This window comes from Polypterus senegalus, chromosome 5 (genome assembly GCF_016835505.1).
Source record: "Polypterus senegalus isolate Bchr_013 chromosome 5, ASM1683550v1, whole genome shotgun sequence".
Lineage (NCBI taxonomy): Eukaryota > Metazoa > Chordata > Cladistia > Polypteriformes > Polypteridae > Polypterus > Polypterus senegalus.
Window position 1 is genome coordinate 169746071 of NC_053158.1, and position 288358 is coordinate 170034428.

Here is a 288358-nt window from a genome sequence, read left to right on the forward strand (position 1 = left end):
CTCTATGGTATAGTGATGAAACGCAAGCCTATCCACAGTAAAAGACACATGAAAGCTGGCTTGGAGTTTACAAAAAGGCTCCTAATGTACTATCAGACTGTGAAGTTGAAGTGTATGTATGTAAGTGTGCAATGCTATTTTTGATGAATATTTAGACTATTCCCCTCTTTTTTCCTGCCTAGGTTAGCACATGAACAGGCTCACTGTCATTTCAGTTGAATTGAAACTGTAAACCGAGTGGGTTGTTTTTTAGCGTTTTAATTCTGTGGTGAGATGGCGCCCTGCCCGGGGATTTGTTCCTGCCTTGTGCCCTGTACTGGCTGGGATTGGCTCCATCAGACCCCCGTGACACTGTGTTAGGATGTAGCGGGTTGGACGATGACTGACTGACTGACTGACTAATTAGAACATTAGAACAATATACATGAGAACAGGCCATTCTGCCCAACAAAGCTCACCATTCCTATCCCACTTAATTCTTCTAAAATAACATCAAGTCTAGTTTTGAAAGTCCCTAAAGTCCAACTGTCTGCCACATGACTTGGTAGCTTCTTCCAAGTTATTAATGCTTTCAGTTCATGCAGTTTGTAATTTAGGTGTTTTCCAGATATGTTTTAGTGTTTGGCATTCACTTTTGTTTTGAGAGGTGCCGCTATATGAAAAGTCTGTTTGAAAATCAAGCTAAGGTCATATGCCACATGACCTACTGTATATTGTTCTGAAGTATATGGTTTTACTTCCTTGCAAAATTGATGAATTTCAATGAATTGTCGTAATCTTCATGTCATATTGTAGTGTGCTGTTTTCCATCTGAGTATTTACTGGAAAGGAAGAAGCAGATGAAATATAATTTAGATTTGAAATTGTTTGATTTACAAGAGAGCTAATTAGTTACTGAACATCAGCAAAATGATTAATAATTACAACTAATGTGCAATTACAAGTGACTTGCATTTCAGATAATTCCTACTAGATTAAGCAGAGAAAATATTTTCTAAGGGTGTTTTATTTCCATGTAAATGAAAGAGTGGAGATGAATTAAAGTTCTGATTCTAGGATGTTCAAAACATTGAGAAAAGTTTATTTTAGCAAAGCGTCTGTGGAACATTAAAACTGATTTTCTTGTCTTAAAATGACAATTTTTGTCTAAAAATGATTTGTTTTTGCTCTGTGTTGAGCTCCTGGATGACTACATTCTAGGAAAGACATAAAAATGTAGAATATGCAGTTTCGGCGATATCCACCCTGAAAGCCGGGGTCCATGTATGACAATAACTTCTTTTCAAATAAGTTCCACTGCTTTTGCCTTGTTACAAGCTCCAGGCCCATTGTTTTTGTTCCAGTTTGATCCAGTATGTCTCTCCATATCCTTCAGAAACAGTCTGATCTATGTATAATGATAATTGCCATAGAAATTGTTTAATTTAGTAGAATTTTTGCAGTCTGCTCAGTTTAATCATGGTACCCGGTCTATTGATTTAAATTGATGTTTAATAGCTACATTTTATTTTTCTGTAACAAATTACAAATACAAGCAGTGATGGGAAATGATATTATTTTGATTCTAGTTATAATTTTAATGTTTATATTCAGGCTACTGTTTTTATTCAAAATGCATTTTGACTCTGTTACAGTTTTTCAGATACTCATTTTCTATAGGTTCCCATTACCTATTTATGTGGATTAATGTAAAAAGTAGAACTTTCAGTTTTTCTTATATATTTGGTTAATCACTGATGCTACATCTGAATAGAAAAGAACATGCATTTATGCACCAGAAAAACTGTGGGATTATAGATAGTACTTCAAACTGCAGATCAAAGAAATAAGTTGGAGTGCAATCAGTGGACTTGTTTACTGCAATCATTTGGACGGGGCTACAGGCTACATATACAAACTACTGGTAGAGAAGTGAACAGAAGCAACACAACACAGATTCTGGCCTTGCATGGCTGCTTAGCTGAAGACAAATAATGGTAGCTGAAGTCTCTCTGGGTCAGGCAGTTGTACAAAATAGTAGAATCAAAGCAGCCGGTACTTCAACCAGCTACAACTAACTTTACAGAGAAACAAGGCAGCTATGACAGTCAACTGTGCAGAATCAAGACTGAGACAAGGCATTTCTCACTTAGACTGAAGGTCAGCAGCAGCATAGACAAAACTCACTCACAGTATGCTGTATGGTGGTTTGGCTAGCTAGACAAATGCAAATCTTTGCTTCACTGGATGAGTGACTGGACAGACACAAACCAGTTGTCTGGAGGTTTGGATGCTGCCTCAAATGAACAATAGAGCTGCCATCTTGTATGAAATGGATGATTTGTACAAGTTAGATAGCCACCACTCACCAAGATGTAAATAGTCTCTAGAAAGCAAACAAAACATGTCAAAGCTAATGCTCAGAGTGAAACAATCAGCCTGCAGGATCAACACAACTGTTGATCTATGAGAGGTGGCAAACTTGTTATAAGACATAAAGGACAACGTCATATTTTCCTGGTATCCTCTGTTACTATAGTGTTATAGTATAGTCAGTCGGTCATTTTCCAACTCACTATATCCTAAAACAGGGTCACGGGGGTCTGCTGGAGCCAATCCCAGCCAGCATAGGGCGCAAGGCAGGAATAAACTCTGGGCACGGCACCAGCCCACAGCAGTATGTATGCATGTATGTTCCAGCTTCACTTCAGAACAGCTTTTCATGAAACTTGGTATGCATGTTTCAAATTGGTCGACTAAAAATACTGTAGGATGAAATCAACCCTAAGCCAAATCCCCTTCTGGTTAGGGTGGGGGTGATTTTATGGTCTTGTATGCATGTTATCATCCAGTTGATACTCGGAACGACCACCAGAGGGCGAACTGGAGGTGACTGTCAGCATTCTTTATGTTTGAGCACCATCGCGCTCCTGTTGCTTTTGAAATTAAATGCAGTTGGCCGCTTCCGAGCGTCAACTGGATGATAACATACATACAAGACCGCAAGACAAGCACAATAATGAGTCTTCATTGTTTGTTAATTTATTTTTATTCTTAAAGTTGTGTTTTTAATTATATTTTTCTGAAACAATTGAAAAAAACGCTTTATTTTCCTCCCGGGCAACGCTGGGTATTTCAGCTAGTGTACTGTTTAAGTATGTTTAGTAATACCAGCTGGGAAATTATTAAAAGTTTTGAAAATAGTTGTGTAACTCTGCTATAAAATTAAATGTAAGAACGACATAATGCAAGGGTCTGAAAATAATTATATAGTATGTAACAAACTGTAAGAATAAGAGATGATGTGATATGGTACCAGTTTAGACTAATTTAGTCATCAAACATTATAAAAAGTTACAACGTTTAAGTGTTTTACAGATCGCGGAGAAACTTATTAAAGAACAAGCCATGCAAGAACCATGTACAGATAAGTATTAATATGTTCTTTTTCACAAAATGGTTTTATGTTTTTTTTTTTAACTAAAATAATTTTAGTTAATCTCAATCTTCCCCGTATTAATATACACACATGAATAAATAAAACCGAAAGGACAATTTGGACAAGAGATTTTAGATTTATATATTTTAAATCAAACGTGAAATAAAATAGAACTACAACAAACAGAAAAAAATGGAACATAGATTTGATGTTTCCAGAGCAGTCTGAAAAAGATGGCAAAGAAGAAGCCTGCCAATATGGCCAACATACAATGTGTTTCAGCAATGTTGCGTCTCAAGCATGTTTTATTATGAGCGAGTCTTGCAGTTAGATGCTGCTGTAAACAAATCTTTGTTCAGAAAATGGTTTCAGAATTTTTTTAACTAAAGCACAACCGATTAATCTTATCACTTATGTTAATATAGACAAGGGAATGATGAAAACCAAATGAACAATTCAGAGTAGATTTTATAGTTATATTTTTAAATCAACTGTTAAATAAAAAAGAAATAGAACAAACAGGAAAAAATGGGACACAGATTTGATATTTTCTGAGAAGTGTAGAAAAGACAAAAAAGAGGAAGCCTGAAAATATAGCCAAATTGCTCTGTGTTAGTGCAATGTTACACCTCAAGCATATACTGTATTATTAGATAGATAGATAGATAGATAGATAGATAGATAGATAGATACTTTATTAATCCCAAGGGGAAATTCACATAATCCAGTAGCAGTATACTGATACAAAGAAACAATATTAAATTAAATAGTAATAAAAATGAAAAATTAAAAAAAAAATAAAAAAAATAAAATTAATGTTAGCATTTACTCCCCCGGGTGGAATTGAAGAGTCGCATAGTGTGGGGGAGGAACGATCTCCTCAGCGTGTCTTTCGGTTCGACGCTGCTGTAATCAAATGTCTTGCTCCACATTCTGAAATTTTCCTATAACGTAGCTACTTTGTCTTAATCCACTTCACATTCTGTTCCCACAAGTCCTGACTCCTCTCCTCTCTTTCTGTGTCCTTGGGTTTCTGGCTACAGATATGTCAACGATGATCCCACTCAAATCATCTGTACTTGCAAGCTAATGAATCTGCAAACATTTGGTAATATAAACAGTCAGAACTAAGCGTTAATTTTTAAATAATTTTGCAGATTAAGGATAGAAATCGAAAAATGTCCATTTTGGAACTGAATTGCTTGCAACATTTATTTGAACAGTAAAACCAAAAAACAAAAATGAACATTAAACATTGGATATGAGACAAAAGTCAAAATGTGGTCACCTTTGCAATCTTAATGCAGCCTTAACAAATTTTATCACTACAACTTTTCTCGTGCATTCCTCACAGATCCAGGATTGGGGGTTGGAAGGGGTCAGATACCATTTCAATCCACCATTGATGAATGGAGCCACTGCATAGATATGTCCATAAACCCTCACACAACATACTCTCTGCATACCTCCCAATCTGTGCCCCTGTATGCAATGTGTAATGCCATAGTTGTATCAGTCCCTTGTAAAAAATCTCAAGCAGGACACACATATCAGTACTGACTGTGACAGGCAGCGGTCATGCAGCAGGCATATCATCACAATGCTTAAAGTAACGTTTTTTTTAAGTGCAGGTGAACCTGTTTGTGCTTGTGTGAGTATGCCTTACATACAGGTGCATCTCAATAAACTAGAATAGCAAGTTAATTTATTTCAGTAATTCAGTTCAAAAAGTGAAACATATATTATATAGATTCATTACACACAGAGTGAAATATTTCTTTTCATTTTACTGATTATGGCTTATAGCTAATGAAAATCCAAAATTCAGCATCTCAGAAAATTAGAATATTGTGAAAAAGTTCAATATTTTAGACTCATGATGTCATACTCAACTCATTTAATTAACCCAAAACACCTGCAAAGGTGTCCTGAGCCTTTAAATGGTCTCTCAGTCTGGTTCATTAAGCCACACAAGCATGGGGAAAACTGCTGACTTGACAGTTGTTCAGAAAAAGGTGCACAAGCAACAGGAATAACCACAGCCTTGAGAGGATTATGAAGCACAGACCATTTGGGGGACATTCACAAGGAGTGGACTGCAGCTGGTGTCAGTGCTTCAAGAGCCACCACACACAGACATATCCGGGACAAGGGCTACAGCTGTCACATTCCTTGTGTCAAGCCACTAATGAACCAGAGACAATGTCAGAAGCATCTTACCTGGGCTAAGAAAAAACGGACTGGACTGTTGCTCAGTGGTCCAAAGTCCTCTTTTCAGATAAAAGTAAATTTTGCATTTAATTTGGAAATCAAGGTCCCAGAATCTGGAGGAAGAATGGTGAGGCACAGAATCCAAGTTGCTTGAGGTCCAGTGTGAAGTTTCCACAGTCAGTGATGATTTGGGGAGCCATGTCATCTGCTGGTGTTGGTCCACTGTGTTTTATCATGCTTGCATTTGGTCAAACATGAATTTAATATCCTACAGAAAACACAGGTCTGTAAAATTATGCTAATTAAAATATTTTAATTGTAAATAGTTATGTTACTTGCATTTGTGAACACAAGAAAAAATATATCACTAGAATGTTTGCATCACATCACATTTAAATACTGAATTAAAAAGAAAATTAATGAAAATTTAAGAAAACAAGACACAAACTCATTGGCTTACATTCAGCTTCTGTAGTTTTTGTCATTTCTTAGTTATCTTAATCCAAAACTTGGTTTGATGACCTGTCTTTGCTCACTTTTTCTGGGGATCCCTATAAATCATCCCGTAGCAGTTTCCCATCTAACTGATATCGTAATGTCCCTGGTACCTATTCAAAGTTATTGTCTGTTTTTACATGCATTTTTATTACTCTTTAATTTAATTTTAATTTGTATCAGTATACTGCTGCTGGATTATGTGAATTTCTATCTATCTATCTATCTATCTATCTATCTATCTATCTAATAATACAGTATATGCTTGAGGTGTAACATTGAACTAATCTTTCACCTTGGCCTTCACTCATCAATGCAAAATATTCAGGAAAAAATCAAAATGCAACAAAAGGAATTTTGACACTCGAGTAACAACCCAAGTTAACAATACATTTCTTTGGCCTTGTCATTCCCACCTGGATCTTCATTGTTACCCAAAGACTTTGAAATGACTTTGTTGAATGATACCCACCTCTCTTTCCAGGCTTTCTCATCGTACCACCAGATTTTGCATCCCATATCAGTTTTCTAATATCATGTTTGGCAAAAATGTCCTATTTGAAATCAGCCTCAGATAAACACAGAAACTTCAAACACAAACATATCAGAGAACCTCCATCTTTTGATATTGCTTTGACAAACAACTAAGGGGTTGTAGGAGCGCTTTATCTGGAACCACTAAGCTAGGTCTGATGATGTTTTTGGCACCAAGCTGCAGCTTTTTCTGGCTGCCATTCCATCTGAACCCAGTGTTTGTTCTTGGTCCTACTGTCTCACTCATAGAGGAAATGTAGGAATTTTATATGCCTTGACTTCTGACATAGGAAGACACACAGAACACTTAGGCCCACGCATATGAACCCACATTGTTTATTTGAGTTAATAACTGATAAAAAATGAAGAAAAATATGCTTTGCTTTTAACTCATGGTTATAATATTAGGAAATATTAAATGCAAGCAAATTATTATAGTAAAGCATTGATATTTAATTAAGTATACCATGTGCCACAATAATGAGACATACTCAGATAAAGACTTGAGGCAGCCACCTGTATATTCTGGTATCCCGGCTGCAAAGTTGCTTTTATCAAAATTAACAGCACTGATGTGCATACAATTGAGTCCAAAACAAGACTGAGGATTTAGGAAAAAGGGACAGGCTTTTAAAGGGGAAGACAGGAAGTGAGGTCATAAGGATCAGGCTCATGTTCTTTAGCCATTGGTTCAAGCCTGGACGTGACATAAGCCCGGTAAGGTCTCCTTCCATTGGCTTGGTCCTGGAAGTGACGTCAATAGAGCCAGATGGAATCTCCCGGGAATGGTCTACAGGAAAGAGAGAAAAAGAGTCAGTGCACTCTGCCAGCTCCCGGCATGCCTCAGATCTGCTGTCACCAAAGCCCTTTAGCTGCCTCCCATGCGCACGTGTGTGACACATGGAAACAAAACAAGAAAAAATATGTATATATAACTGACAGGTAAAAAAACTTTATTTACTTAAAAATTGTTGCATGATGATTTTCATTTTTGAATTCAGCACCCAAAAATATATTAAGAACACATGAAATTAATAACATTTTTTTCTGATTATACCTGTGATGCCCTTAATGTGAAGGCATTTATTGGGCATGGTTTTTATCCAGCACTCTTAAAGGTGGATGCTAGAACTTCACTAATTTTTTTTCCAGTTAATAAATGCCACATTTTTACTGTTTTTGTCAAATGTATTTTTTTTCTCACAATTTTAAACTCTTATTATGTAAAACACGTTTATTAAAAATGCAGCATATAAAGTGTGTTCTTTACTAGGAAATGGTTGGTGCAAAGACTTTTTTGGATTCTTGTCACAGGTTGGAAACCCCATTCCTTTGACCCATCACCCTTCATAACTCCTACCACCATCTCCACTGCAAAGTTCCATTTGAAGACATGCTTTAATTACTTCTCCGCTGTCTTTTTTTTCTGTTTGTTTTTATTGTGGTTACAGAACATTCATTGTCACTTGTCACTTGAAATGATTGAAGCTGGGTTTTCATCTGTCACAATCTTGAATCCAGTCTTTTGTGTTTTCGCCCTTGCATTAACCTTTACTAGCCCTTGATGCACTGAAGACTTATAAATGAGCTAGACTAACTGGCATTGCTTGCGTGGAAAGGCACGGACCAGCCATGACTAAATCCTCTTTCATCGAAGTACACCTATATTGGCACAGTGGTGGATGACTTGCAGTGTTGTCAATTTGATGGTGCATACATTGTTGAAGTTGACGCAGCCAGGGGAATTGGCCGAAAGGTCTATTTTTGTCGCGTGACGCATCCTATTCTATTGTATTGGGCCTATTTGGTCATGCAACTATTTTATTGATGTGTTCTTATTGTTTGTTGTGGATTCTGTGTCATCACAGGATAAGGGCCGGAAGCTACCTTCCCATGCCACGAACCGCTGAAGATGTGCTGTGAGTACGGGGTTATAAAACCTCCACATCCAACCCACTTCCCCTTTTTGGCCTTGTGAAGCAGCCCTTTGAGAAGGATTTCATGTACTACCGAGATTATTGAAGAAGAGCACTGCTTTGCTTTAGAGCTACGGGTTCCACTAGCCAGAAACACATTGGTTAGAATGCTGAGTGTTTTTTATTTTTTTTTAAAAAAAGCGTCAGTCGTGTTTTATTCATAGACATATATAGATAGACGCTGCATTCACTGTGTTCCCCAGTCGACACGATACGTCTGCGCATCCGCCATATTGCGAGTGGCAAAAGTGCCATTTAAACTAATACAGGTAGATGTGAAAACCGGGTTTTCTGATGAAAAAACAATAACATTTAAAACAGTATCGTTTACATACAACAGATTCTGGCGAATTGTTTAAATGCAATTATTTATATCCATTTATACACTAATAATGGCAATTATTAAATAATAATAATTATTATTATTAAATAATTCCTCCCATATTAAATAATTCCTCCCATATAAGTAAAATTTCTCAGACAGCGTTCTTCAATCTCTGAAACATTTCTAGACTTCGTCCTGTTCTTATGTAACACAGTACTGAAGTGTTGGTTAATGCCCTAGTCACCTCACGTACAGATTATTGTAATGCTATTCTATCTGGCATCCCACAAAAACATATCCATCGCTTACAACTTCTTCAAAATTCTGCTGCCAGGATAATAACCTGTTCTAAATCCACTGAACATATTACACCTATTCTCTCTCAACTTCGCTGGCTCCCTGTTCACTACTGAATACAATACAAAATACCGCTCTTAACATTTAAAGCTCTCCACAGTCTTGCTCGCCTCTACCTCACTGATCTCCTAAAGACTTACACTCCCTCTCGCTCACTCAGATCCTGTAATTTGAAAGTATTCAGTCTGGCAATATGGTGCAGCCTTAGTTTGTGGAAGACAGACACAACTAAAGACATGAGCATAAAATGATGGTTGTCAATTTCAAACTGTGTTTCCTCAATGTACTACTTGAGAAAAAACACATCATCTGAACCAATTTCAGCCCAAACAAACTGACTTTTCAAAGATACACTGACAGCTTGCCCTAATGTCGACTGTCGAATAACCTGCTCAGCTACTTTGACCACCTTGACTGTACCCTCAGAAGGAATCATCAAACCTCCCTTGTTTTTTAATGTGAGCAAGTGGTAGCTTTGATCATATGATGCCGGTATAGCATCTGTTACCAAACTAGCACGGCCCACATCAAAGAATAGCTTTCTCAAAATCCTGTCTAAGGGCTACCTCCCACTGCTTCCTTAGGTGGATTGCTTTGGGAAACCTTCAAAGTTTGAGAACTGTTAACAGCTAACAACAATCTACACAGTTAGTGACTAAATACGTTTAGCCAAAACGTTGTTTGGAGGCTCACTTGAGCACATTGATAGATTAGCCTGGCGTAGCTAACGTTAAGATTATAAAACTGGATTTTCTAATGGCCAAATATAACCAAAACAATTGTTCAGCCTTACCTATGAAATGTAATCCCCCGGGATCTCATTTTCACAGAGGGTTATGGAATACTGTTACAACACAAAATATCCCTAACATTGTATCCATTTCCTTTACATTACACATCTTTCACGAAGATTTAGAATAAAAATGTGCATGACAAAATGTTTAAAGGGAATAAAATAAAATTATACAAATAAAGTGAAAACATAAACTCATGCAAACAATAAAGTATGTATACTGCCTGTGCAATCAGGGACAATACTTGTTAAATAAAATATCCGTAGTAAGAGTCAAGACCTGGACGGCTCGGGGTTTGGGCTAAAAAACGAGGGTTGCAAATTAGACGATTCAAAAAACAGCAAGAATGATACAACAGTAATAATGATAAAAATGGCATAGCAAAAGGAGACACACACGCGATAGTAAAAAGTTAAACAATCAGAAGGGCAACAGGACCTCAGCTCTCTTTGGCTGTATTCCTTAAGGCTGCTGGAATTCAATGTATAAGCATCTCTCAAAAAGTTTTAATCAAAACCCTTGCGTTTATTCTCCACAAAATATTGTTCTCCGATGTTCATCACCATATATTACTTGAGTTGACTTCTCTACATATTGGAAAAAAACGGAAGATGCTCCCTTAAGCCGTGCACTGATTGGGTGATAAATTTTCCTAATTTGCATGTATTGAGAAGGGTGCATTAACAGGACTCAAGTAATTGTCAAAGTATACTTGCATTTGATGAAATTTTCTGATTGTGTTTGGATTGTAAGTTTATTTCATAGACCTTAATGCATTTAAAAGATGTATGCCTTATGAAGATAATTGATTAAAAAGCAACAACAACAATAAGCAAACAAAAACAAATATTCACTTACACTAACTGAAAAATACCATTGTAGTTGGGGATTCACTACCGTGGCTTATTGTCCTCATTTGGGCATACTTGCAAAAGCTTTTGTTTTTCCTTTTGCTTTTTTTTCTGCTTAAATATGACACAAGTATGCAGCACCCTTGATAAAGGTGGCAGAATACTGTAAGTCATAGAGTAAGTAGCTGACATGACACACTAACTAGAGCTTTGCTGAGAAAACACAGCCCCCTACGTTTCCTGAATAATAAACCTCTCTCTTTCCAAGCAGCAAAACTTTGAAAGAGAATGGAAAGATGGATGGTATTATGCAGTCTTAGAACCAAGGAAAGAAACACCTTGAATAACTGGAAACACCCACACTTATTAGTCAAACAACAAGTAAAATGGAAGTATTCAAACGTGAATCTAAAAACATTTCGACAATGACTAACTGTAAGGCACTACCCAACAGATTAATTGACTTGGCATGGGGAGCTACACCCAGCATCCTGGATGCCATGAAACACTGAGTTAGAAGGAAAGTCACTCGGAATGACAAATGGCCAACATTCAACTGCAAAGGTGTGGAAATCGCCAAGCATGTGATGTAGGAATGTACCTATGACCAAAACGTGGATTAAGGCTCCAAAAGCTTTTGTTAAGTAGGGTGAAATTCAACAAAGAAAAGTTCTGTATGGAAAGTTCCAATGCCTACTAATAAAATTGCAAAGAAACCAGTACTAGAGAGGTGTAAACAATCAGTTTGTGGTGTGCATAACTGTATGTGTAGTCTGGTGATCTTTTAAGTGTGCCCTCTGTTTTTTGTTTTAATGGTTTATAGGGTTACTACCCACGGTACCTGTCAAAAGCAGGTAATTCAATGATTTTATAATATTTGCTATCTCTTGCACTAGGTGTACCCTTCAGTGCATTTTCTCTGTATTTGTGTGTTTTTAAATGCCTCTTTATCATCATTCTGTCTCTTTAGTGTGTTCTCATAAATCTTGTTTCTCAGAATCTGTGAATATTTTCTAGGTGCATTTCTCGCCACTTATCTAATTTTATACTTTCTATCCCTGAGGGTAACTCTCTTAGTGTGCAGTTTTACTTGTCCTTATGCATCTTACATTCACAATTCCTCTTTCATTGTGTAACCAAATCCAAATTGACCCATCAGATTGCTCTGAAGGACTGCACACACAAATCTTAGTGTTTTATTATATAGTAGATCATTGATAAAACTTAAAATTAGACCATATCATTATAGTGCATCATTTAATTTAATGTTTAATATCTGTAGTTCAATTTATTGTATCATTTTCAACTGTTTTGAGGACACATACAAGTAAGAATTTCAGTTCACTATGTACGATACTATATACACATGACAAAGTTCTATTATTTTTTATCTATTAATATTATCAAGACTGTTTTTCTGGAGTTTGCATGATTTTCTTATGCCTAATGAGATTTCTGTGTGATCCTATTTTCTTTCCACATCCTAGAGAAGGTAATGACTAGGCTAGAATATAAAGCCAGGTCTCTTAAAAGCTCTTAACGCGCACGTACCGGTCCCGGGACATAACAGCGTTTTAAAAACGTTACAGTAATGTGTGCATGCCCATCTGCCATGCATCTCGACACCCTACCCATCAAATGAAACTTCAAAGTCTCGTCTTACCGATGATATAAACCATTTTGACACACAACAACCACAGCACTGACACTAAAGCCTTTTTTACAGAGAAGTACATACTTTTAAGAGTTGACTTTCCCTACCTTTGAAGACCCCTGCAAGTCAAACATCAATATTTCCGAGCAGTATTGATCCCATTGTGTCCGTAAGGCTCCAGCGAATATAATCCAGTAAAACGATTTAGGTCCAAAACACACGATATATTCTCAAAGGGACAAAAACTCCAGAAAACGTTTCATAACTTGAGACCACCTACGTAATTTTTTTTCATTTATATTGCTCATATCAGACGTAATTTGTTTCTGTCGGCGATAACCATGCTACCGCATGAAACACGGAAGTGTTAGCTTCTGATTGACACCTAAGTTGGCCAATTACGACGGGTCTGGGGTTGACTGGCACCTCGTATAGCCAACGAGTGTCACAGACAGCTTGAAGGATGACGTATAGCTCCAAACCCTGGTAGAATCTACCAGTTTGATTGGACACTGTGACTGACACTCAAAACTTACAGCCAATGAGCAGCCGAGCATTTTGATATGTAACTTGCCATACTAACTTGTAAACAAAACGATCGGAGCTGCGTGAAGGTGGCATTTGTGCCAGTCTGCAGAGTTGGTGCGTGGTTGTTTATTGTGATTTCGCCAAGTTTTTCGCATTTTAAATATGAATAAAAGTAGAAGTTTAAACGTAAATAAACGCTCGATTAAATAATAGATGCATGTACGCGCGAAAGTATTCAACCGCCCAGGAGACGTCTAATGGCAGAGAGCGACATGTGCCACGCCTTGTGCTTTCTGCTTGCTAGTGATTGCTGCCATCAAGTGGCACATGGAAAAACGCTGAGCTGTGTTGTAACAGTTTGTAAAAGAAATATATATAGTTTGTGTGCATTTTATAAAAAAAAAAGTAAAAAAAAAATATAAATATATTTTTGGCCCATAAGACTTGTATTGACTATTTTTACATAGAAATGTGTATTTTTTATTGTTTGTATTATTTTTATAACTAATAGAGTGACACTGTATGAAGATATAGATTCCTTTAGGTGTAAGCTTTCAGTAGAGCCCTCATTGATATATGTGGGTTGAAGCATTCAAAAGTTATTACACTTTTCCATATGTTCCAAAATGTGGATAATGGTCCCTCTAAAAAGCCCCTGGGCATGCCCACATAAAAACTGGTGTAAAAAATGTCATTTTTACAGGTATTCTTTTCAAATTTGAAATGTGAGTAGTCAACAAGTTATTCTGTTGGTACATAGTGTGTTTCTGTCCCCACCTACCTACTGCAGCTTTATTTTCCTTTATTTTCATAAAAAAACTTAGGCGAGAACAAAAAAATTTGTTTTTTGTGAGTTCTAATGTGCATAACTTTTGATCAGTCACACCTACAGTGATTCTGACTACTAAGGGTGAAACTAGAGAATGTTACCTTTACAAAGAGACCAAACATGTGTTTATACTCCAGATAGTTCAATAACAGCAATGATTCTAATTTGGAGAGGTCGAATTAGAAGCGATTTAGCAAAAATTACCCCGCTTGATAAGGGCAGTAAGGCAGCTGTTTTAACCACTGAAATTCAAAGCAAACTAAGTCAATTAATATTTCAATTAGATACAGGGTTCCTAACACAGTTGTCTAATATGTATGTCTTTCTAATAAAAGATACATTAATGAAACATTTTGGTTATCTGTTGATGGGAAAAGCTACACTGTAAATAATACAAACTACAAAACAAATACAGTAAATTGGCTCAGCAGAAGGCTCGGGAAAATTGGTCTTAGATGGTCTGAAAGTGAAATCCTACATTTTTACATGGCGATCACCTTAGTGGGTCACCCTCACTAACTTGTAGAGAATTCTAATCAAAACCAGAAATACATATGAACTAGTTCATGAACAAACACAGGTACAAACTTATAATGGATTCTCAAGGCCTTAGTACTTCTCTGTACAACAGAATTAAGTCTTTTTTTATTTGTTAAGAATTAGATTGGACTGTTACCAAGTAAATGTAAAAAGTTTGTCCTGTCAGGGCAGAGTATCTTCTATTCTTTTTGTAGAAAGTCAGTTGAGCTCTTTTCTTTTGGGTTCCCCTTTCATCTGGTATCCTTGAGTCATGTGACCAGAAGGGATCAGGCTTCCTATATCTGTTGTTGAACTCCTTGGGCATGTTCTGTGTCCCTGTTAGGTCACAATTAGCCATATCCCTTCTCGGTATAGTCAATTACTGCTGGTTCCTGATATCCACTTGAGAAAAAAAATGCTGAACACACTTTTGATTCATCAAGTGTTCCACAACCTATCCCCTGTGACTTCTGTGTGCTTTCAGCTAAGAATTAATGTGGAGAATGGATAGTAGATAGTTCTGGTATAGCTGTGAAGAGATGGTGAGCAACTGAGACTTCCAACTTTGAAGACTCTTTTGGGTAATGTTTAAATCAGACCAGTGATTATTGGTAGATGGTCACTTGGTTATTTTGCAACAGCCTATGTATCCGGCTTGCTCTCAGTCAAACGTGTCAGCGAGATCATTTTTGTCATCTTGCTTATCTGCTTTATTTAGTAGTGGTCAACTATGTTTTGGTGGCCTAAACGCTTGAGTGACTTTTGTTAGCAGCTTGTGCTTTGTGCCAAATTGTTTGAAGATTCAAAAAGCCTATAACTAATATATTTTCAATGGGCTTCTTACCTAATTTTACAAAATATGTTCAGATAATTCTATTTATCTGAATATTACTCACTTTAAATCATGTGTTTAATAGTGCCACTAATTATATTCAGTCTAGCAGAATCTTGTATTTGCATATCTGTGAATTTTCCAAAGTTCTACAGCTACAGAAATGGCAAGGTTTAAGCACTGAAAGTTTTGGTGAAAGTAAAAATAATTCATAGAAATTAAAAGAAAAATTCCATAACACACTAAATAAATATTTATTTGTTATCATGTTTAAGCTGTAGTCTTCTGTATCTTTGTTGTGTTGCTATGTACATTTATATGAATTGTACTATGAGCCTTAGAGGTTGCCATTTAAAAACAACACTGGAGTTACTGTATGTTACTACTACATCAGAATTACAGCAGGGTAGCAGGGATGTTCTGTTTACATGTTAGCTTATAGGGGATAAATCAGAATCTTTCATTATCTATTTACTGGTATGTATTTGGGTATCAACACAAAAGACATGCATTTTATCTTAACATTCAAAAAACAAACTGCACAAATGTAACTTTAATATTAACTTACTAAGATGGTTAAAAATAAATAAAGTCAAATATTTAATGTGTAAAAGAGAGTTTTATTTTTATATGCTGTTGCTCAAAAGCCAATTAATCAGGAATAGATCTCATTTAGGCTGATAATACACAGTTTCTAAATGATTTATGGATTCATTCTGTCCAGGGTAAAAAGCCACAGTATAAGTTTCCTAAAGCTGGACTGGAACCCTGAGTTGAGCTGTTTTCTGCTTTGTGCCCAGTGATACTGAGAAAGTCAAAACAACCCAGAACTGGTTAAGTATGAGAGAAAACTAATAGATGGATAAAAGTCTCTTAAAGTGTTAGAAATTCTAATTACAGAATTTAACTGGCCTTGGTGAGCCTGCTGTGCAGATTAACTTCAGGCACTCTGCAGTTGACAATGGTTATGTGCAGATGATGACAATTGGACACAAGAAATCCCTTCTAGTACCTGTACCACTCTGTTGGTAACAGTAGAACATCTTGAAACCATTGGGAATCCTATTTTTTGATATTACAAAATTGTCCTCAAAATGTTATACTTCTTGCTCACTTCTTTCATAACTTAATTCTGTTCTGATACTAGCTCAGCTATGATATTTTTTTGCCAGAATCTTAATAAAACTTAACTCTAGTTTTTTCAGTTCATTGTTTTCAATTTTGATTTTAAGTGTTAGGACATCTGCAGGTGTTTTCCAGTATCTTGTTTAATTTGTATTTGAAAAGCCTAGTATTCTGCTTGTTAATTACATTTGAGTTTCATTGCTCTACTTGTGACATTGATTTGCTTTGCATCATATTGTCTTATGCTTTGTGAAATGTCTAGTAATGGCACTTCTGGGTAAACATAATTTTATGTGGCCTGTTTTAGTGGGCTACCTGTAGTTAACATTTAGGAAATATAAATCAACTGTTTCAGAGTAATTGTGGGTGGCTGTATTTGGCTGCGGATGGGGAATAGGAATGCTTTATGAAATGAAGTCAACATGTGCTGTTTGTTAAATCTAGCACATTAAATAATGGTTATCCAGCCTTTATAGTGTAAAAATATATTGCTAATATCACATAATAATTTGAGGTTTAGGAATATTGTTGATGCAATATTCTAAGGGACAAGGAATAATTATAGATATCATAAAGGCACTGCCAACTGGTACATTTTGGATCAAAAGTACATAGGTCATTTGATGATATATGCAGATGCAGAATCTATTCCTATGAAGGCAAGAATCAGTTCTCCAAGGTAGTGTATAGACAATTAAAAAGTGTAAACTGTAAATTTCAGTATGCAGTGTGAACAAAGCATATTAATTAAATCAAACATTCAGCAATTAGCTTACTGTATATTACACCTGTTTTTCAAATCTTACTCTTGTTTAGTAAATTAAATTTATCACAGAATTTATTAATGAAAAAAATTAAAATATAAAGTGTCTGGTCCTTTAAGCCTTTTCTTACTAATTAGCATACAAGTAAATATGACATTGAAGTAGTTTCTCCCCTTTAGCATGCAGTGTCATTTGCATTTGTGTTTGCACTGCTCACTATTAAACCAGAACTTTTTTACACTTAAGAGAAGAAACTCCACAACAAAGGTGAATGAAAAGGAAAATGGCAAAAAAAAGTTAAACGTTTAAGACTATGGCAAAGAAAAAATTAAAATATCTGAATTTCTTTTAAATGTTAATATAATACCAGAACACTTTCTTAAAACATGAGACTAAAACCTGAGAACTACTGTGTTAAGTTGAGCTAAGTGTACTATTTATTTAATTCTTGCAAAACAATGTTATCTACTGGGTGGGGAGGAGCTGGTACAGTGTGCCACTTGAACTGTATTCGGAGACACCACTAATGGAAATAATGCTCATGGTAGAATAAGCAACTCAGCTGGTGAGAATATTAAGAAATGAATTGCTGTGGTAGACTGGTATATCATTCTGTTGTTTTTTTCATGCATTTGGTACAACTAGAATGTAGTTTGCTTCATTCTGCCCCTGAAATTGAAAAAGCAGGATCTTAAAATTTATAGACCTAGGCATAGAATGGAGGTCAGTTAGTAACCTGCTTCGTCCTGAACAGGATCATGTGGGGAGCTAGAGCCTACCCCAGAAGTATAGGGAACAAGACAGGAACAAACCCTGGACAGGGCACCAATCCATTGCTGGTTGAACACACACACCCACCCCAACCACATATTAGGGCCAATTTAATGCCACCTAAACTGCATTTCTTTGGAGTGTGAGAGGAAACTGGAGCACCTGGAAGAAACCTATGCAGACATGGGGATAACATGCAAACTCCACGCAGGGAGGACCTGGGACGTGAAACCTGGTCTCCTTACACTGAGACAGCAGCACTACCACTGTGTCACCATGCCCCCCAGAATGCAGGTCATAAGTTTATAAACATAAGATTCAATACACTGTTTTTTAGGTGGAATTATCCAGGTTGTAATTCCACATAAACAATGTCAATTTAAGCTATTTAGCTTTGTTTATAATTAGTATTTTCTGAGCATGTGCATTGCTGAAATAAGTATATCACAGTTTCATCATACACATCAAAAAACAGTTACATGTGTCATGTTCAAATAGTACTTATTTTAATTTTACTCACCTAGACCCAGAACTCTTAAATTCAGTTCAGAGTCACTGGGTGCCATTCCAGTATCACAGTACTTGTGGCAATTTTCAATGCTAGAGAGGACACCTCTGGTAACATTTTATAAGTTCAGCTATTTTACGTGAAATCTCTTTAATTTATTTATTCAATCCATTTATTGCAAAATATCAAATATTTGTCTCTCATTTAGGCCCTATATGCTATGCTGTTCTGACATGCAGTAAGTAAGGAATGTACATTTCCTCCTTTTGACTAGTTTTCCTGATTTCTGTTGTCAATTTTAAAATATAACATACATTTTTGTAGTTCAGTTCATGGATAGATATTGGCAACTGACTTATAATGGATAAAAGGATAACATAAATGTTCCCAAAGTCGTTAAAGATATGGAGTAAAAATCTGAGTCTTCAACTGCAGTGAAAAGTTAAGCTGGCTTGACACATTCAATATGTCAACTCCACGTAACCGTGGCTCATGACGTCATCGAACTGCGCGTCCCCGACCGATGACTCTACACACAAAAAAAAAAAAGGGTGGGGAAACAGGAACGGAGGTTGATGTTTTGTTGTCTTGCGAGAGCGTGTTTTTATTTTGCCCAGGAGAAGTATGCAGCAGAATTTCACAGCAGCAAATGCGAACGAGAAGTAATTGCTGCGTTTTTGCAATATGAAGAATGGACGAAGACGATGTGAGCATCAGAGAGCAGAATTTCCACAGTCAAGTGCGAGAGTATATTGTAAGTTCTCTTTTATGTTTACTTCACGAAAATTTTGTGTAAGTGGCTTCAGGTCAAGATGCATACTGTCACATTACTTCGTGTATTCCTGCTATGTATAAATCTTGCGAAACTTGTATCTTCTGTTAGTTTTCTCAAACGTGTGCATTACTGTAATCTCCTATACAAAGCAGCTTGTGAGTTAAACACCTGTAATGAAATGCATTCCGTTATAGGTTTTATTACATGGAACACGCCTCTTTCATATTTATTTCGAAATTTTTCTGTGCTTTCTACCTTAGTCCGTCTGCCTTTGTTTGAAAACCCTTACTATGTGTTATGCAGTATTAGTAGGCATACTTTAATTAACAGCATAATATAATATATGGATATTGTATTGAGATGGAGAGGTAAAAAAACTGTTACAACGACCCACGCATATGAACAGCATTTAGATATGCACAAAACTACATAGAATACTCTCCAGTCCAAACAGTAAAATAATATATGCACAAAGTCAGTTTACATTTCCACAGTTAAAAAGAAAAAAAAAAAGTTGTAGCGCCTGTTGACAGCTGGTGAGCACATCTGTGATAGACCCAGCCTTATGTCGAAGGGTTGTCATAGAGGTTTGTTCATGACACTCGAGAGCCTAAGCCATCAACCTTTCCCCTGGTTTTGCTCTTGAAGTTCTTAACAGATGGGAAGTAACTGTGAGATATTGACAACATGTATATACATATAGATATATTTTCAGGGGCGGGCAAAAGTATGTTTACAGTTGCGAGTACATGAGGCCGGCAATTTGAGCACTTATGAGATTGTACCTAACTACACTGTGCCATTACAACTTTCCTTTAAGTTAATAAAGCTATTGTATTATTCTTAACGTTCATGTCTTTTTCCTTACAAAGAACTGCACTCCTACTTTTGGCTGCCCCTGTGTATGTATACACTATATATTTGCATTATATATATACTGTGTATATATATATATATATATAATGCAACAAAAGAATCATCTTGCCTGGTAATGGTATACTGTATGATAATTTATTTCCTTGTTGGGAGTTTTTTTTTTTTTTAAGTACGGTAAGTTTGTAAATGTATCAGAGATTAATGCTTCCGTTCCGTTCTTTTTCAGATAATTTCTCTTCCAAACATTATGTATTATATAATGGTCTACAATACTGTTTCAAATCTTTGATGCATTTATGTTTTCTTAGCTTGTAATGATAACATTGAGGTAACTTTCCTTATTATTTTTTCTGTTTAAGCCACACTTTTTCTTGTAACAACTTCATATGTATAACTGTTGTGTATTGTTCATCATGGAAAATTAATACTGACATGCTATGGTTTGATGCATGTATGGAAAATATAGACATCTAATACTAGCATTTTCTGTGTATATAGGGCATTTATGACAAGAGTTAAATCTAATGAAATGAGTGTCAGAATAAAATCCAAAATACTCTCCTTTGATGTTGATACATAAAACAATTTATATTTTAACAGAATTAATAATAAGCCCTACTTTGCAAATATAAAGACAGTTAAACCTTTAATATGCTATTTGATATTTTCATGTTTCAACTAAGATTTAATAAGTTAAGAACGGTATCAATGTTTTCTATGATTATTTGTTAAAACTGTGAATATAATATTAAAATAGGTGAATTTGTGCTCTGGAGCAACATGAGATATGTTTGATTCATTACACATTTAGGCAGGCAGTGTGGTTAATGCTTTGGACTTCAAACCGTGAGGTTGTGGGTGTAAATCCTGCTACTAATGCTATGTGACCATACACAAGTCATTTCACCAGTGAGTCCCCCACTTGGAAAAACAAAACATATGTCACAAATTTTATCTTGGTAAAGGCAACAGCCAAGTAAGTAAGTAAGTAAATAAATAAGTGAATATGCTGCCTTGATAGGGTGATGTTAATAAAGCAACTGTTAAAGTAGTTCATCATCACAGAAAAAGTTTTGCTTGTTTGCAGCTTCCTCAAATTAAGTTACTATTATTTAGTCATAGAAAGTAGTTGGTTGTGGTGTAAATCTTAAAAGAATGAAATCATCCAAACCTTTCCAAATAATGAGAATTTGTTTTTATATGAAGGAAAGAAAACTATATGAACTATAATTCCTTCCACTACTGAAAAAAAATCTTAGGCCCCAATTCTTCATTAGTTTTTTTGGTTGTTTTTAATTGCCAGTGACCTTATATTGAACTGGAAAAAAATATCTAAGAATGTAAAAAGTTTATTTTATATCAAAATGAGTATTGCAATTTTAATCTATATGCATGATTTTTGGTCAATCCTGACTGCAAGTTTCTTGTATCTGAGTATTGTGGCTTAAGGTTAATCTACAGTTGTACTTCTGATCTTTTACTACATACATTATATATAAGGTACTTCTTAGATATGCACATTTTGAAATATCTGTTCTTCTTATAGTTTGTTGTGCAAGTGAATGCATCTTTGTTTTATGATGGTGTTTTGCAGAGAGAACTATTAGCTTGATGAGATAAGATAAATTAGGCAATGCAGGGAATCCACAAATTAATATGTAAAGTCAACAAAACTGAAGTTATACAAACCAAAGCAGTGAAACACAGAGAGCATGTGTTGATTGTACTGCAAGAAATTCATCAGTGGGTCTCCAAGAAACAAATGACTAAATAAATAATTCGGGGAATATAATAAAAGGCAAGAAAAATATGCATATTTAACTAAACCAATTGCAATGTAAAAATGCACAGTGCTCTATTTAAAAAGAGCATAAACAAGTTGTCTGTAGTGTGCAGCAAAGTGCAATGTCCTGTTGCTTCTGTAGTGGTTTGTTTTTTCTTCTTCAGCAGTGGTGTGTAATGAAGCCGGTATCTATTTTCACTCATCTATCTGTAATCATACCAGTAATTGTTTTGGGGTAATTACCTTTTCACACAGTGCCAGTTGGTGTATTGTTACATTAAAGAGCAAACCAGGAAGTGGCAAATACTTTATTTATTTATTTATTTATTTTGAACTGTTTCTGCCTTTCAGTTCCAGATTCATGGGGTAATTTTTTTCTTTTAGTGAATGTCTATGTGTAATTTTAATAAACCCTGACTGTCTTCTAAATTGTGTTGGCTGTATTATTGACTGAAAATGGAACACTATTGTTTGGTGTGTACCAATGACCATTTCATGACCAATTTACATTAAAAGACATCTCTGTAGTTAGTCAAGTAAAGTTTTTTTCTTTTACATCACCAGGAAGCAGATTTAAGAGTGTTATTGAATTTTAATTTTTCCCTTTCATAATGATCACAATCTTGAACAACACTTGCTTGTGTGTTCACCTTCAAGTTAAAACTGCATACTTCAATTCATTACAACCAGGATGATTGACTTAATTCATGTCTATTATGTCTGTCTATGATTCTACAATGGAAATACAATCTTCAGCCTTGAGTTTTTAATTCAGGTACCATATGCAATAGGCATCATTGCTTTTTGGTCCTTATTTGGTTTCAAACATAGGGCCCAAGCTACTTGAAGTGACAGTACTAACCACTACATTATTAGGCTTGATGTACAAAAAATGTTCACATATAGTTCTTCTTTTTTCTGTTTCTTCTGTTATATGCCAACAACCATTCTTAAAATAATTATGTATGCTTTGTAATTATTGAGCATTTTTGAGAGCATATGCAATACTTGTAGATTTTTTAGTTAGTTTGAAGCATTAATAGAAAAACATTTAAAATACATCTGGCAAGAACATTATCATTGTGTGTTTTGAGGCTGTTGAAACCTGATAACACAGATCAGATTTAACTGACACAAGTTATGCTCATATGCAACAGCTGATGCAGTAGGGTCTTAAAGAACAGTGAAAATGTGTTTATAAATAAATGTATGTTATATTCAGGAAATGTATCTTTCAGAATTTATTTAATACATTACTGATACTGAACAACAAGCATGTCCAAACTTCATAAGAATTACAAGATTCCACAAAGGTTTTGGATTGCACTCTTAATATTCATTAATGATTTCTTAGTGTTCAAATCTATTGCTTTTTCTACTATCAAATAGCCAAACACCTGCATCTAAACAAGGGCACTGTTTTATCTCATCTTATTGAATATAGTTTCAATCTCATTGTTGCCATGTGTTGAATTTGAGTACTACTATATTTTTTATTTTCATTCATGTCTTTCAGAGGTAAGTATGCATCCTATATTTAGAGTATTTGTGTACTGGCAGGCTTATTATAGTATGATTCAATTGAGTGAACAAATTTGTGAAGTTTGCAAATGATGTTAGATTTGAGAAATATCAAAAGTTGAGATGGGCTAGCAAAGTGAGTAGTGGGTATACAGGTAGATACAAAATGGGTGACAGTGACTTTCAGGAGATAAACTCTGCAAAGAATTTTGGAGCCTATGTTGATATATCATACTGATACACCATCAAATGTGCAGAAGCAATTAAAATGCAAATAAAATTATATATCATATATGAAACTATGGCACATAAATCATGGAGTACATTGTTTCGGTTCTATAATGGACTAGCAAAATTGTATCTGTTGTGTAGTGTGCAGTTCTCATATCAGCTCAAAGAGACATGGAAGCTGTCAAGAAAAGGAGCAACCATGCAGATCTCTGGGCATAGGAACATGCCCTACTTACTGTATATGGCTAATGATAGTAAAACTCTTTATTGTTGAATACAGAAGTTTGCATTGTAATCTAATTTAGGTTTTTCACTTTCATAAGGGCATCAATGAAAGTTATCCAATAGATCTCTTTAATAGTGTAATACACAAGTACAGAAGAGGAAATTAAATGAAAGTACATTCAAGATAAAAAGCAGAAAGTACGTTTTTACACACAAGAATATTGCATGTTGGAGTAACATTATCCTCTAGTACAACTCGCCATGGTACTTATATTTCTAGAGGCAGGTGTTCTACAAAGTGAAAGATGGACAGCAAAGCTACCATGGATCACTAAATGCTGTAATGAAGGATGAAGAAGCAGCTGGTAAGGTGATTATTTGAGAATTGAGAATCTTCTCTGAGGACTTAATGATCAGCTTGTTAAAGCAACAGCCAGTAAAATTAAATTTGGATCACAGGTCTACTTCAGTGTAAATGTCAAAGTGTGAAACATGAGAAAAGAGACGCATTGAGGTGGTGTGAATCTTTAAATTGAAGATAACAGTTTCTCACGTCTTGCTAAATTTGGGAAAAAACAGTTTCTCTGTATAGATTGTATAATTGGTCCATCAAAGCTTTCAGTAACCCTGGCCCTTTGTAAGTCACCTGTTTAAAAAGATGTAGATATCATATAGCATAACATTCCCAAATCTGCTTAAATCAGTTCATGGTCATAAGAAGAAGCAGCAGCGTATCCTGGCAACAATTGGTGCAAGGTGGAAAACAAACATGGGCAGCACTAGTCCCATCACAAAGCCAACAAATGTAGTGTCGCTATAATTGTAATGATGCACTGACTCTCAAAAGGCTTAAGATGATATCCCTTTTTAGTATATTTGCAGCTTCACACTGTTGTTAACTCAAACAAGAAGGAGCTGACAAGACTTAAACCTACATAAGCTGAGTAAACTTTGTGTCAGAGAATAGTTCCCTAATTCTGCACTCAATACAATTCAATAATGTTATCTTCAGCTAATTTCCAACACAGCCTGTGACATCCTGAATGAGTGAAACCTGGGAAGAAGTAACTATATGGACCAAACTGTGGGTATTGTGGGATCTGTAAGTAAAATTCTTTGAGACATGAGAAGCAAATGCAAACTCCACATGTAAATTGGCTTGGTGTGGTATTCAAACCCAGGACACTGAACCTGTGAGGCTGCAGGACTGCTCACTGCTTCACTACTTAAGTAATCTTGTAAAAATTACATATACAGTATACTCTCCATAGGTGCACTTTGCATTGTGTAAAATGATTCATTAGTAAAGTGACTAATTTTTTTAAGTCAGGATCAGGACATATTAAAAATGGGTAATACATGAAAATTTTAAACATAAAAAAATGCTATATTTGTAACAGTTATTTCCTTTTTTTTTTACTTCTCAGTGAGTTTGTTGGACTAATGCCCTGTTCTCATTTAAACTGTTCAAATTTTGCAATGTTCTAATTCACTTACTTAAGGGCTTAATGTGAATAATCATCTTATCAATTATACAGTTAATTGAAAAGCATATTGGTGCATTGAAACGACTAATATATAATTACTTAAAGATGTGTTGTTCATTTAATCAGACACATGATGGCAATATTTAAGCTACTTGTTAGATCTTTTAAACAGGGTTGAAGAGTTCTTGGAAAAAACTTGGAAAATGCTTCTGGTTCCAGAAATGTTAAAAAAAAAAAGTTTGACTCCAATTGCAGTTTTGGGATATTCTAAGTATATAACTGTACCTTTTTATAAGAGAGATATTTTTATTCTGATTGGTTAATAATTACTAGTTTATAATACTGTAGATTGAGGAAAATTTCACTCCTATGTGAGTAAGAAGTGTTGGCCAAGAATGAGAAATATGTTAATGATAAATGGCTACTGCATAAATACGTAAAATTGACTTAGTTTAAACTTCAGGTATTCCTTCATCATTCTTAATTCTAATACTTTGTGTGATATTGCAAGGAAGTGGTTGCTGGAAACAGCTTATTTCTCAAAGGGAGGGCAGTGTAACAGCACCGAGTCTTGTTTCAGCTGAGGATGATATCGGCACAAGCTGGCATTTGATATCAATGAGCAGCTTCAGTGCCAGCTTTAGGGGAGCCGATTAAAGGGACAAGCCTGCAACAGTTTCATGAGCTTCATTCTGCTATGTCTAAAGGAGTCATCTTTGTCAGGATAAAGCTTCCTGAAAAAGTCTATTTAGTTGGTGCTGGTGAACACCATGCAGCTCTACAATACTTCACCATATACACAGGAAGCATTCTTGTAGTAAGATTGGACTGCACCAACCTATAATATCAGCAACATTAGCATGGAAGATGGTTATAACCAGAGGTCAAGGGAAATAAAACAGGGTGTACACAACAATAGAGCAAGACATGTTCTAATCAGTGAAATTTTCCCAAAAAAATGCAAGAGGTGACTTTCATAGGTTGCTAACAATGAAGATTTATGTTAAAATAACATCTTGGAAATGGGGACTTGTACACAGAGTAGTTAAATTTGTTCATTATAACACACAAACCATTATATATGCTAATTAAGGATGTCACAAGAACAAATATCTCTGTACTAATTCAATACCAAAGTTCCCAAAATGTAAAGGTACTTTTTTTTATAGTACAGTGGAACCTCGGTTCATGACCATAATTCGTTCCAAAACTCTGGTCGTAAACCGATTTGGTCGTGACCCGAAGCAATTTTCCCCCATAGGATTGTATGTAAATACAATTAATCCGTTCCAGACCGTATGAACTGTAAGTAAATATATATATTTTTTTTAGTTTTTAAACACAAATATAGTTAATTATACCATAGAGTTCACAGGGTAATAGTAAATTAAATGTAAAAACATTGAATAACACTGAGAAAACCTTGAACAACAGAGAAAACTAACACTGCAATAGTTTGCGCTATAGCGCTAAGAACCGCTCGCTAAAAACACTTTTTTTTAATGAGTTTTAAGCACAGGAAAAAAATGAACATTTTAAAAATCCATAATTTAATAAACCACCAAGAAAAGTAACATTGCAACAATGCACGCTACGAACCAATTGCTGTAAACAGAAATGAAAACAAAAACAAGCCCAGCTGAATTCTTTAACTGCCTTCTCTAACTTATGCGTCCAGCTCTCTCTCTCGCTCACCTGTGTATGTGTGTCTCTTTCTCTCTCGCTCGCCTGTGTGTGTGTGTCTGTGTCTCTCTTGCGTGCCTGTGTGTGTCTGTCTGTCTGTTGGTCTCTCTCGTGTGTGTGTGTGTGTGTGTGTGTGTGTGTGTGTGTATGTGTCTCTCTCTCTCACGCCTGTGTGTGTCTCTCTCACGCGCCTGTGTGTATGTGTGTGTGTCTCTCTCTCTCACGCCTGTGTGTGTCTCTCTCACGCGCCTGTGTGTATGTGTGTGTGTCTCTCTCTCGCGCGCCTGTGTGTGTGTGTGTGTAACACTCTCTCGCTCGCTGCACAGGAAATGCGCAGGGGAGAGACTGAACACGTACAAACCAAAAGGGAAACTGGCTTGTTCGTATACCGAGTGTGTGGTCGTGAACAGAGGCAAAAGTTGGTCTTTTTTGGTTGTAAACCAATTTGTACGTGAACCGAGACGTTCGTGAACCGAGGTTCCACTGTATTGGTAGTACTGAGGAATTTGGTACTGCACTAGTGTGACTGGAGGTTAATGAATTAATCCAGAAGGAACAATAGTACATTAAAAAAGTGAGTAAGAACTACATATAAAAATATCTACAATGGTGGCGATATTACAATGCCGTATCAACACATGTCGAAAAGAAAAATGGCCATATCTGTGTTTGTGCAGGAGAATTTCATCATGGGTGTACAGGAGTTATGCTTGTTATAAAAAAAAACACAACACACAGGCTTGTGTTATTGCTACTTTTATCCCATTATAGGATTACTTCAGAAACAGAGTTGTACATGCTTTGAAACAGCAATAACGCTACCAATCAAATAAGGTGTAATCGTTTAACTTGTACTGTCACGCATTTGCAAAAGGAGATGAAAAGGATACTAGATTAATTGCTTTTAAACAGTGTCCTTCACAATTGTAATAAATGAATGGAAGCTCCACAATCATTATCTGATTGTAATGAACACTTCTGCAGATGTCCATTCTAAACATTGTTGAGATGTGGGAGAACTGGCAGTGCTACCCACAGTTGTAGTAAGTACACATTGAGGCAAGATTCAAATGAAGTAGTCTCACTGAGCCAGATGTATTGTATGTATGCCTTGAGACAACCATGAGTGAAATTTTCTTAAAACACAATGGGAACTATTCTAAACCAATCCAATGCTTCAGGAATACCGCACTCAAAGTAGGGGTGGTGATTTTGAACTACAAAGAGCAGTGGTGCTCTAATCGGCCAAATCCAATAAAAAGTAAGCTTTTCATTTTGATAAACTGTGTAGAGCCAAAAAGGCTTCTAAAAACCCCCGACATATAAATGTGTGTTGTGTGTGTGTGAAGAGCACAGTGCAAGTGTTTAAAATAAATAGAACATGTTGCTTGAGGAAAACCGTTCTGTAACATCAGATTATACATTGGCATTCAAAAACATCCGTGGACTAGTGGTAGGTTGTTACAGGTGCTGTATGTGGTGTCTGTTGTTCAGTTATGATGATAATGTTGGAGCTAGGGATATCACAATACCACCATTTTTGTATACAATATCTTTGGTGAATTTCAGCTTAGGGTTTGTAAAGACTATGGTGAAAGTGGCTCCATGTTCCTTGACTTTGCAAAAGGTCAGGGGCTGCGGATTACTGGAGCCTGGTTCCTGCACTCTGAGCTGCATTGTTGGACTTGGTACTCCAATACTGGTTGTGCGATGAACATCAATAACATCCTTTTGGGCAGATGCTGGAGGCTCCTACAGAGCTGCAGAGTTTACAGAAGTGCCCAGTATGTGAATTCTGACCACAGACTAGTTGTTCCTAATCTGAAGATCCAACTTAGGTCCAGTAGGTTACCACCTACTAGGAGAATGAGGCCGAATCTGGCCATACTCCGAAGATCAGGCTGTTTCTTATGAGTCTGCACACAATTTGTGAGGAACTTGCAGTCTTGGGTGTGACTGCTGATCCAAATTTAATATGGGAGACCTTCTGTGACAAGACCCAGAAGGTTGCTGAGGGCTGTGTTGGAGTTGCTGGTGTTCACAGAAGGAAATGTTTCATCTCACAGGGCACCCTGGGTATAATCAAGAGGAATTGCACTGCATGGCCTGATCGCAACTCCAGTCTGTACCAGGAACTGAGGAGGATGGCAGCAAAGGCTCTGAGGGCAGATAAGGAGATGTTTGTTAGAGGAATCTGTGAGCAAGTGACACGCTATCTATCGTTTAGTGACCCATGTCCTGCTTACAAAGGAACTGTAGCATTATGCACATCCAAATCCTGTTCCTCAGACAGTCGCAGTCAGGGCGGGTGATGGAACAGTCCTTATGGATGTCACTGCATTTGTGAACCACTGGACTGGCTACTTTGAGCAACTGTTTAAAGCTGATTCTCTGCCTAATGTTGGTCATCTCCGGGTCCATGGTTCTTGAGGATAATCCTCCAATTAGCTGTGAACCACCAAATCTCTCCTTGCATTGCAAGCAATCTTTGCTTCTATTTGTGAGATGGGTATCATCTTAACTGACTGGAAAATCTGACTTATTGCCCCTGTCTGGAAAGGGTAGAGTCATTGCCTGGATTGTCGTAACTACAGGGGGATAACACTGCTTTCAGTGCCGGGTAGGATCCTTGATCACTTGCTCACCTACCAGGAACTGGAGCAGTCTGGTTTTATGTCTTAGAAGTCTACCATTGACTGCATCCTGAGACTGAGGGTTCTCATGGAGTGCAAACACAAAAATCTCTAGATTTTCTTTGCAGCCTTTGTCGATTTTCATAAAACTTTTGACTCGGTTGATCGAGACTTTGCGGAATTCCCCCAGAATTGCTGGATATTATGGACTGCCTATACAGTACACTGATACTGTGAGTGCTATGCAGAAAGGTGGCAGAACCACTGCATTTTTCTCAAGTTTATTCTGGAGTTTGTCAAGGGTGTGTTCTTGCTCCTACTCTGTTCAGTGCTTGCATGGACAGGGTGTTGGGCAGGGTCATGGGGTCCAGTGACTGTTGGGCATCTGATGGTGAAGAAAGATTCACGGATTTTGACTTTCCCAATGATGCTGTGATCTTTGCGGAATCAAATGAGGCTCTTGAGAGACTGAACGAGGAGTCTAAGTGTCTGGACTCGCAAGTGTCCTGGATAAAAACCAAGATCCAGGCCTTTAATGATCTCTTGAACACAGCCATCAACAGTGTGTTTTTAATGGAGATAATGTCAACCTCATTGAAAGGTTTAATTACCATGGCAGTGACATTCATTTCTCTGGTCACCAACATACGAATTGTCCCCTCTGAATTATCAAGCATGGTGATTCACCAGCAACTGTGTGCAACTTCCAAACTGCTGTGCCAGAGGCGGAAGTGAGTGCCTGTCTGTGTGGCACCTAGAAAAATTGTGCAACGCCATGCATCCATACAGCTTAGGGGGAATACAGTAATCCCTCCTTGATCGCGGGGGTTGCGTTCCAGACCCCCCCCACGATAGGTAAAAATCCGCGAAGTAGAAACCATATGTTTTTATGGTTATTTTTATATATTTTAAGCCCTTATAAACTCTCCCACACTGTTTATAAATATTCCCCGCAGAGTTATACAGCATAATCCCTTTGTATTCTCTTAGATATTAGGTAAGATTCATTGAAATTATGTATATAAACACACTGTTTATATACAGTAAAACCTAAATATTAAAGATATTGAGTGTCTCCGATATCACATATGTTACAGCCATTACGATAGACATGCCACCAGCAATAAATACATACAATGCAACAAAAAGAGTATACAGTAAATGTGTGTGTACAGTGACACTAAACGTACGTACATGTACTAAGTACTGTAAGTAGAAAATTAATTATGGTTACTCACCAACAATGACACGATGACTTGTCCGATAACAATGAGTTTTATTTTACTGCACAACAAAGGAGAGCGTTACAGCCCTTAAAGGAGTCACTTCAGGGGATTGTGTAGCACTGCCGTTGTTCTTCTTCTGGCAGTCTTCAATCCAAATCCCTAAAGCAGATTCCATCCAGACTACTGCCTTGTTACATCCACTTACAACTTGTTTTGCACCCTGGTTAAAAGGACGTAGATCTTATATTCCTTTCCTACTTTTTAAATAAAAAGAATCGTAGCCTTCAACAAATCCAAAAAGTTTACCTTTTCGGCAATCGTTAACATCTTCCGTTTGCGCTTGGGCACGGCCCCTGAAGCAGTAGCAGATCGTTTTGGAGCCATAATGAAGGGCTTGACTATGCACAAAGATAAACACAAAAGAGCACAACTCTTTACACAGCGAAACACGATTGGTTAGCTTCTCAGTCAGGATAACTTAGCTGCGTGCTCTGATTGGTTAGCTTCTCAGTCATCCGCCAATAGCGTCCCTTGTATGAAATCAACTGGGCAAACCAACTGAGGAAGCATGTACAGGAAGTAAAAGACACATTGTCCAGAACCCGCGAAGCAGCGAAACCGCGAAAGTCAAAGCGCGATATAGCGAGGGATTACTGTATATAGGCTATTGGAATGGCTGCTATTGGTTGCTTATCTTTCATTTAACAGGCTGTGCGTGCATTTAAAACTTGACCATGTCGATATGATCTTATTCCAATACAACAGAAAATACACTTAATACTTTTCTTGTGACTCATGTTCACTTAACGTTGAAAGAATCTTTCCATTATTGTCTGTAATATTAAGCAGGATTTTTTTTAATGATTAATAGTTATTAATTGATCAAAGGGTATCAACTTTCATTTATTTATGACATGTAATAAAAGTTTGCTTCCCTAATTCAACCTAATTGAAAGAAGAGAGGTCTGCTGTTGTAGCTCATCTGCCTCAAGGTTGTACGTGTTGTGGTTTCACAAATGCTTTGCTGCATGCCTCGGTTGTAACGAGTGGTTATTTCAGTCAAAGTTGCTCTTCTATCAGCTTGAATCAGTCGGCTCATTCTCCTCTGACCTCTAGCATCAACAAGGCATTTTCGCCCACAGGACTGCCGCATACTGGATGTTTTTCCCTTTTCACACCATTCTTTGTAAACCCTAGAAATGGTTGTGCGTGAAAATCCCAGTAACTGAGCAGATTGTGAAATACTCAGACCGGTCCGTCTGGCACCAACAACCATGCCACGCTCAAAATTGCTTAAATCACCTTTCTTTCCCATTCTGACATTCAGTTTGGAGTTCAGGAGATTGTCTTGACCAGGACCACACCCCTAACTGCATTGAAGCAACTGCCATGTGATTGGTTGATTAAATAATTGCATTAATGAGAAATTGAACAGGTGTTCCCAATAATCCTTTAGGTGAGTGTATATACAGTGGTGTGAAAAACTATTTGCCCCCTTCCTGATTTCTTATTCTTTTGCATGTTTGTCACACAAAATGTTTCTGATCATCAAACGCATTTAACCATTAGTCGAATATAACACAAGTAAACACAAAATGCAGTTTTTAAATGATGGTTTTTATTATTTAGGGAGAAAAAAAATCCAGAGAGAGAGTATATTTATATTTTTTCTCTTATGCATTTGATAGCCACTCCTTATGGCAACACAGTTTGTAACAGCTTCTGTTTGATTTGTTGTCTGTAGAAGTGGCTTTTGTGGCTGTGTGTTGACATGCATGAACGTTAGCCACAGCAGTTCACTCCTCCTGCTTCATGAAATTATAGTGGGTAAATGATGTGATGTTCATAACTGTAGAAGTACAAAATGCATGAAACTGTGCTTAAATAGAAAAGAATTAAAGAGGAAACATGCTCCCTAACTGTATCCTGGTGATACTTTATTCATGTAGTGAGTAAATGTGTACTCAGGATTTCTTACACTTAAAACAACCTTGCAGCTACATTTCCTGTGAAACGTAATGATTCAGTATTTCTCTGACACTATACAGTTGTGCTTATTAAGTAAGTAAGCTTATTAAGTTTACGTACCCTGGCAGAATTTGGGAAGTACAGTATTGGCCATTGTTTGGAAAATGTAAGTATTCATGCAGAAAGCTTTCCTTTTACTTAAGGAGTGTGCTAAGGTGAAGCGATTTATTATTACATAATTGTGTGTGCCCTTTTTAAATTATGATTACTGAAATCACCCAATTGGGCCTATTCAAAAGTTTACATACCCTTGAATGTTGGGGCTGATAATATACAAACAAGTTGATGAACACAGGTTCAAATGAAGGGAGAGTGTCCAAACCTGTAACTTCTTTAATTATAATCACTGTCTGTGTATAAATAGTCAATTTAAATTCATGCAGAACTGCACTAACTTTGCTGGATACAGAGCCATGGGGAAGGTAGACTAACTAAGATTTCAGTCACAACTGCCAGGATCATTTTTCTAGATTCCAAGAGAAAACCACAAGCCACTTCAGCGAGTTCTGATAGTGGTGGTGATTAGTGTCAAAAATCTTTAAAGGGATAAAGAAAAAAAAAATCAAGTAACAATGAAGTCAGTCATTGGTATCATCCTTAAATAGTGCATCCCTAATAGTTACTAAATTCTTATATAAATTAAAGAATTCAGTTTTTGATATTTTGATATTAAATTAATTTTGAAAGTTTTCTGAAAACCATGTTTTCATTTTGCCATTATGGGTAATTAAATTGGCAAAAATGGCAAATGTTTCCATTTAAATTTATATCTAGAACACAATAAAGAGTGCAAAAAGTGAAGTGGTCTGAATCCACTGTTTATACTGCAGTTTATAATGAAAAAAGTTATATGTTGTAGTATGATGTCATTATCTCCATGGTAAATGTACTGGTGCTTGAAGTCTCGTTTACATGGAAAGCACACAAATGGGCACTCATGAAATTTCCCTTACATTAGACATGTATTTTGAAATTAAGTTACTTACTGCTTGATCACATTTTACCAATACAGAGTACTGTGATTGCTCTGATTCATTGTTAAAATGTTTTGTCCAAAAAAAAAAAAAGCTTGTAAGTTAAGTTTTACACAAATCCGGGGTGGGTCAATTAGATGTGCCAGTTATCAGTCTACCAGCATATGCCTAGCCCCATAATACACATTACCACAATAAGCAGTTGTTCAAAGGCATGTATTGAATAGAAATCTTCTGTTTTTGAAGAAACGAATTGACATTATTATTTATGTTGCCTTGGTTAGCATTGTTCATTGGATATGGCATTTACTAGCAATTATTTATAATACATCACTGATGCATTTACATGAAACAATTAGCAGTTTAGCTATTGTGAATTTTAAGTATGACCCTGATCTCCAGATTTGTACAAAGTATATTGTCCAATTTTGAATTGACCTGCTGATTTTAAGGTGGTATAATGTCTGCAGCTGCCACATATGTGGTTCAGATCAGTAATAAAACTTTAAAATTGACCAATTTATGCCATAATTAAAACATTGAATTTTTTTTTATTAGACCCCACTGTATCTATAACAAAGTTGAAGATGAGCAAGGAAAACTCAAGCCATACGTTTGAAATCTCTACTCTTCTTTTAGCATTTAGTATATTGTGTATATGGGTATAGAGAATAAGAGATTGTTTATGTATGCAATTCATAAATTAATAAGACTAAAGATGTAATTGGCTGAATTATATATGGTAGTGTGTGCTATGTGGGCTGGTATAAGTGTTTAAGGGATAGCAGGCTTCTGGCATTCTGACATACATCAGTATTGACCTTTCATTGAGAAATATCATTCAGCCAAATCTGATATTACTCTGGGCAAAAGGGTTGCTTTGTAGCATTCCTTTCTTTCTCCATAGTCTTGACTCCTCTCAGTAAAAAAAACAAAAAAAAAACAAGAAAACGGTGCAGGATAGGGTTATTTTAGTTCCATGTATTTAGAATAATTTTTACAGTGCATCCGGAAAGTATTCACAGCGCCTCACTTTTTCCACATTTTGTTATGTTATAGCCTTATTCCAAAATGGATTAAATTCATTTTTTTCCTCAGAATTCTACACACAACACCCCATAATGACAATGTGAAAAAAGTTTACTTGAGGTTTTTGCAAATTTATTAAAAGTAACAAAACTGAGAAAGCACATGTGCATAAGTATTCACAGCCTTTGCCATGAAGCTCAAAATTGAGCTAAGGTGCATCCTGTTTCCCCTGATCATCCTTGAGATGTTTCTGCAGCTTAATTGGCGCCCACCTGTGGTAAATTCAGTTGATTGGACATGACTTGGAAAGGCACACACCTGTCTATATAAGGTCCCACAGTTGACAGGTCATGTCAGAGCACAAACCAAGCATGAAGTCAAAGGAATTTTCTGTAGACTTCCGAGACAGGATTGTCTCAAGGCACAAATCTGGGGAAGGTTACAGAAAAATTTCTGCTGCTTTGAAGGTCCCAATGAGCACACCACCAGCACTCTTCCTAGAGCTGGCCGGCCATCTAAACTGTGCGATCGGGGGAGAAGGGCTTTAGTCAGGGAGGTGACCAAGAATCCAATGGTCACTCTGTCAGAGCTCCAGAGGTACTCTGTGGAGAGAGGAGAACCTTCCAGAAGGACAACCATCTCTGCAGCAATCCACCAATCAGGCCTGTATGGTAAAGTGGCCAGACGGAAGCCACTCCTTAGTAAAAGGCACATGGCAGCTTGCCTGGAGTTTGCCAAAGGCACCTAAAGGACTCTCAGACCATGAGAAACAAAATTCTCTGGTCTGATGAGACAAAGATTGAACTCTTTGGTGTGAATGCCAGGCGTCACATTTGGAGGAAACCAGGCACCGCTCATCACCAGGCCAATACCATCCCTACAGTGAAGCATGGTGGTGGCAGCATCATGCTGTGGGGATGTTTTTCAGCGGCAGGAACTGAGAGACTAGTCAGGATAAAGAGAAAGATGACTGCAGCAATGTACAGAGACATCCTGAATGAAAACCTGCTCCAGAGTGCTCTTGACCTCAGACTGGGGCGACGGTTCATCTTTCAGCAGGACAACGACCCTAAGCACACAGCCAAGATATCAAAGGAGTGGTTTCAGGACAACTCTGTGAATGTCCTTGAATGGCCCAGCCAGAGCCCAGACTTGAATCCAATTGAACATCTCTGGACAGATCTTAAAATGGCTGTGCACTGACGCTTCCCATCCAACCTGATGGAGCATGAGAGGTGCTACAAAGAGGAATGGGCGAAACTGGCCAAGGATATATGTGCCAAGCTTGTGGCATCATATTCAAAAAGACTTAAGGCTGTAATTGCTGACAAAGGTGCATCAACAAAGTATTGAGCAAAGACTGTGAATACTTATGTACATGTGATTTCTCAGTTTTTTTATTAAATTTCCAAAAACCTCAAGTAAACTTTTTTTCACATTGTCATTATGGGGTGTTGTGTGTAGAATTCTGAGGAAAAAAATGAATTTAATCTATTTTGGAATAAGGCTGTAACAACAAAATATGGAAAAAGTGATGCGCTGTGAATACTTTCCGGATGCACTGTATGTTTGTGTCGCATAACATTAAACTTTTGACTCTAGATTTAATTATTGGTGACTTACCAATTTTACCAAAGTTTTCTTGATAATAATTTAGTATAATTAGGTTTATGTTTTAGCCTAAAAAGAGGCATTCGATGAAGTTAAGAAATGTATGTTGCGTCTTTGTGGAAACACATACAGTAGATATATCCATAAAAGACACAGTAAGCCCTCTTTTGCCACAACTGTGTATATAGAAAGTATCTTCTGACTATTTAGTAAATTGAATTTAACATGCACTAAGGGAGCAGTCTGTTACTTTGGCCACACTAGGTTTTTTAATCTTTAGATGAAGCAGGTAATTCACACAACATTTTAAACGTCCTGATTCAATATATGGTTATGCTAGAGCTTGTGATGTCACTCTTTTCCTCTGTCTTTTCATGTTCGATTGATTGAGATAACCAGACAGCAGCTTTCTGTAGACATGGAGTTAAAGTTTGTTAATTAGCCTAGCCTGTGGTTTTATCTTCTTTGTTAGGCTGATGTTTCCTTATTCTCAAACTCTTATCTTACTGAAAGCAGTTTAGGGGTGTGTTTAAGTTTTTGTTTAACCCATTTTTATTTTATTTAGTGTGCAACTTGAATTACCGTAGATACTCGCCTATTAGTCGACCTCGCAGATAAGTCCAGTGTATTGTTGAAGCCGAAAATTATGAAATTTGTTATGACCCGCGTACAAGTCGAGGGTAAAGCTTGACAGCCTATCAAATTCTTTGAATTTCATAATTATACCCAATGTACCTGGGCCCAGACTTTCAACATTTTAATCTTTGAAGAATTTTAGTAAGCCAAAATTAAAACTCCAAAAACATTTTTATTCATTTACTTACAGTTAGAATATTTCAATTAAATTCATATTCAAATCCCTCGCATATAATAAAGTGGCCCTAAGTGTCTTCTTCAAATCCTGACTCTTCGTCATCAGAATGTCCGAATAAAATGTGAAAGTTTTCTTCCGTGACGTCGTCAGCATAAACATCATCCTTTTCGCTGTCACCGATTGTTGAATCATCTGCTGCTGATTCTTTGTCTTCACAGATGGCATCATCTTCTGATCCATCCATAGCATTACTGATGCTGCATTATTACAAGAACAACTTTTTGATCATTTCTGGTGGAATTGAGTCCCAAGCTTCCTTTACCCATTTAGCTACTAAATCAAAGTCTGGTTTCTTCAAATTCCCTCCTTTTGTTAATTTTACTTCTCCAGAACACATCCACTGCTGCCACATGCTGCATACTCTGTCCTTGAATGGCTTGTTCAAAAAAACATCTAATGGCAGGAGCATCGATGTCAACCCACCGGGAATAACAGCTAACGTAGTAGCCATTTTCCTGGCTTCATCCTTCACATCCTCTGATGTATGAGAAGCGGAACATGTCCCACACCAAAAGTGACGGGCGTTTACTTTGCCCTGGTCCTCATCGCCTAGCCCATACATCTTGAAGCCACAATTTCGGTCCAGCCTCATCCATCCAGCCTTTGGGGTGTACACGAACAGTAATGCCTGCAGGAAATTTTATGTTCTTTGGGAATGACTTCCTCTTGAATATTATCGTTGGGTGTAGCTTTGTACCATCTGCCAAGCAAGAGAGGACAACGGTGAAATGGGTTTTTTCATGGCCTGTTTAAGTACGGTCTTCTCACCAATACCTGCTACAGTTCGATTCCCTAGCATATCAAATGTCATTGGCGTTTCATCCATGTTACCAATGTTACTGAGATCAAAGTCATGCCTTTTTCTTTGCTTGATAATAAATTTATGAAATTCTTCAAGATCTATTGGCAGCTTCTGCGCGATTTTTGTTCGCTGATGAAGGCACAGCCCATATCTGTTCATAAACCGTGTACACCAGCCAGCCGATGCTTGAAATTTCAACAAAGGATTACTATCGATCGTTAAATACTTTCCTTCTTTTGCCAATTGAAGTGCCCGTAACCGAATCCTCGAACGAGTCACAATGTATCCATTTTGCCTGCATTCCACAATCCAGTCATTCAAGTCCTTTTCCAGTCCACTGAAAGGTGAAAGTCTAAAACGCAATGCTTTCTTAGACTTTGGCATTGCTTGTAGCGAAGACTTATTTTTTCTCCAATCTTTTACAAGTTTTTCGCTAACGCAAAACTCTCTACCAGCCACACAATTATTGGTTTCCTCAGCACGCTGAATAACTTTCAGTTTGAACGATGCGGGATACGATGCTCTTGTCTTCTTTTCAGAATTCATGATCGTACCGGTAAGAAGTTTAACTTAATATATTAATCTATTTTACTAATAAACTGCAATTAAATATACATAGGCTAATAATGCAGAGCATGTGGGGTCATCAAGCTTCTTCCAGAAACAATTCAATGCAAATTTAATAAAGAGCTGCAAAACGTTGCACCAAATGAACGTTGAGTAGATTGTATTAAATCCATCCATCCATTTTCCAACCCGCTGAATCCGAACACAGGGTCACGGGGGTCTGCTGGAGCCAATCCCAGCCAACACAGGGCACAAGGCAGGAACCAATCCCGGGCAGGGCGCCAATCCACCGCAGGACACACACAAACACACCCACACACCAAGCACACACAAGGGCCAATTTGGAATCGCCAGTCCACCTAACCTGCATGTCTTTGGACTGTGGGAGGATGTTGTTGATTATTTTTCGGACAATAAGGCGCACTTAAAATCCTTAAATTTTATCAAAAATCGACAGTTCGCCTTGTAATCTGGTGCGCCTTATGTATTAATTCTGGTTGTGCTTACTGACCTCGAACCGATTTTATGTGGTACACGGTGCTCAAAAATCTGTTAAAATGTTTTAGAATGACTTTGGTAAGCTACAAAGCTGCACCGCTTGATGGATTGTTGGAGCATTACGGCTACCGTAGTCAGGAAGTTTACATCAGGAGACCGGATGGCTTTTTCCACAAATCTCTGTCTCTATTGATCTGAGACTCCATGCGCGCCAATCTCACCGATACTGTCAAAATCCAAGTGAAGCAAACTAATTCGGAGCTTGCCATCATTCCGGGTGGATTAACCAAAGAACTCCAACTGTTAGATATCGGTGTCAACAGGTCGTTCAAAGTTAAATTGCGAGATGCGTGGGAGCATTGGATGAAGGAAGGCGAACACACATTCACCAAGACAGGAAGGCAACGGCAGGCGAGTTACGCCACTATCTGCCAATGGATCGTGGATGCCTGGGCTAAGGTATCAGTCTCAAGTATCTTTGAGCTTTCATCACTAAACAGCTAAGTAACAGCAATGAGACTGACTCGGATAATGACGAGAGAGATCCGGGCATGCTTGATGCTGAAATCGCCCAACGGTTTACCTCAGACACTGAGGATGAAGAATTTGATAGATTTGTGAAAGAGGATTGAACTGAAAAAGTGAGTGTATTGTTTTGTATTTTATGTTACAATTGAGCAATGTTGAGTTATTGTGAATGAGTTGAATAAAGTTTGACTTATCCGTTTTGTTTCGCTGAATGCGCTTTATAATCCGATGTGCCTTATGTATGAAAGTAGACCCATTCATTGATATTGTGCTTTAAAATCCGGTGCACCTTATGGTCCGAAATACTGTATGTTTCTGGATACCGCCATCTACTGGCAGCTAATGGTATGTTTGTTATCCAAAACCTGCAAAAGCTAATGCTCAAATTCAAGTGCGGTATTTCACAGTTTAAAGAATTATTTAATGAAATTAGTGTTGCCCTGTGGATAAGTCGACTTTGTGTTTTTGAATGAATTTTAAGGCATACATTTTTTGACTTATACATGAGTATCTACGGTAAATTTGAATTACAAATTTAAGTTACAGATTTTGTTGACAATAAAAACCCCTGGTGCATGGACATTGAGGATTGAGTAAAGAACAAATATGCTGGACTTTGAGGATTAAAAACAATTCTAGTTTGAAGAATCTCATTTTTGATTGATTAAGGTCAGGATAGGGAAATAAGACCATGAGTCAATAACTCCATTCTGGTGGGTGTCAACAGTTCAGCTTGGTGGTGGTGGTGATTTAATGGTGTGGGGTATATTTTGTTGGCACTCTTTGAAACTAATATAAGTGATACATTTCTGACACCTTCTTGAGCCTTGCAGAAAGATTTGTGATTGTTTGAGGGGAAAAAGGCTGACCAACTTGTCTTTGAGCAAATTCACTCTGTTAATGTCTATTTAACTTGTAATTTGAGGCTTCTCATTTGAGAAGACAAAAGTTCTTCTACTGAGATTTTCTTCCTAAACATAAAGCATGCCTACTGTATCCTGTATATTAATACAAATTAATCTTATAATTCTAAGGGTTTTTTTTTCTTTCAGGTTTGTTTCTTACTGTTTGCTATCCTGTACATAGCCTCCTACTTCATCATTACCAGGTATAAAAGGAAAGCTGGTAAGTGCAACATTTAATTATTGGACTTGTTCAAAATATTTGCTCTTTGGTGACTTATGTTCAGTTCTCAAGTTAAAATAAATAATATAAGGTGCTGCTAAAGCCCATTCAATTTGTACATAGCCCAAGATTCTTGGTTTGAAAGTGATTTTTTTGAAATCGCAGGGTACAGTTAGGTCCATAAATATTTGGACAGAGACAACTTTTTTTCTAATTTTGGTTCTGTACATTACCACATTGAATTTTAAATGAAGAAATGAAATGCAGTTGAAGTGCAGACTTTCAGCTTTAATTCAGTGGGTTGAACAAAAAGATTGCATAAACATGTGAGGCAACTAAAACATTTTTTAACACAATCCCTTTATTTCAGAGGCTCAAAAGTAATTGGACAAATGACTCAAAGACTGTCAAATCATGATCAAATAAAGATGACAGAATAACAACTTTCCAACCCAGTGTCATAATTACAAAGTATTGCAAGGTCTGCCCTTTTCTGACAGCCAATAATGTATTGCCTGACAGAGCTGGTATCCATGTTGAAAGCTTCACAGGTTCTGTGAGTTCAGCCAGAATCTCTGCCATTTTTCCCGTTTTCATTTTATTATTGAACATAAAACATGAGACATCAGACAGACAATCCTTTCTTCTGTTTGCAACATCCAAAATATCCACTTTACTTATTCCTTTGCATTATATGCATTTTACTTTTGGGTCAGAGCTCATAGGTTGTCAGCTCTGTTGCACACTAAGCCCACTGCTTTGACTTAAGGGGCCTGTCACATACTAGTTATGTCACACTACAGAAGTGGCAGTGACAAGAGTGACTTCCCTTGTCTTCCTAAGATTATGTAAATAAAGTTTGTGACTGAAAATTGCTTGAAAAGTCAAGTAATGTGACATAATCTTTAAACTGGAAAAGGAAATGGGTGGTTTCAGTAACTTTAAGGGAAAAATGGCAGGAGAAATAAAGGGGGGAGCAAACTTATCACAATGACAAATCACTTACACAAAATAAAATTTAAAATTCAATCATTTTGAAATCATTAGTTGTTACTAATAATCACTTTATTTTACTTGGCATTAGAAACATTGTAATAATTCAATTTTGTTTGTCTTTAAATTGTATTGAGTTTGTTACTTTTGATTTTGATTGCAGTAAATAAAATTTTATATTAAAGCCAAAATCAACACAGTGCTAATGTTGCTTTATTTTTGAAAATGCTTATTTGTTTACTGTTTTGTTAAGTAGGATGTTGTACCGTGTTAGCCATTTTGGAAGTAATGAGAAGTCAAGCAAAATTACGTCTTGCCTGAAGAAGGGGCCTGAGTTGCCTTGAAAGCTCGCATATTGTAATCTTTTTAATTAGGCAATAAAGCTTGACTTTTCATTAATTTGTTAACAAAATATGTACGTATTAAAATGTTACCTTGTATTAGACTTGAACCCAAATTTCCAGAGTTAGATTTTCAATTATTTTAAGTTTTTTAGCAATCAATATATTAACCTAATCTTGATTTGGTTCATCCCATTTAAATTTTTGTTTAAATTTAAAGTTGATTTTAAATATTTCAGCAGCCTGTACAGTAAAGCATAACACATTATTAAATTGTCTAAATTTAATGTGGAGTGAGTCCTTTTTGGAGCAGTTTATTATTATATATAATATAAACTGCTCAAAAAATTAAAGGAACATTTTGAAAACAAAACATCTCAATGGAAAAAAAAATCATGCTGGATATCTATACTGATATGGTCTAGGTAATGTGTTAGGAACGAAAGGATGCCACATCATTTGGAAATGAAAATTATCAATCTGCAGAGGGCTGAATTCAAAGACACCCCAGAAATCAAAGTGAAAAAATGATGCGGCAGGCTAGTCCATTTTGCTGAAATTTCATTGCAGCATCTCAAAATTGTACTGTGTAGTATGTATGGCCCCAAATGCTTGTATGCATGCCTGACAACGTCGGGGCATGCTCCTAATGAGAAGATTGATGTTGTGCTGAGGGATCTCCTCCCAGATTTGGACCAGGGCATCACTGAGCTCCTGAACAGTCTGAAGTGCAACCTGGAGGCGTCAGATGGACCGAAACATAATGTCCCAGAGGTGTTCTATTGGATTTAGGTAAGGCGAGCATGGGGGCCAGTCAATGGTATCAATTCCTTCATCCTCCAGGAACTGCCTGCATACTCTCGCCACATGAGACCGGGCATTGTCATGCACCAGGAGGAACCCAGGACACACTGCACCAGCATAGGGTCTGACAATGGGTCCAAGGATTTCATCTAGATACCTAATGGCAGTCAAGGTGTCGTTGTCTAGCCTGTAGAGGTCTGTGCGGCCCTCCATGGATATGCCTCCCCAGACCATCAGTAACCCACCACCAAAACGGTCATGCTGAACGATGTCACAGGCAGCATAATGTTCTCCACAGCTTCTCCAGACCCTTTCACGTCTGTCACATGCGCTCAGGGATAACCAGCTCTCATCTGTGAAAAGCACAGGGTGCCAGAGATGGACCTGCCAATTCTGGTATACTATGGCAAATGCCAGTCAAGCTCCATGGTGCCAGGCAGTGAGCACAGGGCCCATTAGAGGACGTTGGGCCCTCAGGCCATCCTCATGAAGTCTGTTTTTGATTGTTTGGTCAGAGACATTCACAGCAGTGGCCTGCTGGAGGTCATGTTGTAGGGCTCTGGCAGTGCTTATCCTGTTCCTCCTTGCCTAAAGGAGCAGATACCAGTCCTGCTGATTGATTAAGGACCTTCTATGGCACTGTCCAGCTCTCCTAGAGTAACTGCCTGCCTCCTGGAATCTTCTCCATGCCCCTGAGACTGTGCTGGGAGACACAGCATACCTTCTGGCAATGGCACGTATTGATGTGCCATCTTGGAGAAGTTGGACTACCTGTGCAATCTCTGTAGGGTCCAGGTATCACCTCATGCTACCAGTAGTGACACTGACCGTAGCCAAATGCAAAACTAGTGAAAAACAGTAAGAAAAGATGAGGAGGGAAAATGTCAGTGGCCTCCACCTGTTAAACCATTCCTGTTTTAGTGGCCATCTCATTGTTGCCCCTCTAGTGCACCTGTAGTTAATTTCATTAACACCAAAGCATCTGAAACTAATTAACAACCCCCTCTGCTACTTAACTGACCAGATAAATATCTCAGAAGTTTCATTGACTTGATGCTATGCTATATAAAATACATATTTATTGTGACTTGGGAGTCAATGTCTTGCTCCACCCCTTAAGATGAGGCTGAGTCTCAGTACCTTAGCAAGGCCAGTTTTATTCAACTCAAAACTGGAACAGCAAGGGTATTTATTGTAGCGGGATCTACCAATTTACTAAACACAGATACAGCTTTGTGTCTTTGGCAGCGGTCAGCTTGTAGTTGTTTCTGTGGCACTGTGATCCTGCCTGTTGCCTTGGTGGCAAACAAGCAACCCTGAGCAGATGTGGTAGCGTCTCAAAAGAGTTCAGAAGTCTCACTATATATATATATATATCATAACAACATTAGACAGTTGCATAAATTTGCCCACCCCAACAGAGAGACACTGCCTGGCCAAAAGAAAAGTCGCCACCAAAAAAAAAGGTCACATACTCTAATATTTCGTTGGACCACCTTTAGCTTTGATTACGGCACACATTCGCTGTGGCATTGTTACGATAAGCTTTTGCAATGTCACAAGATTTAGTTCCATCAGGTGTTGCAATAAGTTTTCACCAAGATCTTGCATTGATGATGGTAGAGTCTGACTGCTTTGCAAAGCCTTCTCCTGCACATCCCAAAGATTCTCAATGGGGTTAAGGTCTGGACTGTGTGGTGGCCAATTCATGTGTGAAAATGATGTCTCATGCTCCCTGAACCACTCTTTCACAATTTGAGCCCGATGAATCCTGGCATTGTCATGTTGGAATATGAACTTGCCATCAGGGAAGAAAAAAATCCATTGATGGAATAACCTGGTCATTCAGTATTTTCAGGTAGTCAGCTGACCTCATTCTTGGAGCACATACTGTTGCTGAACCTAGACCTGACCAACTGCAGCAACCCCAGATCATAGCACTGCTCCCACAGGCTTGTACAGTAGGCCCTAGCCATGATGGGTGCATCACTTCATCTGCCTATCTTCTTACGCTGATGCGCCCATCACTCTGGAACAGGGTAAATCTGGACTCATCAGACCACATGACCTTCTTCCATTGCTCCAGAGTCCAATCTTTATGCTCCCTAGCAAATTGAAGCCTTTTTTTCCGGTTTGCCTCACTGATTAGTGGTTTTCTTATGGCTACACAGCTGTTCAGTCCCAATCCTTTGAGTTCCCTTCGATTGTGCGCGTGGAAATGCTCTTACTTTCACTATTAAACATAGACCTGAGTTCTACTGTTGTTTTTCTTCAATTTGATTTCACCAAATCTTTAAATGATCGCCGATCACGATCATTCAGGATTTTTTTTCGGCCACATTTCTTCCTCGAAGACGATGGGTCCTCACTATCTTTCCAGTTTTTAATAATGTGTTGGACAGTTCTTGACCCAATTTTAGTAGTTTCTGCAATCTCCTTAGATGTTTTCTCTGCTTGATGCATGCCAATGATTTGACCCTTCTCAAACAGACTAACATCTTTTCCACGACCACGAGATGCGTCTTTCGACATGGTTGTTTAAGAAATGAGAAGCAACTCATTGCACCAGTTGGGGTTAAATAACTTGTTGCCAGCTGAAAGATAATCGCCCTTGCAGTAATTATCCAATACGAGGCTCGTACCTATTTGCTTAGTTAAATCCAGGTGGCAACTTTTTTTTTGGCCAGGCAGTGTATTACATCAATACTTTGTTGAGCCTCCTTTTGCAAATATTACAGCCTCTAGATGCCTCCTATAGCCTTTGATGAGTGTCTGGATTCTGGATGGAGGTATTTTTGACCATTCTTCCATACAAAATCTCTCCAGTTCAGTTAAATTTGATTGCTGCCGAGCATGGACAGCCTGCTTCAAATCATCCCATAGATTTTCAATAATATTCAAGTCAGAGGACTGTGGTGGCCATTCCAGACCATTGTACTTCTCCATTTACATGAATGCCTTTGTAGATTTTGAACTGTGTTTTGGGTCATTGTTTTGTTGGAATATCCAACCCCTACGTAATTTAAACTTTGTGACTGATGCTTGAACATTATCCTGAAGAAATTTGTTGATATTGGGTTGAATTCATCTGACCCTTGACTTTAAGAAGGACCCCAGTCCCTGAACTAGCCCCACAGCATGATGAAACCTCCACCAAATTTGACAGTAGGTAGCAGGTGTTTTTCTTGGAATGTGGTGTTCTTCTTTCGGCATGCAAAGCACTTTTTGTTATGACCAGATACCTCAATTTTTGTCTCATCAGTCCAAAGCACTTTGTTCCAAAATGAGTCTGGCTTGTCTAAAGGAGCATTTGCATAAAACAAGCGACTCTGTTTGTGGCGTGAGTGCAGAAAGGGCTTCTTTCTCATCACCCTGCCATACAGATGTTCTTTGTGCAAATTGCGCTGAATTGTTGAACGATGTACAGATATACTATCTGCAGCAAAATGTTCTTGCAGGTCTTTGGAGGTGATCTGTGGTTTGTCTGTAACCATTCTCACAATCCTGTGCATATGCCGCCTCTGTATTTTTCTTGGCCTGCCAGATCTGGGTGGGTTTAACAGCAACTGTGCCTGTGGCCTTCCATTTCCTGATTACATTCCTTACAGTTGAAACTGACAGTTTAAACTTCTGAGATAGCTTTTTGTAGCCTTCCCCTAAACCACGATACTGAACAATCTTTGTTTTCAGATCTTTTGAGAGTTGCTTTGTGGATCCCATGCTGTCACTCTTCACAGGAGAGTCAAAGGGAAGCACAACATGCAATTGACCACCTTAAATACCTTTTCTCATGATTGGACACACCTGTCTATGAAGTTCAAGGCTTAACAAGCTAATCCAGCCAATTTGGTGTTGCAAGTAAACAGTATTGAGCAGTTACATGGATTCAAATCAGCAAAATTACAAGGATACCCAAATTTTTGCACAGCCAGTTTTTCACATTTGATTTAATTTCATACAACTAAATACTGCTTCACTAAAAATCTTTGTTCAGTAAACACCCCAGTACGCAGATGTTCCTAGGAAATGAAAGCCATGCCACTGTTATCTTTTTTGTTGAAAGTAGAGTAAATTATTATGTGTGTGTGTGTACAGTATGTGTATGTGTATATGTATGTATGTATATATATATATATATATATATAATATCCACCCGTGTTGGCTAGCCTTCAGCGAAAACTTATACGGCTGTAGGTCAAGAAACCACCGGGTGACCCGCGGATTCGACTCCTTGTGCAGAGCCATCTACTATAGAGGTGCATGGTCCGTGACAAGGGTGAATTCCCGGCCCAACAGGTAGTACCTAAGCTGAGTAATTGCCCATTTAATTGCCAAAGCCTCCCTTTCCACCGCTGCACACCCGATCTCCCGGTCCAACAGTTTCCGGCTCAGGAACATAATAGGGTGTTTCACACCATTGACACTTTGGCTCAGCACGGCCCCCAGGCCTGTGTCCGAAGCGTCCGTCTGGAGTATGAAAGGCAAAGAAAAGTTAGGTGCCATCAAAATAGGTGTGGACGTGAGGGCCTGCTTTAAGTCACCAAATGCAGCGCCTGTCTTCTCAGTCCATACCACAATGTTTGGGGCCCTCTTTTTTGTTAAATCAGTCAAGGGTGCCGCTCTCTCCGAGAACCGGGGTACAAACCGGCGGTAGTACCCGGCTAACCCGAGAATGGCTTGGACCTGCTGCTTGGTTCGCGGATGGGGCCATTTCAAAATGGCATCAACTTTGGAGCACTGTGGCCTTACGGTACCCTGACCCACCAGGTAGTCTAAATATTTGGCCTCACTCAATCCAAAGAAGCATTTCTTGGGATTAATCCGGAGCCCGGCCTCACCAAATGTCCGCAATACCGCTCGGACATGCTGTAGGTGTTCCCTCCATGTGCTGGAATAGATGACCATGTCATCCAGGTAGGCAGCACTGTATGAGTTATGAGGCCAGAGCGTTTTGTCCACCAGACGCTGGAAGGTTGCTGGAGCCCCATGTAACCCAAATGGAAGAACACGATACTGCCAGTGTCCGCTAGGGGTACTAACCGCATTTTTTTTTCTTTGCGGAGTCCGTTAAAGGAACCTGCCAATACCCTTTTGTAATGTTCAGTGTGGTCAAATATCGAGCCTGTCCAAGCCTCTCGAGGAGGTCATCCACTCGTGGCATTGGATAGGCATCAAATTGGGAGACTTGATTAAGCCGACGGAAGTCACTGCAAAACCTCAAACTCCCTTCAAGCTTACCGACGAGCACAATGGGGCTGGACCAGTGACTATAACTTTCCTCAATCACACCTAGTTCCAGCATGCGCTTGATCTCAAGCTTCACTTCAGCCCTTTTTAACTCGGGAAGATGAGACGGGCGTTCTCGGACAATAACCCCGGGCTCTGTCACAATGTTGTGCTGAACCAGAGAGGTCCATCCGGGGTTCTCACTGACTACCTCCTGTACGGCCCGGATAACTGTTTCCAGCTCCTACCGTTGTCTGGGACTTAAGTCCGTACCGAAGTTAAGGCTGTGTGTGTGAGCGAAGAGTGAGCGGGGCTGGCCGGAGGAGGGATCAGGGTCCCTGTCCTTCCACGGTTTCGGCAGGTTCACCAAATAGTCGACCAGTCCCTTCCTTTCCTTAACTTCCTAGGGGCCTTGCCAATGGGCAAGCAACTTAGAATGGGAGGTAGGCACTAGGACCATGACCCGATCTCCCGGATCTCCCGAAGAGACGTGCGGTTGTAGTAACGGGCCTGTGCTGCTTGAGCCTCTTCCATGTGACTTTTAAGGAGAGGCCGAATCTTTCCAAATCTATCGCGTAACTGTGCGATATACTCTAATATTCCCAGAGGTTGTCGCCCATACAGTAATTCAAAAGGGGAGAACCCCGTGGAGGCTTGTGGGACTTCCCGATAGGCAAAATGGACGAGGGGAAGGAGCTGATCCCAGTTCCTTCTATCCTCGCTGACCACCTTACGCAGCATTTGTTTGAGAGTCTGATTAAACCTCTCCACTAATCCGTCGGTTTGAGGATGATACACCGCAGTCTTTAAATGTTTTATTTTCAGTAATCTGGCAGTCTCCTTGAACATCTCCGAGGTGACAGGTGTCCCCTGGTCCATCAAGGTTTCCTTGGGGATACCCACGTGCGCAAAGACCCCTAGTAACTCCTGTGCGATGGCTTTAGAAGTGGCTGAGCGCAACAGAACAGCTTCGGGGTATTTGGTAGCATAATCCACAAGGACTAGAATGTACTTGTGTCCTCGGACTGAGGGCCCTAGAGGTCCAACTATATCGACCGCAATTCTTTGGAAGGTAATGTCAATCAGGGGAATAGGAACGAGGGGAGCATGTTCCTTTCTTGGAATTTGTCACAGTTGACACTCCGGGCAGGAAGCGCAAAAGCGACGAACCTCCTCATTGATTCCCGGCCAGTAGAAACGGAGCTTGATTCGCTCCAGTTTTTTCGGTGCCCAAGTGGCCACCTAGGAGGTGGGCATGTGCTAATTCACAGACCTTTCGCCGGTAGGTCCGCGGGATTAGCAGCAGCCTTCTCTCCTGCCCGTCATGCATTGCTACGCGATAGAGAAGGTCATTGTCTAATACAAAGTGAGGACCCTGTGGCATTGACTGGTTTGTGCGCTGGCCGTTGACTAGGACCACTGCATTTTTTGCAAATTTCAGGGAGTCGTCACTCCACTGCTCCCTTTTAAAAGAGGCCGGCGTCTCTCTAAATTGGAACCGCAAAAGGGAGAGAGGGTCTGCATTGACCTCAATGGGCGTGGTTTCCTCCCGCTCCACTGCAGCTTTGGTGGATGACGTGTCAGCACGCGACGGCCCGGGAGTTGCCACGTCATCAAGGACGGCCGCTTCGTCTCTCTCTGCCTGCTGATTACACGACGTGGAAGCAGCTTGAGACGGCTCATCTCTATCCATGACTAGGCCCAAGTGAACCCCGGGAGTGGTAGGTGTCTCACCGCTTTTGATATTAGGCCAGTCCCGCCCTAGTATCACTGGGTGTGGAGAATCAGGAAGGATTGCCCTGGTTACTTTCTGAACTGATCCTCCGTAGCTGATGACACAAGCGGCGGTCCTGTACCAGCAGGTTTCCCCGTGGACACAGGTTATACCGGTCTTAAATTTTAACCACTGTTGCGGTAGCACAAATCGGCGGGCAACAATGGAAATGTTGCTGCCGGTATCAAACAGAGCAGGTTTTATACCCATTAACAATCACCACGCCTGTGTGTGGAACCGCCAACGGGTTTGTCAGAGCACACCAAACCCTCTTCCCCCTCCACCTGCATTCCACCTCATTCCCAAGTGGTTTGCGCGCCCGTGGCCGGAGGGACGTCGGCACAAGCTCTGGGTTGTACCTGGTTGCTAGGTTTTGGGACGTACTCCAGCCGAGTTCGGCCAAGGGACGGTTCAGCTCCCCCAGATTGTGAGGCCGTCCTTTGTTTTTCTGCGAGCTCTATGAGCTCTGCCATGTTTTTGAATTGTCTACCCCAGACCAGCTGGGTGAAGCCCCGGGGTATTGTGTCCAGAAGCAGGTAGCAAGCCACCTGCTCTATTATTTGAAAGGGCTCGAGTTCCTGTGGCCGTAGCCACTACCCTACCTTTGCCCATAGGGACCAGGCTTGTTGTGGGGTCGGCCGCTTTGGGTCAAACCTCCAGTTTTCAGGCTACTCACCTTCCAGTCTGGGGCACCCTTAGATGGAAATCGGGGCTCTGGCTTCACAGGGTGGCGGGCACTCTCCTCCGAGAGAGCATTAACAGCCCTCTTCGCCTCCCCCTTCCGAAGCAGCCCAAGTCTTTGAGCCCCTCCCGAACACTCCCTGGCCTGCCTAGGTTGCCTAGTGGAGCATGCCGGGAGCAGAGCCTGTACCGGGACACCCTCCCCGCCTGGAAACTCGGCCCCGGTACGTTTCCACCTGAATGTGTTGCAGGTCCTGTCCCCTTCTCTTCCAGGACTTCTCGATCTTGCCGGCTACGCCAATTTCACAATAATGAGACATACTCAGATAAAGATTTGGGGCAGCCACCTGTATAATCTGGTATCCTGGCTGCAAAGTCATTCTTTTATGGAAATACACAGCACTGAAGTGCATACAAACGAGTCCAAAACAAGACTGAGGGGAAAGGGAATAAGGGCAGGGTTTTAAAGGGGAAGACCGGAAGTGAGGTCATAAGGATCGTACACGTGTTCTTCAATCATTGGATCAAGCCCGGACGTGACATCACAGGGGCCGGAGCTGGTAAGGTCTACTTCCATTGGCTCGGTCCGGAAGTGACGTCAAGAGAGCCAGGTGGAATCTCCCAGGAATGGTCTACAGGAAAGGGAGAAAAAGAGTCAGTGCACTCTGCCACATCCCGGCATGCCTCAAAACTGCCTTCACTCAAGCCCTTTAGCTGCTTCCCATGCGCACGTGTGTGACAAGGCCCCCTTGGCCCAGACCTATCGAGTCGGGTGACCCTAACCGAGAGGTTGTGAACCCGAGAAAGAGCATCAGCGTTGGCATGGAGAGCGCCTCGGCGATGAACGAGCGAAAACTTATACGGCTGTAGGTCTTCTTGTAGTCCCTAACAGCTTGGTCATCTCTGGTGCCCCTCATACTTCTCTCTTTGGGAAGAACACATACCCACAGGCACAATAAACAAAAGAATTATTAAGTTTATACCATGTATATTTTGTAATTGGTAAACATCAGTCTATTCACAATTTATTATAAACACACAAATCTCTTTTTAAAATATATTTTTGGTATTGCATTACATCTGTCAGTTTATAGTCTTTTTTATACATAAGCATTACATCCATCAGTTAATCAAACATTATATATTGTTACACATACTCAAAATTGAGTAAAATTCTGCAATTTTGATTAAGTAAAACTTAATACAGCCTGATACAACAATGACGAGGTGAACCTAGTATTCAAAACCCTCAGCCTCGTCCATTTATTCCAGCACATTGCTTTAATATTATTGCTGCCATAATTTGCGGTAATGCACACTTGTCTATTTTCTTTTAAGTTAAAATTCTTAAGTATATACTGACTAGGTGTTGCAATGATCTCCCTATTGTGATCTTCTGGGAATTAGCTTATTTGTATACATGCACTTTTTAACGCTCAGTTTTTTAGAAAATGTACAGTGAGGTTCAGGTATGGTTTAGATGTTCTGTTAGACCACAGATCTGTGGTATTCACAAGGTATGTGACACTGGAAAGTTTTTCAGTAATTTTGTCTCTGATCTCAGAGTATAAATTTGGTAATCCTTTGGCAAAAGAAACGTTAGAGCAAAGAATCACTCAGGTTGTAAAAGTTGAAGTCCCGAGCATTGCTAGGGCAACAGGCATGTCTTGCATAAGTGTTATGTCCAAGCATCACCCAGGCAATGGTGTATGTGCATCTTCCCCCTTCACCTGTAAGTGTGATCAGTAACCTTCTAAGGATCACTAACCTCCTCAGTAATAATAGTGTCCTGTAAGAAACGTTTTTCAGCCATCCAGGTGCATGCACTTGCTTATGATATGAGCAGTGATGTTGAGGAGCCTCTCATCGGCAGTGAAGATGAAGTGAGTTTGTCTTGAGGTAGTGAAACTGAAAAGGACAGTGAGCCCGAAAGTGATTCTGATGAATCTGAAAGTGATGCTCGTGTTTGGGTTTCTGTTGACCCTGCCTTAAATAAAGAAGCGCCACCTTGTTTTGATTTTGTGGGGCAGCCAGAAATAAAAGTGGACATAGACAGCCAAGATCCACTTACTTACCTGAAGTAAGAGAACAGGGAGAACATGCAAACTCCACACAGGGAGGACCTGGGAATCGAACCCGGGTGTCCTAACTGCGAGGCAGCAGCACTACCCACTCTGCCACCGTGCCTCCCCTGGTTGAACAGCGTATTTGAAATTCATTCGTGCTATTCCGACAACAAGCTGACAGGACTGTCTCTCATGCAAACTTCACATGCCAGTTAGGCAAAGAAATCATTGCTGTACTTCTACCGTCGATACCACCGTCAAAGCATAGTGGTCACATTCATGTTACTTGTGACCCAGCACATCGAGGATCAGTTCAGAGTGTTTTATTGATCGACATTTCATTGAATTTATATCACCAAAACAGAAGAAGCAGAATCCATCTCGTACATGTGTGGTGTACTGTTCAATAGTTAATCAGTCTGGAAAGAAAATCCGCAAGGAACCACATTATTATTGTCACCACTGTGATGCTGGATTGTGTATTCACTATACTTTAAGATATACCACACAAAAGAAACCTTTTTACAGTATATACAGTATTAGCATTATTATTTTTCATTTCATATTATTATTGTTCATCATCAGTATTGTTATTTGTGTCATTATTTTACTTTTGAGATTTAATAAAAATGTAATTTTGTAAACCAAAATTGCAATGCTTTTACATGGTTTTTTGAGGAAAAAAATGTAATGCTAAGAAGGTTAAAGATGACAGTGTTGGTTTGGAAGTACAAGAGGAAGACTGTGCAGTATAGAGTGTTATGCTCTCTTTGTGCTGAACTATGTAACATTGTTTGAGGTAATGGAATCTATTTGTAGTACTGGTAGCTTTGTAAACAATCTTTTTTAGGGGTAGCTTACATGTGACTCTGCTTTGTTGCTCGCCCAAGTCCTTGAAGCCAAACCATCCTAATGCAGTAATTCCATTAGTGCTCTTTTCATAGTTATCTTAATTTGTACTGTCATCCAGTGGAATAATTTCCCATTACTCTGCTCTATTTCCACCAAATAACCCCAATATATGATTGGTAAATCATAAAATCCATGTTAGGAGCTCAGACTTGGAAACAGACAAGTCATAAGTTAAAGGAAATAACTTGAGCTTAAGCCATTCAGACAAGGATGTACATGCATGCCTGATTGGTGATTTTAATGGTAAGACCAACTGTATATTTGAAAGTGCAAATACCCAAATAACAATGCTGATTTATGTGTACTACACAGCACTGCTGAGTGAATATTTTTGGTGTAAAAAAAATTTGATAATGCTATAGATCCTCTAGAAACTTAGAAATTAAAAATGTATCAAATAAAACCTCAAGTTTAGTTATATTGCCCAGCCCTATTTGAGAGTCATTAATGGCATATTTCCAGTATTCAACATGACATTTTTCTGTTTAAACACATTCATGTTACTTGCGCTCCCATGTGTCATCTGCTGTTTAATGTAGTGCAAGTACATTAAAACAGCACAAGAAGGTTTGGGCCTTTCAAACTGTGACTGCAGAAGGATGACACCTCTTAGAAACACCCATAAGTTATTGCTGCTGTAGATATACAAGCTTAGTGTTACAATATTGTTTTGGTAGCATGGTGGCGTAGTGATAGTGCTGCTACCTCACAACAAGGAGACTGGGGTTCAAGTCCAGGTGCTCTCCATGTGGACTTCATATGTCCTCTCCATGTCCATATAGTTTTCCTCCAGATAATCAAATTTTCTCTTACAGCCTAAAGACATGCAGGTAAGGTCACCTAGGTAATGCTATATTGGCTGTATATGCGTTTGTGTGTGGCAAGGTTATTATAGTTAACAAAAACTAAAATTAAAACTGAAACTATTATTAAAAAACATTTTCATAAATTGAAATAAAATAATTAACAAAGCCTAAATGAAAAACTAAAACTAAACGAAACCATTAAAGTAGTTGGAAAGACTAACTGAAATAAAATAATAATTTACTAAAATATTTTTAGTTTTCATTTTTGAATGAATATTCTTGGAGTTTGTCTTTAACCCTTGTAAGCTTTAACTCTAAAACAGAAAGTTTTAGTGGCGGCTGTTCACACAGCATTTGCGGTGACAGAGCAAGCTGAATGCAGGTGCGTAAAGCGTGTGAAAATGAAAGCGATTTACGTGCCAACTTTCTTTGCGCTTGTTGTATATCAAGATGTAATTCAAATGGCTGAAATCAGAATGTGCAGGTCAGCAAAATGTTTACCATATGGGCAGAAAAATCACCAGTGAGTAACATTTCAGTCTTTACTTTCTCATATACAAAGTATAGAGAAAGTATAGTAATCATATAAAAATTCAACCTCGATATTTTGATGAATCTTGACGTTATAGACCTCCCAGAGTCCAAAAATACTGTTTTTTGGAATTGTGTGTGTGTATGCGCGTGTGTGTGTAAACATGGTAACTCAAAAACGCAACTAGATAGATGGATGAAATTCGGCATGTGGTTGTTACACCATAATTATAAAACTGTAACAACTTTTGGGCCAATTCCATCACCCAGAAGTGGTACTTTACCTGAACACATACTCAATTTTTTTTTTTTAATTCATGCAGCTGCAGAGTCCGATATTATTCAACTTTACATTTATAATAATTGTTCTATATATGATTAATTTGATTTGATTTGTTGTTGATGGTTCCTTAATGAACATAATATGAAAATATAATTGTCTTGCAGTTTACTCCTTAAATATCCATCCCCATATCTGAGTATACAGTTGTGCTTGAAAGTTTGTGAACCCTTTAGAATTTTCTATAGTTCTGCATAAATATGACCTAAAACATCATCAGATTTTCAGTCAAGTCCTAAAAGTAGATAAAGAGAAACCAGTTAAAGTAATGAGACAAAAATTTTATACTTGGTCATTTATTTATTGAGGAAAATGATCGAATATTACATATTTGTGAGTGGCAAAAGTATGTGAACGTTTGCTTTCAGTATCTGTTGTGACCCCCCTTTGCAGCAATAACTGCAACTAAACATTTCCGGTAACTTTTGATCATTCCTGCACATCGGCCTGGAGGAATTTTAGCCCATTCTTCCGTACAGAACAGCTTCAACTCTGGGATGTTGGTGGGTTTCCTCACATTAACTGCTCACTTCAGGTCCTTCCACAACATTTCGATTGGATTAAGGTCAGGACTTTGACTTGGCCATTCCAAAACATTAACTTTATTCTTCTTTAACCATTCTTTGGTAGAGCAACTTGTGTGCTTAGAGTTGTTGTCTTGCTGCATGACCCACCTTCTCTTGATATTCAGTTCACGGACAGATGTCCTGATATTTTCCTTTAGAATTCTCTGATATAATTCAAAATTCATTGTTCCATCAATGAAGGCAAGCCGTCCTGGCCCAGATGCAGCAAAACAGGCCCAAACCATGATACTACCACCACCATGTTTCACAGATGGAATAAGGTTCTTATGCTGGAATGCAGTGTTTTCCTTTCTCCAAACATAACGCTTTTCATTTTAACCAAAAAGTTCTATTTTGGTCTCATCCGTCCACAAAACATTCTTCCAATATCCTTCTGGTTTGTCCACGTGATCTTTAGCAAACTGCAGACGAGCAGCAATGTTTTTTGGAGAGCAGTGGCTTTCTCCTTGCAACCCTGCCATGCACACCATTGTTGTTCAGTGTTCTCCTGATGGTGGACTCATGAACATGAACATTAGCCAATGTGAGAGAGGCCTTCAGTTGCTTAGAAGTTACCCTGCTGTCCTTTGTGACCTCGCCGACTATTACATGCCTTGCTTTTGAAGTGATCTTTGTTGGTTGGCCACTCCTGGGGAGGGTAACAGTGGTCTTGAATTTCCTCCATTTCTACACAGTCTGTCTGACTGTGGATTGGTGGAGTCCAAACTCTTTAGAGATGGTTTAGTTATCTTTTCCAGCCTGATGAGCATCAACAACTCTTTTTCTGAGGTCCTCAAAAATCTCCTTTGTTCATGCCATGATATACTTCCACAAACATGTGTTGTGAAGAGCAGACTTTGATAGATCCCTGTTCTTTAAATAACACAGGGTTCCCACTCACACCTGATTCTCATCCCATTGACTGAAAACACCTTACTCTAATTTCACCTTCAAACTAACTGCTAATCCTGGAGGTTCACATACTTTTGCCACTAACAAATATGTAATATTCGATCATTTTCCTCAATAAATAAATGACCAAGTATAATATTTTTGTCTCATTTGTTTAACTGGTTTCTCTTTATCTACTTTTAGGATTTGAGTGAAAATTATGATATTTTAGGTCATATTTTTGCAGAAATACAGAAAATTCTAAAGGATTCACAAACTTTCAAGCACAACTGTACAAGAAAGTATAGGGGAGATCACTCCTGGTTTTTGAAAATAAAATGGCACTGATCAAGAGGCTGACTAGGTCATCGTACAAGATCAGCCTATTGTTTCTGACTAATCACTTTTGCTTTAAACACATTGTTTAACAATGAAGCGATACAAACAAAGGTAGGTAGGTGAAGAGAGTCTGCCAAGTGATGAAAAACTAAATGTACTAATGGGTTTTTGTATTTATTCTATATTTATTAATTTATCTTTTTTAGTTCATATTCACAACTCAAAATAACTGATATTGTGAAAGTAATCCATTAGTAGAATTATATTTTAAAATGTCTCCTTTTTTCAATGTTTTTCTCTTTCTCTCAAAATAGATATTTGAAATATCATATTCTTTTTGTTCCTAACATCAGCCTTGTCATACTTATTGCATACTAGGGATTTTTCCTGCCTTACATCCAAACTTGCTTGGGTAGGCTTCAGGTTTCCTGTGATCCTACTCTAGATAAACAGGTTTAGATAATGTATATATTGTTCTTAATCTCAGATGCAATCTCTGTTGTTTTATGCCTGTCCGTATTCCTATTACCTGCTCTTGCTCTGCTCATTATGGGTTTACTGTCCTTTATGTTGGGCTACTCAAGACTTACCACCCCTAACCTTGACACTACATGCTTGTTTTTCTTTGTTTACCTCAATACAGCTAGGTGGGGTCTGCACACTGATTCAAGTCTATGAGCCCTGTTCTTTCTAAGCCCCCGTGACTTTCTTGAGAAAATATTTTAAAAAATTATGAAATTGTGTAAAATTGTTCATATTCCGTATCTAGTTTTGATTATGCTTGTTGTTATCAGACAAAAACAAAACCAGATAGTAAACCATGTTGTGTAGGAAGCTTCCACTAACATTAAACTCGTATCCAAATCTGTTAAGTGTACAGTTCTGTCTGATTGTGATACAAAACTAAACTCTGTAGGAGCTCCATGCCATAATTACTAAATCTAAAGCTTACAGAAATGTCTTTGTGAAATAAAAACTAAATTAAAACTAAAAATACACAATGAAGGAAAACTAAAATTAAACTGAATTTCCAAGTAAGGTCAGAAAAATTATATAAAATAAAAACTAATATAAAAAGGAAAACTATAATAACCGTGGTGTGCGGTTGTGTGTGTTCGCTGTGTGATAGGCGTGTGTCCTTTTCATTCGTTGTTTCTGCCTTATGCCCAATGCTTGCTGGGATAGGCTTCAGCTTCCTTGAACCAGTGCTCTCTGGGTAATTAGTTTCAAAAATGGATGGATGGTATTGCTTCTGTTGATGTAGTATTTGGCTTTGTGGTTAGATTCTAGATTTTTACATTTATTTAAAATTGAGAACCGCACAGATAAGTTTTGATTATGTTGATGTATACCTTATTTATTTACACATGTTTCCTAAGTGAATTTAAAAACGACATATATTTACCATTTTTATTTTTTAGATGATCATGAAGATGAAGATGCCATAGTCAACAGAATATCGTATGTACTATGCATTGAAATCAGTGATCCTAAATGATTTATTGTTTAGCAAGTAAAATATTTTCTGCAATTTTCTTTAATGTCTACAACTGTTCAGATTGTTGGAATTTTAATCAGTTGCAAAAAAATCTGTTAGATTAAATAAAATGTATTCAGATTGATGTATGTGATTGGTCTGATAATGTTCACATTTTTGAAAAGTAATTAGTTATATTTAATATTTCATTGTATTACTTCAATAGTATGCTTTTTTTGCTTTTAGTTAATCAAGGTGTATTATTAAAGGACAGGCAAGAAGATAGAGTACAACTCTTTTTGTTTATTTTTTAATGTTATCTCAGTCAAAAGAGAAACTGTTGTTACACATTTTTTGAAGGAAATCATCATTTGTCTAATTTACATAAAAACAGCTAACAGAACAGTTCATTTGAGTGAATAGTTCTAAAACCAGAGCCAATCAACAACATACTGGCTCAGAATGGTGTTAAAGTCTGGGTTATTAGTGCAAATGCCGAATAGTGTTTTGTGACACATCCACTCATACATTTTCCACCTGCACTTTGAGGAAGAAAGAACACCATCTTTCATTTCTGTAGTTTTATATTGGGACATAAGTTGCCATCTTCTGGTACTTAGTAAGTCCTGAAATCATGCAAATTTAGCATCAAGTGACAATGACAAACAGGCCTGAAAACTTGTTTTAGCTATTTGATCTTAGGTTAGTATAGGTGCCTACACTGAAGAGCCATGGGCTCCTCAAAGCAGCTAATTAGAGATCTTTTAAAGCAAGGGTAGGTTAATAAAGCTAGGTAAAATAATAATAGTAATACATTTTATTTATGTAGCAGCTTTCTCACACTCAAAGCTCTTATTTGGACACGTTTTTTCTGTAGTCAGAAGCCTGACATATTTGAAAATAACGTGCAGATATTTTCTCTTTATTTATTAATTATTATTAACTCAGAACGATGAGTAGAGCATAGTGTATGCAAGCATTTTGAGAATAAAGAATGCTAGTACTTTGGATGTTTAGATTAAGACCGTGCAGAATTACATTTCAATTTCAATTAAGGCAGTCAGGTAGAATGATGCTATTTGAATATAATTTAGATGAGTTATAAAAACTTTGTATTCAAATGCAAAAAACAAAATTTTAAACACAAAAGACACAATATGCACTGTTTCTGTTTATCTGTTTTTGCACATCAATTCCATATTTTATTTTAGAATTAATTTTTCATCTACCTCACTTAGGGATGCTCTGATCCATCAGCCGATTTTCACCAAAAAGACTAGATTGATGATCAATAAAGTGATCACTCACAAAAGTTGATAATTTCAGCCCCTGCTTTTCTAAGATTTATGGTAATGTAGTTGAAGTGCTCCTTTATGCAAGGTATTACTTTTTTTTTTTTTTTTTTATTTTTTTTAATTTTATTACAATCAATACATAGTAATCAAGTTTTTACAAAAAGAAAAGAATTATGCTAAGAACAGATCGATCCCCACCCTTGAGAGAGAGAGCAAGCCAAACGGTGTAAAATTTAAGGCTTGTAAAAATACCTAAATCAACAAATTCTCTGTGCTTTATAAACTCATTTCAAAATATTACTGATTAGATCCTGCCATGTTTTGAAAAAAGTCTGCACAGATCCTCTAACTGAGTAACTGCAAGGTATTACATTAGATGAGCCAGAACCTTTTTTTTTTTTTAAGCAAACCTCTTCTGTGTAATCAAAGAACAGCAAGCTGAGGCTTGTTTCCACATTATAATATGGAGTAAAAGTCTATTATAAAGCAAGATTAAATACTTTCAGTTTTCATATATGAAACATTTATAGTAACCACTTTAATAAAAGAAATATGTGCAGTTACATACCTTTTCCTGACCTCTAGTAGAGAAAACAATATTAACATGTATGAGTAGTCACAAGCGATTTTGCCTGGATATATTACGTACATAACAAGCAATGGAAATTATCCCTGCCTTCAGTTCCTTTTTAATCTCTTTGCTCTCTGTAAACTGAGTATCTTGTTTTGTAAAGGGCTGTGTTTGCCAGTGTCACACTCGTTTGGTCTTCATGTTTATCTTTTAAACAGCAAATTCACGATACTTAAACACTCAAAGCTTTATAAACACACTGTCAGAAAAATTACAAATATGAATTATAATTGTATAAATATAAAAAAATGTGACTAGCCTATATTACAATTTACCTGTAACTGTAAAAAGGGCAAAAGGGAAATGGAACCTACAGTTCTCAACAGGTGTTTCATGCAGAGAAATATTAAGTTGGATCTTTTGTCTGCATTTTTTTTTGACTGAACAACAGTTTTGACCATGTCACTTTGTGCCCGCTGACAGTCCTGGTTTTGTGAAGGGCTGTGTTTTCAAGTGTTGCATTAATTTGAAGGATTCAGTTTTCACCTGCTTATTTTAGAAATTGTGCACGATTCATTAGCATATCATGGTTTGCAAATGTATCATAAGCAGTAAAGTAAAGGTAATAGTAATTAGAAATTTACAAATATATTTGAGCATTTACTGATTTTTAACCTTAATATTCCAGCTTCGATTTTTGGCTGATTTGAAAGCCCTAATCTGAATGAAATGAGCCATTTAAATTTCAGCAACTTGTTCTGTAAGGATGGAAATTAGTTAATAAAGGGACATGGAATAGTGTGAATGTCATTTCAACATTCAAACACCTGCATTTATTGTTAGTACTCTTGACATTCTATCTGCCACACATTTAAGAAAAGGAGGTAATAGGTAACATAGGGATATGAGTGGCATCAATTTATGCTATGATCTGAGGGATGTGATGTGTGGCTTTAACCCACCACAAGACTATTGCATTAGTCTTAAAATACATTTTTCTTTATCCTTTTCTAACTTTTTATTCTGGTTATAAAATGTAGGGAATCTAATGGTCTAATCTTTTTCTATTAATCATGTACGTTTACTGCTATTGTTTTATTTTAGTGTTATGTTTTGGACCTGGGTACTGGTTGCTAGGGTGTGCCCACTGAAGTTGCATTGTATGATGTTATTAATTTGATGGAATTTCAGCCAGCATTGTGCCAGATTCTCACTGAGCTTGTGCTTTCTAAAGAAACTATGATTTATGAATATCACATCCTGTTTTCTGAATTTGACTTTGGTTTATCAATTTGGTCGTCTCACATTTGAACTGATATCTTGGTTTTGACCCTCAACTTAATTGCTTGACTATGTCTTAATCTCCTGATCCATCTAGTTCTGTCTTAATCATTAGCAGTATGCAAACATCTTCTCTGTGGCCAAGCAGTTTTTCCTTAACAAGCATAGCATATTGAAATATTGTTTTGATTCTATTCTCTAATGGTGCATTTTGGTTTATTTGCATATCTTTGAGTGAGATTTTATTAGGAAAAACTTTACTAGAAAGACTGTATTTGATTAAAATGTTAAGAATCAATCGTACCAAGCAAAAACTGTTTTACTTTATCTTTAATGACAACTAGAATTGATTTTTTGTGGTCCATACTTCAAGCAGCTGTTAGGAAGATATGCTTACTTTTACACTGAAGGTAACTTTACTCCCATTTAAATAATGGTGCAGAATGATGTTTGTATTAGAATAGAGGAAAATAGTATTTTCTCAAACCAAAGCTTTTTTTTTTTTTGATTTAATAAATGTCATTTTATATGCATTAGTCCTCTGCAGATTTTGTTTTGTATAATGCTTAACAGGAAATTCAAAAAATCTAGTGAAACATATCCAACTCAAATGCTGTTTTTAGTGCACCTACAAAAAAGTAAAACTAGTCCTTTGTCACATTTAACATTCTGCTTCTTAAAGTAGAGTGTTAACTTCTTTTTGACCATATTTGAGTGCTGCGTTTTTGTTGTATTGTCCTTATTTCATTTACTTTTTTATGTACTTGTTACTTAACGTTTAGAAAAAAAAACTCCAGTATTATAAATGCAGTCTGTATTTTGAATTCCAGAAGATTACTTGCCCATGTAAACGTGGATTTTTAAGAAACTGAATTTATTCCCCTTAATCTGGTAATGAGTGTGCATGTAAACATGACCTAAATCAGAGTTGTTTTACAGGGTTTCTTTTATTCCTTTTGAGTCATTTATGTGCCAAAATGATATGTCGAAAACTAAAAAAATTAGTATGGTTTTGATTAATGAAACCAGATGTGTGGGGAAAATGTATACTATGACAAAGACATTCACAAAAGACAATCACAAAATTATAGAGTAATGAGAAAATAGGTCTGCCTATCCATTATCTTAAGTAGCCTTTTTCATTTCAAATTTGTTCATGTTTCTTTTTTTTACCATAACAGTTAAAATGTTAACAGTTAAAAATCATATACCAGTCTTCTGAAGAAACAGCACTCCTGTACCAAGCTCCTTAATACACTGTGATAGCTAAACCTGTGTTTCTGCAGCTGTAAAGGTGAATCAATTCGTTCTGTGCAGATGAGCATTAACATCATGTATAGTGTAGTGTATTTTTTTTCTACTGTAAAAGGCCTGTCAATATCTGTAAAACTGCTTTTGAAACAAGGAGCCATTTTGAAATTAATTCTAAATCTTTAGAATCTGGTTATTTTTTGCCATTTCAGACTCTTACAACACAATAATTACCTATGATTGGCCCCCTGAACTATATTCAATTATTCCAAATAGCTCAATATTTTAAACTGTTTCTTTTCATTTTGAAAATAAAATACAATTTATGTTTGCAAGTCAGAAGGCTTTGCTTTTTGCTGATTAATATTTTCTATAACATTTAGACTAAAAACATTTTAAGCTTTCCATTTATAGTATATTAGCCATCCCCTGCAGCTCCGCCTGCATAGTAGTGAAACAAGACAATGAGGAAGGCCCTACCCAGCTCCCTACACCTGACGTCATGATTCCCCCTCACCTCGGCCCGCAGCCTCTGTCTCGGATTATTGTGATTATATTGCTTCTGCAAGCAAACTATGATTCTTAGCGCAATTGAAGAAGTTGCAAAATCAACCGAAATATTTAAGCAAATTATAGAAATAAAACCCCAGTCTAAGTAGTTATCTCATTTGCTAGCTAAGCAGAGGTAAGGAACGCCTCGAGGCTATTTCATGAGTGAGGAGGGCCCCTCTCTCTGGGATTTGCGCAAATAAATCGGTACCGCAAGTGAAAATCAATCGGAATGTTCAAGCAAATTATAGAAAACAACCCAATCTAAACCCGTTAAGTAGTTCTCTCATGAAAGACAGACAGACAGACAATGGAGTTTATATATACAGAAATTAAGCAGTTCTCCACTGAGTCATTACCAAAATTCCTTGAAAATTATCTGAGACAGATTTTCATGGTATTATATGCAGTTGTAAAGTAACATCATTTGTAGTTCAAATTTTAAAGTAAAACACTTTTCCAGTATTATATATGTTGTAATATTATAGTTTTATGGCTTTAAATGCTCATTAAGCTCTTTTGTTCATTTCTTCTGAGGCTCATCATGTTATGAAAACATGCTTTAGCAGTACCTTGTGGTATTTTTAAACACACCTCAAACTTTGGCAGTACAAAAACCATATTAACAGTTTTGGTAGGAAATTAGTTTTCACATGCAGACTAGAGACTTCATCTTTACCCCTAAATGTATTCTGAATTTAGGCAATTAGGTGTTTTTTTTTTTTTTGGATTTCACAAAAATAGTGTACAATTGCATTAATTATCAGCATATCTTCTTTTCCTCCCTTTTATATTTTGGAATGAATCTGTTTATGACATTATTATTTTGCTCAGGCAGTATTAGTCAAACTGGTGATATGTGGTTCAACAATGTAAAAGTGATTATCTAAAGAAAATACATTAGATCCATGACTGTGGATCATAACTTGGCCAGGCAACTCAAATTCAAGTTCAAAATTATTTTACAATATGTAAACATTACATTAAAATTAATAATTGTGATAGTACGCATCTCAGTTGTAAAAAATAGTTGTCTTACTTGAAACTTTCTGAAGAAAAATCTTATTTAAATTTTGTATTTTTTGTTGCATTATTTTTACTGTTAATGTTTAATTATGTAAGCAAGTGTTTTATTAATTACTAGCCAACCCGCGGCGTACCATACGCCGCATAATCAGGCCGGTTTTTTAATAATTTTTAAGCACTGGGAGAAAATTAACATTTGAGAAATCTGTAATGTAATAAATCAGCAAGAAAAGCAACATTGTAACAATGCACAGAACGAACCAACACACAATCGTCTGTGACTGAAAACTGGCGGACTGCAATCGGAAGAATGATCAAATGTCCAGGGCGGAGGTCATGGTGATGTGCTTTCGCAGTGACAGCATCCATAAGTCCCCTGTATTGCTCTACACGCAAATCTTGTTGATGTGAGCGAAGGTAATGTAGATGTGCGCCTTCTGTTCTGACATATGCGTCAACGATGTATTGCTGGAACAGTTTACCACTGGAATGCAAGACACTAAATGAAGATCTCATGGCAAGCCTGAAAGCATGAAATTGGAGCTGTGTGACTCGTGTTCTTTCCGCGCTTCGCTTTTCCTCAACATGGGTTAATTGTATGTGCCAGCCTGGATCTCCGTAAGGGAATAGCAGTGGATAAACTATGGGGTCACAGTTCATATTGAGAACAGAGATACGCTTGCAAGCATCTCCCCTTGGATATATGCAAATGTCGCGTTGTGCAGGAGGTTCCCCGTCTTCACTTACAAACATAGCTGCAACATCAGTTTGACGGGACGGGGCGTTATACCTTCTCATATCCAGACCTGGATTTTCCATGAACACCATTTGTACAGCAGTAACAGGGTTACCGTGAGTGATAATGTCATGCATATGCATGTAAGACTTTGCGAAGGGATTAAACTGTCATATCATGTTGTCTAGTTGAAGCAACAAAATATCACTGCAAGCGCAATTACATTGATTTTGCAAACGGTGACTGGTAGCCTCAGCAGAATCGAAGATATATAGCTGACCGTATTATGGTGACGTGTCAGGATTGTTATATAAAGGAGAGACCTGGTGATAAATTTGACCGTGGATTCTGAAAGCATACGGTCCTTGTCCAGATGGTTGAGCGATGTGTGCCCATTGATTGCGAAAGCTAAAGCAGAGTTGTATTCCCTGATATGATCACAGTAATTTCGGGACAGAGGGTTCTTGCCAGTTAAGAGGTCTTCTAATAAAAGAGGGGGTTTGGATAGCGGTGGCAAAAACACCTTGCCGGCATGACAACACTTAGTGTAATGTCCGGATTTGTTGACCTCTGCTGGCCAATGAAGAGCATTGCAAGAAGTACATAGTGCGGTAGGAAGGCCAATGTTATGTTCTTGGACGTGAAAGGCGGTATCTTCTTGAAAAGCTGCAGAAAAGTGAATGTGATGTTTGTGCAAGAACGATTTAGTGTTGTGTTGACACTGAAGGGAATTGGAATGAGTTGTGTCGAAGCATTGCTGGCAATGTTCACATTGCATAATTTGTTCAGTGGAGTGTGTTTTTAAATGCATGTTGAGAAATCTCTGCACTCGGAACGTTTTTGAACAAATCGCGCATTTCTGTTTGGAATGCGTTTGCTCAGTGGAGTGTGTGTTTAAATGTGCTTTGAGATATTTCTGGTGTGTGAAGGTTTTGGAGCAGTGTTGACACTGAAAAGAATTCATCAGGGAATGTGTTTTGAGATGGTTAGTAAGGTATCTGCGTGAGTGAAAGTGTTTGTCGCAAATTTTGCATACAAATCTTTGTGTTGAATGGATCTGCATATGGTTGTGGAGATCCATCTCACCCGTGAAGTCCTCGGTACAAAATGTGCAATTGAAGGTGAGAGTTCGTAAGTGTTTATTGAGAGTGCGAGTTGTCTCGAAGCATTGTTGGCAATGTTCACATTGCATCATTCGGTTAGTGTTGTGTTTTTTCAAATGTGCGTTCAGATATTTGTGCACTCTGAAGCTTTTGGAACAAAAGGTGCATTGAAAGTCCTGTGTGGAATGTGTGTGTTCAGGGGAGGGTGTCCTTAAATGATTTTCAGGAAAAGGAGAGTGGGCAGGTGACGTCACATTAGTGTGGCGAGCAAGTGGGTGTGCACGCTGTGTGCACATACCAACAGAGTCAAAAGATGTCACCAGAAGGTAATCACATGGGTATTTGAGAGGCATGAGAACCTCGTAATGCCCATGATCCAAAGGACCGCTAAAGAGCAGGGATATGAAGAGACGCTGGGCCGGATTGTAAACTCGAGGAGCGGCATGAAGACGTTCTTGGAAGTAAATGCTGATAGTAGCTGGAAGGATTTGGGACATTGCCACAATTTCTGCCTCGCCACCATAGACTCTGGACGTATTCATGTAATCAGCGTATTGTTGAGCAGACTGTATAACAATGCCTCTGTGACTAAGAACAACGGACACCACGTCACCGAAGTTATCCCAATGTTGGCAAACAAAGCTAACAGCCATGTTACGAAGTTTGAGAGCAACAGTTTTGTCAATGATATTTCTTCAAAAAAACCTGACTGACAGAAGCAAACAGTTACCTGAAGCAGGAAATTTCTATAACATTGAAAGAAGTGTTGTTTCCATGAAATACATTTGAAGCGGTAGCCATGGAGGGCAAAAGAATAGTCAACGTGGCTCACAGCTGGGTTTGGACCGCAGCACAGACCAAATGGAGTGAGTATGTGTTTGATTAGCTGTTTGATTTGGCGGGCAGTGGTCTGAGGTGCGTTCCTGAGCACGTGGGAGGAGGGGTAGAGTTTCTGGGCGGGGCTTCATTGTTCCTTTCGCATGGTTTTCATGGTGGGCGCGGTCGGGTGTCGAAACCGAAAAGAATAATGAAAAGTCAACGTGGCTTAGTCGTGCATGTGGACTCCTAGCACAGATGAAAGGGGCTAACTGGGTGGTCGGTGAGTTTTTGCGTCCGGGCACATGGGCAGGCAGTGTGAATGCCTAGAGAGCGAGGGTAGAGCGTGACCGGTGAAAAGGAGTGTTGGTGGGCAGGGAAACGTGTTCTGTATTTCTGCAGGAGCATCTAAGAAGACGCATGTTTGTCGCGGATGCGAATTGCTGTATGTACCGTGTAAAACAGTTTGCTATTGTGCACGTGGTTGTGCGTCGTAACCGAAAACTCGGTTTTTAAAGACTGCTTACCTCATTGTGTTTTAACCTCAGTTGTAAAGGATTGTTTTAAAGATCCCATGGGATACCCCTCGCAAACTATTTTACACGCTGCATATGGCGATTTACCACTGCGAGAAACATGCCTCTATGAACAGTCAACATGCAGGTGCATGTGGCCTCTACGACAGACGATTATAAATGACGCTGTTTCTTCTGTGTCGTCGCGTCCGAGTTGGTGGGCGTGGCTCTGCGAAGTTGTCGTATCCAATGGTCTTGGAGTTGGTGGGCGTCGCTCCATCCTGCGTGCGCCATAGGTGTCTTACTTGTCAGCGGCTCAGTGAATCCACGCCCCTTCCGGCGTGCTTTCCATGATTGTCTTGCCTTAGAGAATTATATATATATAGATTCTTTTAAAAATATAGTATTATATATGGTTCAAGTATTGTTATATGTACCAAAAGTGAATTTTTCAAACTTTTTTGACTTACAAAATGTTCCTTCTATGCAATATCACTCAGCCTTGTTAAAATAAATATTATAGAGCAAATAGGATAACCACTCTATATCACACACTAGGTTTGAACTTATACTGCACTATATCAGAATATCATGACAAAGTTGATTTATTTCCGTAATTCCACTCAAAAAGTGAAAATTGTATATTAGATTCAATAATTACACACAGACTGATGTATTTCAAATGTTTATTTCTTTAAATTTTGTTGATTATAACTGACAACTAATGAAAGTCCCAAATTCAGTATCTCGGAAAATTAGACTATCAATTAAGACCAATGCAAAAAAAGGATTTTTAGAAAAGTTGACCAACTAAAAGGTATGAACATGAAAAGTATGAGCATATGTACAGCACTCCATATTTAGTTGGGGCTCATATGTACAGCACTCCATATTTAGTTGGGGCTCCTTTGGCCTGGATTACTGCAGCAATGCAGCATGGCATGGAGTCGATCAGTCTGTGGCACTGCTCAGGTGTTATGAGAGCCCATGTTGCTCTGATAGTGGCCTTTAGCTCTTCTGAATTGTTGGGTCGGGCGTATTGCATTTTCCTCTTCACAATACCCCATAGATTTTCTATGGGGTTAAGGTCAGGCGAGTTTGCTGGCCAATCAAGAACAGGGATACCATGGTCCTTAAACCAGGTACTGGTAGCTTTGGCACTTTGTGCAGGTGCCAGGTCCTGTTGGAAAATGAAATCTGCATCTCCATAAAGTTTGTCAGCAGCAGGAAGCATGAAGTGCTCTAAAACTTCCTGGTAGACGGCTGCGTTGACCTTGGACCTCAGAAAACACAATGGACCAACACCAGCAGATGACATGGCACCCCAAACCATCACTGACTGTGGAAACTTTACACTGGACCTTAAGCAACGTGGATTCTGTGCCTCTCCTCTCTTCTTCCAGACTCTGGGACCTTGATTTCCAAAGGAAATGCAAAATTTACTTTCATCAGAGAACATAACTTTGGACCACTCAGCAGCAGTTTTGTCTTTAGCCCAGGCAAGACACTTCTGACGCTGTCTCTTGTTCAAGAGTGGCTTGACACAAGGAATGCAACAGCTGAAACCCATGTCTTGCATACGTCTGTGCGTAGTGGTTCTTGAAGCACTGACTCCAGCTGCAGTCCACTCTTTGTGAATCTCCACCAGTTTTGAACGGGTTTTGTTTCACAATCCTCTCCAGGGAGCGGTTATCCCTATTGCTTGTACACTTTTTTCTACCACATCTTGTCCTTCCCTTCACTTCTCTATTAATGTGCTTGGACACAGAGCTCTGTGAACAGCCAGCCTCCTTGTGCAAGGTATCAATGGTCGTCTTTTGGACAACTGTCAAGTCAGCAGTCTTCCCCATGATTGTGTAGCCTACATAACTAGACTGAGAGACCATTTAAAGGCTTTTGCAGGTGTTTTGAGTTAATTAGCTGATTAGAGTGTGGCACCAGGTGTCTTCAATATTGAACCTTTTCATAATATTCTAATTTTCTGAGATGCTGAATTTGGGACTTTCATTAGTTGTCAGTTATAATCATCAAATTTAAAAGAAATGAACATTTGAAATACATCAGTCTGTGTGTAACGAATGAATCTAATATACAAGTTTCACTTTTTGAATGGAATTACTGAAATAAATCAACTTTGTCATGATATTCTAATTTTATGACCGGCACCTGTATACCGGTATATTCTGTTACTAGGTCTATGGTGAGTAGGCAAAGTAGTAGCATATAATATAGTCTTCTGTGAACATCGCTGGGAAAAATAGTTTTTTGCCTGCACAAAGTAGATGCGAAATTTATAGTTTGTTAGTGTAAAATCTGTGATGGGATTATAATGTGAGTTTTAAAGAATTCACCCTAAGTGAATGCAAAGTTCTGACTTCAACTATATATTGGTGTAAATATCAAGGATTTTGCCATTTGAGGACTAAATGAACAATATTAATGTCCATCTAATGTAATTTCTGTACCATTTTAATCTTCTCTGTATGTTTTAAATGTGTTTGTATCTTATTTGTCAAAGTCTATGTTCCTGTCTGCTAAGTAATTGCTAAATAAATATTTCATGGTAATACGTTTTATTTCTCTGTTAACACTTTGTCTTTGATTTGCAGGCTTTACTTGTGCACATTCACATTGGCTGTCTCTGCTGGGGCAGTGCTGCTTCTGCCATTTTCCATAATCAGTAATGAGATCCTACTTTCATTCCCCAAAAACTACTACATACAGTGGCTTAATGGATCATTAATCCACGGTTAGTATTTTATCTGTTTTTTTGGTCTTTTTGATCATTGTAATGATTAATTTGTAGCTGAGTTGAATGCCTCTGTCTTCTTTATTTTTCTCTTATAAAAGAAAATACCTAGCTTATCTTTCACTTCCTTTGCCTGATCTGTAGTCTAGATCTTTGCCTTCCCAGTGCTTCTGCTAGCTTTAGATAATCAGACACCACCAGAAAATTGAAGTTTAGGTTTCACAATGTTAATCACCCTGTTTGTCTGGTGCTGTTGGTTTAATGATAAAAGGCGATGGCACTTTACTTCTTTGACAGCAAATGCTGTTCCATTTACTTGTACTTTTCACTATTCAGAAAGCTTATTGCATTCTCTTCTCTTTAAAAAGGTAAAAGAGACTTGATATGATGACGACCAGGAATAAAAAGTGAAAAATGTGCTTTGTTCTGACTGATATGTTATACAAATGTTGGGAATCCTATTGCCAGGAAAAATTATTGGCTCCCTAGAATCAGTAGAGCCATAGTTTGCAAGTACTATTAAGCCTACTAAAAGTACTGTTTTTTTTAAAACAGTTATCACTTTCCATACTGATGACCAAAAGGGATACCATGTTATCTTTGAGATGTCTAGACTTACCCAACAAAAAGATACAGAGAAGTTTTTCATATATTAGGGCAAATTAGGGCACAATGAGCCCCTTGTAGATTGATATATCCATAAAGGTGATTGCACTCTTAATAATTGTATATTAAACACCTGGTTTAGCAAAACCACTCTTGTTTGTGAGTGAGAATGAGGTAATTAATGCAGTCTTATTATAAAGTAGAGATTTGCTTTATGGCATGTTAGGTTTATTTTTTCACAGATTCCAGGAGTGGCATATTTAGATGAGAAATCATATTAGGCCTCAGAATAATATTGGTACTCACAGAATATTGTGGCACAGTCACAGCTAAAATACTAATTTTGTAACTTTTAATAAATGTGTAAGCTATTTTTATTCTATTACATTAGCTGGAAGGCTATTTTTTGCCTGGTGGCATCCATATGTTTAAGAACAAAACACAGCACATGTCAAATCCTCTATCATCATTTTTTCTGACTTCTGCACTCATGTATTTATGTAGTCCTGTATTATGCATTAATCCCTGCTCAAGAGTATGTGATAAGGGATATCTCTAAAAACTACTGATTCATATCACTCATTATAAAGGTTTCATACTTGCCATTATTCAGTATGATAACAGAGGCCACGGTTTCTCATATATTTTGAAGCAAATATTTTTTGTTTCAGACTGCTCCTAATTGGATTGACAATATCCCCATACATCTACATGAAAATAATGTCAGTCTGTGTTGTAGCTGTTCCTGATTAAAATGACTTTAGACTTTGATCATTGTCACAAGAATAAGTATTAATGAAGAGTGAAAATATTCCAGTCATGACTGAGCAGTAACTGGTATATACAGTATTACCTCATAACATAATACCCCAAATAAACAATTTCAAAAAGCTAAAAAATGCATGTTGTGGCTTTTTAAAACAGCATCAGCAGTTCACATCCTTATCATAACCTTTTGTTTTCATAATGAAATGTCATTTATTTCCAGATATATGCATTACAACTGAACAATTTCAATCCAGCAGTCAAGCAAAAGATGAAAAATCTCAACCTTTCCCAATACCAAGATCCAATAGTGAAAAAAAAAATTATGTTACACTTTCTAATATTAAGTAAAACACAGAGTGAGGCAGAAATATTGGCAGGAGCCCAGCAGACTTGTTTTAGAATAACATTAATTCTTGCCAGATTCTAAAAAAGCTCTGCAGAGTTCCACACAAAGAGAGTTTGTTGTTTTATTGTTTTTTTTTTTTTTGTAATTTTAGATTGTTTTCTCATTAAGCTATGGTTGATGTTTTCTAATACTTGTTATTACGGTTTTGCTGGATTAATCAATCCGATTAAACACCACCAGTAGATTATTTAACTTGCTGGGCCAGACCACTTTCTGCCTGGCATCTGCAAGATGTCACTACCAGTTTTGAAAGGAATATAAACAAAACACTTACTCAGTTCTGGGTTGGATAAGCAGGTTGGCTTCATCTTCTTGTGGTTTGTTTGAGATAACACTTCACTGTTCTGGTTAAGTTGACCTCCATATGGGTTGCACTCTATTGTTTACATATACTCAAACTTAGGGCTGCTGTTTGCTTAAACAGATAACTATATGTTAATGGCAATTTATGATATTTCCTTCAAGTGTATTAATATTTTTCTATAAAGCAAAATTAACTAAATCATTAATTTCTAATAAAAAACCTATTTAATAATCAGTGCCTATGCATATTAAATTATTTCAGTTAGTTTATTGAACCTTTTTGTGCAACAGAAACAAAATCCACCAAACACTCCCTCAGGGGTTGCTATAGTATTTGGGAAAACAAATGCATATGGTTTGGAACATACCAAAAGCACTAACACTTGCACAAACAATTAAATATTAAAAAATAGAAACATAAAACCATGGTTCAACTTTAGTGCACAGTCAGCACCATTTCGTGTATAACTGAGTGATACACACGAGTCAGCTCTGCAGCTGTTACCTGGAGAGGAGGACTTACTAATTCGATTGAAAATATGTATAGATTAGGCTAATACCCTGAAAAACCCCTCTAAATATGTACCTGATAGAGGTATTTATTTAGATGTTTTAAATTGCACACTATCAAATGGATTGAAAAATTAGCATGATCAATTTACACCGATTATTGCCTAGTTTTATTGGTTCTAATATAACATATGCTAATGTAGGCTACAGTAGGTAACATTCAATTAATTAAACATAAAATGTTGGGGAAGTGTGAGTGGGGTGTAAGAAATTAAGCAATTCCACTCTCTGTCATCTGCTGTTTAGCTACTTGCTCATTGCTAGCACCTGCACCTCACTGTTTTAAGTCAGATATCCCTCCATAGGTGACCGAAAAAGCTCCACGGCAAATGTCTTCATCTCCATGGACAGGGCTGACCCATTGACATTCTTTCTTGCATTCAGACCTGTACCTCAACAACCTCTTGTGTTTCACATGCAGACTTGCATTATCAGACATCACTGTGTATAGTGTCTTTGTTGTGGATGTTGTACTGTACTGCACCTTTTTTTTTTAACCATCAATATATGGATGCAACATAATGACAAGGATGACACTGACAGCAATCTCACTAACCACATAGTGCCTGTCCGTCTACACTGTTAGTGCATTACGAAAATGAAACTGATATTGTGCACTTAAATAGCTAGTATGATTTTAACTGATTTTCACTGTTGTCATATTATTCTCTGCACTTTGAAGAGGTATTGTATATATGTAACGATGCATATGAAAATATTAGTCAAATCGTGTCCCTTGCTGAATACATATGGTACACTGTATTTTACTTTCCAGTATGGGATGATTCCATATTAAAAGGAACGAGTGGCAACTCTACTAGTGTGTGTGAATAAAGACCATTATCAAGAAACATCACAGAAAACTATCAAGTGCAGTTAATAGACTTGGATTCATTTGACGCCGTTTCATTTAGTGTTAAGCGTGATCGTATTGACCATATTAAATTAACATACTTGAGGATTATGTTAAAAAATTTAATCACAGAAATTTTGATTGTATTAAGTACACGTTAAATGTGATTAATTAGCAGCTCTATTTAAAATGTTCCAGGTTCAATTTAGATGGAGCCAGGAATAACCTTACTGTCAGAACAGAATGTAAGAACATGCACATTAATTAATTCTATGTTGTCAGCTATTGTTTCTTCCACTGATAAAACAACAGTACTCAGTTCAAGCCTTGGGATGGTAATCTCAAGATTTAGAGGAGTACAGGTGTTTGAACCATCTTGAGGAAGTTTTTTTTTTTCAGTGATCCTCAAGAAAGTGAGGTTTTCCATAGAAGGTGCTGGTTTTTCATTATTGTTTGAATGGAGGAGAACAGATTAATTCACGTGACTGTAATCCTCTTTCACACAGATGCTGTCTAGACAAGGTTTCAGAAGGCTAGGAGAACAAATATCATTTACTATAATGTATCCAAGTGGTAACCTCTGTGCATAGGAAGAATGTTGGTCCCAATTGGGCTATTCAAGTACTTTATAAGCTTGGGTGACATCTCAAATAGGAGCAGATTCACAGCTTCTGGGTCTAGTGAAGGAATCTTGGTGGTTGGTGAAAGTCATCAGATGTGCATGATGCTTTGTAACATCTGAAGTGGGTATCTCCATTCTCTGTAGAAAAAGTTACGGTGAAGTTTTGATCATTTGACTCCACTATGAAACTACTTGCTCTTTGATTTTCAGGTTTTGATATCCCTACACATGTTGTTAAGTGTAAAGAAAAATATGTAATCTGCAATGACAAACGTTGTGAAAAAAATGTGTTGTAGCCAGAAAATTGCTGCATTGATCATCTAGGATAGCATACATTTATTGCCTTTTCTCTGGCTGACCATTGGGGGATGATATAAATGTGGATGATCTTTGAAAATGGTTTCTTGTCACATCCATATTCACAGATCTGTAAATATTCGTTTTGAGGTTTCCTGGAAAGGTGCAGGCAAGGCAAGAGAGCTTAGGTGCAGAAATTTCCTTTTTAAAGTAATGCTACTTCTGGAACAATGCATCTCAAAACTAGTGAATACTCAAGGAGATTCAGTAGAAGTGTCGTTGAGATGTAACGTTGGGTAATGAAGAAATGAGTAAACATTTTCCCATTGGTTTCTTGAGAACACAAAGGTCCAAACTCTTGGTTTATAATTAGAGCAAAGGTTGAATTGAAGCCATCAATCTCTTTGACGAAGGTGCCTTTTTGTCTGCAGGAGTCTTACTTAGTCATGTCTGCTCATTTCTGGTTAATTAACACCTCTTGTTATTAGATAAAAGTTAGAAAGCAAGGTGACCAAATGTTGGTAGAGCACTAGGATAGATCAGCAACTCAAAGAGAATCCTGCAGGAATGCCGAAAAATGTGGGTGAAACTGGCTTTCCATTAAAGGCTTTGTGTTCCACAGAAAGTCTAACAAAATGGGGCAATGCACTCTTTTTCTTGCAGTGTGCATCCCATTTAACTTGGGCTATGTCCACACTACTACATTTTAATTTAAAACTTTAGTTTTTAAATGAAAACAATCTTCATCTACACTGGCGTTTTTGCATAATTTATCCAAGAATCCCATGCTGAAATGCCCAAAAATGCATATGATGATGATGATCACCTACACTTGGCATGTATGCATAGGTGGGAAACTCTTTTAAAAGAGCTGTACAGTGAAAAATTCTGAAACCCTTGAAAATCAGATTTCCATGTACCTGATGTGCTTTCAAAAGAATCGACACACAGGGCTTTGATAGTGTGCTTGCAGCATACAAAAAGAAAGATTTTTTTTTTTTAAGGAGCTGGAGCAAATTGCTCCTGTGTCACATTAATAAGCTAATCACAGTTGAAAGTAACAGTCTTTAGAACTGTCGACAGCCATCTTTTCATTATATAAAAAGAAAGATACAGTAATCCCTCCTCGATCGCGGGGGTTGCGTTCTAGAACCCCCCGCGATAGGTGAAAATCTGCAAAGTAGAAACCATATGTTTGTATGGTTATTTTTATATACAGTGGTGTGAAAAACTATTTGCCCCCTTCCTGATTTCTTATTCTTTTGCATGTTTGTCACACAAAATGTTTCTGATCATCAAACACATTTAACCATTAGTCAAATATAACACAAGTAAACACAAAATGCAGTTTTTAAATGATGGTTTTTATTATTTAGGGAGAAAAAAAATCCAACCTTGTGTGAAAAAGTAATTGCCCCCTTGTTAAAAAATAACCTAACTGTAGTGTATCACACTTGAGTTCAATTTCCGTAGCCACCCCCAGGCCTGATTACTGCCAAACCTGTTTCAATCAAGAAATCACTTAAATAGGAGCTGCCTGACACAGAGAAGTAGACCAAAAGCTAGACATCATGCCAAGATCCAAAGAAATTCAGGAACAAATGAGAACAGAAGTAATTGAGATCTATCAGTCTGGTAAAGGTTATAAAGCCATTTCTAAAGCTTTGGGACTCCAGCGAACCACAGTGAGAGCCATTATCCACAAATGGCAAAAACATGGAACAGTGGTGAACCTTCCCAGGTGTGGCCGGCCGACCAAAATTACCCCAAGAGCAGAGACGACTCATCCGAGAGGTCACAAAGACCCCAGGACAACGTCTAAAGAACTGCAGGCCTCACTTGCCTCAATTAAGGTCAGTGTTCACGACTCCACCATAAGAAAGAGACTGGGCAAAACGGCCTGCATGGCAGATTTCAAGGCGCAAACCACTGTTAAGCAAAAGAGCATTAGGGCTTGTCTCAATTTTGCTAAGAAACATCTCAATGATTGCCAAGACTTTTGGGAAAATACCTTGTGGACTGATGAGACAAAAGTTGAACTTTTGGAAGGCAAATGTCCCGTTACATCTGGCGTAAAAGAACACAGCATTTCAGAAAAAGAACATCATACCGACAGTAAAATATGGTGGTGGTAGTGTGATGGTCTGGGGTTGTTTTGCTGCTTCAGGACCTGGAAGGCTTGCTGTGATAGATGGAACCATGAATTCTACTGTCTACCAAAAAATCCTGAAGGAGAATGTCTGGCCATCTGTTCGTCAACTCAAGCTGAAGCGATCTTGGGTGCTGCAACAGGACAATGACCCAAAACACACCAGCAAATCCACCTCTGAATGGCTGAAGAAAAACAAAATGAAGACTTTGGAGTGGCCTAGTCAAAGTCCTGACCTGAATCCAATTGAGATTCTATGGCATGACCTTAAAAAGGCGGTTCATGCTAGAAAACCCTCAAATAAAGCTGAATTACAACAATTCTGCAAAGATGAGTGGGCCAAAATTCCTCCAGAGTGCTGTAAAAGACTCATTGCAAGTTATTGCAAACGCTTGATTGCAGTTATTGCTGCTAAGGGTGGCTCAACCAGTTATTAGGTTCAGGGGGCAATTACTTTTTCACACAGGGCCATGTAGGTTTGGATTTTTTCTCCCTAAATAATAAAAACCATCATTTAAAAACTGCATTTTGTGTTTACTTGTGTTATATTTGACTAATGGTTAAATGTGTTTGATGATCAGAAACATTTTGTGTGACAAACATGCAAAAGAATAAGAAATCAGGAAGTGGGCAAATAGTTTTTCACACCACTGTATTTTAAGCCCTTAGAAACTCTCCCACACGGTTTATAAATATTTTCTGCACAGTTATACAGTAAACCCTTGTTTATCGCGGTTAATCCGCTCCAGACAGAAAATTGAATTTCCACGAAGTAGGATTCTTTATTTATAAATCTAATATTTTCGCAGTTAGAGCATTGAAAACCTGTTTACAACCTTCTAAATATGTTTTTTAACATTATTAGAGCCCTCTAGACATGAAATAACACCCTTTAGTCAAAAGTTTAAACTGTACTCCATGAGAAGACAGAGATGACAGTTCTTTCACACAATTAAAAGAATGCACACATATCTTCCTCTTCAAAGGAGTGCGCGTAGCAGAGAAAGAGAAAGAAAAGTAAACAATCGAAAATCAGTAGAGCTGTTGGGCTTTTATGTATGTGAAGCGAAGCGGCCGCAATGAAGGGATCAATGTGAAAGTAGTCTTTCAGCATTTTTTAGAAGAACGTCTGTATCTTGTAAACAAACAGCCACTGTGCAAACAGCCCCTCTGCTCACACCCCCTCCGTCAGGAGCAGAGAATGTCAGGGAGAGTGAGAGAGATTATTGTATATCATTGAGGAGATTTACTTAATACGCAAAACGTGCTCTGATTGGTTAGCTTCTCAGCCATCCGCCAATATATATGTATGAAATCAACTGGGCAAACAAACTGAGAAAGCATGTACCATAAATTAAAAGACCCATTGTCTGCAGAAATCCGCGAACCAGCGAAAAATCTGTGATACATATTTAGATATGCTTACATTTCAAATCCGCGATGAAGTGAAGCCGCGAAAGTCGAAGCGCAATATAGCGAGGGATCACTGTAATGCTAAAGTGTTCATTTGCAAGATGGTTGATTATAAACTGTCCACAGCAGTCGGACTACATCTTGTACCAAGCAGCATTTGTAAAACTAACTCAACAGAGAAAATAAATAAAAGTGTCCATCTGTATCATCGCTTTACTGCATTCTGCTTTCATATATCACCCTGTCCTGTAATATTGGGAGCTCAGCTGCATTCTACACACTTTACAAAATGCAATTTATATACATACAGGTAAGCAGTACATGCCAACTATGCTGGAAAATGTTTTTCTTCCATGAAGGATGACAAGTCAGGGAATGAACTGTTGTAATGAGCAGGATCCACTAAGGAAAGGACAACGAAATAAGCATAAACCAATCGGAGCATGATTATCGTATTGTTTGTTTTGGAAAACCAAGTTTACAGTATGCCCATACACACTAAAAAACTGATGCTATGTGTTCAGAAATATCTGACTCTTTCAGGAGTTGAAAATGATGGGGTAGTGTTGATGGAAGGTGAAAATGTAGACACATATATCTGTTTTTAGAAGTAAATGCAATCGTATGGACGGGGTTTTAGACTGTCATAAATTTTATTTTGATATTAACAATTGGAGCAGCTCATTTCATTGCCTGTGTAAACAAGCCATGATGCAGTATTAAAAAGTGTTTCACCACACCATTATTTTGTTTCCTCTTACATCTTCATGAGAATACTAGCTGAAGAACTAATAATCATTAAAAATCACATCTGCTCAATCACATCATTTCTGTCACAAAACATGTATGAAGCTATTTCTGAGCTAACTCTGTAATGGAATAAACCTGATTATCATGAATGCCTGCATGCTTTGTTTTGGCTATATTTTTTGTTAATAATAATACTAATTAGCATGATTCCTGCAGCCAATTGCTCAAAGTCCCCAGCCTTGAAAACAAAGCAATTCCAGACATGACTTCTGCTGCATCATTTGGATGCAGTGTTGTATTATTACCAGCATGAGACATTTTATATAAAGTATAGTTTTATTCATATTTTCTCATGTATTACTATGCCTTCTGGAATAATTCATCCATGTGCAGTCACACATAAATGCAGTACCAATTTTACTAACCAATACTGTAAAAAAAGCAGTACCAATATTTTTTGGAATGTTGGTTACGACTGGTACTGAACATACTGGCTCTTTTGACAGCCCTAGAACTTACATGAAGTATAAGACACTTATCAAACAAGATGATATCAATGAAAACAGTACAGAAAGTAAGAAAGCAAAAACATATTCAGGCACGAAATTTGCAAAATAAATTTATTTAACAACAAAAGAAATAAAATAGGAAAGCTGTTCCATTAACAGTCGGTAGGTATCTCTTATATTTATTTCTCCTCTGGTTTGTCCTGCTTCCACTTCAAAACCAGTCCCGCCCACATGCAGCCAACATGGCATTTCTCGATTCCTATTCGTCCTCTTCCAAACCCTTCCCCGAGCTGCCTGCGGCCTCCCATACACCTTGCTATTTTCGTTATACTGCGACGGTTGTTTCCTAAGCCTTTGTCACAAAACAAACGACAGTATCTTCTCTGCCGACGGGTTTTTGTACGTCATCCGCAACTGCCTGTTCCTATCAGTGGGTTATTTCTTGACGCAAGCGGTTCACAAAGGCAATGCACTCTCACTACGACATAGGACAGTAGATTTCGTTGCATCACATTGGCACAGATTTGGAGACTTTCTTCCTGTTATTCTTTCCAACGCAAGTCGAGTTATCACAACAAGTCACGAGTACTATCAATGCATGGCAACATCAACAGTTTATAGTGGTGAAGCTGAAATTCAAGTGCTTTCCGAGATTAGATCTTTCAACTCATTATCTGTCATCTCCAGCAAAGTTTTCAAGAAGTATTTCTTTCTTCTTGATTTCTGAATTCCTTTCTCACCATTTTCCATTCCTTTTCTTACACCGGCGTATGCTATGGCAGGCGTCCACTAGTGTTGGATATTTAGGGAATATGAGGTTTAGAGGTTAGAGTAAAGTGAATCATTTTAATTATTAATTTATTACAAAGAAAATGGAAGATATGACATCTGGATCATCAGGATCTATATGTTTTTTTTCCTGATGTTACATTCATGGATTGATTCCAGCCTTGTATATAATACCCTGAAATATACACTGGCCCCTATCATTCCAGACAAGATTAAGCAAGTTTAAAGATGGTTGGAAATAGTTTTTTATATTTTTAAATGTGCTCTCAATTTATGTATTCGTGTACATTAAAACTGCTACAAGAGGTGTTTATATTACAGGTTCATATAGGTTTAATTTCAGTTTCAAAATAATTTCCTTTATTTTATCAATGAAGTAAATCTTGTCCCCATCATTAAAAATTCTGTTGCACTTGAATATAATAATGAAATACCATGCATTATTTTCTTAAATATTTTTACCTCTCTGTTTTTGTTTTTAAGGTCTTTGGAATCTGGTTTCTCTGTTTTCCAACTTCTGTTTATTTATGCTTATGCCATTTGCTTATTTCTTTCTGGAATCAGAAGGATTTGCTGGTTCAAAAAAGGTATACTTTTTCATTTAATAATATTGTTTAATAAAATCTGTATCTATTTGTAGTTAAATCCTTGTTAGTGTTTTTTTTTTTTGTTTATGATCTCGTTGTGAAAAAAACACAAGTTTTAAAACCCAAGGGAATATTGTGGCAGAATATATCTCATAAAATAGCATTGCAGAGGACATTTTAAAAATTCGAAGATTCTATTCTTTTGCAATTTTTGATGTAAATCGAATGCTTAATAATGGCACTGGAGAAGTGTTGCATTCATTAGTGTTTTACTGTACAGGAACAGAAGCTAATGGTTGTTTTTTTCATAATCCAAAGCAGATACAGACTCGTATTCCTTCATCATGTGTATAACCTAGAATATCATCCAGTATATTGTTCTCCAGTAATTCGGCCTTTGAATAAGCTGTTTAAGTATATGAAATAGAATTAGATTAAATTATGCAAATTTGTATTTTACATTGTCTTAAAAATAAAAAAAACTGAGAAACACATATTAAACGTTTTTGTATTAGGTATTTGGTATGGACAAATTTTCAGCTGTGCCACAATATATGATACTAGCCAACCCGCTGCGTAGCATACGCCACATAATTATGTATTGATGGGTGAACACCTCCTGAAAGACACAGTTGTCCAAATGGGGTTGGTTTTGAGGATACGACTGTAGGTGAATGAAAAGATGTAACTCTGGAGAGGACAACATACAATACAGCGTTTTACACGCTGCATACAGCGATTTACATTTGAGACAAACTGTTTTATACTCAGATGGTGCTGTCGCGTCCATCCACGCTCTCGAAGCATACACACTGCCCCTTAATGTGCCCTCTCGCAAGAGCAACCAACAGACCAGCTGCCTGTGTGTGCCTCTGTCTGTCTCTGACGCTGCCTGTGTGTGTGCGCGGCTTTCACTTGCGCTGCCTCTGTATGAACCGGTCAGGCACAGAGAAGGTCAGGTGCTGAGAGAGCGTCTCGACTGTTGCAGGGCCTGCATTGGTGAAGCAGGTGAGACGGCAATGAAACAGAGGCACAGGGCTTAGTGGTTTTTAAAGACTGCTTCCTTCATTGTGTTTTAACCTAAGTTTTAAAGGATTGTTTTAAGGATCCCATGGGATACCCCTCGCAAACTGTTTTACACGCTGCATATAGCGATTCACTTCCGCGAGAAACATGCCTCTATGAACAGTGAACGTGGCTCAGAGTTGCATGTGGACTCTACGACAGACGAACATAAATGACGCCGGTTTTCCTGTGTCATCGCGTCCGAGTTGGTGTATCCAATGGTCTTAGAGTTGGTGGGCGTGGCTCCTACCTGCGTGCGCCATAGGTGTCTCACTTGTCGGCGGCTTAGTGAATCGACTCCTCTTCCGGCGTGCTTTCCATGGGTGTCTTGCCTTAGTAAATTATATATATAGATATACAGACATGCCACTCTGTTTGTACGTTACTTGCTATTGCCTAATTGCTTCAGCCAGGAACAGTCTTTTGAATATATTTTACACTTACAATAACTGGAAAACATCTTTTACTTTTTTTTGTGGTCAGTAGGTGTTCTAAAGTGTTACCGTGAATTTAGTTACTGGAGCTAGACATATAGAAGGATTTGAGCCATTGTCAGCAATATGCTGAGCTTTTCTTTATAACCCCAAATTCTTACTTTTGTCAGCAATATTAAGTCTCCCAAGTGCATAGGTAACAGAGATGCCAAAACCATAACATTACCACCATCATATCTGATAATTAGAACTATGTTATTTTGAGTTCAGGTTTATACCGGACAGTGAATTTTTTTTTGTTGTGATCTTTTTTTGTTGATTCAGCTCAACAGTGACCATTTTTTTTTATAAATGTGAGTCTTCATTCACATTGCCTTAGCAAATTTTATTTGGAAAATATTTTGATTTTTGAGAACAAACTTTTTCTCTCTTGAATACTATTGCTATTCAGCTTATACCACATTGTTTTGATATCATCATTGACATTGTTTGTGATTTCTTTAGAAGTGGTTGTTTTGGGTATCCTCTTAGTTTTCCTGTTGCTTTGTGGCATATATTTGTAGAAAAAATAAATACTGCACAATGTTGATATTGTCACTTAGATGTTCTCTATAGATATTTTGTCTTACAAAGCATTTTACTCTCAGTTCCAGACAGAAGAGCCCTTTCGTGACTCTTATTAAGATTGTCTATGGTATATTTAGGTTGTGGAATAGTTTATTATGGTAACTTGTATAGGTAAGATCAAACTAATCTTTCCTACGTTAATATATCAAGTGCCCTCTCAAATTTTGTTCACGTGATTGCTTATTTGATCCATCTATCTGAGCACTTTATTGTGGTGAGAGTATTGTAGTTCAATTTTTTGCACTTGACCTAAATCTTATGTAGCTCTTTCTTTAGAAAAATGTAAACATAAAGCAAATACAACATGTACTGTTTGTGCTAATAAATACTATCTTTTAGAATATTAACTTAATATTAAACAGGGATTTAATAATAAAAATGTAACAATTTAACCACAACAACAAGGGTTCACAGACTTTCAAGCAGCACAACATACTATATATGTTGAGTATATAGTAGGTCAGATCATTCATGCAACTAACACATATGTAAGACATTTCATATGTCATATGCTACATGTTACATATCTTAACTTTTAGAGTTTTGAATATTTTTCTAAAAAACTGCATTTTGTGAAAAGAACTCAAAGCAGTGGTTTCACACATACAGTAAATCAACATAAAACACCTGTTGATGCGTGCGCTGGCTGCTGCCAGTCATCTCTGGCAGCATCAGCTGCATGGGGGTGGCTCGAAGTCCAGCAAGAATGTATGTTGGGCCGTGTGATGCAATCTAGTTTGTACCTCTTCTCATCATAAGTGGCAGTCGTCCTAGGCGCACATTGCTGTAGGCACATCAATTACACAAACGTGTTCAGCACAATCAGCTGGGAACCGAAAAGCTTATACCGATACGTCACTTTCGATCTCCATCTCCATATCACTTGCATCAAAATCAGAGTCTGACAAGTCACAGTCCGATTCAGCGATAATACACAAAATGTCATCCATGGAGTATTTTGCTTTGTGCATTCACTTTACTTAGAGATTGTTTACTCTTTGCCACTCATGCACACTCAGGTAATTGAGGTAAAATCAAGGAAGCTAACTTTCCTTCTAGCAAAGAGAGTCAAACTAAGATTACCTACACCTGAATTTCAACAACGTCGACATCTGCCCTGAAAGATTTAAAATAAGCAGCTCAATTTTAAATTCAAAAAAAGAATTTTAGTAAGAGAAAGCAATGTTCCATTATTGTTTAGTCATTCTCTGGTATATACAGTAGTACTGTCTTGTGCTGGCCAACATTCCATATCAGTTTGTATTTGATGGCTCCTGTAAGACAGAAAATGCTGGATCTTTAATTGTGCAGGGGTACAATTGATTAACTCATGTAGTTGTAATACTTTTTTCCTTTAGCAATCCTTCAAATCCAACACACTCTATTTAAGGTATTTTTTTCAATAGGTAATTCAAAGCTATCAGGCACTGTTAGTCCCCTTATTTATTATGAATATGAATATACTTTTTGATTAATTGAGTCCCCTTGCTTGTGATTCCAAAGTTAAGTATTTAATTTATTTTAAAAGATAAACCGCAAACAAGTATGTGGGTAATGAATATACTATGTAATTAAACTCTACTCTGTGTGTGTGTGTTTATCTCCCTCCAGTCCTTCCGAGCAGTCTTGATTGGTTTGTATGGTCTAATTAGTTAGTTTGGCTTTGGTGTTGCAAATAACAAAGGAAGTGTTGGGCATATGAGACTAAGGCACATGAAGAGCAGTCAAGACATAGGAGGCATGCTGAGAGTCACCTTTAAGGCTGGAAAATATTAAGAAGAATTCAAATGATGTTTTTAGAGCGGGTGATGGGGCCCCATCTACAATTGGGGGTAATAAGAATGTGGAAAGTAGGTGAGCAAGATGCCACAAAATGACTACAATCTGAGATAGCAGGATTTACAGGAATATGCTTGAGAAAGAGAGCGAGCATAGACTAAGGAACTGTGAAGGTATACTTAGGTCAAGAGAGAGCAAATATTTTTAAACTTGTTTTATTGTAGTAATCTTTAACAGGTAACATGGATAATATTTTAATTTAATTAAATGCAAAAGCATCCATTCATCATTTTTTTCTGCATAATTAATTTGTATACGGCTAGTGAGTCAGAGACTTTTCCAGCAATGATTGTTGCAATGTAGGAACATGTATATTTAATTCTTAATTAATCTGTAATCACATCCTTTGCAAGAAATGTTAGCTGCCTCCTCTCTACCTTCAAGTACTCCTGCTGCTCCAAAACCTTTGTCCTTCTTTCCTAATGATTTTGCTTCCTTCTTCTTTTCCAAAGTCACCAATACCCAAAAACAGTTCAAGACCCAAATAACATCCTCTGACTCTCCTCTGTGTCCTTCTACACTTTCCTCCTCCTCTCTGAAAATGACTCTTCACCTGCTCTATAACTGCAGACACATGAACTGTGCTCTGGACACCATTCCTTCACACCTTCTACAGTCTATCTCTCCTTCCTTGATCCCCTATAGCTCTTCTCTTTTTAATGCTTTATTGACCTGTTATACCTTCCTTACTGGTTTCAAGAAGTCTTGCATAATTCTTATTCTAGAGAAACTCTGTCTTAACTCATATGCCATTAAGACTTACTGTTATGTCTTCCTTTTGCCATTTTAGTCCACGACTCTAGAAAGGATAAACAACTTTTTTCTTTCCTCTCTGACAACAATCTACTAGATTTATCTCATTCTGGATTCCTCAAGGGTCACTGTACTGCGGCTGTACTGCGGCTGTGCTGCTTTGCTAATGTTCTTAGAAATGCTCAAGCTGCTTCTCTGTCCTCCATCCTTATCCTCCTTGACCTTTCATCACCCTTCAGTACGGTTAACTACTCTCTGCTTATCATTTTGTTTAATAAACTTGGAATTAGTGGTTCTGCTATGGACTGGTTCAACTCCTACCTCAAGGACCGATCCTTTTGTGTCTCCTGGTTTCACTTTTTTCTTTTCAAAAGAAACTTTCTATAGGTGGGCTCCAAGGATCAGTACAGTATCCGTTTCTCTGCATTCGTTCCTTAGGCAATGTCATTTCTTCTCATGGCTTCTCCTACCACCTCTATACTGATGATGCACAGATTGTCCTCTTATTTCCCTCTTACAGTCAAAGGGTTCAGCCCAGATCTCCAGTTGTATCTTTCGCTCATTTCATCAAGGAAGATCATCTCCTTAAAGATTTTGGTTTACACCCAAACGACTTATATAAAATAAAAGTCTATTATATTATATTCTGGTTCTTGTTATACCTTTTGAGATGAGCTACCAACCTTGAAATTTCTGTATATATAACAATTGTCCATTTTGGTTGTTTACACGACATCTGCTGATTTCTTAGTCATCTTTCAGCGCATTTTGTTGTTCACTTAACCCCTGTCTGGCCTCCTGACATGCCTGCAAAGGTTTCTGACATTCATTAAAACTTTATGCTATTTCTTTAAAATATAAGCTATGTTAACCTAAAAACAAAGGCTTTTCCTGCAGATCATTGCTCTGGAGAAGCTGCAAAAAGCATCTCAAGATGACATAAACAAAAAAAGCATGCATGAAGTATAGTCTTAACAAGAGGTTATAGGTGTAAAAGAAATCAATATTATTAAGCATAGCTAAATTTTATATATTAGAATATTTTCTTTTAAGTACTGTATGTAATGGTGTGATGCACGAACTACCATGATTGTATTTTTAAATAAAAAATAGATTTTATATTATAAGACATTTGATACAGTGAGAGATGTTGATTTCTTTTCCATCTCTTAATCAACTTTCAGCACATTTTGTCATTCACTTGACCCCTACCTGACCTCCTGACATGCCCACAACAGTTTCCGACATTCATTAACCATTTATGCTATTTCTTTCCACAAGTGGCACCCAATTTACTTGTGTATAGGCAACTTTTAAAAACACATCTTTATATTAAATACTAGCTGTCCCCCATGGCTCCGTCCGCGTAGCAGTGAAACAGGACAAACTTTAAAAATCAATGAACAAACAGGTATCATTAGCTAAGTGGAGGCAAGGTGCGTTCCAAAATGTGGTGACAGGTCGTCTGACTTGAATGGAGGCTCCCCACTCTTGACATCACACTTCCTCCTCCCCTTGGCCCGCAACATCTGTCTTGGTTTAGTGCGAATAAATTGCTCCTGCAAGCTAACTATGATACTTAGCTCAACGAGAGAAGTCGCAAAATCAACCAGAATGTTCAAGCAAATTATAGGTAAAAAATCCAATCTAAATCCGTTAAGTAGTTTTCTTGTGAAAAGCAGACAGACAGACATTGGATTTTATATATATAGAGAGATTTTAGATAGTTTGACTTCTACTGGGTAGCTGCTGCAGAAATGACAAGTGTTCAGGATACTAATTTTTGTAGTATTCTAGCTTCAGGCATAATTATGTAGTTCTAATTCCCTTGTGTTCATTTTTTATCATGTTCTCTGCTGTTTTGATGCTTTCCCCTTCATTCTTGTATGTATTTAATTTGCTTTTTAAGTCACCTTGGGTAAAGGCATGTAAATGATAATAGTAATAATAATAATAATAAAGAAATTATATAATTTTTGTAAGGGAAGGTCAGTTTAGTCTTTGAAAACATTTAGCAGGGGTACATGGCTTCACATTTTAATAAAGATTTCATATCATTACTGACTGATAATAATATAAACGTAGCCCAAGTGGTGCAGGATTCCTTTTGTCTATAGGGTGTAGAGTGTCTGTAGAGTTGAAAACCAACTAAATTTGGCTCTGCTAATGATACAGAAGATAAAATATAAGGGAATATGCATTTTACAGTGCCTTAGCTAGAAATATCAAAACCCATTGCATGAATGTATTTGTCCACTCAGTATTTTGACTAAACTGAAAATTTGAAACATATACTATTACCCCAAGTATGGGTTATGTGTTATGTGGATCATAACATGACATTGGTTGCATATCTATAAAACATCAGTGATGAGGATTTCAGGTTAGGTGAATTGGTGATGAAAAATTGGCCTGTGTGTGTGTCGATGTCTGCTCATGTGCATGCCGGTGTGTATTTGCACTGTTATGGGCTGGCGCCCTGTTCAGGGATTGTTCTTGGATTGCACCTGTTTCTTCATGGGATTGGTCCTAGTTGCTCCATGACCCTGCTCTGATGAAGCAGGTTTGGAAGATGGACAGATGGACTCAGTATTCATTTTGATACACTGAAAATTAAAATTTCAGTACATCAGTATGTATATGTACATATACTTGCTTTTTATTTGGAAAATTGTAAGCGTTACATATTTTTTTTTATTTCACATGTCGTTTTCACGTGTGTGCTTTATGATTTGTGATCTGATTAATATAATATAAGGAGTTTACATGACAGTTCTCAAGTCCAGTTGTCTAGCAATAGCAAAAGAAACTATCAAGCTGCTTATACTGGTGATAGACTATACACTCAAAGTGAGATTTCAGAGGACACTTGTTCAAATGTTTACCGTACAGGTAAAGTGTTTGTTAACAGCTCAGTAAAAAAAGGAAGCTGGAACAGTTTATAACCAACCAAGAAAAACTGTATTTTTTGTATCTGTATAAATTAATGCATTATTTTCCACTATTTTGTTAAGACATTTCAGCAGCTTATTTGTAATGGTATATGTTGTGTACTGTAAATCCCAAGCTAAAGTATGTAGCATTAAAAATATCAGGAATTCCATGATTTGTTTCCACTAGATGGCACTCAGAATGCATGTAATTATAAATCCTGTTAAAGGAGATACAGATTAAAACATTTGGCAAGCCCTGTAATTCGTTGTTATTGACGATTATATTGTTAGTACGCTAAAGTTCCTACTGTTGTAACATTAACATTTTTGAGACACTTTATCTTATATAAATGCATTATTATTAAAGTTAAATTACTTACAACTGGCAGATTAAAAAATAATTTCTGTTTAATATCATGAAAGCGTAATATAGTAAGATGTTTTTCAAGTGAAGCTGTCTAATTCTTAAACTCTTTGCATAAGATACTAATTAATTGGAAAGAAATAAAACAGGAAAACAAAACTGAAAAAGCATGTCATATACATTCTGAAAAATGCTGAGTTGATTTGTGAGTGTGATTTAGCAAATTGCTTTCCATCCAAAAACTTCAAAAGAATACTCTGTATAATAAATTAGAATTGTCAAAAAAGAACCAACTTCCTTTTTAAATTAATTAACCAAACAAAGTGGAATGGGTACTCAAAAGCATCCATAAAGCTAAATAACCTGACATTACAATAGGCTGGCAACAAAGATTTTTTAATACACTTCTGTCCTGTGTCACAGTTTGAAATTGCCCTGGTTTACATCCCTTTTGGCAATCTTACATAAAAATGACTGTGTACTGTATTTTATAGCCAGATGACTTTTTCTGTTTCTAATTTATATTGGTGAGCTCTGCATTAAAGCAGTGTCCGAAATTTGTAGAAAGCAAGTGCCTACTTCTGTCACTTTATTTCACTGTGCCCTTTCATTTTGCTTCAACTGTTCTTTGCTACTGATCATCCATAAATTTGTTAGGAGGAAGTGCTGCTTAATGTTAACTACACATTCAGGTATGCACAGAGGAAATCGGGCAGCAACATGATGACAAGCACACCCCCTGCTGAAACATTTAAGGACATAAAAATGCCATAAACATTTGACTTATACTTTTATAATGAGAAATTAACTTTTTACTAATCGTATATTAGAGTTTAATCTTTTAAGGCTGCATATAATTCACTTTTGAGTTTCAGTCATATTTTCATGTATTCCTACAATTAAAATGCTTTACAGTGTTTTTTAAAGTTCTCTTTGCCTTATCATGTTAAAAATAGCATATTAAGTTTTGAAATATTTGAGTTTTATTTTTCTTGTATTTATAGGAAAGTATGCTTAAATGTATAGTCCAATCACAAAACCAGTTTGAGTTCATAGTTTCTTAACTTTCTGTTTGTGTAAAAAGCAATGTATTGTATCTTTACAGTGTTTAATGAAATTGTAGATTTGAATGCAGTTTATTGTCACTTAAACATCTGTATTATTAAAAGGTTAATTTGCATATACTGTATCCTCAAATTGTTATATGTACTTATTTATGTGGCAGTTAGGGCATGATGCCAAATCCCCATAAAATTAAGAACTACTCACTTCTTATCCACCCCAGAATAAATGTTAAGGAATTTAGTAAAACTGCAAAAGTGCATTTTTTACCTCTTCCTTTAAAAGTAACAACAGTATTTATTTATTGACCTAAATATTTTGTATACTATTAAAAATGTAAATTTGGAAGAAATTGATGATTTTTTTGTTACTTAGATTTGAAAAAGTTGTGAATTATATGATTTGGTGTTTCAAGTATCTGTTTGTTACTACTAATAAAGAAAAGTTAATTGATATGAATTTCAGATATCAATTTGCTCTAGCAGTGTAAACAGGCTTAGCAGCTAACTTTCATTATTTTCAAATAAAGTTATACATGCTTGAAAATGAAACTAGTTTGAAGTCTAATTAGGAGTTTTTTACTTGATGAACAGTAGGCATTTGGATGTTTTAATCATATTAGCATCTTCACAACTGTTTTCATTTTTATGTACTGTATAAAAACTTTGAGGGCTACTGAACTGAAAATAACAATTGACTAAGCTTCATTTTGCTAGTTGCTGAATCTTTGTCTCTATTTCGAACTAAGACTTTGTTACTGTTATGCAGTGATATTTTATCCTGCACTAAATGGCTTTATTAGACAACTAAAATTATTTAAGTTAAATGAATACAACACTGTGTGTTGTATTATTCTTTGCTTGTAATGGTCATCATGAAAGTAACTATAATAAATGAGAATTGATTGACAGTTATGAAAAACATTTAGGTAATGATGTATATACACGAAAGGAACTATAAATAAGAATTGATTGACAGTTATGAAAAACATTTAGATAATGCTGTATGTATTATTTTATTAAGATTGGATTTTATTAATTATTAATCTAGTTGTTTTGTTTATAAAATATGGCCTATTTTGGGTTACTTTGTCAACATCAATAAATGTGTAGTTGAAGCATGTGATTATAAAGAGAAATATAAAGTTCTTCCATCATATATGTTGAGCATAGTGATTCATTATTTAGAGTGTTTCTATCTTTGTTGGATTTTGTTTTTACTTGTGAAAGACAGCATTTAATTTAACAGTAAAACTTAATTATTCCCATAATCCCCATTACTTGTATTTTCATTAGCAGAAAACTTCACATACAGTATGAAAAGGAAGCACTGTGATAGGTCCTGCTTTATAGAGTTTCAGGAGCTGGTTGTATTCAGTATTTACAGTATATAAAGTTTGCATTTTCTTTTTCTATGCATGGGTACTTTCCCACATTAAAAAGAAGGATAGGCTTAACTGTAAGCTCTGCATGTGTAACTGTGTACTACATTGGTATAACATTCTATCCAGGGTTGCTTTCTGTCTTGCCCTTTATGGTTGTTTGGTAGCCTTTATCACCAACCAAAACCCTGAGGAAAAAAAATTTCCTCAGAAAATAGGTAGATTGGATGAATATATGAAACACTTCTTTTATTTTTATCATTGGTGCTTCATAGCTCCAGGAGTCTAGGTTTCAGTACTGACCTAGGCCTTCACTGTGAGGAGTCTACGCATTCTTTCTGCACAGGTTTTTAACCCATCATTTTCACCATGCTATATTAATTGTTGAATCTAAATTTGCCCCCTGCAGTGGGCTGGCGCCCTGCCCAGGGTTTGTTTCCTGCCTTGCGCCCTGTGTTGGCTGGGATTGGCACCAGCAGACCCCCGTGACCCTATCATTAGGATATAGCGGGTTGGACAATGGATTGATGGATGGATAAATTTGCCCCTTGGATGTGATTGTCTTTTTTTTTTTTAATATATATAATTATGTCCTGACCAGGGCTGTTTCCTGCCTTTTACCGGTTGTGGCTGGGAAAGGCCAAGGCCTCTGAAACCCTGAAGTAGCTAAAAGAATATTGATAATAGATTTACTTGTAATCAGCAAGGTACATTTGTTATTGTCATATACCAAGGCAAAACAATCAGCACTTTTTCTTTCAACAGGTAAAAATAAATTTTCAGATCTTGCCCTGTAATGAATAATATCTGACATTTTACTTATTATTGTATTTATGCATGAATTACTTTTTTTAAAATGTAATTAAAATAGAACAAAACTCAGCAATTCAAGAAAAAAGAAGCAATTTCCAGCGTGCTTAGACTGCTCAAAGTAAACTTCATTTACAATGCTTTGATCCTCAATCTGTCCATTACAGGAAGCCCTTGCCAGACCAAGTTACTATCAAGACAGTCATTTTGCTAGAGGTGAAGGTGCATGGGGTGGTAAAAATGCCAAACATGTGAACAGTTTATTTAAATATATTAATTCTGGATTAGCTTTTTGAGTGTAGCTGCATGATTAAAGGTTTGCGGAACACTTTTATGGGGCTCATGAATGAGCAAGGCAGCAGAGTGATATTGGAAGGAAAGTAACATAAAAATACCCACAAAGAATTTTATGACCTGTATTAAGATTTAAGCAAGATACTGAATTTATTTTCCTTGCTTCTACACAGTAAATTATATTTAGATAGTACTCTTTTGTTAGTGCACAACCCCCACCCAGAAACTTATTATAATAATCAGTGACACTTCCTGTAGCACCCTTATTTCCTTTACGCTTCATATGGTAGCACTGCAGTTTTTAGCAGGTGAAAAGCATAGTAACTGTGCAGAAGATAAAAGCCTACAGTTTTTCACTGCAGCGTAAAATTTGTACTTGTTGCAAACGAAATGCATTTTAAAAACTTTAAGTCTTATTTTGAATGGCATACTATTCTCTTCATTATGAAATTTTTGCTTTATTCACTTCCTTTACTTTTAATTAGAACCATATTCTTTCAGTGCATTACCAACATTTATAGTAGTAAAATTGATGGTAGTCTAGAGATTTTCCTGTCAGCATGAATAGGACCATATCCATCTGAAAATTAATGTTATTTAGATAACTTCTTTGTTGAATGAGAACAATAAGCCAGCTGTTTATTTGGAATGCTGGCAGTTGCATTTTTTATCCAATGGTGAGAAACTTTGCCAGTAAGTAATGTTTACACACCTTCACTAAAGGTCAGAATGTCTGAGTAGAGCTCCCTTTGACTGTGGATTACCATGGAAACTTTCATTTATTGTTGAAAACCTTTCCCCCCCTCTTGCTCAAGAGCAGCATATTTGGGCTCATGTCCTTTCCTTCCCATTTCCTGTGTCTTGCTTTTCAAATTCTAAGATCTGGGTTTGGAGCCTTTAACTGAGAATTGTACAAAAGCAGCAAAGTGTGAATCAGTAATCCTAAAATACATGTGTATCTTGTGGCATATTTGTTTTTTATCAGATGGAGTGATTTCTTTATTGAATTTCAAAGAGTAAAAACGTTGTTATTGAGTAGGAAATATTTACTGTATAGAGGATTATGCAGAAGAAACACCAGCCCCTTTACAAGCTACTGTACAACAATGAGAGGTGATCTAAGCCAGCTCTTATGTTCTACTAGCTTTAAATTCCAAATTTTGGTCCTTTGTGTCTTTATCTTTCACCTTTTTATTTATTTATCTGATTGGGAACAAATTAAATTGAATGCTGGTCTGGATTCTGGAGAGCACTTTCACTGCTGTGGTTTTGTCCATCTTTAGCTGCACCATTTGCTGAAATAATGTAGGATACTTTTTGCTATTTAAAACTCTAATTACTTTATTTGCATTGATTTCACCACTGGTTTCCAATTCACTTGTGCCCATAATAGACGTGCAGCCTCCTTTTTTCCCATGGTGTTTTGGAAGCAGTTTGTTTAAGCAGTGGTTGTTCTATCCTTTGCTATAGTAAAATCTTGTGTTTCAATTTATTTTAACAGTGCTTATGTAAACAGGGCTCTCTTTTTCACTGTTTCTCTAATCCGTGCATAGGTTTATATAGTTCATGTGTTGAATATGTTATTAAGAATATATGAAACACTTCTTTTATTTTTATCATTGGTGCTTCATAGCTCCAGGAGTCTAGGTTTCAGTACTGACCTAGGCCTTCACTGTGAGGAGTCTACGCATTCTTTCTGCACAGGTTTTTAACCCATCATTTTCACCATGCTATATTAATTGTTGAATCTAAATTTGCCCCCTGCAGTGGGCTGGCGCCCTGCCCAGGGTTTGTTTCCTGCCTTGCGCCCTGTGTTGGCTGGGATTGGCACAAGCAGACCCCCGTGACCCTATCATTAGGATATAGCGGGTTGGACAATGGATTGATGGATGGATAAATTTGCCCCTTGGATGTGATTGTCTTTTTTTTTTTTTAATATATATAATTATGTCCTGACCAGGGCTGTTTCCTGCCTTTTACCGGTTGTGGCTGGGAAAGGCCAAGGCCTCTGAAACCCTGAAGTAGCTAAAAGAATATTGATAATAGATTTACTTGTAATCAGCAAGGTACATTTGTTATTGTTATATACCAAGGCAAAACAATCAGCACTTTTTCTTTCAACAGGTAAAAATAAATTTTCAGATCTTGCCCTGTAATGAATAATATCTGACATTTTACTTATTATTGTATTTATGCATGAATTACTTTTTTTAAAATGTAATTAAAATAGAACAAAACTCAGCAATTCAAGAAAAAAGAAGCAATTTCCAGCGTGCTTAGACTGCTCAAAGTATACTTCATTTACAATGCTTTGATCCTCAATCTGTCCATTACAGGAAGCCCTTGCCAGACCAAGTTACTATCAAGACAGTCATTTTGCTAGAGGTGAAGGTGCACTTGTGCCCATAATACACGTGCAGCCTCCTTTTTTCCCATAGTGTTTTGGAAGCAGTTTGTTTAAGCAGTGGTTGTTCTATCCTTTGCTATAGTAAAATCTTGTGTTTCAATTTATTTTAACAGTGCTTATGTAAACAGGGCTCTCTTTTTCACTGTTTCTCTAATCCGTGCATAGGTTTATATATAGTTCATGTGTTGAATATGTTATTAAGAATATATGAAACTTTTTTGCAATTTATTTTATTTATTTTTGGAGCACTCCTGTTGCCAGACATCCTTATGTAGTTGTCTTGTTTGCAGGTCATCAGTAGCTACTGTTATTTTTGTGTATACACGAGGAGAGACTGCTTTCTCTGGGTTGTATATCAAAGGAGACTTTGACTTTCACATGACTTCTGCAATATAAGATTTATTTTAAATTTTGGTAGAATAATGTATTTTGAAATAACCTGTTGTTTGTACAAACAAGTATTTATTTAATTTTATTTTTGAGTTTGATGTGAAAATGCTTAGTAATGAATGTATTCAATTCTTACTAAATCAGTTTAAATGTATTATTTATGTTAATGATTTAAGATTCAGACCCAAGTTGAATCTTTGTGTGCAACTTTGAGTCCAGTTGTTATTCTGTTGCTGTCTGGAATGTTTTGGAAGATTCTTTGCAAGCAGTCTTTTGTGCTCATATTTCATTATTGGTATTGTTTTATTGATGATGCAGTTTATCCCTTTTTTAAAAAAAACATCCTTTTACTTTTCTGATTATGCATAATTAGCACATACAAGTTAGAATTCCACTGTATTCTGTAGATGTGGCAGTAATAACCCTATAAACCCATATGTCCTACTGTAACTACAGGGGTGTGAAAAACTATTTGCCCCCTTCCTGATTTCTTATTCTTTTGCATGTTTGTCACACAAAATGTTTCTGATCATCAAACACATTTAACCATTAGTCAAAAATAACACAAGTAAACACAAAATGCAGTTTTTAAATGATGGTTTTTATTATTTAGGGAGAAAAAAAAATCCAAACCTACATAGCCCTGTGTGAAAAAGTAATTGCCCCCTGAACCTAATAACTGGTTGGGCCACCCTTAGCAGCAATAACTGCAATCAAGCGTTTGCGATAACTTGCAATGAGTCTTTTACAGCGCTCTGGAGGAATTTTGGCCCACTCATCTTTGCAGAATTGTTGTAATTCAGCTTTATTTGAGGGTTTTCTAGCATGAACTGCCTTTTTAAGGTCATGCCATAGCATCTCAATTGGATTCAGGTCAGGACTTTGACTAGGCCACTCCAAAGTCTTCATTTTGTTTTTCTTCAGCCATTCAGAGGTGGATTTGCTGGTGTGTTTTGGGTCATTGTCCTGTTGCAGCACCCAAGATCGCTTCAGCTTGAGTTGACGAACAGATGGCCGGACATTCTCCTTCAGGATTTTTGGTAGACAGTAGAATTCATGGTTCCATCTATCACAGCAAGCCTTCCAGGTCCTGAAGCAGCAAAACAACCCCAGACCATCACACTACCACCACCATATTTTACTGTTGGTATGATGTTCTTTTTCTGAAATGCTGTGTTCCTTTTACGCCAGATGTAACGGGACATTTGCCTTCCAAAAAGTTCAACTTTTGTCTCATCAGTCCACAAGGTATTTTCCCCAAAGTCTTGGCAATCATTGAGATGTTTCTTAGCAAAATTGAGACGAGCCCTAATGTTCTTTTTGCTTAACAGTGGTTTGCGTCTTGGAAATCTGCCATGCAGGCCGTTTTGCCCAGTCTCTTTCTTATGGTGGAGTCGTGAACACTGACCTTAATTGAGGCAAGTGAGGTCTGCAGTTCTTTAGACGTTGTCCTGGGGTCTTTTGTGACCTCTCGGATGAGTCGTCTCTGCGCTCTTGGGGTAATTTTGGTCGGCCGGCCACTCTTGGGAAGGTTCACCACTGTTCCATGTTTTTGCCATTTGTGGATAATGGCTCTCACTGTGGTTCACTGGAGTCCCAAAGCTTTAGAAATGGCTTTATAACCTTTACCAGACTGACAGATCTGAGTTACTTCTGTTCTCATTTGTTCCTGAATTTCTTTGGATCTTGGCATGATGTCTAGCTTTTGAGGTGCTTTTGGTCTACTTCTCTGTGTCAGGCAGCTCCTGTTTAAGTGATTTCTTGATTGAAACAGGTGTGGCAGTAATCAGGCCTGGGGGTGGCTACGGAAATTGAACTCAGGTGTGATACACCACAGTTAGGTTATTTTTAACAAGGGGCAATTACTTTTCACACAGGGCCATGGAGGTTTGGATTTTTTCTCCCTAAATAATAAAACCATCATTTAAAAACTGCATTTTGTGTTTACTTGTGTTATATTTGACTAATGGTTAAATGTGTTTGATGATCAGAAACATTTTGTGTGACAAACATGCAAAAGAATAAGAAATCAGGAAGGGGGCAAATAGTTTTTCACACCACTGTAACTGCACCTACTGTTTTCTTTAGCATTGAGGAAATATAAGATGATGTTTCAGCATAACTAATGGTACCAATAAAATATTGGCAATAATACTGCATACAGCAGAGCAAAATAGTATTCTTATTAGAGGAAGAGATTATGAAAATAGAGACAGAAGTCAGATTAGACTTCCGTGGATGAGAATTTCAGAGGAATGACCTATGACCTGTGAATAACACATTTATTTGTCTTAACAATTCACTTTGCAGACCATGTACAGTTGTTAAAGTAAATGGCATCTACAAAGAGATAATTGGCTGGTTGTCTGGTTCCTAAATAGGGTTTGAGTGTGTGGGATGTACTCTTGAATGGTACATTATAGTTTTTTCCTTTTTCATTGGTGATAACTAACAACAATAGGTGTAACTTAGAAATGATAGGGAACTGACTCCAGCAGCTGTTGTACCAATGCTGCAGCAGATTTTCATTCATTCTTTAGTATTTTTGCTTTTTGCAAAAGTCTTTGCATATGTTGAATAATTAGAAAACATGCACAAACAAACTTAATTATCACCAATATTCTCCATTTCTTTTTCCTTAAATCTGATATGTGCCTATGCATGGAATTTTTACTTTTAAACTGGTTGTACAAAGTGACTTTAATCTGTTTGGCTACATTTCCATGTTCCTTCTCAAAAGTAATTATTATTATTTATTATACTTGATTTTTCTATTAGTAATTATTTGGCACTATGATACTTTTTTATCACAGAGATTTTGGTTTGAACTATTTACTATATTAAATATATTTATTTTGTTAAGTCTAATTATAATTGGTTGATGTATGCTAACAAAATTAACAAGATCAAGTTCCAATTTTATGATAATCAAAATCCAAAAGTAGAAGCTAGTTAGCCTTTAACGTATTTTAAAGGATCAGATCGCAACCTGACATATATTTTGGTAATTGGAAGCAGGTGATTTGAGGGTAGACAAAGAGAAAAAAAACTTCAAAAGTACAGAAAGAACTTCCTAATCATAAATCTTTTTTTTTTTTTTTTAATGTAACAACATTCATGCAAGTTTCAATGTTACAAGCTTTGATCTCCTTCAATTACTTGATTTGTGGATTTGGAGGAAAGGGCCACTGTCTAATTTATATTGTGCTGTCATCTTAAAAACACTACTGTGCAACTTAAGTTATGTAAAGCAATATGTGCCATCTGCTATCTAAGTGTTATTTACTCCACTTTTTTATTATGACTTGTAGTCTCCTGCTTTTTGTCTCTGACACAACACAACACTGCCTCAACTGAAACATAGACTAATAGGTAGTCCTGACATCTGGTCTTTCTTTAACTTAAGCAATTGTACAAGCTACAGTGATAATTCTCTCATGGGACCCTCTAACTCCTGGTTTTGGCTATTAAAGGAGGGATGAGCCAGTCGTTGGTTTTCAGTAACCCTCTACCAGCCTTTGACTAATTGATGTAAAGAGCACCTCTGTATCCTTGTTGTTTTTATAGAGTGTTTCTGTTTTTTAGAGTTTACACTAGAAATAGCAATGCCCATGAGAGGTATACAAGAGTAAAATGATTGTTATCTATATGTTCTACAAGCATAAGGAGAAAGTTATAAATCCTAAAGAGAGAAACCAATATGAAACTTGTAAAATGTGTGACCCTTGCGGTTCCTTCCTCTCAGGTCTCAAGAATGTTTATCTTCCTTATAACTCTCTTCTGGCATATGGATATTATACATAGCTCAGTATGTTATACAGTCCTAGATACAGATACTGTTTTAAAAGATAATGTAATTTGCATGTTCATTGATGAAATGTATGTTGATGTTCAGCTAGAAAGCACTACCTGTAAAAAAAATATATATATATATATATATATAGTATGACTTCTATTAGGGAGTAGTTTTTAAGATGGCACTGCATTTTGAAGGATATTTTACTTTTATCCACCGAACTGATGAACGTTGGTTTTCCAAATAGAGGTAATGGTTAGGGGGATATGTTCAGTTTGCTGAAAGCCAGTTCTGATAAACCCATCCATCCATCCATCCGTTATCCAACCCGCCATATCCTAACTACAGGGTCACGGGAGTCTTCAGGAGCTAGTCCCAGCCAACACAGGGCACAAGGCAGGAAACAAACCCCGGGCAGGGCGCCAGCCTACCACAGGTTCCGATAAACCCCTTTAAGCCATACCTGTAATTTTCAAAGAAGGAACACAAGGTATCCCATCTTGTAACACCCAGGATCAAGCAATCACAGCATATAACGTGGGTATTATAGTGATTGTGGCAGCGGCTGCAAAGCAACTTTACTTAGTGGGCCCAGCCCATTCCTATTGTATTCACCTAGGTGGGCTTAGCCTTCATCAATCAAAAAGCAATCTATACTAATAAAAGGCAAAGCCCTCACTGACTCACGCACTCACTCACTCACTGACTGACTCACTGACTCATCACTAATTCTCCAACTTCCCATGTGGGTAGAAGGCTGAAATTTGGCAGGCTCATTCTTTACAGCTTACTTACAAAAGTTGGGCAGGTTTCATTTCGAAATTCTACGCGTAATGGTCATAACTGGAACCTATTTTTTCGTCCTTATACTATAATAGACTTCTGCTTTATGTCCGTGGGAGGTGGAGTTACGCCTCCCACGTAATTTAGTGCCTGCCCGTATAAGGCCATCCATCAGCGGCAATCCAATAGAAACACTGCGGCTAAATATTCATGGGTGAAGGACTGTGCTAATACAGAGGAAGATGAGATGGTCAGGGTGGTGTTTGGCACAAACTCAGCGAAACTGCGAGAGAAACTTTTAAGTGCCGGGTCTTAGCTAACATTAAATACAGCCGTGGACATTGCACGAGATGGCACCAGCACAGCTGTGAACCTTCGATGCATGTACATCGAACGGCTCACATGAAATGACGCAGTGCACAGACAAAAAGCAACAGTTCCAAAGAGTGCTGAACAAAAACCGAATTACACAATTGAGAAGGCAGCAAAAAAATATGAAGCGTGTGATACATACAAGCATATTCATAAGTGCAAAGCACAAGGTGAAAAAAGTCAATGTCCCGCTAAAGGAAGACAGTGTAAAAAAACGTGCATGCAGTGTGTCACGTCTCAGATAAAGAAGAAGACGAGCTGTTTATTGATGCAGTAAGAAACGAATCGATGAATGAAACCTGTTATCTTTACAACGATTGGCAAACACGGAATGTAACTTGAACACAACACATCCTACAAATACGAACCTGATTGAAAGAAATAATGATAATCAAATCCTTGATGACCGCAACACTCGTAACACTCACAAAACAATTACTGTATATTGACAATCATGTTACGTTATTTTTAAAATGTTCCCTTTTCTTTTTCATAACTTCTTTAACACACTACTTCTCCGCTGCAAAACGCGGGTATATATATATATATGTCTATATATACCCCGATCTACATACTCTCAAATAGACAAACCACACGCCGTGGCACAATGGTAGAGACTTCGCCTCTAGCGCCGAGGTTCGATTCCCGACAGGGGGTGTACTGAGTATATACGCGCGCTTCCCGGTTCATTTTACCCTCGCATCCCCTTGGTTTGAGACGTATGAAAAAATATGCAGTTAACGCAAAAAGACAGATCACCAATTGAAGCTTTATGAATAATGGATACAAAGCACGTTCCTAAGACTGATCAGAGGCAAATTTCATTTCAAAAGACTACCCGACGGAAGCCTTGATAAAAGCGTGGTTTTGTGCAAACTGTCCAAATACGAACCTGATTGAAAGAAATTATAATCAAATCCTTGATGACAGCAACAGTCATAACGGTCACAAAACTATTACATTCACAATCATGTTACATTATTTTTAAAATGTTTCCTTCTTAGCACAAGCACAGCTGAGAAGCTTTGATGCATGTACTCCATAACACGTTAAAAAAAAATAACGCATTTAAACATTAGAATTTTTCAATTCCAAGCAAAGGGGAACTTTTGTCAATGCATGATTTCCTGGTATATAGATTACATTGATGCACATATCAGAGCTACAAAAATGTTAGAGTCAGAATAAAGTGCGTTCCTACGACTGATCGGAGGAAAATTTCATTTCAAACGACTACCCGACGGAAGCCTTGATAAAAGCATGGTTTTGTGCACACTGAAAAGCAAGCAAAATTAGATGCATTACAGAAAGCGGACTTTGTGGCTGTTACTGGGGATCATTGGACTTCCGTGACCGTTAGTAATTCTAATTACATCTAATTAAAAAATGTTCAATGAACACACTGTTTTAGCCTAATGTACAAAATAATTTTGGCTAAGGTTACTCAGAGTTTAAAGGTGAAGCTGGTCAAATTACCTTTTATGTTTCTGCATTATTTTTTAAGAAGAAAAACTGCACTTTATGTTGAAATTTTTGTTATTATTATTTAAAGACAATACCATTCTGAAAATGTACTTAAAATACCATTTTCTTTTTAAGTCTGTCCAATTTTAGCCATGGATGATATTTTTGTTTCTGTTTTGAATTGAAGTGCAGTTTAAAAACATTTTTTTTTTCCAGAAATTAAAAGAGCTTGAGTTTACAATATTCATGTCCATGTCTATTATTTGATTCTGTCGCCCACTAAAACCCTTTTAAATTAAAAAAACATTTGCGATGTGTGATTACATACGATTAATCAAGATTAATTATTACACATCCTCTAATTAATTAGATTAATTTTTTTAATCGAGTCCCACCCCTAATATATATATGTAGATATATATTTTGCCCAGAGGGGACTGGGCGGTCTCTTGGTCTGGAATCCCTACAGAAATTTTATTTTTTTTCCTCCAGCCTCTGGAGTTTTTTTTTTGTTTGTTTTTTCTGTCCACCCTGGCCATCGGACCTTACTTATTCTATGTTAATTAATGTTGACTTATGTTTATGTTTTATTGTGTCTTCTATTTTTATATTCTTCATTTTTTAAAGCACTTTGAGCTACATTTTTTGTATGAAAATGTGTTATATAAATAAATGTTGTTGTTATATATATGTAGATTTGTATATATATGTGTATATACAGTATATATGTAGATATGTATATATGTGTGTGTGTGTGTATATATGTGTATATATATGTATATGTGTGTATATATATATATATATATATATATATATATATATATAAAAATATGTATATGTATATATGTATGTGTATATATATATATATATATACACGGTGGGCCATTTATATGGATACACCTTAATAAAATGGGAATGGTTGGTGATATTAACTTCCTGTTTGTGGCACATTAGTATATGTGAGGGGTAAAACTTTTCAAGATGGGTGGTGGCCATTTTGAAGTCGGCCATTTTGGATCCAACTTTTGTTTTTTCAATAGGAAGAGGGTCATGTGACACATCAGACTTATTGGGAATTTCACAAGAAAAACAATGGTGTGCTTGGTTTTAACGTAACTTTATTCTTTCATGAGTTATTTACAAGTTTCTGACCACTTATAAAATGTGTTCAATGTGCTGCCCATTGTGTTGGATTGTCAATGCAACCCTCTTCTCCCACTCTTCACACACTGATAGCAACACTGCAGGAGAAATGCTAGCACAGGCTTCCAGTATCCATAGTTTCAGGTGCTGCACATCTCGTATCTTAACAGCATAGACAATTGCCTTCAGATGACCCCAAAGATACAAGTCTAAGGGGGTCAGATCGGGAGACCTTGGGGGCCATTCAACTGGCCCACGACGACCAATCCACTTTCCATGAAACTGTTCATCTAGGAATGCTCGGACCTGACATCCATAATGCGGTGGTGCACCATCTTGCTGGAAAAACTCAGGGAACGTGCCAGCTTCAGTGCATAAAGAGGGAAACACATCATCATGTAGCAATTTCGCATATCCAGTCGCCTTGAGGTTTCCATTGATAAAGAATGACCCCAATATCTTTGTACCCCATATACCACACCATACCATCAATTTTTTTGTTCCAACAGTCTTGGAGGGATCTATCCAATGTGGGTTAGTGTCAGACCAATAGCAGTGGTTTTGTTTGTTAACTTCACCATTCACATAAAAGTTTGCCTCATCACTAAACAAAATCTTCTGCGTAAACTGAGGGTCCTGTTCCAATTTTTGTTTTGCCCATTCTGCAAATTCAGTGCGCCGATCTGGGTCATCCTCGTTGAGATGCTGCAGTAGCTGGAGTTTGTAAGGGTGCCATTTGTGAGTAGCTAATATCCACCGAAGGAATGTTCGACTAATGCCACTCTCCAGTGACATGAGGCGAGTGCTACGCTGTGGGCTCTTGCTGAATGAAGCTAGGACAGCCACTGATGTTTCTTCATTAGTGACAGTTTTCATGCGTCCACATTTTGGCAAATCCAACACTGAACCAGTTTCACGAAACTTAGCAAGCAGTTTGCTAACTGTAGCATGGGAGATGGGTGGTCTTGTTGGGTGTCTTGCATTGAAATCTGCTGCAATGACCCGGTTACTGCGTTCACCAGACATCAACACAATTTCTATCCGCTCCTCACGTGTTAACCTCTGCGACATGTCAATGGCTGTAAACAAAGAGAAACTTGTAAATAACTCATGAAAGAATAAAGTTACGTTAAAACCAAGCACACCATTGTTTTCTTGTGAAATTCCCAATAAGTTTGATGTGTCACATGACCCTCTTCCTATTGAAAAACAAAAGTTGGATCCAAAATGGCCACCATGGTCACCACCCATCTTGAAAAGTTTTCCCCCTCACATATACTAATGTGCCACAAACAGGAAGTTAATATCACCAACCATTCCCATTTTATTAAGGTGTATCCATATAAATGGCCCACCCTGTATATATGTATATATGTATGTATATGTATATATATGTTTATATGTGTGTGTGTGTGTATATATATATATATATATATATATATATATATATATATATATATATATATATATATATATGCCAGCAACACTCATGACAACACAATTACTTTGTCAATCATGTTATGTTATTATTAAAATGTTTCCTTTTCTTTTTCATTACTTCTTTAGCACAGTACTTTTCTGCTGCGAAGTGCGGGTATTTTGCTAGTACTGAATATAAGCAGAGTGTTTGTGGTATAAGCACTAGAACATAAACACATTATATTATTACTGGCAAGGACAATTCATTTAGCCATGGAAGTGTATTACCTCTATAGAGGATTGCTAGTAGAAATTACAATGTTTACACGTGTATGGCACTATTGCCAAGAAAACAGTTAGAAAAAAAGAATTTCTTCTGTCTCAATTATACATCTAACCAAATTAGCCAAATTAAATAGTGGTCACATATATACCAAATGCATCAAGGGAAAACCTTCCACTTGAAAGAGCCATTTGTGACAAAGTGTACAGTAGCTTGTAAGTCGGTAATGCATACTCCTCTTTGGGTTTTGTGGAAACCACTGCTGAAATCACTGCATATATGGTAGTAAGCACTCATGGCATATAGAACAATGTTTCATTTCAGCAGTTTTCTGGAGGGGACAAACAATTAGATAAAGATGGAAGACCCAACAATAATATTGATTTCTGTGCATACAGGGAATTATGACATGTATACCCGTGTCTATATATCATAACATCTACATGATGTTATGGAATCATGGAATATAAAATGGGTTGGAAGTTGGATTAAGCAGGTCCCACTGCCACACAAATAGGCAATATACATAAACAAAGTGCTGTAAAGGTTTGGCTTGAAGTAGGAAAATGTACAAAGCATTTGTCATCATTTCAAAGTCATCAGAATCGCAAACATATGAAATAAATGTATTCTTTATATATTGTTTAGAACACTTACTGACTACAGTCCCTTTACTTTGGTTATGCTACATAAAGCAAGAGAAAAACAGGCAAAGTTAATTCTAATGTTCCTCCATATGTGGACTTCTGCCTGTGACCTGCAGTCAGTAATACTTACTGCTTACTTTTCAGAGAAGTACCAAAATAACACACCGGGACTGGAATATTTGGGCCACCATCCTCACTCTTTTTTTTTTTTGATAAGTGAAAATAATTGTATTTTGTGCAACGCAAAATTGGACTAGAGCTCCAGCTAACATCTATTTTGCTAATCAATTAGTTGGTTGAATATTACTTCAGTTAATCGATTAATTAGGAGTTTAAAGTAATGCAACATTTCACAAAAGAGCATACAATTTATTTTAAAATTAGTTTCCTTAATTGCATAATGTTCTCTTTCATAACAGTAATACAAATACGCTATGAAATTGCATTTGGCAAAAAAGTATAACAAATATTCTTGCTAATCACTGTAAGATTTAGGTTTACACTTTCAAATTTGTTATAAACATAAAGGAGAGGAGAGCTGAAACCATTGTTGAGTATCAACATAAATTCCCAGAGTGTATTGTTTTATTTTATCCCCTAGGTGGCAGCAAAGATCACAAGATGAACTTAGGATCATTTAGAGTCGTGCAATGACTCATGGCTCCGTTTGGAACCAGCCACTTGGATGTGTGTCAAATTGTCCGTATGTCATTCACAAAGTGTACAGGTCATTGCATTTGGGTCTCGTGTGGGTCATTGGAAAGGATAATTTAACTGCCAGTACAGACACTACAAATCGATTTTCGAGACTTTCTGGTCCATGTAAGGCAGTATGGCAGTGTTTTGTCAACCACTGGGTCTCACCACTAGTAATTTGCGAGTGGGTCACCTAATCCAGTGTTTCTTAACCACTAGGCCGTGACAAAAGTTGCCTCTGGTGGGTCGTGGGTTGCTGTTAGTTTGCTGATGGGTCACCTAAGTGATGGGAAACGCTTTTCTATATGTTTCCCAGATTCTAAATGAGCTTGTTTCCCTATGGGTGTGGTTTGCAGTTGCTTCTAGTGGGTAGTCAATGAATTTTAAAAGATGAAACTGGGTTGCAGGGCCATAAAGGTTGAGAAACACTGGTGTAAGGAAAAATAGTGCAGGCTGAAGGCATAAAATAGTCACATGGAGCAGTGCCATTCAAAACAAAAATTAAAGTTCCCTTCAAGACTTAGAAAACATGAGACAAAATAAATACTGATGGCCAAAATGAGTTTTCTCTTTAGGGTTGTTGAGCTCACTGGCTTCTTCTTTGCATCAAATTAAGCTGTTTGATGTTGTCTGTGAGTGTAGTATAGATGTCATTGTGTGCCTCGCCAGAACATAGAGAAGAGATTATGTCTCCCACCTGGCTTAGCAGTGCCTGGGACTTTCCCAGGATATACTATGGATGATTGTTGGATGTTTCCTACTGCAAGTTGCAACTATCACCCAGGAAAGCATAGTAAAATAGTAATGTAACTATATATTTCCATGTTGTTTCAATTTTAACAATTTAACCTAGTTTTAACATCCTGGGTTTTCCTTATGAATTTTTCTTTGATCCATCATTCAGTGCTGTGCAACCTATATTTTCAAAGATTAAATTCTAAGCAATTCTGCAATCACAAGTTTCCCCATACTCAGTAATTGAGGACTTGTAGGCTACAATATATAAGGTAGGAAACAGTTCTGGATGTGGCACTAGTCCCCAGCCAGGCATACAACATGTATTATCCAATAGTTTTTAATAAACTTAACCTGCACATCCTTAGTATGTAGGAGGAACCATGGAACACATAAAGATACATCCATTTAGATTAGGGGAAAATATGAAAACTCCACAAAGACAGTGAGTAAAGTAATGTTCAGTCTCCTGGAGCTATTAAGGCATCAGCACTTTTAAAGATTTAGATCCAATTATTAACTGTATATATTGTCATTATGACTTATACCATGTATTTGTTTTTTAAAATGTGGTTCTGTAATCCACTAGTGTATTAATAGCATACCAATTATTAACTGTATGTACAGTGCATCCGGAAAGTATTCACAGCGCATCACTTTTTCCACATTTTGTTATGTTACAGCCTTATTCCAAAATGGATTAAATAAATTTTTTTCCTCAGAATTCTACACACAACGCCCCATAATGACAACATGAAAAAAGTTTACTTGAGGTTTTTGCAAATTTATTAAAAATAAAAAAAACTGAGAAATCACATGTACATAAGTATTCACAGCCTTTGCTCAATACTTTGTCGATGCACGTTTGGCAGCAATTACAGCCTCAAGTCTTTTTGGATTTGTGAATTTCCCCTTGGGATTAATAAAGTATCTATCTATCTATCTATCTATCTATCTATCTATCTATCTATCTATCTATCTATCTATCTATCTATCTATCTATATCTATCTATCTATCTATCTATCTATCTATCTATCTATCTATCTATCTATCTATCTATCTATCTATCTATCTATCTATCTATCTATCTATCTATCTATCTATCTATCTATCTATCTATCTATCGAATATGATGCCACAAGCATAGCACACCTAGGCTTGGCCAATTTCGCCCATTCCTCTTTGCAGCACCTCTCAAGCTCCATCAGGTTGGATGGGAAGCATCAGTGCACAGCCATTTTAAGATCTCTCCAAAGATGTTTAATCGGATTCAGGTCTTGGCTCTGGCTGGGCCATTCAAGGACATTCACAGAGTTGTCCTGAAGCCACTCCTTTGACATCTTGGCAATGTGCTTAGGGTCGTTGTCCTGCTGAAAGATGAACCGTCGTTCCAGTCTGAGGTCAAGAGCGCTCTGGAGCAGGTTTTCATCCAGGATGTCTCTGTATATTGCTGCAGTCATCTTTCCCTTTATCCTGACTAGTCTCCCAGTTCCTGCCGCTGAAAAACATCCCCACAGCATGATGCTGCCACCACTATGCTTCACTATAGGGATGGTATTGGCCTGGTGATGAGTGTTGCCTGGTTTCCTCCAAACGTGATGCCTGGCATTCACACCAAAGAGTTCAATCTTTGTCTCATCAGACCAGAGAATTTTGTTTCTCATGGTCTGAGAGTCCTTCAGGTGCCTTTTGGCAAACTCAAGGCAGGCTGCCATGTGCCTTTTACTAAGGAGTGGCTTCCGTCTGGCCACTCTACCATACAGGCCTGATTGGTGGATTGCTGCAGTGATGGTTGTCCTTCTGGAAGGTTTTCCTCTCTCCACAGAGGACCTCTGGTGCTCTGACAGAGTGAACTTCGGGTTCTTGGTCACCTCCCTGATTAAGGCCCTTCTCCCCCTATCGCTCAGCTTAGATGGCCGGCCAGCTCTAGGAAGAGTCCTGGTGGTTTCGAACTTCTTCCACTGACGGATGATGGAGGCCACTGTGCTCATTGGGACCTTCAAAGCAGCAGAAATTTTTCTGTACCCTTCCCCAGATTTGTGCCTCGAGACGATCCTGTCTCGGAGGTCTACAGACAATTCCTTTGACTTCATGCTTGGTTTGTGCTCTGACATGAACTGTCAGCTATGGGACCTTATATAGACAGGTGTGTGCCTTTCCAAATCATGTCCAAACAACTGAACTGAACAATTTTGAGCTTCATGGCAAAGGCTGCAAATACTTATGTACATGTGCGTTCTCAATTTTTTTATTTTTAATAAATTTGCAAAAATCTCAAGTAAACTTTTTTCAACGTTGTCATTATGGAGTGTTGTGTGTAGAATTCTGAGGAAAAAATGAATTTAATCAATTTTGGAATAAGGCTGTAACATAACAAAATGTGGAAAAAGTGATGCGCTGTGAATACTTTCCGGATGCACTGTATTTCCATTAATTCCTGTTGCATGTAGTTGATTTATAAAATGTGGCTCTGTAGACTAGAAGTGTACTTTTAAGTATATCTACTACACGAAAAAGGAAGTAATGGTCCATATCTCCATTTCAGAATATCTTTAAATGAGTAATTCAGTTAATTTGGCATTTATAATATGAATTACAGTTCTGGAATCTTTTTAATAGAAAAATAGAAAAAAATATTGTTTCTTAATGGTGTGGTTTGTGTTGATTGTTTTGCTGAAAATGCCTTTCATGATGAAAGCACTACCAAGTAACTTTTTATAAGGTACACACATCTGAAGTACATAAAAAGCAAACAAACAAGCAAAAAACAAAAATCTGTTAGAATGTGGTGTGAATGCTTGACAACAAAGATATAAAAAGATATTCAGCTGTTGTTTTCCCAGTTTATCTTACAATATTTTGGAAAAAGTATACTATGAACATTATGTCAGGAATTGTGGTGTTTGCAGTTCACAGGAGTACTTTGTCCCTCATACTAGTAGATAAAGGCTTTCTTATTTAAAATAATTACCTTTGCTTTATAAGTCGTTCTCTTATATATATATATACATATGTTTGTACTAATACAAAGACTGTATTTACATGACAAGATCTTAGATGTACTATGTATGTATACATATTATTTTGAATTGAATTCATTACCTAATTCTCAATTTGTTCTAATGTGACTAAATCACGTAATTAAAAGCTTTGGCACTATTTAGAAATTTAATTTAGCATTGCAGAGAATTGTTTTTTTAATCCAAGTAAGTACACTAATGATTACACTTGTTCGCATTTCATTTGGTGTGATACTTTTCTATTGAAAGAGTCCCTAAATTCTTTAAATTTATTTGTATGTTTGGAATTAAAATGTGATTACCATACTAAGACAAACAGAGTGCGAGTGTGTTACCTTCACTTCAAATAAACTTTCACCAACATATTTCCTTCAAATACTGTAGAATAAAATGCCTTTTATTACCACTTTGATGTAAATGTGTTGTTGTTCTAAAAGAACAGAGAAAAACAGAGAAGCTTGGATTACTAGGATCTTCCCATGACCATAGAAATAAACTCTGTGCACCTAAATGTACATATGAGCCCATATAAAAAAAGATTCAATATATTTGCATGAATACTACTTTGTAAATACTATCACTTTTGTAACCTCCATAGCTGTCCTACATACATACATTTAGGCTACTGCCTTTCAGATCAAGTCAGCTGCATTTCTAATGTACCCTCACTCCAACTGAATTTGTCCTTGCTTTTATTTTAGAAAAATATAAAAAACATCAGTAACAAGTGAAACATTTTTCCTTTTATATCCTACACAGGGAATTAAGGCTCGAATTTTGGAAACATTTGTTATGCTTATATTGCTTGGCTTGCTCATTTTGGGAATTGTTTGGGTGGCTTCAGCTCTGCTTGATAATGATGCAGCAAGCAAGGAATCTCTGTATGGTATGTATTTGCTTTTTAACTTTGATCATTTTCAAAATGCCCTCTCTGTTTTGAGTAGTATTGTTCTTGCAAATTATATATTTTCAAGCTAACAACATATTCTCTTGCAACAGAAAACTTACTACGATGTTTAATTATTAAAATTGACAGTTGTTGTAAGGTAGAAATCATCCCAGGACAAGGAGCCAGTCCATTGGAGAGCCCATGCATACAACCACCCACTCATTTGGCAAAAAGAAGCTATCATAGTATACTGTTACCTTTACACATGTTAGCCATTACTCTTTACAACCTGGCATCCCCCTGTAGTGTATTTACTATACACTGTATAAAGCAAGATGTAAAAAGAGCAAGATTTTCAGCCAATATAATATCATAATGCCATGTTTTATTTTTATGACATGAGAATTTCATGTTATTGCATATTAACAAATGTACTTGTTTTTTTGTTTCCTGCAGACCTTTGGGAGTTTTATCTCCCTTATTTATATTCTTGTATTTCATTAATGGGAGGCCTACTTCTGCTTTGTAAGTATAGTTAACATTATACAGTGCATCCGGAAAGTATTCACAACGCATCACTTTTTCCACATTTTGTTATGTTACAGCCTTATTCCAAAATGGATTAAATTCATTTTGTTCCACAGAATTCTACATACAACACCCCATAATGACAATGTGAAAAAAGTTTACTTGAGGTTTTTGCAAATTTATTAAAAATAAAAAAAACTGAGAAAGCACATGTACATAAGTATTCACAGCCTTTGCCATGAAGCTCAAAATTGAGCTTAGGTGCATCTTGTTTCCCCTTATCATCTTTGAGATGTTTCTGCAGCTTAATTGGAGTCCACCTGTGGTAAATTCAGTTGTTTGGACATGATTTAGAAAGGCACACACCTGTCTATATAAGGTCCCACAGCTGACAGTTCATGTCAGAGCACAAACCAAGCATGAAGTCAAAGGAATTGTCTGTAGACCTCCGAGACAGGATTGTCTCGAGGCACAAATCTGGGGAAGGTTACAGAAAAATTTCTGCTGCTTTGAAGGTCCCGATGAGCACAGTGGCCTCCATCATCCGTCAGTGGAAGAAGTTCGAAACCACCAGGACTCTTCCTAGAGCTGGCTGGCCATCTAAGCTGAGCGATAGGGGCAGAAGGGCCTTAGTCAGGGAGGTGAGCAAGAACCCAATGGTCACTCTGTCAGAGCTCCAGAGGTCCTCTGTGGAGAGAGGAGATCCTTCCTGGAAAAAGTGATGTGCTGTGAATACTTTCCAGATGCACTGTATGAAATTATTTTTTTATTTAATCTTTAAAGTATTATTGATATATCATAATCTGTTTTTCTTATGTGTTCAGTATGCACACCTGTTGGTCTCTCCAGGATGTTTACAGTAATGGGCCAGTTATTAGTAAAGCCAACAGTAAGTAACTGAAATGTTTTTAATTTTCTAAATTTTGTTTTTTGGCATTTTATGTAATCACTATTATATAAAAAAAAACGGGACGAGATGAGACGAGACCTGTTCAGGGAAACAAGACGTGACCTTCTCAGAAAGACAAAAGACACTTTCACATCCCACAAGACTAGACTTTGTGCCAAGAGATTTAACCATACCCGGGGCTGGAAAAAGACAAAGAAGAATGTCGTAAAGAATTCCAAAACTTTGGCGCTATACACATGCAGAGTAGGTTAGAGATAATGGAAGTAGGAAAATTCGAAAGTCTCAAAAAAAAAAAAAAAATTATAGTAAAGATCACATTAGTGCAAACAAACGGAATATATTGCTCTGTGAAATAACAAAACAGCGAAAACAGGTTGAATAGTGTTTGAACATGTCTGGGGAGAAGAGAGACAAGGCAGTGAAACAAAAGTACAGCTGCTGTACTGGCTTTTAAAAGTTTGAAGTGCCGCACAAGATTCAGATCACACGGCAAGCCAACAGCTGATCGAGCAAAGACAAGGTAAAAAATGTATTTGTTTCCCATTGTATTACTGTTTAAGAGGGGTTTCAGAGGACCAACCACGTCTCCTTGGGGTGCATTCAGCCCCCCTCTTCACAACAGCGTGTAGCGATGATGGGGAGGGGGATGGCCGAGCGAAGCGAGCAGGGGGCAAAGCCCCTAGTGATTTTAAAAGCTAAGTGTGTCTGTAATTGTTGCCTAGATATATTAGGAGCATAATATAATGTAAAGTATGTCTGTGTCATTTTTGTTCAAAAAATAATAACTTAATCTGTTGAAACATGAACATTCCTATTATAGGTCAGAATGAGTTGGATGCTTGAACATTAGAACAATTATGATGAGAACAAATCAAACCCAATAAACTCTTCAGTTCAGCTTTATTTTCCGAAAAAACATCAAGTTGAGATTTAAAAACCTCAAATAAAATCCTATTCTCCTATTGCACTATTTAGCAATTTTTTCATGTATTTATGGTTCATTGCAAGAAGAAAAACTTTTTAATATTTGCAAAATCTGCCCTCAAGAAATTTCTAACCATATCCCAATGTTCTTGCCTGAATTAATTTTAAAGGAACAGCTGGTATCCACTGCCTAAATTCCTTTCATAATTTTAAACACTTTGATCATGTGACCTGTTAAACTTTGTTTACATACCCTTTCTTAGTCCTAGAAAAACCGTAGTTGCTCTCCTCTGGAATTTCTATATCTCTGTTATATGTGTAATATAGAGACCTAATATATATGCAGTAATCCAGCTGATGGATCACTAGTGCATTGCATAAGTTAAACATAAGCTTGACACATCATGGTATATACCCTAACATACTATTAGCCTTCTTGATTGCTTCTTTACACAGCCTGGATGTTGATAGTGATGAGTCCACTATGACTCCTAGGTACTTCTCATCAGGTGTAATTTCAGATTTTAGACCTCTCATTGTTTATTCAAATCTAAAATTTCTGCCTCCTATATGTAATACCTTACATTTTCTTAAATTACATTAAACTTCATCTTGGTTTCATCTGCCACAGGTCAATCCAAGCCTATATAATATCCAAGTCTGCTCTGTTCAGTACTTGCATGGACTGGGTGTTGGGCAGGGTCGTGGGGTCGAGCGGCTGTGAGGCATCTGTTGATGAATAAAGATTCATTGATCTTGTTTGTCTCTCTCTCGCGCACGTATGTGTTTGTCTCTCTCTCGTGCGCGCGTGTGTGTTTGTCTCTCTCTCTCGCGCATGTGTGTGTTTGTCTCTCTCGTGCGCCTGTGTGTTTGTTTCTTTCTCGCGCACCTGTGTGTGTGTGTGTGTGTGTGTATATGTGTGTGTGTGTCTCTCTCACACACACATGCCTGTTTGTGTGTGTCTCTCTCTCTCTCTCTGCACAAGGAATGTACAGGGAGAGACTGAACACGTGCGGCCCCGCGCATGCGCACTTCACCAGGAGAAGCACACAGGGGTTTTATTAAAGAGGATCTGAATCATTTATATACATTAAAAATGCCAACATCCTCAGAACACCACTTTTAACATCAAAACAATTTGAGAAGGTTCCTGGCACCATAACCCTTTACTTTCTACAACCTAAATTTCCATTTAATTTATTTAAATGCTTAATCTCTTGTGTGGGAACTTATCAAATACCTCCTGAAAATCAAGATAAATAATATTATATACACTTCTCTGATCACATCCTTTTATTTTTTTCTTATAGAATTCTAGCATTATAGTAAAATGTGACCTCTGCCATTTTAGTAACAGTTTAGTCTCCTTTAATTGTTCATTATTGTTTAATTAGCAGAAGGATTCATCCAAGGTGATTTGTAAAACTCAAATATACAATCCCATATATAAAATACAGTCATATGCAATATATGCCATACAGTACATTTCAGTGATTAGGAAGTCGAAGGTTAACCAGTAGTAGAGAACAAAGTCTAAAGTTTATTATAAAAAAAATGTAGTCACAATGTAGGTTGAAAACTTGCAGTCTAATAAAACCAGAGCTCCTTAATGGTCAATTTAGTGGCAAATCAACATTGACCTTGCTTTTCTTTTGAAATGCCGACCAGAAAATCATGTATACAGAACAATGTGGGAAGATGAGACATCAAAGCAATTAAGTTGGTGGTAGCTGCTGCCACCATCTACTGGCTTATAAAAGTTTTACAGTTGGTAAGCAGAGGTAGGGGCATACAAGCTACAATCAGCTGTAGCACTGCCACAGATTTCATGGTGCCATTTATATGGTTTTATCTGCACAGTATGCTTTCACACATGCACTTGTACTGGTGTGCAACTAATTAATAAATTATCAACTGACTGTGTTAAAAGAAGAGGTTCAGCTAGCATTATATGATGTATTTAATTGCACAGAAAGCTGCTGTATGCCATTGCAGTGACCTACAAAGCTTTCCCAGCCTTGACAGTTGCTTTTATCTTTTTTTTAAATAAGATATTGATTTGTGAGCATTGGGCAAAAAAGATTCCAACAATGCATGATATTTCCTTGCTCTCTCTCTCGCTATAAATATAAATGTATATAAAATGTATACATATATGTATATGTGTACATATATTTATACTAATAAAAGGCAAAGTCCTCACTGACTGACTAACTGACTGACTCACTCACTCACTGACTCATCACTAATTCTCCAACTTCCTGTGTAGGTAGAAGGCTGAAATTTGGCAGGCTCATTCCTTACAGCTTACTTACAAAAGTTAGGCAGGTTTCATTTCGAAATTCTACGCGTAACAGTCATAACTGGAACCTACTTATGTACATATATACGGCCATAGCCTGCAGCTCGGTTGACGTGTGAGGCGGAGTTGCGTCCCTCATCGTCACGCCTCCCACGTAATTGAGTGCCTGCCCATATAAGGCCGTCCATTAGCGGTAATCCAATAGAAACACTCTGCCGCTAAATAATCGCGGGTGAAGGACTGTGCTTATGCAAACGAAGATGAGATAGTCAGGGTGGTGTTTGGCACAAAATCAGCAAAAGTGCGAGAGAAACTTTTAATTGCCAGGTCTTAGCTAACATTAAATAAAGCCATGGACATCGCACGAGATAGCACAAGCATAGCTGAGAACCTTCGAAGCATGTACTCCGAGCGGCTCACGTGAACTGACTGTGAACGCAGTATGCAGAGAACAAGGAAGAGCTCCAAAGAGCGCCGAACAAAAAATACATTACACAATTGAGAATGCAGCAAAAGAATATGAAGTGAGTGACGCATACAAGCATATTCATAAGTGCAGCTACTGCGGAAACAAAGCACGGTGTAAACCATAAGTTTAAATTAAGTTTATAGACATGCTGCCGCTGGCGTTTGTCATGCCTACGATGAATACGATATTCACGAGATACAAGTTTAATGAGAAGACGCGGGGTATAAACAAGACTTTGGATCACTTTTGCCTCGGTTCATAACCACACACTCGGTATATGAACAAGCCAGTTTCCCTTTAGGTTTGTACATGTTCAGTCTCTCCCTGTGCATTTCCTGTGCAGCGAGCGAGAGAGAGAGCGCGACACACACACACAGGTGCGTGCGTGAGAGACACACACACACACACAGAGGCGACGAGACAGACACACACACACACGCACACACAGGCGTATGAGACAGAGACACACACACACACACACACACACATGCGAGACAGAGGCACACACACAGGCGCTCCAGGCTGAGGAAAGAGAGTGAGAGAGGGAAGGCTGGACACATAAGGTAGAAAAGGCTTGTTTTTGTTTTCCGTTCTGTTTACAGCGATCGGTTCATAGCATGCATTGTGGCAATGTTACTTTTCTTGGTGGTTTATTAAATTACGGATTTTTCAAATGTTCATTTTTTTTCCCTGTGCCTAAAAACCAGGGTTCCCATGCGTCCTGGAACACCTGAAAATTTTGAGGGTTATTTTTCAGTCATTGAAATGACCTGGAAACTGATCGAAATGGCCAAATGTCCTGGAAATAATCTTTCTTGTCCTGGAATTTTATTTCTGTTTTCGCTTTTTAATTTTTCTGTTTGAAACAGCTTGCTGTTCGTAAGTCTAGATATGATGACAGCTGAGCTTGGTCGTGGCCTCTGCTGCGCAGTGTCTCCACCTACTGAGACATGTATAGGCAATTATATTTGAGTTTTGACCCTCGTTGGTCTAGCTTGTCAGTAGCTGACAGGAGAACAACAGAACATCAGTTCATCACTTGAAATTTCTGCTGAGTGCATGACTGTAAGTATGACCACAGTGCATATGGTGCAACTGACAGTTTTGTTACTTCATACCGTCTGATGTGGATCCAGGTCGCATATTAAACATGTCAAGTAAATTGGCGATGCTAATTTCTGTTAGCCTGTTAATGGCAATTCCCATTAGGTGTTAGCATAGTACTAATTGTCTAATGACGGTAATCAGAATCAGAATACTTTATTGATCCCGGAGGAAATTGCTTAATCAATCTAAAATCATTTTCTAGGCCTACATGGTCCCACTGTTAAGCAAATAAATTCAGTGGACCAAACCTAAAACAGCACGAACATGATAACAGTCTTAAAAAGAATTAGACTAAGAGCTACTGCTTACATTTAAAACAAATAGGGCTTAGGCTACTTGAAGCCTACATATAAATGCCTGTTCTTGTGTGTTTGTGTAGGTTCGTGTGATATCTTTGCAGCCGAGCAATCGCCACACAATAAATATTACTTGGCTTGTGCCGTTTATTTGCACAACTGAACACGCTTAACAGCTCCTGGCTCAACTTCTTATTCCTGCTTGCTTCCATTATTCCACAGAACGTTAGCTCCCGCTAGAGGAATTATATGGGTATGCTTTCACATTAAGTTTACCATAGTTAGCCTACAGAAAATCTGTACTGGATCAGTATTTCTATTTAGCCTACATTTTTGTACATTACTGTATTTAATGTTTTTGACACTAATAGGCAGTGTTTCAGGAAAAATAGTAGCCTATAATGGTTAATTTAGAGAATGTATTTCTAATTACAGAAGTGAGGGAAAACAGAATCATGTCAAGGAGGTGTACGTTTAAGGAGGAATGGAAGATAAATCCTGAGTTCAGGGACTGGATAGGACATGTGACAGATAATGTACATCGGGCATACTGCAAGATATGCAAGAAAGCTTTTGATGTAGGCAACATGGGCTTTTCTGCTGTTAAAAGCCATGCCAAAGGACAGGGACACAAGAGGGTTCATGTCAAGTCAAGGCACAGGACCACGCATGACTGATTTCATCAATCAATCTCCCACCCCCCAAAATTCTGAAGCTAGCAGACAGGTAGCAGAATCAGAGAGTCAAGGAAGCAGCGAGGTCCAGCCATCAACTTCTGCAACTCCACCTCAATCTACACCCTCAATTGGAGCTCATTTTTCAAGTGAAGCTGTTTTAGAAGCAGAGATCAGCTGGGTGATTAAAGTGGCCCTTTCCAAATATTCTTTCGATTCCTGTTCAGATATGGGTTCATTGTTTCACCTGATGTTTCCAGATAGTGAAATTGCCCAAAAATTCTCATGTGGTGTAACAAAAGCAGCGTATCTGATGTGTTTTGGCCTTATTTCAGAGACAAGCTAGTGAAAGATATTAGACAGTCCAACTGCTATACCATTTCATTTGATGAATGCCTCAACAAAATAACACAGACCGAGCAGATGGATGTGCTTGTGCGGTACTGGAGTGATAATGAAGAAAAGGTAGTTGTGCATTATCTGGACTCCCAGTTTCTAGGGCACACACAATCAGAGAAGCTTGTTGAGAGCATTAAAGTTTCCCTCTCTCCACTTGATCCAAACAAGCTCCTGCAAATCTCGATGGATGGACCAAGTGTCAACAAAAGATTTTTGATATTATTTGAAGAAGACTGGTCTAAGGAAGCCCCAGATATTAGAAGCTTGATAAACCTAGGAACCTGTGGTCTTCATACAGTTCATGAAAGCTTCCAACAAGGCGAGAAGGAAAGTGGATGGAAGATAGGTGACAAACTAAGAGCCCTTTGGCAGCTTTTTCATGACACACCAGCCAGACGGGATGACTTTATTGAAATTACCAAAACATCAACATTCCCTCTAAAATTCTGTGCTCACAGGTGGGTGGAGGACTTGCCAGTGGCAGAGAGAGCACTTAAGATGTGGCCACATGTTGAAATATTTGTCGACAATTACAAGAAACTGCCAAAGAGTAAAATGCCAACGTCAACATCATACACTGTGGTCAGAGAGGCTGTTGGTGACCCCCTTTTTGAGGCAAAGTTACAGTTTTTTGCCTATGTGGCAAGGCAGCTGAGACCCTTTCTTGAGACTTTCCAGACTTATGCCCCCATGATCCCATTTTTGGCAAAAGACCTTCAGGCCCTTCAGAAGAGTTTGATTTCATGCTTTATGAAGAGGGAGGTACTGGATAACATCAAAACACCTGTCCAAATGCTTAAAATTGATGTACTGGACAAAACACTCCATTTGCCACTGAAAGAGGTGGATCTTGGCTTTGCCACCAAACAAGCTCTTTAGAAAGCCTCAGAGATGTTGCTTGAAAAACCGCTGCCGGGTCAACAATTCCGGAGAGAATGTGTAGCCTTCCTGTCCGCAACAGCAGAGAAACTGCTGGACAAATGCCCTTTGAATTATGCAGCAGCAAGGCACATGGCATGCCTAGATCCAGTAACTATGATCAGCGATGAAAGGCGTGCCATCTCCATGTTTGAGAAGCTCTCACAGCTGCTTCTTAACGCCAAATGGCATACAGCAGAGGACTGTAACCAAATCCTGAGTGAGTACAAGATGTTCCTCACTGAAATGGTGCAGCACCATAAGGAGGAATTTCAAGGGTATAGAAGTAGCTCCTGTCGGCTGGACACATTCATGGGAAGATTTGCTGGTGACAAAGCAGAGTACACAATTCTGTGGAAATCAATGAAAGACCTGTTCACATTGTCACATGGGCAAGTAGCAGTCGAAAGAGGGTACTCTGTGAATAAGGACATGCTGGTTACAAATCTGAAAGGAAGGACTCTGATGTCTCTTCGCTTAATCCAAGATTCTTTGACTGGTGGCTCATTTGATGGAGTATTACCAAAGCCCCTCCTGCAGCATTGCAGAAATGCCAGGATGCGATATGTCAAATACCTTGATGATGAAAAAAAGAAGAAAAAGGAAACTGAAAATGACAAGCAAAGAGAGGAGCTCCGCTCTGAAATCACAAAAGTGGCAGCAAAGAGACAGAAAATAATCACTAGCATTGAGGCAATATAAGAAGAAGCAGATGCAATGGCAGAGAAGGCTGAGAGAAAACAGGACTTTACACTGCTCACAAAATCTAATGCCTATCGTAAAGTGTTGCTGAAAAAAAGAAAGAGGTCATCGGTCTGGATGCAGTTTTATCAGACCTCAAGGAGCAACACCAGCATTGTTTCTAAACCTAGGCCTACACCAGATGCCTTTTTCATAGGTTACACTACAGTGACTTAATAGATTGTTTTTTTTCCAATATACTGGACTTCAGGCTCTTATCCTTTGTTCCTAGTATTCTTTCTAGTTTAACCAAGTTTTCAACTCAGGAATTGATGGCAAGGCTATCATGATTTAAAATGGATGTATTTTGCTTCTTTTCCCACAAAGATAAGTTCTTTATTATAATCTTTGTCGTTGACTTATGCAAATTCTACAGCTGCTGTATTCCCAGTAAAGCTACCAGTTGAAAGTTAACTTTGACTTTGTTTTGTCGCGTGCCAGTTGTTGCATATATTAGTGTTATAGGCATCATACACATATAGGCAATAAATTGGCTTTATGCAGTTTTGTTTAATACAAACATTGTACATAAATTTATTTGATACAAACAATGACATAACATGTAATATGCAAGTAACATTTACTGAAATTAGGTCACTATGGTAGCCTATTTCATGGTGTTGATCAACACCTCTATACTGAACATGATGGAATTGCTCAGTATATGTCAGTGTTTGGATAGTTTTCCACAATCCAAGAGGCATTTATTTCTTTAAAAGAGTTTTGCAGTTTAAAACAGTGTGTAACAAAAAGAGGTCAAATAACTCCATTATACATCAGTGCATTAATTGGTGTTGCCTTTATGTAATTTAGCATATCGGTGACACTAAGTCCCTGCATAATCAAAAAGAAATTAAAATGGCGTTAAGCCTGCGACTAAAGTGTATGACTGTATGACCAGATCCAGTCATGAATTTCTGGAAAAAGCTCCTGGAAATGTCCTGGAAAATGATTCCTTAAAAAGAGTGGGAACCCTGAAAACCCATTAAAAAAAAAGTGTTTTTAGCGAGAAGTTCCTAGCTCTATAGGGTGAACTATTGCAGGGTTGGTTTTCTCTGTTGTTCAAGGTTTTCTCAGTGTTATTCAATGTTTTTACATTTAGTTTACTATTACACTGTGCATTCTATGGTATAATTAACTATATTTGTGCTTAAAAACTAAAAAAAAATATTTACATACAGTTCATACTGTCTGGAGTGGATTAATTGTATTTACATACAATCCTATGGTGGAAATTGCTTCGGTTCATGACCAAATCGGTTTACGACCAGAGTTTTGGAACAAATTATGGTTGTGAACCGAGGTTCCACTGTATCAGAATATTACAAATAGGCCTTCTTCAGGGAACAACTAATAGGTTACAATCTACAGATGTTCTACAGCAATTAAAGTAAATTAAGCCTTGCAAGTTGAAAGAAACAATTTATACAGGTGTCCTGACTTACATTGGTCGACAAAAGCAAGTTTCATTTTCTACTAACAGTCTCAGTTTCTTCTGACAGTGATCCTTACAGAAACAAATAATGTGATGAATAGACTTTTTGCCATGTTTGTGTGTTAAGATAATATTAAATCAAAAAGGCCTATAACACAGCCCTTAACAGGTGTACTTTTTATTCCTTCTGCTTAGATTTAGAAGAGTAGATACAGATTGTAAGGTGTTTTCTTCTATGCAGACTTATGTCTGAAATTTAGGTCTGTTTTAACATCAGTGTTCTTTGGGGTGACACATTAAGAGTAACATGCATTATGTATTCAGATTTCTTTGTAAAGTATCGATCCATTTATTTTTTTGAAGTGAAAATACCTGCATTACATAAAAAAATATGCATTATTAAAAAAAATAAAAACTTATATGTGTTAATGCATCACTGTATTATTTCACAGATGTGTTGCCTTTTCTTGCAAAGAAATTGCCTGCTCCTGTTGGTGTAACATCATGCAAGCACATCTCTGTCCATCTGGTAACAGCTAGATGGAAAGAGATTAAACACATTCATAATGTGTAATCTAGTGAAAACAACTGAATAAAAGTTATAAATAAATAAAAAGTTATAAATAAATAAAATGTAAATTTAATCTGGACAGATTACAATCACAGCAAACCAGTGATCATCGCAGCAGTTCTGGGTGTAAGGCAAGAACTGGTGGGCTTTTTATCAGCTTGGTGACACAGTGCTCTGTAAATGCTGTCTCTGTGTCTTCTCTCTGGTGGTCAGGGGGTTATTTTTTATAGCTGGCTTCTGCAGGGGCCTCATGTATAATGCTGTGCGTAGAATTCACACTAAAACATAGTGTATGGATAGAAACAGAAATTTTTGTACGCACAGAAAAAATTCAGATGCAAATAACTGTGCGTAAACAAAGTTTCATGCACTTCCCCTTTATAAATCCCAATCAATAGGAATTTTAGCGCACACATACATGCTTACAGCCCAACTCTGACTCCTCCCAGAATTTTGCACATTTAAATATGCAAATCAATGTAAATAGTTCCTTTCGTTCGGTATTTTATTTAAAGGCAATGGTAAAAACACATATAAAAAATAAGATTTTCACCAAATGCGAAGTTGAGGTCTTGCTCAGTGAAGTGGAGGCAAGGAAAAACATTAAATTTGGTTACTTAGGCAGTGGTGTGAACAACAGACAGAAATTGAAAGTTCAAGTTCAGAAAGTCACACAGTGCCCAAAATAAAAATAAAGTGGTCAGATGTCAAATTCGACATGAACAGGTGAGTGTCATATGGAAGTGTATTAGGGCCACAGAGAAAAAAAATAGTGACATGGTGAAGAAAAAAAAATGTCTATGTCGAGATTAAAGTCAAAATGTCCACTAATCTCGTAGTTTACTTTCTAATTAAAATAGAATGTCATAAACCTCATCTTAAAATCAGTGTTTAATTTACTAGAGTTTCTTAAATCCCATCATAACTAAAGTAGCATGTTAAATGATTCATATTCTATGTGTTCCCAGACCCAGTTGTTAATTGCTACTTGCCTGTTAAGCGGGCTTTCTCTTACGCAGACAGAGGTGCTTAGGCAGTGATCACCACACAGAATACATTACATGCTCTCTGAACATTTTAGAATTCTAAGATGTATACTTGATATCATTTTCATCAAGAAATACATTAAAGCATGTATTATACATGTGGGGGCACAGTGGCACAGCTGTAGCAATGAGCGAGCACCCCGTCCAGGGATTGTTCCTGCCTCCCCCAAAATGCATGCTGGGATGCGCGCTACCCTCGATGGTATAATTAATTGCAGCAGAACTGCGTGTATCCGATGTACTAACCCCCAATTCCTGTCTTTCTGTTTTCTTTCTCCACGTAAACAATCAGCATGTGATAACCATCAGTAATAAATGTTAAACCAGCTGTTAGTTTGGAATGACGATTCTTCAAATGTTTTAAGGAACACTGAAAAATTTTTGTTACACATGTTTAATTATTTCATCCATCCATCCATCGTGGCGCCAGTCCCAGCAAGCATAGAGTTCAAGAACAATCTCTGGACGGGGTGCCAGTTCATTGCTACCACTGTGCCACTACATGTTTAATTATTATTAACAGTATACATTATTTAAATTAAGTGAACAATTTATCTGTAAAATGTAATATACATACTTTAATATGTTTCATCCTAAAAATAATATCAGTTATACATCCTAGTGTTTCAACGGCTGATAGCTCTTGGAAATCTAAATAGACTTAGAAGCCAGTAGTCATCATCTGTAAATATGTGCTCTTTTCTATTGAATTGAATTGAATTTCTTTATTGTCATTGTATGGTACAGTGAGATTCAATATGCAACTCCTCCCTAAACATGTTTTCCTTTTAAAATGAGAAAAAAAGATTAAAAAAAAACAATGGAAAATATACAGTATAATAGCATCAGAACAATGTACAGTGGTATGAAAAACTATTTGCCCCCTTCCTGATTTCTTATTCATTTGCATGTTTGTCACACAAAATGTTTCTGATCCTCAAACACATTTAACCATTAGTCAAATATAACACAAGTAAACACAAAATGCAGTTTTTAAATGATGGTTTTTATTATTTAGGGAGAAAAAAAAGCCAAACCTACATGGCCCTATGTGAAAAAGTAATTACCCCCTTGTTAAAAAATAACCTACCTGTGGTGTATCACACCTGAGTTTAATTTCCGTAGCCACCCCCAGGCCTGATTACTGCCACACCTGTTTCAATTAAGAAATCACTTAAATAGGAGCTACCTGACACAGAGAAGTAGACCAAAAGCACCTCAAAAGCTAGACATCATGCCAAGATCCAAAGAAATTCAGGAACAAATGAGAACAGAAGTAATTGAGATCTATCAGTCTGTTAAAGGTTATAAAGCCATTTCTAAAGCTTTGGGACTCCAGCAAACAACAGTGAGAGCCATTATCCACAAATGGCAAAAACATGGAACAGTGGTGAACCTTCCCAGGAGTGGCCGGCCGACCAAAATTACCCCAAGAGCGCAGAGACGACTCATCCGAGAGGTCACAAAAGACCCCAGGACAACGTCTAAAGAACTGCAGGCCTCACTTGCCTTAATTAAGGTCAGTGTTCACGACTCCACCATAAGAAAGAGACTGGGCAAAGACGGCCTGCATGGCAGATTTCCAAGACGCAAACCACTGTTAAGCAAAAGAACATTAGGGCTTGTCTCAATTTTGCTAAGAAACATCTCAATGATTGCCAAGACTTTTGGGAAAATACCTTGTGGACTGATGAGACAAAAGTTGAACTTTTTGGAAGGCAAATGTCCCGTTACATCTGGCGTAAAAAGAACACAGCATTTCAGAAAAAGAACATCATACCGACAGTAAAATATGGTGGTGGTAGTGTGATGGTCTGGGGTTGTTTTGCTGCTTCAGGACCTGGAAGGCTTGCTGTGATAGATGGAACCATGAATTCTACTGTCTACCAAAAAATCCTAAAGGAGAATGGCTGGCCATCTGTTCGTCAACTCAAGCTGAAGCGATCTTGGGTGCTGCAACAGGACAATGACCCAAAACACACCAGCAAATCCACCTCTGAATGGCTGAAGAAAAACAAAATGAAGACTTTGGAGTGGCCTAGTCAAAGTCCTGACCTGAATCCAATTGAGATGCTATGGCATGACCTTCAAAAGGCGGTTCATGCTAGAAAACCCTCAAATAAAGCTGAATTACAACAATTCTGCAAAGATGAGTGGGCCAAAATTCCTCCTGAGCGCTGTAAAAGACTCATTGCAAGTTATCGCAAACGCTTGATTGCAGTTATTGCTGCTAAGGGTGGCCTAACCAGTTATTAGGTTCAGGGGGCAATTACTTTTTCACACAGGGCCATGTAGGTTTGGATTTTTTTTTTCTCCCTAAATAATAAAACCATCATTTAAAACTGCATTTTGTGTTTACTTGTGTTATATTTGACTAATGGTTAAATGTGTTTGATGATCAGAAACATTTTGTGTGACAAACATGCAAAAGAATAAGAAATGGGGAAGGGGGCAAATAGTTTTTTTTTTAGTCGAACACAACAAAATGATCAAATATTGCTGTGTTTCTGGTCAGTTTCTTGGAAGTTTCATGGCTTTAGGATTTAATAGCAAATGCTGGCCAGTGAAATGTGGCAAAAGTAACACTCTGTTTGTAATGCATTACATTTTATTATAGGTAACTGTATAACATATTTAGTTAGTTTTTAGTAAGTAATTATTTAGTAAGTAACTAAGTTACTGTTACAAGTAACATTCTTCAACTCTGCTTGCCAAAAAAAGACACCACTTCCACTTGTTTCAGTCAGATGCAACTTTTCCCAGATTTGGGGAAATGGTCACAAACACCACAGTAATTAATTTGCACCTGCACAGCATGCTTGGCTAGCCAAAATGACCGACAGGTGGCGCTTGTAATAAATTAGTTATAAATGAAACTGTTTCATATAATCTCTTTATTGTGAATGTTCAGACCTGCTTAGTATTGCAAATTCAGCCATAATAATAGGACAGAGTGATGCAAAAAACAGAGCAAATGGCTGCAGGTTTACATCATCAACATACATGACAGTGTTTGGCTAAGAACATCCATTAAATTAAAAGTAGAAATGGTGCACAAAAGTTTGCAAGCACAAAGAGATTCTGAAACAATTCTTGACTTACCCCGTGTAGTGTGAATGGTTCCATCCTACACTCTGGGCACTTGTAGTTTATGGATGTGTTAATATTGATGCAACTACAGCATATGCTATGTGATGTCTAGTGGAGTTTTTTTGTTTGCAAACTTAATTCTTTGAATAAACTGTGCTCCATTAAATATTGTATAGTATAGCAATTTCTGAAGCCCTTCTAGTTTACCAGGATTTCAGTAATAAGCACATTATGTAATGTGGTTGACAATAACCAAAGCATACTGTATATTTCTATATGACACAGGTTAAAGTCAGAGCATCTTCATATAAATGTAGCTGCTGTAAGTTTTATTTTTCTGCTTCAGTTAAGTGAGGTGAATACAAAGTCAGATTGATCCAGATCTAGGGGATAAGTAAGGGAATGTACATACATTTACAATTTTGCCCATAACTTTACATACCCTGGCAGAATGTATTAAATATTGGCCATTGTTTGTAAAATGTAAGTATTCATGCAGAAAGCTTTTGTTTTAATTAGGGAGTGTGCTCAGGGAAAGCAGTTTATTATCACATAATTGTATGTGCCCTTTTAAAATCATAACGATAGCTAAAATCAAGTTTACATACCCTTGAATGTTGGGGCTGGTAATATGCACACAGGTTGACACACAGAGGTTCAATCCATTCATCCATTTTCCAACCCAGGGGGTCTGCTGGAGCCAATCCCAGCCAACACAGGGCACAAGGCAGGAACCAATCCCGGGCAGGGTGCCAACCGACAGCAGGACACACACAAACACACACACAAACACACGCACACACTAGGGCCAATTTAGAATCGCCAATCCACCTAACTTGCATGTCTTTGGACTGTGGGAGGAAACCGGAGCGCCCGGAGGAAACCCACGCAGACACGGGGAGAACATGCAAACTCCACGCAGGGAGGACCCAGGAAGTGAACCAGGGGGTCTCCTAACTGTGAGGCAGCAGCGCTACCACCCACACAGGTTCAAATTAAGGGTAACTAAGTGAGAGTGATCACACCTGTAATTTCTTTGATTGTAATCAGTATCTGTGTATAAATATTCAATTTAAATTTGTGTAGAGTTGCACTGGGAAAGCAAAAGAACTGTCAAAGGACCTGTGAGAAAATGTTGTTGAATTATATAAATCATGAAAATGATATAAAAAGATATCCAGAGATCTGAAAATATCTGTCATGGGTGTTCCAACATGACAGTGATCTAAGATGCAAGGCCAAGTCAACTGTTCAGTGGCTATAACAGAAAAAGTGAAGGTGCTGGAGTGACTATCACAGTCTCCTGTCATCTGTATTATTGAGCCACTTTGGGGAGATCTCAAATGTACAGTTCATGCAAGACTAACCAAGAATTCATGTGACCTGGAAGCTTTTTGCCAAGAAGAATGGGCAGTTCTGCCACCAGAGAAAATCAAGAGCTTCTTCCACAACTATCACAAATGACTGCATGCCGTCATTGATGCTAAAGGTCGTAATACACAATATTAAGAACTAAGGGTATGCAAACTTTTGAACAGGGACAATCTCATTATTTTCCTTATTACTATGTGTTGTTTAATGGTTGTGCTATTTTGTGATGTCTTGTAGTTTAATTTGGATTCCATTAAAAGTAAATGAAATTAGTCATCTTTTCTTTAAAGTATGGTACACATCGTGCAAATTCTGCCAGGGTATGTAAAGTCTTGGGTACAACTGTATATCTGGGTATCAGGAACATAATGTACATTGCCAGTGGCTCACTTAAAGTCATAATTTATATTTCTTTATTGTTAGCATACAATTTCAACAACTTGACTAGCTGTTCTTCTATCACTGGCAATTGCTAACCGCTCGTTTTTTGTATAATTGTAAGTTCAAAAAAGAAATTGTCACATACAGTATAATACTGTGACAAAATGCTCCCAGAGTAAATATTGAGACTACACAATAATATACAGAACAATATATAATACAATGTAAGCTTTCAGATTTACAGTTGCATTTTTGACTGATTACAAGCCATACAAAATATAGACTTCCGCAGTGTGGATGTAAACCTGAAGGAGGTGCATTGTGTTTACAACTTGAACATTACAAACTTTAGTGCATTAGAAAACTTTGTGTAGAGCAAACCATTTAGACTAACACGGCTTATTAAACCTATCCACCAAACTTCTCTAAAATAACATTGAATTTTGAAGGTCCGTAAAATCATACTCGGTACCACGCAACACAATTTATTCCATGAGTCTGTGGTTCTCTGTGTAAACAAAAACTTTTTTTATTTTTTTATTTATTAATTTTATTACAATCAATACATAGCAATCAAGTTTTTACAAAAAAAAGAATTATGCTAAGAACAGATCGATCCCCACCCTTGAGAGAGAGAGCAAGCCAAACGGTGTAAAATTTAAGGCTTTAAAAATACCTAAATCAACAAATTCTCTGTGCTTTATAAAATCATTTCAAAATATTACTGATTAGATCCTGCCATGTTTTGAAAAAGTCTGCACAGATCCTCTAACTGAGTATTTGATTTTTTCCAATTTTAAATAATATAACACATCAGTTTCCCACTGACTTAAAAGAGGAGAGTTTGGGTTCTTCCAGTTTATCAGAATAAGTCTGCGTGCCAACAGTGTAGTGAATGCAATCACAATTTGTTTGTCTTTCTCCACTTTAAGACCCTCTGGAAGAACCCCAAACACAGCTGTTAATGGGTTAGGAGGGATTGTGAGTCCAAGACTGTCTGAGAGGTAATTAAAAATTTTTGTCCAGAATAATGTTAATTTGGTGCAGGCCCAGAACATGTGACCTAGTGAGGCTGGGGCTTGGTTGCAACGTTCGCAGGTTGGATCATGCCCTGGAAACATTTTGGAGAGTTTTAGTCGAGACAGATGTGCTCGATATATAATTTTGAGTTGTATAATTGTATGCTTTGCATATGGAGCTTGAGTGAATTCTCTGCATTGCTACTTTCCACTCCTTTTCTGATATATTAATTGAGAGGTCATTTTCCCAGTGTCCTCTTGGATCTTTGAAAGGAAGGGATTGTAAAAGGATTTTATATATTGTAGAGATGGAGTCTAACTCCTTGAAATTGAGCAATAATTTTTCCAGCGTGGATGAGGGTGCAAGATGAGGAAAATCTGGAAGGTTCTGTTTAACAAAGTTCCTGATTTGAAGATAGTGAAAGAAATTTGTAGCTGGAATGTTAAATTTGGAATGTAATTGTTCATAGGATGCAAAGACGTTGTCTATATAAAGATCTCTAAGCAAGTTAATTCCAAATTTTTTCCAGATATTAAAAACTGCATATGTTTGTGAGGGTTGAAAGAGGTGGTTCTTTTGCAGGGGTGCCACAGAAAGAAGCTTCTCCGTCTTAAAATGCTTTCTACATTGGTTCCAGATTCTAAGTGAGTGGAGCACAATTGGGTTATTAGTGTATTGCCGATAACGTGTGTTTATTGGAGCACAGAGCAAGGAATACAAAGAAGTACTGCAGGATTTTACTTCTATTGCGGTCCATGCCTGTGTATGTTCTTCTATTTGTGTCCAGGTTCTTATCGACTGTATATTTGCCCCCAGTAATAAAACTGGAAGTTAGGTAGAGCCATGCCGCCTTCTGCCTTTTGTCTTTGTAGGGTCGCTCTTTTGATGCGTGGATGTTTAGAATTCCAAATAAATGAGGTTATTGTTGAATCTAATTGCTTAAAGAACGATTTATTAATGTATATTGGTATGTTTTGAAATAAAAAAAGGAGCTTAGGAAGAATATTCATCTTAACAGTGTTAATTCTTCCAGCTAGTGTGAGATGAAGGGTTGACCATCTATGCAAGTCTTGTTTAATTTTTTCCATGCAGACGACGAAATTTTGTTGATAAAGAGCTTTATGTTTACTTGTGATGTTTACCCCGAGGTATTTAAACTGTTCTGCAATGATAAAAGGAAGGGTGTCTAATCTAATATTATATGCTTGCGAATTCACGGAAAGAGTACACTTTTATTCAGATTAATTCTGAGACCAGAGAGCTTTTGAAATTCTGTGAGTGCTGCTAAGACTGCAGGCACAGAATTTTCTGGGTCCGATATATACAGTACCATGTCATCTGCATATAATGAGATTTTCTGTTCCAGTCCTTCTCTGCTAATCCCCTTTATCTGATCAGTATTTCGACAATGTATTGCCAGTGGTTCAATGGCAATTGCAAACAGCAGTGGTGACAAAGGGCATCCTTGTCTTGTGCCACGCTCTAGTTTAAAGTAGTCTGAGCAAATGTTATTGATGCAAACTGAAGCTTCTGGGTTAGTATACAGTAATTTAATCCATGCACAAATGTTGGGCCAAACCCAAACTTCTCCAAAATAGTAAAAGGTATTTCCATTCAATCATGTCGAATGCTTTTTCTGCATCCAATGATAATAATATTTCTGGGGTGTTTGATTTAGTTGGTGAGTATATTACATTAAACAGGCGTCGAAGATTTGAAGATAAGTGTCGGCCCCTAATAAATCCAGTTTGGTCTTGTGATATTACTGAGGGAGCACTTTCTCCATCCTTCTAGCTATGATTTTAGAGAGTATTTTAACGTCGTTATTCAGAAGTGAAATTGGTCTGTATGATGCACATTGTAATAAGTCCTTATTTTGTTTTGGAAAGACAGTGATTAGTGCTTGGCGAAAGGTTTGTGGAAGAGATTGGTTATCTCTGGCTTCTGTAAATGTTGCTAATAGGAGGGAGCTAGCTGAGCGGAGAATTTCTTGTAAAACTCTGCAGGGTAGCCGTCAGGGCCTGCTGCTTTTCCACCTTGGAGTGACTTTATAGCATCCAGTAATTCTGATAATGACAGAGGTTTATCGAGTTCCTCCACACTAAAAGCGTCAATTTGTGGTATCTGTAATTTATCCAGAAATGCATTAGATTGTATATTGTCTTCTTTAAACTCAGTAGTATATAGGGATTTATAGTAGTCTCTAAAAGTGTACATTATATTTTTGTGTTCGATGATTTTATCTCCGTTAGTGTTAGTAATTACGAGATTGCGTTGCATATCTTGCTTGTGAATTTGTTGCGCTAAAAGCTTATTAGCTTTCTCTCCATGTTCATAATAATGATGTCTGGATTTGTAAATTAGTTGTTCGGTTTCTTTAGTTGTCAAGAGGTTTAATTCTGAATGTAGAGCCTGCCTCCTCTTATGTAGAGTCTCGCTTGGTAGTCTGGCATGTTCTTCATCTATTTTAGTAATTTCGCTTTTATCTCTGCTACTTTCTTCGCTCGGATTTATTTCTGTGGGAAAGATATGAGATAATCTGTCCTCTTAAGAAGGCCTTAAGAGTTTCCCAGAGTATTCCTGCAGAGATCTCAGGGGATGTATTTGTCTCTAGAAAGAATTCAATTTGTTTGGATATAAATTCAGTACAATTCTCGTCAGCTAATAGAAGCGGATTGAGGCCATCTGCGGGTGAGTGTATGGGGCTTAGTAATTTCAGCTCCAAGATCATCGGAGCATGGTCTGAAATAACAATAGCATCGTATTTACAAGATTTAATCTTAGGCAAGAAGTTATTATCTATAAAGAAGTAATCAATCCTTGAGTAGCAATGATGTACTGGTGAGTAGAAAGAATATGTTCTTGAATTTGGGTTTAAAACCTCCAGGGATCTGATAAGTTGTGATCAGTTATAAACTTTGTAATTATCTTTGCGGTGTTAGTTGCGTTCCCCTGTGGAGGAAGTCTTATCTAAAAGTGGATTTAGAACACAATTAAAGTCCCCAGCCATTATAAGTTTATGAGTGTTCAGATTGGGAATGGATGCAAATAAATTTTGTATAAATTCCTTATCATCAACATTAGGTGCATAAACATTTATCAAAATCATTTTACAGTTAGATAAGTCTCCCATGACCATCACATATCTCCCTTCAGGATCCAATACTACATCTGATGCTACAAATGGTACTGTTCTATGTATGAGAATTCCCACCCCTCTAGTTTTCTTTGTAAAACTAGAATGGAACATTTGGCCAGTCCAGTCTTTTGCAGCCGGAACTGATCCTTACTTAGTAAGTGGGTTTCCTGTAAAAATACTATTTTAGCATTTAGACCTGTTAGGTGAGAAAGTACTTTCTTTCTCTTTAATTCGTGATTCAGGCCTTTAACATTCCAGCTTACGGTTAACTGTCCCATCATGGAGACACTGATTCTGAGTTTTTGATGTCATTTTATAGTCTTAACTGGAAGTGAAATAGTTTAGGTCTTAATTTCCTATTCCCCCAAGAGTTGTTGCCATGCAGCTTATTATTACGTTGATAGTTATAATTATAAAGATTGAGATGATAGATTAGATATAGATCAAGCCTGCTCTCTTTCTCTTCCCCCCTTAACCCCCACCCTCCCTTTTTGCCTCCCCAGGTGAGGCTAAAACCCACTTCATGCAGTCCCAGTCCTCTGACATACCCAGAGACAGAGCACGTCCAAAGCACATCAAGCCCCCATGCAGTGGCGCTTTAAGGTTAAAAGATAGAGATATCTGTTACCAATATAGTCTTTAAAAGAGGAAAAAAAAAAGAAAAAATTTTGCACTTAATATATATATATATATATATATATATATATATATATATCTTCATCAATTTTAGTGCATTAAGATGATATCCCCAGATAATAAACCCAGGTGATGGTGTTAAAGATGTGTCCAAAACAAGCATAACAAGTCTTAATGCAGTAATAGCAATAACAGCAAACCAAGGGTATGATATTGAACAGTCTCATTTAGGGTACACATGAAATAATTAGAAAAGAAAAAGAGGAGGAAAACGTAATTAAGCACAATAAAACATAAACATTTAGCCCTAGTAATACTAAGTAATGATAAGTAATAAGTAAGTAATAATAATATAAGAATATGAGAATATATGCTGATAAAAAACCCGTATTTTAAAACAAATAGATCAGACAGTAGATTATTAATCCTAGCTTTATCATTTACCGCCATGACTCACAATTATGTATCAGAATAGTCCCGGTATCAGCTTTCTTAATTCATTTTCTGCTTCCTCCTTGCTAGCGAAAACATAGAAATGACCCTGCCATTCCACTTTCAGTTTTGCGGATACAGGAGGCCGTATTTGACATTGGCTTGCCGTAGCAGCTGTTTAATATTATAGAAGGCTGCGTTTATAGCTGTTGCTGGAGAGAAGTCAGGGAAGACGAATGTGGCTATTTTCATATATAATATCTTCCTTTTTTCTGAGGAGTTCCATCACCTCTAACTTAAATGATAATCGTTCAAAACGAACTATAAAAGATCTTGGTCGGGTCTGACGGTGTTTGATCAGCGTGACGTAAGCGCTGCTATCTCAGATTCTGCTTTAAAGTTCCCCCGATTATTTTAGAAAAAAGTTCAGTTGCGAATTTCACAGGGTTTAAACTTTCTCGATTCTCCGGCAGGCCTTCAATTCTGACATTATACCTTCTACTCCCATCTTCTAAAGCAGCCAGTCTGTCTCCAAGTTTTTCTCCGAGTTTTTTACATTCCGAACTGACATTTACTGCTCTTTCCTCGGCACTGGCAGCTAGATGTTCGCTATTTCGATCCGATTCGTGAATGTCTCACTAAGATGCTCCAATTGATCAGCAAGCGTGCTCAGTTTAACGAGTTTTTCTCAATGCGCTCTTCAATTTTACCCAGCACCTGTCGAAGTTCAAGTTATACCTCTTGACGCAGCCTTTCATTTGCCTGTTGGAATTCCTGTCGCAGCCTTTCATTTGCCTGTTGGATTTCCTGTCGCAGACATTCATTGGCCTGTTTCATCTCCTGTTTCAGTCTCTCATGTGCCTTTGCCGTTGCTTTCTCATTAGCCTTCTCGCTTTTCTTTATATCTTGCGTGAGCTCAGCGAGCAACACTTTCAGTTCAGATAGCTCAAATGTGCCTTCTTGTACCGTAGATGAAGCAGCAGACTCTGCTGAAGCAGGTGTCCCCGCTGCTCCAGTCCCGTAATTGCGTAACTGAAGCCGCGGACCTCCCGGCCTTTTCCAGTTTCAGGTAATCCTCTCCAATCGGCGAGCTATCCACATCTGCACTCACGATCGCACCTTCGCTCCCCTTTTCGCTCTCAGCCGGCGACGATGTAGCGGACAGTGGTCCCGAGGAGTCTGTACTTTCGCCCATCTGATCCAGGTCTGTCTCTGAGAGGCCGTATCTCGAACTAGGGCTTGCTGATCGCAGCTTGGATGTAGCTTTAGTCTTGATTCTTTCGACCCCCTTCTTGTTGGCCATGTTTATATGTGTTTACATATACTGTAGCGGTCCCTCTCGGGTTGAATAAATACAGGATATCTCAGAATAATAAGCAAATAATATGAAAAATAGCACCACTGCTAGCGGAGCTCCACTTCAGACGTCCATCTCTCGCATCGGACGAGACCAATTTATTCCATGAGTCTGTGGTTCTCTGTGTAAACAAAAACTTTTTAATGTTTGTGCAGTATCTGTTGTTAGTATCTGTAGATATTGCACATATTTCTTAATTAGCTGATACTCTTTGTTGCTGTTTGTAATTATTAACATTGTCAGTACCAGTATATGGGAATGAAAACTTTCAAAACTTAAGTTTTAATTTACATATAAATTTTGTTAATTGTAAATCCCTAGCTTTTTGCTAGGTTTAGTAGTTCTTTTTGTGTAATATAAAAGTGCATGTTTGCTAATTACAGTTTGCCATTTAACATTATTTCTTGTGCTGTTTAAAAGTTGTTTTGACTTATGCATTTGTTTTTATTTTGTTCTTCATGATAAACTAATAAAACAAATGAATCCCTGACCAGAGGTTTCACACTAAATTAGTATATCAGTAATTCTTTATGAGATGAAGCTTTAAATCATTGTTTGTATTCAGCTTAAGAAAAGAGATGGTACACAAGTTTATTGTCTCCTTGTGCCTTTGAATTTTTTAGATTCTTGAAGACCTTGATGAGCAAATACATTGCATTTGTCTAGAAGAGGAGGCTCTTCAAAGAAGATTAAATGGTGTGTTCATAATTTACATTTCAAATGATCTGTTAAGTTAGTATCTCTCTTGAGTAAGCTTATGTAACAACCAATAGAAATATATCCTTCACATTTATTTTATAATGATTCAGAAACATTTCCTGTTTTATTAAGGCAAAAACATTCTTGGTAAGTAAACATGTGGACATTTTGGTGCAAAAACTCAAATTTTCTCTTCTTGTAAGTAATTTGATAACAGTATTTTTTGAGAATAGAACAAAAAAAAAAATTTTTAAAGCATCATAATAAAAAACACATAAAATCTGTAAATCAAGCCACCACATTAAATTTGTTTCTTTTATGTTAGGTAATTATTAAAGAGAGTTCTGGTTAGTGCTGTGTAGTGGTTGTTAGCATTATTGCTGCCCAACTCCAGAGTTCAGATGTAAGCACAATGCGAACTTTGTGTTTTCTATAGGATATTCTAATTTCTTTGCCCATGTTAAAGTGATGCAAGTTATTGTAAATTGGCTCTGATGAATGCATATGTCTGAGTATGCAGTACTCTGTCATGGACAGGGGCTGTTGAATCTCAGTCTATCGAATCTCAGTCTGGAGCTCTCCTGTGTTCAGTTGAGACATTTTTCCTATGCCAGCATGTTTCTCAATATTTCCTCCAAAGTCTGTTGCAGACTACTTGGCAGTTGTACATTGGTCTTAGAATTAATGAACATGGGTATGTGTATCTGTTTGTCCTGTGATGGACTGGCACACTGTCTTTTGATAGGTTGTGCCTTGCATTCAGTGTAAATGAGGCAGTTATTGGCTGTCAGTGATCAGAATTTGAGCATTGCAAAGTAGATAGATGAATCAAAATCAGATTTATTGGCCTAGTTTTCACACATACAAGGAATTTGACTCTGGTTTTAGTGATTCTCCAATTATAATTTGCATAGTTGACATACACACCTGAGCTAAAAAAAAAACTCTTAATACAGAGAATGTAAATCTATATATCTGTATATATATATATAAATTAAAGGAACACTTTGAAGACACATCAGATCTCAATGGCAAAATAAATCATGCTGGATATTTATACTGATATGGACTGGGTAATGTGTTAGGAACGAAAGGATGCCACATTGTTTGATGGAAATTAAAATTATCAACCTACAGAGGGCTGAATTCAAAGACACCCCGAAAATCAAAGTGAAAAAATGATGCGGCAGGCTAGTCCATTTTGCCGAAATTTCATTGCAGCAACTCAAAATCGTACTCAATAATTTGTATGACCCCCACATGCATGTATGCATGCTTGGCAACGTCGAGGCATGCTCCTAGTGGGATCTGGGGGATCCCCTCCCCGATCTGGACCAGGGCATCACTGAGCTCCTGGACAGTCTGAGGTGCAACCTGGCGGTGTTGGATGGACCGAAACATAATGCCCCAGAGGTGTTCTATTGGATTTAGGTCAGGTGAGCGTGAGGGCCAGAGGCAAAGCAAAAACAGATTTTTAGGAAATGTTATAAATGTATTAAAAACAAAAAAGTAAAATATCACAGTGACACAAGTATTCAGACCCTTTATTTTGTGCTTCATTGAAGTGTCTTTGACAGTGATTCCAGCTTGGAGTCTTCTTGTGTATGATGCAGCAGGCTACACACACTTGTATTTTGGGATTTTCTGCAAATCTTCTCTGCAGATGCTCTCAAGCTCAGTCAGAATGGATACAGAACATCGGCGGATAACTATTTTCAGGTCCCTCGAGAGAGCCATTGTCCTGTTAGAAATTGAATATTCTTCCCAGTATGAAGTCTAAAGCATTCTAGAGTAGGTTTTCATCAAGAATGTCTCTATATATTGCTTTGTTCAGCTTTCCCTCAACCCCGTCAATTTCCTAGTCCCTGACGCAGACAAAACAATCCCACAGCATGATACTGCCATCACCATGCTTTACCATTGGAATGGTATTGCACAAGTAATGAGCAGTGCCTGGTTTCCTGCAGGCATGATGCTAATTTTGCTTTTATCAGACCAGAAAATCTTGTTCCTCACAGTCAGAGGCGTGCCCTTTTACAAACTCTTAAGAAAGTTTCCATGTGTCTTTTACTCAGGAGAGACTTCTGTTTGGCCTATCTGTGGCCCAGATCAGGGGAGCGTTGCAGTGGTAATTATCCTTCTGGAAATTTCTTCCATCTCCAGACAAGTTCCCTGGTGCTCAGCCAGACTGACTCACTGGTTCTTCGTCATCTCTCTTACCATGGTTCTTCTCCCACAATTGGTGGTCCGCTGTCAGAAGAGTCGTGGTTGAGAACCTTCAAGGCTGGAGAAGTGTTTTGTAGTCTTCCCCAGATCTGTGCCACAACACAATCCCATCTCTAAATTCTGTGGGCAATTCATTTGACCTAATGGCTTGATTTTTACTCTCATATACATTAACTGTGGGACCTTCTATAGAGGCAGTTGTGTGCCTTTTCTAATCTTGTCCAGCCAACTGAATTGACCACAGTTGGACTCCAACAATATATTGTGATAACAATATAAATAAAACCCACAGTATTTTTGACTAACAATAAATATGCCTGAAACTGCAAATGCAACAGATCAGAGCAGAGCTTCTTACACAGAATAGTCATCTGCCATAATGTTGTATGCTGTGTAATTCAAAGTTATTATGTGTGAGTGATTGGTTATTTCATGTATTCTGCAGTTATATTAATATTTGTTAGAAAGTAATAATTTGCCAGTATTTTTAGAAACTAAAATGCAAATTATAAAGAGAGTAGAAGTGGATGAAAACACTGTGTAGCATAATCATTCAGGTTTGTACCCAAACAGGAAGGGAGCTAATGCAGAGCCTGGAACATGGGGTGAGGATAAAGTGGACTTATCTCCAAACACTTCAGAGATGCTTCTGTGCTACTAAAATTCAGTAGCATGGGTGAAAAATGGCAAGGCTCCTTAAGAATCCTAGCATGGATTGTCTCACAGATTTGCATAAACTGAGGCTGATTACATTGCCTCTTTTCCTAAGAGAGGTTCAGGGCAGAATGTCTAGGCAGTGAACAAGGCAGATGAGAGCATGTTTAGTTGCTGGGGACCGCATACACCGTTATACGGCAGCTAATAAAGGAGACAGCACATAGCCAGTGCTCTATAACACCTGTTCAAACCACTAGTAATTGTCAAGCATGATCAATGTAAAGGCTGTCTCCAAAGAGGGTAATGTTCCTGTGATCACTGTTGCCAGTATTATCAAGTATTATCATGGGACATGGCCGCAAGAAGAAAATTAACCCAAGATTGAAGAGAAAGATTTGCAAAATGTGATGAAAGAACTAAGGAAACCTCAAAGCATGTAGAAGCTGATTTTCAAGCACAAGGTAGAAGACTTTCACGCTTCACCATCTGTTGCTTTTTTTAATTGAATTTATTAAAAGCAAGTAATATTCCATACAATAAAGTCAAACTTAACAAAACTAAATTCAATTCAACCCCTACCCAAGAGAAAGAGAAGGAAGGCCAACAGCCAGAGTAAAACCTTTAAGAGTAGAAAACAGAATCTTTTTCCCCAATATAAATGCTTATTCTGGAATGTTATTAATTAGATCATGTCATGTTTTTAAAAAGGTTTGAACAGGTCTTCTTAATGAGCATTTCATTTTCTCCAGTTTCAAATAGTACAACCCCAAATCCAATAACGTTGGGATGCTGTGTAAACATTTTATTTGTTATTTATTATTAGATCATAGGAAAATATCAGATGTTGAAAGTTAGACATTTTACCATTTCATGAAATATATTAGCTCATTTTGAATTTGATGGAAGCATCTCAAAAACGTTGGGATGGGGGCAACACAAACCTGGAAAGGTAATTGGTACTAAAAAGAAACAGCTGGAAGGACATTTTGCAACTAATCCGGTTAATTGGAAACAGGTCAGTAACATGTTTGGGTATAAAAAGAGCATCTTAGAGCAGCACAGTCTTTCATAAGTGAAGATGGGAAGAAGTTCACCAATCTGTAAAAAAACTGCATTGTGGAACAATTTCAGAACTGCAAAAAATTTGAATATCTCATCGTCTACAGTACATAATAACATGAAAAGACTCAGAGAATCTGGAGAAATGTCTACACAATGGAAAAGTCTGAAAATCAATATTGGATGCCTGTGATGTTCAGGCCCTCAGGCAGCACTGCACGTGCATAAGAATGCTTCCAGAAGTCTTTGTCTTGAACGCAGTTCACTGTGCCATCCAGAAATACAGATTAAAGCTCAATCAAACAAAGAAGCAGCCATATGTGAACATGATCCAGGAATGCCACCATCATCTCTGGGCCAAAGTTCATTTAAAATGGACTGAGGTAAAGTGGAAAACTGTTTTTGAAATTCTTTTTGGAAAATATGTGGCGCTGAGTCCTCTGGACTAAAAAGGAAAGGGACCATCTACTTGTTATCAGAGCTCAGTTTAAAAGACTACATCTGTGATGGTATGGGAGTGCATTAGTGCCCATGTAATTGTCAGCTTGCACAACTGGAAAGGCACCATCAGTGCTGAAAGGTATATATAGGTTTTAGAGCAACATATGTTCCCATCCAAAGTCTTTTTCAGGGTAGGCCTTGAATACTTTAGCAAGACAATGCTAAACTGCATTATGCATCTATTACAACAGCATGGCTTTGTAGTAGAAAAGAGTCTGTGTGATGAACTGGCCTGTCTGCAGTCCAGACCTTTCACCAATTGAAAACATTTGGTGCATCATGAAACGAAAAATACAACAAAGAAGCCCAGGACTGTTGAGCAGCTAGACTTCTACAGTATATCAGACAAGAATGGGAATGTATTCCTGTCCCAAAGTCCAGCAACTGGTCTTCTCAGTTCCCAGACATTTACGGACTGTTATTAAAAGAACAGGGTTTGCTACACAGTGGTAAACATGGCCCTGTCCCAACTTTTTTGAGACGTGCTGCTGCCATCAAATTCAAAATTACATTATTGTTTTCTTAAAATAGTACATTTTCTCAATTTAAACATTTGATATGTTTTATATGTACTATGGTGAATACAATATGGGTTTCTAAGATTTACAAGTCATTGCATTCTGTTTTTATTTACATTTTACACAGTGTCCCAACTTTTTTTTAGAATTGGGGTTGTATAACATCAGTTACTCACTAACTTAAAAGAAGTGAGCTAGGATTCTTCCAGTTTAGCAAGATAAGTCTATGTGCTGGTAGTGAGGTAAAGGCAGTTACAATTTGTTTGTCCTTTTTTACTTTAAGCCCATCTGGGAGTATACAAAATACCGCTGTTAATGGTTTAGAAGTGATTGTGACCCCAAGGCTGGCTGATAGGTATTTAAAGATTTTGGTCTAAAATTATGTTAATTTAGTGCACACACAAAACATGTGGCCCAGTGAGGCTAGAGCTCGATTGCAAAGTTTGCAGGTTGCATGTTGCCCTGGAAACATTTTGGACAATTTTAAATGAGATAGATGTGCTCAATAAAATTTTTAAGTTAAATAATTGTATGTTTTACACGTATTAATCTAGAGTGAATTCTGTGCCTGGCTGCCTTCCACTCCTTTTCTGAAGTGTTGTGTAAGAGATCCTTTTCCCACTTTACTCTGGAAACTTTGAAAGGAAGGGATTTAAAATGTTTTTTATATATTATGGAAATGTTGTCTGTGTCTTGAAGACTAATCAGTATTTCTTCTGGAATAGAAATAGTTGGGAGATGAGGAAAATTGGGCAGATTTCATTTAGCAAAGTTTCTAATTTGGAAAAATATAAAGAATTGTGTTGGTGGGAAGCTAATTTTGGAGTGTAATTGTTTGTAGGATATAAAGACATTATCTATATACAAATCTCCAAATTATTTTATCCTGTTCATTTTCCAAACATTAAAACCTGTTTAAGTTGGAGAGGGTGGAAAAAGTTGGTTGACATGTAGAGGTGCCACATTCTGAGTGAATGGAAGACAATTGGATTCTTAGTATATTGACAATAACATGTATTTACTTGGGTACAAAGCAAGGAATATAAAGAAGTACTGCACGATTTTATTCCTATTCTTAAAAAATGATTTTTTAAATTGTATATTGGGATATTTTGAAATAGAAATAGAAGTTTAGGAAGCATATTCATTTTGACAGTGTTAATTCTCACTGCTAAAGTGAGATGGAGCATAGACAATCTTGCTCAATCTTGGGAATCAGACCCAAGGGAGTATGTTGTATCCTAGGATTAGCCACACATTTAGCCTAATAATATTAAAGTTGCATTGACAGAGTGTTTGTTGCATTTCCTATGTTTCTGTGAAATCTACTGAAGTAATTTACTATTACTTTGTGAAACATCCATCCACTCAAGCATTCATGATTCATTATTGTGTGCATGTTACAATAAGAATGTGGATTTTTTCATGTGCATTTTATAGATTTTATTTTCGAGACTGTCTTTGTTTGCATTATTGTTGTTCATTGCCATTTTCATTTAAGTGCTATTTATTTAAACTCATGAAATTATGTATAAACCAATGACGTTAAAAAATCACACTCAGCTTTTTTTTTTTTTAATCTTCACCTGTTATTTTATTGTATTATTTTAAGACACAATTTTCTTATGTCTTTAAAAACTAATACCAGTTTAAAAATACTTACATTTTATTAAAACGATTCTTGTTTTTCAAAGGTGCTCTTATTTTATATATTTATTTTTTAGCATGTGCAGAAACAAGAATAATGTAACTAGGCCCATTACATTATTCTGAGTAAGCTATGAATGACTAAACAAATAATAATTTTGTCTGAAAAATATTTATGTTGTGTTGAAGGAATGACATCACGTGCTAAATATAATCCAGGTAACCTGAGGATGGAGCTGGACAATGTAAGGAGCATGAAAAATAAATTAGGTAAGTGTTATCTTCTTTATTTTATTCAAAATTAATTAATATTTCATACCATCTGGTTGCACTTTGGTTATATTTTTAATATTTTGCTGTGCTTGTGTGTGTGCGTATAGATAGACAGATACACACCCCAACATGCTTACATATTCTTTACACATACACAGTGCATTCCAAAAGTATTCCCCAGCAGAATGACAAAGCATAAACAGAATTAAACATATTGAAATAATAAAACCTGTACGAAACACACGCTAATGCATAATAAAAAGGTACAAAGGGCACTGTTTCGTTGTTCAGTGTCTTCAGATAATTACAGGAAATATGCCAGTACTCGGGCAAATCAACTGTGTGTCACATAGACATACATAAAAAGATCAGAGGCGTGCACATATCTTGAAAATGGGGATGCTCCGATCAGGTTTTTTTAATTCCGATATCGAACACCAATTTCATGTTACTTGATCGACAGATACGGACTTTTTTTTCACTAAGCTCCTGCATAACTAGATGCATAGAAGTGTTATGTTCTATATTTAAGTGTTAACTTTGATATTTTTATAATTAAACTATAGACCAGAGGTGTTAACTGTTTTTTTAATTAACAAAATTAAATTGTGTAGGGCTTTATTGTTGTGGCCATAAAAACACTACACTAGATAAAATTTCCTTACAATACATAGTTTAATAAAATATATGCCAAAATAATTTCTCATAATACATATGACATAACACAAGATAAAAAGCTTCTCATAGTTACACACTGTCATATTGTGTAAAGTTTTGTGTAATGTACTTACCTGAAATGAAGTTTAATTAAAAAAGTAGTTTTCACCATTTTGCTAACAATATATATATTCTCACACAATAAATTCCCAATGAATTGATATTGACAATTAAACACAGCTTAAATGTAAGTATGCATGCACTTACATGTTTTAATCATTTTAAATCATTAATTGCACTGAAGTTGTTTGCTGTGAAAATGTATATTAACTACACTTAAACAGGTGTTTTTTTCCTTCAGTGTATCTGCCAGACATTCGTAATTCTTGAGGTGAAATTATAAATATATACTACCATTTTAATTATGTAGTACTTGTTACTTACTAAAACGTATGCCGTATGACACACAGCAACAATTAGTAAACACAGTAAAAATCTTTAAAAAAAAGGCAATAAAAAGCTACTTTAATGGATTTATACTGCTTCCAATTCATTTTTCTCAGTTTATTACTCCACTTTCTTTAATATAAAGATAAATATTCCAATCATTTCTGACTCTCTGATAAAAAAGTTTCCACTTGTTGCTCTTTGATAACACTGCAGAAAGTTTGCTGCAAAAAAAAAAAAGAGAGAGACAGAGTAACCCTCGCTCTGTTGCTGACTCAATTAGTGTAATACCTTGTATAAAGGGGCACTATAACTAAATTACCATAATATTTAGAAAATCAGAAGCACAGAATATCATTTTTTGTGATTGGCCAAGTCTTTTTTAGTGGAAATCGGCCAAGTTAGATCAGTGACCAATTGATTGGAGCATCCCTACTTGAAATTCAATACCTTGGTACTGTAAAAAAGAGAATGTAATAGAGCATTTTTTGTTAAATGCACTGTTTTTTCCAAAGGAGTTCAAGTTATAGTTATAATCTTTTGTTTTGTAGCATATTGATTTTTTAAAGTAAAACATCAGCCCCTTTCAGAGAACCAAAATAAAGTGAGTTATAACTTCCTTTATTTCTCTACTTGTGTAAGACTAGTATCACTGTTTTGTATAAGTGAAATAGGCTGCCTTCTTTTGATTCATCATTGGATTTTCATTATTATTATTATTTAATTTTTGTTATTAGATTATTATTTTCTTTAATCAAACATAGTGTGATTTTTCAGAATACTGAAATTCTTTAAATCTTAACAAACCACAATTTTTAAAATAGCAATGATTGCTTGTTTCTATAACATGAAGCCACAGCTTCACGCTTAGTCTACTAGGAGAGACTTGTTAGTTAAACGGAGTACCATAGTTTTTTGTATATGAAAAAAGATAACAATAGGTAGGACAAAAGCTAAATGCAGTAAGCTACTAAGACAGCTATTGCAACACAGAGAGATGGATAATGAGACACTTAAGTCTAAAATATATAAATTAAAATATTGGATTGTTCTTATTGGAAGAGTATTCAAATAAGCATTAAATACTTCAGCTTTAAAGTTCAAAAATGTTTTCAGCTGTGAATCGACAGCAGAAACACGAAACGCAGTGTACAGCATTCCATGCAGCACGTGCTCAGCGGTATACATTGGACAAACTTCAAAAAGAATCGCAACACATATACAGGAACACCGCAACGCCGTCAGAAGAAAGGACTCGCGATCATTGATCTATACGCATACTAAATCAACAGGACATACATTTAACTGGGACAATGTACAAGTAAAATTCAAGGCCAGTACAAAAAGTGGCAGAGAAGCTGGCCAAATCCTGGTTATCAAATGAGAACACCATCAACAGACACTTGGACATAAATCCAGCATATGCAAACTTAAGAAGAATGTATTCGTAATAAACAAGACTTTACACCCATTACACCCCCCCCCCCCGACTTAGCCACCTAAACCCACCTCTAGCCTACTAACCATCCACCACGAAAGTTTTTGTGATATATTGCCTTTGATTCTTGTAAGTCTAAGCATTATCCTCTGATGAAGACCCCTGGCAGGGATTGAAAGCTCAGGAATAAAAAACTACTTTTGATACGTGATTCATTTTCTCCCTTTGTGGATCTCCAGCGGCAAATATATATATATATATATATATATATATATATATATATATATATATATATATATATATATATATATATATATATATATATATATATATATATATATATATGCATACATACATACATGCACCTAATATTCTTAAAATCTAGTTTCATAAATGTTTATATAAGTTTGGAAAAAAAATATCATTATATACCCTTCTTAGAAAGTTTTTTTCTTGAGAGTAGCAGTCTAAGGGTTTTTTTATGTGTTAAGAAGGATTTAGAAATAAAACTTTGGTTAAAAAAGTCTGTGATCCTATTACATCAAATCACCAGTTACTAGGTCCAGAGATCTGGAATTGTGAGGTAAACCTTAAGGGCTGTAAGGTCAACATTGTCTCCAGATTTCTGACCCCTGTGTCTGGAAAAACTGGCTGACTGATAACCTTGGTGACACCACCCCCCAAAGGACCCCCACCCACGTTATTTGTAATTTATATCTCCTCTGTGTAGACATTCTGATGGTGCAATTCATAATAAGTAACAGAAAGTGTATGTCTTGTTATAGCACCCAAAATCTAAGAACAGCAAGGACACAAAGCCATAGACTTGTAAGGCTACATTATTGCATCTTATGTAAAAAAAAAACTGTAAAGACAGTAGTATTATGTTCAATTAAATTTTTATATAATGCTTTACACTTGGTTCACTGTCTTTGCATACATTTATCTACAACTGTAATATATTAACAATATATCATAAACAATATAGTATTTAGATACATTAGCACACAATAAAAAAAAAAAATATATATATATAATGTGTGTGTGTGTGTGCATATATTCAAAGCAAATTTCTTTTGTAGAAAATCCAAACAGTAATAATGATACATTTTATTTAATTATGCCTTTCAAGCCATTCAAGGGCAGATAACAAGGTTAAACCGTAAAATTGTATCAACACTGTAGATAAATATTCTATGAAGATGTACACAGCTGAAGTACATCCTTATCATAAATATATTATGCATCAAAATGTTACTGTATAATGTTTTATTCTTTTTTATTACATATTTTATAGTAGTAAGAACATAATTTGCTGTTAATGATAATGAAATGTGCTGATTAATTCTACTTGATGGTAATATTACTATAAAAATTGTGCATCAAAGCCCAAAAATATATTGCAAATGGTTGTTTTGGAAACATTTTTTGACATTTTTTTTCTATAAGAACATTTAGTCCTTATTGTGATAATTAATGGCTAATATACTTACTAATAGATAGTGTCACAAGAACGACAAAAAGTCTTTGAAATAGGTTTGGGGCAGCCACCCATATAATATTTCCCGGCTGCAAAATCGCTCAAAAAGATCAGACATGTTTACACTATTGAGTCCAAAACAGAACTAACTTGCTGCCTTAAAATGGTGGCCTTTAAATACAAGTAGAGGAAGTGATGTCATCAGGGCCAAAACCAGCAGTGACGTCATTGGTTGCCCCAAAACCAGGCAAGACTTCCCGAGATTAGTCTGCAAGGAATAGAGAGAGAGAATCAGAGCACTTCGCCGCCCCCTGGTCAGGCGTGGAATTACTTTTATTCAAGCCCTTTAGTTGTCCCCTAATCATGCGTGTGTGACAATAGATAGAACTGTATTTGCCCCAGGAGAGAAGTTTGGCTTTTTACAGAAGCTCTTTAAATAAATAAATAAATAAATATACACGCTTTGGTCTGAGCATACACCAGAATGAGTATAAAGCAAGATCTGTCTTGGCTGTCACAGTCACAGTGAGGCATTATGCAGACATATTGCAGTTGGCATAAAAAATACCCAGTAGCGTTTATTCTGCTGAATGATTTTTTGGCTGAAGGTACTCTGTGTTAGTGTGTCATAGAGGGGGTATGTAGCATTGTTCATAATGGCACTCAGTTTTGTTTTAATTTTCTCCTCCACTACTACCTCTAGGGGTTCCAGAGTGCTTCCTGTAACTGAGCTTGCCCTTTTAATTAGCATGTTGATTTGGTGGGCCTCTCTTGAAGTGATGTTACCAGCCCAGCACACCACAGTTTAGAAAATCAAACTGGGCATCACAGAGTTATATTAGATGTGAAGGATGTCACTTTCCACAATGAAGGAACGCAGTCTCCTAAGGAAAAATATTTTGTTTTGCCTTTTCTGATATAGTTCCTCTGTTTTCCAAGACTAGTCTAACATGTCATTAATGTGGAACACTTCTATATCCACTCTTTGAATAGTGACTAGACATAGAGGTTCTTTGGTGTACCGAAAGTCAATAACCAGTTCCTTGGTTTTGCTGATGTGAAAAATGGAGACAATTCCCTTTGCAGAAAGAACTATATTCATCTTCTTTATTAATACACCCCATAAGAGCTGAATCATCTTGAGAATTTCTGCAAGTGACATGACATGGTATAATATTTGTAGTCGGTTGTGTACAGAGTGAACGGAAAAGGAGGCAGGACTGTTCCTTGTGGTGCTATAGTGTTGCACACAACTGTATCTGAAACACAGACTTTGAGTCTCACAAACTGTGTGGTCTGCCTGACAGATAGTCCATTATCCAGGACACCATAGACTTATCCACCTGTATATAACATGTTACACTCAGGTGCTTCTAAGCTTTATCAGAGCATTACCTTTGGTACACAAAACCAAAACAGTACTAGCAGTGGACAGAATTGGTACAACTAATCATGAACATGGTGGGGTGAGGGTAGTAAACATTAGAGGCTACAACATAAATAATAATGGAAACAATAATAATAATCATCAGACTGGTAAGATGGGAGGCACAGACACATTGATGATGTATTTGCATCTAGGTGATGTAAAATCTAAGCATCCAGAATTCTGTAGATGCAATATGGAAATCTTTCATCTGCAGAAAAAAAAATAGTAAGGCCATATTAGAATTTAATAAAAAACTACAAGGTGAGGCAAAAGTGTTATAGGTGACTGATATAAAGGTAAACCTCTAACACAATGAAAGTATGGAGAAAAAAACAAATTGTAGATATTTTTTTTAATCAGTGAAGCATGATGAAGGTAATGTCTTGGCTTCAGTAAGTTTAAGAACTGACCTACTCATCTTTGTTACCAGTATTCAAAAAAATGCTTCCTGACAAAATCCCCGATGTTTGCTATACAGGAACTCAATGATTTAAAACATGCTGTGTAAGACTAGTAAAAGGTACTTTACTAATTTAAATTCTACTCAGCCTCCATTTAATTTTCTGAAAGGTAAGTAGAAGTCTAAACTATCTCCACCAAAAAAAACAGCTACTGAACATAGAAATAAACTGAGATTGTGATAATATCAAAGGATCACTAGTTTTATTCTACCTTAATTTACTTTTTAGTTAAATTGTCCAGTACTTATTCTCATCACAGTGGAATACATAATTAGGATTATTCTCAGATGTTTACAATTGACTTCACTGCCTCAGGTGTTATGAAGGCCATTGGGTGAGCCACTTGTAATAAATGTTTATAAGCAATTTTAATACCAATTTCATTCAGGTTCATTTACACTAAAACATGTATTTCTCACAGTTTATTAATTGGAAATTTTTTTTCGCTAGTTTTCCATTATTCTTAATTTTTTAATTTTTTTTTTTTTTTATGGATCTGTGTTCAGAGAGACGCAAAAAAGCATCAGTATGGGAAAAGAATTTGGCATATCCTGTGGTCATGGTAATATTACTCGCAGGAACAGTAAGTGGCATGTTGCTGTTTTTTTATTGCTGAAATGTAAAAATTAATATCTTATGGTAAACTTGATTTAATAATATGCTTTACAGCCTACACTGGGCTATGTCTAATAAACCCATATGCAAGAAAATGTAAAGTTTTGCAACTTTCATCTTTTATCCTCTATATCTTCTATGTAATATTTTTAGTAATGACCCATTAACAATATTTACCTCAGTGGTCAGAGGACTAATGATTCCAGTGAAGTCTTAAATTGAAGTATGGAGTATGCACATTGTTCTTGTGTTCATATAGGTGTTTCTCTGTGTACTCAAGATTTCCCCTCAAACTCTAGAAATCTAAAGATCAGGTTAATTAGTGCCTATATATGTACCTTATAATAAGCAAGGAAAACTGAATGTGTTGATCCACCAGAATTGAAAGGTTTAGCAGTGCATTGCAATTGTTTAGACACTACCTCACACAATAGACTAAAGCATGGACAGACATAATCTAGCCACTACGATTAGTTACATAGAATTGGGATAACTTAAAATAGCAGAGTGGTTATTTTAACCTTATAGCTCCATATTCCTAGGTTCAGATCCGTCTCCATGTGCTGTCTGTGTGGAGTTTGAGCATACTCCTTGTGTCTGTAATGATTTTTTCCTTTTATACTCTTGATTTTCCTCTCGCATCCTAAAGACACATGTTTGGTAAATTGGATACATATGAGAAAGTGTGCAGTCCACAGTGTATCATGTGATAAACTGGCCCCTCAGTTAGATCTGGTTCCTGCCTTGTGTTTGAAAGTTAATGAACTTGGATCCATCCCCCTGAAATGATTTAGGCAGTTTCAATAATGGCTAGTTGGATGGATAAATGAGTTGTGATTTATTATTTCGCTCCAAAATTGAGGAAGCTATATTTAATTACATTTGACTGAAAATACTAATACAAACTTTTATCTGGACTCTGGTAGTTATCATTTATGACATTTTCACTTATAATTGAGCAGTGTGGTTGGTAGTCGCCATTATTATTTAAACTATATTTTAAACTGTATTTTCCAAAGCAGTGATACATATATATTTCATTGTCTTAACATTTTATTAACATTTAAAGTGCTAATAATAAAAAATTAAATACAAATTTAACTTTGTGACCGTTAGTATGTTTTAGGAACACAGTGAAAATTCCTGATATGCTAAATTTTTTAGTATAAGCCATTTGCTAGAAGTAAGAATAACTAAATTGTCTTTCCACTTATAGATCATTTTTACAGTAGATCAGATGTAAATCAGGTTGGTGCTTGCTCATATGATTTTAACATTCCCTTGATATAACTTGATATATTTGTTTTGCAGGCAATCTCTGTCTTTCTTGTCGCTCTCAACATCCTGTACTTGTTAGTTGACGAGACTGCAATGCCAAAAGGATCAAAGGTAAGAGACAAACAAGGCCATAGTTGAGTGCATTGCTTCAAGGGACTGCATAATTGTGGTTTGAAATGTCAAAAATATGGAGAGATGTTTGGTGTGGATCCCTTTAATGTCTGATTTCACAGATTGATTGATTGAAATCTAGATTTTATGTATTGATTGATCTGGTTAATTTAAGGACAAATCTGAAAAAAGTGTGATCAATAGCAGTGTTAATTTTCTAACAGCTTATGAACGGAGTTTATGAATTAAAGTATTATCTGTTTAGCTGAAACTACTGGACATATGGTGCATTCTAAACACAGTCTATCTAATACCAATCATATGTTACAAAATGTTAACATATGTACTGTATATTTCAAATCTGTGAACTTTTTAGTTTTTGAAATACAATCTAGACTAAGCCTTTATTGAAAATTCAAATCTAACAATTTGTTTTTCCCCAATAAAAGAATATTTCAACTTTTACAATAAAATGTTTCTTTGATACCTCTCAATTACTTAATTGGACACTTTTATGATTCATTTTTTCCAGTCTTTCCTTTACACCATAATTAAATCACCATAATATTTATATTTGTCAAAAAGATTTATTGTTATTTTGTGAATGAAATACATTAATATGGTTGTAAAAATATGTAGTTAATACACAATTTTATTGATTTCCTTATTCCCTATTTCCTTATGTTACTTTTTAACAATGGTGTTTTTGCATTAAGGACAGGTGTGGCATTTCTTTCCCCTTGCCCATAAGATGGCATTGTTGTACACTTAGTTAAAGAAGTGGTAAACTCTCCTCAATAATTTATTTTTTAAAGTGTCTGTAGCAAACTCAACTTGCCTTAAAAGTTATTTATTTAATTTTCTATGATATGCTCCATGCAATTTTTTATTTAGAAAAATGTTTCTTTGGAGTATGTGAAATTTTGTTTGTGCCTGGTACCACTAGCCTGTTTCTGGATTGCTGGACCAGGCCTTTGGCCAAGCAGTGTTATCTGTGTGCGTGTGGAGCTTGAAGTTTTCAGTTCCATCTTTGGGCTTGAAGGTTAGAGCCCTATTAAGTAACCCATTGATTGATATTTTTTTTTTTTTTGCACAATTTAAAGAAACTTGCACATCTTGCTAATTTGGAGTAGTAGTTGTCATTATCATGAGTAAAGTCTATTACTTACATATAGTATTAAACAAAAGTTATTTTCATTTTAGTTTCTGCTTTTTAAGATATACACTATATATATTTGATATTGATATCTTTTTATCCTGGCATTTGGTGGATGTACAGTATGACAAACTAATATTTAAAGAGATCTTTATTTTGTGCGTTTTTTATGATATTATTTGTTTGATACCATGTCTCTCACTCATTGTCACACATGATTTTACTTCCTCAGCTTTTTTGCAATGCCACTGCTGCAGCTCCAATCTTCCACTGCTGCTTCCATGAGGCTCTAATGATCTTTATCCTGCTGTGGCCACCATCTGTACATTATCACCACTGGCTCAGTCTCATTCTTCTCACTTGTGGTTAGAGCCAACACCATCTGTACTCATTTTACCCAACCCCATGAGCCAATCCAAGTCAGTATGCTTCCTGCGACTTGGTGGCAGCTCATTACCCAGACCAATGTATTTAAGGAAAGGCATGAATATAGTATATGTCAGTCTTTAAGCACTTGATCATCTGTCTCTCCTTTTCAAATAATACACACACGAACTCGTGCACACACACACACCCTGTGCCTGACCACTTAAGATGGCTCCACGCCATCTGACAGTGTCTCCCAGGTCTATGTGGTCCAACTGGAATTTCTTTTCTAAAAATGCCAGTGCCTTTTCAATGAATACCTAGATTCTCTGTCCAACTACAGTATTTTTTTTGCTCTACAGTGTTATTTATAGACGTAATAAATTCCAAGCAGGTCCTTGCACATGTTGCATAAATATGACATAGATTCAAACAGTTCCAACAATTTAAATTTCTGTTTTTTAGTTAACTTTCTTATAGCCATACTTTTTTGTGGGTATATCTAGTATAAGATTTTAAATTTTTTGGTAAGCAATTTTGTAGTAATTATTTTCAGTTAATATTATGTCTTGCATAATGATTTGTTACATTTTCTAGTTTTATCAGTGCTCTAAATGAAAATGGTATGCCAATTAAACGTAATTTAAGGTTATGTTTAGAGTTTGCATTTCTGTAATTTAATAAAACATTTTATTTGTATGTTTCCAAATTCACATTCCTAACCCTTAATGTATGATGTCTCTGCATGTATGTTAGAATAATCCCAGTATTGCATTAAGTTAAATTATAATTTATAACTACTTGTTAAAAATAATGTATGTAATAATGTATTATAATATGTATGCTTGATGTTCATACCACATATTTTGCTATAATCTGAAAAGTGCTATTTCAATTTTTCTTACATTATGAACCCTGTGCTGTATACAGTAAATACAAATACAATATACAAAAAAAGAAAAACAACATAAGCAGAAAAATTACTTATAGAAATTGATTAAACTTTTTTTTTACAGCATCATATTTAATTTTTTGACTTAATATCAATGGCGTATTTGAATTTTTTATTAGAGCATAACAATTAAGATCTTATTTGGGTCTCTTTTCACCCTATCTTTTTTCTAATTTTCTTTTTGTGTGGTGTTTTGCAGCACATTCCATTTATTTTATTTAAACCATATTTTTTGGCACGGATGAACTGAGAAAATCCCCCAAATTACACATGTCATTAGCTGTGTCAGCTCTTTGACAGTGTTGTTTAGTAAATTGTTATATGTTTAAAGAGCTGGATGCATTCCATTGCTCTGATCTCCTGTCATATGTCTAATATGTCCTCTTTAGCAAATCAATAGAGCTACCCATTTGATAACCATCTTAACCTTACTTGTTTCTCTGTTTTCTTAGCAATTCACACACTGTCTAGCATATCAAAAAAGCATAGTTAGACTGAATTGAAGGCTTTGAGTCTAAGATGTTACCTATTTTGCAATGGATTCTCTACTTACAACTGTTGTCTACAGCCTAACAGGAACAATGTCAAAGTTTGTTCTTTGCCCAGAATAATCTATCTAGTTATACTGTTGGTATCTGATATCTTTAATAAGGATATTACTTTCTGTGAGCATTGTGTCTTTACCATTTAAATAGAGCATATTTCATGGAAGAGGTCTGTTTTGCCTTTTGTTGTTGTATATTGTGATCAAAGAAATGAATCAGTATGTTACCAAAACAAAATAGTTGCTGATTTTTTTTCTAAATTGTAGAGGCTCTAGAGCTTGGTGATGTGAGCTTCAAGCAAAGATTGAGGGAGCCTTGAATACCATTTATTACTTTGAAATGAGTTCTTTAATTAGAACATGGGAGCATAGATGGAATTAGTATGTAAAAGTATACTATTTAGGAATATGTACTTGTAGATCTCAGCTTTATGATATTTTACAATAGATACATGATAGGAATCAAGATATGAGATGGGAATTGATGAGTTATGTTGGACTGAAACACCTGTTCTCATAAAAATTAATGTTTTGTTTTTTTTTATGATACAGGCCTTAATTAAAACAAATGTAATTTAATTATTTTCCTATGCTTTCCAATCATAGTTCAGACAGGAAAATTGAACCGAAAAGGAAAATAACGTATTTGCAAATAAGTCCACAAGTGACATCACACTGGTGAAAAATCATCTTTATAGAAAGAAGTCCAGCATTCAACCAATAATATGTTGAATACTCCTATAAATGTTCCCTTTTAAAAACAATGTTTCATTGGCAGGTCTTACTGCTAATCATTAAACTGCAGCAAGCAACCCTTTTGTAAATCCATCCATCCGCTTCCAAGCCTGTTGTATACTGAGCAGGGTTGCTGGGAATCTGGCTCTTATCCCAGCAAGCATAGGGTGCAGGGCAGAAATGACAGGGTTCCTTTATGTAAATGTTAAACAGTTTTCCAAAACTGTTTTCATCATTAAGATGTTTTTGAAGTTGTTAATAGCTATAGAAGTCAAAGAAGGCATTGGTTTGTTATAGTTGAGATTGCCATGTTTATTGATTGAAACAGTTTGCAGTTGTCATTTTTCTTCTCCCTTTGGCATATGCATGATTCCAAATTGTTACACTATGCTTACATAAGAAACCTTATATAAACTCAGTGGTTTTTGCTGTCTTTCCCACTAAAACACACAGATACTTTCAGCTCTTCTTTTCTCCTGTGCTATTTATGGACATTTTAGTACAGTGGTATTGAGGTATTCTGGAGAAGCTTAGATCAAAAGAATTCCTAAAGTACAGATGATATGCTGCTGTTTCTGTCCTTGACTGATCACTTTTAACTTATGTTACAGATAATGGATGATTTGGTAAAGATTGTTTTGGATTTAAAATAAACTTGTAATATTATATCTTTACAGTTTTCTTACAGCATTTCACTTAAATATTCTTATTTAGACTTTATTATTACACAAAATTGCAAATGTAAATTCAAATGTTATTGTATTTTAATTCTGCTTTGCTGTGCATTACGCAGGTTAAAAAAAAAAACTCAAAAACAAAATAACAAAATAACAATTAATAATGTAGCTAAAACAAGTAATTTGTATAGTTCCAAAGCACTTCATTGTATAAATAGGGATGTATATCAAAAGGAGTGTTTTTTAAGACTTTAGATGGAGTCATATCCTCATGTGTTTGAAATATGTAATGACCCATCTTCTTCAGCAATCTAAAACATAAACTAAAACATAAAATGCGGCAGGTGCTAACATGTGGGCATCCTGTCAGCAAGTAATCAGTAACTCTCCATTGGGTCATAGCCTCCAAGTAATTCTTTTTGCCAACTAAAAATCTTTGTATACTTGCTTCAATAAGAAGTCAAGAAAAATGACACATTTTATTGGCTAACTAAAAGAAGTGTTATTTTGCTTGACTTCTTATTACATCCATAATGGATAACACGGTACAACACCTTAGTACTATATTTGCTTCATTAATTTTTACCCTCTTCCTTGCAGAATATGTCTTTTTTTTAATATTGAGTCATTTAGACATGCTGCATGTTTGAGATGCACATATAGATTTCCATTAATATTCATGTCTTAGGACTGTGAAGGCCATTCCAACACCTTAATTATTGTTTCTTGAAGTAGATTGTTATGATATGTAATCTCTATTCAGCTTCAGCTTCTTCATTTGCTGTGGTACACTAGCTCCCAAGATATGTCGATACTTAGCAGAATCCATTCTTCCCTCTACACACACTTTTTCTTGTGACAGTTTTCCACACAAGCCTAAAATCATAATAGGTCCATTCCCATTGTTAAGAGTTAGCGAGGTGTTTTTTTTTTCCCCCAAGTACTTTTCCTTTTTAATCCAAACATAGACTACCTTTGATGATTGTAGTCAAACAGTTCAGTTTTTTGTTTCATAAAACCACAACTCTTGGTTCCAAAAAAGTAACACTACAGTACTGGATCATTTGTAATGCCATCCAGATCTCTGCTATGCTGCATTTTGTGTCTTACTTTTCTTCCAGTTTATTATATTCATCAAAGATATATTAATTGTATATTATAATTTTAAAAGATAACTCTGCTGTCCTTAGTGGCTGAGTTTTTTTTCTTTTTCTCATTAGAAAATCAACAAATTGCTTTATTTGCCTAGGGGTGTTAAATCCTTTGCATAACTGTATTTCTCATTCTGCACAACAAGATCTTATGAAAAAGGAGGAGGAGTCTAGTACTTCTTACTCTGTGTATGCTTCCCTTTGTGCAAAAGTATTTTAAAACTGTGCTGCAGTGTGGAATTCTGATGAAAAAAATGAATTTAATACATTTTGGAATAAGGCTGTAACATAACAAAATGTGGAAAAAGTGATGCGCTGTGAATACTTTATGGATGCACTGTATGTAAGAATAAATTAAACTGAGTCTGTATTTCAGTACTTTTTCATCTTCACTTACAACAATTAAAGTTTGGTATTTAGGAGATGTACAGATTGCAATCTCCATGTAAAAAAAAAAAACATTAAGTCTGAAGTATGGATTTTAGTCAACTACATGAAATATACATAACAGTCACCCATTTAAAGTGTCATAGGAATAAAGCGTCCCCCAACTCATGGCATAATGACACTTATTCAAAAGATTTATCTCTTTTGGTTTCACCAGAACAATCATAAAGGCTTAAAACTCTGGAATTGTAGTTAATTGAACGTCTGTAGTGCATCTTTATTTAGTTTTGCAATTATACCCTTTAAAACTTACAAATCGTTAATAAGGAACTATTTGTAATTTGGCTGTGTAACAAATATTTGCCTCATCTCATTATATGTGTTTTATTATTTTTGAAGCTGACTTTGGTTTTTAATAGCTAATGAATTATTTGAATATTTATAATGAGTTAACATTTTTTCTTTAAAAATAAGAGTTATGTGTTTGAATTTCTATCTAGGCAGCTAATTTCTTTCAAGGTTTAGATACATGTTTTGTACATTAGGATAATTTATTAATTATCTTGACTCCTACTGCAAACTTTGTTTTCATTTTTTCTATTTTTTAATGACTGTCATTTCTTTGTTGTTCTTAATCCTTAATCTGCGTTTAAGTCTTACATTGTTCACAGTAGCAGCTTTAATAGCATGCATCATTAACAGTTCTTTGATTTTGTTTTTCTTTTCAGGAGCAAGGAATAGGGAGCTCATCATTATTCACATTTGGATTTGTTGGAGCAGCCCTTGAAATCTTTCTGATTTTGTATCCCTTTTTTTGGCAGCATACCTTAGTTTTTTTGCAGAACTAAACTAGATGTCATTAAATGTTTGCACAAAAGCTCATAAATTATGTTTCACTGGTTATCTTTTTCATTTCCACTTATTTAAGACTTCTGCATATATCTGAACAGTTCTTGTTACCTCAATCTTGGCTTCTTTTCATTCACTCTCAGGTATATATATTGAAATTAGCTAAAGTTTTCAAATTGCTTGTAATTCAAGGAGTTGTTTAGTTTTTATTTATATTGCAACTAAGTCTTGCAAGTTTTTCCAAGTTAAAATGTCTATAGTAGTCTTTCCACTAAAATTTAGACTTTTCCTTTGTTTTCAATCTTTCAGTCTTGTACTAAAAGTAGTAAGAAATTATTAGTTTATATTTTATTGAAACAGTGTTTTTATTCAGACCTTAATATTGACATTGTTTTCCATTTAGTACATTACAAAGGATCAATTTTTAATTTAAAGCAGATTTTGAGTTTAATAGTACATTGAATTAACACCTGAAGCTTTTGAACATAATGTTTTTATTAATGATGTGGCAGATAAGGGGGCGCTATAGCTCCCTTGAACCACCATCCACGATTCCAGACACCAGGTAAAAGTCCAATCGTTGACTTTATTTAATCGCCACAGTGCACAAAGCACCCTCTCCTCCACAATACTCATATAATAATCAATAATCTATACTAATAAAAGGCAAAGCCCTCACTCACTCACTCACTCACTGACTCATCACTAATTCTCCAACTTCCCGTGTGGGTGGAAGGCTGAAATTTGGCAGGTTCATTCCTTACAGCTTCCTTACAAAAGTTGGGCAGGTTTTATATCGAAATTCTACGCGTAATGGTCATAACTGGAAGCAGTTTTTCTCCATTTACTGTAATGGAGATGAGCTTCAACGCCGTGGGGGCGGAGTTTCGTGTGACATCATCACGCCTCCCACGTAATCACGCAGTACATAGAAAACCAGGAAGACCTCAAAAAAGCGCTCAAGAAAACATGCATTATATAATTGAGAAGGCAGCGAAACAATAAGAAGCGAGCGAGTGACATATACAACCATATTGATGAGTTCTGCTACTTCGGAAACAAAGCACGATGTAAACCTACACTTTAAATTAAGTTCATAGACAGGCTGCCGATGGCGTTTGTAATTTAGTGCCTGCCCATATAAGGTCGTCCGTCAGCGGCAATCCAATAGCAAACTGCCATGGGTAAATATTCACGGGTGAAGGACTGTGCTTATGGAGAGGAAGATGAGATGGTCAGGGTGGTGTTTGACACAAACTCGGCAAAACTACAAGAGAAAGTTTTAAGTGCCAGGACTAAGGTAACATTAAATACAGCCATGGACATAGCACGAGATGGCACCAGCACAGCTGGGAACCTTCGATGCAAGTACACCGAGTGACTCACGTGAACTGGCGCAGTGCACAGATAAAAAGCAACAGTTCCAAAGAGCTGAACAAAACCGAATTACACAATTGAAAAGGCAGCAAAAAATATGAAGCGTCTGATAAGCATATTCATAAATGCAGCTACTGTGGAAACAAAGCACACGGTGGAAAAAGTCAATGTCCCGCTAAAGGAAGACAGTGTAAAAAGCGTGCATGCAGTGTGTCAGGTCTCAGATAAAGAAGAAGACGAGCTGTTTATTGATGCAGTAAGAAACGAATCGATGAATCAAACCTGTCATCTTTACAGCGATTGACAAACACGGAATGTAACTTGAACACAACACATCCTACAAATACGAACCTGATTGAAAGAAATAATGATAATCAAATCCTTGATGACAGCAACACTCAGTAACACTCACAAAACAAATACTGTATATTGACAGTCATGTTACGTTATTTTTAAAATGTTCCCTTTTCTTTTCTACCTTTTTAACACACTACTTCTCCTGCGATCACGGGTATATATATATATATATGTATATATATATATCCGCTCTACATACTCGAATAATGGATACTTTATTAGCCATCAATGATTGTTTTGGTAAAGCCATACTCAGTGTATTCATTAGATGAACGGTAAAAAGTAAGAGCGAGGGAGGATGACTCATTGAGGCATGCAGGCTGTAGTCTTGCGTCAACTCTATCTGAATTGCGCGATCACATTTGAAAAACATATCTTTTCAAGTTCTATTTAGTCCATATGTGTCAAACTCAAGGGCGCGGGCCACATCCGCCCGTGTAATTATATCCGCCCGAGATCATTTTATATACTGTATTATTGTTATTAAAGCCGGGTATATGAAGCGCTGGTAACACAATAAACTACAGATCCCATAATGCAGCGCTTGCGAAATAGAGTTATTAGCACTGAGTTTGCCGGCGCTTTGGTGACTTTGAAGAACAAAAAAAGTCCGTCTACATGCGGCTCGAACCTTGTGCATGTTTGGTAGCACATATCTGTGTGAGAAGCTCTTCTCAGTGATAAAGACTAACAAAACAGCACACAGGAGTCGCCTCACTGATGAGCACCTGCAATCCATCCTGAGAATCTCCACAACACAGAACCTCACACCAAACAGAAGCGAACTTGTGGCCAAAAAAAGATGCCAGGCGTCCAGCTCTAAAATGACATATGAGCAAAGACAACTGAATGATTTGATTTGTTATTGCGTAAAGCGGAGTCAACGTTTTAACAAACAGCGTATTGCACTGATCTGAAATAGCTGTGTGTGTATATATGTAGATATGTATGTATATGTATATATATGTTTATATATGTGTGTGTGTATGTATGTATATATATATATATATATATATGTATTTGTGTGTATATATGTGTGTGTATGTATGTATATGTGTGTATATATGTGTGTGTATATATGTAGATATATATGTATGTATATATGTGTATATGTATAGATATGTATATATATATATATATGTTTATGTGTGTGTGTGTAAATATATATATATATATGACAACAACACTCATCACTCACAACAGTGACAAAACAATTACATTGACAATCAGGTTACGTTATTTTCAAAATGTTTCCTTTTCTTTTCATTGCTTCTTTAACACACTACTTCTCCGCTGCGAAGCGCGGGTATTTTGCTAGTCACAATAATAAACACAATAATCCAATCCTCCTACTCCCAGACGTGTTGCCACCCTTCCACCCAGCTCAGCTCACCGTCTGGGAGCTCTCGCAGTCCTTTTATATTCCCTGACCCGGAAGTGTTCCCAATCCCAGTCCATGTGATCATGTATCACTTCCGGGTCAGGTGAAAGTTCTTTCCTTCACCCCGGAAGCCCGCCGCTCTTCCTTTGACGAACTTCCGGGCACAAATAAGTCTTTGGTCCTCCCTGCAGTTCCCTCTTGCGGCCCCTGTGGTATCCAGCAGAGTCTTGTATAAAAACTACATAGTCCATGACTCCCTGCTGGTCTTCGGGGCACCTCCATACTGCAGGGAGGGTTCCATCTGGCGGCCTGGGGGTATTGGCCGGGATGACAAGCCGGCCAAAGATCGCAATGCCTTTGGATATATGCCATAAACATTCTATTTTGTAATAGACAATAATTAAAAAAAAAAAACAGTGATCTTCCCTCCCCAGGCCACAAATCACTACTGTCACCATGCATATAGTGTAGTTGTTTGTGGTGCCTAAATATACTGTAGTCACTGTTGATGAGAACATGACAGGTATATTTTTAAAATGCTAAAATTTCACTGAAAATGTTTCCACTTTGTTGGTATTATTTATACTGAATGTGAACTAAATATATTTTGTGTTCTTTTTACATTCTCAAAGGAAAATTATTAAAGTTGAAAGCTAATCATTTCTGAGCTGATATATTTAGCAGCAACAGTTTGACCTCTTAATTTTTTTGTGTGTTCACTTTAGTTATTTTGGGTTTTGTTGAACAAAGTTACATGTAGGTGGAAAATAATAATATATGTAAGAGATGAGAATTGTGATATTCTGCTGGTTTAGTAGTATTTTACTTAATTTTCCCGATTCACACAGCTATCTAATGGTGTCTTCTGTCGTTGGCTTCTATAGCCTTCGTGTCTTTGAAGGCCTGACACCAATGAAAGATGATACTACCATGACAACGGTAAGGTATTTTAAAGGGCATTTTTATTCTAACCAAGCCATTTTTATTTTGATTTCTTTTGTACTTGTCCTCATCTACTAATTTGCAGTGATATTTGTTTGTGAACCATGTAAACACAAATAAGAATTTTAGGACGCTTAATGATCTCCTCTTCCTATCCTATACGGGCCTTGCAGCAGAAGAGTCGTCCTACTAACACGTGCAGCTGGCCTTCCCCAGGATCGGGTCCCTACCATGCCATTGCTATGGCCTGGCTCCCTCTCTGGACCTAGGCTTACGACCCCAACATCCATGGCGCTCACATTGTTGCTGTCCTCCCAAGCCTTCTCAACCCCAGCTGCCTTCCAGGTCTTCCACAGCGAGTCGCTCCTTTTAGTGCACATTACTCTGGCTCCCCAAGTTGCTCAGCCAGAGTGATCACTCCTTCAGCCTCCCGGGTGTCAGCCTCTCGTGCCGCTGAAGGGGCTGTCCTTCTCAGCTACCTGCCTTATCTCCTTCAAGCCTGCTTTCTTCTGCTTGCTCGCAATTGCTCTTTCCACCATCTGCCCTCTCTTTCTTTCTCCCTTTTTCTCGATTCTTGATTCACCCTCTTGCATTCGCAATTCCCTTTTAAAATGGGGACATGGCACAGCTGGGCAATCAGCAGCTCCCAGCATCAATTAGGGTCGTGGACAATCCTACACCAAGTGCAAGACTGTCCGCTCCTGTATTGCACACAGGAACTTCTTGCCACATTCGCCCCCCACACGAAGACGTGAATATAGCAATTATTTATTAAAAATGCCAGACAGCGATGGACCTCACTTTACCACACATGTGCACTGTGAAATCAGTGACAGTGTTGTGAATTGTTAGTTGAGCTCTTTGTAATTCCAGGGCCCTCATATAAGACTTTTTCTTTCTTTGCACAAAAACAAATTTAACAACAACTTTCTGGGCTATCCTATATTTTAAGAAACACTAGTTAATACTGAGAAACCTTTGATTTGTGTCTAATTTGTTCTGTACCAGAGAGGTGCAGGGATTGAAAAAGTAAGATTTCAACACTTTTTTCATAACATATATACTATACTTTAACTGGTATGCACACAATAAAAAGATGTTACACTGCCATTATATAGTAATTGGATTTCTGAAATCCAGCTTCTACAGTTGAACAACATAAGGCAACATAAAGTTTTTCACACCCAAAATGGTAGTGCCGGTGGCATTGTAGTTGTTGTTTAGAGTATTTAGCAATGTGGTATCAGGTATGTGAAAACAGTTTGTAGCACAGGTCTGCTGTTATGTAGGTGAAGGTGGTTTTAAGAGTTAAAACCAAACAAATGAATAGTTGCAATGAGCCATTCACTAAGATGCAGAGAAAATACAACCAGAGTGGTGCAAGTTTAGCAATATTTATGTTATATATTGTTTGCTACTAAATTAGTAATTAATAGTAATACCCTTGCTTCATGGAACTAATTGACAATTTACTGTCGCACAACAGAACCAGTTACAATGAGCTGTTCTCAAAGAATCAAAGAAAACCACATATTTCTCCCTGTAAGACTTGGTAAAACCTGCTAAGCTTTATGTTTACTTCAAAGAGCAATTTTCTGGGTTTTAGAAAATTTTGCATGATATATATATAAATATATATATATATATATAATTCAAAAATGAATTGAATCTACTTTGATCTTATTTGGTTTAATGTATTTACAGTTGTTACCAATGCCTAAAAATATATGTCATGTATTTGTTTCATAGTCTGATGAAATATACTATTATAAAGCACCAGCAAGCTCATATCCAGTCATGATGCATACTTAAAATATAAATAAACTAATTAAAGTTTTTCTCAGTTTCACAACAAATAAATCTTCAGTGTCATTAATTTTTATTCATCTTTTTATTTTCTCGATCCCTTTTTTTCTAGTACAGGATTTTTGTGAGCATTTAGTGTAAGGCTAAAACTAACACTGAATGGAATTGCACTCCATCAGACTCTTTCAGACTTGTTAGACACACAGAATCACAAACATAGAATCAGTTTATAGTGTTCCATACAATGTACTGTATGTTTTTTTTCTGTGGGATCTAGCAGTTTGGACTGGGCATAGGACAGACACACTGTTAGGTTCATATTTTAAATTCTGAATTCCTCCTTTCACCTGTGTTAATAATTGACAGACTAATCACAACATGGACACCAAAGGAACAGTAATGCCTTTTTGGTCTGACAGAAGCCTAGAAAACCTTCTCTGGATCAGTAGATGGCAGAAACTGCTGTTTTCTGTAGAACATATGAGATTGTGCTACATTTGATGGACAAAAATGGGTTTGGAAATATAGGGATACTATGGACCACTAGAGAGAACTTTGAGACTTTATAAAGGGCAGTCCTATCATAGGAAGAAAATTCTACATGTAGCACAGAATCAGGAGGTTGTATGGGGGCATGGTCCAAAGTGGCAGGAACAACGTGTAGTTACAAATTTGAGAGAATACAAGGGTATTTATGTACTTAAAAGTACAGTGAGTTTAGATGATCTGCAAGTGATTCTTTTAGTTAGGAACAAGCCCCATGGAGCAATTAGGGATATATATATATATATATATATTGTAAAGGACCGAGGAGACAGCAATAAGAGTTGGGGTTTTCCGGCCCCGTATATTGTACACAACAAAAATTTCTCACAAGAAAAAAGGTCAAAAGTATAAACTAAACAGTTCATAACGCGACGCCGACTCCTGGCGTCGCGGCCATTTTATTGGGGTGGAGCCGGAAGTGGAGGAAGCTGGGAAGGACCGCAAGGGAGGATGGGAAGGATGACGTCAGGGCAAGATGGCGGAGGAAGGGCGGAAGTACCGCACTGCGGTCAAACCAGGTCTATGGTGCTGGAAGGTCTCTTTTTCTACAAGGAAGCAGAGGGAGAAAGTTAATCCCCCGCCATTCCCTGGCGGCGAATGTTTTCCCAGGTGTTCTCGAATCAGTCCGCTGCCTCCTAATGGCGTGCGTGACACGATCCCCCTTAGCCCAGGACCGTCAGGTCGGGCAGACCTAACCGAGAGGTCGTGAATACGAGAGAGGGCATCGGCATTGGCCTGAAGGGTGCCCGCCGATAAGTGACAGTGAACTTATACGGCTGCAAGTCCAGAAACCACCTAGTGACCCGCTGGATTCACTCTTTGTGCAGGGACATCCACTGAAGTGCAGCGTGATCAGTCACCAGAGCGAATTCGCGACCCAGCAGGTAGTAGCGGAGGTGGGTCACTGCCCACTTAATGGCCAAGGCCTCCCTCTCCACCGCCGCATACCGGTCTCCCGGTCCATCAGTTTCCGGCTAAGGTACATGACAGGGTGCTCGACACCATCGACGCTTTGGCTCAGCACGGTGCCCAGGCCTGTGTCCGAAGCGTCGGTCTGGAGGATAAACGGGAGCCCAAAATCGGGCGTCCGTAACACAGGTGCCGACGTTAGGGCCTTCTTTAGGTCACTGAACGCGCGTTCTGCCTTGTCGGTCCACACCACGCAGAGGGGAGCGCCCTTTTTTGTCAGGTTAGTCAAGGGTGCTGCTCTTTCGGAGAAGCGGGGAACAAACCGGCGGTAGTAACCCGCAAGCCCCAAGAAAGCCTGCACCTGTTTCTTGGTATTCGGACGGGCCATTCTAAGATGTCTTTAACTTTGGAGCCCTGTGGCCGCACCTGTCCTTGTCCCACGAGGTAGCCCAAATATTTGGCCTCCTTTAATCCAAAAAAACACTTCCGGGGGTTTATGCGGAGGCCGGCTTTAGCCAGTGTTCGGAGGACAGCGGCGACCTGCAATAGATGCTCCTCCCAGGTGCCGGAATAGATGACAACGTCATCCAGGTAGGCGGCACTATAGGACTGATGGGGCTTCAGCACTCTGTCTACCAGACGTTGGAAGGTCGCCGGGGCCCCGTGCAGCCCAAATGGGAGGACCTTGTACTGCCAGTGCCCGCTAGGGGTGCTAAAGGCCGTTTTTCCTTTGCGGATGCCGTTAAAGGAATTTGCCAATACCCTTTGTCATGTCAAGGGTAGTCAAATATCGAGCCGCACCCAGCCGCTCAAGGAGGTCGTCAATGCGGGGCATGGGGTAGGCATCGAACTTGGAGATCTGATTCAGACGCCTAAAGTCGTTACAGAACCTCCAGGAGCCGCCTGGCTTGGAGACGAGGACAATAGGGCTGGACCAGGGACTATGGCTCTCTTCAATTATGTCCATGTCCAACATACGTTTCACCTCCAGTTCGACCTCTGCGGCTTTTGCCTCCGGAGTCTGTAGGGCCTCTCCCGGACGATTACACCGGGTCCGTGATTATATCGTGGGCAATCAGCGAGGTCCGCCGGGTGACTCGCCACCACCTCGGGATGGCTCGGAGGTTTGGGCTAACTCCTGCCGCTGCTTGGGGTCAGCTCTTCTCGAGGTTAAGGGCAGTTGTTCGTGAAAAGGGAGAGTGACCTATGGGAGCTGGGAAGCTCCTCTCTATCTCTCCAGGGCTTTAACAGGTTGACATGATAGATCCTCTCGCTCGGTCGACGGTTGGGCTGTTTCACCAAATAGTCGACGCAGCCCTTTCTCTCCTTAACCTCGTAAGGCCCTTGCCAGTGAGCGAGCAGCTTCGAGTGGGAGGTCGGGACGAGCACCATAACTCGGTCCCCCGGGCGGAACTCCCTGAGGACGGAGTTACGGTTGTAACACCGGGCCTGCGCTGCTTGCGCATGAGTCACATGCTCTTTTAGGAGGGGCCTGATCTTTGTGAGTCGGTCGCGCAGTTGCGCTACGTACTCCAAAATGTTAGAGGAAGGAAGGGCCTCGGCCTCCCAGCCTTCTTTTAGGATGTCGAGGATTCCCCGGGGTTGTCGCCCATATAACAGTTCAAACGGGGAGAAGCCAGTAGAGGCCTGGGGTACCTCCCGGTAAGCAAAAGCACGGCGGGAGGAGCTGGTCCCAGTTCCTGCCGTCCCGCTGACTACCTTGCGAAGCATCTGCTTAAGCGTCTGGTTAAAGCGTTCCACCAGCCCGTCAGTTTGCGGGTGATAGACAGACGCTTTCAGGTGCTTTATCTGCAGTAATCTGGCCACCTCCCTGAACGTATCCGATGTAAAGGGCGTACCCTGGTCCGTGAGGACCTCCTTGGGTATGCCCACGCGAAAACAAATTAACCAGTTCCCGTGCGATGCTTTTAGTATTAGCGGAGCGCAGGGGAACCGCCTCTGGGTACCGGGTGGCATAATCCACCATGACTAGAATATATTTGTGGCCACGGGTTGAGGGCTCCAGGGGTCCTACCAAATCGACCCCTATTCGCACTGCGGTCAAACCAGGTCTTATGGTGCTGGAAGGTCTCTTTTTCTACAAGGAAGCAGAGGGAGAAAGTTAATCCCCCGCCATTCCCTGGCGGCGAATGTTTTCCCAGGTGTTCTCGAATCAGTCCAGCGGCCTCCTAATGCGTATGTGATAATATATATATATATATATATATATATATATATATATATATATATATATATATATATATATATATATATATATATATAGTCATGCACGCGAGTTGGAGACCGCGGAAGGATCTCGACACACCTGGGAAGACATTCGCTGGCGGGGTACTAACTTTCTCCCTATGCTTCTTTACAGGAAAAAAGACACTCCGCCGCCATAAGCCAGTTTTGCCCTCACTACGTCTACTTCCGCCCTTCCTCCGCCATCTTCCCTGACGTCAGCGATCCCATCCTCCCTCACGGTTCCTTCCCAACATTCCTCCACTTCCGGTTCCTCCTCTTTAAAATGGCCGCCGACACCATGCTTGGGGTCACGCTTATGAACTGTTTATTGGTTTATGACTCAGACCATATTTTTTTCATTTATTGTGGATTCTAGACAATATACGGGGCCGGAAAACCCCAAACCTTTGTGCCGTCTCCTCCTCAGTCTGTTACAATATATACAGTGGAACCTTGGATTGCGAGCATAATTCGTTTCCGGAAATGTGCTTGTATATCAAAGCGAATTTCCCCATAAGAAGTAATGGAAACTCAGATGATTTGTTCCACAACCCAAAACTATTCATACAAAAATGATTTATACAAGATATAAAGTAAGACTCTTAAGGACAGATGGTCAAGCTTATGGTAAAGGTACCCCAACCCCTACAAATCACAGAAAGACACTAGAGTCTGATTAAATAAACTTATGTAAATAACAAAAATTATACTCACAGGCTACCAACCAGACCTGAATCAGTGTCAAAGTGCATTGAAGCACTAATACTACTCAAAATAACAATAGATTACATTAAATTGAATCTCAAATTCATGAACCACCTTAACGCTATTTGAATCTGGCTTAATCTCTGCTGTTTGCTTGACGACCTGTCTTCTTTTATTGTTTATTTCCCAATTATCATCTTTTTGCTGGATACGTTTTCAGCACTTCTTAATGCTGCTTTGCTTTAGAGCCTGGTCTTATTTCTTCTAATCTTGACAACTATATACTTATTTACAGCACCTTTAGCAAAGGTGTTGGAAGGATGGTTCTTGCACAGCTTCAAACTTTCCTTTTCAGTCTGGAAGTACTGAGATATATCTCCTGAGTGTCATTAGTGGCCTCCTTCTGTCTACTGATACTGGTGTGTTCAACATTCTTCTATTTGACCTTTGTCCTGCTTTTAATGCTATAAATCATAACATACTCCTCTTCCCTCTTTATTCAATCAGAACTATTGGCACTGTGTTTTCTTTGTTCTCATTATATGCCACTGATAAACAGAAATTCATATCACTTGGAAAATACAAATTCATTCCTGCCCATGTTATTCAAGATTGAGGCCAAAGGATCCAGAATATTGCTTGTCTTAACCTTTTCCATAATAAGAAACACTGGATCTTGGTTTAATTACCACCCAATTTGATTATCGTAATTCCCCATTTACTGGTCTCTGGGTAAAGAAATCATTACATTACAGTTGATTGAAAATTCAGACATACAGTTCAAGACTTACAGGAAGCATACATAGTATATCATTACTGCACTTTATTATTTACATTGTCTACTACTGTAGTTTCCTTGTTTATAATATACAAACATCTGCTTACCACCTTGGAAATTTTGCACGGTTTAGCTTTTGTTTATCTAGTTGAGCTCCTTCATCCTTACAGCCTTCTTTGTGTAATTAGGTCCTCAGACACAGGGCTGCTAATGGCCCAACAGATTAATCTATCAGTGTGGGATGGCAAGCCTGTCAGTGCTATGGCTTTCAAACTCTTACCTGAATGCACCTGAGACTGCTCTTCCTCATCTTCAGGCAAAACTGAACTGAAAACCTTTCTTCTAAAAATGCTTTTTTGTCTTAACACTTAATTTCTATAGATTTCCTCTTTTTTATGTTCTGTATATTTTTTTATGATTTTTTTTTTGTTTCTGCTTTATCTTTATCATTTTTGCTGTTACTGTTACTTCATGGTTTCAATTTTCTTGTCTTTTCTTATTAATGCTATGTGTAATGGCCTTTTGTTTTAGAAAGGTTCTGCATAAAAAGAACTTAATATGAAGTAATGCTTTAACACTAGAATTACCAGAGCCTACGAAAAAACTCGTAATTCCGTCCCACCTTAAACTGCTTCTTAAATCCCTTCACACCTCTCCGCCAGCGTCCTTTGTTCTCTAAATGTGCTGATAAAGAGAAGCTAGGAGCAGCCGGCTATTCCATCCCCCCACCAATTTAGAATGTGCACGAACTTCTCTCAGCTCATGCCTTGATTGAGTATCTGGGAGTGAAGTGGAGTTTTAGAGTGGAAATAATAGATCGTTGTTTGGAACACACGCATTTCATGTCTGTTCCGTTTCTACAGTAATCTGTGTCAACACATTGTTAAAACAGAAACTTTTTTTATATTCTAGTAGTAGATGACAAAATGTAGGCATAAACTATATAATGTATGAAGCCTGAAGTCCAAATAGCAAAGAAACATTTTCACAAGAATAACACAATTGCACTTTTATTCAAACATATAACTGCAGAAAGAAAAGCCGCCTTAACATGCACATTGACACCAGTTTACTATAAATGACTCCGTGATTCAATAGATACAGCCCCGCTTGGGAATCAAGGGGTCACGGATTCGATCCTCCGCCCCTCCCTTTTGAGAAGTAAACTGTTCTTAGTCTTACTGTTTTAGAATAAAACATACATTTGATTTGATTGAGTCTGTAACAGCCGGTGCGATTTATGATCTTTGTAAAGGTTAGCTTTTTTTTTTATTCACTTTTCACTCTCTCAGTCGCGTTCAGAATCAATCCATACAACCCCATCTGACACGGCTGTTTTCACTAAAGACGCGCTATAGCTCTGCAGTGTACCACGATACATACTAACGCCCCACCCCCCCGGTTCTAACACACAAACGCTGGCGAAGCTGCCTTCTTCGTATCTCACCGTCACTTGCTTTTCTTTTTATTCAGTTTTATTGAGTGTTCCTGCCAGTCCCCGCATGTTGCTGTATGCTTTTTCTTTTGTACTCCAGGACATGCAGAGGAAAGAATGGTAAAGACCAGTAACTTCGGCGCTATATGCAATCATCAGACACTCCCCATCTGCCCGTGTCGTTCAAACACAGGAACATATATTGGTGTAAAAGTATAACAAAAGTGCACTTTTATTCAAGTGCACTTTTTCCATCGCTTTTCCTGTAAGAAGCAGTGTACACACTTCTCTCTATGCTGTGGTTTCTATTACACACCTGAAAGAAAGACAATATATGTGAAAATATAATCGCACTAATGCAATATTATTTGAAAACGAACAGCGTCAGATCGGGTGTGAATTTATGCAGGAACTGGAAATTCTCTGATGCGGACCTTCCCCAGGGAAGAAAGTACAGTGTCAGGTGCTCATTCAGTGTAATAGAAACCATAGCACAGAGAGGTGTGTACACGGCAACAAGTACACGTGCGTAAATGTAGGAAGGACGGTCCTTGGGTGTGTGGAACTGTTAATATTTGAATGTGATGATTTTATATAGCACGGAATGAAAATCTTCACTTCTTAGCATTGCACCATGCAAGATGTCGTATCAATCGCCTACTGTATCTTGCTTTCTTTTTTCTTCGGTTATACAGGTAGTTTTGAATAAAAGTGCACTTGTTTTGTTTGCGAAATGAAGTGTCTGCGTGCACTTTTCGTGGCATTACACGTGTATTTTTTGAGCATGCCCGTTTGAGCAGTATAAAAAGTATTGAAAAGTATAACAAAACAACGGGCAGATGGAGAGTGTCTGATGATTGCATATAGCGCCGAACTTACTGCTCTTTACTATTCTCTCCTCTGCGTGCCCTGGAGTACAAAAGAAACAGAATACAGACGCGCTATAGCTCTGTGCTGTACCACGATGCATACTAATGCCCCCCCACCCGGTTCTGACACACAGACGCTGGCGAAGCTGCCTTCTTCGTATCTCACCGTCACTTGATTTTCTTTTTATTCAGTTTTATTGAGTGTTCCTGCCAGTCCCCGCATGTTGCTGTATGCTGGATATGTTCATATGTATTGTCTCTTTCTTTCAGGTGTGTAATAGAAACCACAGCATAGAGAGAAGTGTGTACACTGCTTCTTACAGGAAAAGGCGATGGAAAAAGTGCACTTGAATAAAAGCGTTAGTATGCATCGTGGTACACTGCAGAGCTATAGCTGCCTTTAGTGAAAACAGCCGTGTCAGATGGGGTTGTATGGATTGATTCTGAACGCGACTGAGAGAGTGAAAAGTGAATAAAAAAAAAAGGCTAACCTTTACAAAGATCATAAATTGCACCGGCTGTTACAGACTGAAATCAAATGTATGTTTTTATTCTAAAACAGTAAGACTAAGAACAGTTTACTTCTCAAAAGGGAGGGGCGGAGGATCGAACCCGTGACCCCTTGATTCCCAAGCGGGGGCTGTATCTATTGAACCACGGAGTCAGTTATATTAAACTGGTGTCAATGTCGCATGTTAAGGCGGCTTTTTCTTTCTGCAGTTATATGTTTGAATAAAAGTGCAATTGTGTTATTCTTGTGAAAATGTTTCTTTGCTATTTGGACTTCAGGCTTCATACATTATATAGTTTATGCCTACATTTTGTCATCTACTACTAGAATATAAAAAAAGTTTCTGTTTTAACAATGTGTTGACACAGATTACTGTAGAAACGGAACAGACATGAAATGCGTGTGTTCCAAACAACGATCTATTGTTTCCACTCTAAAACTCCACTTCACTCCCAGATTCTCAATCAAGGCATGAGCTGAGAGAAGTTCGTGCACGTTCTAAATTGGTGGGGGGATGGAATAGCTGGCTTCTCTTTATCAGCACATTTAGAAGACAAAGGGCGCTGGCGGAGAGGTGTGAAGGGATTTAAGAAGCAGTTTAAGGTGGGACGGAATTACGAGTTTTTTCGTAGGCTCTGGTAATTCTAGTGTTAAAATGTGGCACGTATGCTTTGAAGAAATAAGATTAAAAATAGGGGTTTGGTGTGAACTGTGAGCATAGAATAACATTTTGGCACATCCAAAACTACGAAACATGTCCTAAACAAAAGAAATTTCCATTTCCCCTAATCAAACCAAAGTACAATCCCAATTCCAAAAACATTACTAAGCCATGTAATATGTAAATAAAAACAAAATGCAATGATTTGCAAATCTTATAAACCCATATTTTGTTCACAATAGAACATAGAAAACATACCAAATGTTGAGAGTGAGATATTTTACTATTTCATGAAAAGTATTAGCTCATTTTGAATTTGATGTCAGCAACATACTGTATCTCTAAAAAGTTGGAAAAGCTGGAAATTTAAGTGGTACTAAAAAGAAACAGCTGAAGAAACATTTTGCACCTACTTAGGTTAACCGGCAACTGGAAAGTAACATGATTTGGTATAAAAAGAACATGCTAGAGAGGCAGAATCTCACAAAAGTAAAGGTGGGCAAAGGTTCACCAATCTGCAACATCTACATCTACAAATTGTAGAACAATTTCAGAGTAATGTTCCTCAATGCAAAATTACAAAGACTTTGAATATCTCTTCATCTAAAGTACATAATATCAAAAGATTCTAAGAATCTAGAAAAATCTCTGTGTGCAAGACCAAAAATCAGTATAGGTTGCCTGTGATCTTTGGGCCCCTGTGACAGCACTGCATTAAAAACGGGCATGATTCTGTCATTTAATGAGCTCAGAAGAACACTTCCAGAAATCGTTGTCCATGAATACAGTTCGCCATGCCATCCACAAATGCAGGTTAAAGCTCTATTTTGGAAAGAAGAAGCCATATGTGAACATGATCCAGAAACAATAGCATGGTTCATAGCAGAACAGTCTGGGTTCTGAACTGGCCTGCCTGCAGTCCAGACCCTTCACCAATTGAAAACATTTGGTGCATAATTAAACAAAAAATATGACAAAGGAACCCAGGACTTCTGAGCAGCTAGAATCCTATACCAGACAAGAAAGGGACGAGATTCTTCTCCCAGCCACAGACAATTGCAGACTGTTGTTAAAAGAAGAGGGGATGCTACACAGTGGTAAACATGGCCCTGTCCCAACTTTTTTGAGATGTGTTGCTGTCATCAAATTCACAATAACCTTTTTCTTTTTTTAAAATGGTGTGTTTTCTCTCTTTCATCATTTGATATGTTCTCTGTGTTCTATTTTGAATAAAATATTGGTTTATGAGATTTGCAAATCATTTCATTCTGTTTTTATTTACATTTTACACAGCATCCCAACTTTCTTGGAATTGGGGTTGTAATAGTGGCAACAGATCAGGGCATTTAGCCTAATTTAAAGATCTTCAAGGTGTTGGCTTCAGCTACATTGCTTGTAGTTTGTTCCATGTATCTACAGTATATATATTTTATATATATATATATATATAAAATTTATATATATATTAGCTCTCATCAGTTGAAGCTGAGTATGTTTCTTATCAAAAAATGAAATATTAGAAATAAGACAGCTTAATAATATTTTTATAGTTTTACAGGTGTAGTTCTCAGCATTGCCTTTTTTCTTTTATGGCGTTCAGAGATTCTTACTTCTTTTTCTCATCTATTCTCTCAGCTGAACAATTTTAAATTATTCTGTATATACTTTACATTTTTTTTGATATGTGTATTGTGCTCTTTATTTTTTAACACTTCTTGGTGGATTCCGCACCAGCTCTTCGGTTTATAATTCCCCTGAGCAAGTGAGCTGTGTTGTTTAAATAGTTATTCCTAAATGCTCACAACTCGCATATGAATGCTGTTTAAATATCTAAAACGGCTAATAATAACGTTTCACTTTATTTATTTATTTTTTTAAGTACAGCTTCACTTGTGATAATGCTTTGCTTTGGGCATGTTTTAAATAATAATCTAAACTTCAATGTCTTGATTAGCTCTAATAATTTAGCCTAAAATGTGTATTTCCCTTTTTCAAGTGTTGCAGTTTTACACACCAAATCCATTATTATATGCAGGCTGTAATTTATTCTAGGGTAATTTATATATTTAACACATATCTTATGGAAGAAGTTACTAGATTTGTGTTTAATTGATGATTTTTCAGTCAATAACTCAAAATTCATTCTAGAGGTCATGCTGTCTACAGTTAATGTATAAGATGAGTACTTGAAAAGATTCTTATTACTGACGAAAAATGTGATAACTGACAGCTCATTTCTATCTTTCTTTAACAGATTATTGGGTGTTGTGTCTCAATACTTGTTCTCAGTTCTGCGTTGCCAGTTATGTCACGGACTTTGGGTGAGTTTAAACAAAATAACTCTACTGGACAATTTCATTACTACAGTGGGTACGGAAAGTATTCAGACCCCCTTCAATTTTTCACTCTTTGTTATATTGCAGCCATTTGCTAAAATAATTTAAATTAATTTTGTTCCTTATTAATGTACACACAGCACCCCATATTGACAGACAAAAAAAAGAATTTTTGAAATTGTTGCAGATTTATTAAAAAAGAAAAACTGAAATATCACATGGTCCTACGTATTCAGACCCTTTGCTCAGTATTTAGTAGAAGCACCCTTTTGAGCTAATACAGCCATGAGTCTTCTAGGGAAAGATGCAACAAGTTTTTCACACCTGGATTTGGGGATCCTCTGCCATTCCTCCTTGTAGATCCTCTCCAGTTTTGTCAGGTTGGATGGTAAACGTTGGTGGACAGTCATTTTTAGGTCTCTCCAGAGGTGCTCAATTGGGTTTAAGTCAGGGCTCTGGCTGGGCCATTCAAGAACAGTCACAGAGTTGTTGTGAAGCCACTCCTTTGTTATTTTAGCTGTGTGCTTAGGGTCATTGTCTTGTTGGAAGGTAAACCTTCGGCCCAGTCTGAGGTTCTTAGCACTCTGGAGACTGTTTTTGTCCAGGATATCCCTGTACTTGGTCGCATTCATCTTTCCCTCGATTGCAACCAGTTGTCCTGTCCCTGCAGCTGAAAAACACCCCCACAGCATGATGCTGCCACCGCCATGCTTCACTGTGGGGACTCTATTGGACAAGTGATTAGCAGTGCCTGGTTATCTCCACACATACCGCTTAGAATTTAGGCCAAAAAGTTTGATCTTGGTCTCATCCGACCAGAGAATCTTATTTCTCACCATCTCAGAGTCCTTCAGGTGTCTTTTAGCAAACTCCATGCGGGCTGCCATGTGTCTTGCACTGAGGAGAGGCTTCCGACAGGCCACTCTGCCATAAAGCCTGGTGGAGGGCTGCAGTGATGGTTGACTTTCTACAACTTTCTCCCATCTCCTGACTGCATCTCTGGAGCTCAGCCAAAGTGATCTTTGGGTTCTTCTTTACCTCTCTCACCAAGGGTCTTCTCCCCCGGTAGCTCAGCATGGCTGGACGGCCAGCTCTAGGAAGGGTTCTGGTCGTCCCAAACGTCTTCCATTTAAGGATTATGGAGGCCACTGTGCTCTTGGGAACCTTAAGTGCAGCAGAATTTTTTTGTAACCTTGGCCAGATCTGTGCCTTGCCACAATTCTGTCTCTGAGCTCTTCAGGCAGTTCCTTTGACCTCATGATTCTCATTTGCTCTGACATGCATTGTGAGCTGTAAGGTCTTATATAGACAGGTGTTTGGCTTTCCTAATCAGGTCCAATCAGTATAATCAAACACAGCTGGACTCAAATGAAGGTGATCTCAAGGATGATCAGAAGAAATGGAAAGCACCTGAGTTAAATATATGAGTGTCACAGCAAAGGGTCTGAATACTTAGGACCATGTGATATTTCAGTTTTTCTTTTTTAATAAATCTGCAACAATTTCAAAATTCTTTTTTGTCTGTAAATATGGGGTGCTGTGTGTACATTAATGAGGAAAAAATTAATTTAAATGATTTTAGCAAATGGCTGCAATATAACAAAGAGTGAAAAATTGAAGGGGGTCTGAATACTTTCCGTACCCACTGTATGCTTTAAAGAAAATTTCAGTGCTAAACAGTGTTTGAAAATGTGAACTTTCTGGATGCATGGATAAGTGTATGTTTTTTTAATTAACATAATGTTTTAAAACATGCATAATCCAATTCAGGGTCATGAGACCAATAGACTGTTCCTGAAGCACTGATTGCAAAGCAAAAAGTAGTCCTAGACAGGACACAAATCCATCCTCATACCCACACACAAATACAATGTATCCACAATCATACCAAATTAACTTAACCAGCACTTCTTCAGGAATTTTGCAAGAAATGTAAGCAATTGAGACATGATTATGGTTAGTCAATTTTGATTGAAATATAGCATAAAACATCATAATGATTTAATTGTTTTTTACAAGTAAATTCTGGTGTAAAAAGACAATGTGTTACAAACGAAATAGGGAAGGTAGGGACCAAGAAATCTGATGAAGTAATGGAAGAATAAAAAGTATTTATAATGCATATGATATGTCATCACAGTTTGATCTTATTCTTTGCTTGGAGTCATTCTTCACAAATAATAGTTTTATATACAAAGAAATCTTTTCTATTATACAGATATATGTTTATTATAATTGATCGATGATGTACAACATAACAATACTTTAACGTTTGTGAATGAAAATTTGTATTTCATGTAAAATTGAAACTGCATATACATTTTCTAAAAATGCATTTTGTGAGGGCATAAAAAATTGTTAACAATAAGATGTAATTTAACTTCTTTAGCATTTTTTTTATTTCCAATTCAGTCAGTATTTAAAAAAATAAAATCAGCTGAAATCTCAATACCCTAAGGTAGAACAGTAGGTTTAGCCTCTCTACTAAGGTATTCATTGCATGTATCTAATGTTCACTGTATGGTTTGTAACATTTGTGTGAAATTTGAACAGACATTCAGGACTTTAATGACCTTTTGGTCATAGCTATCAGCATTGTGTCTGTTTGCGGAGAGAGTGTCAACTGCGTTGATAAGTTTACTTACCTCGGTAGTGACATTCATATCTCTATTAACTCTTCTTATGAAGTCAGTAGATGAATTGGGAGAGCATGGGGGATCATGAGGTTGCCGGAAAGGGGAGTGTGGCGCTGCCGATATCTTTGCAAAAAGATGAAGGTCCAAGTCTTTTAGAGTCCTGGTGCTTCCTGTTTCATCCACACTGCAGTTAGTTCTGTGGTCGCTGCTTAGTTGTGCACAGTGATCCCCAAACAGAAACACTGTAAAAAAAAAAAAAAAATTCTTCAAACTTTCCTCGTACTGTTTTTTTGTTTTTTTTTTGCTGTTTTTGTTTTCGGTGGTTTTCAGTGATACCTTTTGCTTATTGCTCGTCAACATTTGAAAAACATCTATTGGAATTTAACTCATTGTCACCCTCCTATGGAAACTGCAGACACGAAAAAATGATAACACTTCATATTAGAGAAAAAAAAAAAACTTAAAATTTTTGCAGCTCTCAATTTCGGCAAAAAGAAAAAAGACGTTGCCAGTGACTTCGGAATTTCGCCATTGACACTGTCAACTTTCTTGAAAGACCAAGCAAAAAAATATGAAAAATCTTGGGTTGCAAATGTATGCGAACTGCTGCATTTGAAGATGCAGAAAAAGCAGTTTTTATGTGGTTCAGTGATGCTCGTTCAAGAAACATTCCTATAAATGCGGCACTCATTCAATAAAATGTTTTTAAAAAAAGGTTTCTAAACTCTCTTGGGACCTCCCCCAAGTGGAAAACACACCAAAGTGCGATCACCGCATCTGTGGAAGACTGTTTATCTGTTGCGGGGCAACAGATAGAGTAGCTCACAGATCTGCTGTGGCTCGGCACTGAAGCAAACAGAAATGATCTTGATGGGTGATGCAAGGAACAATGTAAATGCAGGGAACAGGGTTACTTGGCCACTAAAATGGTCACAATGGTCCTTTTTGACTGCTGTGTCTGTTTATAGGAGAGTAGCAGATCACACTACAATAAATAACTGTGCTGTTCCTGTTTCAAGCTGAATAAAGCAATCATGCTTCGGGACACACTTCAGCGTGGCATTCCTGTTAGAACATTAGAACAATCTAGACGAGAACAGGCCATTCAGCCCAACAAAGCTCGCCAGTCCTATCCACTTGTTTCCTCCAAGAAAACATCAAGTTGAGTTTTGAAAGTCCCTAACGTCTTACTGTCTACCACACTACTTGGTAGCTCATTCCAAGTGTCAATCGTTCTTTGTGTAAAGAAAAACTTCCAAATGTTTGTGCGAAATTTACCCTTAACAAGTTTCCAACTGTGTCCCCGTGTTCTTGATGAACTCATTTTAAAATACAAGTCTCGATCCACTGTACTAATTCCCTTCATAATTTTAAACACCTCAATCATGTCACCTCTTAATCTTCTTTTGCTTAAACTGTAAAGGCTCAGCTCTTTTAATCTTTCCTCATAATTCAACCCCTGTAGACCTGGAATCAGCCTAGTCGCTCTTCTCTGGACCTTTTCTAGTGCTGCTATGTCCTTTTGTAGCCTGGAGACCAAAACTGCACACAGTACTCAAGATGAGGCCTCACCAGTGCATTATAAAGGTTGAGCATAACCTCCTTGGACTTGTACTCCACAGATCATGCTATATAACCTAACATTCTGTTAGCCTTCTTAATGGCTTCTGAACACTGTTGGGAAGTTGATAGCTTTGAGTCCACTATGACTCCTAAATCCTTCTCATAAGGTGTACTCTCGATTTTCCGACCGCCCATTGTGTATTCAAACCTAATATTTTTACTTCCTATGTGTAATACTTTACATTTACTGACATTAAATTTCATCTGCCACAAATCTGCCCAAGCCTGTATGCTATCCAAGTCCTTCTGTAATGATATAACGGATTCCAAATTATCTGCTAATCCACCTATCTTGGTATCATCTGCAAACTTAACCAGCTTGTTACTAATATTCCTATCTAAATCATTTATATATATTAAAAATAGCAATGGCCCTAGCACTGACCCCTGTGGAACACCACTCTTAACATCGGCCAGTTCTGAAGAGGTTCCTCGCACCATCACCCTCTGCTTCCTGTGTCTGAGCCAATTCTGCACCCATCTAAAAACATCACCCTGAACTCCCACTTCTTTTAACTTGATGCCCAACCTCTCATGTGGCACCTTATCAAATGCTTTCTGAAAGTCCAGATAAATAATATCATAAGCTCCACTTTGATCGTATGCTTTTGTTGCAACCTCATAGAATTCCAACATGTTAGTAAAACATGACCTCCCTCTTCTGAACCCATGCTGACTGTTCAGAATAACTCCTGTCCTTGCCATGTGTTGCTCAATCTTATCCTTAATAATTCCTTCCATTAATTTTCCTGTGATGCATGTTGCTTACTGGCCTATAGTTGCTTGGATCTGCCCTGTCACCCTTTTATATAATGGGATGATATTTGCCATTTTCCAGTCCTTTGGAATCTCTCCAGTGCACAGTGACTTGTGGTTGTGGTTTATATATGTACTCACTAGTCTCCTTAAGAACACGAGGATAAATATTATCTGGGCCTGGTGATTTGTTTGATTTCATCTTATTTAATCTGAGCAGCACTTCTCCCTCTACAATTTCCAAATCCCTCAGTACCCCCTTAGTAGTCGTGTTTACCTCTGGGAGGTTATCCACTTGCTCACTTGTAAACACCTCAGAAAAATGTAAGTTTAGGGCATCTGCTATTTCATTGTCTGTATCTTTTAATTCCCCTTTACTATTCCTGATGAACTTGACCTCTTCCTTAACTGTTCTTTTACTACTAAAATACTGAAAGAATCTCTTGGGGTTTTCTTTCGCCTTATCTGCTATATTCCTCTCCAACTGTCTTTTAGCCTCTCTGATATCCTTCTTAATGGTTGCCCTCATGTTCTCATACGCCATTCTCTTTGCAGTCATTAGTCTCATATGCCTTATACAGCAGTTTTTTCCTTTGCAACTTCTTTTTTTAAATCTTTATTAATCCATTGTGGAGTTTTTTTTAGTTTCCTATTAATTCCAAATTTAGGTATGTATCTGTCCTGCATTACATGTAAAACATTTTTAAACCTGTTCCACTGCTCCTCGACTGTCTCCACATTTAAAAGCTTATCCCAGTCTATCCTACTTAGACTTTGTCGCATCCCCCCCACACATCTGTTGGGTGGGGGGATCCCAAAAGAGTTCAGAAACCTCACAGTATGAAGAGAAGAAAAGGATGATTCAGCTTCTGACAGATAACTGTGCTGCCCACAGCATTCTTCCACATTTAGATAATGTTTGTGTTGAATTCCTTCCACCAAATTGCACAGCAGTGCTTCAGCCATTGGGTTTGGGCATCATTCGCACCCTGAAATGTGTATTATCGCAAGGAAATGCTGAGAAAAATTCTTGTCAACATAACATGTAGACAGGAGAAGATTAAAATTAACGCGAAAGAAGCCATTGAAATGATTGCAAACAGCTGGACGCAAGTTAAAGAAAGCACTATAGTGACAAATACAGAATCTCATTATAACGAAATATTTTTTAGGTCCCTGGCAGTTCATTGTAATGGACTTTTACCTGTATATATAAGTTTGTACAGGTTGTTTATTCTTCCCCTCCACAGATGTAGCAATAACCAGTCAAAGCAATTATTGTACTGCTATTAGTTTAAAGGAACAGTGTGAACAGCCTGAGCAGCTGCAATAGGTTCTAATAAATTATGAGCCCTAAATCTTGATTTAAGATCGATGAAGCTTATTTATTTTCTAGACTTGCATGTTCTAGTTGCAGTGTGCATCCTAAAGTATAGGCATCAGTAATTTCCATAAGGTTAGGGGAGAATAAACTATTTGCAACTTTATATGTGAGGATAACAAAATTCAATTCTAAACTAATTATAAGCCATTGAAGTTTTTTTAATAACTGATGTAAACAAGATATGAAAGAAAGTTAATATATTGTTTCTGAATTACATCTCTTAACGGTAACACATATAGAGAAAAGATAATTAGTTACCAAAGAGAATCAGCTGTCCCCAAAGGACATCATGTTTAAGTGAGGAGAAGAAGGAAAGAGTAACATCTTCTGATTTCCTTACATATTGAAAATGTTCTTGATTTATTTACCTCATCAGATTATTAACTATAGGTCAGCTAAATTTAAATTGCCTTTTATTCCCCTGGTAAATATGTAAGATTCAAATTGTTCTTCATCAGAATGTTCTTACATGGTAAACTTTTTTCTCTTTCTAGAGTTTTAGAGAGTACCATAATCTAAGAACTAAAGTGTTATCTTAAGATTTGAACACGTTGTTTCAGCCTATTACTTAGATTAGACTGCAGTTACTGGTAGGCCACAAAAATTATTTATATTCTACTTGTTTGTTTTCCTAAGTACAGTATATGATTTGTGAATCACACAATTTAAATTTGTTTAGTTTAAGTGACATGTAATAATAATAATTATTAATAATAATAGATCTATTTTTAAAATACTGTGGTAACAATCATGTCCTTTAAAGCCATTGATTTCTAAGTTCTTATAGTTTTTGGCAGATTGAAATACATCATTAGTCATTTTGTACTGGGGGGCATTTACATGGCTAAAATTAAAGATAAAATGCAAAGTGTATGTTTTTATTAGTGAAATTTTAAGGAAATAAAATATATTTTCAATTAGTTAACAGCTAACAGTTTTTATTTCTAAAAAAAAAAATGCTTTTTTGGTCTAATTTGTTGTTGCATTAGGTATTACAAGATTTGATCTGCTGGGAGACTTTGGAAGATTCAACTGGTTGGGCAATTTCTACATTGTATTATCATACAATTTATTGTTTGCAGTTGTAACCACTCTGTGTCTAGTCAGAAAGTTCACCTCACCTGTGCGAGAGGATCTTCTGAAAGCATTAGGTAACAGAAGTTCTTTACTCTTTCATTCAGTTTATTATGTCAGGAGGGTGCATAAGAATTCCTGATGAAGAATTTGTGTTTTTAAACAATTATCGCTTTTTTTTATTATTGAATATCTGACTGTAACATCATACTTTGCATTATAGCAATTTAATTATAATTAACTTCACATTATGGTAATTTAATTATAGTTAAGTTATTTTCTTTATCTGCTATTTGTCTATTATTTATTGTAAATTCATATTAATTTATTTGTATTTAATATTTGTGTTATTTATTTTTTTTACTTTCAGTTTTATTTTCTTTAACATCTTATAAAGTATCTTGAGCAACATTTTTGATTTAAAATTTGCTTTAGAAATACAAGGTTTGGCAGAAAAGTAATGAGACTGATTTTTTATTTACCAAAGTTTTTATTTTTTTCAAACATCAATGTTATCCCCTTCAAAGTAGTTCCATTGGGCAGCTACACACCGATGGAGACGTTGTTCCCACTGTTGGTAGCAGCGCTGGAAGTCTTCAACCGGTATGGTCTTCAGCATGTCCGTTACACTCTTTTGGATGTTTTCTAAAGTCCCGAAATGACGTCCTTTGAGGACATTTTTCAGTTTAGGAAAAAGTCACACGGACTGAGGGCAGGTGAATAAGGGGGCTGGGGAACCACAGGAATGCCTTTTGAGTTCAAAAATTTTGTTATGGAGAGGGCAGTGTGACATGGGGCGTTGTCATGATGGAGCATCCATTTGTCTGCAATGTCTGGTCTCACGCGAGTGACCCTTTTTCTGAGCCTTTCAAGGATGTCTTTATAAAAAACTTGGTTGACAGTTTGTCCTGGAGGAACAAATTCTTTGTGGACGATTCCCCTTTTCTCATAAAAACAAATCAGCATTGATTTGATCTTCGATTTGCTCATTCGAGCTTTCTTTGGTCAAGGAGAGTTTGCAGTGTGCCGCTCCTGACTTTGCGTCTTGGTTTCAAGATCGTATGAGTATTCAAAAATCCATGATTCATCACCTGTGATCACACGACTAAAGAAATCTTGCTTATTAGCGATTCTGTCAAGAAGATCAAGACACTTGTTTTTTCGATTGTCCTTCTGCTCAATTGTGAGGTTTTTCGGCACCATTTTGGCACAGACCTTTCGCATGTGCAAATGTTCAGTCAAAATTTGATGAACGGTAAATCTGTTCAAATTTAATTGTTCACTCAACATTCTTAATGTTAAACGACGGTCTGATCTCACAAGAGTGTTCACACGTTCGATGTTTTCATTGGTTTTCGAAGTTGAAGGCCTCCCTGAACGGTGTTAATCTTCAACGTGTTTTCTGCCTTCCAAAAATGATTTGTGCCAGTGAAAAACTTGAGCTCGGGATAAAGAATGTTCCCCATAGGCCTGTTTTAACTTTTCAAACGTCACACTTGCCGATTCTCCAAGCTCAACACAAAATTTAATGGCACAACGTTGCTCCAAATTCCGCTGTTCCATTTTGCGTGACGCACAACCAAAAACACAACTTCGCTAATAGCAATCACAAAAATCACGTAGTTAACGGAAGGAGTTGAAACTCGCACTGAGCTTTGGGAGGGTACTGATACACGTGCTCTATCAAGGACAACAGCGCAGCGTTGCCAGATCGCTTGCAGTGTTGCCAGTCTCATTACTTTTCTGCCACACCTCGTAAATGTTGTTATAAATAGTCTCCTGAGCTTGTTTGTAAGAAATACTATTGGTTGTAATGTTTTAAAAATTTAAATTATTATTGTTCACAACAAGCCTGTCTCTTATAGATACATAAATAGATTGTTGCATGTTGAACCTGTTTTTACAGCATTTTGTAATACTTTCATATGTGACCTGGTACAGAGTTGAAGTCTGTTACTGAGTGTGCATGCTAGGATTCTGGGATTCAAAACAAGAAACATTCAAGAGTACCTTCCTGGTTTGGTTATGTGTTTTTTTTTTTTGTTTTATTAATAATTCTAGTGAATGTTAGAATCCTTTACTAAGTAATATTTATGTTTTGATTGCTTTTGTCAAGGTCTTAATAAATTGCACCTGCCCAACAGCACCAGTACTAGGGATCCAGAGATAGCCAAGCATTCTGCAAATGGACACCAGAAATCACTGTGAGCGCAAGACAAATGAATAATCAAAATTACGCCAATGGGAGACAAGAACATTTAATCATCATGGCATTCCAAGATTTTCTTTCTGTTTCTGCATTTGTTGAAATCTTAAAGAAAGACAGCATAAAGCATAATATTTTTTACTGTTTTACATGGTAATAGTTTTTAAAATTATGCAACCTTATCACATTTCATCAATTGTGTCTCTTATTGTGCAATGTATCATAGGGGGAACACAATGTAGGATTGTATCTTGAGGAGAGCTATTGAAAAAGTGGTATAAGATGCATATGAATACTATATCTCAGGAATTTTTTTTTTTATATTCAATTTTCATTCTTCCATTTTACCACCTCCATGAAATACACATTCATTATTCCTCAGAAACATAATAATGTGCATAGTCATTCATTATAATTTACAATTGAATTATTTTCTTGGAGGGACAAGTAAACATTATGCCGTGCATCAGGCTTTACATAAAAAAGAAACAAAAAACAAAACTAAATATCAATGCCTTCATCAGTATAATAAAAAGTAATTGTAACAGGTTTTTCTGAGTTGATTACTCACTGAACAGAAGGCTGGGATGGCTGACCTTTCTTTACTGTTGCATAGGTGTACAAATATTCAAAACTGGCAATGCCTCACAATTGTATTAAATTAAGAAAAAACATTTTCTTTGGGCATCATGCATTCATTTTTTTGTGTCTTTAATGCAGGATATGATAAAGAGACCTGAAAGTGGAATGGATAGTTATCCTTAGTTTTTTTCATAAATGATTTAAAGTAATGTTTATTTGAAATAAACAAAAAATGTAAAATGGACAGCCAACATCTATCTTTGTGTAAATGTAGGCTTAAGTGGTTTTAGTAAATGAGAAGTAGGTTTGTTACTATCCCGAGTGTCATTCGCCCATAAAACGTTTTATAATTAGGTGCTGAGGGACAGTACAGTGAACTGGTGAAGAAGTCTATGCCAGTAAATAATTAGGACATGTTTGTGATAGGTGTAGTAGACTCCCTTTTGTGCCTTTATGCGTATATAGTTAATATTGTAACAGTTAAATTGCAAAACCTGATTTTATTACCTTTGGAAAATAGTGATTCAGTGGTTTTTTTCAGTATTGTGGCAGGTATATTCTAGAACCAACAGTTACTGAATTAATATATAAGAATATGTGTGCATATATGTTATATTTATATATGTATATTAAAGAAAAATATTATTTTAAGTAATTGTATTGGTTAAAAATATGAAATGCCATGCCACAAATTTTAATTAAGCAAATTTATCTTCATATTATTTTTTTATTACTGTATTAATGCTGTAGGATGATGCCTATATCTACTATAGTTGAGGTATTATTGCTCATATTTGTTATCAGATTGTTAAGAAGTGGATCGTGAGGTGTCTTCCCAACATTGCACCCCCCCTTCCCCCCAAATATGGTCATGCCTGATCATGCAGTTTTTAAGTCTGGTGTTTTTTTTTCACCACACTGTATAAAGGAGTGTGTTATTGTTTATTATTAGAAAGATTTATAATGTTTCAGTGGTAAATATGCACATTAATACTTCATTACTTTCTTTCCTAATGTTAAAGTTTTCTAATACATTTCACTGGCACTACCTAACATTTTTTTCAGTCATACATTAGTTCTATGTAATTTTATCCCCCTGCCTCCCAGTGCTCCTTTTATTACATATTCATTAAGTGCATTGCTGTTTTTCCTTACAGTAAAAACTGTCATTGCTACTTATATAACAGGCATTATCATTTGACGTAAAAATCAGACACATATGCCTTATGAACATAAAAAATGTTTTGCCGAGTCCAAGACACTCTGATTTATTGTGTTTGTTAATGACAAATTCACTGTGAGCAATACTAGTTATTAACAAATCAGAACATGTGTGTAGTAAGGGTTCCTTTAAATTATAATAAACAAAACCCTGGGACATTTACATATGGTTTATAAATCCTTGAACTTTTGAAATAAAAAAGGCATTTGAGATTATTCTGGTTAATTGCATGCTGCATTTGCCTAATTACAAGGTTCCTCCAATAACTGCAATGGCAAATTCCTGAATTTTTAAATGCACTTGATTCAGATGTTATCATCCACATTTGATTTGGTTAAATAATGGTATTTAGCTTTACAACAAAGATGCAAAAAAGAACTTCCCAAATGTTTTCTTAGTTTTTGGTAGATTATAAAGAAGAAATGATAATCATAGATTTTTGTGTTTTAAATTGTGTTGTTTGATGATTTTCTGTTTCATACACATTCAAACGTTGCTATATTTGAATCTAATGTGAATAGTTTGGAAAAACTGATGAATGCAAATCATCCTTAGTTTTTGTGTATTACTTTGTAAGGTAATGGGATGGAAAAAAAACTTAAGAAAGTCACTTTTCCAACAAAATCAACTTGTCTGTCTGATGAATGAGTTCTGAAAATGTTCAAAGATGAATCTTGCTTTGTGTTGATTTTTGTAATTACGTATGTCTAATTTCCTTGTTGTATGATACATTTAATGCTGCAGACAAGCTATACACATTACAAGCCATTTAGTGAAGATGCTTTTTTTGCAACCTTGTATGTTTTTGTTAAGTGAAACTTAAGTATTCATTTTGTATCCATCCTTCTATTCAAGGTTTACCTTAAAAATGTATTCAGTGTTTCAGTTCCCACATTTTAACCAACATACCATTCAATTCATACTCATTAAAACCAGCAGTAATATTCATTACAGATAACAAGGTTGGTAAAATGACATATATATTTGTGCCAATCTCAAGAATATATACTGTATTTTTTGTTACCTGTATGATCTAAATGTGATTTGTGGGTATGAGCAAATTGCTAAACTGGTCAAAATGCTAAAGGCCTTATTGCTGCTTGAAAGAAAATTGTTAGTGACCAAACATATTCATTCAATGCAAGCCATATTTAATGCCCATATGTTTAATACATTTATAATTTGAATCTTCGAAAGTCTTAACTGGAATACTATATGGAATTGTTGTCTGCTAACTATAAGTTTCAGTGTTGCAGTAGTGTCATTTGTTTTTTACTTTTGCTTTTTGACACATAATTGTTATTCCTTCCTCAGAGGTAAAGACCATCACAAGAAGTAATTTTTTAGTCTACCTCTTTTTGTTTTCAAAAAGTTTTTTTCTTTGTTTTTTTTGGCTTACTCACTCTTGTATATTATGTGAAAATGCTTTTTAGAATAAATTTTACACTTCCATTTCAAAGTCTCTTAAGGGTCACTGGAACCATCTTTAGTGAATGCAGCTCTTACAGTTTCTGCATGTCACGTGTATATGTGAATGTATTTTTATTCACTTGTTTGTAGATATTTTGTTTTGTAAAAATTTGTTATAGTTAAAATGTGTACTTTTTCAGTTTACAATAAATTCTGTGAATTGCACATGATGTTTGGCTTTTGTTTAATGGTGTTAGCATTCATTAGATGCCCTTTTTTAACTAATGGAACTTATACTGTAAATATGTAATTGTTTGGGTTTGTTTTGTTACAGTATTGGTATTAACAAAAATATTACCAGCATGAAGGAGATTTAATTTTACATTAAAAAAATAATACTCTTGAGTCTGGGTGGAGTATTAACAGTTTTCATCAAATCATGATATAATTCTTCCTTTTTTGTCTTTCACAAATAACTTGAAATTTGAATAAAAACAATACTTGTTCTGGGGAAGAAAATAACTACAAGAGACTACCACCTTTCATATCTTTGACATGACAGGCTTCAAGAAAGTCAATGTTTGAAGTCCATCCATCCATCCTCTTCCACTTATCCGAGATCGGGTCGCGGGGGCAGCAGCTTTAGCAGAGATACCCAGACTTCCCTCTCCCCTGCCACATCTTCTAGTTCTTCCGGGGGAAACCCAATGCGTTCTCAGGCCAGCCAAGAGACATAGTCCCTCCAGTGTGTCCTGGGTCTTCCCTGGGGCCTCCTCCCGGTTAGATGTGCCTGGAACACCTCACCAGGGAGGCGTCCAGGAGGCATCCTGATCAGATGCTCGAGCCACCTCATCTGACTCCTCTCAATGCGGAGGAGCAGCGGCTCTACTCTGAGCCCCTCCTGGATGACTGAGCTTCTCACCCTATCTTTAAGGGAAAGCCCAGACACCCTGCAGAGGAAACTCATTTCAGCCGCTTGTACTCGCGACCTCGTTCTTTCAGTCACTACCCACAGCTCATGACTATAGGTGAGGGCAGGAACATAGATCGACTGGTAAACTGAGAGCTTTGCCTTACAGCTCGGCTCCTTTTTCACCACGACAGACCAATGCATAGCCCGCATCACTGTGGACGCCGCACCGATCCATCTGTCAATCTCACGCTCCATTCTTTCCTCACTCTTGAACAAGACTCTGAGATACTTCAACAGCTCCAATGTCTGAAGTGTACCATTTAATCTTTGACGGAGCTGCAAGTTCTTTAATGCTGGTTGCCAAACTGATGTTATTTTCCCATATTGTGATTGATGGAAGTGGTTTTATATAAGCTTATCTATAGAAGTGTCACAATTTCTTACCTTTCCCTTTGAGGGAATTAGGTGATTTAGTAATAAACTGTACTTAGAAATAACTCTGGTTGTTGTATTTCTTATTTACATGTTAGCTGCTGCATACTACATTACTAGCTTTACTGTTTTAATCCTCTTCAGTTTTTATAGTGAAATTCCAAAACATACAGGAGACATGTGGAAGTGAGCACATTATCAGAGCATCAAACCAGAATGTGGCACAAAATAGAGAAACGATATTCTAAAGTAAGAATTTTCCATTTTATATTGTTAGTTTTAATACTGTATATAACTCAATACTGTGTAGTATTAAAACTTGTATGTCTGTGAGCCTGTACTGAATTATTTGTTATTCTCTGACATTCTACTATAATCATTTATAAAGCTTATAACTACAAATGCTATATTTGGTTTTGATGAACTTGTGCATAAAATAAAATGAAAATAGAATAGGTAAATATTAATTAGTTCATATGTAAAATAAATAAAATGTAATTTAACCAGTAGAAGCACCTGCTATATGACATTATTCATAAATCTGTATGTATAAAGAGGAATGATTATCTGTTTGTTCTTCATGCATTTGGATGAAGTGCATGCAACAAAACATTTCAAATAAGCTGTTTTGACATGTTAGTTTCTTTTAGAGAAGGCTGTCCCAAGGTGCTTTTTAAGTGCACAACTGTAATAAACCTATTAACTGTATTTTTAGTTTATGCATTTGCAGCTCATTCAGGTGGCATGATATACTCACAAGGCAGTGGTGGGATTTGAACCAGCAAACTTGTGGTTTACAGTGCAACTTCTTACCTCAGGTTGGCACTATATGGTGGCTGAAACATGCATTTATAAATATAACAATGTGGATGAAGGTAGAAATGACCAGTGGACCAGTTTACACCAAACAGGCAACACCTCTGTGTAGTTTCCTGCTTTGCAGTCATTGTGATTGGCCATCTAATTGAACAGGGAGATAAATAAAAATCAGAAACAGTATTTTTAATTGAAAAATTGCTTGCAAAGACAAATTAAAGGGATCTATTCAATGTGTTTCTAAAGTAACTTGTATAATATGAAAATTGCACACAGCACCATAGAAATGTGGTTAATTAAGCCTCACTTATAATGTTTAGTTTGTATTACTGAACATTAAACATTACAAATGGAGATGACTGAAATCTAAAGGTTATTTAACAGATATATTTAATAGTTATTTTCTATCTCTCTTATTCAATCGGATTGTAGAAAATCTATTATATACTTGTGTACATCACAGTTGTCACCTCTTTTGGAATGATTTTCACTGAATACTCAAATGTCATTCCACATCCTAAAAAATTCAGGTTAAGTTGATTCCTGAGAGTAAATCCACAATCCACTTAGTGTCAGTGAGTGGGATGAAGTCTGTGCACCTATAATAAAGTAGTGTTGCATTATGGGCCGATACTGTGTCAATGGTGCAAAATCGTAAAGGGGCTGCCTTTTTGCATCTTTACATGACAAGAATGGCCATGAACCCTGGGCCTGCAACTCAGTAAGCAGATGTTTATCCAGCTAAGTTAAAGGGAACTTCCGCCCAGTTAGGGGAGTAAAGTGGGCTTCTGACTCCTACTACAATTATAAGGGTGTCTTATTACACAAATGCAGGCTGTTTCTCTGTCTCTCAATCATACATCACTAGACTCCCTTCCCTCGGTAATCTCGGACATGCTCCCAAATGACACTGCCATGGAATAGTTCAAGGTCCAGCTCCTCTCTGTTTCAAGTCCGCACGTTTTGGGGCTGACCACAAAACCAGGACTTGTAAGACAGAAGCAGCAGTAGTCATCCATTTCAGCTAATGGAAGCTTCTGTCCTTCAGGAGTGTCATGTTACACATCATCATGCTGTTTCTCTATACTTGTAATACCGCTATATTTGTAATTATGATGTGGAGTTCTTCATTGAGTCTGATTCTACCAGGATAGACTTTGCCTGAGATTCTGTATTGTAATATGTCCATCTATCTATCCATCTATATTGTACCTGCATATGACATGGTTTCAATAAAAAGGGGCTATAATACCTTAAAGCTCTTGATAATAGTAAATGACTTGTGTTTATTGTATAACAGAACTTTTTGGCTCTTTGAAGTCCCTAAACCCTACTAAATATTCTGTGAAAGGATATTTCTCCACCTGCCAGGTACAGAGTTAATGGCTCTTTTTACCATGTGGTAAATTTTTACTTGACTCTTTGATGTCCCTCTTTGAAGTCTTGTCATGGAAGGTCTCCCACATAACTTTAGGATCAACGGTCATACCCAAGTCTGTAAGTTCCTCACACAAACTGTGTGCAGGCTCATTTCAAATAGCCTGATCTTGGAGTCTGCCCAAGTCCAGCCTCATTCTCCTAGTAGGTGGTAGCCTACTGGACCTAAGCTGCATCTTCAGAGTAGCAACAACTAGCCTGTGGTCAGAAGTCACAAACTGGGCACTTCTGTAGACCCTGCAGTTTTGTAAAAACCTCCAGCATCTGCCGAAGAGTATGTGATCGATCTCCTTCACTGCACCACCAGTATTGGAGTACCAAGTCCAACAATGCAGCTCAGGGCACTAGAACCAGGATCTAGCAATCTGCAGTCCCTGCCCTTTTGCAAAGTCAAGGAACATGGAGCTACTTTCACCAAATGGCCAGCCCTGTCAGTGTCAGTAGTTGCATTGATATCACCCTTGACCAGAGGAGCATCACCTCACATGCACCCATCAACCACCGAGCAATGCTGCAAATAAAATGTCCCCCTCGCCGAAACATCACTCACTGCAGTTGGAGCATACACTGAGATAACAGACAAGGCACCCAGAGAGTGTCTTAATCTGAGTCTCACAATACGCTTGTTGAAAGGAGTCACATAAGATACCATAACATAAGATACCATAGGAAGGAGCCAATCCACCACAGCAACAGCTACTGGCCGAGTATGACAGCCATCAGAGCGACCAGACCAATAAAAGGTGTACTCGCCTACAGAGATCTGGCCAGTCCCAGGTCTGCGCACCTCAGAGAGTTTCTCCACGGAAATGCTGAATTTATGAAGCTCCTTCGAAAGCAGAGGAAGATGATTATTATGCTGGAGAGACAAGATGTTCCGCACATCTAACTGGATGGGTCACTTCAAATTGGAACTCAAGTGCTGCTGTGCAGTTGGCAACACCTCAGCACCACACCAGTTCCAATCCCTAACAGACCTGATCCCATTGGTTGTCCGGTAGTTTTAACAGTTCTGGGGATGAAGCTCCCAATGGCTTTCCCCACCCTTCCTACGGGTGGCTGCAACAGAGCTACTCCCCCAGAAAGCAGAAGGGAGTTCTGCTTGTTCCTTTCCTTTTTTTTTTTTTTTAATATATATATATATATATATATATATATAAACAGTAGCTATAGTGCCAATCCTGCCACCAACCCCAAGTTTCCTCTCCATTTGCAGGTCGGATGCAGTTTAACATCATACCCAATGTATATAAATATCATTGTTAATTCATTATATATATATATATATATATACTGTATTTATATATACTGTATTTATATGTATTTTACATGATAATTCATATGCCATTGATAACACATTTAAGATGCATAATTAAAAATGTTATGGATTCACTAGTGAATGAGAATTGTGCAACTCATATTGAATTCTTCATTAGTTAAATGAACAAGAGTCATCAGACTGGTCCTTGGTAGTGATGAATCAAATGAACGAGAATCGAGACTGATGAATCATATCAGTCAAAACACATGATTCAGATGGTTCTTGCGCCTGCACTTTAAACATTGATCCATGAAACAAAAAATGCTGATGACACCATGCAGGAAGGATATGAATATGCTTTAGCACTCCTGTTAAGCTCCACTGAATTGATTCACTAGTGCTTGCAAATTGCCCATCACCATGCACCCTCTGGCAGCCATGTTCTTCCTGTATCTTTGGCGCAGCCATCAGACTGGTTCTTCCCTCCAGCCCCCTAGCATATACCTTACCTGAGAGGCTGAGGAGTGTGACTTTTTAATCTTAATCTGATGATATTCAGCAAATGCTAAAGGAATAGAAAATCATGATCTATTCTAAACACAACATGCTGTTCTCATAAAAACATTTTCTATGTTCTTGGTGGAAAAGGAGTGGTGAGCCCTGTGTCCATCATCAGCCACTGCACATGGTCTTTCAGTCTAATGTAAAAAAATTCCTGGAATCTTAAAAACGAAAAAGTCTGGAAGAATAAAGTAATTGCATTTGGAACTGAAAAGTAAAAATTGAAAGTTGAAAAATTGAATTGAAACTGATTTATTTTGGTCGGAAATGTTTCATGAAATTTAAGAATAATTAGACTGAATGCCAGGTAAACTTTGCAAAGTTGTATATTAGGTCTACAAAAAAAATCTGTTTACATTGGCTTTAAGACACTAACCCATATCAAATATTTAATAACAGAATAAATAACATGCTTCTTTATAAAGCAAGAATAGAGTTTAAATTACATATGTTGTCCATATTTCATTTCATAACAGCAAGTGGGTCAAAATAAATTGGGTGAAGTGGGTCAAATTCAGAAATAAAAGGAAAAAAAAACTGAACATATATCATTAAGCCCATTCACTACTAAGAAGTTAACAAATAACTTTTAAATATGCTTTTTATAGTGGTACATGTTTCATTTGAAAAGATGTATCAATCTCCCCGGTAAGTAGCCTTTTTAGCGTTATATTTACTGCCAGAAAAACAGATCAAAAATGTTTAATTTTTTTCAGTAAGAAAAAATGCTATTACATGTAACTGAAACATATACACCTAAATGTCAACATAAACACTATAGGAAAGATATACCTAGTGTACACTGCTGTACTGAGACAGATTTAGTATACGTTCTTTGTGTAGCATATTTGAAGCAGTCTCCAACACACAGCCTAGTGTTGCAATTAAGACAGCAGAAGTGTGTTACTTTGGGCATTTCTCTTATAGTAATGGTTCTGTTATTTGAGTAACATAGGGCAGAATGTCAGTGCCTGATCCACACAATCAATGCACCCATGGCTACCGTAGTGCAAGACTTAGCAAATTCCACATTTCCCCTCACACAAACATTAACAGTTGCCATAGTGTGAACAGTTTGATTGCAATCATTTTCCATTTTTTGCCACACTCCTACTTGCACCATGATGAACATTCAAGTGACCGAATTTACCAGGCATGTCACAATAGTTTCATTGTACCGTGACATATGAATTAATTTCACAATCTGAGGACCAATTCACTTTATCGCCACTATCACTTGATTCAATAAATGGTTCAGTTTCAGTTTGTTCTAAAACTGGCTTTGCAGCTTTTCATTTACACCCCTTTATATTTTGACGAATGCTCCTCCTCGCTCATGAATATTGATGAGTTACATTATAGTGGCAGAAAACCTAGTAATGCTTTTTTTTCAGCTTAATGAAAAATACTGTGCTGAGTGATATTCTGGCTTATCACTGTAAAATCATACTTGGGGTTAATGCCAAGCAAATTAAGCAACTGATAACATTTAAAACTAAACTGTGTTCTTTAGTATATAGAGTACTGATCTTTCTGAGGCTACATCCACACTACTACGTTTTCATTTAAAAATTGCATTTTTAAACAAAATGATCTCCGTCCACCCTAGCGTTTTCACATTGTTTACAAAGGTATCTCCACCTATGGTAAAACGATTTTAAAAAATTGCATTTTTAAACAAAAACATAGTGTGGGCATAGCCTGAGTATCCTTTCATTGGAGAAAATTTTTGAATAACTACAAAAATCTAAATAATAATAATCAATGACATTTATACAGTAATCCCTTGCTATATCATGCTTCGACTTTCTCGGCTTCACTCTATCGCGGATTTAATATGTAAGCATTTCTAAATATTTAACGCAGATTTTTTCTTTGCGGGTTCTGCGGACAATTGGCCTTTTTACTTCCTGTATATGCTTCCTCAGTTGGTTTGCCCAGTTGATTTCATACAAGGGACTCTATTGGCAGATGTCTGAGAAGCTAACCAATTAGAGCACGCAGTTAAGTTCCTGTGTGCTGAATGGCTCATCGACGGAGTGCTGAATTCGATTCTGCAGCGTTAACCAGGAAGTCTCGTCTCGCTCATTCAGCATCAATGTGTTTCACTGTGTAAAGAGTTAACTTTGGTGTTCTTTTGTGTTTATCTTTGTGCATAGTCAAGCCCTTCATTGTGGCTCCAAAACGATCTGCTCCTGCTACTGCTTCAGGGGCCGTGCCCAAGCGCCAACGGAAGATGTTAACGATTGCCGAAAAGGTAAATGTTTTGGATAAGTTGAAAGAAGGGAAAAGCTACACCGCTGTAGGACACTATTACAGCATCAATGAGGCTACGATTCTTTTTATTTAAAAAGTAGGAAAGAAATACATCTACGACCGCAGTGTCCTTTTAATCAGGGTGCAAAACAAGTTGTAAGTGGATGTAATAAGGCAGTAGTCTGGATGGAATCTACTTTCGGGATTTGGATTGAAGAAGAACAACGGCGGTGCTACACAGTCGCCTGAACAGGCTCCTTTAGAAGAGCTGTAACGCTTTCCTTTGTTATGCAGTAAAATGAAACTCATCATTATCGGACAAGTCATCGTGTCATTGTTGGTGAGTAACCATAATTAATTTTCTACTTACAGTACTTAGTACATGTACGTACGTTTAGTGTCACTGTACACACATTTACTGTATACAATTTTTCTTGCATTGTACGTATTTATTGCTGGTGGCCTGTCTATCGTAATGGCTATAACATATGTGATATCGGAGACATTCGATATCTTTAAAATAATATTTAGGTTTTACTGTATATAAACAGTGTGTTTACATACATAATTTCAATGAATCTTACCTAATATCTAAGAGAATACAAAGGGTTTATGCTGTATAACTGTGCGGGGAATATTTCTAAACAGTTTGGGAGTGTTTATAAGGGCTTAAAATATATAAAAATAACCATAGAAACATATGGTTTCTACTTCGATGATTTTCACCTATCGCAGGGGGGTCTGGAACGCAACTCCCACGATCGAGGAGGGATTACTGTATAGCACTTTTCTTGCTACTCACAATGTCTTACATAGACAGAGGGGGACCACTTTAACCAGTATGTGGCACCCAACTGGATGATACAATGGCAGCCATCTAATTGGCTAACTATCTCTCATTCCTTCACCACACATTAGTTAGGTGGTGAAAGGTAGTCAATCAGCGACAGGGGATAATTAGGGTGACAAATTGGACAAGGCTGTGATGGGCAGTTTATCCAGGACACAGGGATAAACCCAACTCATTTTGAAAGATGCCCAGGAATCTTTATAATGACCAAAGATAATCTTGACCTCAGTGTTACGCCTCATCCAAAGGATGACACCATATTTAGGGCACAGTGCCCCTGTCATTGCACTTGAGATCCACGCTCAAACCACACCAGCCACACCAACACCTCTTCCAGGAGCAAAACTAACTTTTCCTAGATGGTCTCCCATTCAAGGACTGGCCAGGCCCAAACATGCTTCGCTTCGGTGGATGACCTGCTCTGAAGCACAGGTGGTATGTCTGCTGGTTAAATGAACCTGACTTCAGGAAAAAAACAAACTTTTTTGTTCTTACACCGCAGGAGGAAAGCAACTTGTTATAGCCTCATGTTTGCATATGTTGGAGGTGAAGTTCACATATGCTGACATTTCTACCTCTTTTGCATTATAAAGATTACAGTTTAGAATAACTACAAAAATCAAAATGAAATTGCTCTGTATCAGTTTTTTGGAAGGTGAAAGCAACTTTTGTGATTCTTCCATCATTTTAGAAAATAATTCTGACTTCATTAAAAGACCTTTTTCTGGTATGAAGATCTGCACAAAGGGCAGACAGGCACTTGCTCTTCAGAGAAGTCTTCAAAAGCCTGAAGGCACTTGTGGTGAAAGACGTGTGTACAAGACAAAAGGACAATTTGACGTATTTCAGTGCCTTTGTTTGCTGATGGTGGACTAGTGAGGCTTCCAAAACAGCTAAGTGGAGTGATGCAGATTGGACAGTCGAGAGTTTCTCTGAGAACTGCCTGCAAAATAATATGGATATCAGTTTATTAATGTGTGACTTTAAGTGACTAGAATTTTACAAAAAATCCGTCTAGTGAATAGCAAAGTTGGACAAAATTGACATTTAATAATAAGGAACAGAGGTGGATAAAGTAACCCAAACCAGTGCTCAACTAAAACTATTGCTGCTTTAAAAAATATTACTCAAGTAAAACTAAAGCACTTGCCCAAAAAGTTGCTTGTTTTAAAAGTATCAGGTCAAAAAACTACTCAAGTGATTTTGATTTAAATTTTGCATTGCATTCTGTATTAAAGTTATTCAACATTAAAAAAAATATTGCAGTATATCTTTTCAATAAATTACATTTTTACTTCCAATAAAAGTATGGTCAAATTAAAAAAACAATTTTATTTACTTTTTCATTAATTTTACATTTTTTAAACTCCATACGAGTATAAATCTTTTCAAAAGTCTCAGCAGCGTGCAACAAAAGTACACCCATCTGCATTTCACACTAAATGAACCTTTAAGTTAAAACTCCATGACAATATTAGTTTAATAAAAGCATTCGTCTTCAAAACAAACCGTAACATGGCAGTACTATTCACTAAATAATGTGTAATAAAGGACTCTACCAGACTTTATCACTTCTAGTTTCGCATTCAAAGAGATGTTCTTTTGTTCTTTTTTTCTTGGGCCATTCCAAAGAGTTCACAATCTGCTTTGGAGCTGTGATACTCAGAAAAATGTGATTGACACACGTGACACACTTACTGTAGCCTGCAGATGAGCTCTGCCCCAGTTCAGTGGGCTGCTGTTTCACCAACATCCAGCCCCACCCCATTCCACCAGCTGCAGCGAGGTGTACTTGGAATAACTGAATATAAGTTTTCCAGATGTGCAAGTTTTTGCCAAAGTGGACAAGCTAGAAAACTGCTCAGTGGTAAAAGTATAAAATAGGTGAAATGTGGTGTTTGGGGCCTCTTAAAAAATACATCACAGCTGTGAAAAAAATCTAAAACCTTAAAGTAAATGTAACATCAAATAAATTTAATACCAAAGTCAGTTACTTTTGTAGTTGAATTTGCAGAACAGAGTGAAGACTGCATTGGAAACAGAACATTCAGGACTTCACTGCGCTTGCATCTTTGTATCTGTGTCACATACGAGGAAATCAGAGAACAAATGGCGCACAGAGGCATCACGGCGAGGTAGTGCAGCAAAAAATATAATTTTGAAAATATAATGCATGTTTGAGCCAAAGTATAAGATTTAAGAAAGCTAAAATGACACCTTCACTGTTCACAGTTGACATCTACTCTTCCATTGCTGAGGTAGATGAAGAAGACAGCAGTACCGGATGAAAGAAAGAAAACTTAAGCAGTTATGTTGTGTTACTGATAATTATGAAAGCTGAGCAAAATGGAAGGAAGAAAAGTAAGTGTGTCTTGAATTATTAAAAAAAAAAAAACATGATATAAGAAAAAAAAATCATCTACAGTGCACCTCCACAATGTTTGGGACAAACACATTTTTCTTTACGTATTAATTAAAAGCTGTTGTCAATTCTATTTGGTGTGTCCGAAATGTATGCAAATCCCCTTAAATGAAAGTCTGAGATGTGCTCTTTAATCACATCTGAATTGTTTGATTTCTAATTTTAAACCGTGGAGAAGAGGGGTAAATCAAGGAAAAATGTGTCTTTGTCCCAAACAGTATTGAGGCCACTGTACATGCTTACAGCCATGTTTGTGTCATAACTCAATGTATAATACACCTGTTGTGTTGTTGACAAAGGGTTGTGTGTACTGGAAGGGCCATTCCAGCAAGCAATTGGAGTACCACACAGTAAAGTTGCCAGGGTTAAATCAACTCTGTGTGAATCTCTTAAATATGGTGGGACTTGTTTACACAAACATCATTCTTAATGGAGGATTTTCTGTTGTTAGGGAATAACTTTCTGCATGAATTTGTAAAGTGCTTCTGACTGTGACGTTTAACTATGACATTCTGTACCATTTGTACTTGGTACATTACCATGGGAACGATAGGACTTTTTGTTTTGTTCTAAATGAGAATTTATATATAAGAAGATCCATCCATCCATCCATTTTCTAACCCGCTGAATCCGAATACAGGGTCACGGGGGTCTGCTGGAGCCAATCCCAGCCAACACAGAAGATCCTCATACTGTATATAGTTATGTGCCAAAGACATTTAATCTATCTGTTTAAATATTTTGTGACCAGTAGATAAAATTAAGATATAAGTGTTCTAAAGATTATACCATTTATCTATATTCTGATTGGTGCAAACTGAGGTGTCGTTTGAGTGTGTTGTGCAAATTAACGTAACTTGCTTAAGGCCATTTCTTTGTTAAATGTTTCGGTCTTGTCATGCTGAGCTGATCTCATCACGTGGCAGTCTCCCTCAAGCTTATTGTAATAAAGAATGTCCATATTTGGAGGCTATTCTTTATTTACAGAGTATTTCCCTGATACTATGTACATCTTTATTTTTTTTATTCAATTTTCATTATAGTCAGAAGGGAAACTCTATCATTTATTCATCAGTGCTAATAAGCTGGTTTTGAGTTGTCTTTCTCTGGGGAGTTTTGCAGGACCTGGCAACCCTGACTGCGTAGATGAACAGGTGTTAGTGCCAGCAGCACACATTTAAAAATTCTCCGTTTCTCTGTATATGCGAATTTTTGTAAAAGGGTTGTTCCTGAAGTGAAGGAATCCTGTATTTTTGCATAAAAAACACTGAAAAAAGTACTGTGTATATTTGCACAGCCCTTTTGTTTTCTGTTTGAATACTGCAGATATGAATGTGCTGAGCAAAATATATCTGAGTAAAAAGTAATGATTTGTGTTTGAAAATGTTATGAAGTAGCATTTTGAAGTAAAAATTAAAACAGACCAAACATTTTATACTAAAGTAAAATGGAAATATCCACAAAAGATACTCAAGTACAGTGATAGATAGAGAGATAGATAGATAGTTCCAAGTGAATTTTCTAAATTAATACATGATTCATTTATATACAGTAAATTATTTAGATATATTAAACTAAACAGTAGCAGTCTTATACAAATATCATATCTTGGATAACTATAAAGCACTAGATAGAACCGCAAAAAATGTAAGCAGATAAGGGTGATTATTACTTCTGCCATCAAAATAAACAAAACAATTTTCAAAGTAGCTCCTATTAAGTGACAGTTAATGTCCCAACGCTGCAATGACTGTGTTGTAGCTACAGATAGAATTACAGTACAGTACATTAATTCCACTGTCATTACAAATTTTACCCAATTATTATTACTGTACTAAAGATGCTTACCTTTTTCTGTATCTCATCCCATTGCTCTTCAGAGATTTTAAACCTGTACTTGTCTTCATATTGCTGAATAATGGACCTACTTAGTGCCACGGAATTATCGATTTCAGAGATGAAGTTGTCAACATTGGAATCACACATCCTTAAGAAATTCTGATTTAGTTCATGTAACTAAAATTGAAAATGAAAATAGGTTCATAGTTATACAAGCATTGTAATATTTGAGAAGGAGGGATTGTGCAGTATTGCACTGTATTTCAATGAGATTCAGGCATCCACTCATTATTTATATCCTCTTACATTAAAAAAATCAGTGGACTTTATTACTGATTTAGGTGTGCTGAATGTACTTCTGAAATTGGAATTTGACTACCACAAACTTATTTTCAACTGCCCTATATGCACCATCCTGCCAAATGTCAGCTTTTTAGCTAAAAAGGAACTGTTGGTTTTGTTAATGAGTGAGTGAGTGAGTCAGTCAGTCAGTCAGTTTTACATTTTTTATATATAGATTTATAATTTTTTCAAATATAAATAAGTATTTTAAAATATATTTTTTCTTAAAAATAATGTTTTAATAATAATACACAATGGTATCCAGATCACGGGATGGAATGAGACCTACAACGACACCACTGGGCACACACACACACTCTCACATCAGACAATTTAAAGTCACAAATTAACATGACACATACACAGGTCTGGAAAGTGAGTTGAAAGTGGAGTATCCAAGAAAAAAAACATAAGGATGCTGAAATATAAACCCAGTGTTCTGAAGTTGTGAGGCTGTACCGCCATGCTTCCCTGCAGTTCTACAGTATATTGTTCTTGATAAGTTAGGAAAACTGAACACTGCTGCAAACTGCTTTTTAATGTTAACAAAATCATGCTATGTTTTATGTACAGTATATACACCCATATATCATAGGAAAACTGAATGTAGTGCCTCATCGGTCAGTTAATGGCTTCCAACATAGCGGGCATGATGGAGTGCAGCCTGCTGAGATATTCCTGGCCTGTTCTCTGAAAAGTGACACCAAGTACCCTTCTATGTGTCACTCTTACTAATTCTGCTGTAGTTGCCCATCTGTCTGGTAACTCTTCACTGCCACCCAGTGCCTGTCTTACCTCCTCCCTGTACTCAACCTTACAGTCTTCCTTTTTTAACATCCACTATTTGATCCTTAGTTCTGTGTTAACTCTCCTCCTCTTCTATTTACCGAGTATCATCCTACAGGCCACCACCCAATGCTGCTAAACTGCACTTTCCCCTGCCAACACTTTGCAGTCTCCAATCTCTTTCAGACTGATCATCATGCATGGGATATAATCTACCTGTGTTCTTCTTCCACAATTGTTCCTCCCTCTTCTTAAAATAAGTATTCACCACAGCAATGTCCATGCTTTTTGCAAAATCCACTACCATCTGACCTTCTGCATATATGCACTAACAACATTCATCGTCATCCAGCTTCATAAGCATTACTCTGTCTGACACCCTATTCACCTCCAAGACACTCCTGACATACTATTCCTACTGGATAATCCCGACCCTATGTTCCTTCCGTCCACACCATGGTAGAATAATTTGAACCTGCCTCCAATACACCTGGCATTAGTCCCCTTCCATCTGGTGTGTTGCATGCACAATATATCAACCTTCCTTCTCTCCATCATATCTGCTGACTCTCTTCCCTTATCAGTTATACTGCCAACATTCAAAGTTCCTACCCTCACTTCCACTCTCTTACCTTCCTCTTTTCCCCCTGCCTCTAGACATGGCTTCCCCCTATTCTTCTCCTTCTTCGGCCAACAATAACCCAATTTCCGCCAGCACACTGCTGTATTGGCTAACAGTACTGGTGGTGGCCATTGTTAATCTGGGCCTCGACCAATCTGGTATGGCAATCTGTATTGTTTTTCGCATACTGATCTGCCATTCCTGATGTAACCCTTCCCATTTATCTGGGCTTGGGACCAGCACGAAGAAACACACTGGTCTGTCCATCCCCCGCGGCCTGGTAATAATGGCTCAGTGATAAGAATTATTATATGTGCAAGTCAGCGATTATCTTTCTTTTTAAATTTTCTTCCTTTTCAGTCATTCTGGTGTGTGTGTTCAGACCATATTGTGTGTCTATATATACAGGGTGAGCCAAAATTATGTTAACACTAATGGTACTGCTATGTATATACTTAATATACAATTTTTGTGGACAATTTATGTGCCACATATGGTCCATGCGTTGAACATGATGGTGAACAGGTTGAGACATTCCTGTAAATCATCTTGCACATATGAAGTATGTTTTGTGAATAAATTGTTTCTGCCATTCAAATGTTAACATAATTTTGACTCACCCTGTATTTATTTATCTATGCATTTATGTATTTAAGGAGCTTCTTTAAAAAATCAACAAATAAAGTTGTCTATTTAGCTGGTTTGGCTGCATTTCACTACATGATCAAGGGTGTTGCCATTTCCCTGTATCTGAAAAATTTGCAAACAGATGAATCAGAGCTGCCATAAATATACTGACATCCTCCCATTAAGTTTCCCTTTCGAAATTCTGACTTTTGAATGGAAAGGTGCGCATGCACATTTTAGGCCTCTTTTTGAGCTTTTTATAAATCTGACCCCAGGTGAGTACTGATGAGTAGTACATCATTGTGTGACATGTGCCCTTGTAAAACTGAACGACAGACAACCTTACTTTATAGTTATTTTTGTTACTGTATGCTTATTAGTGCGGAGCGATGCGAAAACAAAACAAATGGCAAAGGTGATGGAAAAATATAAGTCTGGTAGTAAGGAATATGATGAACTGAAAAGACAGTTAGAAAACATACACAAACAACAAGAGGGGATGTTTCTGGGCTGAGAGTTTTCCATGTAGCAATAACTCATACCACCAAAATCAGTCAGCAGACTATAACTCCCACTTAGCCAGAACACTCACCAAACCTGTACAACACAACAACAACAACATTGCAACTAAGGCCAGAGCTGTGAAAGTTGAGCATTCATTCAGTGCAAGTTAGTAGGATTTATTCTGATATGAAAGATTTTTGACCCTGCAGTTTGGCCAGACCTAATAAAAAGACATCATCGGAAAGGGTATTAATGAAAAGCAAACCTTTGGAAACCAAAGATATCACATTCCAGAAACCAATGGACATTGTTCCACAGCAGCTCATCATTTACGTATGCACTGTGCATAGCGTTTCTTAACTGATTGTGGACGACACCCCACGCCAACACACTGCTCCGACAATCGCTCGTTTCACAGGGGCAACAGGAGGAAAAGCATTGACTATTGCACTTCATTCATGCAACGCTCTGATGAGCATGAGGGATCTCTCCACCCTGCTTTGACGATCGTACTAAATTCAACTAAAGGACCCCCTCCTATTGATTACGGTAAATTCACAGATGGGAACCCTATGCTGAACCCCCAAACTGGCATGTAAAAAACTGGGCCATATCACCACAAAGGTTGGGTTAAACATGCGTAGACCACGGCTAGTCCTTCACATGTCTAAAGACACTGCTGGGATGGAAAAGTGGGACTTTACTCAGAATTTTTCTAAAAGTCTTATAACTCAAATTGTAAGCTCATGTTTTTGTTTTTTAAATAACTAGTAGCCTAATAAGTATTAAGTTCAGTATCATGTATAATTTTTCCTATTACTCTGTGCATTGGTAGGTGCAGTTAGTTGGGGACATTTGTGGTTACTTGCACCTGGGCCCATGTATGGGTTGTGCTGACACTGGTTTCTTAATTTTGGTGAATTTCTCACTGAAACAATAACAGTACACAACTTTTACACCAATAACTAAATTGTGTGTTTTGCACAAGCACTCGCAATGGAATTTTGTTCCACAAAGTGCTCAATTTGAAGGAGCCCATACAAACATACAGCTAACTCAATAATCAAACTACAGTGTTGCAATAAATATGGAACGTCTTCTCTCCAGCAAGCACACAGACAACAAATCACATTTATCTTACATAATGCTGAAATTAGTCTCAAGAGAAAAAATATATGAAAGCACAATACAGTGCTGTTTTAATCACATTTTCAGAAATTTTGAATGTTTTATCCAATCTGTTATGTTGAAAAGTGCTTATTATTCAGGGGTCTCTTACTCTGAGGAGGGTTGAGACCTTTCTGCATTTGCACAGGGGGTTCCTTTGGGTAATTTGCAGACTCTATATACCTTTGTCAAATGGAGTGTGCAAAGTTATTGGAGGAAGAGCAATATATGTAGAGGAGGCCTACAAATTGATTAAAACAGAGCAATATAAAAAAAAAAAGGAACAGAAATCAAAGTATTGGAAAAACATACCCAGATGGCAACCTGTTAAGAAAAGCATTCAGTTCAGCAACATTTATTTTGCTCCCAAGCTGAAGACTAACACAAGAATGTGAACATCTGGGAAAAGATCAAGGGACAAAGAGGATGACATAAATGTACTGTTGACATAATTGTGGTTTATTCTAGTGCTATTTTGTTTCAAGTATTTTAATGCCTTGTATTAAACCTTTAAAGCTTTCTTTACCCATGGCTGGCAGACTTTACATCCACCTTTTAATGTGTCCAAACAGGAGAGTGGGCATGAATAAGAGCCACATGCTGACGTCACAAACGGATTTCTAATCAATTCAGCTTTACCACGAGCATTCAAAGGGCATCTGGTCACACCAGCCCAAAAGTCATGTAGAAACAAGACAAGCAACAACAACAGAGAAATCACACAGTCTGCAGTGCAGGTGATCCATCTTATTGTCAGCAAATTGCCTCCTAATGTGTTGACTTATGTTAAAGCTTCAAACTTGAAATGAAAAGCCTGGAATTTACTGCATATTAAGGAATCGCATGTTAAGCTTTTTCTCCTTTAATATCCTTCAAATCTCTGCTGCCTGGTGCCACTGCAAGGTAGCAACAGAATGTTTGCCATCCCAGTGTGATAAAGGAAGTCCACAATCTGAGTAAACCTCAAGCTTTATTCTGTTTGACGAGATCTAAATTAAAATTGCTGTAAAAGTCAAAGTGGCCAGGGATGGGTGGGAGGAGGAGGGGAAGGCACTTCGCTTTTTCAAATGCCTTCTTAGACCTGTCAATACACAGAGTGCTGGTGCGTAATGTCACATGTCTGAAGAGATTTAATGGCCACAATAAATAACAAACTGCACTTAGATAACTTGTGCAAGCAGCGTTTCTTGATAAAGATCAAAGAATTTCACTATTGAAGGTGACATTTTGCCTTGTACACACATTACTACTATTAGTATACTGTTCTTTACAGCATTGTTTGCTTTCTTTTGATCTAAAGTAAACTAGCCATGTCAATTTCTGAGCTTGATGTTCTAGTACAGGGTCATGAGGAGCCTATGCTGGAGAAATTGTGGACAGGAGAGAGGTATATATGGGATGCCAGTCCATTGTCAGGCCCACTCATACATATGAGGTCAGTATAAAGTCACCAATCAGGCTAACACATACTGCATGTCCCAATGTGACATGGGACTACAAAGACAGGCCGCAAATCAAATCTAAGCACCCATACGTGGGGTGACCGCAGCACTAACCACTATACTGGGTAAATAATGAAGACTTGCAGGATCAAAAGGAGCCAGTTGAGCTAGTTTAGACATCTGACTAGCATGTTTCCTGGACATTTTGGGCCTGAGACCATGGGCAGACCCAGGAGCCGCACTGGAGAGATTCTATCTCTCAAATGGCCTGAGAATGTCACAGTATTCTCCTGGAGGAACTGGAGGTAGGTGTGGGGAATGGGATGTCTGGGCATCTTTGCTTAGTCTGCTGTTCCTACAACCCAGATCTGGATAAGTGGCAAAAGATGGATGGATAGAAAGATGGACTTACAGTATCATGTCAAATATCATCTAAGACTCCAATTTTTTTTAGTTATAGCATTTCCATTGATTAAGGTTCTGGGCCTGGTAAAGTAGTAATTCAGCATTTCATAAATAACAAAAAATATATGATGAAGAAATTACTGCAAATTACGAAAAATATGTTACAAGTCACAGTGCTATTAATATTTTAATTTTGTAATCTTAAAACCCTAATTGTCAAAGATTAGTTTCACACCAGGAGATGGAGAAAAGTAATTTTTACCAGAGGACCTCTATAATTTTATTCCCATCCTAATTGCTCATGTCAGTAACTTTTTACGGATTGCACATTTACATCTCAGTAAAGATTACAGTGCCTTTCACCTTCTATAAAATATCAGTATAAACACAACTCTAGATTACACTACTCCTGTGTGCATTGTCATGTCAGTATAATTCTGTCATTTGAGTGATTTGGATGGGACTAAATTTATAGAGGGCCTTCTGTAATAACTTTACCCTACCTGCTGGTGTAAAACTAATCCCATCAGATGAGGGCTTTAGAAGGAGTGAAACAATGAAGCAATATGGTAGTTATGGATCAACAGCAAAAGTCTACAATAAATCTATAATCAACAATAGTGCTGATTGGTGAAATTTGCCTGAGTCTTTTCTGCAGTGAATATCTTGCGTTTTTTCTGGAAAAAAGTTTTGTTCCCAGCGGCCCATGATGCTTTGCAAGGCCAGCATGACATTACAGAGGTGTAGCAGCCAGTGTTAGGATCACCCCCTGAGTAAATAATGCAGGTCCTAGTAGTAGGCTAACAATTATTGGAAAACCTGTAAATTCATTTAAAGACAAAAGGTGCACACAGAAGGAAACAGGAAATCTAAAGTTGTTTTAATTTTTTTAAAATAACCTATTTTTGTATGAACTTGTGCAGTTGTTGCAAACAGAAATGAGTAAAGAATCCACACAGTGTTGCTCTTATTTGGTAGCAGCAGCAGTGAACATGTGACAAGTCAGCCCCACCTGAAATCTACTTGATGATGCCATGTCTAAATGTTGGCTAATTGCTGACAGTTTATACTATGATGAATGCCTACTAAATCCAATCCATTGTAAGGCACTGTCATTTATATTGAGACGATTTAGAGTCATCAATTATCCACCAATGTAATAATTAAGAAAACATGCCAAGTTTCAAACCCAGTCTCCTGGTGTTGTGGGACAGCAACAGTAACCACCAAGTGCTGCCATATTTATTCATTAATATTTTCAACATGGAAGTCAAGGGTCTGTTTCTGTATTTCAGTGTGCCCAGATTTTTTTATTGGCCTGGCCTGGAATTTACATTGACTGTCAACTCTAAATGGGCCCTCTGTAAGTATATGTGGATATGTGGCCGAGTGTGTCCAGCAATGGACTGGCGGCCCATCAGGGACTAATTGCTCAAAATGAAATAAGGATGTTCAGAAAATGGATAGATGTGGGGGCATTGCACTACCCAACTTTCAGTTTTAATACGGGGTGGCAAAAATACAGGCCATAAAGACCTGGGCATCAACACAGATCAATGCATATACAGAACCCTGGTCTGCAATAGAATGAAAAAACTTGCAGTACTTCTTTATATACCATGCTCTGTGCCCCAGTAAATACAAATTGTTGTCAATAAATTAATAATCCAATCGCCCTTCATTCACTTAGAATTTGGAACCAATGTAGGAAACACTTTAAGACAGGGAAGCTCTTATCTGTTGCACCTCTACATGACAACCACTTTTTTCCACCCTCTCAAACATACACAGTATTTAATGCTTGGATAATGTCAGAGATTAAATCATTTACAGACTTGTACATCGCTAGTGTTTTTGATCCTACAAGCAATTAAGCTTCAAATTTAACTTCTCATCAACACAATTTTTCCACTCCCAGATGGGCTTAAAATGGGGAAGGACAAACAAATCAGAACTGCTTTTATCTCACTACTAGCACATAGACTTATTTTGCTCAACCCGAAGAATTCCAACTCACCACCTTGGTACTACCTAAATTTCAATTTTATTACTGGGTGGCAAATCCACTGGCCATAAAGACCAGGACATCGACACAGAACAATGCATATACAGAAGCCTGGTCTGCAATAGTCAATCGGTATCTGATGTCCTATATTATCTGAAATTGGGAAAAATCAGATTCTCACTGTTCAAAACTATTTTAAAATATGGCAGGGTATAATCAATAACATTTTAGAATAAGCTTCTATATCAGGTAAAAGGATACACTTCCTTCCTTATTGCTTCAAAGATTTGCTTTTTTGGCAGGCTCTCCTCTCTTTGTTTCTTTTGGGTGCAGTATACATTTTGGTTTTGTTAAGTTTGATTTGATTGTATGGATTGTTATTTACTTTTAATTCAAATTAATAAAAAGAAAATGGACAGATGCATGTTTTATGTGCAAAGCGAATTTAATTCACAGACATCACTGTAAACACAGCATCTTCTCATTTATGAGAGCTCTTCAATGATCTGTAGACAGTAACTGGAATGGTAAGTGAAATATAATCATACATAAAAGCATTAGAAAGAGAAAAAATGGAAAGTAGAACAGAAGTTCAGTTATATATGTATAACTATCAAAATTCAGGATTTGGCTTGCATCCAACACCCAAATGCTCAATGACTGTATGATACAAAGACCTGTCATGCTGACTTTATTTGTTGTTTTATGTGATGCCCTTTGATACTAATATGTCCATTTCTGTTGCTTCTGATGTTATTCTTTTTTTTAAAGTAACTCAAGTTCCTTGTCCCTGTCACTGTTTCTACATCTGTATATGGCTGCTGGCTGTGATTTACTAATTTCAGACATTGTTGCCGTATTACTAAATTCTGAGCTGCTACAGTCTGCTCTCTGAATACTCACATTGAGTTTTGGTGTGTCTCCTGGCAATTATTAATAGGTCCAGATTATATATGGTGAGGTGATTATTTCAATTGACAATGAAAATGTTACAGAAACTGTGGATGTAAACTTGGGACTCTCCAAGGATTGTCTAAATACCAAAGATTAGGAGCTGAAAACTTTTAACATACACAGATGACAGAATGAAACATGTTAAACAAACTACTCAAAGCCCAACTGAGTGACTCAGATGCTGTTTGAGTATCGAAGTATGCTTTGATGTGATTTAAGATTCCAGAGTCAGGCTACAATTTCACCCAAAAGAGACTCAACTCAAAAGAGAGTTGCTGTTGTTTATGTCCCTGGGGACTGGAATTTAAAAACCCTCTATATCAACACATATACTGTGTAATAACTAGCTGGTCCACATAAAATCCAGGATTTGCATAGATGTTAAAATCATGCAGACATTCCAACATCCACTTGTTTTCTACTCTATAAAAGTTTTATGCACAGACTATAAAACAACTCAGATTGCAATGTCTACAAAACAGACGTTGTGCTTCTTAACAGCAAAATACCATCTGACATAAAATCAGTTTATTTTCTGAAGTCATTTTTTTCCAATATAGGTCATGGCATACTGGAACTGAACCCAACAGCACTGGGTGAAAGGCAGGAATCAGACCTGATAGATTGCAGGAACTGAACCGCACATCACAAGGAGACATCTAATGTAAGTTCATATCCAAAAACAAATTGAATACATCTGAAACAGGAACCCAAAATCCTGTGTTTACCAAGTGTAGGTAGATCAAACGCAGTATTGGTGCCTCCATGAGTTCTCAAGATTATGGGGTAGTAATCAGGCTCAATGGCTGTCAGGTTATGAACCTAAGCAGGGAAGATATGGATTGCTTATGACTTGGCAGACAGAAAGGAAGTCCCCACAGCTAAGCATGAGCCGGAAATAGGCTGAAAAGTAGTTGGCATGAAGGTGTCTAGGAATCACCTAGTGGGTATGTCTGTTTAATATAAATTCAGATCTTCCTCCCAGAGGAGCTTCTACACTTGTGGCTTAGGTTTTGAATTTGGAATATAATGCGCTCAATTCAAGCTGTTAGTAGTGAAGGAGAATGCAAGGAACAATAACTACAAATGAGGGGTCAGTGTTGGCTGTCACTGTAGAAAAACTAGAACCAATTGGTGGACATCGTCCGTTAGGAAAACTGTCAAGCAGAAAAACAGAATTGAAGACAATAAATGTAGCAAAAGTCGCATTTGCTGAAACAAAATTTTGGACCTGGGTAGAACACAGTGTTGTATAAAGTACCTAACAGATATTCTTCAGTAAACGTAGAGTTACCTTCCTAAAAAGTTGAAGCAAGTGAAAGTACAATTTACCCATGAACAAATAACTCAAGTAGAAGTTTTTAAGTATCTGATATATCTTGGCAGAGACATTCATGTCTCTGGTGACTCTTCCTATGAAGTCAGTAGACGGACTGGGAGATCATGGGGGGGGTCATGAGGTCGCTGGAAAGGGGTGTGTGGCGCTCCCAGTATCTATGCAAAAGGACAAAGGTCCAAGTCTTTAGAGTCCTGGTGCTTTCTGTCTTGCTATATGGTTGTGAGACATGGACGCTATCCAGTGACCTGAGACGAAGAATGGACTCCTTTGGTACTGTGTCTCTTCGGAGAATCCTTGGGTACCGTTGGTTTGACTTTGTGTCGAATGAGTGATTGCTCATGGAGTCCTGAATTAGGCACATTACCTACATTGTGAGGGAGCGTTAGTTACGGCACTACGGCCATGTGGCACGATTCCCAGAGGGTCATCTGACTTTCAGGATCCTCACTGTTGCGGGCCAAGTGGCTGGACAAGGCCAAGGAGTCGCCCACGTAACATTTGGCTGCGGCAGATAGAAGGTCATTTCTGGAGGGTAGGACTGGATCGCATGTCTACCTGGGGGGGTTGCCAACCGGAATCCCGAGTTGTTTCGTCGTGTGGTGGGTGCGGCAATGCACTGTACCAGTGCATGCACCCCGACTTGAGTTGACTTGATGTTATGTGTGCTCAAGTATGAAAAGTACAAGTAAATGTAAGCTCTCTCCTTGTTTTATATATAGTCAAAACATTCTTACAAACTACAGATAATCCAGGGCTACCTTTTTTTCTGTCTTTGTGGTGTCAAGACCCACATGCCCTTAGTGAATCAGGTGGGATCGCCAAATTTGGGGGGTTCCTGTGCAATCCATGACAATTGTCAGAGCAGGGGTTTCAGAGGTCAGCTATGAATTTGCCCCAATCTACCCATCTGCAATGCCGCCACGATTGGGAAACGCTGCTCTAGCAGACCCTATCTGACCTCTGACCTACTCCAGAAACACATCCTTGATAACATTTAACATTTTCAACATGAGATAGCACAAAGTAAAGCATGGATCCAGTTCCACCTATTTGTCAATATCCTGTGGAGTCCCACAACACACCAATTGTCATGTACGAGATAATGAGATATTATAAGAGCACCTCCACCCAGTTATGTTTTTGAAAGTGAAGGTAAAACCAACCAGAAGGCGAGAGGCCGTCTATGTGGGCACTTGTTCAGTTCTTGGGTGCTGTGAAAATGGCATTTTTTTCTGGTATAGCTAAGTACAAGAAAATGATGCGAGTGACAGGAGTTTTAGCACCTTAATTTTGACTTCACTTTGGTTAGTTGTGGCAATCAGGTTTGTTTAATTTTTCTGCTATGTTCCTGTGCTTTCTTTATACACTTTAATCAATGTCCTGTTTTTTCTTGTGTATATCTTATGTTTCTCAGTCTTTCTAACAATCCTCACAACTTAAAGCTGTGCAAAAAAACAAGAAAAAGTGATAAAAAAAGTTAAATAAAGACAACTACAATGTACATCTTATTAGTAAGAGGTGATAATTCAAGAGAATAAGTAAAAACACAATTTATATTATTATAATTCAAACAATTAGCAAATTCAAAAATGGGTGGGTGGACACATGGATGATTAAAAGTTCTGTCTGTACAATTCTACTCACCTTTTCTTCAAAGAATTTTCTTCTTAAGTTTTTATCTTTGGGAGGAATTGTTTTTCTTATGTGCCTATACCATTTTCGAATAACATATCCACGCCAGTATGCTTGAATTCTAAAAGCCAAAAAATTATATATTTTTATGTAGGTTTGTGTGGCAACCTACAGTATCTGCTATGTTGATTGCCACTGATACTTTTGTTATAAACATGAGTAGTTAAATAAGACACATAGCATAGTTAACATATTTCTCAAACTTTTTACACATTCTTCAGTTGGTGGCATCGAGGTCCAGTGTTAGCATTGGTGCCTCACAGCTCCAGGGCTATGCATTCAAATTCAGCCCTCGTATTTGTACAGAGTGTCAGTTTGGCTAATAGGTGACTCTAAAATGTCCGAGTGTTGGGAGTGGGTATGAATGTCCTGCACTGGACCAGGACTGCTTACTTCCATGTGATCAGTGATCTCGTGATAGTCTCCAAACATCAAAGCCTTCAACTGCATTATACAGGTCTGAAAAGAGATGACTGAATGGATATGCTTTGATGTTTCAGAACATCAAACCCATAAAGGAGCAGTGAATGTGTTGTGATGGATTTAGGCTTTATTGTTCTCTTCAGGGACAAAGGAACTGTCTCTAAAAAGGAAAGCAGGCATTTTAGGTATTTAAAGAAAATGCAAGATTGCCATGAAGCTGGTGACAAAGACAGTTCAGCAAAACCAAATTAATTTAGGACTGAGTGCACAGCACATAGTGCATGGAAGCAACAAGCCCTGGACAGAGAGCCAGTCCATTGTAACCTCTGCACAGGTAGCAAACAGGTGTGCGATTGAAACCCATCAGGGCACAGTGCTGGTCTTTACATGAAGTCATCAGATGCTATGAATCTACTTATCCTTCTATCTGCTACACAACCTGCTTAATCCAGTGCAGGACTATGGAGGCCACAGATTATCCTGACAGCATGTATCGATCACAAGGCCAAATCCAGCCCTGAACCAGGTGCCAGTCTGTCTCTGCACAAATTCACACTGAGCTAATTTAGAGTCACTGGTCAACAAAAAAATTGTCACAGAACAACTTAGGGGTGTTTTAAAGGGAACCCTGCTCAAGAAAAATAATCTTGACCCCTCTGCCTTTGAAAATTTTAGACCCATCTCCAACCTGCCCTTCTTAAGTAAAATTCTAGAGAAGGCAGTCATATTGCAATTAAATGACCACCTCAATAAACATGCTATTCTTGATAAATTTCAGTCAGGTTTCAGAACAAATCACAGCACAGAAACTGCACTCGTTAAAGTAGTAAATGACTTGCGGGTAAATGCAGACAGAGGCCATTTATCTGTTCTCATCCTCTTAGATCTGAATGCTGCATTTGACACCATTGATCACAATATTCTTAGAAATCGCCTTAGTCAATGGGTGGGCCTCTCTGGCAGGGTCCTTAATTGGTTTGAATCCTACCTGGCAGGGAGAAAATTCTTTGTAAGTTGTGGTAATCACATCTCAAAGACACATGATATCCGATATGGTGTTCCACAAGGCTCTATCCTGGGTCCGCTGTTGTTCTCAATCTACATGCTTCCGTTAGGTCAGATTATCTCAGGTTACAATGTGAGCTACCACAGCTATGCTGATGACACACAGCTGTACTTATCAATAGCACCTGATGACTCCGACTCTTTCGATACACTAACACAATGTCTTACTGGTATTTCTGAATGGATGAATAGTAATTTTCTCAAACTAAATAAAGAGAAAACTGAAATCTTAGTAATTGGCAATAATGGATTCAATGAGGTTATCAGAAATAAACTTGATGCACTAGGATTAAGAGTTAAGACGGAAGTAAAAAACTTAGGGGTAACCGTTGACTGTAATCTGAATTTTAAATTGCATATTCATCAGACCACTAGGACAGTATTTTTTCACTTAAGAAACATAGCAAAAGTTAGACCTCTTATATTATTGAAAGATGCTGAGAAATTAATTCACGCTTTTGTTTTCAGTCGACTAGATTACTGTAACGCACTCCTCTCAGGACTACCCAAAAAAGACATAAATCACTTGCAACGAGTGCAGAATGCAGCTGCTAGAATCCTAACTGGGAAAAGAAAATCCGAACACATTTCTCCAGTTTTGATCTCACTACACTGGTTGCCGGTGTCATTCAGGATTGACTTTAAAATACTGCTTATGGTTTATAAAGCCTTAAATAATCTCACTCCATCTTATATATATCGGAATGCCTGACACATTATATTCCAAATCATAACCTTAGATCTTCAAATGAGTGTCTCCTTATAATTCCAAAAGCTAAACTTAAAAGAAGTGGTGAGGCGGCCTTCTGCTGTTATGCACCTAAAATCTGGAATAGCCTGCCAATAGGAATTCGCCAGGCAAATACAGTAGAGCACTTTAAAAAACTGCTGAAAACACATTACTTTAACATGGCCTTTTTATAACTTCACTTTAACTTAATCCTGATACTCTGTATGTTCAATTCATCACAATAACTAATCATAGTGGCTCTAAAATCCATACTGACCCCAACTCTCTCTTCTGTTTCTTTTTCCGGTTTCTTTGTGGTGGCGGCCTGCGCCACCACCACCTACTCAAAGCATCATGATGCTCCAACATTGATGGACTGAAAGCCAGAAGTCTACGTGACCATCATCATCAGGTCCTTCCATGAAAACCCTAAATACAAAGAGGACTGTTTGACTTATGTTAGGTAGATTGCCCAGAGGGGACTGGGCGGTCTCGTGGTCTGGAACCCCTACAGATTTTATTTTTTCTCCAGCTTTGGAGTTTTTTTGTTTTTCTGTCCACCCTGGCCATCGGACCTTACTTATTCTATGTTAATTAATGTTGACTTATGTTTATTTTTTATTGTGTCTTCTATTTCTCTATTCATTTTGTAAAGCACTTTGAGCTACATTTTTTTGTATGAATATGTGCTATATAAATAAATGTTGATTGATTGATTGATTGATTGATACTGAATTCAGAAATGTACCAGAATGTTGGTTGGTAGTCTCTCTTCAACCTTCAGCCAGGCTCCAAGTAACAACCAGGGCTGCACCTGATACCCATCAAGGGCTTCCTGTTTGCTAATGACTGTGCCCTAACTGCTGTCTATGAAGCTGAACTTCAATAAAGCATTGACAGGTTCTCTAACATCTGTAGAATCTTTGGTCTTACCATCAACAGCACAAAGATTGAAGTAATGCATTGGCCAGCTCTTGGGAAGCCCCATGTCATATCCAACATTGTTATCAATGGACAGAAACTGACCCAGAAACAGACACAGAAGTCCTCACACCTCAGGTCTGCACAGCATTTATGCCATCCTGATGCAGTTCCAGCTCCGCTGTAGTTTGCATGCCAGACCATTCCATCCACTCATGACTCCTTTATAGTGAACTACGACTTGCAAAGAGTCCTCATGGTGGTTGCAAGAAACAATATAAAGGTCTGCTTGAAAATCTCACTGAAGGTGTTTGAAATCAACCATAGCACTTGAGAGCATGCAGCTATCCATCTGGGCACAGAGACTGGCAAAACGTCCTAGGACTACTGTGGTAGAACTACATAAACCGGCCAGATAAACCTGGGCTGGCACACTCTTAAAGGTTGCCACTGCACTGTTCAAGAACATTTTGAACTTTGAGACTTTTTCCCTGGATATCTCAGAGTGGTCATCGATGAGTATGATGAATGATTTCATCAGGACATTTATGAAATGGAAAAGTGACACCAAGGCAAGTGGAGTTCCAATATTCTAGCTGTCAACTTGCGCACCTTAAGAGGGATTTTTCTGAGGCCAAGTAGAGCACAAAATTGTGCACTTTTAACATTTAGGTGAGGCACTCCTGGTATGTATATATAGTGCAATAATATGTTTACTGTAAATTTTAATTGTGTGTCAACTTAAAATTTTTGCATGATAGAGAAAGTCTTATTAGAACTTCAATTCTGCACACAAAATACTGCAAGATTCACCTATATTGATCCACGTGACAAAAAGTTACATTTTTGTTACCCCATGTTATTCTAACTTGTATATCACACTGCACCCTAACTAGTGAACTCAGGACTTTGGAGCAGTGAGACAGCAGCACTAACTCCTGCGCTAGTGTACCTCCTTGAGTCTACACATATTAAACAATATATCATATTACACAGGGGTACCTTGTCGCACACTTTATTTTGTAGAGAAAGGTTCCATCGTGTATAATCCTTGACTGGTACTGTTCCATTCTACACATGGGACAGGATTTTTTCTGTGAAAATCGTTCAAAAGCTTGTAAACAAACCTACAAAAAGAAAAACACATAAAATGTTAAGAGTGATTTTTTTTTTTGTCAACAGCTGTTCATTGGTGTTCTCAGGATTCCATTTTGATTAATCATTTGTACCTATAACGTCTCCTAATGTTAAAATGTTAAGGCAAATAGCATTGTAAATTTTTAATAAGCTTGTAAAAGACAAAGTTCAGAAACATGATCAAATGGTTACAAAACATTTAGGTTTAGAAGGACTAAATGTAAGGTAAATAAATGTAACTGGGTGGGGAGGGCTTACACAGAGGTTCATATAAAATGAAGGGTGGGGTAGAAGAAGAAAGGACTTCCATAATGGGACAGGTCAATGAATTATATTATCTGAGGTTCTTATCCATGAAGGCTGCTTCATTTCTTTTTTGAATGGCTTATCTGTTATCGTCCTGGGTATGACGTTAATCTGTATCCAGCCCTGCAAGTAGGCCCTCCAACCTGTAGGGAAAAACCTGGGGGTTGGTGGCAGAATTGGCACTCCAGCCACCATAAAAAACCTCACACTGTTCTATTTCATCTGAACTAGTGTGGTGCTGAGGTGTCACCCATTGCATGGCTACACTTGGGTTCAAATCTGGGATCCTGAGTTGGTTTGTCATGTGGTGAGTGTGGCAATGTGCTGTATCAGCGCGTGCTCCTAACATCTATCTGTTATGGTCGAATCCAGTGGTTATCTCACTTCTCTCCAATTAAAATGCTCTTAAATACTTAATATGTAATTATGGCTTCAGTGGTAGCGCAATGCACGTTATGGTCAGGGTCAGAACCTCCCAGCATATAGTATTAATCATCTAACAACACTGTTACTTTCCTTTTGGAACAGTTATAACAATAATAATTCTTTACTCATATATAATGCTTTTCTTATTACTCAACGTGCTGTCCACGCAGGGGGGACCTGAAAAGTGAACCCACAAACTCCTTACTGTGTGTATACTCTCTCCATTTTGTAAGCTTGCTGCCCAGGCATGGATTGAGCGTGTTTGAAGATGGATGGCTAGGTGGATGCACATGAACAGGAAAGCTAAAGCATCATGGGATAGATTTGTTGAATTGAAGACAGGACTCTTAATCAATGAATGAAGGGGAGAGGTGGGTTTTCAATTCAAGAAAGCTTTAGGTTTTCTGTTTATGTAAATGCTGATAATTTAGGAAGTAACTATGCAATGATGTATTGGCAAAAAATCATGAAATGTACACGTTTTAAGCACAGCTTTTTCCCATGGACGTTTTTTTACATCGTTTCCCATTGTACAGTACTGGTTTGTGAATTTCCCCTTGGGATTAATAAAGTATCTATCTATCTATCTATCTATCTATCTATCTATCTATCTATCTATCTATCTATCTATCTGGTTAGTATTGGCTTCTATTATGTCATTAACTTCATTCTCTCCATTCTGCATGAAAATGTGAGATTATACTTTTTTTCTTGCCTATCACAACAAACTACATGGGGTAAGTAGCATATTAAAAACTATTTTTTGGGTGGAGTATTCTTTTAACATTTCAGGACACAGATGCTTGCTTGCTTTAGACTATTGATGATTTGTCTGTTGTTCAGCTGTTTTGATTTTCATCTCATTCATTAATTGATCTGTATGTTTTTATTTTTTTCCTACCAATTTCAGCCCACACAGAACGCCCACAGACTCTCACTTTTATTTTGAAACAGCCAGAAAGGGAAAGTAAAGATATTTTCCAGGTAAAGTATGCTAATTTTTAAAATAACATTTACTTTTGTTTACTTACCCTATGAAAAACGTGAGAACAGGAAAGAAGGACCTTTAAAAGACAGAATTAGAAAGGTTAAAACATTTTCTTTGCAATGAATTGGAATGCACACATTATAAAATTATACACATTTACATAGTAGAATAATAATATAATGCCTGGCCATATTACAAGATTCAAACCCCCAGAAGTAACCCATTGTTATCTCTTCAGATGTCATCAAAACCAGAACACCAGTTTTTCCTCCAAGTCAAGAAAACAGCTGGACATTCTGGTTGGCAAAGTGTTGTCTATTTAACGCTGAGTCTGTCAAATATCCTACTTGTAGCACTACATATGGTTCTAATGTATTCACGTCACCCACGTAACAATCTTAATTCTGAAAACAGAAGGTCCTACAGTATCTCATTTATGTGTACCATTTTATCGATTTAAAGTTAGAAATCCCCACACTGACAGAAGTTGGTAATGAGCTCCCTGAAAAGCATAATGTAAGGATATGGAAGACGAGCAAGTAATAGAACTGGAAATCTGTTTTTTTTTTTTTTTTTTATCACATGGTTATCTTCTCAGGAGCCAAAGATAGTACTACTAATAATAAATAATAATTCTTTACATTTATGTAGTGATTTTCTCACTACTCAAAGTGTTTTTTTCTTTTTACATTGTGAGTTTGACCAGACCGTGATGAACAATTTAGTCAGCATGTCAGGTTACACCCCACTCTTCACATGGATCTTTTATAATCACAGAGAGTCAGGACCTCATCTTTGTGTCTCATCTGAAGGATGGCACCACCGCACTGGGGCATTAGGATCCACATTAAGACCACAGGGTAAGCACCCCCTGCTGTCCAGCAGCAACCCAAACTTTACCTGGTTGGTCTCCCACCCAAGTATTGGCCATGCCCAAACATGCTTAGCCTCAGATGGATGCAGTGGCGTAGCTCGAGTTTGTGCCACTCGGGGGGGGCGGGGCGGTGCTTCAATTTGCCGCCCGCCAACATATCTGAATATGTTAAACTATTTAAATAGAAAATTAAAATGACGTATAGAGAAAAATTAAGATACATTTTGCATAGATTTATTCATATATAAAGAAACAGCAATATTTTATATATCCATTTATAAGCATCAACTAGACAAGAATATAGTATAGGCGCACTGATAAGCCGTGTTCTAATTATTAGTTTAATATAATTACGCTACGAAAGCCACAACCAAAGTAGGGTACAATTGATAGGTGGGGATGTTTTCTGCGCAGAGCAAGAACGCATTCGGATTAATAACAAAATTATAAATTGTAAATTAGTTGTTTATCTTCCTAGAAATTATTATCGGTGTAATGTTTATGTTTATTTTTGTCATTGCCTCATACATTTCAACTGCTGTGTCTGATGCAGAAGGACAGTCTGAACTTTATTTTTCAAGCATTTGTGGTTAAAAAATCAGAGTATTTGACTTTTTTCATACATGAGTGATATTTTTCCGAACCTTGCTGCTTACACACAAATTGTACTAAGCCTTGTGTCCAATAATGCCGCCCCTAAAAATGTGCCGCCTGGGGTGGACTGCCCCCTCCGCCACCCCCCCTAGCTACGCCACTGGATGGATGACCTCTTGAGGTGTGTGTGTGTGGTATGATTGCTGGATAGATGATCACTGCAGATCTTGTACTCTGTCTTTTTGTCATGGGTAAAACTCACTTTTTACTGACATGAAATTTGAGGGTTTCATGTGTTGGGGTTTTATCAGAGCTCCATCCCTGGCTTATGTTTTTCTTCATTATATTTATGTACTTTGTTGAATATTTTCATGTATTTTTCTAGTTTAATTCTGTGTTTTGGTTTTCAGTTATGCTATTGTAATTTATGCAATTCTGTGTAGGCTTCTCGTATTTTGTATATTGAGACTAAGGGGGCTGAGCCCCCATAATATTGCAGCTCTTTGTTCATCCTCAATCCTTTATTAGATCTGAGGTGTCTCAGCACTATTCCTGAAACATTAGCTACTTCTCTTATTGTTCAGCTCATTTTGTTTTTCCTTTGGTTCTGTGCTTGATTTTTTAATCTTTCAATTTTGAAAATTGTTCTTGTCTTTGGCTGTTGCTGTTTTTGGTTATAGACTTGATATTGTTCATTTCAGATTGCCTCTTAAGCAACATTTTGCTAACTCCTAACCTTTTTTTGATTTTTGCTCTTGCTTTGTTTTATGAAATCTTTTTTGAACGAACTTGATTAATATTTTTCTTGTGATTAGGGTTATTTCATTTTTTTTCTGTGGTTCACTTTGTGTTTTATTGAGTCTGAGGACTTGTTTTAGGTTGTTTTTCTTAGAGTCTGATTGTGAAATCCAAGGGTGCTTCAGCTGCTCCAACCCCAACTCGGACAGGCAGAGACACAAGATCCAGCACAGCACACATTTATTTACAAGTGGGGAAGCACTTTTCCCTCGTTTCCCACAGCAGCACAGTACAATGCACCAATACACAGTTCATTTTCTTCTCCTTTCCGATCTCCACGCCTCCACAGTCAAGCTCCATCCCTCTTCCTCCTGACTCTGGTTTCCCAAATGGAGTGAAGAAGCTCCTTTTATGTTACACCTGGGAGTGCTACAGGTGGCTCATGAGGGTTAACTGGAATCACCCCCAGGTGTGATGAACACCCAAAGTAGGGTTCTACAGCTCCTGCTGGTGGCCCTCATGGAACTGAACTGGGCTGTGCCAAACTCCAACTCCCACCATACCCTGTGCCACAGCCTCCCAGGAGGACTGCTCACTGTTGCCCCAGGGAAGGTGGTGCCTTGTGGATGCTATCTCCCCCGGTCCTTCCATCCAGCTGGTGTCCCAGCAAGGTAATGGCCATAGTTGTCCGTCATATGATTAAGAATATGACACCAGCTTTGTGGTCAGAGGCTTATTTTCAGTGTTGTTTGTTTCTTTGTGTCTTTTCACCATCATTGTGGTTATTTACATCGTGACCAGTTTTGCCATTGCATCATTAGGTCAGCTCTGTGTTGTCAGTTTGGTGTGTCCTCGGATGTCGCAAGCTGCCGATTACCATTCTGGGCCATTTCCTCATCTGAGTTTGTAGATTCAAAACACCCTTTTGTCAATCATTTTTCTGCTTAAACCCAATTTTCTGGATATGACTCAAACTTGACATTTTGACTTTGATTTTTAAACAATTTTATTTAACTTGATTCCTCTGTCTGTTCAAATCTTACAACTGATTTTAAATCCACTTTTGGCAATGCGAATTTCTTCAAATTATGCATACGTGTTCAGTATCGATGATAATACAATAATCCCTCAAAACCCATGCAATTATGTACAACTTTTGCAGTAATTAATGGTTATGCGATTCCAATTAATGCACACACAACAATGACAGAGAGAGAATATAGTGAGATATACTGTAGGATCATACAAGTAAGAGACACATTGGATTGCCCCCACTTTGCCCAGAGGGGACTGGGCGGTCTCGTGGTCTGGAACCCCTACAGATTTTATTTTTTTCTCCAGCCTTTGGAGTTTTTTTTTTTTCTGTCCACCCAGGCCATCGGACCTTACTCTTATTCTATGTTAATTAATGTTGACTTATGTTTATTTTTTATTGTGTCTTCTATTTTTCTATTCATTTTGTAAAGCACTTTGAGCTACATTTTTTTTGTATGAATATGTGCTATATAAATAAATGTTGATTGATTGATTGATTGATTGATTTTAGTAAGTGGAGTGGGTAAATACGTGTGCCGACTTTACTTGTTTACTTTTTGTGAAGGACTAGCCTTGATGATCACAGTGAGGAAGTATTGCCATAAGCTTACTGTTCTTTCGTCAATATTTTTTTCACAGCAAACACACACATAAATTAATTAATTCAATCAATTAAATCAATTAAATCATTATAAGATATAAAAGCAACAACAACAATGTAATTCCCCACCATGCCAAACAAGTTTCAAAAATTGTTTGAATCAAATAATTTATCTGCGCTCCATGATTTTATTTAGTCATATATATATAATCACGAAAATTGTGGTTAAAGAAAAAATATTTTTTTGCTTTTTAGTGCATTTATAAATAAAAAATTTTAAAATATTTTTTAACTTTCGATTGGGCTTTGATTACAGTGCTATTGATCTCTCAGTTTACAACTTTTTATTGATTTATGACTACATCTTTTCTCTGAGTTACTTTTAATAATATTCCTGCTAATGCTTCTAGCATAATAATTTTATTTTTCATTGTTTTGGGTTAGGGGATTCCCTCTCCCATCCATCCATCCATCTATTATCCTCCTCTTATCCGAGGTTGGGTCGCGGGGGCAGCAGCCTAAGCAGGGAAGCCCAGACCTCCATCTCCCCGGCCACCTCTTCCTGTTCCTCTGGGAGGACCCCAAGGCATTCCCAGGCCAGCTGGGAGATATAATCCCTCCAGCATGTCCTGGGTCTGCCCCATGGCATGCCAAGAACATCCCCCCAGGGAGGCGTCCAGGGGGCATCCTAATAAGATACCCGGACCACCTCGACTGACTCCTCTCAATGCGGAGGATCAGCGACTCTACTCCGAGTCTCTCCCAGATAACTAAACTCCTCATCCTATCTCTAAGGGAAAGTCCAGCCACTCTGCGGAGAAAACTCATTTTGGCTGCTTGTATCTGCGATCTTGCTCTTTCGGTCACTACCCAAAGCATGTGGCCATAGGTGAGGGTAGGAACGTAGATCGACTGGCAAATTGACAGCCTCGCCTTTTGGCTCAGCTCTCTCTTCACCACGACGGAGCCCGCATTACTGCGGATGCCGCACCAATACGTCTGTCAACCTCCCGCTCCATTCTTTCCTCACTCGTGAACCAGACCCCGAGATACTTGAACTCCTCCACTTGAGGCAGTAATGTGTTCCAAACCCGGAGAGAGCATTCCACCCTTTTCCGGCTGAGAACCATGGCCTCGGATTTAGAGGTGCTGACTCTCATCCCCACCGCTTCACACTCGGCTGCGAACCGCTCCAGTGAGAGCTGGAGGTCACTGTCCGATGAAGCCAACAGAACCACGTCATCCACAAATAGCAGAGACGAGATTCTGAGGTCACCAAACCAGACACCCTCCGCTCCTTGGCTGCGCCTGGATATTCTATCCATATAACTTATGAACTGAATCGGTGACAAAGGGCAGCCCTGGCGGAGTCCTACCTCAACAGGAAACAAGTCCGACTTATTACTGGCAATGTGGACCAAGCTCTTGCTTCTCCTGTACAGGGACTGAATGGCTCGTAATGACGAACGTTGTACCCCGTACTCTTGGAGCACACCCCACAGGATGCTTCAAGGGACACGGTCGAATACCTTCTCCAAATCCACAAAACACATATGGACTGGTTGGGCAAACTCCCATGCCCCCTCCCAGATCCTGGCCAGGGTGTAGAGCTGGTCCAGTGTTCCACGGCCGGGACGGAATCCGCATTGTTCCTCTTGAATCCAAGATTCGACCATCGACCGAACTCTCTTCTCCAGCACCCCTGAATAGACCTTACCGGGGAGGCTGAGGAGTGTGATCCCCTATAGTTGGAGCACATCCTCCGGTCACCCTTCTTAAAAAGGGGAACCACCACCCCGGTTTGCCAATCCAGAGGCGCTGCCCCCGATGTCCATGCAATGTTGCAGAGATGTGTCAACCTGGACAGCCCCACAACATCCAGAGCCTTGAGGAACCCAGGGTGAACCTCGTCCACCCCAGGGGCCTCTCTACCTCGGAGCTTTTTAACTATCTCAGCGACCTCTGCTCCTGTTATGGAAGGCCGCCAAACCCCCCGGAGTCCTCCAGCTCTGCTTCCTCTAAGGAAGACATGCTGGTGGGATTGAGAAGATCCTGGAAGTATTCCTTCCACCGGTCAATATCGTCTGCAGGGCCCTATTTTCACTGTACACGGTGTTGGTGGAGCACCGCTTCCCCTCCTGAGGCACCTGATGGTTTGCCACAACCTTCTCGGAGCCAACCGAAAGTCATTATCCATTTCTTCCCCAAACTCCTCCCATGCCTGAGTTTTTGCCTCTGCAACAGCCGATGCCACCACACGTTTGGCCCGCCGGTACCCCTCAGCTGCCTCTAGAGTCCCACTGGTCAAACAGGCCCAATAGGACTCTTTCTTCAGCTTGACAGCCTCTCGAACCTTAGGTGTCCACCACCGGGTTCGTGGATTGCCCCCATGAGAGGCACTGACAACCTTGTGGCCACAGCTCCGTTCTGCTGCTTCGACAATGGAGTCTCGGAACATGGCCCAGTCAGGCTCAATGTCCTTCGCCTCCCTCGGAATGAGATTGAAGTTTTGCCAGAGGTGGCAGTTAAAGATCTTTCTGACCGGTTCCTCCACCAGACGTTCCCAGCAGACCCTCATTTTACGTTTGGGTCTGCCTGGTCTGTCCCCTCTCCCTTTCATGATTTATAACCTTTGCCTCCTTTCTTTGGTTTGCAGGCCACAAGCCTGATTCTTAAGTTTTGAGAGCTGCCCTAGCTTAGTGTTTTTGAAGCCTACCTGGTATTGTTCAGGCCCACCTGGAAGTATAAGCCAGATTTTGTGTTTATGGTACCGTTTTGAGCTTTGTTTGACTGGAGATCACAATATTGAGAAAGTAAGGTAAAACAGGAAAGATATATGTAGTTAAGAATTTACAAGTGATACTATTTTATGTTAAGTTAGTTTTACATTAAAAACTACAAAGCATAAGTGGCACATAGTAGTTAGCACCACCGCTTCACCCCTCCAGGGTGTTGGACTCAAATGCTGGTCCAAATAATGATTATGGGTTTTTCTATTGGTATTATAGCTTTTTTCCACATTCCAAAAATGTACAAATTAGAATAAATAACAATGATGGACTTCGATATTTATAATGTGGATGTGGGTGGTTTAACTGGAGTTTTTCTTTTCCTCTCCATAGCTGTCAAATGACCATAGTTCAACAGATATTGTTAGTGTTCATTTATGGTAATTAGTCTCAAACCACTTTGTTTCCTGTCTGTTGATACAAATCTCTGTCTTTATGTGTACACCTTATGGTAATTTGTAAAGATTGTATTCATATTTACCTGTGAACTTGTCACAACACTCTGAGCCTGCATTCAGTGAAGAGTACTATACAAAAATGAGTGGAGTTGAATTGTTTGACTAGGCCCTGCAATGACCAGGACTTGGTCCTGCCTTGCACCAAATTGTGGTGGCATAGGTTCTGACCCCCATAACCCTGAGCTGGGTTAAGCAGGCTAATTAATCCATCGATGGATACATCAATCACCACATGTTGGAAAATTGTTTAATTAACTTAAATATACCTCATATTAATTGCTCAGCTATTGTCACACATTGCTTTGTGTTGTTTTGCCTTTTTTTTATATATTTTTATGTTTTTGGGACATTGCAGAGTAGCCATCTCTTTTTATATTTATTTATCAATTTTGTGAACAAGCTTTCCACACTGAGTTCCTATAATTTTAAATAAGAGCAGCATATAAGAATTTCATTGTATTAGTGACATGTCAGCCGGCATAGTGGCTAGCAGGCATGAGACTATACACTTAGCTCACAATGCAATGTTAGTTTTAATACATTTCTGTAAGCTTTTTCTTTTTCATTAAAAACTATCTTAATTATTAACATAAATGTTTGGCACCACAGTAACACAAAATGTGTTGCATGTTAATTAGCACATGCAGTTAGGATTTTCACTATACTTTGTACGCATGACAATAATGACTCCATAAACCAATAATATAAAGTTACTGCAGTGCAAAGCAATTCCATGTTAATTTTAATTTTCTGAGTTAACATCATTCATTTCCCCAAAAATAGCTGTCTTTTTATTTTCTGCTTGAATGACTGGATCTACTTTTCCTTTTAAGAAAAATGCAAATATCAACAGTGTGCATGACGCTGAGGCCTCTCTGCTGTGACAATATCCCCTGCAGCAATATTCTCTACTCAGTGGGAACACACATAGCAGGAATAGACATGTGATTTGACCATAAAAGTAAGCATTTGGCCGCTTTGTCTCTCCGCCATGCTGGAGAACTGCTGATAAAAGCAAAGCAGGATTCATAGTTCCTCCTTGCAGTAAGAAGCCATTATTTCTGAATCAGTATCAGTCATACTGTTATGTGTAGTGATGTCATGAACACTCATCTTCACTAACTGCAACCTGCTGTTCACTATACCATTTGACAGATAGATCATGAGAACAGTTCCAATACAATGATAAGTCAGTGGTCTCAGTAGAGTTTGATTTGAAAATAAGTCTGTGACTGCAATGGTGCTTCTAGAAAACAATGTTGTGATTGACCATACTTGTCCAATGATGCAACCAACTAAATTAAGGGTGTGTGAAACACTTTCTGGTACATCAGTGTCCATGTTGTGCACCGACAACCTTCAATTTCACTCCATTATGCAGATGGTGAACGCATTTCTGCCAAAGTGAAGACTGTTTGTCATGTTATACGGATTTTGACAAACCCTGCTTTCAATGAAAGACATTTTCATTTGCCTATGTGTTTCATTTCAGTTGTGTGGCAATGTCACACAATACACAATACACACAGCCATAGTTTAAAAAGTACAAAACAAGAAAAATCTGTAACCTTAAAATCCTTAGCTGGAACTGGTTAATTTGCACCAAAAGTTGTCTAAAGCTTGGACAATGGGGATTAATGCAACAAAATTATTATGGAAATGATTTCATAACCTAAAACAAGGCCTTGTTAGCAAAAACAGCATTGGGACATGAAATGGCGTAATAGTAGCATAACTCTCATCCCAAATTCAGTTGTGATAGCATCAGAAACATAAACACTTTTAATTAAAAAAGAAAACAAAGTAAACCACAAATGAGTTATTCAGAATGACTTTGGAGATTACAAAATAAAGTTATGACATCATGATTTTATGTCATATGCCAAAGACAAGCTCATTATGTACATTGGTGTTTCATAACTTTCCCGATGTGAGTGACTATAAGTGTGCCTTGGTATGAGCTGCCACCTCATCCAGAGCTCATTCCTGCACTGTGCTCAGACATGTCAGAATATGCACTGGCCAATGCTTTAATTAAAAAACTGGTTTTGGAAAAATGAATAAATGATAATTATATTTTTTAATTATGCCATACCACAACCTGACTATACAATCCTCAACTACACATTCAGGGCTGTGAAATGTAAACCTGGTACCTGTTGTTGTAGACCCAAGTCCTCTTTACAAATGGCACATGGCTGAGACAAGTCTCCTTCTCGGATAGACCTCTCCTTGACCTTGTACCACTCGTCTGCAGTGAGGGGCATTGCCGGGGCTTCCACAAGGCCCATCCTTTGAGCTGAAAAGATGGATGGGGAAAGATTTTAAACCTATATCACATTTGCATGTCTAATGCCAGTGAGCAGTTTACTTAGCACCAGTCCACAGCCTCTGACGAGCATAGATCCACCCCAACTCAGCAACATGGAGCCCATTTAGAGCTACCAAAATCATTTTCTGTTGTGATCTCAAAAATGCATTTATAAGTTAGGGTTTTAGATATGTTCTATCACACAGCTCCGACATCATACATGACACTTATGCGCTACATTAATCAGCTGGTTAATGGAGCGTCTCCTTGGAATACATGGTATTATACACCCATGTCATTAATTTGTACACTTCATGTGCTTTGATGATCCACTGACATCATTGCACACTGAATGTTTAGTTATAAAAGAATGAGTGAAACCATTTGTGTAAAAAAGTTTGAAATAAATTATGTTTTATTTCCAATGAAATTTGTCCCATTCCTGTCTGGAAGCGTTTCCACGTATTAAATCTGCATGCATCAGCTTGTCATTTAGTATATTAATTGTTTAGTTTTTAAAAGGGTAACACTTTAGTTTAGATACTGCAAAAATGAATCTATTACTCATATGCTGCTAACCACTTTACTGATGCTTTGTAAAAGTAGAGCGTTGTACCGTGTTAGCCATACATTGATACAGGAGAAAGTAGGGTGAAATGACACCTTTTATTGGCTAACTAAATACATTACAGATGCAAGCTTTCGAGGCAGATAAGGCCCTTCATCAGGCAAGGTGTAGGTCTAATTAAGACTGAAAGAAGCCTTTATTAAGATCTTGTTACATAGAAGTTGTCACGTGCATGCACATGGAAGACAGCTTAAATGCTCTGGTGATGGTAATTACCCAACAAACAAGGGGTTAGCGCTGTGGTCTAATGCCTTCTCTCTTCTTCCCTCTGCAGAACGGAAGATTGACAGCCACTCCATCGCTGACATCACTTCTGTTGTCCACCCTCTTGGACCCGCCCCTTCCTGCCAAGTGACTGTTAAACCAGGGAAGCGGCCATGTTGTTCTCAGCTCTCATTTGAACTCGCATCTGGAAAGGTGGCCCCACAAACTAATGTCTATTGCATTATTGTGCATTCTTTCAAATGATACTATTTATATTGTATTATATATTCTTTCTCTTTGCTTTGTCTCCTTTTTACACAGTAAATAAGGAATATATGTATTTTTGTAATACCTAAAGTGTTACCGTTTAAATTTTTAAAGATTTCTAGAGAAAAAAAAACACAAGGCAGCTGTTAAGTGAGGGTGCAGATGTGAGGGGAGGTTTGACAGCAGCAACTTCCTGTGTAGTTAGTTTTCCTGTGGAGAAAACACAGTAAGGTGCTCGATGGTGCGTTTTAGTATGTCTTCATATTGAAAATAGGCATCGCGTCACATTTTCATAAAACGTGCTGCAGTTGTAATAGTAAATGAAAGGCGAATAAGGGTTTAAGGAGAAAGTTTTCTTGTTTTCCACCACCCAAAAAAAACTCAAAACCTTTTAGTGAGTTTTGCACTTTACACTTGCGAAATGGCCTATGAGGCACATTTTACTACCAGTTTTGCGAAACTGTACATATATTGAAACTTGCCAGTTTTATTCATCAACACTTTTTTGTTTTTGATATCAATAAAAAATTTGTTACAAAAGAAAAAAAAAACAAAAAACACTGAGGCTAAACTGCCAGCTAACTAATAGCCAGTGTCGGGGTAACTCATTACAAGTAGCGTGTGTTTGTAATCAGATTACACACAGATGCGTGGTACTACAGAAGATTATTAACAGAACTCTGAAAATAATAAAATTAACTTGTTATTTCACAAAAGTAAAAAGGTAATACTTTATAATCTTTTTAGTTAGCCAATAAAAGGTGTCATTTTGCTTGACACCTCACTACATTCATAATGGCTAACATGGTACAATAACCTAGTACTATGTGCTAAGGGGTAAATTTAATCCATTCAGTTTAAGGTCACAAGGAGCCAGTGATCATGTCAGCAGCACCAGGGGGATGTAAGACAAGGAGATGTAATCAAAGTGCTCTCTAAGTGCTTTGTCTGTGTGCCCCTCCCTCTGCTCAGGGGTTTTACTATATACCTGGCTTGTCCTGGTATTTCTGCCCCCTAAGACTGCCCCCCCAAACCTATGGAGCATATATCTTTCTGGGGAGCTACAGTATGTGTAAACACAGGAAAATGATCAAATTTGACAATGTTTATGGTCAGTATCTTGAAGGTTCATGGGTTTAAAATTTAATTTCAATGCTGGCTGCAAAACACAAAAGCACACACTGTTTGTAACACATTACATTTTGTAATAAGTAACCTTTTAACATCTTTATTTACTTTTTTTTATAAGTAATAAGTAATGTAATTAAGTTACTTTTAAAAGTAAGTGTTCCCATTATAGTTTATGAACTTTTCTTAGTTTTAATCAGTCATATAAAAGAACAAGCAGACAGACTTTTTAACTTCTCAATTTAATATAGTACCTAAAGTTAAACGTGGGGGATTTGGATCAAGAACATATTCTTCCTCCTGTGTGTCATCTCTGTTCTTAGTCACAGTTTTTATTTTCAGTCCGCTGTCCACTCTAGGCTTTACTTGACAATCTCTGAAATTCTTCTTATCTCTTGTATTTCTGAGATTCCTTTTTGAAGGATCTGTAAAGGACAGCTGGACACTCCTTGAGATATGATCTTGCAGCGCCACTGCTGTCATTGCCAGAGTGTCCATACTGGTGTTTGAAAACTGAAAAAAACAAAAATCAAAAAAATTGTCTTTAACACAATTCCAGGATTTGTTACATTTCTCAAACCTCTCTTTCGATCACAGCAGCTCATTTGAGTGCAGAAAATTTTAGTCAGTGTGGGATTTTGTAAAGAACTACAAGATGTACATCACAATAATTGGTAACACTTGTTTAGGTAGTGCAAAAATGCATTTTGGCAGTACCTAAACTAAAATGTTGCCCAATAATCTTAATGATGTACAGACATCTAAAAGTGTGAATTCTACTGAAACATATTCAAATAACAGGTCAGTTAGCCTTTATTTGTATAACATCATTTATGCTGGCATTTTATAAGCTGTGTTAAAATTAAAATGAAAAAATTAGAAATTTTCCCTTAAAGTATTTTTTAACTGGGAGAATAGCATTCTATATAGTTAATACTGACGTCAGAGATTGTGTGAAATAGAAACTCACCATTATCAACACAAACAGCAATGTAGTTGGGTACATAGCACCTTGAGACTTTATCTGAAAGCTCTTTAATCTATAATAATAAAAGGCAAAGCCCTCACTGACTGACTCATCACTAATTCTCCAACTTCCTGCGTAGGTAGAAGGCTGAAATTTGGCAGGTTCATTCCTTACAGCTTACTTACAAACGTTAGGCTGGTTTCATTTCGAAATTCTACACGTAACGGTCATAACTGGAACCTACTTTCGTCCATATATACGGCCATAGCCTGCAGCTCGGTCACCGTGTGAGGCGGAGTTGCGTCCCGCATCATAACACCTCCCACATAAATTGAGTGCCTGCCCATATAAGGTAAATATTCGCGGGTGAAGGACTGTGCTTAGCATATTCATAAGTGCAGCTACTGTGGAAACCCTCTGACACTGAACAAGCCTTTGTACACGTATCAATAGGAAAGAAAAGTGTAAAGCGGGCAGCAAAAGAATATGAAGCGAGTGACGCATACAAGCATATTCATAAGTGCAGCTACTTCGGAAACAAAGCATGGTGTAAACCTAAAGTTTAAATTAAGTTCATAGACAGGCTGCCGCTGGCGTTTGTCATGCCTATGACGAATACGATATTCGCGAGATACATGTTTAATGAGAAGACGCAGGGTATACGAGACGAGACTTTTGATCAGTTTGTAACAGAGTTAAAATTGCTGGTATGCCAGGTCTGAGCTAACATTAAATAAAGCTGTGGACATCGCGAGATCGCACAAGATAGTACAAGAACAGCTGAAAAGCTTTGATGCATGTACTCCGAGTGGCTCACGTGAACTGACTTTGCAGGACTGGGAAAGGTTAAATTAAGTTCATAGACATGCTACCGCTAAATATTCGCAGGCAAATCCACAACTTAGTACCAGGAATGCCTGTTAAACATCTTAGATTCATGAGTACCGATTTGGGTAGTGAACACTTCGATGAATGAAACCTGTTATCTTTACAATGGTTGACAAACACGGAATGTAACTTGAACACAACACGTCCTCCAAATACGACCCTGATTGAAAGAGATAATGATAATCAAATCCTTGATGACAGCAACACTCATAACAGTGACAATACTATTACATTGACAATCATGTTACATTATTTTTAAAATGTTTCCTTTTCTTTTTCATAACTTCTTTAGCACACTAATTCTCCGCTGGGAAGCACGGGTATTTTGCATACATTATGTATGTACGTGTGTATATATATATATATGTATGTATGTGTGTATGTATATATTATGTATGTATGTATGTATATATATATATATATATTGTGGTCCCCGGCCGGGCAGAGGAGGGCTTGTGCCTCCTCCAGACTGCGAGGGGGCGTCCGTCCTGGTTATGTTGGGGGCCTCGGGTACAGGGCTTGGAAGCCCAGCCCTGTAGGGACCCGTGGCCACCGCCAGGCGGTGCCCCGATTCCGGAATATCCTGTGTGGTCTGCCCCGGCCGGGACACCCAGGAGGACCAGAGGAGGGCTTGTGCCTCCTCCAGACCGCGAGGGGGCGTCTGTCCTGGTTATGTTGGGGGCCACGGGTAGAGGGCTTGGAAGCCCAACCCTGTAGGGGCCCGTGGCCACTGCCAGGCGGCGCCCAGGTGCCTGAGGAACCCTGGAGCCCAGCACTTCCGCCACACTGGGGTGTGGCTAGGACTGATTGCCGGGAAGCAGCTGGAGCCCATCCGGGTTCCTATAAAAGGGGCCGCCTCCCTCCAGTTATGGGTGGAAGTCGGGTGGAAGGACGGAGCTGGAGAGAGGACTGGAGGCGGCCAGAAAGGCATTGTTTGACTGTAAGGCCTGGACTTTGGGGGAGCGGTGCTGGAGGCACTGGGGATTGGAGTGCACGGTAAATTTGTATATAGTGTAAATAAACAGTGTGTTGGGTGAACTATGTTGTCTGTCTGTGTCCGGGCCAGCGTCCACAATATATATATATATATGTAGATATGTATATATATATATATATATATATGTATGTGTATATATATATATATATATGTGTAGATATGTATATATATGTAGATTTGTATATATATATATATATATATATATATATATATATATGTAGATATGTATATATATATGTGTATATCTCTTTAGATCCTATGGCGGCGCATACATATCGCAAGGCTCAGTGTCTCTCCAGTTTCTGCAGTTTTGCAGTATTTTACTTGCTCTTCTCGGGTCTGTTCGTGCAGAACAGTAGTGCTTTTACATCGTACACCCGACAGGAGCTTTTGGATATTGGTCTGTACAGTCCCGACAGTTTTATTGATAATGTTCGACTCGTTCCTGAGATCGTCAGAACATCCGAGGCTGTGCGTCCTATCCAGCCGAAGGCTCGAAGGCGCCGTCGAGACCGTAAACAAAGACGGGGGAAGTGCGGAGGACTAAGAGCTAAGCTAAGGCTAACACCACATCGGCTCTCTTTACCCAGCATTTTCCTCGCCAATGTGCGGTCGCTGATGAACAAAATGGATGAGATTCGACTTCGCATTAACCACAGTAAGAGACTCTGGAACTGCAATGTTATGATTTTCACTGAAACATGGCTGAACAGCGATATTTCGGACAATGCTATTGCTCTAGCTGAGCACCACACATTCCGGGCAGACAGAACGGTGGATGAATCCGGTAAGACAAGAGGCGGAGGATTGTGCATTTATGTTAATAATGCTTGGTGTACGAACTCTGTTATTACTGGGAGACACTGCTCAGCTAACCTAGAGTTTCTCATGGTTAAGTGTAGACCGTTTTATCTGCCACGGGAGTTCACCTCCACCATTATAACTGCTGTTTACATTCCTCCTGACGCTGATGCCAAGCTTGCTATGAACGAACTTCATGCGGCCATCAGCAAACAACAAACTGTTCACCCGGAGGCTGCTTTTATTGTTGCGGGGGACTTTCCAACTTAAAGACAGTACTCCCTAAATTTCACCAGAACATTTTCTGTCACACCAGAGGAAATAAAACTTTAGACCATGTATACACAAACATGGCTGAAGCCTATAATGTGGACCCCCTTCCCCACTTGGGACAATCAGACCTCCTTTCTTTGTTCCTTACTCCTAAATACTCACCCCTCATCAACCGTGTGCAGCCATCAGTGAAGACCATCAAAGTGTGGCCAGCGGGGGTAGACTTCACACTCCAGGACAGGTTTCTACACACGGACTGGGGTGTGTTTGCTACTCAGGCTACCTGTGGCTCTCACACGAACATAGACAGCTATACTTCCTCTGTTCTGGATTACATCAATACTACCATAGACAGTGTCACAACCCAGAAGCAGATCACCACATACCCAAATCAGAAGTCATGGATAAACAAGGAGGTGCGTCTCCTACTGAAGGCACGCAACACTGCCTTCAGATCAGGTGATGCACAGGCCTACAGCACTTCCAGGGCTAATCTGAAGAGGGGCATCAAAAAGGCCAAACACTGCTACAAACTAAAGCTAGAGGAGCACTTTTCAAACTCTGACCCTCGGCGCATGTGGCAGGGCATCCAGGCCATCAGCAACTACAAACCTAGTCACCCCACCCCTGTAGCTACTGATGTCTTCTTTCTAAATGAGCTTAATGATTTTTATGCTCGCTTTGAGAAAGACAATAAAGAAAATGTCACCAAGATCGCCTCCTCACCCGACCACTCACCCATCACACTTACCTCATCTGACGTCTACATAGTACTGAGCCGGATCAACGTGCACAAGGCTGCTGGACCAGACGGTATCCCTGGGCGCGTACTGAGGGCATGTGCAGAGCAGCTCGCTGGGGTATTCACAGACATTTTTAATATGTCCCTTGCCCAAGCAGCTGTACCAGCGTGCTTTAAATCTACCTCAATTGTGCCAGTGCCGAAACACTTTAGCCCAACGTGCCTGAATGACTACCGCCCCGTAGCACTCATATCCATCATTATGAAGTGCTTTGAGCGGTTGGTCCTGACACACCTAAAGGACTCTTTTCAATCCTCACTAGATCCACACCAGTTTGCTTACCGTGCCAACAGGAGCACAGATGATGCAGTCTCCATAGCGCTGCACTCTGTACTCACACACTTGGACAATACAAACACCTATGCAAGACTGTTGTTTGTTGATTTTAGCTCAGCATTTAATACTGTTTTACCCTCTAAGTTAATTACCAAACTTAGAGATCTGGATATTAACACCTCACTTTGTAATTGGATTATGGTCTTTTTGACCAACAGACCCCAGCATGTTAGGTCAGGCCACATCTGCTCCACTACCGTCATGCTTAACACTGGAGTACCACAGGGCTGTGTGCTGAGCCCCTTCCTTTACTCCCTCTTCACCCACGATTGCAGGCCTGTGTATGGATCTAACAACATCATCAAGTTTGCAGACGATACTACGGTAATCGGCCTCATCAGCAACAACGACGAGTCTACCTACAGGGAGGAGATCAAGCACCTGGCCACTTGGTGCATGGACAACAATCTGCTCCTTAACATCAATAAGACGAAGGAGCTCATTGTGGACTTCGGGAATGGAAGATGAGGTTCACATGAACTGATTCACATCAACGGAATGGTTGTTGAGCCTGTTTCATCCTTTAAGTTCCTGGGGACCCACATTTCTGAGAACCTATCCTGGTCCACCAACACCTCTAGCCTGGTCAAGAAGGCTCACCAGCGCCTATTCTTCTTGAGAACACTTAAGAAGAATCAGCTGTCTTCAACTACTCTGGTGAACTTCTATCGCTGCATAATAGAAAACATTCTAACCAACTGTGTCACAGTTTGGTACGGAAGCTGCTCTGTTGCTGAGCGTAAGGCACTGCAGCGGGTGGTGAAAACTGCCCAGCATATTATAGGGACTCCACTTCCCACCATTGAGGACATTCAAAAGAAACACTGTGTGCGTCGAGCACACAGTATTCTTAAGGATTACTCTTACCCTGCCCACAAACTGTTTTCTCTCCTGCCTTCTGGTAGGCGCTTCAGGTGTCTAACGTCAAGAACTAGCAGACTGAGGAACAGCTTCTTTCCCAGAGCTGTCTCCTTATTGAACTCTGCCCCCCACTGACACCTGCCCATACCTTACACACCCCTATACTCTTCCCATTACCACTATACTATTTAATATGGACTGCGCTCCCTGCACATATCCCTTTTAGGTGCACTTACAGTAGTACCTTTATCCTGCACTTTCTGCTAATTGCACTTCTGGTTAGACCTAAACTGCATTTCGTTGCCTTGTACTTGTACATGTGTAATGACAATATAGTTTAATCTAATCTAATCTAATATATATGTAGATATGTATATGTATATATGTGTGTGTGTGTGTATGTATATATATATATATATGTATATGTATGTGTGTATATATATGTATGTATGTGTGTGTATATACTGTATATATATGTGTGTGTATCTATGTGTGTATATGTATGTGTATATATATATATATATATATATATGTAGATATGTATATGTATATATCTGTGGATATATGTGTGTATATATATATATATATATATATATATATATATATATATATATATATATATATATATATATATATATGACAGCAACACTCATAACAGTGACAAAACAATTACATTGACAATCATGTTACGTTATTTTTAAAATGTTTCCTTTTCTTTTTCATTACTTCTTTAACACACTACTTCTCCGCGGGTATTTTGCTAGTATAATATATATTACAGCTGCCTCACTGAGCCAGTGTCCTGTGCTGGAGTTCTGTGCTTGGCTTCTCTCACTGTGTTTTCTCTTTACTTGTTTTGTTTCCTTCTTCAGGTCCTTCAACTTTCATCCCATATCTCAAAGACATGCATATTAGGTTAATTGTTAAATTTGAATTGGTTCATTATGAATATAAGTGTGGATTTGAGTGAGTGGGTCCAACGAAGGACTGGTGCCAAGTACAGAGTTGATTCCTACTAAGTTCCCAGGCCACTGAGATGATGAATTAGATTAAGCAGGTTTAAGATGGTTATGTCATTTTCAACACAAAAACAAATGTGACCACAAGATTCCTTGACTTTTAAAACCCTTAAGATAAAGTCACAAAAATTTGTTGAGGTCAAGGAGAATTTATTCTTACACAGATTTACAAATCTTTCTGCCAGGGTTGGAAAAGACAGGCACAGATTAAAAACAAGGAGTGACAGATAGATGATCTGAAATCTAGCGCAAACTGCAGACTGAGTCAAAAAACCTGCAAAAATCTTTAGCTCTTGCGAAAAGAAACATTACTAACATTACGAAAATTCTTTGCTCGATTCCAGATTCGTGGACAACTATGAAGTGCACAATGGTGACGTTTATACCATTATGACATCAGGTCTCATAACGTTTGGAGTAACAACTACACTAGCAACAGTATACAAACAAAGCAAAATAAAAACAAAAGAATTTAAATGCCCAAAGATATGGAAATATTTTAGTCCTGTAGCCTTTATAGTGTTATGTTTAACCCTGAATAATGAGCCGTAAAAGCTGAATATATATCAACAAGAAAAATGTAACATGTAACAGAAACAAGTAAATATCAATGTAAATTCAGATGTCTAGTGTCCACTGCTGTTCTGATGCAGATTTAGTGCACATCTTCCATGTGACACACAGCCCGATACTACAATCAGGACAGTAGAAGTGTGTTCTTTGTGCACAATATTTTTTCTGTAGCTTGCACATGAAATGGTAGAATGACAGTATCTGATCCACATGACCGATGTGACCCTTGTGTTATTGTAGGCTACCACAGCACAAGGCTTAGTGACTTCCACATTTCCCTTCATTCCCTGGATTGTGAACCATGCTTAGGGGGCTTAACATTTTTTGTTGTCGATTGCAATTATTTGTATTTTTCCCGTGTACTTACTTGCATAACAGTGAACCTACAGGCGACTGAATTCAGCAGGTATATCATTGTGATTTGGTCCCAAAGTGCAGTATGCAACAGTTTCACTTTCTGCAACTTCACATCTGGTGACCAATTCACATTATTATCGTTATCGTTTGATTCAACTAATGGTTCAGCTTTACAGCTTCTCATTTACATGTCATTGTGTTTTGGTTGAAGGCTCCACCCACTCATGAATACTGATGGTAAAAAGTATAATAATATTAATATTTTTTGCTACATAATGTTATTTTTTTCAACTAGATGGCAGCAGAATACTGTTTGGAGCATTATTCAGGTTTAACCCTGTAAAGCGGATTATTACACCTCACCTCGAGTCTGACTCGGGCTTAACCATAGTTACATGCAGGATAAGTCAAAATTATGTTAACACTAATGGTACTGCTATCTATATACTTGTGTTCAATTTTTGTGAACAATTTATATGCCACATATGGTGCATGTATTGAACATGATGACGAACAGGTTGAAACATTCCTGTAAATCATCCTGCACATATGAAGTATGTTTTGTGGATAAATTGTCTCCACTAATTCAAATATTGACATAATTTTGACTCTCACTGTTATTATTCTGAGCCCAAGTCATACCTGGGGTTAATACTAAGAAGTTTGAAATGATTCCAAAACTAAACACTAATTAAAGGATCAAAATCTCTATAAAACAAAATCTCTATAAGCAAAAAATGCCCTTCTAAAAAAATAAGAAACTCTCAGCATAATGTGAAAGTCCACTGTACGAGATAAGGAATGAAAGATAATATCAACCGTTAACTTTGCTGAAGTGTCAAACATGCCTCAGTTTATCTACATGGCAAAGAGCTTACTGGGGAAGGCCATATTCATGGGTTATCATGAAATTCTTCAACATCTAGAATTTCTAAGCTGATATAAGTGGATCCTTTTTATTGACTACAGCTCTGCCTTTAACACAACTAGCCTTCCCAAGTTAGTGAATGTCTGTGCCAAGATGCATCTACAAATGCAAAAAGTAAAGGCTATTTCTACACTGAACAAAACAGAAAGTTAGAGACAGAGCGTTTTGAAATGTGGTTTCTCTAAAATTCTTTTCCTTTTTTCAGCATGGGAATAACCCGTCGCGGTACCCCAAACCTTTAACTGTTCCTGTTTCTGTTTGTTACAACATTTATTAAATGATAGTATTGATGTTTTATGTGTAGGAGCATCATAAAACGAAATTCCATGCAGTTGATATTGCTATGGTAATATACTGTATAATTCACCTTAGTGTATCCTTACAAGCCATACTGTGTAGTTAGGTGAATAAATACCTGGAGTGGTAGCCACAGGGAGGCATGTTCAGTTTCCACCACTAACTCATTTGTGATGCAGACCTGGATACCAGTATACAGTATAATTTATGATAGATAGATAGATAGATAGATAGATAGATAGATAGATAGATAGATAGATAGATAGAAGTTTAAATTATCATCTTTGGGATAGCTCTGTTTAAAATAATAATGATATAGCAATTAGGCAGCAACATACAATGACATTACCTTTGTAGCACTCTTGCCGTTCAGCCCTGCCTTTGATTTTAAATCACCTGAGCCAAGACTCATCATGGAAATATGGATTGTTTCATTCCGTCTGTAAAAATGACATTAATACTTCATGAAAATGTTAATATGCAGTATATGTATTTTTTTTGCATGAACAGTGATCTTTAACACCATCATGTAAAAACCCAACATCAAAACGGGTAAGCTCTAGTTTTCATAAGACATTTCGACAAACTCCCACTAATGATATGCTACCATTAGTCTACCATACTAAATCCCTAAGATCTCCCATAATTAATGGTTGAAACAGTATTATATTTAATGTATATATTTAAAAATTTTCTACCTTTGCTTTATAATTTACTTGGCTGAAAAGATGTATTTCTGCCTATTATGTGAACACTAATAATTTAAAGTAAAAGTTAAATAAAAAACAGACTCTTTAATTTTTGCTGAGAATGTTTTAAATGATTTACACACTTGCCTGAAAAAAAATCCCAAACATCACAAGAGTAAGTAAAACACTCATTAAGGATAGCTCTAATGAAAACTGATTTCACACTGAAACCATGACTGCAGCAGACAAAAAAAATGAATCATTATATTAGAAATGCCACACATTATATGGAGGAAATCATTGCAAAACGTCCCGGCAAGATGACAGGATGACTTACGACATGGCAAAATGAGATATGAATATGGATATAAATAGCCGGTGATGTCAAAAATAAATTCAATGAAAAGGTACAAGAGTTTCAGGCATGCCAAAAGAAATACTCTACTGACATATTGCATATCTAACAGAAAGCATTGATAACCATTGCACATTTTAGTGTGGTTTGAGCAATAGGCTCAGAGATCTCAAATGTGTTCCTGTGTGATGGAATAAATATCTTTAGCAGGGATGTGTACAGGTAATTTGAGGGCTGTAATGATGTTCAGTTGTATTAAGTTCAAAGAGCCTTATCTGTCTTGAGTATGTAAATGAGAGGTAAGAGTGGCCTTTATATGTAAACAGCATTAATTGTGATATAAAAATATGGCAGCTCAATTTGCTAACATAGAAATGTATTTTTATTTATTTGCTTCTAATACATGCCATTTTGGTTTCTGTGTAGTATATATAATTATTTTTTTAATTTGTACTTGTCTTTTTTTCTTTAGAATATTTATTAAGTAATTGGTGTATTTAAAAGATCCTTTCGAAGTAAAATGTATTATGGCTATGGTAGTGGTACAGCAGAATATTGCCTATACACATATCACTGCAAGGATCTACAAACATGAATGGCAATCCATGTCTACAAAAACTTTGTCCCCAATTGAAAATGTCTTAAATATGATCACAGCCACAAACCTCATACCTGCACTTTCGTGAGTCACCTGCACTTGCTTGACAGTTCATTTATTTTTGGTGCAGTGAAGACATTAGTTTCATGATTTCCAGGTGGGACATTCAGAAAATATTTGTATCATCTAAAGTTTCTTTCAACTAGGAATAGTCCTGGAATGGCATGAAATTAAATGACATCCACTATGTTTTTTTTGCTCCCTTTAAGGGTTTGTTTTTGTTAATAGGACTCTGTTTATGATGTTTATTTTAGTTTTTATTTGTTTTAATACATTTTAATTTTAATTTTATTTCTTCTTGTTTTATATTTGTGCAATATATTCTGAATGGTTTTGCGTAATCAAGATTGTAGCAGTATTGATATCAAAGGAGTGACACTATAAATATGGTGGCCGTTTCAGCATACGTAATCCTTTGGTAGATAAACAACATTCTTAAAATCTTTGTAGCATAGTTAGCTTTATTTCTAAGTAGGCCCTACCGCTATGTTTGGTTATGACTTTGCTTTTGTTTTTGACTTTCGATTCTTATCTTGTCTTCCAGTTCTTGGTTGCCAGTTATTATCAGTCTCCTGGTTTAGACCTCAGTCTGCCCTGGCTACATTTTTCATTTTCTTTTCTCATTGCTTGCTCATCAATAATCATTGGACATTCTCTTAAACCACAACACAATACCTCTTTGGACAAACGTGAACATACTGAGCTCTTCTATTCTGTCACACAAGGTGAGTTATGCCTGTCCTAAAATTTTAAAACTTCACACAGTTTACAACGATATTTTCTTGCTTTTTATTAATTCTGGTGTGTTTAGACAATAGTATGTGTGCATATATAAATATCTATTTATCTACTTATTTCTAGTAAAAGCTTCTTCAAAAAAACAAATATCCCCTGGGAACTAATAAAGTTCTATCTATCTATCTATCTATCTATCTATCTATCTATCTATCTATCTATCTATCTATCTATCTATCTATCTATCTATCTATCTATCTATCGTGAAGGCAAGGTGGGGGGGCAAAGATCCCCAAACCCCAACACAAACACACCAAGACAGTCCCAGGTTCAAATAAGTGGTGTCTTATTACACAATACCTCACGATTGAAGCACAAAACACAATTATCTCTCCTCTAAATGTCTCCTCCAAATCATCTTCCCTCTTTTCATCGCACTGTCCTCTTCTAATCCTGTGTTGCTCGACTTCCTCCCTGCTCCGACTCACCTGGACAAGGGAGAGTGGTCCCTTTTATTGAGGGCCCAGGAGTACTTCCGGTGCCAGGACTGTTGCACATTGGAAGTACTTTCAGATCACATGGAAGTCCAACATAACAGGGAGTATATCTCCCTGCAGCACCCTCTTGCATCACCCTCGGACTCTAGCAAGTCTGCGCTGCCGGACTACAATTCCTGGCATTCCCTACTGATTCCTAAATGGGTGCTGCCATCTATTGACTGGGGGGAATAAGCACCCCCCAGAGACAGTTCTTCCATGTCCTTCCCTTTCTTCCTGGCCAGGGAAGTTCCTAGAAATATGTCTGATTGGGATGCATGTGTATTTGCCTGGGGCTTGCCGCCCAGATAAGGAATTTTCTTCAAGAAGTCCTTTCCGGGTGTGGCACTTTTCTGTTCCTTGGCCGGGATGTCTGTCTGTCTTCTAGGAGCCTCCCATCCAGATAATGAACTATCTCCTCTCCTGGTCAGGATGCTCATCCATCCCATGTGGGAGTCAGTCAACCAACCTACCAACCTACCAATCTACCTACCTACCTGAAAACATTGTAATCTTTAGGAAATATTATTTATTCTTATAATGTTTACTAATTTACATTACTGTATTTGGTCATGACTCTATGATCATTTTCTTTTACTTAAGTGTATGTTAGCTGTAATTCTCAACTATTCATAAATCAACACAAATTATAAAGCTATTGTCAGTTTATTTGATTGGAGATTACTTTTATTCTTTTTTGTCCTTCCATATTATTTTTATGAAGACTTTTTTTATCATTATACATTAAGGAAAGTTTGGTACAAACAATGGCAAATCTAAGATATACACAGCACGAAAAAATCACATGCTATTAAGTCTGCATTCACATTTGATCCTATAGAAAGACAATCTAGTATTTTTCTCTTTGTATGTTCTCCTACATGCACCTTCATTCACAAATTGTCTTAGCTATAGAAAAAAATCTATTTTTAGGAAATTTAACATTTCTTTTCACTGATATGCTGATGATACTCAGGTTTATATTGCTGTCTGCAACTCTGCAATAAATCAACTCCGCAACTGTCTGTCTGAACTAAGATCCTGGACGGCTAATAATTTTCTTGATCTGAATCAAAATAAAAGGGAGGGGCTTATAGTGGGTCCATCAGCTAAAGCCCAAATTGGTCTTGGACTTCTCGGCTCTTTCTCTGTCTTTTGCAAACCTCAAGTCCACAATCTTGGTGTTATCTTTGACAGTAACCTCTCTTTTGAGAAACAAGTAATTTCTGTAGTCAAGAGTTGCTTTTTCCAGCTTCATCTATTAGGTAAGATCAAGCCTTTTTTATCTTCTAGGGATCTTGAAAATGCTACTCATGCTTTTATTTTTTCCCACCTCAATTACTGCAACTTGCCGTATTCTGGGATTAGCACATCTCTGATACACAGGTTACAGTCGGTCCAGAATGCTGCCGCTCACTTCCTGATTGGGGCAAGAAAGTATGACTCTGTTTCTCCTATTTTAGCTTCTTTACACTGTCTGCCTGTCAGTTTTTGAACTGATTTTAAAATCTTGTTGCTAGTTTTTAAATCTTTACATGGGCTTGCTCCTGCCTGTTTATCTGAATTGTGTGTTTTACATCAGCCATCTAAAGTGTTTGGATCTTCTGGTCAGTTGTCTCTTGTTGTCCCTCGTACCAAGTGTAAAACTACGGGGAACAGGGCCTTTGCAGCTGCTGCCTCTCGCCTGTGGAACTGAATACCTCATCACATAAAGGAGTCGTCTACAATCGAACTGTTCAAAACAAGATTAAAGACACATATCTATTCACTTGTATTCTGTGACCTTCAGTAACACTAATGGTTTCCTCATTGTGATTATATACTTTAACATTACTTCTATTTATTATGCATTTCATTTAAGTTCATATATTTTATTTCTATTTATGTTATTTGTTTGTTTTCTTTTCTTCTATTATTGTAAAGCACTTTGGCCACAGCATTCCTATGTTGTTTTAAATGTGCTACATAAATAAATTGACATTGACAAACTCCACTGAAAATGCTGTATTATTATGGCCAATGTTTTAACCTGGGACTATGACTGTCATTTGCAATCTTATGAAACAATTAATGTATTGAAATACCCAGCATTTAATTTGTGGTCCATAAATACTATTAAGATGCTCAGAGACTTTCTACAAGTAATTCTTAGACGTCATTCTCACAGCTCTCTGCAAAACACGACTTACCACAAGAACATGTTTTGCATTACTTTCAAATTAGAGATTTTGTTCACTGTAATATACCTCAATTTCCACAACAGCCCCTTTTTGTCTACCGCATAGAGACTGCTATTAAAATACTGTACAGTTAAGGGAGTAATCTTAAAGTTATATAAGTGTCTGCAAGATTTCCTAAAACACAAGATTTAACATTTGCATTCACAAACAGCACAAAGTAACTCTTCAAACAATATAATCTACCTGAGTCTGTAGAACATATTGACTAATGAGGTTTAACCTTTTACACTGTTCTCGTCCCAGAATTAGGCCCCACTTGTGAGAGATGCAGCTAGACATCAGCTGTTATAGTAATATTTGTTATTTACTTTCTGCTAACATTGGAAGTAATATTTTTTTACTTTAAACTATTTGTTTGGGGTTTTGAAATTTAGAGATCTTTTTTTGTTTAATTGTGTTTCAACTTAATGATTTTTAAAGATTTTTCATTCATTTTTTTATATATTTTTGCTCTCCTAGTTAAGAAAATTTGCTTGTCCTTTTGAGTTATTTTTTTGTCTCATTAAAATGTTTCATGCTCTTATTTTGAATCCCTGGTTACAATTTTTGCCCTTTCTATCAAACATGTCTTCTCTCTTGGTGTCTCATTTAATAAAACTTTGCATAGGCCAAAACACAAAAAATGCATATGGCAAAAAAAAAGATTTGGAAATGTGCTGAATCTAAACATTTATTTATTTTTAACTTTCGATTTTGTTTTGGAAGTACTGACATTATGTAACATTTTATTTTTATTGTTCCAGATCTGCCATTTTTCTTTTCACAAGAGGCTTTGACGCACTGATGTGGAGATCCATTGCTAGACAAGACCTGTGACACCACTGACATGATAGTGTAAAGGTCACCTCTCCTTGTGCAACACTGATGATAAATATCAAAACAAATAGTAAATGCTTGCACTACTTTCTGACTTTTAAGGTTAGAACTTCTGTTTTTTTTTTTTTTTTTAAGTACTTTGTATAGGGATTTGGTGAAAGATCTAAGAATCATTAGTGTTTTTGATTTTTGCAAAGGTTTCCTATCTGTGAGTTTTGTCTAGTGATTTGAATAATCAGATTTTATAAAACATGGTATATGCACATTTCTGCACAATTTACCTTTATAAATCACAATAATCTTGTCAATATGTGTATGTAAATGCAATTCAAATGGCTTGGCTGCCATTCTGAAACAACCATATATGCTAGGGTTATGAACCCAAAACACTATATGCTATGCTAATGAACCTCGTATATATGTAATCACGTTGCTGTAGAAGTTCATTGGGTGGTAGAACAGCCCCTCTCCTGACACTTTGAGACTCCACTACCTGCATTCAACAGTATCTATATGTCTGTTCTCCCCAACTGAGAGTGCAAGATCTTGCATGCATCACATTATAGCCCTTCTCCTTTGAATTCTGGGGGTCAGGAAAAGGTATAAGGCACCAGCATCGGAGCAAGTAGCCACTATTACACAGCACATGTAATGATATGACTGCTGTTACAATGGGTAATGCAGGCCGGATGCATGCACGATTATTGTTGTATTGGAATAGACTTTTTTAGACATATGCCCTTTTACATCATGCTAGAGGGACAAGGGCCTTATTCTAATCCCAGGTTGCAGGACTGACACTGGAGGCGTTACACAATATAAATCTCTCTATTATATAAAAAAATCCATGGACCACTTATCGCACTTGTGCATTAATGGAATGTCACTGCTGACAATTAACAAAGGCAAGTTTATTCTCGCTAGATGCCCTTATTGCAATATGAGTGTAGTAAAGTGCTACAATTACCTTAGAAAAACCAGATATTGCTGAAAATTGCTGTTCTGTGTTGGCAAAAATTATGTTATATGTTGTGTATGTACATCCACACAATACAAAAACTGGATGTAGTGCCTGAGTGGTTGGTTAATGGCTTCCAGCACAGCTGACATGATGGAGTGAAGATTTTGCTAAGATATTCCTGACCTGTCAGCCAGTTCTGAGAGAAGTGACAACAGGAAGTCTATATAAACTGATGAAAATTTAAATAAGTTCTTCAGTGCAAATACGCAGCATTGGTCCTCTTGAAAAGGAATAAAAACATGGTCAGTATGTCATAATTACCACATTTGAGGTGTAATATGTTTCTAATATAAACATATATTCTAATAACAGATCAGTGATATGAATTATTATGTCCATGAGTCGTTGTCTGGCTGGTTTGGCTGAATTTCCCTGCTTGATCAAGGGTGTTGTCATTTCCCAGTTTCTTTGAAATCTTGTATATGGATAGGTTGGAATTTCCATAAATATATGTATGTTCACCTGTCGAGTTTTCTTTTATAAATCTTGATGTTTGCCAGGAAACCCCAGTGCATGCAAATTTCAAGCCTGCTTTTATGTGTACCCAAGTTTTATAAATCTGATCTGTTCTCTTCATCTCTTTCTGCTATTTTCTCCTAGTATAAATTTAACCTCCAATTAGATTTGCTTTTCCTCCATTTAGACCCTACTGGATGTCAGTTTTTACTTTGTTGTTAAATGCTTCTGGTGTCAAAGTAGACCCTCATCTACTTTTTAGTCTCTTAACAGTTATAAAAGGGGCATTCAAGCAAAATGACACCTTTAATTGGCTAACTAAAAAGATTACAATATGCGAGCTTTCGAGGCAACTCAGGCCCCTTCTTCAGGCAAGATGTAATCAAGATTGCTTGACTTCTCACTACATTCATAATGGCTAACAAGATACAACACCCTAGTGCTACAAAAGGGGCATTCAAGTACATTTCAATCTTTATTTGCTCTCATATCATTTTCCATAAAATCACAGAATGTCCCCATCTTACTCTCCAAAAGCACTAACATGTCTTATCCCAGCTAAAAACAGGACGACATTGCCTGACGGATTACATGTCCGTTATGCAAAATTGAAAATAGTTTCTAAGAAAGGACATTTTATATCAAAGTGGAAATTCCCTCCAACCATTCTATTAATGTGCTTATTCAGACCATTTTTAAGCAACATACATTATTCATTTAATAATTTCCCACCACAACATCCCATTTGGGGTGGCTGAGAAGACAGTGTTCTAAATTTATGGTAATAAATACAGTCTTATTTTCATCAGTATATCAATGTAGCATACAGCATACCTTCAATAAGGTACTGTACTAGAAATGAATCTGAATCTGAGACATGCTGCACTACCATTTCCAACTTCATTTCTCTCACTTGACAATAGGAAGACCTGTTCTACATAAAAAATAATAGTGTTAAGGGAACATAAAGTTCTTTGTGGTGTTATATATATTTCCGACATACAGAGTGACAAGTGGTGTACAATCTGCATTTCATAAATATCAGAAACCAACAGCACAAAGAAAGACAAAATGACTTTTTTCAATATACTGTTGTTTTGGTTGGTAATGGACACATTTTCAAAGCTCGTTTTAATAAGTAAAGATAATTACAGTTACCTTTTCTAAACAAAAGTTTCTCTTACTTACAGTGGGTTTTATTGTGAGGTAATGCTCTATAAGACAATAGCAGCCAGATCACCTCTAGATTTAACCCAAAAAGCAGTGAGTGGGTTCACATACGTATATTGTATATAATCATATCATTCTAGTTCTTCAGCTTTTATATTGAACTAATATCAAGACTGTAGAGGCTACTGCTGCCTCACTCCTCCACAACTCTGGCTTCAGACACCATTAAAAGCCCAGTTTCTCCTACTCCATTGGCTTCAGTGCATTTCACCAAGTTCACCAAAGTAACTGAACATTTTTGCACTTTTGAGGTTAAGCAAATTCTGACATTAAATTTAGAATAACGACAGACATATGATCCATTTGTCATTATTTTTTCAAGGTTTTTATTAAAGATGAATTCTCTGTTTTCTGAGGATTTGGAAATGTGCTGAATCTAAACATGTATTTATTTTTAACTTTCGATTTTGTTTTGGAAGTATTGACATTATATAACATTTTATTTTTATTGTTCCAGATCTGCCATTTTTCTTTTCACAAGAGGCTTAGACACACTGATGTGGAGATCCATTGCTAGACAAGACCTGTGACACCACTGACATGATAGTGTAAAGGTCACCTCTCCTTGTTCAACACTGATGATAAATATCAAAACAAATAGTAAATGCTTGCACTACTTTCTGACTTTTAAGGCTTGAACTTCTGTTTTTTTTTTAGTACTTTGTATAGGGATTTGGTGAAAGATCTAACAGTCATTAGTGTTTTTGATTTTTGCAAAGGTTTCCTATCTGTGAGTTTTGTCTAGTGATTTGAATGTACAGTAATCCCTCGCTATATCGCGCTTCGACTTTTGCAGCTTCACTCCATCGCGGATTTTAAATGTAAGCATATCTAAATATATATCACGAATTTTTCGCTGGTTCGCGGATTTCTGCGGCCAATGGGTCTTTTAATTTATGGTACATGCTTCATCAGTTTGTTTGCCCAGTTGATTTCATACAAGGGACGCTATTGGCGGATGGCTTAGAAGCTACCCAATCTGAGCATGTATTACGTATTAAATAAAACTCCTCAATGATATAAGATATGCTTGCCGCGCAGTGCTTGATTGTTTGCTTTTCTCTGTCTCTCTCACTCTCTCTGACATTCTGTTTGCACAGAGGCTGTTTGCCTAGAGGATACGCACGCTCCTCTAAAAAATGCTGCTTTATCGCGGTGCTTCGGCATACTTAAAAGCCCAAAAGCACGTATTGATTTTTTGATTGTTTGCTTTTCTCTCGCTCTCTCTCTCTGACATTCTCTGCTCCTGACACGCATTCCTTTGAAGAGAAGATATATTTGCATTCTTTTAATTGTGAGAAAGAACTGTCATCTCTGTCTTGTCATGGAGCACAGCTTAAACTTTTGACTAAAGGGTGTTATTTCATGTCTAGAGGGCTCTAATAATGTTAACAGCGTGGGAGAGTTTATAAGGACTTAAAATATATAAAAATAACCATACAAACATATGGTTTCTACTTTGCGGATTTTCATCTATCGTGGGGGGTTCTGGAACGCAACCCCCATGATCAAGGAGGGATTACTGTATTGCCAGATTTTCTTTCTTCCTCTTACAAACTTCTACCTGACTCTTTGGTTTCTGTTTTGTATCCATCTCTTGATGTTTCTTTTATTAACCTATTTACTTTTTTAGGACAACATGTATTCATTATTTAATTAACTTGCTTGGATAATTGTAAGGAGATAGAGCCTACCTTGACTGCAACAGCCTCAAGTCAGGAGCCAACCATGGACATCCCAGAAAATACCCCCTCTTTCTGTTTCTCTGTCTTCTCTGCCAGTTTAATAGACATTGTCAGAATTCACACAGATTGGTGGGTTGACACACTTTGAATGTTTTATTGGAATAGACTTTTTTAGACATATGCCCTTTTACATCATGCTAGAGGGACAAGGGCCTTATTCTAATTCCAGGTTGCAGGTCTGACATTGGAGGCGTTACACAATATAAATCTCTCTATTATATAAAAAAATCCAGGGAAGAGATGAAACTTTTTAGCCTGGGACAAGACGTGAATTTTTCAGAGAGATACTTTCAAATCGCGCAAGGCAAGACTTTGTGCTAAGAGATTTAACCACGCCGGGGCTGGAAATAAAAGACAAAGAGTAGATGACAAAGTAGAACGTCATAAAGAGGTTCAAAAACGTTGGCGCGAAGCACATACAGAGCAGGTTAGACATAATGAAACTACTAAAATTTGAAAGTCTCAAAAAAATGATAGTAAAGATCACATTAGCGCAAACAAACACGAATTATTACTTGCTGAAATAACGAAACAGCAAAAAGAGATTGAATATATTGTTCGGATTTAAACTTTAATTCTGAGACTTGTAGATTGTCTAATTTGTGTTGCCAATAGGGAAAAGTAGTGTTTCTTCCCAAGGATGAATTAAAAAATGTGTTATTTGGTGAAAGTGAAATTCACATATGCGAGTGGCAGAGATGCGAAGTGACTGGCGTGTAGCGCAAACCAGGGGGTTGTCGAGCGAAGCGAGCAAGGGGCGAAGCCCCCTAGTTATAATTTATAATAAAAGCCAGTAAAATTCAAAAAATCCCAGTGCTGCCAGGATAGGCTCTGGCCCTCCATGACCTTGAATTAAGATTGTCATGTTAATTTTGTTATGTAAATTGTATGCCCTTAATATTTCTCTTATCTTATCCTTAGAGAGCAGACCATTCAAGATTCAACATTTCACAATAACTTTCTTACATTCAGCAATGCCTAGAAATGGAACATTTCAGTTTAGTTCAATTGTTATTTGATATTACAAGAAGAGACCTCATACCTGAACCAGTTCAGCCCAGTTGTTCCTAAATTCAGGTTATTGATTCAAAGACCAAATCTTCATGGAGATCCTTCGAAATCAAGTTTCTCAGTAACATATACCTACAAAGAAATTGCTTATGCTGATAATTACAATGTTGTTTTTGTCAATTACTATTTCCTTTAAACACACAGTTTAAACCTTGATTTAACCTAAGGTACCTGGTGTTACTCCACAAATATCAATCATACAGGAGGTGTGAGAAATGTTGGGTTTAGTGACCTGTTCTTGTTAAATTGTTCTTATGTCTTTATTTAAGCTAAACTACATAATGATCATACATAAAGTACAAGACCCAGATTTTATTATCAGCTAACCAAAAAATAATGTTGCCCTCACTTGGATCTGGCAAAAATATATGTACAGTGAAAACTTAAATGAAAATGCATTGGGTACTCGTTTTTTTTCTACATCCCCTTAAGAAGTGTGTGGCTATGTGCGTGAGTGGGCCCTTCCATAGACTGGCAAGTCATCTAGGGCTGATTCTGTCCTCAACCACCCTCATGGACTACGCTGCTTTGACAAGGTTACATTACATTATTAACACTTCATTTTTACTGTATTACAGTTGTCATTATGTAAGGAACAGTGCTCAGTTAAAATCATTTGTAATACCAACCCAATAACGAATTCTATATTGAACTATAGAGCCCCCAGACCGAGCGTGAATTATTCCTTGGCATTTAGGAGAACTCAAGCCAGCCCATAATGGCGATGGTGGGGGGCTAGGGGGATTTAATCACAAAATAATAATGTAGGCTGTGAATCTGTTGGGGAGAACTGAAAAAAAAAATGTTTCTTAAAGTCAAATTGTAATTTTAAAGTTCTTTTGTAAGGATAAGATCCTTTTACATTATTTGTGTGCCTTTTGTTTTACAGATTTTACTCTTCAGCATTTTCTGTGCATGGATGTTTAATTCTGCATCAATCTTTGATACATGTACAATCTTTTCAAAGAGTAAGAAGGCTCTAAAGGGTTAAGCAGCGCTGTCCCTCAATGTGAGCCCGCTGGTCAGTAGAGACTGGCGTCACAGTAGCCTGGTGTGGACAGCACTGGCTCGCGCTAACGGCATTTTGCGGTGAGCTGCGGCAGACTGAGCGCTACGTTCAAGTTTTCAAAAGATGAGTTAGCAGGCAAAGCTCTTTGCTTTACTGTTGATATTGTCCTAAATTAAACGACATAAAGAAAAAAGAGATTAATGATCGTCACGGGCCACCAGGGGCGTTTTCAGGGCACCATAACAAAACACACGATCGTGGAGAAAATGTAAGTCTGAGTACTTTGCACCAGAAAAACCTACAATTATTTTACACCAGTCTATGTTAAAGGTTTCTGCTTGATAGTAGGCAATGCATGCATGCATTTACAAATTGTTACGAAAATAGTTTTATTATATGTATTTATTTTTTAATATATTTCAATTTAAGTTCCTGCTTCGTTGCTGAACCTCATGGCCCTTCTGTTGCACTTAGAATATGTGCGTTATTTACAGTCAATATGCGTAGCACATTTATTACACTGTAAACTATTAAAACAATTCAAGAACAAGGTGACGTTTACAAATAATAGTACATACAGAAAAATACACCTTTCTTTCTTTCTTTCTTTCTTTCCACAGCTTTTAAAGGCGACGAACTGTAATATTTAATAACCGATTCTTCGTGATTAACACACGAGTATGTTGCACGTGATCGAATACACCGCCACTAGCACAAAGCGAAACAAAGTAAAAATAACTAAATATAAAATTTTAAAAAATCGAAGGACATTTTCCTCCTCTTGTCACATGAACCAACCCTGCCAACTGCAGGGAGCATTCACACTTGTATCACTTATGGTTATAAATTTGCCTGCTTGTCTGGGGATGGGGGAAAAAACGATGGCTCGGTAAGCTCATGCAACTTTAAATTAATTGTTCCAGAGCTCCCGTTTTAATGTACCACAAAATCTATGTTACAGTCACGACTAGTCTTGTGCAGTTCGCAAGTGCCTTTACATTATTATTTAATACTCAATACATTCTCAATTTTAAAACTTATACTACTGTTGTTTAAAACTAATTGTCACTGAAAACCCAATCAGATCACCCACCTTCAACCCAGACGTGTACGACGGACAGTTTATATGGTTGCTAGGAAACTAGGCTTGTGGGACGCCTTCAAAATCCAGAATGCTTTGCGCGAGAATTCTAAACGAAGCCGACACTTTTTTCCCCTTGATTGTGCAGTTCAGAGTTCATCCTGCGGGAGTCTCATGAAAACAACGTGCTTGTTTTTTCATATTGCAGAGAGATCCTTCTCCATGATGCGAACTGTGCCCATGCAATCTGAACGTACTCATGCATATGGGGGTGGTGATGCAATGGGTAGCGTTGCCAACTAGTCCATCCTAGATTAGCTCCCTTTGTGGACTTTGCACTTTCTCCATGTGCAAAATCTAGACTTGTAGCAAAATATATTTGACAGGTTAAGAGGTGTTTCAAAATTGGCTCAGCATGAGTGTGAGCATTAGTGTGCATTAGTGTGTGCGTTAAGTGGACTCAGTCATAGACTGGTTTACTGGCCAGTCCAGACTCTCACTCTTTGGTCAGCAGCTGTTGTAAGTAAAGAGCTTTATAAATAAAGTTGACTTGACTTGACTTGACTTGACTCTTTCAACCCACAGTTGAATGAAGTGTTATTGTAAACATTATGTTTGGAAATGGGCGGCACGGTGGCGCAGTGGGTAGCGCTGCTGCCTCACCTGTTGTTTGGTGGGTGTGTGTGTGTGTGTGCACGCCCTGTGATGGGCTGGCACCCTGCCCGGGGTTTGATTTCTGCCTTGTGCCCTGTGTTGGCTGGGATTGGCTCCAGCAGGCCTCTGTGACACTATAGTTAAGATATAGCGGGTTGAATAATGGATGGATGGATGTTTGGAAATGGGTTGAGGGTTTTTTTAAGTCAAACTTTCCCTGTGTTTGTTTTGCAATTTGTCCTAAGATTTTCCCACAGGCACAGAAATATTTATGTAAAATGCCCATTTTTGCACCTTGTTATCTAGGATGTTTCTGTGTTTTAGATGAAACCAAATCTTAAGGCATGCATTTGCATTTGCATTTCTGGGGGTAAGTACTAGTCAATATGAATTTTCAATATAAACTCAAATTAATTCTTAGTTTGGTCTAGGTTACAAAAAATATTTTAATAAAATATTGATGTAAAAATAATTAAATGAACAGCAGCAACGCTGATTCTGTAATGAAGTATTAGATTGATGAGAAAAGCAGAGAGCGGTGAAAATGGTAACTCACCACATGTGGAGGTCCTGTAGTATGTGTTCAGTAGCTCTTGTTTAGAAGTGTGTTTGCTCACGTAATGCACAGTGAAAAAAATTAGCACTCATAAGTTAATTAGACAGTTTCTAATATTCAGTCTGTAATATCTGAAAAATGATGCTGTCTGCTCTTTGTGTAGTTATCAATGATCGATAATAATGGCTTCACACTTAATTAAGCACAGGCTCCTGGCTAGCATAACCTTGAGTTACTGCCAGTGCCAAATAACAAATCTCGGTGTGTACCCTCAGCATTTGTCCTACACCTTTCTTTGGTATCCTCATGTAATTCAGCTTGTGCTAGCCTTCCTTTTTTAGTCGCATTTATGTTAAGACAGCTTCTCAGTCTCTGTCATTTCAAGGGGCATTGCTTAACTTCTGTCCCCTTTTTGACTACCACCAATGGTAGACAGGCCCCCATTACACACTTTGAAAACATCATTATTATTTTTGTGAATGCTTAAAACCTTTGAAGGTAACTTTCAGCAATCCTCCTACATCTTTCCTTGCCTACCACTTCCTGTCTCACTAATGTTTGTCTCAGCAACCCCAGTGAAACTGACCAATCAGACCAAAGCCAAACTGACCAATCAGATTGCTGTGAGCAACCGGACAGACACTCACAGACATTGACGCCTTATTATATATTTTGTGCTACGTATCTGAGACAGGTTGAAATCTAAGTAATCAACATTGGCTTTGTGTTTTTTTATTTGGTGTGGTTTAATAATCTGCATCTAATCCTTTCCCTTGCACCAGCTTTTTCCTCTTTGGATGGAGTTGCCCGTTTTTGCTGCTTACTCTCGGCATTGCACTTTGAACTGACCGCTCTTATAGTCAAAGTGTTTTGCTGGGAAAATGCAGGCCTAGTCGCTCCACAATGGCCTGGTTAAGAAACTCTAGCCTGGTCTTGTTGGGGCTTTGGTTTCCTGGCGTGCACATCAATTTAGCGTTATTTTCACTCGACCATTTCCCACCACTCAACGTTATTGGTCATTAGCACTACAGCTAGAAACCTCATTCCCATGCCCTGCGTTGGGTCCAAGAAAGTCACTACCATGGTGCTGTTGCTGGCGTATAACGTCGGCATATAACGCTGGACAACAGAAATAGGGTTATAAGACCAATTTTCTTATTTTTAGGTCCTTATCTGGTATTTTGTTTTTTTTTACCCTTCTTCTACATGTTTTGCCATTTTTTTTATAAACCTGATTGACACACAGGGACACAGACACTTATTCATATGTATATACTAGCTGCCCCTCGTGGCTCCGACCACGTAGTAGTGAAACAGGACAGCGAGGAGGGCCCTGCCCGGCTCCCCACAACTGACGTCGCAATCTCTGTCTCGGATTAGCGCGAATAAATCGCTCCTGCAAGTGAACTATGATTCTTAGTGTGATGAGAGAAGTCGCAAAATCAACGGGAATGTTCAAATAAATTATAGAAAAAAACGTGATCTAAATCCGTTAAGTAGTTCTCTCATGAAATGCAGACAGACAGACAGACGGACATTGGATTTTATATATAGAGAGATAAAATCATTATTTTTTCAATACAAAAGAGATTTTTTCCTAATTAAAAGAATCATTAAATGGCCTAATAGTCATTTTTGTAAAAACACAAATACCACATATATGTTTTATCAGATATAGGGACTATGCTAGCATTTTAATATTTAATAATTTTAGGAACATTGCCTTAGGAATGACTGTTCACTTTGAGTTTACTTTGTTCTTAAGTTTAGATTCATTATTATAGATCCTTGCCTGGATTCTAACCGTGTCTCCACCTTGTGTAATAGTCTAAGTTTGGTCACTTATATAAATAATCATTGTGTTAAAGATCTGCAGATGTTTTGCAGCACCTGACACCTTGTGGGTTACCTTTCATCCACCATCCTGATGGAATCTCTCCGGCTCTTTTCATGGTGACACATTAGAGCTCCAGTGCCCATAAGTAAATTAATTCTGGGACAACTAGTATGTTCCCCTTGTGTTTAATCTTTCTTCCCACATTGACATGCCAATTTTTTCCCTGTTGCTGAGAACTCGTAGTGCCATCCTAGTGCCAAATCGGAGGCTGCCAAAGTTAGTTATAATGATATTTAAGGGACACTATTCTGCTTTATTGAACAGAGCTTTGTGATGCAACTTCAGGTGAAAGGCAGTTATATTCATGTAGAGTGTCTCTTAAATTTACGCTATTGTGTGGAAAAAAAAAGAACATTAGAATAAAATGTTATGTCGATGAGGAAGCTATGAGAAGAAGAGTCAACAAAACTTTTATTTATTTATTTATTTTTGGAGCATCAGCTCTCATCAGCAGATCCATTTTCTTTCTGATTGCCTGCAAGGCACACTCAAAAGATGTGTTCTTGAGAGAAAATTAGGTTTATTAGCATGCCAATGCCAATAAGCTGGCAGTAAGCATATTAAGGAATGTTTGTCTTCTTGAAAGAAACTCAGATTGCATCAATTGGAAGTGCAATGGAAAGAAATTACAAGCACTTTAAAATAATTTCACATAAACGAGTAGAATAAATTTAAGAAACATATGGTGCTGTGGTTAATATACAGTATCTATTAGCAAATGTCATATGATCTCGATTGTACTGTAAAAAGAGCTTTATTTTCTTTTCTTTCATTTTTTTAGTTAAAGATTCTCATGAACAAATGGTAACATTAAGTTAGATGAACTGATAAGTGCATTGTGATTTGGGAAGCCCATTACCTATCACCACATAAGAGCAGTCATTTTGGACTCTTTCCATGTCTTTGTTTAGAGAAGCAACACAGGCAATGCAACGCCTCCATTTCTTCTCTTTTCAATTTTAGCCAATACTGCTGTTAAAAAGCTGTCCCTCATTCTGAAAAGCATTGCGGTGTCTGCTTCTTCCAGAAATTACTTGTGTGATGTTGTTCCCACCTATACGTCAATAAGGATGCTGTCTTAGGATGTAGTAAGCAGGGAACTGATGCATATAACGTTTGTTTCATGTTTCATTCAAAGTGTGTGTGAACATAAAGTAAGTGATTTCCCTTCAAGTTATTAAGTAACGCCATTGTCAGGGATGGTATCCATGTTTTAATGAAGACCTGTAGCAATTTAGCAGCTTCTTGTGTGTTGATGCTGTGAAGGCGGTGCACAGACTACTGTTTATGTTTAAGAGCAGCGAGTAAATGTTCTTTCTATATATGTCATTTATGATATTTTTAAATGTTACTATAGTCAGGCCTCTGTATTCATGGATTCGAGTATTTCCGGAAGGCAGTTGATGAGTTGACGTCCCTTCCTCAGCCCGCCATTACAGCCCAAACCCCTGCGCCCACCGACCAGGTCGCCCCCAGCCCCCTGAAGAAGCTCCAGTAGGAGAATATACCCACGGCATTACGTGATGCCAAATACCCTGTCGACTTTTGCTAAGAATTTGATGAAAACCTATTCTGAGCAACAAAAATTCAAAGGGAATCTTGAAGATATTTTAACACCTTAGACAGCTATGCTCAGTAAATTAAAAAAGAAAAGTCAATTTCCTATCACAATGCTTCTGCAGCATAAAAATATGCCAACCCTGTAACCAGAAATGTCAATATTAACTGATCCTTCTTCATCTGCTGGAACAGAAACTCCTACAGGAAGCAGTTACACTTGTGAGGTGCAGTGTTTTTCTTTGTTCATTTAAATTGTATTTATGTATTTGTTAAGAGCATGCATTCTTTTTGTTTTGCAAAAGGCATAAAGTATGTAAACTTATAAACTTATAAATGTATGCCCTAATTACTGATCTAAATCTCTTTTACATTTAAAATTGCAAATTTAAAGTAGAACCATAATATTTTCGGATTTCAATTTTCATGAGTGTAATTGACACATAACCCCCATGAGTACAGAGCCATTACTGTACTTCATATCAGCTTGATATTTTTTTTGTTACATTTAGCAAGTTTAATAATTTACTTTCCATATTAAGTTTCAAATCAACAAGTTGACATTCTAAGAAAAAAACAAACTGCCTTTCCTTCCGAGCAATTTCAATAATGCACACCATTGATCTTTTGCGGCCATCTAGTAGTGCTATTAATTTAGTATTATTTAAGCTGATATGTAAGTTAATTTCCTTATTTCTAGGAAAACCACACACCTGTTGTATGTTTGCATGCATTTATAAAAGAAAACCTATTCTTTATTGCTAGTTCCAAATGAGTTTTGAAGGTAAGTTAAAAATAAAAAAGGTTAATATGAAAGATTTCTCATATCTCCTTGCCTCTAACCAGACACCTGAACTGGGTTCAGTTTTCCTGACTCACGGGTACATAAATATAGAGACTGCGCACACAGCAATACTTTCCTTATAATCTCAGTTTCCTCGATTTTAAAAGACTTGAACACCTTTGTCTGCTTTGATTTTAGTGTCATGCTTCTTCTTATTTCAAAGTCCTCTTCATCAGTCTGCTGTTTTGGTCAGGTTTTCAGTCTACTGCTAAGTGTATAGGTGCCTGCTTAATAACGGACCAATGTTGTCTGCATTGCCCAATACTTCCAAGCAATGCTGTAAGTGTCCATTGTATCGCTTGTCTTCTTCTCCGAGGGATGCTGTGCATAAGCCTAGCCAGTCCATAGCCAAGCAAAACATGAGTGGTGAGATGAGATACAAAAACTGGCACAATTCTTTCACAGTTCTTTCTAATGTATAGAAAAAATAAATGTTTAGCACTGTTTTGTTTGTTTTTCTGATTTCATTACAATATGTACTAGCTGTTCCCCGCGGCTCCGCCCATGTAGTAGTGAAACAGGACAAACTTTAAAAACCAATAAAGAAATTTAAAAAAAAATGTATTGAGAAGAATTTATGTTGATAATTCTTTTATCCGAGGGACTCTTTGATATACAATATTTTTGGTTTTGCTATCAGGGGCGAGAATGTAGCTGTGATCTCTTCGCCAAAAATGTAAAACGTTGGCAAGGCATCTCTGGCTTAAGCGCAAGGTAGGTACGCTCCAACGTCAAACGTTGCCACTGTATCTGATTGTTCTGCTCTGATGGGAGAGTGTCTGCCGTGTGGGGAGAAGAGCACATGGCCGTGATATCTCTGCCAATGATCAGGTACCCTCTAAAACATGTGTAGCTGTTATCTCTCTCTCAAAAACGTCAAACTTTACTCTTTAACAGTCTCTAGATGATAATGTCTGCTGATCAAACACGTATCACTAGCTAAGTGGAGGCAAGGTACGCTTCAACACGTGGCGAGAGGTAGAGCGACTTGAACGGAGGCTGGCATTTGAGTAAGGAGGGTCCCGCCTCCCCCTCCCCTTGGCCCACAGCCTCTCTCTCAGATTCGTGCAAATAAATCGGTGCCAAAACCAAACTACAATACTTAGCGCGATGAGAGAAGTCACAAAATCAACCGGAACGTTTTAGCAAATTATAGAAAAAAACCCAATCTAAATCCGTTAAGTAGTTCTCTCGTGAAAAGTGGAGAGAAATACAGACAGACAGACATTGGATGTTATATAGAGAGAGATTTAAAGAAGCAAGAGAGAGTATGATTGTTTTAATGATGGTTTTCTTCCTACTGGACCTATACGTTCAATGTTCTTCTTTGTGCCGTCATTTCTATCACTTATCTGAATAATCTTGGATTGCACTTTCTTACTGTGCTTTGAGTTGAATGCTTGTGTGTATTCGTAATACCTTGACGCAGTGTGCTCTGTAAAAGACACCATAAATAAAGTTTAAATGATTGATTGAGGCCTTGCACCCTGTGTTGACTGGGATTGGCTCCAGCAGACCCCCGTGACCCTGTAGTTAGGAAATAACGGGTTGGATAATGGATGGATGGATGATTGAAACAAGCTAAAATTTATACTGAATTTTTGGCTTTTCCAAGTATCTTTTCTTAATACTACCATCTGATTTGCAATATACACTCACCTAAAGGATTATTAGGAACACCATACTAATACGGTGTTTGACTCCCTTTCGCCTTCAGAACTGCCTTAATTCTACGTGGCATTGATTCAACAAGGTGCTGAAAGCATTCTTTAGAAATGTTGGCCCATATTGATAGGATAGCATCTTGCAGTTGATGGAGATTTGTGGGATGCACATCCAGGGCACGAAGCTCCCGTTCCACCACATCCCAAAGATGCTCTATTGGGTTGAGATCTGGCGACTGTGGGGGCCATTTTAGTACAGTGAACTCATGGTCATGTTCAAGAAACCAATTTGAAATGATTCGAACTTTGTGACATGGTGCATTATCCTGCTGGAAGTAGCCATCAGAGGATGGGTACATGGTGGTCATGAAGGGATGGACATGGTCAGAAACAATGCTCAGGTAGCCCGTGGCATTTAAACGATGCCCAATTGGCACTAAGGGGCCTAAAGTGTGCCAAGAAAACATCCCCCACACCATTACACCACCACCACCAGCCTGCACAGTGGTAACAAGGCATGATGGATCCATGTTCTCATTCTGTTTACGCCAAATTCTGACTCTACCATTTGAATGTCTCAACAGAAATCGAGACTCATCAGACCAGGCAACATTTTTCCAGTCTTCAACTGTCCAATTTTGGTGAGCTCGTGCAAATTGTAGCCTCTTTTTCTTATTTGTAGTGGAGATGAGTGGTACCCTGTGGGGTCTTCTGCTGTTGTAGCCCATCCGCCTCAAGGTTGTGCATGTTGTGGCTTCACAAATGCTTTGCTGCATACCTCGGTTGTAACGAGTGGTTATTTCAGTCAAAGTTGCTCTTCTATCAGCTTGAATCAGTCGGCCCATTCTCCATCAACAAGGCATTTTCGCCCACAGGACTGCCGCATACTGGATGTAAAAATGGTTGTGCGTGAAAATCCCAGTAACTGAGCAGATTGTGAAATACTCCGACCGGCCCGTCTGGCACCAACAACCATGCCACGCTCAAAATTGCTTAAATCACCTTTCTTTCCCATTCTGACATTCATTTTGGAGTTCAGGAGATTGTCTTGACCAGGACCACACTCCTAAATGCATTGAAGCAACTGCCATGTGATTGTTGATTAGATAATTGAATTAATGAGAAATTGAACAGGTGTTCCTAATAATCCTTTAGGTGAGTGTATTTAGATAGATAGATAGATAGATAGATATTAAAAGCACTATATAATAGATAGATAGATAGTTATGAAAGGCACTATATAATAGATAATAGATAGATAGATATGCAGGGCACTATATAATAGATAGATAGATACTTTATAAATCCCAAGGGGAAATTCACTAATTTTGAGGTGATACTGTGAATTTGAAATGTTTTGTTGTAATACACAATCTTGCCTGGTAGCTAAACATCTTTGAAAAAAACAAAAGTGAGCACAAAAGAATATTTTCATAGAAAGAATTGTGCCCTAACACTCTTCTGTAGGGTATATGAAAACAATGATTTGATCTGTCTAGACGTCTTTGTATTTTTAAAATTGGTATTTTGCTACTTCCACTCTGTCATTAGAGGAAGCCTTGGATATTTTGTTCTAAATGCCGTTAGGTGATGTCACTATGTAACCAAGATCAATATATTTATATTTTGCACAAATTAGTAAAAATTTTCTTTTGTTAAAGTCTTGTCATTAATGGCTGTGCCCATTTGGCAGTGTCGTGCAGAACGGCCTTTACTACAAAATGCAAGTAACAGCACTAAGAAGTTCTCCTAGCCATAAAATTATAATGACTTTTTTTTCTCTGTTAAGTGTGCTGTGAACTCCATTTTCATTTGAATGCAAACACTTTAATTGCAGGAGGAAATGAGTGTGGATATATGTGTAAAGAAGTAAATTATTATAATGGATTGACAGGACCACACCATGGAAATTAACATTTAAGTAATTTCATGGCTGTAAATTATCAGGTCTATGCTTTTGAATTATACATGTGCACGGATAAAGAAAAAATGATATATTTTTTAAATGATTCTGGAAGGCGACAACTTAGGTCAAAGTAAATGTTGATGGGTCAAAATTTATTTTTTACAATAGGATATCAATGACTATTTATTTTATATAGCCACTTTTATAGTAACTTTTATCGTAACCTTAGATCTTCAAATGAGTGTCTCCTTAGAATTCCAAAAGATAAACTTAAAAGAAGTGGTGAGGCGGCCTTCTGCTGTTATGCACCTAAAATCTGGAATAGCCTGCCAATAGGAATTCGCCAGGCAAATACAGTAGAGCACTTTAAAACACTGCTGAAAACACATTACTTTAACATGGCTTTCTCCTAACTTCACTTTAACTTAATCCTGATACTCTGTATGTTCAATTCATCACAATAACTATTTATAGTGGCTCTAAAATCCGTACTAACCCCAACTCTCTCTTCTATTTCTTTTTCCGGTTTCTTTGTGGTGGTGGCCTGCGCCACCACCACCTACTCAAAGCATCATTGATGGACTGAAAGCCAGAAGTCTACGTGACCATCATCATCAGGTCCTTCCATGAAAACCCTAAATACAAAGAGGACTGTTTGACTTATGTTAGGTAGATTGCCCAGAGGGGACTGGTCTCGTGGTCTGGAACCCCTACAGATTTTATTTTTTTCTCCAGCCTTTGGAGTTTTTTTTTGTTTTTTCTGTCCACCCTGGCCATCGGACCTTACTCTTATTCTATGTTAATTAATGTTGACTTATGTTTATCTTTTATTGTGTCTTCTATTTTTCTATTCATTTTGTAAAGCACTTTGAGCTACATTTTTTGTATGAATATGTGCTATATAAATAAATGTTGATTGATTGATTGATTGATTGATAGTGAGGACTAACATAAAGGAACATTCAAAGCTTTTCACAAGATTACAGGTAATGAGTAGAAATCCTTCCATCCATCCATCCATCCATGTTTTTAACCTCCTTAGTCTGTTACCACCTGTGATGGGCACCAGCTCATTGCACAGAACTCTCAGACACACAACATGACTAACTTGAACCAAGTCGAGTAGAGTCACCAAGCAAGTTAATAGCTTGAGTTTGGACTCTGAGAAGAAATTAGGGAACTGAGGAGAAGCATGGGAAATTATGAAGTCTCCAAACTGAGAACTCAACATTTTGGAATTATGCAGCCCCCAAGAAGTACCGTATATACTCGCAGATAAGTTCTCCCGAAGAAAAGTCAGGATTTGATTTTACTGTATAATTTCTGGTATTTTATAATGTCGGTCGTATAGGTCGAATGCGGAAAACACACGCTATTGGTCCAAGAGATTATGATATGTTAACGCCCACCTGAGACAGTAACCACGGAGCACATTGCCTTTTTTTTCTATGTGGGTGCGGCAGTGCGCTTTATCAGCGTGTGCTCCTAACCTCTCTCTTTCTCTCTATTGTGCCTAGGGGACCACACGGGATTACCCGAACTATTCCTAAGAAACATTTGCACTGATTTGTGTTTTTTGTATCTCACACCCTCATACATCTTTATCATAAGAGCATCCCTTATCTACGATGGAGCGTTCCATCCGAAGAAAATATGAAGTTGGCTTTAAATTAAATGACGTTGAAGTGGCGAAAGAAATTGGTAACTGCGCTGCTGCAACAGAGTTTGATGCATCTGAGAAACTGATGTGAGATTGGAGGAGGCAAGAAGATGTAAAAAAAAAAAAATTAAATGTTGCATTTTTAAACGGGTGTATAAGTCGGGGACTGATTTTATGATCGATTTTTTGGGTTTCAAAACCCGACGAGTATATACGATACACAACAACAAGAAGATATTTTTAGAAGGCAAAGGGATGTGGTGAGAATAACCCACTTGATAAAGATATATATCTTAGTGGGGCAGAATCTATGAATGCCAGCTGCAAAAGTTGCAAGGCAGAAACCATCCCTGAATGGTACATCAGTCCTTTGCAGGGCCCACTCATGCACACACAGGGCCTATTTAAAACAGCCATTTAATCTAACATGAATGCCTTTGGAATGTGGGAGGACAATTGGAGTACCTAATAGAAAACATTGTCAGTCAACCCATTAAGTGACACAGGCAGCCATCTAGCGCTCCATCTTCTGGGGTACACTGATTTAGCCAACCATATTTCGGTTTGTGTGTGCTGAGCTCTATAGGCTCTTTGCGTCCTTAAAAATGCCTAGAATAGCTACACGATGAGGTTTGATGGTTAAGGTGCCAAAGTCCCTGTTAAGATTAGTTTGGTGTGACCCACCCTCACCAAAAAATATACATTGCAAGTGAAGTGGTGACAAACGGATGAGGACTCATTGAGGAGTTTTTTCAAATGAAAAGGCAAAATCCACCAGGCTGCAAATACTGCAAAAGGAAAAAGGAAGAAGAGGAGGTCAGACTAAACACAGAGGTGTGAGCATTCTGTCCTTGTGTATATTGTGTTTGTTTTATTACCACAGCATGACGGCATCACTGTCATTATTAACATGAATGTAAGCCAAATAAGCTTGCTATGCTAGATAATGGATGTGCACAGTTAGCCTGCAGGCTATTAACTACCTTCCTATACTTATCTACCTGTATTTTGTTTTCTTCATATGCATAACATCCATCCATTCATTATCCAACCCGCTATATCCTAACTACAGGGTCACGGGGGTCCGCTGGAGCCAATCCCAGCCAACACAGGGTGCAAGGCAGGAAACAAAACCCGGGCAGGGCGCCAGCCCACCGCAGGGCACACACCAACACACTAGGAACAATTTAGAATCGCCAATGCACCTAACCTGCATGTCTTTGGACTGTGGGAGGAAACCCACGCAGACACGGGGAGAACATCCAAACTCCACGCAGGGAGGACCTGGGAAGCGAACCCAGGTCTCCTAACTGCAAGGTAGCAGTGCTACCCACTAACAGTATTATCTAAATGAGTGGTTCTCAATTTGGAGGGGCACATTTAAACAACTTGCTGCAAGATGATGGACAATAATTATAAAATTGCAGCAAAATGCTGAAATGACTAAAAGTCAAGCTACGGCAGGCAGGATGCAGCAGTGGACTTTGTCTAGGGCTCCACATGGACTGGACGCGAGAAAACGAGCTAAACACTGCGGGACCCGTGACAACAAAACTACACACTGAGTAGGAACAACATACCATATAAGAAAGAGCAGGCACATTTAATTATTTCATGTGTTAAATAATGAGATGGATGGGTGGACGTTACATGTTAAGATTTAAACAGACAATATGCAAAAATTAGAGACATTTTTTGAAATAAAATCCTTATATCGGTTTTAATCATTCAGTTTAGCTGCAAATGCCTTTTTTAAATTATATCTATTCATATGCTCGCAAACAACAACCAAAAAAGGCCCAAAAAGATAGTATTATCCTATATGTAAACCCAGGGCAACAAGACAATCACCTCTGGCAGGACTTTAGTAAAGGTGGCATTTTAAAGCAACAGTTTTTTTTTTTTTTTAACATTACAAAATTAGAATGCATAAAATAAAATGAGAGTTAATTATGAACCTTAAGAATTACACACACAGGTAAGGGAGGCATTTTCAGGCAACAGTATTTTTTAAAATTGCCAAATAAATTAGTAATTCAAAATAATAATACAAAAAATGAGAATTGGGTGGCATGGTAGCGCTGCTGCCTCGCAGTAAGGAGGCCTGCGTTCACTTCCAGGGTCCTCCCTGCGTGGAGTTTGCATGTTCTCCCCGTGTCTGCGTGTGTTTCCTCCCACAGTCCAAAGACATGCAGGTTAGGTGCATTGGCGATTCTAAATTGTCCCTAATGTGTGCTTGGTGTGTGGGTGTGTGTCTGCCCTGCGGTGGACTGGCACCCGGCCCTGGGATTTGTTCCTGCCTTGCGCCCTGTGCTGGCTGGGATTGGCTCCAGCAGACCCCTGTGACCCTGTGTTAGAATATAGCAGGTTGGATATTGACTGAAAATGAGAGTTAATTATAACCTAAAGAATTACAACCGGTTCATCAAAAAGTTTCAGATTTTGTATAATAAAGTTTGTACAACTTTTCCTCACCACAAGGCCTTGAGAAACAAAATAGCTGATTTGAATTTCTAAGCTACAGGTCAGTACATGATGTTGATGTTTGTTTCCCTGGTTTTCAAAAATCATATTGTGTATATATATATTGATGATGCTATTTTGTAAAAAGTTGCTAATTCTGTGAATTCTATTAATGTGTCAGTCACATGTACAATGTCTGTTTAATGTCTCGTAGTTTGAAACACACAAGTTTAGTTAGAAGGGCAGGTGCCTTTTAAGTAGCAGGGCATAGTTGGCAATGGAGAGAATAGTGCAGGATGAGCAAAATAGTTTTGTTTCGCATTACATTTCACAAATGCAAGACAAAATAAAAATGTTTTTGGCAGGTGAAACAGAAGCAGCGAAGAATTTACAGTATATATTGTACATGCTTACTGTTTTTAATCCCTCTGTTGTGTGTTTTATTGAAAAAGCTAATCCTTTTATTTTTTTCATAAAATAATATGTATTATTTATTTATTTATAATACATAATTGTCTGTTGTTAGGAGGATGCACTGTACTGTATTGTAAAGTCTGTATCATGATGCAGAATGTATTTCATGGATTAAGTATATCATTTCATTCCTAGTAAGGATATATGGGATGGTGGGTGGAGGTCAACAACAGTGAACCATAACATGCTTAACATGCTGCCCTGCAGAATCCTTAATTTATATATATATATATGTATGTATATGTATATATGCTGGAATGTTTTTAATACACATGTAAGTTTTAATGGCTTAAAAAAAAAAACCTCACATTATGCAAAACACTGCAACTGATAACATTTATTAAATGAAACGCACCTAAAGGTTGTATAGACATTTCTGTCAAGTACACGGGAGAGGTAGTGACAGGACTCTTCACTGAATTTCTTTAGACAAAGTGATGTTCTGGAGCGAAGAAAGATGGCAAAAAGCACAGTTTATTTAATGATAGGGGCATTAAGGACATTTCCAAGCAGCAGAAGTAATGGCATGCTGAAAAATGGATATAAAGAAGAAAGTGGAAGCTGACTAGGGTTTCATTTTAACACCATGTGCTTTAATTGAAGTGCGGCAGTGCTTAAATGTGAGCACGGCATTTGTCATTCTCTGCAAGTGAAGTAATGAGTGTTAAAGAAAAACTGATGAGTGCTTTAAAAGCTGCGCATTACTAGCAAACTGTCATACCAGCAGAGGCTTATTCCTGAGATAAGGAGAGCAAAGGCTTTTAACTTGATTCCCCAGCTTGTAAAAAGACAAGATCAGACCTTTCATTCTTTTTCACAGTGAAAAGATTAATCCAGGAAAGAAAAAACAACTGAGGTGTTCACAGATGCATTATTTTCTGCCTCACTAATGGTAATATTTTTTTTTGTGTTAAAAAAATTGTTTAATTACGAGTGATATTTTAAAGTTAGCAGCATTAAAAGCGATGTTGAAACCAAATGACAAGGTGTATAAAATGCGCCTATCGTGTAAAAGAGCATTCATTAACAGTCATTGTGTGAAATATGGCAGCAAGTCAACATGGAAGTCAGTGAACCCGTGAATTCCGTTTGCTCAGCAATATGTCATGATCCCAGTCACACCAGTACATCCCCCTTTGTTCCCAGTTCGCTAGTAAAACAACGTGCAGTATGTGAGTACAAGCAGAACTGTAGATATTGTTCAGTCCCTGAAAAAAATGAAACACAAATCAACAAGGTGCAAAGTAGCTGGAGTAGACATGGACATGCTGGGAGTAACACTGAATGCTATGAGACTTCTTCTTTGCCTTAAATAGCTCCTTTATATACACTGAGCAAGCATTTCATACTATGCTCCTGTCATAACATATGATAAATTAATGGCCAGAGAAGGACAAATGTAGAATCATTTGAAAACTGGATGAGGAATTGGGCACAGGCGTCTCTAGATAGGCAGACATATGCAATAGTTGTAACAAGCAAGGAAAGAAATTAAAAGAAGAGCTACAGCAAAATGTTGCAAAACACTGGAGGCAAAAAAACATGTGCCATGCGTGAAACATGAGTGGCATTCAAAATTCATTCCTTGCTGGCAGAATAAAAATAATAATTCTTTGCATTTATGCAGTGCTTTTCTCGGTACTCAAAGCACTCAGCAATTGCAGGTTAAGGGTCTTGCTCAAGGGCCCAACAGAGCAGAGTCCCTTTTTGGCATTTACGGGATTCGAACTGCCATCCTTCTGATTGCCAGCGCAGATCCCTAGCCTCAGAGCTACCACTCAGAAGCCTCACTGTAGACATTGTCCAAACTTTTTTTATTACTAGACTAGACTATCCCTTCTTCAAAAACCAAAACCCAACCAAAAAGATGTTTGTATAAAGTGGCATCCCTAAAAGCAAAACCTACAAACATGGTATTAGATATCATGACTTCTCTAAGAATATGAATATGTTTGCGTATTTTGTTGATTTTGATTTATTTTGTATATTATTCTTTTTTTTTTTCTTCTGGTTGATTTATTTTATCATTTGGAGAGTGATGTCATCACTCTATCATTTAACTACAACATTTTATGATTGACTGCGGTGGGTTGGCACCCTGCCCAGGATTGGTTCCTGCCTTGTGCCCTGTGTTGGCTGGTATTGGCTCCAGCAGACCCCCGTGACCCTGTATTCGGATTCAGCGGGTTGGAAAATGGATGGATGGATGGATGGATTTTATGATTGAGCATTGCAAATTTTGTAGTAAGTTTTGTCCTGCAAACATGTTGTGTATAGTAACTACTATGTGACAATTGATATTGTGACATGTGATGTCATGACGTTATTATTATTAAATGTAAGCATGATGTCTAAGTTAATGGGTGAACAACACATCTGCCTAATGTATTTAAATAGGGACAGTTTCTTATGGTTTTATTCTTGTGATTTTGGACCTTTGCTTGTTATCTTATTACTCTTTTAAATATCCATCCATCCATTATCCAACCCGCTATATCCTAACTACAGGGTCACGGGGGTCTGCTGAAGCCAATCCCAGCCAGCACAGGGTGCAAGGCAGGAAACTAACCTCTAACAGGACGCCAGCCCACTGCAGCTCTTTTGAATATTTCTTTCAATAAACAATTGATATCCTGGATATTTTTTCTTTTTCTTTCTTTCATTTTTCATTATCTACTCTTGGGTTAAGCTGCATTGACATCCTTTAGGAAAAATGAGCTTCCAAGTGAGAGCTTCCACCTGAATATCCTTGCAAACTGTAGCTCCTAATAAGACAACTCTAGCAAAACTTTGTTACCTGAATTCACAGAATTATGATGATATTTCACTTCATTCCAGCATATGCAATGCAAATAATATTAGTCAAGTAAGCCACAATTGGTATGAATTGGTTTTGTAGTAATGTGGAGTGGTACAATAGACACGTAATGGATTCATCTTTAATTTGGTTTTGTAGTAAGATGGAGTGGTACAATAGCCAATGGCGTAGCTAGGAGGGGCCGGTCCGGTCCGGGCGGCACATTCTTGGGGGTGACATTATTGGCCAAAAGGCTCAGTACAGTTCGTGTGTAAGCAGCAGGGTTCAGAAAAACATCGCTCATGAATGAAAAAAGTACAATTCTCTGATTTTTATCCACAAATGCTTCAAAAATAATTTTCAGACTCTCCTTCTGTGACAGGGAAAAACCTGGGTGTTGATGGCAGAATTGGCACTCTAGCCACCATAAAAAAACCGTACACTGGTTCCATTCCATTTGAACTAGTGTGGTGCTGAGGTGTCACCCATCGCATGGCTAAACTCGGGTCCTAATATGGGATCGTGAGGTGGTTTGTCATGTGCTGGGTGCGGCAATGCGCTGTATCAGCGCCTGCTTCTAACCTCTCTCTTCTGTGACGCCATGAGACACAGCAGTTGAATTTTATGAGGCAATAAGAAAAATAAACATTACAATAATTTCTAGGAAGATAAACAACTAATTTACAATTTATCATTTTGTTTCGTTATCAATCCGAATGCTTCTTGCTCTGCGCAGAAAACGTCCCAACCTATCACTTGTACACTACACCGGTTTGGGTTTTTGCAGCGTTACTTTATTAAACTAATACGGTAATTAGAACGGGCGGTAGCGCTGCTGCCTTGCAGTTAGGAGACCCGGGTTCGCTTCCCGTGTCCTCCCTGCGTGGAGTTTGCATGTTCTTCCCGTGTCCGGGCGCTCCGGTTTCCTCCCACAATCCAAAGACACGCAGGTTAGGTGGATTGGCGATTCTAAATTGGCCCTAGTGTGTGTTTGTGTGTGTCCTGCGGTGGGTTGGCACCCTGCCTGGCATTGGTTCCTGCCCTGTGTTGGCTGGGATTGGCTCCGGCAGACCCCCGTGACCCTGTATTCGGATTCAGCGGGTTAGAGATGGCTTATCAGTGCGTCTATACAATATTCTTGTCTAGTTGATACTTATAAATAATTATACAGTATGTGAAAAATTATTGCTGTTTCTCTATATATAAACAAATCTATGCAAGATGTATGTTAATTTTTCTCTATATGTCATTTTCTATTTAAATAGGTTAACATATTGAAGCACCGCCCCGCCCCGTGCGGCACAAACTCTAGTTACGCCACTGACAATAGCCGCTTAATGGTTAATTCTTGAATTACTTTTTGCATGGATCAAGCAGAAAATTAAAAGCAATCTTGCTCAGAAATGGAAAGACCTCAGCGTGTGTGACATTAGAAATGACAACTCTTAAAATCCCTATACAACATCAACTCAGTACTACACTGGGTGAAGAAATAAATGGTGTAGTGTGCACTCCATTTACATGAGCAGCAGAAGCAAATGAATTTAAGCCACGTGAATAGTTCTCTAACAACCAAGAAGACATTTGCTTTCCACTGACATGAAGAAGAAAACAATGCAGTATATTATCCATGTCAGCAAAAAGACCAGAAACTGTTAACAATCAAAGACGCCTTCTTTTGTGGAGACAACTAAAATGACAAATTTTATGTTTTCTTCAGTAAGAGCTACTAGATAAAAACTGTAAACCTTAAGAAACTGCTATAAAAAAGGGATGTGGCTAAGGGGGAAATGGGCACATAGCATTACAGTTAGAGGAAAAGGCAAAGATGACGTTTCATTGCTACATCAGCAGGATCTGTCAGAAGAATTTTAAGAAGATAAGAGGATAAAAGGAGGTCAAGGAAAGATCAGACCTTGACAGTAATATTTTGTAATCCCTGACACCTTTTAAGGTGCATTGTGCAGAGAGGTCAGCTCATGATGGCATCAATATATGAATGACAAGGAGCATAAGGAGTGGTGTCGCAACAACTAAAAAGAAATTTCTATTCTTATTGGTAAGGGAAGGGAAAGCTGCTTTAGCTGGTACAGTGGTCATCTGAACTACACTAATTTTCTTCTTGTGTACATTATTTCTACTGTACTATTTTGTACAGTGTGCATCTAACTATGCAATATTGGACTTTGTGACCAGTCTGTTTTCTTATTATGCCACTGAACAGATTTTATTGGAATTCTGTTCCATACAAATGGACTCTTTGAAACCCGCCGAGCTTACCAGCAAATGTATTATTATTAGTGATTTAATGAGTGATAACCATTCTTGTACACATCAACAGTAGCCTGGATGTAGTAACTGAATAACGCCTTTTTGACGAGTATTTCATTAGATAATGAAGTTGTGGCATGAAGCACAGCTGAGACTGACAGTTGTGCAGTGAGGAATGCTGGTAGCGAGTACAGTTTCTCTGTAGCTGCCATTTTTGCAGATGCTGTACATAGGGGTAAATAAATGGAGGCACGTTATCTGATCCTTATATTTGTTATCTGTATTTCATAAAGAGAGCAAAAATGGTTTAATCTGGTGAGTCTGTTTAGGGCAAATGGATTAGTTTTGTCATAAACGACATCAATGATGATGTCCATTTTTAAAGTGAATGTTCAGGAGCACTACATTGGCAAATTAACATTTTATCCAATATTTTAAGGAAACTAAAAGAGGGATATGATGTATTTTTCTTCAAATTTGTTCAGGAAAGAGTTGTATTGGGCAGTATTACATTGATGTAATGGAGTTTTAAACTGTGCTCTGTATGTGTTTATTTATTTATTTTCAATAGCGCAGGCTTCTTCAGTTGTGGTTCAGCAAGTGCAATTTTAATTGTGCAGTTGGAGCCATTTTTTAATTAGGGTTTTTATTTCACTGTGGATAAAAGGAAGGTGAAATGCAGATATTGATATTATAAATGAACACCGAAGAAGAGTTGCATTGTCATTAAGTTTGACATTGAAATTATTCATTTTATGGTAACCGAATCTTATTAAATTGATCCCGCTTATGGTTTGTTATTGTTTGGTTTTGTTTTAAATCGTTCCAAGCTGCAACAATATAAAAATCTAAAACTGAATTTGGCAAATTAATTGGGCCTCCTCTTGGCAAAGTCCTAATAATGTAGGCTGGCTATAACACTCAAGCTAACATAAAGTATATTTAATCCTGAAGAAGTATGGAAGGTTGTACTTTTAAAAGTAATCATTGTATCATTTACAATGGTAAATTATGTACTGTAACTCAAATTGTTTAGCAGATATCTGATAATCTAATAGGACCAGAATGGTACTCTCTTGGTGTCTATAATTACATTAACATCTATTCTGTGTGTTACTGTCTCCTCCTAAAACTAATGATTATTTAATGATCATCAGGCCTACAGCAACAGTCAAAATTAAAATGTGGTCATTTAAATGTTTGTAAAAGCTAACATGCATGCACTGTCAATAAATCTATTGTAAATGTAATATTAAACTGATATTAGTGGGAGTTAGCAGCCCATTCATACAGAACTGTCTGGTATTTGCGTCATTTCATCCATCCATTTTCCAACCCACTGAATCCGAACACGGGGGTCTGCTGGAGCCAATTCCAGCCAAGAGGGCAGGAACCAATCCCAGGCAGGGTGCCAACCCACCGCAGGACACACACAAACACACCCAGCGCAATTTAGAATCGCCAATCCACCTAACCTGCATGTCTTTGGACTGCGGGAGGAAACCGGAGCGCCCGGACACGGGGAGAACATGCAAACTCCACGCAGGGAGGACCCAGGAAGCGAACCCGGGCCTCCTAACTGCGAGGCAGCAGCGCTACCACTGCGCCACCGTGCCGCCCTGCGTCATTTCAGTGGATCTGAAACACAAATCACTTGTGAGTTATCTCAAAAAGCATGTACAATACTGACCTCAATATCCAGATGGAATGACACAAAATAAAGAAGGGTTTACTCCTCTGGTGTCTGCCAAATTGGGAAAATTACCCAGATTCAAGAGATTACTGTTGCCCTGTTGTTCAAAAATACAAATGAGATAGGCCAATCAAAATTAACATCAAAAGTGGTCACTTGATGGCTTGACTGTTTTTGGAAAAATCATTTTTACATTTGTCTGCAGTCAGAAATTTGCACCATTATGCAATATAGTTGTTGAACAATGCAACAAATTATAAGGAATTTTACATAGTAACTATTTTTTTAAATGTACATCCCTGAAAAAATACAAGTGTCTCAATCGAGCCTGATGCAATACAAAAAAAAAAAAACACAAAAAGCGAGAACAAAATCAATTGGTGTTCATTATGTGTAGTCCCTGGCCTTCTACTGTATTTAAGAAGAAGATAAACTCCCATGTAGTCATTTTGTTTTCCTCATTATGATACATGTATGTGGAACAAACATGCATTTTGTTCTTCTACAAGTCTCTCTGTCTGCCAAATTGGAAAAATTACCCAGATTCAAGAGATTCCTATTGCCCTGTTGTTCAAAAATACTCTCTATGGACTGTGAAATTATGTCGCACACAGTGTAAATTAAGCACCTTGCAAATACATGAGTGAGATCAATACCCTTAAACAGAAGTGTTAAGGTCTGTGGATTATTTTTGTGATAAAGTGAACAACATGATTGGGATATCTAAAGGAATTTGTTAAAGGAACAAGCAAAGACAGGTAAGGTAAGCACATGGAATAGAATCTGACAGCCTTCTGCACAGGATGCAAGGGACGCTGTTATCCCTGAGATTACATGTTACCCACTAGTCATACACACACCATCATCTCCGTGTTTACCTGTCACCAGTGAACTGCAGGTAGCAATGGAAGGCAAATGTTGGACAACATCTGCGGTAACAGGGTGAGCTGAATATGTGTTATAGGAATGGAAAGTGAATGGAGAAGAATGGGATTTGTTGTGTTTCAATTCTTCAGAAATGACCTGCAACAGCCACAGAGATTCTAGTTCTAGTGATAGTAAACCATACGAAGGTGATCATTTTGCATAAACCATAAAACTTACTTCTAAATGTGCATTGGGAAACAAGAGCTTTGGGGAACTTTCACTGATCTCCAGGACATAAAGCAGGCTGATCAGGTACAGATGATCCCTTACAGAAATTCACTCTGAAATTGTGACTGAACCAAACAGACAGGGAAACCAATCATCCAACACCACACATACTGTATGTGTAAGTTAAAAGAAGTGGTGAGGCGGCCTTCTGCTGTTATGCACCTAAAATCTGGAATAGCCCGCCAATAGGAATTTGCCAGGCTAATACAGTAGAGCACTTTAAAACACTGCTGAAAACACATTACTTTAACATGGCTTTCTCCTAACTTCACTTTAACTTAATACTGATACTCTGTATGTTCAATTCTTCATAATAACTATTCACAGTGGCTCCAAAATCCATACTGACCCCAACTCTCTCTTCTGTTTCTTTTTCCGGTTTCTTTGTGGTGGCGGCCTGCGCCACCACCTACTCAAAGCATCATGATGCACCAACATTGATGGACTGAAAGCCAGAAGTCTACGTGACCATCATCATCAGGTCCTTCCATGAAAACCCTAAATACAAAGAGGACTGTTTGATTTATGTTAGGTAGATTGCCCAGAGGGGACTGGGCGGTCTCGTGGTCTGGAACCCCTACAGATTCTATTTTTTTCTCCAGCCTTTGGAGTTTTTTTTTGTTTTTTCTGTCCACCCTGGCCATCGGACCTTACTCTTATTCTATGTTAATTAATGTTGACTTATGGTTATTTTTTATTGTGTCTTCTATTTTTCTATTCATTTTGTAAAACACTTTGAGCTACATTTTTTTTGTATGAATATGTGCTATATAAATAAATGTTTGATTGATTGATTGATCCTTCTTACATATAATAATTTAAAAGCCTAAAGTAAAACGTAGTGATCAACAAAATCTTAATTTCATACGACTTATGGACCATCCTAGGTAATGGATCATGAGTGTAAAATGTTCCAGCTTACTTGTCAGGTGTTTGCATTTTGTGGACAACAACGTTCTCGTGACTTGGCACAGTAGCAACATTTCCTTCTTTGAAAGTAAAATCATTCTCTACATTTTATGTGACTGAGTAGAATTTTGTTATTGCAAAATCAAATGGTTTAGAAAAGTTGTTTGACAAGGAAGCTACACAAACTGTACACCATGCAGTTACTCTGTGGGCAGCATTTTTACTGAAGCCTGAAGTAAAACTAAACGTGACGATGGATTTTATTTCCATTTTATTTTAATTTTACTTTTCATTTTTTTTCAGTATTAACAGCTGAAAGAAATCTGCTATTGTGAAAATAACTTGGAGCCAAAAACTGTTTTTAAATATTTCTTCATCCTCCGCTTCTTTCTCTCTCTCAAAATAGATAGTTGAAGGATCAGACTCTCTTTGTTTTTAATATATGACATATTATACTCAATGTTTCTCTCTAATTTTTTTTTCTGATGAATGGATCTGAATAACTAATGATCTTGTAGGTACTGCGTAATGCCACAAAGCACCCATGGTACAGAATTTCCCCTATGAAGCACTGTGTGTCGTGAATTACTAACACATGACTAATGATACAGAAGGGGTGTCCCCCAAGGAATATCGAGCATTGCGAACCATATACACATTAGCAACGGCCTTGGGGGTTGGGTCAGATCTCCCCAATGTATTAATGAGCATTGCAAATCACCAAATCACGAACAACAACCTTCCCACTTGGAGTTTCTGGAGTCGCGGCTGCGCGGCTCTTACTAAGTGCTGGGAAGGACAGACACTGACTGGCTGCATGGCAGTTCAGAAATGCTGCACAGCACCCACTAAAGGTGTGTGGCCATGCAGCCGCGTTGCTTAGATTGCACGTAGGTTATACGGTGGCCATCAAGTATAATTCTAAGTGGTGGCATTGCAGACTCTGTCCCACTTTCTTTATGTCACTCATGAGCTCAGATGCTGTTTTTGTAGCCGTCCATAAAACTACTGCATACACTTGTGCTCCATTAACTTTGACATCTATAGGCATTTAGTTTTTCCATTTTTCCTTTCATGGTGGAGCAGAAACAACGGTTTAAACCCAGGATTCCCCTTCCTTCTAAGTATTTAAGGTCAAAGTGCACAGCCAAGGTCTGATTTTAAGACTAATAAAATAAAATATAACATGGAAGAAATCAAACATGATGTAATTTATCTTAAAGCAACGAGGACGAGCAAACAGCATCAGCACCCTAAATAAGATCTCAATATGATGTCATACATGGAGACACTGCGAGAAACAATACTGATGTATTAAATTATATGGCTACTGTCACATCCACAAAGCACAAAATGATGGTGTCAATGAGGCAAAATATTGAAGCAAAATAATGGCAATTGACATCATCAACAGATTAAAATAAGGCAACAAATAAAAATATGCAAAACAAACGAAAAAAGAAATTCAATTATTCTTATTCATGGTAGGATATACTTTTTGTCTTTTTTCGTAGTTTCCCGTCTCCCTGAGAAAAGCCCTGGAGGATGATAATGTACAAAATCATTTTTTGTGTGGACTTTTTTTCTTTGCTTTTCTTTATTTGCCTAAACTTAACTGGGGACCCCGTGTGAGCCACTCATTTATCTATCTTTCTGTTGTCTTTTATTTGTAACCTCTACAACCATAATGACATTCATCATATTTTTTAGAGCATTTTTGATTTTCTAGTATGCTGAATTTATGGTTGACTTTTCGCATTTGCTAAGGAAACTGTTTGCACACAGAAACAAAACAAAATGATATTAAGTTATGAAACAGCAAAGTATAAGATAGGCCAATCAAAATTAACATCAAAAGTGGTCACTTGATGGCTTGACTGTTTTTGGAAAAATAATTTTTACATTTGTCTGCAGTCAGAAATTTGCACCATTATGCAATATAGTTGTTGAACAATGCAACAAATTATAAGGAATTTTACATAGTGTTATACTACAGTTTTCTTTATGTCACTATATCTGGACAATACTGTTATGAGTTTTATTCACATGTGCATGTTAACTGTGGCACACAGGGGCTCAGCAGTTAGAAGTGCTAGCCAAGCATTGGAGTAGATAGCCAGAGACAACTGGAGGCTTGTATAGTCAGCTTAAACACAGGTTAGGGTATTTCTGTCCTCTATCAGCACAAATCTTCTTTCCTTATTGGGAGAATGAGAATCGGCATGTAAGCACTATGATATTTCTGTATTTTGTCGGGGAGGAATTCAGCCCTTGTTTGGAGACGGAGAAGACCAGCAAGTGAAGCAAGACATTATAAAGGCTTGGACAACAGCCAGACCCTTAGAGGCGGACTCGACAAAGCTCGAAGAAAAACCTCCCAGCGTGGTGACGTGAAAATGGCTGACTGTGTTGATCCAGATTTCCCACCTGGATTAAGTCTGTCCATGCGCCTCTCCGTCTGTAACCGTGTTAACCGTCAGTAAATGTAAGCTAAAAGATATTGTTTCTCATGTGATTCTTGTACCGCCGTAATCACGATGGGAGGGATATCGCCGTTTCTGGTATATTATGATATTGTTTAATTATTTAATATGCCACAATATTAAAAGAACACATTTCCAAGAGAGCTAATGCCTCTCAGGAAACACATAGTAACTATTTTTTTAAATGTACATCCCTGAAAAAATACAAGTGTCTCAATCGAGCCTGATGCAATACAAAGAAAAAACACAAAATGCGAGAACAAAATCAATTGGTGTTCATTATGTGTAGTCCCTGGCCTTCTAATTAAGAAGAAGATAAACTCCCATGTAGTCATTTTGTTTTCCTCATTATGATACATGTATGTGGAAAAAACATGCATTTTTTTTCTTCTACAAGTCTCTCTGTCTGTTTGCATATTTTTACTTTAGCATTCAGTTACTTAAAATGTTCACCAGCAAACTATTTCTATTTACCACAAACCAAAGGCCACCATTCACCAGTCACTACCTATAAATCTCTAAGCAAACTGCAAATATTGCACACTATTTGATTTTGGAAGGACTGCAAAAGCAAATATTCATTTTTAGGCACTTAAATGTCATAGTCTAGACTGTGGAATTAGATTTACTTTCGTAGTAGAAAAAAAAAAAAAAACCTCAGTGGCTTTGATCTTAAAGACACTGCAAATCAGTGGAATGAGAACATTTTTTCCTAAGGCAAAATTAAATACTGAGCACCTAAGGTGAAGGGGGAGTGTGCGACTTGACAGAAAGTGTTACATCCTTACACATACAGTATGCCTTACCTACATTTTAATGTACAGATTTTTGACAACTTGTTAATCTTACTTCTTTACAGGAAACAGAGTAAAGAAGCTTGGTACGGCAGCACAGGGGTTAGAGCTTCTATCTCACAATTCCAAGCACTGTCCGCGTAGAGTTATCTGCCCAAATCTGGGCACTCCGGCTTCCTACCTCATTGTGTGCATGTGGTGTGACTGGCATCTGAAAATTAGACCATTTTGACAGAGCATCCCTTTCAATGCATTGAAACTGGAGAGGCATTTTCCAGGTTTATGTTCTTCTCCCAAAAATAATTTGTCATTTTTTCTGTGTTTCTCTCAGACTTTCATTCTCATTCTTTTCTCTTAATGCCTAATGCCTAAGAATGTCATCCTATGACCAAACTGCCTTTAATTTGCAAGGAAATGGGTAACGCTTCTTAATTCCATCTGCTGAAATCAGGAAATTATTATGGTTCTGTCATTCGGTTATTAAATTAAATATGTATTAATGTGAATTAATACTAAAACAATACAAATCTGCTATGTAAAAATGAATGTGTTTAATGTCAAACACACAACAGGACAGGTCACACAAAGGGGTCATTCTATTGAAAAAGTAAAGAACAAAATCCGAATAAGCCCTCATATCCCTCTGGGCCCTCCTATATGCCTAGTTTCCCCTGTATATCAACTGAAGTGGCTCTCCGATTTGACCACATTTCATTTACCTTCCTTCTCATATTTCTCTCTCCAGTCTCATGACTTGGTCCCTTTAGTTAGTCTTCCATCCAAACTCTTCTACCAATTTCAGAAGCAAGAACCCCTCTGCTCCCTGTTGCTTAAAAACACCCAATTGGAGTCACCGCCCAAGTTTCAGAATCAGTTCTAGGGTAATGATTGGTCTCTCTTCATCTACAGAGACTCCAGCTAAGCATTCCCTACAGTCGTTCCTATTTTCCCTCCATCCTGAACCCTGTTTAGCCCTTAAAGCTTTATAGCTGTCATGAAGATTTTGCGTTTTGTGTCTTGAAAGAGCAACGCAGTTCTATTGATCTGGTTTCAGACCATGAGCCACATCAGACCAGATATCAAGATAATAATCACCTGTCAGACCTCTATCTTAAAAGCGCAACACAGAAAGTACAGTTACAATGTCAATATAATCCCCATGTTCCTTACATGAGAACATGTGCTACCCCATATCATCTATGAGGTGTTTCCCTCTTGAGAGAGCTCATTGTACTCATGGTTTCTATTGTGCTTACAGACAATCTGCTTCCAGGATACTCACAGAGTTCTTCACCCCTTTGTGACACTGGTGCTCCATTCTGGTTGTGCTGTTTCACTCTTGCTTTTCTGTATTCCAGGCTCATTTCCTATTCTGGTGGTCTTTTCCTTTTTTGATAACCCTTTGCTCTCCAGTATTTATAATTTTAGCAGTCTTTGTTGTTGCTCCAGTTTTGGGGTGTGCGACCTTACACTTGAACTCTAAACCTCAGCCTCCATGCAATACAGACTGCAGAAGGTCAGGCTGGTTGATTTACCTTCTCCATGCAAGTTTGGCCAACTGTATCAGTTAAAAAGGTTTTGTAGCTTAAGATAAGCACAGGTATAAGGAAGAGCAATACCAGGAACTGTGTTAAGAAATGTGTATAACCTTACTCTGCTCCAGTCTTACCTCCCATCTTACTTTAGAAAAACCACAAATATCCACGTTCTTTACTAATTAAGCAGGTTATGTTATATTTTCTATTACTCTACAGTTCTTCTGTCAGTTATAAAGAAGTGTTTTGAGAGGCTGATGATACACATTACCTTTGCAACTTCCAATGGTGTAGACCTACTGCAATTTACATATCTTATCATAGAGCCACAGAAGATAACACTTCCCTCGAGGTACAAGTTGCTTTGTTTCACACGAACAATGAAACACCTCGGGTCAATTTACTTTAAATTAGTGACAGACCAGCAATTAACATTCTAATGTAGTCTAAACTGATTGACCTGCAAAAGGATTTAAAATTTTCCGATTGTCAGGCCGCACCAAAAAATCACAGTGCCGTCTTTTTCAGTTTCACTCTCAACACAGGATCCCACAGGGATGTGCGTTCATCTTCCAGTTTCACTCCCTATTTACTCATCACATCCCTAAAACCCTTGCTTTAAGTTTGGCAATGACATTTCCGTTGGAGATATGATGACCAGCAATAATGTGATGGCCTATAGGGATAATTTGAATCCTATAGAAATGTCCTTAATTAGGTAATGCAAACATAATTAATAAGTCCATTGTTAATGGATCATTGAATTCAGGTTCACAGGGGTCAAAACATAAGCAGATACAATTAGATTTAGGCCACAAACCACCCCAGACAGGACATGACTCCATTATATAAATATTTAATAGGTTATAATTGATATCAGAACAGATTATTAAACATCCTGTATGTAGGAAAGAGTACAAAGAGCAAAACAATACAAATCATTAGAGTTATGGTCAAAAATTTTTAGTGGGATGAACTTGGGAATTCAGAGCTGCCTTGTCTGCCACTATGCAGTAACAAAAGACTGTAACGCGGCTAGTCAGTGTCACCTCCATCATGGATGTACAGAACTTATGGAAACACAATGTGTGTTTTATGGGCCTCCTGGACAGATAACACTTTCAATCTTCCGGACAACTTGGTTTAACCACATCACTAATTAGGAAGGCGCACCAGCACCTTTACTTGCTCATCTGCCTAAGACAACTTAACCATGAATTCAAGAGTACTTTCCACATTCTAGAAGAATGCTACAGAATGTTTCCATGACAGTCTTGTATAGAAATTCATTAAACTCTGAACATAAGACCATACTGGTGGTTGTGAAGATAGACCAAGCCATTATCAGCAATTCAGACCGTTTATAAAGTGTACTGCCTAATGACAGGATTGTTGTCCCCTAGGCTAAAGTTTCTGGTGTCATAACCCACTTTTTGTCATGTAAGTGTCTTCATTCTTTGAATCAGCGTAAGCGTGAGAGTGAGTGGGGGGATTCTTCGTGATTTGAGTGCAAGTGTTAGAGATGGGATAGGTTTAATCGAGCATGTTTGTTGGAGTGGAAACTAACTCACAACCTACTTAACAACCCACTACCATTATAAATAATACAAACTCGTGACCTACTGGCAGCAGTATGGGACCAAAAGGTGGGTGGCAACCCAGTTATTAAGAAACACTGCCCTAGGCCATATGCTATTTTCTCCTAAGACTTAATGCAGTCCATACAGAAATATAAACACAGACATATCACCACTGAGGCTCTAAAACACGTGTATGGCACCTCTAAACAGCCCACCCTGTGCTGCAGTCAACCATGTGTTGTATTTATGTTCACATGTATAACTGCAGTTTTATGTGGCTAATATTTTGTTATTTGATTATGTTTTGGGAGCACTAAATAATTTTAACTAGAGGAGATCTACAGACACTCGCCCTGGTATTTCATCTTTCTGAGCCTTGTACTGCTTTTGTTGTCTTACCTGGTAAGTGGGTGGCTAGTAAGCTTCATCTGACAGCATGATCCCTATATTCCTCCAAGAGGGGATTTCAAAAAGTACAAAGCACACAATCTGCTCTGTGTGTGTGTGTGTGTGTGTGTACTTGTGCAAATGTGGGGTGTGGGGGGTTAAAACTGGCTTTGTTTAGAATCAAAGCTTCTATGAGTCAAACAAAAGTGAAGACAAATAGTAACATGATATACTTGTCCATTGAATGTATTAATGAGTTTGTGCATGTTCTTTAAACTATTACAACTCTGAGTCACTGATTTACATAGAAATATGAAAAAATACATTCAATTACTGTTATTCATGGTAGGATGTACTGTTCTCTACATGTTGCAGCTTTCTTTTTTCTTTTTTACTGTTCACTATGCCAGTTAAGGGCTTTCTGCCAGCAGTATGTGTTAGTGGACACTGCAAATACATCTAACATTATGAGCCATGCAATCTTAAAGGTTTTCATAATCAATCACCCTTCTTAAAAAGCAAACACTACTACAAAGTATTTTGTAAGAAAATGATTTGGTTAGTAATATATTCCACTGATTATATACCTAATGCAGAATTGGAAAGGACAAGAGAAATTCAAATCAAATGACCATGGTGGTGGGGGAGTATTGAAAGCTCTTAAACTGCTGTGTTGTACCATTTAGTTTTTTGTATAACTATTATTGTTATTAGTGTTGTCTTTGTTATTGTTATTGTAATTTCACTGCACTAACATATTGTTAATTGCATTTGATGGGCTGCACCATTTTACACATTGTTTGGCATGGTTAAACAGATGAAACATCAGACTAAGTACATTTACCAGCTTCTATATACAAAATAGATAAGCTTCCCATTTTTAATAATTAATCAGAGCATATCAACTTCTAAAATGATAGTTTACAATATTTAACTGGAGTCAGATGAATTATAAAATGCTAAAAATTAAAATAAAGGAACAGTCCACTTAACCTATGATGTCCTCAAAAATTATAGTCAGAAGGCAGCAGGCTTTAAAAAGTCATGTGTTTAGGGCTGGGTATGCTAAAAGGCTATAAATAAAAGTATTTTACATCATTATATCAAATAATTTTGACAAAATATACTCATCATTATCATTGTCTGCTTACAACAAATATTAACTATGTATGTAATATGGAGCCTAAAAGGTGATTCTTGAGGCGGGTTCTTCCTTACAAAACAAATTATATATTTCTGAGGCTTTCTGTAAATGACCACAAAATAACCCAATTAAAACAGTGTGATTTGAATATTTTCACTATTTTCAATCATGAGTCAAGTCAAGTCAAACGTTATTTACAAAGTACATTTAATACAGCCTAAACTGAAACAAAGTCCATTATGATTTAGACCAAATCTTTAACTCATTCGCTGCAGCTTGAGACAGCTTCCATTAAACCTCACTTCAGGAATAGTATAAATATAAAAACAGCTCAAAAGTCACACATCCATAATTTATTAAACAACCTTATAAAAACACTGATGCCACCAGCAATGACAGCAAATATACCTGCTGTTAGTTTCCTGTGCTGTAGGCAACGTGACGTGTGATGTCATTATACCACCATTATAGAAGGTGACAGTGCTCACTAACAGACAATCAAACTTTCGATTAAAATAAAGGAAAAACCCTGCAAAAGTCAGCATTTTAAAAAATAAAGACATAATAGAGTTATGTAATAGCCAGGATTTGTTCTCTGGCTTAAGTGTATCTTCATATTAATTACTGTTTTCATTATTTTTTAATCATTTTTTTGTTTTTAGGCAATTTATGTTAATGTTTTTATGTTTATTCATTACGGTGGGCTGGCGCCCTGCCCGGGGTTTGTTTCCTGCCTTGCACCCTGTATTGGTTGTGTTTGGCTCCAGCAGACCCCTATGACCCTGTAGTTAGGATATAGCAGGTTGGATGATGGATGGATGTTTATTCATTATTTAGTATTTATATATTGTGTATTTAAGTGTGGATATGTTCTTTGTAGTCTGTGGGTGGCACCTCTAAGAGCTGGGCCACCATGATGTCACCTCGGAAGAACTGCTCTCCACCTTTTACCATTCTGGCAGAAAATATGGATTCCTTCAAAGTGTCATTGAGTGTTAATGAAGTATAGTATTGTGATTACTGCCTTTTTTGTTCTTGATCATGGTGGACTTCTTCAATCTGTTTTAGATTTTTCCATTCCTGAATTTCTAAGTGGGACTTGTTTGCTCTGGGTTGCCTCTTTTTTGCAGTTTTGTTCTGCGTTGATCTATTTACAATACATTCTCCTTCTTTTATAAAGTATTCTTGTTGGACCAGATGCTGACAGTAACCGTCCGCCTTGAAGGGTGTTTATTAATTTATTTTTGCATTTTATGGACATAAAGTATATTTTAAACTTTTAAATAACCAGCCCCATTTTAGGCATGTGCATGCCAAACCCTACCTGTGGCAGTTGGGGGCTGGCTGCCTGGGGTAAGGCCATCTCTGTTCAGGCTAGTGAAGCTTCTGTCCTTCTAGGTTTTTTTTTTTTTAAGTCTTACACCCTTTTCTCAATGTTTGTATCATAAATTGACAATAAATATGGTTTCATTTGGTTTTGATTTGAGTTTTGCTTTACATTCTGGTTTAGGTTAACAGATCTGCTATGAACTTATGCCTAACTCTTTACCACTCTTTCAGAAGTTTCCAAAATTAGTAAATTTCTCTATCCCTATAATTAATTTTCATGACAGTCACAAACAAATTCAACAAAAAGTTAAAAAAACATGATATATTTTACGCAGTTTCAAAAAGCAATAGGTAAAAAATGAACTGTTTGCTTCCATCTAATTGATAGGACGGACAGAGCCTGACTGGCAATCCTGGGTTTGGTGTTTCACAATGCAATGAATAAAGACTAGGGAAAGAATGTTGCAATTCTTCTTTCTGTACTTACCACTTCTACACTCTCACCCACTAAATCATACTGTTTTAACAAAATATTCTGCCATTCATCTCTTGTTTTTTAGCACTCAGTATAAAAAAGGGTTTTAAAGTTGATAACAGCTCACTGCATTGTAATCTTCCTCAAATTTGAGTATTACTGTTTCAGATTCTTTTTGTTTAGGGACTCATTAGAGGATTAAAGTAGCATGATACTTTAATGAACTAAAATGAATTAATTGTAACCCTTCATGGTATCCATCCATCCATCCACACATTTTCTAACCCGCTGAATCCGAATACAGGGTCACGGGGGTCCGCTGGAGCCAATCCCAGCCAACACAGGGCACAAGGCAGGAACCAATCCTGGGCAGGGTGCCAACCCACGGCAGGACACACACAAACACACCAAGCACACACTAGTCCAGTTCTTTCATATTCTTCAGTATATACAGTATGTAGTACTAATGTTGACTACTGGCAGCTTGAAGATTTGCATACACACACTTCAGAGAATGGCAACACAAGGTTGCACTGCAATTCTCATCAGTGGAGCTTGTCATGCTACCATTTTTATGTTCCATATTTGCCATATTTATGTTCTTTTCTCATGGTTGTGCCTGTTATTGGGCCTGTTATTACCACCAGTCCTGTGATTAATATCAACACATCATGCAATATCACAGTTTCCAGGAGAATTTAATATGGTGACACATAACACACACTTTTATGGATTAAAACAATACCAAATGTTGTACAATGATGTACAGTGTGGAGAATTTGATTAGGGATTTGCTGTGTAGTTTTGGCTAGGAAGTGTGAAGCGTTTGTTTGTTTTTTTTTCTTATTTTTGTGTATTAGGTAACTTTCCAAGGTTTTTCATTTTTAGACTGTCTCATGATGTTTCTTTGAGTTAGGCACACAATTTTGACTTTTTATCTCTCAAGCTTCTTCTTATTCATAAGTTTTTTTGAACTTGTCCTTGTTTCCGTTCATTCATGATACACATTACTCAGGTTACGAAACAGTGCTTTTCATTTAGGAACCATGGCATGAGATGGACATTTTCTTTCACAGCAAAATGCTGAGGAATTGAGGCATGTAATTGTTTTTATCTAACTAGATTACTGTAATGCATTTTTTAACAGAAATTCCAAAGAACAATATAAAAAGGCTACAGTTTATTTAAAATGCAACAGCAGGAACCCTGACCATAAAGCAAGGTTTACTTCCTCTTTGTTTGGTTACAATATCTTTTGGATTTTAAGACACTTTTAATTGTATACAAGGCTCTTAACAATCTTGCATCTTCATATATTTCGAGGACTGCCTGTCCCTAGAAGTCCCAGATTTTATTCTTCCATGTCAACATACGTAGAATAAATTATTAAAGAACTGAATAGGTCACTTTTTGTTTCTTTACATCAAAAATCCGGAATGTTGCACCAGTGGAGATCAAAAAGATGATAAAGATCTGCTTTTTCACTTAAGATTTTTTTATACATATTATTAGCTCTTGTTCAAAAATCTTAAAACTAAAAATTACATACCAACCTTATTTTATTTTTCAAAAATTTGGTACATCTGGGCTGTCTTTTTAGTTGTCAACCCGTTCTCTTTCACTTTTTATCTTCTGCAATTCACCATTGTTGAGGGTTCCCAGCAATTATATGGTATGTGTCTTTGGCATAAAACGTCTATAGCATCTCCAGCATTATCAGACCTCCATAATTTCATGACTAGTAGTGACTTGATTAATTTAAATGTAGATTGCCCAGGAAAGGACTGGGCAGCCAAGACTGAAGACCATGGGTGTATTTTCTATGGGATTTGGTTTCATTAAGTTTTTTGTTTTCCTGGTCTCCATTGCCATCTGGCCAATAATATAAAAATAACTAATTGGTCTATTACATCATCAATTGCAGGATAAATGGTTACTGATTTTAGCTTGATCTTTTACATTGTACAAATCATTTATATTTTATCTTTATATATACGCTAGCTTTATTATCTAGCTTGGCAATGACAATGAGCCTTAGTTATAGTACCACCAGTTCAAAGTACAAGAAATACTCTGTAACTAACTAAGTGCTCTTCCATACAATATTTGTAGTTTTGCTTTTGTTTTGTTTTTTAAACCAAGGACTACTATTATTGGCAAGCAGTGTGGTGTGGTGATTTAGGCTTTGGACCCTGAGGGTTTTGGCTTTAAATCCTGCTATTGACGTTATATAACCAGTTGTAGCATCACCTACACTCACAACTACAGTGTCTGGCACCAGCACTCAAGGTTTATACCATGCATGCTAACAATTTAGCTTTTAAATTTTCTTGAGCTTTGCCAAACTTTCTGCTTTCACTTAACACCTGACTGTACACACCAAATGTGATCATGTCTCTTTCTTTCTGTCCAGAACACTCCTTCTTCAGTCATTCATCTACCCCCTATTGGTTAGTTGTGCTGTTCAGCCAGTCAGTTGCTTCTGCTCTATCCTTAATTATTATTAATTTATAATATTATTGGATTATGTGAATTTCCCCTTGGGATTAATAAAGTATCTATCTATCTTAATTTGCATACAGCACACTCTTAGAGCTGTACAGAGTATTTATTTTAGCTTAATATTAATATTAATATATATATACAGTGGTGTGAAAAACTATTTGCCCCCTTCCTGATTTCTTATTCTTTTGCATGTTTGTCACACAAAATGTTTCTGATCATCAAGCACATTTAACCATTAGTCAAATATAACACAAGTAAACACAAAATGCAGTTTTTAAATGATGGTTTTTATTATTTAGGGAGAAAAAATCCAAACCTACATGGCCCTGTGTGAAAAAGTAATTGCCCCCTGAACCTAATAACTGGTTGGGCCACCCTTAGCAGCAATAACTGCAATCAAGCGTTTGCGATAACTTGCAATGAGTCTTTTACAGCGCTCTGGAGGAATTTTGGCCCACTCATCTTTGCAGAATTGTTGTAATTCAGCTTTATTTGAGGTTTTCTAGCATGAACCGCCTTTTTAAGGTCATGCCATAGCATCTCAATTGGATTCAGGTCAGGACTTTGACTAGGCCACTCCAAAGTCTTCATTTTGTTTTCTTCAGCCATTCAGAGGTGGATTTGCTGGTGTGTTTTGGGTCATTGTCCTGTTGCAGCACCCAAGATCGCTTCAGCTTGAGTTGACGAACAGATGGCCAGACATTCTCCTTCAGGATTTTTTGGTAGACAGTAGAATTCATGGTTCCATCTATCACAGCAAGCCTTCCTAGTCCTGAAGCAGCAAAGCAACCCCAGACCATCACACTACCACCACCATATTTTACTGTTGGTATGATGTTCTTTTTCTGAAATGCTGTGTTCCTTTTACGCCAGATATAACGGGACATTTGCCTTCCAAAAAGTTCAACTTTTGTCTCATCAGTCCACAAGGTATTTTCCCAAAAGTCTTGGCAATCATTGAGATGTTTCTTAGCAAAATTGAGACGAGCCCTAATGTGCTTTTAGCTGAACAGTGGTTTACATCTTGGAAATCTGCCATGCAGGCCGTTTTTGCCCAGTCTCTTTCTTATGGTGGAGTCGTGAAGGCTTTACCTTCAGTTTATTTTGGTTTACTTTCCCTTTTAGTTAAAAAGATGAAATTTGGATGGTACATTTAGAGCAATAGATATCAACTAAGAAAGGACATTTCAATATATAAGTATTTTAAGGTTAAAATTTCCTAAACCAGAAAAACTAGATTGTCCAATGTTATCATGTTGTTGTCATGTTATTGAAAAAAAAGTTAGCCAACCTGTATTTTTTATTCGTTGAAACACTTTTTGTTTATATATATATATATATATATATATATATATATACAGTATATATATATAAGTGGTGTGAAAACTATTTGCCCCCTTCCTGATTTCTTATTCTTTTGCATGTTTGTCACACAAAATGTTTCTTATCATCAAACACATTTAACCATTAGTCAAATATAACACAAGTAAACACAAAATGCAGTTTTTAAATGATGGTTTTTATTATTTAGGGAGAAAAAAAAATCCAAACCTACATGGCCCTGTGTGAAAAGTAATTGCCCCTTGTTAAAAAATAACCTAACTGTGATGTATCACACCTGAGTTCAATTTCCGTAGCCACCCCCAGGCCTGATTACTGCCACACCTGTTTCAATCAAGAAATCACTTAAATAGGAGCTGCCTGACACAGAGAAGTAGACCAAAAGCACCTCAAAAGCTAGACATCATGCCAAGATCCAAAGAAATTCAGGAACAAATGAGAACAGAAGTAATTGAGACCTATCAGTCTGGTAAAGGTTATAAAGCCATTTCTAAAGCTTTGGGACTCCAGCGAACCACAGTGAGAGCCATTATCCACAAATAGCAAAAACATGGAACAGTGGTGAACTTTCCCAGGAGTGGCCGGCCGACCAAAATTACCC

General features: G+C 37.6%; 2 protein-coding genes across 4 annotated transcripts; one reads left to right on the top strand and one right to left on the bottom strand.

The window, feature by feature from the left end:
* The first annotated feature begins 19041 nt into the window (after positions 1-19041).
* On the top strand, positions 19042-186877 carry lmbr1 (limb development membrane protein 1). Of its 2 annotated transcripts, XM_039753618.1 has the most exons (17): positions 19042-19245; positions 40895-40967; positions 58659-58698; positions 70467-70606; positions 81125-81228; positions 110706-110832; positions 111292-111360; positions 112188-112252; positions 135205-135277; positions 142078-142158; positions 148580-148656; positions 150000-150077; positions 156774-156847; positions 160858-160948; positions 173673-173739; positions 181143-181304; positions 183344-186877. In XM_039753618.1, exons 1-17 carry the CDS (start codon positions 19183-19185, stop codon positions 183433-183435), a joined length of 1476 nt encoding a protein of 491 aa, XP_039609552.1. In that variant the 5' UTR covers positions 19042-19182; the 3' UTR covers positions 183436-186877. The 2 variants fall into 2 exon arrangements, with proteins under 2 accessions (XP_039609552.1, XP_039609553.1); XM_039753619.1 differs by lacking the exons at positions 19042-19245; positions 58659-58698 and having other exon boundaries at positions 40896-40967.
* Positions 186878-195525: 8648 nt separating this feature from the next.
* On the bottom strand, positions 195526-251722 carry rnf32 (ring finger protein 32). 2 transcript variants are annotated; one of them, XM_039753621.1, is made up of 10 exons: positions 251697-251722; positions 249566-249666; positions 238392-238482; positions 229197-229455; positions 226561-226703; positions 217359-217391; positions 215461-215585; positions 211272-211380; positions 199444-199611; positions 195526-196116 (listed from the first exon to the last, which is right to left on the bottom strand). In XM_039753621.1, exons 3-10 carry the CDS (start codon positions 238455-238457, stop codon positions 195883-195885), a joined length of 1137 nt encoding a protein of 378 aa, XP_039609555.1. In that variant the 5' UTR covers positions 238458-238482; positions 249566-249666; positions 251697-251722; the 3' UTR covers positions 195526-195882. The 2 variants fall into 2 exon arrangements, with proteins under 2 accessions (XP_039609555.1, XP_039609554.1); XM_039753620.1 differs by lacking the exon at positions 251697-251722 and having other exon boundaries at positions 249566-250004.
* Positions 251723-288358: the final 36636 nt, after the last annotated feature.

Bases quoted from the DNA above. Each gene is read 5' to 3' on its own strand.
- lmbr1 (XM_039753618.1), top strand. From the start codon at position 19,183: ATGGACGAAGACGATGTGAGCATCAGAGAGCAGAATTTCCACAGTCAA. The intron at 40,968-58,658 runs GTAAGTGCAACA...TTTATTTTTTAG, and splicing joins CAGGTATAAAAGGAAAGCTG to ATGATCATGAAGATGAAGAT. The intron at 111,361-112,187 runs GTAAGTATAGTT...TTATGTGTTCAG, and splicing joins GGGAGGCCTACTTCTGCTTT to TATGCACACCTGTTGGTCTC.
- rnf32 (XM_039753621.1), bottom strand. From the start codon at position 238,457: ATGATGAGTCTTGGCTCAGGTGATTTAAAATCAAAGGCAGGGCTGAAC. The intron at 215,586-217,358 runs GTAAGTAAACAA...TTCTTTTTGTAG, and splicing joins GTTCTCACGTTTTTCATAGG to GTTTGTTTACAAGCTTTTGA. The intron at 199,612-211,271 runs GTGAGTAGAATT...TTTCAATTTTAG, and splicing joins GAAAATTCTTTGAAGAAAAG to TTACATGAACTAAATCAGAA.